Raw genomic sequence first — 288358 nt, forward strand, 5'->3', positions numbered from 1 at the left:
AAAATTTGGGGAATATATTACTTTTATTAGCAGGAGAAAGAAACATATGCTATTTTGGAAATTCTGTGGAGAAAGTAGGAAACATAGGCAGAAAAATAAATCACCCATGATTCCATCACCAAGAACTTTTGTATACTGTCAGACCTGTATATAAACACATGTACACATATGCACTCAAGTATGCCTTAACAATTAGATACCATACATATGGTTTCCATAGACTTCCTTTTTCATTAACTAATACATCATGCATATCTCTGTGTTGAATCCCAATTTACATTTACATTGATGGCTGCATATTAATGCATATCTTAAGTACCAATTGTAGACACACTGTAATTTATTGACTAATGAAAGATGTGTAGGTTGTAAGCAATCTGTTGTCGTAAATGTTGCACACACATACGCGCACACACACACACTCACACACATATTAGAGGAGTGAGAGAAGACCTGTCTAGGGCTTCTTAATTTGTTAATCATAAAATGTAAGATGGTATCTGTAAGAAAAGGGTGTCCTCGTGCTCCCCCTCCACACAGATAGCAAGACTGGACGGGAAGGAATGCTGGATTCATCAGTGGCCTTGAGACTGTTACAAGGGAAGATATTTGAAATTTTTATACAAGTACTTTGACTAGTCTTTATGCATTAAAATAATGCCAGAGCCACATGCTGCTTGGGACTTTTTAATGGACTTTGACTTTTTCTCTAATATTCTGGCCTTTTTCATTTACTCTCTCCATATTAATAGTTCTTGAAACCTGAAGAAGTCCATTGGAGTACCTAACAGTGAAACACATCAAACACACCATCAGGGCAGTTTAGCTCCAGGGGCTCTGTAGAGCAATAACGAGGCCAGCAGCCACATTCTGTGACTAGGCACGTTGACCAACTCAACATAGCAGTCCACTGTGACCACAGTGTCCACCCTGCCTCCTACCCAAGCCAGCCCAGCCTTCTCACCTTATTCTGATCATGAGAAGTACCAGTGAGAGTGCATTCATATATTATTTCAACTGCATTATTATTTATGGAGGCTGAATATGAAGGTTCCTTCTCACAAGTCACTTGGGTCTAGTTTGCGAAACAGGTAATGGTGTGTCTATAGACAGAGGGTCTCCAACTGAGACTGGAGGGGAAGGAGGGAGAGTAGGCCACACTGGGAAGGTTCGCATTAAGGTTTAATATTTGGGGAGTTAACTGAACCTTAAAGATAAGAGACCGCTTGCAAGGTGGGGGAGGACAGGTCTTTCCAAAGGAGCAATAGGATTGGGTAACAAGAAAATGGGTTAGGATCCCACTATATACCATGGGAGATGAATGAAGGCCTGTAACAAGGCATTGGGAATGGGGGTGCTGGGATAGAAGAGATTTGAAAGATAGGCTGTAGAGCTTTCAGGACGTGGAGTAGAGCAAGGTGTCTGTCTTGGCACTGTTGACCTTTGGGGCTAGATAATTCTTCCTTGGGGGCAGGAAGGACTGTAAGGTATTTAGTTACATTCCTAGTCTCTACCCATTATGCCAGTAGCATCCTTTCCCCTGGTTGTGACAACTGAAAGTCTCTGGACATTGCCAAATATCCCCTAGATGCAAAATCACCCCAGGTTGAGAACCACTGAGGTAGGAGAAGTGAAGTGAGGGAACACCAGGCTAAATTTTATACAATCAGGTTACAAACCATTTATGGAAAAGCAGAATTAGAAAGAAAGGTGTTGAGTTGAGTTTGCTGTTGAACTTGAGGGGCCTGAGGGATGTCTCTGGAGATGTTGAATAAACAGCTGGATACATGGTTTTGCAGCCCAATAAGGATATTTGAGCCGAAGTACAGATTAGAAATGGACTCAAAACCTTCAGTGCCATTTGTACATCTTCAAAGGAGAACACTGGTTTTCCTATGTTGGAGACAGGACACCATTCCAGTGATGTAGCACTTTGAAACTATAGATGTCACACATTTGGTACATGTATACCAGAGAAGGAACTCTGCTCTCATCTGAGCTATTTCATCTTTAGATGAGATTTTCTTAAATCAATGGGCTGTTGGAGAATTATTTCAATCGTCTTCCTTAAGTTTTGTAATGTTTTTTGACATTTCTCTGCAATGACCTTCTACAAAGTGAAGAAGACCCTTTGTGAATTATGCAGGTTTCACATGAGAGTGTTCTCAACTGGGAGTAACTATTTACTAAAGCGTTGCACACAAGTTCCCTATAGCTATTAGCCCCAGATTCTTCACTGGACCCTTATTACTTATTCTATCTTATGAGGGATGAAATAAGTATAATTAGACGTTATAATAATTTATTTTGCATAAATACCAGAACATTTAAGAGAACAACCTGTGGAGGAGATAACTGGCCACAAAGGGTTTTTGCTCTGTAGAGTTGTGTTCAGGAAGTCCCTGCCTGACATTCCAGCTTCTTTGCATTGAAGTGAGGTTTAGTGGCTAGTTCCCATGCGTTGAATGTCAATAGCTCCTCTCCAATTTACTGACTAGATTTTGGTATCCAGGGAGGGGGACTTTGAAAGCCACCTTCAGTGAGAATGTGAATGGCTGCATGGAACAGAGCCTTTATCCCTATCCCACCACTTGCCCTCCTTTGATAGGGGGCTCCTACTTGGACTTTATGTAAGTGAAAAACAAATAGCTGTGTGTTAAGCTACTTGAGATTTGGGGGCTCATCTATTATAGCAGCTAGCGTCACCTTAACTAACACAACTACTTCTGAGGCAGGCACTGAACAACCCAAATTAAATATTTGCCAGCCCAATCGCATAAAAAAGAACATGTTCACCCACCTGTTACTAGATGCTATACTGAACTAGATAATGTTCCTTATTTAATTTTGATATGTTTTATTTATGGGTCAGAAATGCCCAACTCATATTTTAAAATGTTAAAATGTAATGACCATGAAATAGAGTAAATTCATATCTATGACTTAGGGGTTTGGAGAGCATTCATTCTGAGATTTATTAGTGTTTGTAGCATCTACTATGTCCTGGGCATGGAAGATTTAAGCAGAGTCCTTGTCCTCAAGAAGCTTGCTCTTTAGAAAAGGAAACACATACACCCGTGTATGTAAGGTACCATACAGAGGATCCGAGAGAGGGAGAGGCTCATTCCTTCTGGAGGAAGGATGGAATCAGAGGATGTCAAACCTGAGTTTGATCTTGGGAGATGATGTCAGCCCCCATGTCTGTTGACTCTCTTCCCCATGACAAAAAAGCCTTTTTTCAGGTCAAATATATTGTTTTCTTTTTCAACTACAATATCATCATGACACCTAACAAAATCATCAAGAACTCCTTAATAATTCCTAGTAACCAGTCCGTATTCAAACGTACAGCTGGATTCGTCCAAGCAATTATTTGAGCAGGATCCATACATTGCCTTTGGTTTTTATGTCTCTTAAGTCACTTTTAATCTAGAACACCCTGCCAGTCCTCTTTCTCTTCATAACTAGTTGAAGAAACCTAGTCAGCTGTTCCATAGAATCTCCCACCTTCTGGATGTGGTAACCAGCTTTCTTGTGGTTTTGCTTGCTTTTTCCCTTTATCCTCCGTATTAGATCTAAAGGCTTGATTTTAAATTTAGGTTCAAAATTTGTGGCAAATGTAATTTTAGCCCTCCCTTCCCAATAATAATAATTTTAATAGTGCCAGTTCTCAAATTCTTTTGGGTAATAGATGGCTGTGGTGGTTCATTTTATGTCTCAGTTTGGCTAGGCGAGGGGTATTTTTTAAGCAGCTAAGTTTGTGGACATTGGTTATATGGCAATAGAAAACAAATATATTCTCTTTATCTAAAGGGTAATCTCTTCATGTTACTATCCTGTTTAAAATATTTCATGGGTTCCTCATTGCCTATAAGATAAAGACCAGATTCCTTACCAGGGAATTAAATTTCCTAACAACTGGACATTAGCGCCTCTGCTCACCCACCGCCGCCCCCCCTCCCCGCCCCCCGACTCCATCCTGACTGAACAGGTTGCAGATGTTCGAACACATTTTATGTTTCCCTCTGGGATTTTGTGCTGCCAGAATAGGCCACCTCCTTGCTAATTATGGCTTACTCATTTTTTGGGCCCCAGCTCAGGAATTGTGTCCTGTAAGCCTTTCCTTGAACCTTAAATTTAAGTGTACATCCTTGGGCTCTTTCCTAATCTCCTTTGTCACGCCATCTTGTTACTATGTCTTGACTCACTGATCTTGCCCCCCTTGGACCACAAGCTCCTGGCAGGCAGGACCATCAGAAATTACCTTTGAACCGTGGGCTCTCCGTCACTGTCGACTGAATGAAAATAACCAGCCTCCTCCTTGCCATTCTTCCACAAGCCTCAGCTACCTTAAAGCACAACTCCAGCTTGTTCCAAGCACCCTCCTGCAGGAACTCTGAGGCTGAGGCAACAAGAATGACACATAGGAGACGGCATCTGTACCCTCTTGGGACCTCCTACACTTGGACTTGGTCAGGAGCTGGAGGCCAGAACAGGACAACACAAGCCCACGGGGATCCTGCAGGAAGCAGAGGAACCAGCTTGACCCCTCTTGTTTTCCCGGAGCTGCTGTTCTCACTGCTCTCCAAGGCAGGTAGCTCACATATGTGGACAAGACAAAGAATAGCTCCAGGAGCTTTGTTCTAGATCATGAGATAGAGCCACAGAAGCCCGAGGTGTGGTCATCAGTAATGGTGGCTTGGGACAGGTTTAGTCACCTGACCTTATAATCTCCAGCAGCAACTCCCTCTCCAATATTCTTTGCTGTGGTCTAACGATCTTACTCCGTCTTGTATCATTGCACTATGTAAACATCGCTCCAGTAGGCACCTCCAGCTAGATTGCGGCTTCTATTTGGGAATTTGGGAGCGGCTATAAGCAAACGAGGGCAGAACCCCTACTTTTCCCTCAACGACATTCCCCCCAACTACATTCTACCTCTCTGTCTTGCACCCTCAGAGGCCCCAGAGATGTCCCTTTGAAGAGACCCCTGTCAGATCTCTGCCAGTAACCCGGTGGTGAGTGAACACAGCTGTCCCATCACTCAAATAGCTGCTTCTCCAAATGTTCTCCCATTTGTCCTGAAATACTTGTCTGGTTAAGGAGGAAGCTTTAAATGGAGTTTAAAAAACAAAACAAAACAAAATCAAACAAACAAAAAATCCACAGCTAGCTAATCATTTGTATGCTGAATATTAGCCCATCACAATAGAAAACTCCCAGATAAAACAACTCATAATGAAAATGCAGCAAGACCCTTAACTGTAGCGATTCTAATGCTCACCTCTATTATTATAATAATAGGGGTCTCAAATGGAGCTGTTGAGAACAGTGACTGCCCCTGACTAGAATTCAACCAGAAAGATCAAGAGAGAGCCCTAATTGCCTTTCTTCTCAGATCAAACAATTGACTTAATTCTCCAGGCCTACACACGGAAATGTGTTTGAGGAGATTCAAATAGGTTACTGTAGAGGATTAAGGTTTTCTCTGCAGATTATACTTTTATGCCCTGTAGTTCATTGCTTGAAGTGTTAAGTAGTTTTGTCAAAATAAGCAGGGCTGGAAGGATTTTTAAAATCTTACAAATCACACACTCTTGCTGAGTAACACAAGGGACGTCTGTTTTTCCCCCTCTCCCTCTTTATTATTATTATTTTTTTAAATTTAATGGTTGAGGCTTGGGGGTGGGGAGAAATTAAGCACATTAAAGATTAGTTGGAACTTGCAAGAGGCATCACAGATAAGAGCAATTCAAGTGTGGGGGGTTATTGTGTTTCGTCTTTTAAAAATTGTTTCACAAAGTGATGCGGCTGAAGAAGCCACATAAAGAGAAGGGATTTTCTTGTGAACGCTTAACTGCCTGAAGAGAAAGTCCAGAGGGGCGGTGAAATCAGACCCTTGAGGCTTTTCTGCAGTGTTGTGCTAATCAGGGTTATTTTACTCGCTAAAACTTCATTTCTGCTTAAAGGAGTTGGTGGCGAAATAAGCTTTCGTTTTCTTCCAGTAGAGCGTTCCCAGGAAAGGGCACTTGTCAGAAAGTCTTCAGTGACATTCTGTCCTTGGTTCCACAGGTGGCTCGGTCATCCCCCCGTTCCCCCGGGGAGTCCATTCCTTCTTAATCAAAGGGTTGTTCGATGCAGGTCATTAGCTGCGCCCTCCACTTCCTCAGTTCTGGATCCATCGCTCTTTGCAGAGCTACGTTAAATAGCTTTATTGATGTTGCAACGGTGCACCACATACCCCGCAAAAGTAAGCCGCAGACTAGGGAAAGCCCTGATAACGACTGGACAGTCCCTCCTGGAACCACAGCAAGTCTGTTTTCGTCCAGCCTGGCTCGGAGACGGACACTCCTGCCTCGCCTTTTCAGTTTTTGCAGAGCTCAGCTCCATGCACTGAGTCTTGGCCGGTGCAAAGAAGGTTGTTCCTCTTGCTTTGATCTCTTGTCTCCGGCGTGGGCCTGGCTCCACTTTCCCATGTGTTAGAAATCCACACATAGACACGGTGCTTGTCAGTACTGCCAGTGGGGACACGGCAACACAACAGTCCCCAGTGTCCCACGGGCCAGGAAAGCTCATAGGTCCTTTCTAACCCCACCCACGCTGCCACCCCCACCCCTGCCCCCTAGAGGGCACCTGCTGGTAGACCTCAAGGAAGAGTCCAGTGGTGAGTGCAGAGATGTGAGATGGTCTGGACAAAGCTAAGTCATACAGGAGGAGAGAAATCGAAGGCCTGGAAGGAAGGTGAGGCTGATGGGGCCTGTGGTACTCAGAGGCTGGGAGCAACCTGACCTGAGAAAGGAAGACGGCAGCTGAGCAGAGGAGGGGCAGAGAGGGATGGGGATGGGGCCGGAGGAAAATCTGCTAGGGCATGGGAGGTCCCAAGTGCTGTGTGTTCTGCATCGCAGACTCCCTTCTCTCCCCGCCCGCCCCCAGAGCATCAGAACCCTCGATTGCTCCGTGTATACCTATTGCTCAGTAATGGAGGAGGGCAATAGAATGAATAGTGTTGAGTCCAATGCCCAGACGTCCCACACAGGGCAATGAGACCACACACGGGGCCACACTGTATCTGGGTCACATCTCCAAAGGGACTGAGGAACCAGTTTCTTCCACTGCTAGCATTTTACATCTCTTCTTCTCTCTGTCACATTCCTTTGTTTGGCCATTCCCATCCTGATCAAGTCCTAAATGGACCCATCTGCTCTGTCAGTCCCCAAGCAAACCTTAGTCTTCTCTGCCTATAGAACATCTCTCCCTTAGGGTCTCAGCACAAATAAAGTCCCTGAGTGGCATGGAAGCATTCAAATTGATGAGGACTTTTGAGTCCCTTGGATTCGAAAGCAGAATGAATGCTTTAAGACAGGAGCCAGCAGACTTTCTGCGTAAAGGGCCAAATAGTACGAATTTTAGGCTTCACAGGCCAACAGCCAAAAATCAAGAATATTAGGTAGGTACTTGTAGAATAAATTTTTACAAAACTTGTTATTGGTAAAATTAAAAACTGTAGACACTGAAATTTGAATTCCATAATAATTTTCACATGGCACAAACATTATTCTTGATATTTTTCCAATTATTTAATATTGTAAAATCTATTCTTAGCTTGTGGGATGTATAATAACAGGTCATGGGGTAGATTCGGCCCACTGGCTGTGGTTTGCTGACCCCCATTATGAGAAGTGTCACTAAAAAGGAAGCTGTACTCAAACACCCTGTTCTGTCTTTATACAGACTTGTTTGTGATGATCTGGGCAAAAACGTTGGTCATCAGAACCTCGGTTCCAAAATCATTGCCTGTGATCATGACAGGTAGGCAAATGGACAGAATTATAGAACTTCTAGTCTCCTTCCAGATAATCACCACAGGCCCAAATGCCTTTGTAATGAATGCTGGCATGTCCCTTATGTACATGGCCTTTGTCAGCTGTGGTGCTTGACATGGTGGTGGGCTTACATTTTTATGGCAATAGTGTATGGTTTTCAGAGCACTTTAACTTAAAATATCTCATCAGATCTTAACAACCCAAGGGTAGAAAGGGTGATTATCCTCATTTTATGATTGAAAAGAACCTAAAAAAACACAAGTCTTCAAGAAGTTGTGCAGCTACCTGAGATCAGTCACCCGGTAGTGGGCAGGGATCAGACCTCAGGTGTTGCTGGGAGCAGAGGACAGAGTGACAAGCACAAAGTTGGAGGTTCAGCTGAGAGGGCCAACAGCAACAGAGAAAATAATCCTCCTAATGTTAGAAGCGGCGGTACATATATTAAGATGAAAAAAAAAAAACAAAACACTCCCTCTGAGTATTTCCAGAAATATTTAACCTTGTTTATTATAACATAGAAGCATATCTGAAGGCAAAAAGCTCTAAAACTGAATGAATTCAAAAGATAAAAAGAACAGTCTTCAAGGTAATAATTATACTTCCAAACACACTCCCAGGGTGCTTCTGGGGGCCAGTCCCTAGAACGTGTGTTTTGTTATTACCATATATGTTAGTCTTAAAGCAGGCAGCAAAGAGAATGTTAAGAAAATCACAGAGAACAGCTTGACCCTAAAGGAAAGCATGAATCAGGGGACACAAAGGCAATGATCATGACCCTTTCTCACAGATCTGAATGAGATCACAGAGCCAGAGACTTTAATGAGCCGCGGCAGGTTAGTGGTATAGGCTGTCCGGCTGCCCACTTATAGCTGGCTCCCTTCTGAGGAGAGGTCAAGGAAGCAGGATGGCCTGCTGCTGCTGTCTGCTTCTATCACAGCCACGTGGTGACATCACACAAGTCCAAAGTCCTTTGAACACTGCCCTCAGGAAGTGTCACTTGGAGACAGAACTGATGCATTTAGAGGGTACTGGTTAAGAGTGAGAGCTCTGAACTTGCACTAGGGCTGGGTTCAAATCCTCAGTCCTCCCCTTACTGGCCTTGACCTTGGGGAGCTTGCCTCTGTGTTGTTCATAGTTTATAAGGGAGGATGATACAGTAGCTACATCATTGGCTTGTGGGGAGCATTAAATGAGATGATGCAAATAAAATGCCTGGCACATAGCAGGTGCACAATAAATGTGCACTATTGTTATGGGTGTTATTTATTAGGCCCAACAGCAAACCTGAAATGGCTAATGACTCTGGAGACACAGCTCAGAGGCAGAAGAAAGAACACTGGGCTGAGATTCTAAAGACCTGGGTTACACGTCAAATTCCGACCCTTGCAAGAGGTTAAGTAATCTGAGGAAAGCCACTCTCAGAGCCTTAGTTGCCTCATCTCAGAAATGGAGTTACTAATATCTATTTTACGGGGTCATCAGGAGGATTAAGTAAGACGGGATGCGAGATTGCTTCATATATTATTATAGAGTTTCACAAAGTGTTCATGGCAACATCTCTAAACACAGAATGTTTATACACACACACACACACACACACACACACACACACACCCCACATCTTGTTCCATAAAAGATTTGAGACGTTCTACAAACCTTAAGCAAGGCTCAAAACCCACATCAATAAAAAGAATCCACACAAAATAATGAACCATAAACATGACTTAAAAATGAGGACTGAGGACCCAGGAATGGGTAAAAGTAGGAAATAAACATTCAAAATTATAGGTCAGTTCTTTATCTACAATTCAAACTGAATATGCAATTTATCTCTTAAGTTTTCTGAGAGTCAGAGGGGAAAAGAGGAGAAGTGATTTATCAAAAAAAAAAAAAAAATCTCTTTCTTGCCTTCTCCTGTCCGTCCTCTCTTCCTCTCCCCTCCCACTTCCATTCTTCAAGAGAAGCAGTAATTTGCAACCTTTATTACAACCTTGTCAAGGTAAGTACTATTTATAAATGAATAAACCAAGGCTCAGAGAGGTTATTAGCTATCTTGCCTGAGATCACACAGCTAGTAGGAGGCAAGGTCAGGATTAAAGTTCAAGTCCAAAGGCACCAAAGCTCTTCCTCCACTGTACTATAAGTAAAATTGTTCCACAGGAGCCTTCGTGGGCTGTAGTAGCCAAGGATGCTGTTTCCTAGAGAATTAGCTGGAGCTTTCTGCTCAACGTGTGATTCTGCAGAAAATTACTTGTGCAAGGCAAAAATATGCAAAAGTAAACCTTCTTGTTGCATCATTGCTGGGCCAGCAGAACCAGTTTTCATGGAGGGCATGGACTGGGGGCCCCAAGGTAAGGGGCAATTTGCTATCCTTGGGCTCATAAGTGGATTTGGCAGAGGGCACTTGCAGAGGTGTCCTCCTCAGTCAGCATTTGCTGAAGGCTCGTGTGACAAACATGAGCAAGAGCACAGAATCTCATAAGAAAGTGCTCAGAAACAAGAGAAAATTTCCGCTCAGGTCTGGATGGGGCAAGAGCAACGCAGAGCCTGTTCATCAGCAGGAAGGGGACAAGGCAAGAGGAGGATGAAAACAAAATGATTCTCAAAGTCCCAACCAGCCAAGCCTTTTATTACGGCCTGGTAACTGATACCACTACTCCGTTATCCAGAATTCCCAGTCATCATAAATAAATGAAGTTCAAGTTTACTATATAGTATAAAGTATATAGTTCCCACTGGTCTTTTTAATAGATCCATAAAGTCCTGAGTTAAGGAGCTCCTCTAGGCACCATCATATTGATATCTGGACTGGAGGAACCTACCCATTATTGCAGCCCAAAGTCAATGACACCCGTGATTTTAACAAGGTTTATATCTCTTCAGGTGGCTATAGATTATGTTAGCATGGATTCCAAAATGCATTTCGTGGTAGGTTCATAAAAGGGGCACTGAGTGACTGAGAGTGCAGTGTCTTCAGGCGATATTCCTACAGCAAATGTGGCATCTGGTCTCATAAGCTTTTCCCTCTAGGGTCTCTTGATCAAAGCCAAGGGCTTGGCACCTACAGTACAGCTTGGGAAGAGTTCTGCAGAAGCCAAGACCACTTGGTTCGGTTCTGTGCCTTCTGATGTCATTTGATCAAATGATGGACTTTATGTGCCACTGGGTCATATATTCTAAATAACTGTCCATCAACATCACTTTTCTAAACCTGAAGCTTTGATAAGAATTGGACAGTTGACAGTTTGGTGTTGTATTTTTAGACACTGTGTTCTTTTAAAGAGAGTTTGGCAATTGAGGATGGAATTGTGTTCTTTGGAAATAAAAAATAAACAGATGGCAATTTTATACTATTTTATGAAATGTGACTAGGCAAAATATGCTGTCTACTTGGATTGATAGTCATTGGACCATCATGTGGTGGCCAAATGCAGAAAACTAGCATAGATCTTAGGAACTAGTTCTGGGGCTTTTCTGGTACTTGAAAAAAATGATTAATTAAGTCCTGAAAATTTTACACTACAGAGCATGAGAAGAAGCTTTGAGCCTGTAAACTGTTGGAGCAGTTGTTACTAGTTCCCCTCAATGACCATATAAAACCTGGACAGATAACACAGTTTTGATCAAAGCAGTGTTCTGGTGAAACTGCCAGGTTGAATTAATTTAAAGATGCACTTGCTTTAGATTCTAAATAAATGTACCTATTTTATGAGATAATTGAATATGAACCAATTAGACTTTGGACAATATCTGCCAAAAATGATTTTAGTTGGGCCCTATAATTAATTAACTGGAGGCCCTCTGAATCAGAAGGGTTTGTTTGTTATCAAATATAATTTGGAGGAATTTTGGCCACAAATCCTTGGCTTTTTTTTCTTTTTAAAGTTTATTTATTTATTTGGAGAAAGAGCAAGGGAGCATGGGTGGGGGAGGGGCAGAGAGAGAGAGAGAATCCCAAACAGACTCTGTGTGGGCCAAACCTGATAAGTCTGACGTGGGGCTCAAACCCAGGAACCATGAGATCAAGACCTGAGCTGACTTCGAGTCAGACGCTTAACTGACTGAACCACCCAAGCACCCCCTAGTCAGGGTGTTTTAGAGTGGGAGTTGCTATATATAGGAGAGGACCCTAAATGGAACCCTTGTCTTTAGTTTGAATGACAAGCATTCATGGACAGGACCAGTGCAAAAAGCCATAAGGGGTAACTGAAGCACACACACATGCACACACACACAAATGTGAAGGAACATGTCCCAGGCCCAACATTACCCAAATGAACTGGAATGCCACATTAGTAAGTCCAGAAGTATCCGGCTTCACAAATAAGTCAATAACCACTCTGCTGATGGGAACCTAGTTTTGAGAGTAAGGTTGTAATGGCAACATATTATTTTTCTGCCCCTTTTGTTCACACATCTTTGCCCAGTGAAGATACCAGTCACATAAGTAGAAATGAGAGTCTTTTCAGACTAGACACCCTTCAGGCACTAGAAGTGAGAGCTTATCAAGGAAGGGTCTCAGGTAGATGGCAGCCTTCAGGAAACTCTGTCGTCAATAAACAAATGTTGTCTTTGTCCTTTAGAAGGCTGTGGGGTTACCAAAAGAATGTAATATTCCACTTATCTGCCTTACATCTTCCACTTCAAAATATCAACTTCAAAATACAGCTCTGACTCAGAAGTATTAAAAAGCCTCACTTAGGAAACTCTGCCCCAGATGAAGCCATGTATTTGCTTCCTCAGTTCTCTCAGATTTATTGGCTTTTCTGGGTAAGATTCTTAACAAATACATGAATCTGGCTTATCCTGCTCTTCAGATGAGAAGCAGTGTACTATGACAGGAAGAGAAAGAGAATGTCTCAATAATAGCTGGAGATGTGGTCAGAGCCAGTGAAATGTTAAGTTCAGAGTAATAACAATAAAAAATCCAATTCTAGACATGGAAGCATATTTTATATAAGAATAAATTGTTGTGTATTCATGATAATAATTCTGAATTAAGACCTGACCAAAATGCCATTTTCCAGGGCATAAAATAATAAATGTTAAAATCGACCATAAAATGTATTTGTAAGCTCAAAATAAAATAATATTTTAGCATGAAGCAGATTTTATCATATGAAGGAAAATAAGTTTGCACCAAAGATAGACCAAAAAATAAGAGAATAATGAAAAATGAAAAAAATATTGGTTTAACAGGAACCACTTTCCATCAGATGTTACAGAAAGCAAACATCAGGCTTCTCACAAATCTGGATCACAGAAGCTCAAAGTGGTTTGCACACATTACTTAGAAGAGATCACTGGCATTAGGGTTTTCGCCAAGGAGGAACTGCCAGGCCACAAACCAGGAAGCTCGGGACACAACACCGCTCTTGGAAAGATGTATTTGTGCGAAGAGGGGCCTGCACAAGTGAAACATGGGCATGAAGCCAGCATCACCATGGAATTGCCTGGGGGTGGTACAGGATGTGCTGGGGGTATGCTGAGTGGAAACCAGTTGTATAAATATACAAGATCAAGTATATGTGTTTGTGAACATTTAGAGGGGAACCAAGTCAGCATAAGGAAAGCAGTGCAGGTAGACAAAGCCTCTTCTTCCTCCTTCTCATGTTCACGCATCAGCAAGGGCTGGAGGAGTTCATTTGAAGGTGTAAGAGTTAAATTGGGATCATACCTGACAGCCACTGTTTTTGCTCTGTGATGAGAGAGTAGAAATCAGGGGCCACGTTTAGTTTTCTCTTTTTTTGAATCTGGAAATGTATGCTCCATTTCTGAAAGATTTTCATTAAAATACATCTATAATAATAAAATTTGATCTTTACAGAGGTAATACTGTATAGTGGTTATATTTCTGACAAAACAAGTTCAAGTTCTGGCTTTGCTTCTTATTAGCTATATGACCCCAGGCAAATTTTAAATACCTTTACTAGCTGCATGACCCCAGGCAAGTTTTAAATACCTTATCTTAAAAAAAAAATAAGAAACAGAACATATCAAAATGATAAATACCATTGGCAGAGGTGTGGTTGAGAATACCTGTGTCCCACTTGAGGGGCATCACTAGTGACCCCATCATTTGCCAATTTCTATGATTCTGAAGACTCATGGTTAGTGTGTGTCATGTCCTTCCCATTGCTCATCTAACTTGTTGGGGAGAGTTCACAAATGAGATGGAGTAATTGGAGGGAGCAATGAAGAAACTGGAATTTGATCTGAATCCTGAAGGAGGGGACAGAGTTAGGAGAAGCAGAAGATAAGTCCCCACCTGACCATGGAATTTATAGAGGCTGCCAAAGCAACTCTTCTCCTGTGGGCAGAAGACATTGTTTCTTTCTGCTGTTTCTCAGAATTCTCATCCTCGTTCAGTCTCAGCTTTCCAAGGAAAAGGCCAGAAAGCACAACAATTATACTCAGAGAGACCTCAGGCTGCATGAGAAATAAAGACCATTTCCTGTTGATTTCCTATTAATTCAGCCACACCTAGATTCTCAGAGTAGAGCTGTTTGGAGAGTAGGTGTGGCTGAGAGTGTTTCTTGAGGTAAGTAAGGCTGAAAGTGGACAACCTCCTACTCTGTTTCTCTTCTTCCATGATGGGGTCTAAAGGGCCTGCACTTTGCCTTCTGCCTCCATGTTCTTTGAGTTCATCTGTCCTTTCATTGTCCATAATCTTGAATGCTGCTGCCAGAATCAACAGAAACAGGAGGCAGCTGGGCCTTTCAGACCCAGTCAGGCACAGTCTTCAGCTCCTACCAGTGGATGGATGTGTGAGAATCTGGGCTGCCTAGAGCCTCTCCATTCCTGGGGAATGCCTGGTAGTTTGCCATGACTCTGTTCACATCCTGGAACTCATGTCTGATGACCCGGTCATCTCTGGTCTAAACCCATGACTTTGGCCATGGAAAATCCATGGTGTCACAGTGCTTAGCAAGTGGCTCCTTTGTTGCTGGCCAAGGTGCTGATCATGTGGGAGGCAGAACTCCAGTCTTCTTGCCAATGCAACTCCTGCAAGGGAATGGAGCTGGAAACTTGTCCTGATTGGATGACCCAGTAACATCCTGCTACTTGGGAGGGGCAGTTATCACTACATTTCTGGGGTCTCCAGTGGCAATTCCCTCTTCAGCTGGGATTGGGGAAGGAGAGGGGGATAAGTGCTTTAAAGGCAACACATTCAGCAAGAGCAGTTTTATTTTGGGTAGGATGAGGTGGAGGATGAGGAGCTTGGGGTTAAGGTTCAGGAGATGGTTGGGAAGGACCATAGAGACTACCAAGGCAGCAAAAGAGGCTAAAGGATGGGATAAGGCAGAGGTGGAAGACAGGGGTCAGGGGATGGGGCCAGTAGGGTTTAATCCTGGACTATGGCAGAAAAACCTATAGTGACTAGGAGGAGCATCAGGGCTGGGAGTGGAGTACTTGGCTAGGAAGAATCTTTGAGATTTTGCAATATAATACATGACAGAGAGTCCCAGGGAGGGACAATTGGGGAAAGGAAACAGCAGAAAGGAAAAAAAAAAAAAAAAGCCTTTTGAGGGCATCTCCTCCCATAGGAGAAGAGTTGTTTTTGGCAGCCTCTATAAATTCTAGCTGGCCAGGTGGGACCCCTGCTGTAATATTAGGTGGGGATTTATCCTCTACCCTCTCTCTCTCTAAGTGCATAATAGCTATCCGAACTGTTACTCATAAGGTAAAATCCTTGTTTTCAAAGAGTTTACAATTCAGCTGATGATATATCATGTTCACTCAATGGAGGGTTAAATAAAAACCTAGCAGTACAGAATAAAGTGACATGGTATTCAGAATGAATGGATGTTCTAAAAAGAAAGAGTTCACAAATGAGATGGAGTGATTGGAGGGGGCAACATGGAGAAACTGGAATTTGATCTGAATATTGAAGTAAGGGGCAAGCCTTGGAGAGGTAGTCGTTGGAAGAGCGGGGTTTTAGGTGGGAAGAATATACTATGGCAGAGTTGAGGAAGGCATTTTATCAGGAAAAATACAGTAGGCTGGCCAGGGTGGAAACTATATGAAGGCGGAAAATGAAAGATGCTTGGATAGCAAGGAGGCCACAGTGATGTACCCTTCCAAGAACATGGAGGAAAGAAGGCTGTCAATACATAATGTGCCAGAGCTTAGATATGCCAGGTTACCTTAAACATCAAGCTGTATTTTTGGCCTAGAGGATTGTACTGTAACAAGATAAAATATATAAAGCTAACACATATAAAGAAAACAATCAGAAAAAGTAGAGTTAGCCAAACAAATGAGATTTGGACATCCTCATCAAAGTCTGTCTGAGTTTTGTACCCAAATGATTTCTAGTCTTCTGGTCTTATTGGTAAGAGCATCACATGGGCAGATGTCAGCATCAGAAGGCTTGAGTAGCTATTCAATTAGATGAACAAATAAATGATTGAATGATCTTATTAAATATTCAATTAATCTGATTCTTCTCTTTTTTTTTCTTCTCTTTTCATACTCACCAAGCATTCTTTTGATTGTAACTTAGCACTTCTTTTATATTTGCCTGCAAAGAGACAATGACTGATCATAGACATCTTAAGTATTTTAGCCTCTACCACAAGAATTTCCACTGTAAAATAAATCTTCTTGTTTCCTACATTATACTCATGAGTTTGGCTAATGGAAAAGATCCCCTTTTGGTTTCTGAGGCTATCAGACGCTGGATGGTGGTCAATTTTCTGGCACAAAAATATCTTTGTGTGAGGTTTCTTGAGGATAACCTTGCCATGGTTGAGTAAGTGCTGTGTGCAGCATGGTTATGAAGGGTCTTAAGTGCCAGCATGATGAGTATTGAGTTTATTCTGTAGGCATTTGGGTGTGGTTCAGGTTAGTGAATGCTTACTGACCACTTGCTTTGGGAGAGGCATGCTCCTTGGGGGAGGAAAGCCTCAATTAATAGTCTCTGTGGAATCCATGGTATAGTAGGGAAGGCAGCTCCTCACAAAACCATTTATGATGAACATTTCAGATAAAGGTAGAAAGTAGACTTCAGGAAGGAAGTGGCATTCAAACTGGGCCTAAAAGAGGAAGGATAACTTTAGCTGGCAGAACTAAGGGAAAGGCCATTTTAAGATGTGGGAGCAACATAAGAAATGACAAAAACCCCTCGTGCCTGAAGATGGGTGATGAATATCGAGAGGAGAAAGGTTGGGTGAAGCAGAGATGACCTTGACCAATGGGCTATCTTGTAATGGTGGTTTGTGACCAGACAAGTGATGCAAATGGATTTTATTTATTTAAGAAAAAAGTTAAAGTATTATGAATAATGAATTTGAAAAGGACATTTGGGAAGAGAAATATACATTATAAGACCGTGTTATGCATCAGGTGAAAGATGGAGAAAAGCCTGAACTACAGATATAAAGGGAATACAGTGGGAGTAGAAGGAAAAAGGCAGGTTTCAGGGCAGAGTTTTTAATATAGTGGCTGAGGGGCTTCTACAAGCCCTACAGGTGACCTAAGGGGATGCATGAACCTCAAAAGCTGTGTATCAAGTTTTGTGGGAGTGCAAGTGTGAATTTGACTGGGGAGAGGATTCTGTTAGCCCATATCCCCTAACAAGCAGATGCCAACATGCTGTTAAACATTTAAGAATTTTTGTAGGGAAAATGCCTGTGGGAGAAAGCTGGGAGGGAATTGACAGAGGCTGGGAGAGCCCTCAGGGAAGCAAAGCAGGAAGAAAGTTTTGGTGGAAGACTTGTAGAATGCCCTGCCATCGAAAGAAGGTTCAGCAAAGCCATGGACAAATCCTCCAGCCAACTTACTGGAGAGAGGAGTCCCTACTCTCCCAGGAATGGCTGTGCCTGAGTATCCCTGCCATGCTTAGTAATTTTCTGTGAACGGCCTGTCAGAAGCATAGCTGAGGCACAAATGCAACAGCTCTGTTTGCAAGCACAGAAGCTGTGGTGCTTTTCACTGGCACTTCTGCAGCTGGAGACCTGAGAGGTTCATTCTCAAGACCACCACCAAGGCACACAGCCTTTATTGGATTCCCAAGGAGGTTCATACCAAAATAGGGTTAAAACATTACCTTTTAGAACATTTTGAGGTAAAGCTAATAATATATGCAGGTAATTTTCTGCATACTAGGAGAATGGTGGTGCCATTGCCTAATGCATGATGTGCAGGATGAGGCACAGTGCAAGAAAATGTGTTGTTTCTGCCACGTTGTGTATGAGATGCTATTGAGAGCCTATTCAATATCTGTTGAGTAAGCAGAAGTCTCAGGTGGCACAGGCTCAGCTGTAACTCTCTGAAATACAGTGTTCATGTAATAACTGAAGTGACAATGGAAACAAGAGACACAAACGAGTTTCCTTCAGGAATAGTGTAGATTGAACAGAGCAGAGGGTCAAATGTTTTTGTTTTAATTTTTTTTTTCAACGTTTATTTATTTTTGGGACAGAGAGAGACAGAGCATGAATGGGGGAGGGGCAGAGAGAGAGGGAGACACAGAATCGGAAACAGGCTCCAGGCTCTGAGCCATCAGCCCAGAGCCTGATGCGGGGCTCGAACTCACGGACCGCGAGATCGTGACCTGGCTGAAGTCGGACGCTTAACCGACTGCGCCACCCAGGCGCCCCTAAATGTTTTTGTTTTAGATGGAGGTATTGAGCTATAATTGTCCTCACACATGGTTGAGAGAAGCCAGGGTAAGAGTGAAAAGGAGTGGTCCAAAAGGGAAGGAGATAATCACTAAAGAACTTGTATCCTAAAAGCAGTGAGGACAGGCTCTAAAAAATAGTGGTGTTGTCAAAAATGCCCAATACTACCAGAATATCAAGCTGGAAGAGGTCCAAGGAAGAGAGTCATATTTTAAGAAGAAAAGAATCATGGAATAGAGACCTCGTGTTATCACTATATTAGCTCTGTGTTTGGTATCTCTGCATTTTTGTGAATAACTGTTCATGACATTCAATCCCTTCTCAACTCTAAACCAAAATAAAGTGGGTACAGTCAGGAAGGAGGCTAGAAGAATCAGGTTTTATCCCTCTAAAATGAATGGTGCTCTTCTTTAAGTTTATTTATTCTGAGAGAGAGAGTGCACAAGTGGGGAGGGGGCAGAGAGAGAGGTTGGGAATCCCAAGCAGGCACCACAGTGTCAGTGCAGAGCCCAACATGGACTTGATCCCACAAACTGTGAGATCATGTCCTGAGCTAAAATCAAGAGTTGGTCGCTCAACTGACTGAGCCACCCAGGCACCCCTATTTGTGTATGTCTGGGGCATTTTTTTCTTTTCTGTGTCTTAAGACGTTGTCACTCAAATCCCACAAAAGAAAAACTAAATAGTACCTAATGCATGTACTTTATATTAGATATTTTAGACCTACTACTGTATATTTGCTTTTGAATGATGATGATAGCATTAAAAAATAGATGATTAATATCATCTTTTATTGAATTCATTTTTGAAAAATGTATTTTCTAGTTGAAGATACCTTTCCCTGTGTCATGTTGGCACTAGAAACTTACACTATTGTCTGATAGTTCAGAAAAGCTTCTCGGTGCCAGTTACATATTTACATTGTTTGATGACCAAGGCTCAATTTCTATAAAGCGTAAGTGTGTGGAGGGTTGATTCAAGCATTGTCTATTTGATCGACATGTCTTTTTTTTTTTTTTTTTGGCAAGATGGTAGTTTTTCTTTTCTCCACTACTCAGTGTCCTCTATATAAAGATCCACATGACTCATTTACTTGATTTTTGTTCTGGGAATATTTTATTTCTAGTGTGAAATATATACTTTTAACTTTTTAGGAAGTACAAACTTTGTAATATAACCTCTTTCCGCTTTCCTCTTATTGCTAGAGCATTACTTGATACTTAATTGTAATATGGTTTAATCTTAGTCCTAGGAAGGTGACTTCTAGAGAAGTGCTTGGTAATATATACTTGGTGAATTACTGAATGAATGGATTAGTTCCTTTTGATCAACTCAGTCCTGTTTCTGCAATAAGTGTCATATTTTACATTATGCTTCAGCTTGTAAATTACTTTGGGTTATCTCAGAAGTAGACTGAGAATTAATCTTGAATTCAATCTATAAAACAAGCAAACTGCACCTACAAAAAAAAAGAAGAAAATGAGTTTCTTTGATTTTTTTCACCACTTAATGTCATATAATGTCATCTGTAAGAGTACAACCAATGTTGGTTTCATTTTTAAGGAAGGTCAAAAAGAAAAGTCACCATTTTTGGTTAATACTTTGAGTTGATTCAAAGAAATACGGGCATGGGAGTAGCATTGTCTTTGAAGTCAGATAGATTATATAAAACTTGCTAATGCTGTAACCTTGGAAAGCTAAATGGCTTCTTTCAACTTCAGCTTCTTTGTAAAACTGAGGCAATAATGCCAACTATCTCCTAGGGTGGCTTATGAATTAAATGAGATAAAATATGGGAAGCCCTGTACATATGATCAGACAAAGTTAAGTGTTCAGAGGACTTCAGATCCCTCCCTCCTTTTCCTGTGAGCATCACTACAAGCAGAAATTCAATTATGGGAGAAGAAAGGCAATCAAGGAACACTCAACTTTCCTTGCTGTTATAAATCAAGAACATATTTATGAATTATATTTTAGTGTGCTTGCCAGAGAAAATGAAAATAACAAACAGAAAATGCAGGTACAAAATCTCACTCTTCTCTTGTATTGTCCTGGCTGTAAAATGTCTATGGGTATTTTTTGTTTGGCATTTAAAATCTGGTGTTTCTGAGTCCTACGAGGAAGCCCACAAACCACTCACTCTGCTTCAAGTATTGACATTCCTGTGAAGAACTGGTATTTTTTATAGGATTATTACTCATCATGACTGAAGTTCAATAGATAAATTAAAAACACAGCCACTCCTCAGCCCTGGAAGTGACTCACTTCTCAAGTAATGCTCTGCGTTTGCTTCAAGATGGGCTTAAAGATGCCCTGAATCAGAAATTCTCATTGTCAAAGTGGCCTCTGGACCGTTCCCAGAAGAATTTGTGGGTTGTCTAATAGAACTGCACAGGCATTTGGCCCGGCGCTTTCTGGAGCTTGTCCTGCAAATTCCTGTAATTTGCACCAGGTCACTTGTTATCCATTTTAGCTGACTGAACAGTTTGAATCATGAGTGTGAAAAGGCAATAGTTAGCAGAGACCTTCCAGGAATGTGCTGTTGCCATCCTGATCATGTCTAAGCAGGGCCATGAACTACAACAAGCTCTTCACTTTGCAGACACACACACACACACACACCACTCTTTCAGAATAATTATCAGTTGCTGTGAAAACTAACTTACAACAAGAATCTGCAAAAAAAAGAAAAAGAAAGAAAGAAAGAAAGGAAGGAAGAAAAAGAAAGAAAGGAAGAAAAAGAGAGAGAAAGGAAGGAAGGAAGGGAGGAAGGAAGGAAGGAAGGAAGGAAGGAAGGAAGGAAGGAAGGAAGGAAGAAATCTAAGCCTGACTGGAAAATACTTCAACTAACTGAAAGCAAACACTTTTAAACTCGAATGGGTCTCCAGCCTTGTTTTGGATATTTTCAGTGTTCTTTTTAGATTGATTAGAGCTTAAACAGTTCAGTGTTGTTCTCTATGTACATTGCAAACGTGGTGTTCAGGTAGTTATTTTCCAGTTTAGCGTTTCACTAATAGTCTGTTATTTTCCGCCTAGGTTGCTTTGTGACAGTCTCATGCAGAATTTCCTCTTCTGTGGTCTTTTCTCTTTTAGATATGTCTCATTATCCATTAAAGAGTAATGAGATAAATAGGTGCCATCAAGTTACTACAGGGAATAAGTGCCTAGCGCAACCTTGCAAATAAGTAGTTGCTCTCTCACCTGGAGAGCTTTAAAATATGTCCATGCTGGCGACATTTTAAAGGGCTGACTTAAAAAAAAAATCTTTACTTAGTACTGCATCTATACTGTTCTCATAGGAGCTTTGTTAAAACTGTACTTATCATGAGTATACGTGGGTGTTTATAGAAGAAAGAAAGTGAATATGAAATGATTTTCCTGTTGGGCATGTTTCAGGCAGGTTGTGAAACACAGAAATGACCAGAGATGCTAGATTTCTGAAGGGGAAACCAGCCACTCAGCTCAGAGCCCTGAGGAATGGTGGTTGAAGGCAGAGGTGCTCTGACTAGAAGAGCTGTCTGCTGCAGCCACCAGGGCAGCAGACAGTCCTTGGGCTTTTATTGCAGGAAGGAGGGCGTGTAGCCCCTACCCGGGACCTGACCCTCTAGGGTGGGAGGAATGCATCTGTGGCTCACTGTGCAGTGTTTGGTATAAGGGATGAGGCCAACTGCCGGCTGGGCTTTCTACATCCTGTGTTGTCAGGCGGTGCTTCATTAGAGTAGGAGGTAGAACGGTCCATCTACAATTCCAGACAACATTCTTTGCTTCCTCTGTAAGTGTCCTATAGTGTTGCCACGTGGTCTGTGCCATCCTCTGACCTCCGTGTTCCATGGTTAGTGTCCAATACTCACATTCCTTCCTAGTTAAATTTGTGAAATGGACTTTGGAAGCTGGAATAACTCAGATTACAGTCCCAGAAACTTAAAAATAATTATTCAGAAAATCTCTTACATCGCCTCTATCTATCTGAATGTCATGGGAATTCAAATTTAGAGTTTCTCCTAAAATCAGTCCTAATGTTCATGTTGCTGTAGTAACATTGCTAATGAAAGAGAGTTTCCATGAGATCCATTTGTCAAACTCTGTTCAATTACAAGGGCTGGATTTATAAGCTTCATAGACTACTTCAACGTTATTCCTCCTCTGCAACTTCCTGTTGGCATCAAACTTCCAGGCAACTTCCAGGCAGGCATCAAACTATGTAGCTGGATGAAAAGTTAATAAAATACTATGACAGATAGGCTAACTATATGGGGCAAATTAGAAAGATCATGGTCATTATTGTACATAGCCAGTATTTTCTTTGTTGAGTTCATATAAGCTCTTGGGGCCAAATTTTTCCAAATCCTGCCCTTAGCCATGATATAAAGACAGATGCCATCAAACTCCCCAGTCCAGAAAAAAATTATACATTCAAATTTCTGGAGCTTTGGTAAATTAAATCCCAATCTCAGATTTTGACTTTGACCCCATTCTCAGTTTGATATTACTAGTTAGTGTGTGATGCATTCTTTCGGAAACGATATGCCGGAGTATGATAGGATATACTCTGTGAAGTTATGCGCTTCAGTTTTCAGATGGAATATTTAACACATGTTTGTCTTTTCACAATTCCCAAAAACCACTGGGGAAAAAAGGACAGAAGTAGTTAACCCATAGTGAGAAGACCAAGATAAGGGGAAAAAGGGTGGGTCACCAATGGATAATCAAGTTCAGTGAATTTCTAGGAATGAAACTATGAGGAATGAAGGAAGCCCAGAACATGCCATGGGAGGTAGCAGTGCAAATGGGAGCCAAGAACCTTGAAGAGACTCCAGGTTCTGCATCAAACCAGGAGTTAAAACAGGAGTAAAGGCCACTAGTCAAAGATAATCTTATGGAACAACTGCACAGGTGGGTCCCACAGTTCTGTATGTAGGCTAGGACTTACCTGTAAGCCAAACTAACCAACCAACCAACCAACCACCCAATCCAAACCAACCAACCAATCAGTAAAAGCAGAGGGCTATTTTCTAAAACAAATATGAACTCTGAGAAAAAGTCAAGGTCCCAGCTGTGTTGGTGCCTAGAGTAGACCTCTCTTCATTCGGCCTTTGGCTGACTTACAGCCTAACAGAAGCTGACCTTTCACTCATTGTAAAGTAAAACTGGCAGCTGACTCATCTCATCTATGTGAACAGACTTCCCAATCAGAATTCCTCAGAAAAGGAGAGGGCCTTTGAGGATATAGATCTACTTAAGCAACAACAAAGGAAAGCCACACCAGCCACTCTGGTTTCTGTTGTCAAATATGAATTTACATTATGAGTCATAGGACAAAATAGGATGAACTATCAGTCATAGGACAAAAACCAGTTGCATGGAAAAGAAAGACCAAGTAACCTGTATCAGCTAGAATGCATTCAAGTGTGAGTGACAGAAAACCCAAGTAAAATGGACTTGAGCAAAGAGGATATTTATTTTCTCATATAAAGAAAAATCTGGAGATGGGAAGATTCTTTTTTTTAAGTTTTTTTTTTTTAAGTTTATTTATTTATTTTGAGAGAGTGAGCACAAGTTGGGGAGGGGCAGAGAGAGAGGGAGAAAGACAGAATCCCAAGCAGGCTCTGCACTGGCAGCAGAGAGCACGACACGGGCTTCAAATCCAGGAACCATGAGACAAATACCTGAGCCGAAGTCGACTTCTTCGCTGAATGAACCACCCAGGTACCCCTAAATTTTTTTTAATGCTTATTTATTTTTGAGGGAAAGTGAGCCAGAGAGGGGCAGAGAGAGAGAGACAGAGGGAGACAGACAGGCTCAGTGCTTCCAGTGAAAAGCCTGATGCAGGGGCTTGAGCCCACGAACCACGAGATCATGACCTGAGCCAAAGTTGGACACTCAACCGACTAAACCACCCAGGTGCCTCAGGATGGGAGGGTTCTTAAATGGAGCAGCTCCACAATGTCTTCAAGGACTTAGGGCCTTTATCTTTTTATTCCACTCTCCTCAGCAAGTTAGTGATTTCTTTCCTCATGGTTATGGCCAGCAGGAGGTATTATATGAATAAAATTGCTTTTGAAAGTTCTTAATTGTTTTTTTTTTTTTTTACCATGTGTTACTTATTATTAGTGATTATACCTTTCCCATAAATGTTGCAGGAGATTTTCCCTAGGGTCACATTGGATCTCATGAATTGGGTCTCACACCTATGCCTATAAAATCACTAGAAATGGGGAGGAGACTGTTGAGAATGGCCTAGACCAGGGTCTCCCAACCTTGGCACTATTGACATTTTGGAACAGACAAATTCTTTGCCATGGAGGGTTGTCCTGGACATTGTACAATGTTTAGGAGCATCCCTGGCCTCTACTCACTAGATTCTAGTAATACCTCTACCCTGTTGCAACAACCAAAAATATCTTCAGACATTGCCAAATGTCCTCTGGGGGGCAAAACCACTACTTGACAGTAATTCTCAGACCTTTGATTTTACACCAAGAGGAAGTGAACTGCAAAGTCCTATAGAATTCTAGAGGAGTGTTCTCTCGATCAGTCTCCAGTAGGCCATGAAAGACAATGGACAACAATGAGTTTCCTAGAGAGCAGAACCAGGGGTAGGAAAAGGACCATTGGGGCTGCATACAGAAAGCAGAGTCAAAGATCAGCTTTGCTATAGTGGGATTTGATATATGCAGCAAAACACTGACCTGTGTACATTTCCTGTTCTGCTATTTCCCAGATGAGTGGTGTTCATCCTGTTTTGTCTTGTTTTTTTTTTGTTTGCTGGGTTTTTTTGTTTGTTTGTTTTTCAGTTATTCTGTGTCTTCTCCCCCCTTGTATATCAGATGTGTTGTTTCTTAGCATACACCATCTCACCCCAGGGAGAACCATCTACACCTGGCAGAGGATAATCACTCACAGACTGAGAACTTCAAGCATCTGAGTGAGACTGTGTGTGTGCCTCCCTTGGTGAAGGGATGAGTGTGTTCTGTTAGTGTATGTGGGTATTGACGAGCCAAAGGGAGGACTTTGGCAGACACTGTAAATTGGATTACTCAACATCTATTTCCAACTTCCTTCACTTTACAAATTTCACTATAGAGGTTGTAAATGTACATACTTACCCAGTCACCCACACAGCTAGTGGTAGCCACATGACACAGTTCTGATCGGGGAGACACGAACAGAAGTTTATGGAGGAGACTGTTCTAGGGAAGCATTTGCTTTGTTGATAAAGGAAACAAATGCAGCTGGCCCAGCTCTTTCTTCCCTTTTCCTCTTCCTCCTGCCTGGATCCCAAATTTGATTCCTGACTTTACAGTCATGTTGCAGCCATGGGACAGCGAGTCAACATGCTTGGAATGGCACAATGGGAAGACAGAGTCTGGGATTTCCATCACCTCATTACCTCTCTATCAGTTCTGGTTTGTTGATAAGTTCTCTGGACTTACTGATAACTGAGCAATTTATAAGTCAGGTATTCTGTCATTTGAAGTTGAACAGGAACTGATTAACAATGTAAAAGAATGTTGAGTAAAGGAGAAAGGGTGGAATGAAGGATAGGAATGCTAATAGCCTTGCCTTATATGTAGTGGAACTGAAATAATGACTTCTGTCTTTGAAACCTGGTCCATGATAATATTTGGTAGTTCCTTATCTACCCTCACCTTTTGTTGTTGTTTTTGGTTTTTAATCTCAAGATCCTTTCCCTATTCTGAGCTTAGTACCTGGAGGAGGCTGGCATAACCATATGCATCAATCAAGTTCTTGGCTTTTGAGATTCTAAGTATGCTTTTGAAATTCATTTTCCTGAAATCCAAAGATTTTCAATTTGCAAGAGCCAGGCTTCTTGAGAAAGAATATGTCATTAAATTCCAAAAGCTGGGTTTTAAGTATCTGAAGAAAAATGTCTGCAGGAATCAAGCCATAAAGGAAGGTGTGTCTGAAGTGAGGAAGAAGGCCAGAGGTTCAGGGAATTAGAGGGAAAGCAAGTACTGTACTTAGGAAGTTGGTTGTGTTCTGCCCGGAGCTCTTCACTGAGTCCTGGGGCAGGAGAGGGTGAGGTTTGAAAATGTAAGAGTGAAAAGGAGCACTGCATTCCTTTATGCATTCATCTCCTGGAAGGCAGCAAGCCAAACAGCAGACCTCACAGAAGTCCCCCCACCAGTGCCTAACAGAATGACGCCTTAGCGAGTGGGAATTGTAGGGGGACAGGCCAAGGTAAAGAAGGCCTGACACAGCCTTGCTGAGTTTGCTGTGTCCTCATATGTCATGTAGGAGAGTTAGAAAACTGGTCATGGCCCTAAAAGGATCAGGATGGCTAGTGGATCTAAAGGGATCTCTTATCGGAACATGGATGATGCAGTCCATGTGAACTAGTAATCAGAGATCATGCTGGTGCCTGGATCAGCTCAGTGGATGTCAAAAGAGATTCTGATGACCAAAAGTCAGGAGATGCCAAGGAGGACGGAGGTCAACCATAGATAGAAGCCTACCTATTCCCAGAGATCTGGCACCACATAAATACCTGGGAAACAACCTGCACTCCTGCGAATGTGGAGAAGGGGGGAGTTAAATCTGACCATATAAGAGATTACATGCAAAATGACTGAGTTTGCTTGGAATTAATTGGTAATGAATAAGGTTTCTGCCAGCTGGTGCAATGGGATCTCTTAGTTATAGAAATGAAGTTAATCCTTTTTATGTTTAAGAACGTGGCTTGAGAAAATCAAAACTGCTACATAAGAAACTGAAGCATATTAAAGTAATTACAGATAAACAAGCAAATAAATAAAAATGATAGCACATCAAATATTATAAGGAGGAAGAGGTGGGAGAGGAGAGAGGATGGTTGTAAAAGTTAATTAAATCCTCATCTTTCATTTCTGGAAGACAATATGCTAAATATAAATTTGATACATTCAGAAACTTCATAGTCATGTTTAGTTTTGAAGGTAACAAGTATAGGACTAAAAAAGAATTGTGTCTTGGGAGAGGGACTAGGGATAAACAGAAGACTTTCTTTTCATAATTATTTGTGCTCTACTACTTGATTTTTATTCTTACAACATACTCATTTTACTTTGATATAAATTAAACTAAATAAAAAATAATCATGAACCTGTGAGTGTTTGTGCTATATGCTGTAGCAGTATATGCTAATAGAATATATATTCAAAAGATAAAAGCAGCATAGGAAATACAATCGATGGTGTTGTATGGTGATGGATGGTAGCTACACTTGTGGTGAGTTTAGCATAACATACAGAGGTGTTGAATCACTATGTTATACACCTGAAACTTATGTAACATTGTGTGTCAACTACACTCAAATGAAAAAATAAATAAAAAATAAAGATAAAAGTACACTTAAGTTTTCTAAGCATATGGAATATCATGCTCTAGAAAATGGCTTTGCAGAGCCCCGCAAGAATTCCTAGACTGTATGGGTAAATACGGCAACCACCCGGCCACTAGGAAATGGATATTATGAGTCAGGAAACAGAAGAGAAGGACAAATACATGTGAAGCTTAGATAGGGAGTCTTTTCAAAACAGTTACTGTGAGAGAGATTGTATCAAAGGTTGTGTCATAGCAGTTGGAGCTGTGAGATAATAAATGTGGAATTTGAATGGTCTTGTGTGAGATGTACTAGGAGCAGTTTCTAAGGCATAAATACATGTGCGCATGTGCATGTGCCCCCCCCCCCCCCACACACACACACTCGTATTGGATTTAGCTTGCACTCTAGCCCACTAATCATCTTTTTCTCACTTGGCCTTCATATCGGATCCTCGGAGCCCAATTAGAGGCCTCAGAAGTAAGTCTGTTACACTCTCTGTTTCCCCTACTTCATCCATGGCCCCACATAGACAGAGGACTGACAGACAGGGGCCAGAGGGTCAGGACTAAAATCAGTGGTCATTTGACCCGTGTGGAAACACAGCTCCTGGAACAAAGGACTGAGACTTCATAGGGGTCTAGGAAACAGACCAGCAAAGCCTTTTAGCGTTGAGCACATGACCTCTGTACAATTACATCAAAATCACTCTTTTTTTTTTCCCAGTTTGGGTAACTTTTGTACTGATAACTCGGGCCAATAAGCTTCATTATTATTTTTGGGCTGATAGAGCCATAAGAGTAGAGAAATATTCTGGGCAAGGTGAATTCGTGATGTGAATGACATCTCCTGATTACTTCTTCAGACAATATATGCAAAGAAGCATTTTCAACATTCTGTCAAGTTCATTCTCTTAAAATCTGAAGAAGCAAGTAAGGGTTATATATATTTGGATCCCAAATCAGTTCAAGTTGATTTATGGCTGGTAACAACAATTAGTGTGATTAATTAAAATGTTCACCCAGGCAAATTTCCTGAAAAGATTTGTAGAAACTCTTGAAAATCAGAGAATGAGCTAAGATTTGTTTTTTAAAATTGATTTCAACCCATGACACCTTAGGGTATAACCATGCTGTTCACAGCTATATTATGGTCCCACCAAAGAAAAATTCTATTCATGTGGCTACAGAGAGGTGAATGGGAACTTCTGACCTTTAACAGTGCAATTTAGCTTTCCCAATAACAGCATCCTGGAAGCACTGGGGCAGATTGCTTTCGCTAGAATGCAATACCTGAAAACTGGCCTTTGCTTTCTGGCCGTTCATTTGACCACCTAGGAGAGCGCTTATCCACAGCTGACGATACAGAAAGAGATTTAATCAAAATCAAGCTCCATACACATATTTTATACCTACATCAGGGTGCTTTGGTTGAAATTCAACCCTAGGATTTTTGAAGTCTTGATGGGTAGGAGTTGGAAAACCTGTCATTTAAAAACTGCCAGCAGTTGTCTAGTCCAATGGAGGTGTCGAAGCTCCTTTCTGAACAAGATGGTTCTTTTGTTCTGGGTGAACCACCTGAATGGGCTGCCCTAGTCAACTAAGCGCAAATATACCTAATCCTTTTCTATCGATTTGAATTCTTTCCTGAAACCCCTGCCATTACGTGAAAAGCTGCTACATGGAAAATATTTCCATTAGTTGTAATGAATTCCGTCCTCACCTGAGATTCCCAATTTTATCAGAGAGAGAAATATATCAATTGGATAATGAAAATGAAATTCAATAGTTAATAAACAACAATCATAAAACAGAATTTTCACACAAAATGTAGTGTAATGGAGGTTTATTTTGCTTTTTTTCTCTTATACTGTTTTCTTCGCCAATCTTTCAACCATTTTAGAACCCATGGTTAACTGGAACTCAAACGATATTGAGAAATAAATGTAAGCACCGATGATTATCTGTAGGGAGAAATAAAGGCTAATCTTTCCACCTTTCCATCTTCCTTGCTCCATGTAGACACACAGCAAAGCATCCGAGCTTCCAATATGTGTGCAATTCAAATGTGTTCCAGATGATATTCTCTAACCAGAAGCTGTTGGCCTGAGTAAATTAGTGAATGTGTCTTTGCCTGAAAGTATAATTTCAAAATATCACTTCTTATGGCTTATTTATTTAGTATGTTTTGGGATATAAAGTCATTATAATGAAAAAAAAGGGAGTGTGGTAGGCAGTATTATAATGGACCCCCCCACAAAGATATTTAAATCCTAATCCCCCAAATCTATGAATATATTACCTTACAAGGCAAGAGATTTGCAGATGTGATTACATGAAGGATCTGGATTATCCGGGTGGGTTCTGTGTAATGACAAGGGTCCCTGGAGGAGGGAAGGGGGAGAGGGTAAGAGAAAGAAGGGTGATGATGGAAGCAGAGGTCAGAGTGATGCAAGGAAGGTGCCACCAGACAAAGTGCAGATGGGTGGCCCCTAGATGCTGGAAAAGGCAGGAATGGATTCTGCCCCAGAGCCTCCAGCAGGAGCACAGTACTGTTGTTCCATTTTAGATTTCTTGCCTCAAAAGTTGTGAGGTAATCAACAACCTGATTGTCCATCAGTGGATGAATGGATAAAGATGTGGTATATCTATACCATGGGATATTCTTCAACCAGGAGAAAGAAAGACATTTCCTCCATTTGGGATAACATGGAACCTGAGGGTATTGTGTTAAGTGAAACAAACCAGAGAAGGACAAATACTGCATGATCTTACTTACATGTCGAATCAGGGGGGGAAAAAGAAGTCAAACTCATAGAAACAAAGAGTAGAAAAATGGTTGCCAGGGGTTGGGATAGTTGTGGGGAAAATAGCGAGAAGTTGGTAAAAGGGTACAAACTTACCACCTAGGTGGCTCAGTCGGTTGAGTGTCTGACTTAGGCTCAGGTCACGATCTCATGGTTTGTGAGTTTGAACCCTGCGTTGGGCTTTGGGCTGTCAGTTCAGAGCCTGAAGCCTGCTTCAGATTCTGTGTAACCCTCTGTCTCTGCCCCTCCCCCACTCACACTCTGTCTCTGTTTATAATGAATAAACGTTAAAAATTTTTTTTAAAAAAAGGGTACAAACTTTCAGCTATAGATAATCAGATTTAAAAAATTGGCTAGTGTTTGTACCCTAGGTCTGTGAATTATCTTTCATTTTAAAAATTTCTAGTTTAACCAAAAGAGCCTGCTGATTACTTTCCTAAACAACCAGAAATTTAAAAAGTGGTTTTGAAAGTTGTTTTCCATAGCTTTCCCTAGGCTTGATAAAACGTGGGCTTGATAAATATCAGTGTATCCAGTTTAGTTCAGCAAACCTTTAATGAATATTTGTTCTATTTTGTCTTTCAAAATTCTGTCTCAGGAAATTCATGGGAACATTTTTTTCCCATTGCACAAATCTATCTCATTAAAAGATGTCTATTAAAAACCTGCTGTGTGAGGTTCTATGGGATCCACTACTATAACTTTAAACCTGGCCCAAGAAGAAGATACCATATGTTTAGTATGAGGGAGAAAAATTTATTGCTGGAGTCAGAAAACCAAACTCAGATAGGCTTAAACAAATTTAGAAATTTATTGACTTAACTGAAAAGTATAAAATTAGGCCTGGCTCCAAGCACTGTCTTCCCAGAGTTTCAAAATATCACATTTTCTTCATGATTCTTTTAGTTGTCCCTCCTCTTTGTGCCAGATTTATCTTCAGGCTGGCTCCCCTCATGTTAGAAAAATGACTTCTGCAATTCTAGATATCACACCCTCAGCACACCATCTGAGAAAGAAAGAGGATGTCTTCTTGGAGTTCCTTCAGAAGATAAGGGAGACTTCTATTCTCAAAGCCCCAGCAAATAGCTCTTATGCCTTCTGGGCCTTAATTAGATCATGTCTTCTCTTCTAAAGAAAATATCAAGACTCAGACTTGGGTGGGACTGGTGGATGGTTTATGTTCCATTTGAAAACAAAAGAGGAGTAAATTCCACCCAAGTCGCATGGCTGAGAATAGGACAGGAACAATTGTCCCAGGAAAAATGTGGGTGCTCTTCAAGGGAAAAGGTGAATCAATGTATGTCCACAGTGTAGAGTAAACAAAATGCAGAAGATAAGCACAAAGTGCTATGATGCTATGGTATCAAAGAGAGAAACCTTTTGTCAGGGTTGGGGAAATAAAAGATTTCATTAAATAGTTGTAGTTTGCGTATTGATTCCTACTTATCCTTAAAGATCCGTTGTAGAGAGGGGGAAAAAAGACATTCTTTGAAGTAGGAACACAGCAGCAAAAGGAAGGAGGCAGAAAACTGTAGAGTTGTGTAATTGTGACACTAATTAATGCAGCATGACTACAATACAAAACATTGGAAGGCAGCTGAAAAGGGAAGCTGGAGCCTTATTGTGTAGGACTTTCCTTGAATTCCAGCAGGAGGAGTCATATTTAATTTAGAAACCAAAGGGGAGCCATTGACAGGTTTTGAATAGAGGAAAGATATAACCAAATATGCCTGTTGGAAATATTAATCTGCCAGGAGTGAATTGGACAAATTGTAGCAGAGAGAGACACAATTCATGGAGAGCAGTTAGGAGGCTATTGTAGTATTCTGATGAAAATGATGAAGGAGGGTGGCAGCCAAGAAGTGGGAGGAGATGGTGGGCATGAGAGACTTAACATAGTGGGATCTTCCTGGCTTGCTAATAAATAGGTTGTAAAGGGCTAAAGGAGGAGGATTAGTAGTGACACAGAGCTCTGATATCACCGTGATTAGCAAGACAGTGGTATCATTCATGAAAATGGAGAACTCAAAAATGGGAGGTGTTTTGCTGAGCAAGAAACTCCACAGGTAGGGCGCCATAAGACTGCCTGCCCCTGTGCCAGTTGATCCTTAATTGCTTGAAAAGCAAAGGGCCCCTCTGCTATAAGTCACCTCTTTTACAAGCACAAGTAGTTAACTCTGACCTTTTTTACCGTGTCGATTCATTAGCTCTTAACATCACAGAGCCATAACCCAGGGGCAGAATCATGTGCCTTCAGAAGTGTGGGGGGTTTGAATGGGTTGGAATGACATCCATTTTTTCCCTAAGCAGGTTCAGATTTGAAACTCTAGACTCAGTAGATGGAGATCAAAATATTATCTCTAGTGCTGAGAAAACCATAGGAGAATGTGGGTCAAATGGACTCCTTCAGATTGCCCAATTAAAACAACTGACTGATACACAGTTACTCCTTGGGATGCAGGTTATCTCCTGTGGGGACAGAGCCTCTGAATGAAGACTTACACTGTGTCCTAAGAGAATGGCCCTTTCTCTATGGGCAGGTAGGTCCCAGAGAGAAAAGAGAGACATACAGGCCCATTTCTTTTCTTCACCAGTAGGTCCTTCCTCTCCCCCTGGGAGGAATGGGTGAGAGGGGTGGAGACAGACCTGAGGTTTTGTTCTCACTGACAGTGGGACTTTCTTGTGATCTTGTGCAGAACTTGCCTTCCGTTTCTTCATCGTCTAAGCCTGGTATCCCCAATTCATGACGGCTTCTGGACTCTGACTCTCCCTGATTTTGACTCAATGAAGACATAGAGGAAGCCAGACAGGCAGATTTCCTAGTGACTGCATAAGGAGCTCAAAAGGTTTGAATTTATGACCTGTTGTGATGATATTGGAGTTTTAGAAGGTTCCCTCTGGTGACAATGTAGGAGAATGGCACATGGTGGAGAGGTCAGTTAAGAAGATTGGGCTGGAATCCAGAGGGAAGGTGATGAAGGGTTGTAGCAAAACACTGACCATGAGGTTGGAGTAGGGGAAAGTGATTCAGGAGCCATTTAAGAGGAATCCACAAACCATTTAAGAAGACTACAAGTAGACAGAAAGAAAGAGAAATGAGATAACTCCAGGTGACTGCCTTGGGTCCATGGTTCAACAATGATGTCATTCCTCAAGAAAACTATAGGAAGATGTTGAAGGGGGCAAAGTGAGATTTCATTTTGTGGTCTTTTAGTTGCATATGGTGTTTCCAAGTGAAGATGGCCAGAAATGGCTTCACTTCTTTTTGAAGTACAGACAAAATAAAGCTAGAGATTGGCTTGAAGTGGGAGCATGGAGACACTTATTTTTCACTCCTCACGTTTCCATATTGGGTAGGGAGTTACATTGCCCCACTCAGAGGAAAAAGGAACACTCCCAGCCTCTCTCCAACACCTTACTCACTCCTTTGCAGGGCATCCTCCTTCTTCCTAACTGGTTCTGTGTCCTCTTTCTTTCAGATCTGTCTGCCTATCTAGACGGCTTCCTCAAATTTTCCATCTGATATGTTTCCAGGCAAGTCCTGCTGCTTTGGTTTCGATGCAGGCTCTATTGACTGCTGATCCAAAGCCATACTCTTAAATCAATTTTATCAGTAATATAGCTTTGATCCCATCTTTGTTTCCATCTCTTCTTTATCATTTGGTTCAGAAACTCTGGAGGAGAGTGTCTTAGCTTTCTAGAGCTGTTATGACAAAATATCACAGAGTGGGTGGCTTCAACAACATAAATTTATTTTCCTACAGTTCTGGAGGCTGGAAGTTCAAGATCAAGATGTCAGTAGGGTTTGTTTCCTCTGAGGCCTTTCTCCTTAGCTTGTAGATAGCTGTCTTCTCTCTGTCTTCACATGGTCTTCCCTCTGTAGTTGCCTGTGTCCAAATTTCCTCTTCTTTTTTTTTATTTTTATTTTTTTAAATGTTTTTATTTATTTTTGAGACAGAGAGAGACAGAGTATGAGCAGGGGAGGGGCAGAGAGAGAGGGAGACACAGAATCCGAAGCAGGCTCCAGGCTCTGAGCTGTCAGCACAGAGCCTGACGCGGGGCTCGAACCCACGGACCGTGAGATCATGACCTGAGCCGAAACCAGATGCTTAACCAACTGAGCCACCCAGGCGCCCCTCAAATTTCCTCTTCTTATAAGAAAACAGTCATATTGGATTAGGGCCCACTCTAATGACCTAATTTTAACTTCATTGCCCCATTTAAAGGCCCTATCTCCAAATAAAGTCACATTCTGAAGTACTGGGGGTTAGGGCTTTAACATATGAATTTGGGGGATGAGCAGGTCACAATTCAGAAAATAACAGAGAAAGAATGATATTTATTAACCCTCTAAAACTCTATCAACAGCCCCTATATTGTCTTTTTTTTCTTAAATACATTGTCATACACAATTTTGAAACAGATTATTTTTTCCCCTCACCTCATTTAACTTTTAATGTTAGTTTGTTTGTTTGTTTGTTTTGAGAGAGAGAGAGAGAGCAGGGGAAGTGCAGAGAGAGAGGGAGAGAGAATCCCGAGCAGGCTGTACACTATCATCACAGAGCCCTACATGGGGCTCAAACTCACCAACTGTGAGGTCTTGAACCAAAATCAAGAGTCAGATGCTTAACCGACTGAGCTACCCAGGTGCCCCTTCTTACTCCATTTATTTCAGTGCCAAGAACTAAGAACATTTTAATCAGGGCACTGTTTAGTTTCCTTAAAATAAAAACAGGGCAATGATGCTCAAAGGCTGGTTCCTAGTAGGGGGAGGGTTGCTAGGTGTTGTATTACCTAGAATTGGTTCAAGACAAGACCTGGTGAAAACCTGTCCCCTGCTAATCAAAGCGTCTGTAAGTCTTCTCTCAGAAACAGTGTGGAGCAATGAGATCATTGTTTGTACAACCTTTTGGAATTTACAATTTGCCGAAATACCCAAGGTTGATGTTATGTACATGTTTGGGTTCACAAGTAATTATAAGGCTATAATCCAAGCCTATGTTTCTCCATTAGTTTTGTTCTTTGATATTTCTCTTACCAAATTTGAGCTTGAATGGTTTTCCCAAAGGAAATTATGCACCTGGAGTGATGGCTGATTTTTATGGAATTCTGTTAATATCCTATGTGACTGAAGATGGTCATTCAGAGCTTTGTTTCAGGGACATAAAACCTTTAGGCATTTCCACACTGTGAAAGGAAGAAATGACAGATCTGTGGCAAGGAAGCACTTTTTTTGATCAGTGTGATTATATTAGAATGCTCAACTTGGATATATTGATTTGTCTTTGAGAGCACTTTGTGCCACATAAATCTCATAGAAATATCTTTAAGGAGCTGCCCCAGAAGGCCACTACTTCCCTTCTCAGCAAAGAGAAGCAAAGCCAGGGAGTCATTTGTCAAAGTTTCAAACAGAATGGTCCATTTATGAACTGACACTGCATGGTTTCCTATTCTGACATTCATGGGATTTTAAAACAAAGATGCATTTTATGATTAACCTCGGCATATAGAAGCAAAGAGCTATATTTGTCTCTTTTGACTTCAGCAACCTGAATTTTTAAAAAATCACCTTCAAGGAGAATCATATTTATTATACCTCAAAAATTCAGTTTATATGCACCCTTGTTCAGAGCAATTTCTTTTTTCCTACATTTAATAGCCAAGTGGTCATTTGTTTTGGACATGCATTCATGCTTTGGAAGATTTGGCCACCAATGGACAAGAACATTTTTGAGGGTGTTTTTTTTTTTTTCCCCCTTCCCTTCTGCCTTAGTATATGGGAAATAGGTCTAAAAAATTATAAATGAATTTTAAAAGATTGATTAAAAGTTTCTCACTTGCTCTGTGTTCTGGGACACATAGCCTCAATTTTCTAATTTTTAAGGGCTGTTGTGAAAAGATCATCTTCTCTCTCTCTCTCTCTTGAATTGGATGACCTTGAGCAAATTACTGGTTGAAATTTACTGTTTTTCCCTCATAAAATGAATATTATGATGTTCATATTACAAAACAGGCAGTATTGGAGGAAGAGGGGAAGTAGGTTAGGATATTATTTATTTAGGAGAGAGGATTTTGAGTCAGTGTGGCTTGGTAAATCTATTACTTGCTGGTTGGATGATGCTTGGCATGTGACTTAACTCCCTAAGCCTCAGTTTCTGTATCTGGGAGTAGGCATAATAATTGCTCCTTTCCCATGTGGTTGTTTGAAAAGAAAATGAAATAGTTTACAAACATAGTGCCTAACACACTGTAAGTGTGAGATCATAATCATCATCATGAAAATAACAAATAACCATTAACAGGTTTAATTACTTTATTTCCCTTAACATAATGAGTAAGACACAGACTCAAAGGGAAAGTAAAATCCATAAAATTCAAACTCTGCGCTGGGCAAAATGGATTGAAACGAGAGTTATAGAATTTGGAATATATCTTTTGAATATCTGTATTCATATATACATATACATGTGCACATATATATACAGACACATACATAGATATTTATGTGGAAATATAAAAAAATATATCTATTTATAGTCAGTTGAAATTTCACAGAAGTTTTAAATAACATTAAATGTATTTACCAAGATTTTATATTATATTATAAATACATTTCCCTTTCTAATGCAAAAACATTTTCTAAATAAAAAACATATTTAGTCACAAGTACAAAATTGGAATAAGATTTAATAATCTCCCCTAGGAACTGATTTTGAGGTTTAAACCATCCTTTTATGAACACTGCATTAACTCTTAAATCCTTCTTATAATGTCTTCATATTTAAGCTTCTGTGGAGAAAGAGAGGAACACACCATTCTCTCACTTATATAAAAATATTCCTGCATTTAAAAATATTAAGAGCTGCTTGAAGATAGCAGCATAAAGATAATTGTATTAAGCACCACTTTCTAATATCAACTGAAAGGAACACAGATCTAACAGAAGAGTCCATCTTTAATGAAACCAGGAGACAGATACAACCTCAAACAATGAAGGATTGCTTCTAAATATAGGGCCACGTGGTCCCAGTTCCAGGAGGATGCCAAAAGTGAACTCAAACTCAACAGTCCACGTACACTCTGCAGTTTTCCAATAGCAGGTGCTGCAGCTCCAAGGCATTTACCAGTTATCCCTTCCTGGAAACCATCACTTCCACAGACCATACTGAGGCACTGCGCACCAAGATGGGATTGAAAGGGAAAAAAATCCATTAACTTTGCAGGAATCATCTTGGAGGCATACAATGGGAATAACAATACCACAAACAGCAATATCAACAATAACAATGGCCAATATTTACTGAGTGGTTACTGTGTGCTAGGCGTTGCTTTAAATGGTTTACGTACACCAACCCAGGCAATCCTCAAAGTAACCTTATGAGGGTACTATTACTACCCCAGTTGTACTCATCAGTTACAGAACTTGTGCTTTTGAAAATGCTTATTTATTTATTTTTGAGAGACAGGGAGAGAGAATCCCAAGCAGGCTTCACACTCAGCATGTAGCCCAACCTGGAACTCGATCCCATGTCCTGAGCTGAGATCAACAGTCGGACACTTAACTGACTGAGCAACCCAGGTGCTCCTAGAGCCTGTACTTTTAGCCCCCATGTTCTGCTGCATTTCCATGGTGTGCATGGAGTCAGCTTCTGTCAGCGGCTCAACATCAGTTGAGGAGAATGAAAATAGATGTCAGGTGCCCACACAGGAACTGGATTCTGCCGGTAACCTGAATAAACTTGGAAAATTCTTCCCCAGAGCTTCCATGTAAGAGCCCAGTCCAGCTGACACCTAATTTGAGCTTTGGGAGACCCTGAGCAGGGAACCTAGGCATGCCATGCCAGACTTCTGACCTGACAGAACTCTGAGCTAATATATAAGGGAGTGTTTTATTTTTATTTATTTATTTTTTTTCCAACGTTTATTTATTTTTGGGACAGAGAGAGACAGAACATGAACGGGGGAGGGTCAGAGAGAGAGGGAGACACAGAATCGGAAACAGCCTCCAGGCTCTGAGCCATCAACCCAGAGCCTGACATGGGGCTCGAACTCACGGACCGCGAGATCGTGACCTGGCTGAAGTCGGATGCTTAACCAACTGCGCCACCCAGGCGCCCCTATAAGGGAGTGTTTTAAGTCACCAAGTCTGTAGTAACTTTTACACAGCCATGGAAAACCAATACACAAACATCTTTCACTAATTTAACACATTTAAGAGAAAAATATGACGATAAGTTCTGGATGGGAAGAGTTAAGGGAATACCGCAGTGCTTTTGCAAAGAGTGACTAAACCAAAATGGAACTAACTCTTTTCCTCCCTGCTGCTCATCGTCCTCATGGTCTCCAGCCACCACTTCTTCCTCCTCCTCACTCTTAGGCCACAAGTTCTGTCACGTGTACCTCCAAGATATTTCCTCTAGTTTTTATTCTCACTGAGTGGTCTTATTTAGAAGACTTCAGTACTTTCTACATTTTTTTGTTGAGATACAATTGACATGTTATATTAGCTTCAGGTGTGTAACACAGTGATTCAGTATTTATGAATATTGGGAAATGATCACCACAATAAGTCTAATTAACACCCATCACCATACGTAGCCATACTTTTTTTTCTTGCAGCAAGAACTTTTATGATCTTCTCTCTTAGCCTTCATCACTTCTTGATTAAATTAGTATAGTAACCTCCTAACTCAGGGCTATACTCAATTCTCTACCTTGCTCTTGTTTTGAGGTTTCTGAATCCCTAATCTGATTATCTACCTTTTCTACTTCAACTCCTTTAAGGACCTCCTCTAGCCTTCAGAAGAAAATTCAAACTCCTGGCATAGTATTGCCAGCTTGAATTTCTCCCACACTTATCACTAGCTGTAGTCATACTAAATTACTTGCCTTTGCTACAGTGAAGCATATTTTTGCACCACTCTGTGCTTGGACGACTACTGCCAATTCTTTCTGGAAAATTGCTATTCATCCTTAAAACTCAATTTGAACATCATCCCTTCCAAAAGTGTTTTATGAGTTAGATATGGACACTTCTCTCACAGGGTCCTCTTCATTAGCTAATTGGGTGCTTTAACAGGGGATCTTACCCCTTCTTCACTGACAGATCCTGACAACCACTTTCACAACAGGCAGAGAGACCCTGGGTTTAGACCAGGGTCATGCAGATGTCCATCCGACAGGGTCTAGTCCCGATCTGAGAGTATAACTACTCCATCTCTATTGTTGTCTTAGGGTATGACCAGCTTTGAGGCGGAGATGGGGAATTTGCGTAGGCAACTCAAAGGTGTTGAGAAAGATGGTCTAATCACTCCTCTGTCTCTTCTCACTGCAATTTGCTTTTATAGAGACATTGGGATTTAAGGCTTTACCTGATGAATGTCTAATGATAGGGAAGAGCAAGGCTTTTCACATAGTGCTAGTTTGAGTTTAGAGAGAGTTGTGAAAGGTTAACACAAAGGGATGGTGGTTCCAGTCTATTCGGTGCTGCTGAAATGGCCTTAAGCGCGTTCATGTGGAGCCTGTACTCGCCCTGGCAAGCGGTTATGTGGGAATGGAGAGGGCTGGTAACTCAGGCCCAACAAGGCATGGCCCACCTTGATGGACAAAATGGAGCACCTTCTCTTGAAGGCTGTCTTCACAAGCACCCTGGAGCAGAGTACTTAGCATAAGAGCTGCTGAAGCTGTCCCCTGCATTTTTTTTTTAATTTTTTTTTAACGTTTATTTATTTTTGAGATAGAGAGAGACAGAGCATGAACGGGGGAGGGGCAGAGAGAGAGGGAGACACAGAATCGGAAACAGGCTCCAGGCTCTGAGCTATCAGCCCAGAGCCTGATGCGGGGCTTGAACTCACGGACCGCGAGATCGTGACCTGAGCTGAAGTCGGACGCTTAACCGACTGCGCCACCCAGGCGCCCCTGTCCCCTGCATTTTTACTCCAGGATGGTTCTTTGGCCTGAAGTGTCAGTAGCTAAAGAATGGAATGAAAAGAGATGTGATGTGATGCAAAGTTCTTGGCTGGTTTCCTTCATACTGAGGGGACATTGAGGCGTGGGTAGGCCCCCTAATTGAGCTATTATTGCTTTGGTAAGTTGGTAGCATAGGGTCTTTGTGCCACCTATGGTGCTTTGGACTGATCTGCCTTAGCCAGCTTCTACCGCTCAGCCATGTTGGAGGTGGGAAGACAGGATGGACTTCCCTCTGCTATCAGCATATTACTTTTTGAGCAGAGTCTTCTGGGATCTGACCATTGTCTCTTATTTGCACCACAACTACCACTTTCATGAGTTTTCTTAGTAACATTTTGTTTGGTTAAAAGAAACAAAAGTAAGTAGCCCTTTACTTTCCTCACTCTATGCAAAATAATCCAAACAAAACTATGTATGTATCTCTATAAGTAACAGAAACAAAGCTTGAGACACCAAAAGCATTTGTGTAACCAACTATGGCTGGAGATCTGATTGTCAGCCCCCAGCCAACCAAGGCTGGGCACATGTCTCAACAGGTGTCTACAAGAACACTGTCATATATATTCATTGGTTTGCCTGTTTGTTTATCCATCCAGCTTATTAACGTTTTAAAATCATTCATTTTTTTTTTCTATTTCTAGTGAGTAATTCACAATAGACAATTGGAAAAATGTCAAACCAATTTAAAAATGCAGGGTTTTATATCATGTATTTTTGTTCATATGTTTTATTATCACACTTGGTTTTACAGATATAACATTGCATTCTCAAAGGATGATGAACTCTGATAATTAAGTATCCTCCTTAATTACAAGTTATTTTGACACTTGAGAAAAATATTTGACGCAGATTTGTTGGTAACATAATTTTGTTTAATCAAATGAATACTATGAAAGTTATAATAAAAACACTGCTCTATTAACACACTTAAGGTGTACTGTTTTCCTCCAAATTTGAAAATTATCTAAAAAATATATAAAACTCTCTTTCATAGAAACTATAGAGACAAGTTAGCAATGAAAAAACGTATCAAATGATTGTACTCCCAGGCGGTATTTAGTTGCATCAAATACAACTTTACACCAATAAGAAATGCTTAAATATTTGTTTTTTTATCATAATATTCCCTCTTATTCTATGAAAAGAATTAATAATTCAAACGAGAAAGGAGGGACACTAGTGATTTGGATTATTAGTCTCTTTTAAAAATCTTACTGCGGATGGGAAAAATACTTTTTGTGAACCTTTTTTCTTTCCTCAATCTATGCAAAATAATGCAAAGTAGAAGGCTTTGAAATACTTAGAAGCATGATTCAATGTACCCAATTCTACAAATGGAAAGGTAGCCTATTAATTTCTCTTTGTGAGTTTATTAACTTAAGCCACATAACAGACTAGTTAGAAAAGAATCTGTTACAGGTAAAATAGCTAGAGGTATCAAGTAATTTTTTCTTCTAACTGGTAAGAGTATATACAACCATTTTTAATGAACAATGCTGAGCCATTCCCAGCATGAAAATATTTAACAACACTTTCAGGATAAACAAGAATCCTACTCTCTTTTTATCTCTGACATAGCTTTCTAAAGAACTTTGCATGGAGCAGGTGCCTGACAAATGCTTTTAGAAGCAATTGAATAAATGGATACAGAAACAAAGAGAAGTTAGTACAAGGGTTTGCCGAAAGCAAAACCCACATTAAATGTCTTGGATGTTTGGGATGTGGAGAGTAAACTTAGAACAAAATACTTTTTGCATGTAAGAAGTTATCCATTTCATTAACGCTTGTTTGGAAAACCATTATTTTTATCTAAACCAGTGATTAAGAAATCTTTTTTCCTGGCGTGAACTCTCTAGCGTTGTGCCTCAATTATTTCTCCTTGTCACACTCCCCAACAATAGACCCATAGACATAAGTAGTGATCTTCAGAAAACAATGTTTTCTTTTCACAAAAGGCCCCAAATTCAGAAACAACATTAATCCCAAACCTTAAAAAAAAAACCCTACTTTTGAAATTTCAAAAAAGTGTTTTCGAAGCTGCTAGATGAGACTTTTTTTCTGTCAGCTTTGATTGTGCAGCATTTTTCCATGGTCCACACTAATATTCTGAACGTTCTGCTTGCTCAGCACCATTCTCCTCTCCATTATCATGTATTCAGAAGAGATGAGCGTTGCCTTTCAGTGTGTGTATAACACTTGTCCCCCAGGTATTCAACCTCTTTTCCCTTTATTAAGAGGCCCAGCTGCAATATTCAACATTAAAAAAAAATTAATGTCTTTTCCAGAGTCACCATCCAACACTGTACCCAGGGATTTCAAGGTCAATGTATGTGATAGCTCAACACTGAGCATCTTGACTATGTGGGATCATTGCAAACATGAAAAGGATGCTTTATGCACTAACTATTGGAAGTGAATGTGAATGTGAAAGCATGTAAAATTTAAGGCACAAAAGCTTAGGAAAATATTACAGTTGTCATACCTGATTACTTTTAGACACAGCTTGATATTCCTGAAGAGTAGATGTTAAAGAGTAACTCTTCTTCTTCAGAGATATAAAAATTCACTCATTCAGGTATTCAATAAATATTCATTGGGAGTCTACTGTGTACATAATGCGGCTGATACATTGATGGATAACAAAGATGTATAACATATTGTATTGACCGTGCATACCATTTCCTAAAGGGCTTTACCAATGAAGCAGCAATAAAAAGGACTGATTATGTATTGTAAATGGTGTCAAAAAGTATTCCTTATGTACCATAATAATATGACAGGGCATATCTTTAATAACCTTGTCCCCCCCAAAGATACATTATATATTACTCGCCAATAACAAAGGAAAGTCTTAAAAAGACTCTTTTCTGATGGAAGTAGACGTAAACCAAATTTGAGTGAGGATAGAGAATCTGAGCACCAATGCTTTAAAAAAATTCCACGTGAAATGAGATAAGCCTGACTTGATTATACAGGTCATCTGTTTTCCAAGATAATCATATAGATTTAAAACAAAAGGAGTTAGGGCAGTGCAGCATTGGGATCCCAAGATTAGAAGGGGGGATCTTGACATTTTTAGGAAACTGCTCATTCTCTAAGGACCTAATGAATAGTCTTTGAAACTAAGGGAAAAAGAATAATCAAATAGGTTGTTTAAGAGATGCATTTAAAGGCTTTTTCTATGAAGAAACATGATCTTTCAAACCATGAAGTAGATTGTCAAGAGACTGAAACTTTAACACTGCTAAATATGTCACTGAATTGTTCTATAAAACACAGTATTACTATTTCCCTAAATTTTCTATGTAACTTACAAGTTTGATGGAAAGGTGAATTGCTTTATATCACATTACATATTTTAGCTTTTGGAAAAAAGGAGATGGCTCAAATTTTAATCATGTCAGACTATAGAGACTGAAGCTCCTACAAATTCATGGTCTTAAACAACTCAGACCTTAATGCTACCTGGAAAGCCTTCTCTTTGTAGTCATCTCTTTCTCCTATTCTCTGCAGAAGCTCCAGAAGCTCCTGACCCCAAATTTGTCATCTTCTCAATACCTCACATCCTCACCATTATACTCTCTCACTGCCTAATTTCTGGAGAGTTGGCAAAGTTCAGGACCTCACATCCTTACCCAACAACCTGGCTAATGTCCCATCTCCACGGCAATCACTGTATCCAAGGTCATCTACTACCTCTTTTTCTCTATGTCCATTGGTAACTTGTCAGTTCTTATTTTAGATAACCCCTGGGTAACATTTTATACTGTTGACCTTCCCATCTTTATTATAACCCTTTCCCTAAATTGGAAACACCAACTCCCCTGATTTCCTCCTCATTCTTGACAAAATATTTCTCAGCCTACATAGCAGGTTCTTTTTGGTTTTGTTTATCCTTTAATTGCTGGTGTTCTGACAGGTTTTGTGTTGTCCTTCTTCCCTTAACACTCTACAGACTTTCCCTGCACAATCTCATCCATTCCTACCTTGAAATTGTTATCTATATACAGCTGGCTCTCTAGGTTACATCCGTATCCCAGATTGCTTTTCTTAAACTTCAGATCTATATATTCAACTGCTGCTTGACTTCTCTTGAATGTCACATGAATACCTTAAACTTAGCATGCTTAAATTGAACAGATTGCCTTTCTTCAAATCCTTTCTTTTTATGGGACCTTGTCTCTGATGGTGTTACAAGCCACATACATACTCAGTCCAGAAACATGTAGGGATGGCCCACAATCTAATCAGTCAGCAAAATCATTCTAAATCTCTCCTGAGTTCATGGACATAAACATGAAATTACTGTTACCACTGGGTTAGTACCAGATATTTTCACTTCCTGTCTAAATGACCACACTAGCTTTCTCTTGTGTCTGCTTGCTTATAATTCCATCTCCCAAGACTTTCTCCACACTAGAGCCAGAAATATCTTTCAAAAGAAAGTGTTACTACTCCCCTTTTCTAAGTCTTATCGTAGGTTCCATCTTAGAATAAAGTACAAACTCTTTAAATGGTCTTATACTGCTCTTTATGACCTTGTCTCCACTCTCCTTGCCTTTCATATCTCAACATGCTTCTCCCTTGCACGATACTCCAATCACCCAACTTTTAAAGTTATCTAAATGTACCATGGTCTGTGTCAATTTTGAGTCTTCTCATAGACTGTTCATTTCATTTGGCTGTTCTTCATCTCATTTCATGCTTGACTCTCTTTCACTGTTTAGGATAATCATTTATTCCTCTCAGAAGCCACGGTTTATAGTATCCATACCCCCCATACTTCTATGACAGCATTTGATTATACCCGCTTATTTATCTTTTTTTCTGCTATACTGTAAACCCCAAATTTTTGTTATGTTCGAAGTTGTAGTCCCAGATATCTATCACAATAAATATTCATTCATATTCACTGATTGAATGAACATAGGAAAAACACATTAAAACAAAAAACTTTAAGAAATGAAAGGAAGATAAATGAGTGGCAGCTTACTTCGCAGAATGGAGTAGTTGAAGCCTAATTTCAAGCATGGGGTGGGGATCCAGTAAGAAGCAAGCTGATTCATAATAATCCATAATAATGTCAGGAATTAGGGGTGCCAGGGACCTCTGATTGTCTGAGTGTGGGGAGTGGCTGAAAACAGATTGACTCTGAATCTGTATCAGGAGCACGTAGACCCCAGATCCTCTTCCTACCCTGCATATTCAGGTAACTTTTCTTCACTTCTGTTTCCCTGCTTAGGAACAGTGGGTACAGTTGAGGGCAGCAGGAAGAGCTGTACCTCAAGATGGTTAAGTGAAAATCTATATTATGAACATTGGGATCCTCCCAATTCCTTCTCCCATGTAAAGCTCTCCTAATATTGGCAGCCAGGCTTGGACCCCCAGGGAGGAGATTGGAGGTATCCTCTCAGTGGAAACTGACCCAAGACAAAAGATTTACAAATGCTCCAGTGAAATCATCAGTTTCCTCCATTGTGGTGAGGCCCACCAATGGACAAAGAGAGCTTCTCCTTGGCTTTTCAGGACGTCACTATTAAGTATGAAAAGACAGCTAGCAATCACTAGACATTTGAGGAAGACTTTTCATGTGGAAGAAAAAGACCAAAGCAAACACTGAAGAGAAATTTATAAAAACATAGAGATAAGCAGCGGAGAGCAGAAGAAAATGTTTTAAAAAATTATTCATGACATCAGAAAGATGGAGAATTTCTGGAGTGATATTGCAAGGAACAGAAAAGTACTAGAGATTACATGGTTGAAAGGAATTTAAGAATCGTGTCAGGAAGTTTGTGACTGAAATATGATAGGTGTGTACAAAGCTAAGCAAATTATTTAAAGAGAGGTAATTATGATTTTCAGGAAAAAATTAAGTTGAATGAGAAAGTTAAGTTATAGTACAGTATAAGGCTCAACTGTGAGCATATACACATAGGGTAAATGTAAACTCTTAATTACCAGCTGTGCTGTAACTATATTGGATGGATGGTGAAGTGAGCATCTGTGTGTATGCGTGCACGCGTGAGCCCGCATGTGTGTACACATTGAGGGTGTTGCAGTAAATCTAGATATTTTACTCTCCATAGCAGGAAGTCAATGGACAATTTTCAAAACTGGAAACCCAAAAAATAGTATCTTTACTTTGAACTATCTGAAGTTGTTGATACTAACCACTTTTTAGCCACTAAATGACCATTTCTTATGATTCAACCTAATATGAGCATTATTTAGAAATGTGGAAGTAAACCCTAGAAGAGCTATCTGGAGAAGTTGAAGGGGGTTACCTCTGGGTAAGGGAATGGTATTGAGTGGGTAAGTTTTTGCTGTAAGCTTTATTTATAGAACTATTGGGCATTGTAGACAACATACATATATTAGTTTAATAATAATTAAAATTAATAAAATAATGAATAGGTGGCTTACTTCCAAATTACCTAAGTGAAAAGACCCAACTTTAGTTCCAGGAATGACTAAGAGCAGTAATTGATCTGATTATGCTCACCTTTTCTCCTTTAAGGATTTTTACCTTTTAAAAAGTGACTATTAGGAGAGCTTTCTCTGAAAAGACAAAAATAGCTGTTCTAATAGCTCCTTTAGAACTTTAATTGGAAGTTTGGTTGTGTCTTCTTCCAATTAAGCTAATTGAAGTGGTACTCTGATTGGGCCCTGGGAGAGGAGGCGCTCCCCAGCTGAGGCTCATAGAATAACAGCTGACTTTAAGAAGAGAGAAATAGAAGCAAATGCTTAGGTGAATCAACTCTAGAGGGATTTCAATTATTTACCTATTGACTGACACATGCAGGGAAAGTAGCCAGAAAAGTTCTGGAAAAAAAAAAGAAAGAAAAAAAGAAAAAAGGTGGGGGAGTGGAGAGCTTACCTGAAGTTTTAAATAGATATGTATCAACTACTCCTGCTTTTTTAACTGGAAACTTGCATACTTTTCTAGGGAGGGCACCTGTGTTACTTCCTTTATCATTTGCCAAACAAGCTTTGCATCCGGTAGGTAAAGGAAAATTGGAAGGCATATGCAAGAGTAGTAGAACTTACATCTCTCCTCATCCCTTCCAGAGCCTTCTTTGCTAGTCAAACTGATCTACCCCCAATTCCTCAAGTATGCCTTCGCCTTTACTGCTTCAATAGCTTCACATCTGTCTTGAATTCTGGTGTGTGTAAAAATCACTGGGAAACTTGCCGTAAATGCAGATTCCCAAATCCTGTCTTCACTTTAGGATGTCTTTGAACATATTAGGCATAATACACACAGTACCCATTTGCTCTCAGATGAGCTACAGTCCAAAAAAAAGGCTAAATTTTAAAAAGGGGACTTCAAAATACAGAAGGAAAGTTGCAAAAAAAAAAAATACCTCAATAGAAGTCTAATGGCGTATATGACAATATTACATAAACTAGTAAATTGCCACCTGATTAATGTCTCTAAGGTGAAGTATGGGTACATTTAAATATGTTTAATAAAATGAAGATGGAGTTTCCAACGTTTGGAATGTCCTGTGGCCTGTGGAGTACATCAAATCGCCCTCACTGTTTCTGGAGCTGGACTGGACTTTGCTGTAGGCACTAGTGCTCCCAGCTCAAGTCTTAATGCTTGGTCTTAGTGCTGGAATCAGTCTGTCTCTCAACCTTTCTCACCTGAGAGCTGTTATTTGAATTTTGGTGTCATTTTGCCAAATTCTTTTAAGGTAGATATATTACTTTGGATCCAAAAGGAACTAAACAGTCTGGATGTATCATGTTTTTTGTTTCCAACATAAATTATTTGTTAAATACATATTCAATTGTGATTTAATTTTTGTAACTTTGCAAGATTTTTCATGTAAATGTATTCACAAATCCAAAAACACTTTGTTGTGATCTTCTTGATTTATGACAAAGAAAAAAATATATTTTACTTATAAAGTAGATACTAACGTTCTCATCACATAGATGTTCAGAAATCATTGAAGACTGGTTCAATCTTACCATACTATTTAATATATTTTAATACTATAAAGGAATAATTTTTGTAATGTTTGAGACAGTAAAGGAAAAGAAAATACCATTATAAATTAGCATTAAATTTGAGACATTGACATTCTGAGGTAACTTTCAGCTCTTTCTGAATCTCTGCCGAAGTCGTAAGTCAGGAGAGAATCAGGTGTCTTTCTTAAGCTTTTGATCCTGACCTTCTGAGAATGAGAAATAATGACAATAACATAAAGACACTTCTGATCAATAAACTTTAGCCTTCCCATTTTGTGAAGAGTGGGAGAACAGACAGGGAGGGCTAAGAGAATTACGCTGTTTTTTGTTTTGTTTTGTTTTGTTTTGTGTTTTTCCTGGAATCCATCCACACTTCCCAGCTCCCTGAGCAGGTTAGCTTTAAGCTTTGACTACCTCCTCTTCTGGCTACCCCAACTCTTTATGTCATCTTAGACTCTTAGAAGTTCACTATAATATGAGGGAGGGCTTGTGGAAAGAAACCCCAAATGACTAATGTTGACTTTCTGTTGCTCACAGGATTAAGGTCCAAAACAGAAATTAAGCTCAGTTATAGAAAAATATGGAAAATGCATTACTTGTAGTTTATGAGCAAAGATTTGTAGCTCCTGCTTTGCCACACAGACACCACCTCACTGGGCAGCTGGATTTTCTGGGGATTTCACAGCCACCATATTACTGGGTAGGGTGCCAGGAGTTAATGGGTGCTCGTGGACAGAGCAAGTCTCCCTCCTTCCTCCACAGCTCCTGATTCAGTTATGAAATCTGAATTACTTAAGGAGCAACAGGACGTCCTCATTCCTTGCCTTTTCCCTCTCCTGTTATAAGGCATTGCTTCCCAACAGAGGGCTTACCACAATTTGATGTCTGAACTATCGATATTGTCAAGATTATTATCACATAAACAACTAAAGCTTTTGCTGTCTTGGGTGGAAGTTTATGTTTCTTGGGAATACTTTTCTTTGGGAACACTGTTCTAATTTTATCATTGAAATCAGTTGGATAACTGGGGTCAATAGGCAGATTTTTGCTTTTCAGGCTTTTTTTTTTTTCATAGAGCATTTAGACTGATCTTACAGATAGGAATGTCTTTGAGGCTACAGCCCTCAGCAGAGTCCAACCTCGTCTGAACTTGTAGAAAGGAGAAAAGAATCCTTTTTCCCTCCCAATAAATATTTCTCTCACATGGATGAGATGGGACTACGCATACAAAGAAGAAAATGTAGGGTTCAGTGGTAGTCTTGCAGCACCTGGGTTAAAAGAAGTGATTTTAGTTCTAATTCCTGTGATGGGACCTCAGGACAAATGACCCCACTTTGTTTGTTTGTGTAATGGGAATAGTATAGCCTATTGTGCAGGGTTTTTGTGGGAGTTATATTAAGTCATGTATATAATAGTTTTTTTCTAAAGTGCTATATAAAAGTAAGGCACTATTATCAGGCAGCTAAGCAAAGTTAAAAGCTTTAATAAAACCTATCCTTTACTGACTATAAGGAGACATTTTCTTACCAATGTACAAACAAGACATATTTGCCATTAAAAGTTTAGTTTTTGAGACTAAATGGCTCAGGAAGCAATAAAGATGATCTAATATGTCAAGAAAGACATTTAAGAAAAGGAATAAGTATATCATAGACAGAAGTAGGAGACAATCTACTTCTTTTAAAGAGCCATATCTATTCATAGCATATTTAGAAAAGTATTGAATTCAGGAATATGAGACCTAGAAAAGTGATCTAAAGAATCAGGATGCCATTCAGTACACAAAATGTTTAGTCAGGCAAACCAAGATTAATAATGCGAGATTACAATCATGGCAGTCCTCGAGAGAAGGGTATGTGTAGAGCAGGGAGTGTCTCTTGTCTTTTTACCCCTGTATCCCTATCACCTTGGTTTGTGCTAGGCCTATCACAGGTTCTCATGTGACTTTTGCAGAATGAATGCAGAGGTTCAGGAGTATTGCTGAGGGGAGATGCACCCCCCATCCCCAAGCTGAAATTAATCAACAAAGAGATACATGCTTGTTGGTTCAGATTTATGAAATAAAGATGTAGGCTAATTATAATGGCAGGCTGAGCCTTTTAGCTTCCTTAATTATTCCAAATTTTTCACAATCTGAGGATCAGAATGCTCTTCCCAAATGTCAGTGGTGGGTAGTCAACAAAACTTAAAATGAAAGAATATAAGTCTTGGAGTGCCTGGGTGGCTCAGTCAGTTAAGCATCCAACTTTGGCTCAGGTCACGATCCCATGGTTTGTGAGTTTGAGCCCCACGTTGGGCTCTGTGCTGACAGCTTGGAACCTTGAGCCTGCTTCAGGTTCTGTGTCTCCCCCTCTCTCTCTGCTGCTTCCCTGCTCCCATTCTCTCTCTCTCTCTTTGCCTCTCTCTCTCTGTCTCCCTCTGTCTCAAAAATAAATTAAAAACATTTAAAAAAAAAGAAAGAAAAAAGAAAAATATGTCTTCCACTGGAGAACTTAGGTTAGGGATAGCAAATAGGTCCATATTATTCTATTGTTGATGGCCACTAGGGCATTCCTGTTAGGGATTCTAAGGCTACATCTGGGAGATCTATGAGTCAATTAATTAGAAATATCTACTATGGGTACTGAAGTCAGCAATGGCAGACTAATAGCTTTTAGAGGGGTTTCCAGGGGCAACTGGGTGGCTCAGTCAGTTAAGCATCTGATTCTTGATTTTGGCCCAGGTCATGATCTCATGGTTCATGAGATTGAGCCCCATGTCCTGCTCTTGTGCTGACAGCAGGGAGCCTGCTTGGAATTCTCTCTCTGTCCTCTCTCTGCCCCTCCCTTGCTCTCTGTTTCTCTCAAAATAAATAAATAAATAAATAAATAAATAAATAAATAAATAAACAAACATTTAAAAAAATAAAGAGGTTTTCAAAATGAAGTTTCAATTTGTGGATGATTTCCTATTAGCGCTTTTGATAACAACCCCATGATTATTATGGGATGTGGCTTATTACGATGACTGAAACTGGAGGGAATTGGGAATGATATTGCAAGATAGACAGACATTGAACCTATAAGTGGCAGATACATATTAAGTATATCTTACATGTAAGTTACACTCACCAGAGTGTTATCACCAGGAACACAAGTCTTTGCCTGTCTATATCTCCCAGCCTCTGTCCAGTTAGTTTGGGGCCATATGACTGAGTTCTGGCCTATGAGATATGAGTAGAAACGATATAGGCCATGTCTAGGCCCTGCCCCCCTAGAGACATCTCATATGATCATTCAGCAAACTTTCCTCCCTGGCCACTTTAAACGTTGGAGGCAGGATGCTCCAAATGGCATACCTACAAGAGGGAGAAAGGCTCACCACCACAAACTTTATGGAGACTTTGGATTTTGTCTGTTACAGCAGCTAGAGTGAATTACTCTAATACATACTAGTAACTATTATGGGAAGTGGTTTGTTTTGGTGATGGGAAATGGCTTAGACTGTCTAAACGTTTGCAGGAATCTGCTTCCTGAGCTGGGTCCTTGTGACAGCACACTGCCCTTCCTGCCTATGTTACCTTTAGGTCAAGGTAGTTTCCCAGATCCTGCAGACCCCACTTGCCTTGGGGTCATGAAGATCTGGGGGCGCAGGGGAGAGGCTTAGCTCTAGTACACCGTGCATACTACTGTGCAACGTACATGCCCTTCAAAAATATGTGTTTCTAATACCATCATTCCTTTCCATAGGTTTCTATTTCCCACCAATAACGTTAAACCACATGGCAAAAAAAAAAATCACAAAAAATCACAAGACCAGCTGCTATGGCATTAATGATTCTCCGTGTGCTGGCACCATGTGAATTTTCCTAGCATGGTCTCCTTCAGGGAGTCTCAGCTGAGATCAATGGCATTGCTTAAACATCCCTCTTTTCTTTCTTTCCCCTGCTATTCGCTTTGGTTTCTTATCTCCGTTTATCTCAGTACTACTAATTCCTAAACCTCCCACACACTCCTCCAGCCAGGCAGAAACAGTTTCTCCTTTCAGTGAACACTTGTATCTCTACCTCTCTGAAGACACCTTCCTGCCACCTTCAGGTGGATACTATACTTTTGAGTTTATGGCAGCCCTTCCTCCTGAACCATGAGCTTCTGGAGAGAAGGGAAAATATATTTATTTGGCTTACTGTCGAATATTTCATAGCACACAGTGGACTGCCTACTACTGAACAAATGAATGAATAAATGAAAATCTCCTTTGCAAAGCTATGAATTCTCTCAGCTGAAAAAATTATGAAACAGCATCTGTAGAAATAGGAGGCAGCTTAAAAAAGAACCAGCATATGAAATATTATAGCTCTGAATACACTAAAAACATTTTATTTACTCATAGTATCAGAATGGTGGAAGGATTTTATCCTTATTTCCCTCTGGTCTGGCTCTTGATTTTTCTTGCTCTTTTTTAAAATCAGAGATCCATAGACATTTCTTTTCTATGGGAGTGAAATAAAGGATGGAGAGTTGGGATGGGCAAAAATATAGAACTGTCTTTTTTTATCTAAAGCAATTACCAGGAGGATAAACAGCTTTCTTCTTAATACAGCAATTCCATAAATAACAGTAGAATTCTTGATGCCCCAGCAGTAAGGAGTCTGCAGGGCAGTACCAATGATGTATAATGCTGGCTGGGAGAAACTATTGTTTACAAGCTAATTATCGTATAACAAGTTGGCTTTACTTAGCTATTTGAGAGGTTCAAACAGCAGATTTAGAAAGATATAAAGTGTGTAACAGCACGTACATTGTTTTGAAATCTCTGATTAAAAACAATAGGTTGAGAGAATTGAAAAAAAACAAGTTAGAAAAAAACAGTTTATTAAGTAATATCATATAAATAACTTGTTACAAAAATTGATTTGCAAAAGGCATATTTACTCTTTGTGAGAAATCACTTTTTAAATTGCATTCTTTTCAAATGTATACGTCTAAGAAAACAAAGGAAAATAAAAGAAGCCATTTCAAGGAGCGTGTTTTTGCCATTTGACTACAACAAAAGGCGCAGCCACACTGAGCTGTAAGGTCATTGTCTTACCTCTCCTTCCAACACAGGAAACTTTCTCATGTAAACTGTGAAGTTATGAAAATATCCCCAGCTAGAGATGTGGATGAAAGCTGAGCAGGGGTTGTTTCCATCAGGTGTTCTCATTGCCAGAGACCAATGATACTGAGAAAAGCCATCTGACTGAGCATCCCAGCCAGCAAATCTTCAAGGGTGGCATCAGCTTCAATTTATACTTGGGAGTATTTTTAATTAAAAACAATCAATACCAAAAAGCTTTTATTTTCTGGATTTAAAATCACAAATCACAGTAGGAGAATGCCAAATCGCCTTAGCTTGGTACTACTGAGGACGCACGTAGTATTTATTATAAGGCCTATTCTTAGGCAGTTTACTTTCAAAGCAATGAAAATAATCACAAACAGAACAATACGGTGGTTTTGAAGTGTTCCTGTGTTTCTTTCGAGCAGACAAGTTGGTTTGCTACACAGCATTCGCCCTGAATGTCTAGTAGTTCTATACATTTGATTCCTTAATAAACACTAAACTAATAGATCATAGAAAACTAAAAGCTTATAGAAGGTGCCTCTAGACATATTTACATAAATAACACTGTCTCGCAAGAAAGACCAAGATCTCATTATAGCGGAATGCTTTTTCCACAACGCTGGGTCCATGCCTCATTTGTCAGATTAACCCCATTTGAAGAGAAATTTGAGTTTGTGGTCCATGGGTTTAAAAAAAAAAAAATGGAATTAAGCAACTTGTAAAAGCTCTTTTGAAATTAATCTAATAACCCAGTGGCTCTCAGGCTAAGTGCCTCGGTCCTGTCTGAAATACAGTGGGTAATAGGCTTTGTTTCCATTTGACCTCCTTTTGGCACTTTCATCTATCGGACTAACATTCCCCCCAAATTAAAAAATGAAAGTGCATCATAAATAAGGTATTACAAAATGCGGAGTAGATTAAAGATTGTCTCAGTAATGCTTAAATTAAATTGACGATGCAGAGACCATAAACTTCTGGCTTTAAAAATGAGCTATTTCTTTATTAACTTTTAACAAGTGTGCGAGTCAACGTATTTCCTTTATAAGAGGGTATTCCTCTGCACACTGAATATGGTCAGGGTCTGATATTTTTTAGTAGAGAGAATTACCCCTTTAGAAAACTATTCCATAAAGATGCCAAAGGGAGATTAAAAATGCTGCAAACCTAATAGTCACTGAACTTTTAAGGAGACCGTTCTGTAATTCTGTATTCTCTGGAAAAGAAAGCTGTTTGTTAGACTTGAGAAAATAGTTCATCTTCCTGAAGATCCATGTACTAAGTCTTAATCTTTCTACTCTTATAACCTGATAAAGGAGGCTGGGTTTTAGTGTTAAATATATATGCTTGGCTGTGTCAAGTATTGGCCCTGTCACAATTCAAAAAAAAGACTTCATCTAGACAAAAACATAAAGAATAAAATTATTCTAAAATGATCCTTTTTAGAGGATACCTTTCAAAATAGTGGGGAATCATGACTTTCTAGAGCGTTCTTCCAAAGTAATTATATTGCTTCAAAACTAGGGAGTAGGGTAAGATAATTTATTCGGTGGTTTGGTTCCTAGGGAAAATTAATTTAGGTGTGTCTGATTTAAATATTTAGTTTGGGCCCAAGAATCAACTCTGTTCTTCCCTTTCATCTATATACTTTTGTGGTCCTCAAGTTTATAGAATTGAGGAATTCTTAACTCATAGTTTATATATTATTATCTTCAGTGAAATACTGATTTCAAGGCAAAGCATTTGATGTAAGGTTCGCTTAGCAAATCAGGACATCTAATATTGACGTACTTAAAAATGAAAGTAATGGAAACATTTTAAAGTTAACTTGGATTCACAAAATTTGGATGCTTCCAAGATAGAGATTCAACTTTTAAGAAATTTTTGTACAACTTTTTGGAGCTGAAAATGAACACTAAGCCAATTTTTTTTTTTGAGTTAAAATTGAATCACCAGGTTTTGTTCCATTTGAAAATGGAGTCAATTTGTATCTGAAACTCCTTTTATGCAACTGAACTATAAGGCTAAAAAGCTCTGTAAAAAAAACATTTATTCATTGTGCCTAGAATCCCTCACTTATGATTCCATGGAACCATTTCTTCCCCCATTTGATTTCATTTTTTATTTTGGGACAAATGTTTAGGCCTTTCAGCAGAAAGTGGCCATGAAGTGATGGGGTTGTAAACTTATGCACAGCAGCTTAACATTTTAAAAATTCCAGCTTATTTTAGGGAACATCTTAGTGGTTTGAAGAAACTCTTCCCTTTGAATGGAGGGGAAAATTTTTTCAGAAGGGCCTCAATGTCCTTGAAGCAATCCATAAAAGTCATCTGCTTATAATGAATGAATTGTAGTTTCTCAGTGACCAAAGCAAATATTAAATTTTACCTCTTCCCATTTTCCTGCCATCTTTCTTGCCACTAACATCTACTATCAGGAAAGAGACTTCCTGAAAACTGAGCTGAAAACTAATTTTTTTTTTCCTCCAGTAATCATTTATGTTCACTGGGATCCTTGACCCGGTATCCTGGTGGGAAGGAAGAGAGACACACACAGAATGATGGAAGTATGGCTCTCATTATTTCCATGACATCAGAGAGTATTAATTTTCAGAGAACACTTACAGGACCCTAGTACTAAAATATTCAGCTCTAGTCTTAAATTATCCAATTTCTTAGAGAGTCACTTCATCATCAGGTTTTATGGTAAGAGATTAAGCAGTTATTTCAATATTTAGTCATATTCACTTGTTCTTGGTTCACTGTACTGTCTTCAAGGTGGGATAATATACCTGCCAATTACATCTCAAACATTCCACTACAGAACTACTTACTTTCACTTATGAGGAGAGAATAAACCTTACCGTTAAACATTGGAAGTTGCTAGCGTCAACCCTCAGACATTCCAATAACCCAAAAGTTCAAAAGGAAGACTTCTGATGATAACTTTCTTTTTTACAGGACTATCTTTCTTGACACAATTTATTACATGACATGAAACATAAGGACAGAGAGCTCTTTAATTTTACAGTAAGTCGTGTGATTAAGGTGGTATTCTATTGCTATGAATAACTAGTTCTTACTAATTAACTTTACTAAGCTATCTTTTTCAACACTTAACTGTGACTATGATATTCATTACAGTGAAACCCTCCCATAGTATTTTGTTTGCATTCCTCTGTGTGTGTGTGTGTGTGTGTGTGTGAAGAACTAGCAAAAGAAAACCCTGAAAACATGAAATACTTGTTAGTATACAGGGAAGTCCATTACAAAATAGGAAGCCATTCAGGAAACACAAGGAATAATATGGTTAAAAAACTTTTCACTCTAATTGGGTAACCCAAAAGACTACATTTCTCTTATTTTAAGGGTGCCGTCTTTACTTCCTGGGTAACACGCTTATTTAAAACTTAACTAAACAACAGTGTGTTCCAAATAGAAAGTATGTGCTAATATGACAGTATCTCCAAATGGAAATGACATTAAGATTATCTGTAGAAAATTAACATTAATTGAAAATAAATCCCTAAGACTAATAATTGAAGTCAGCATATTCTTAAGTACATAATATATATAGATATATAGATATATAGATATATACAGAGCCTGGGTTTTTTTTTCTTTTCTAAGTTTTTGAAACAACAATGTTTTCATTACAGTACTTTGGAATTTTCTGATGACTGCACAATGTAAGATTCTAATGATACAAATCATTAGAACAGCCATATGAAATAAATGATTTGAACCTGCCAAAAGGATTAGTTCAGTTCAGTTGGGTCCTCTGGATAATAACTATGATGCTAATTGCATAATTAGAGAAATAATAGATTGGATGGATTGTACATTACTTTTCTGTTGTAGTTTGAGACCATTATTTTATCATTGGTTCAAAGACAAGGATGGCAGGGTTGCCATAGCAACGAAGTTAAAAACAATGGAAAAATATTAATGCTTTTGAATGTCAACTATCATTTTAATACCATCTTAAACACTCTCGTTGAAGGGAATCAAATTTTTCCCTTCGTAAGCGTCTTCCAAACATGTAATGTGTAGTTTTTCACTGTGATCTCAACAATATATCTATATCACATCATATAAATATATAGATGTTTCCAGATGTGAAGGACAAGTTATCAGGTTCAAGTGTGGCTGGCTCTCATTTCCCCATTAAACTCTGAGGGCAGGATTTGAGTTTTTCTAATCTACCTTTACTAATGTAACTTAATTGTGTACGAAGCATCAAGAATATGAATTGTACTTCACACGGCTACTTTCAAGTATATTAGAATAATACTGACAACAACTACAGACAAGGAGTTAAAATTTGTCTCAGAAAAGTTTCTTTGAGAATTTGAAACAATTAGACTTACTTGTGATTAGTTTACTGATACTGATGGTCGAAGTAATTTTAAGTGATCTGTAGTACATTTGGTGGCCCGAGCTTTAAATATGCTAAATATTTCCTTTGTTGACATCATTAGCTATTTTCCCTTTCTCTTTATACGGTGCAAGGGCAAACTTTTGTGTGTTTAATATATAAAAAAATTATGAGTTAGTGGCCAGGAATGAGATATCATTATGTTTTGTTTGTTGTTTTTTAATATTACCATTTGATTTGTTTCTAGTCCTAAAGAGGACCCAGAATCTTAAAACATTGGTGGATTTGATGCTTTGAATAGTCACTGGTGCCAGAAAAAGTTCTTGAAGAACACATAGGACAGGCAAATGCCATTTTAAATACTTTGGGACACACCCATAAAACACACCCAATATACACAGTCCATCATCTCCTTGCGAGCGGATATACCAGGACCAACCTCACAGTTGTTCCTCCCTCATTTCTTCCCACTAAAACTATATTTTTATCGTTAAAGCACAGTCCCTCATCTCATTAGCGTGTGAAATGTACAGCCAGAGCAGTCAGCTGACCTGAGTCAATGGAGTGTGGTAGGGAGGCCGGGCCAGTGACACTGAGCGTGTTCCCAACCCGCCCTAGGAGAGCAAGGGAAAATACCACTCCTGGTTCTCTCTTCCAGCACGGGGCCTGGGGGGTGCTGACCGACATGGATAACTGGATGCGCTAAAAAATAAACCTTTGCCTCTTGGAAGCTCATAAAAGTGTACTAGAAAAAAGTCCCTCGCGTTGGGTCCCCCCGGACTGCAGCCGTCGACGTCGGGAACGGGCACCACCGAGAAGCCTTCGCGGAGCAGTGGACACGGAGGCGGGCGTCGCCACTGCAGGTCCTTGGGCGGCGGACTGCGAGGTGACAAAGGCAACGCATTAGGAGTCTTTGTCACTGTCCACGCCTCCGTACATGTCTGCGAGCTTTTTGAACCGCGGGCCCCAGTCGCTAAGGTAGTCGTAGTCTTGGTCTCCATCCGTGGTCACCGAGTCCAGCGAGCTCAGCGACTCGGCCACCGAGCCGGTGCCCTCGTAGGCGTAGGTGGCCAAGGAGTCGTAGGGCGGCGCGGTGGGGTCCGTGTCGTTCTCCTTCAACCTTTGGTTAATGAAATCCCGGACGTCGGTGTTGTCTCGAGCGGCTGGAGTCCGTCGGGGCAGAAAAAGGGCCTCGGGCACGATGTCCCTGCGTAATTTGCTGTCCTCTATGGCTTCGGGGTTCCTCAGGGTGCCGATATCAAAGGCCTGGGTGTCCTCCTCTCCGCCACCCTCGTCGTTGTAACTGACAATGTTGTCTCTGATGTCCTCTTTGGAAATGATCAAAGGTTCTTTTTTCCGCTGCCGCCTCAAAGCTGCGAACAGCACCACCGTCACTGGAAGCAGAGACAAAGCAGAAGGGAAGGGGAAGTTAATTTGCCGCCCAATTAATGTCAGCAAGCAGCGCTGCGCTCCAACGTGAAGTTTCAAAACTTCTCCGGGAAACTGCAGACTCAACTTTTATTCCTTGAAGGTTGCGCTTGCCTCCACGCGTGATCAAACCGGGGACCCCCCAAAAGCGGAGGAGAATATTTGAAAGAAAGTTACAATTTAAGTAGAGGATAAAACACCTTCATATTTTTGTCAGTTCCCTTTCGCTTTGAAACGGGGAGCTAGTCTGAAGGTAAGGAAAAAATAAAATCATAATAATAATAAAAAAAAAAGCTCAAACACAGCGAGAGCGCAGCAATCAGAGTGCAAATTATGCTGAACACCTGAAATGCTCTGAAACTGCTTATAAGCACAAGGCTGGCACCTTCGGGATGTGTTGAAGGGTTTGCATAACTACACGTCTAAAATAACTTTTGCACTCTGCCTTCTTTTTCTTCTTCTTCTTCTTCTTTTTTTTTTTTTTCCCTCAGAGAAGTGTAAAATTGGTTTAAAACCCAAAGTAGGCATGTGAATGTCTGCATACCTTTCTACATATAAGAAATATTATTACAGATAATACCTGGAGAGACCCAGATACAATTCAGAAAGCCATTCTGGACTTCAACACCAGCCGGTTTGAAAGGGGGCGGGTGATAAGACACACACCAGCTTATTTCTGTTGGAGCTAAATAAAATAAACACATTTAAGAGGGAACTTAAAAAAAAAAAATCTTTCAGAGTTAGTATTCTGTTAAGTGTGATGCCTGGAATGTTTGTCCTTTTGATTTTTCCTCTGAACTCCAATTAGAGGCAAAGCAAGAATTGTGTTTAAATAACTCCTGATGTTTCTTTGCAGCTGGCTGGGTAGAGCGCAGCTGGCTACCTGCAGACAGACACATCTCCAAATGGACATATGGGTGGGAAAATAAAAACACAGCGACAGCTTAGAGAGAAAGCAGCCATCCAGGGCAGAAACTGCATTGTGAAACTGGGTTTGTCCAGGGCTGTTTACTGCAAGAAGTACTAGTAATGTGTTTTTATTTTCTCATCCATAACATGGTCCAGATTTTAGGAGTCATAAAAATTGAATTACTGTAGTAAGAATTACAGAATAATGGCTTTTGGTGGATATGGATACCTACACACAGAATGATGGATACATGCGTTCGCATGTCTCTATATATTAAAATTTCAGGTGTTAATAGCATTAATAATAATTGGTTATCTACTGAGAGCGTTCTATGTGCCAAACACTGTGCTAAGTGCTTTACATACTGAATCTCATTTGATCGTCACAGCAGCCCTACAAAGTAAGTACCATCATTATAACCCCATTTTACACAGAGGAAGTTGAGGTTTAGAGATGTCACATGTACAAACAATTGAAATCCAGGTCAAACTAAAAAGCCAACACTCTTATTAATCACCATGCGTTAAAGCGTGCTTGGATTATAGACTTTTTCTGAAGGATATCCAGTGTTGCCATTTTCAAGCGTGCGATTGTGTAATTGTATATACATTGTCGTTTGCTGCCAGACAGCATCCTCCTGCCTCATTCATCCCAGCCATTCAGGGCGTTTTACTAACTATTTATGTAGTGCCTACTTTGTGCCAGCTATAGTTCTAGACACTATCAATGAAAAACATTGATCAAAAGCCCCGTCCTAATGAGGTGGGCAGAGGTGGCTGTGGTGGTGAATGGAGATCTTGAAAAACAAATAATGTGTCTAATAAATAAGGAAATCATTAGAAGGTGATATGTGCAGTAGAAACAAAAAGTTGATCAGAGAAAGGAGGATGAGGAGCACTTCTGTGTATGATTGAGGGGCCGTGTATTTAAGAGGAGTGACATTTGAGCAAAGATATGGGAAATTAATTATCTGAGGAGCTGTCGGGTGAGGGGGACAGAGCTGGAAGAAAGGCTGGGGTGCAAAGGTGCCTAGAGTATTTGAGAAACAGCCTGGAGACGCTATGGCTGCACCTGAGGGGGCCCAGGAGAGGAGAGGAGGAGGGCACGGCCTATCACGTGGAGCCTGGAGGCTTCTGTATATCTTCACGTTACCCTGAGGTGCGGGAGGGTGGAAAATTGCAGGGCATGCTCATAGTCTATGCTTTTTTCTGGATTCCCGTGTGACCAATGACAAGGGTTTGCAAAACAAAGGACTGTAACTGAGGATGGCCTCTGGGGTTAGAGAGTAGAATCAAGACAACTGTCTTGGAAAGAATTAAACCTGTATGTACAATGGTTTGTGCCATCATTTAAAGCAAGATAGCAGGCATTTATCACTTCCTAATTCTTCCCCGGCTTAGGTTATCTGTATCTTTTATTTTAGTCCTATGCACACCCAGAAGTGCGATTGCCTGGAAGAGAGAGGGCACATTTGGTGAATCAGAGGCATTCATTCACTGCCTAATTCTCCTACAGCTATGACTGCCTGTACTTTTCTTCTTAGCCCAATGTACATCTGAACAGAAATTTTGGAAAGGAGATCTTTCTCAAAGCTAACTTTTATAAACTGAAGATGTGAGTTCTAAGCATGTGGAGCAAAAAAAATTACATTCTGAGAAAGTAATAGCTTTCTTCCCAGTGACTGACCTCTTCCCTTTTCTCAATCCCCTGAGGCCAGAGGATAGTGGTGAGATTTTGAGTGGGGAATGCTTGGACCAACCTGTGTTCAAATCCCATCATAAAGCTAGAAGGTAACAAGGCACTTGAAATCAGCCTGCCTAGGCTCACTTAAATGATTTCACCTTTTTGAGTGTGTTTCCTTCTGTAAAAGAGAGGCACTAACACAGTGGCCAGTGCTGTCGTCAGGAATGAGTTAATAAATGTAACAGTTGTGCAGACTGTAAAGCACCACAGAGACACGAGATGTAGTAGTTGTTTTCAGTGTCGTTTTATTTTTTATTTTTATTTTTTATGTTTATTTATTTTTGAGAGAGAGTGAGAGAGAGCAAGAGCGCAGGAGAAGTACAGAGAGAAAGAGAGAGAGAGAGACAGACAGAGGATCCGAAGCAGGCTCTGTGCTGACAGCAGAGAGCCCGATGTGGGGCTTGAACTCACGAACCATGAGATCGTGACCTGAGCTGAAGTAGGAAGCTTAGCCGACTGAGCCACCCAGGTGCCCCTGTTGTTTTATTTTTGTAAATAAAATAAGAGATGCCACATGATCCACTTTATTGACTGTAGGTTTCCTCCTCTATCGTTGTGGCTTCCCTTCTCTTACAAAACCTGAGGTTTGTTTCCACCTTCTTCAATGGTCTCGTTTTCAGTTCGGGCTCTTTCAGCCTGGAAATTACCTTACATTCTGTGAGCTCACAAAGAAAGTAGAGAGCAATGTGGAAGCCCTGAGGCTCAGGGGGAGAAGACCGGCGTTTGGACTTTGTCCCACCACCTGTTAGCTGTGTGAGTCGGCTACATGACTGCACATCTTAGAGCCTCAGTACTCTAGTTTGAGATGCAGATAAATACATACCAGATGGTTCTGAGGGTTAAATGAGAAAAACAGTTGTGAAGCCTCTTGCCCAGTGTATAGCCCATGGTGTTAGCCTAGGAAGGGTTAAATCCCATTTATTTCCTGTCTTATTGGGTACAGAATTCCAAAGAGAATAGACCAGCTGTAGGAAGCACTGAAACAAGTTAGGAGTAACGAGGAGACAGTGCATTCATTGGAGAAGGAAATGAAAAGGGAGAATAGAGGGAGTTGGTGAGGAAAAAAATGGGGAGGAGAAAATGGGTAGATGATGAAGGTAAGGAGAAATCACTTCTATGAGATGAGAGTCAGCTCTCTTTCTACAGACCACAAAATGTCCATGGAATTCTCCCTGAGTACAGCCCTGCCAATTCAGCCCTTCTAAAAATAACTTTTTTTAATCAAAAAGAATATTCATATCCTTCTCTTCCAAAACAACTGTTATAGACTCACACCATTAAAACACTGATTTGTCTTTGCATACTGTCAGCTTTTATTTATCCTCATATCTTAAAATACTTCCCCCAAATCTTCGTTGACAAAGAGAATCACAGCTCTGTAGTTAAGTTTCAAGACTTCTGTTATAATTAGCAAAATGATACGAAATGTGAAGTTCTTGAGCAGGGATCCCTAGGCATTCTCTTCTTGGAAAAATGTAGGTCTTTACTCTTTCTTCTTTCCTTCTCTCAAAGTCACCAAATTGTCAGGTTTTTTTTTGAAAAAGTACCCCCCCCCCCCCCCCGCAATCCAGGTTGACACTTAACTTCTTCCCTTTTTTCCCTTTGTGTAGGTGAGCTTGCTTTGATTTTTGGAAGGACTGACTTAACTAACATTTGATTTCTTAGTTCACAACAGGCAACGGTCTGTAAAGTGTTTTGAGCTCAACCTGTTAGCTTAATTCATTTGTTGGGGATGAAACTTTCATTTTGAATCATTGCTAAACCTTGATTTTCACCTTGATTGCATTCATTTCTTTTAGGTCCCAGATTTACTTCCTCAGTCATAGAAGTTATTTATTTTTGAGAGTCTGAGAAATAATAGACATTGTGTATGTGGCATTTGGGGAGCAATGCTAAGAAGGTAGTTATTTAAATGGGTAGATCAAAGCAAGTTGGCTGGGTTGAAGAAAATTTAATCACTTCTTTATTTCCCGTTTGAGAGAGAAAAAGTCATCACATTTCTCTTTCCACTTTCCCACTGATCTTTAAACTTTACCTTCATACAAAGGGCCATCATCACACCCTCCATACTGGGTGACTCTCACTCTTTATATTTTAACAGTGTTTGCCAGGTTAGATATTAAACAACAAATGAAATGAAAAGGGCCTATTTATATAGTGCCCTCAAATCCTGCCTGGGATTCATTCCCAGTCTGACAGACAAGAGATTTCTTTGGTGAATGATTCCCTGAGTAGGTAAAGACATAGGCAAGTTTCATATCTGTTCATTCTCCAAAGCTATGTTCAAACAAAAACTAGTTCATGGTTGAACAACACAGATTCTCAGCATGTAACTCTACTCACCTAGAGTGGGCTGTATGCCTTAATGGGGGAGGCGGATAAATCTAGAGTGTCACAGTAACAGTGTGTGCCTCTCATGGGGAGATAGGATGCAGGGAGAAGCAGTTTACCTAGTAGGGTCACGATGCACAGAAGGATGGCAATGAGAGCCCCTGTGCTCAGTCCCGTGGGGTGGACGAGGGCCTCCGCATGGCAGGACTGCATGTTCCCATGGTGGTCACATGCACAGACCCGGACAGTTACTGTCCCAGTGCTGCTTTGGACTGGGTAGTCGTTGTCTGAAATGACCACAGGCAGGAGATAGGTGCTCATCTCGTGTCTATTATAGCCATTTTTCCGAGTTAAGATTCCTGCTGTGTTATCTGGAACCGGAAAGCAAAGTCAATGTTAACGTGCATACCACGTCATGGATTGCAACAATTGTGATGACAGTAGATAGATAAAGATATAAATATATAGACAGAGAAAGTAACTTGGGCTCCTTTACCTTTGTTGTCTTGAATGGTAAAGTTTGAGCCACTGGTTGCTTCAGGGGCCAAAGAGAATGAGAATTGGTGCCCGCTATAAGGGTCGTCTTTGTCAATGGCTCGTAGGGTCTGAATCAACTAAAATCAAAACCATAAAGCTGCTATAAAGTTTTGGTAACTCAAAAGCATTCCTTACAGTGTTGCAGTAAATTGCTTGACTAAATGATTTCTGATTTTAATTTAAAAACGATAGTTTCTAGAAAATTTACAGTGAGTCCACTCTATGCAATGAAATGATGGGTTGGAAATAGAGCCCAAAATAACATTTTTTTGGGGGGCTATCCTGGGCACTGTATGTAGGATGTTTAATAGCAAGCCTGGTCTCCTCCCACTACATACCAGTGACACCCTCCTCTTTGTGACAATCAAAAAATGTCCCCTGGGGGCAAAATCACTTGGGTTCGCAAACACTACCCTAGATGATACAAAACTATAAAATATCACAGTGATCTACCACAGCATTTCAACTAAAAAACTTTGGGCACTCTGTACAAAAGCCTGTTTAGAAATGCAGTCTTGACATATACATAAACCATCAACTTGCATAAAAACTAAAAAGAAAGTTTGTACATAAAACACAACTTCAACTTCCTGCCCTAACATGTATTTTAACAGTGTACCGCTGTTTCGACAAACTGTAACATAATTTTATACCATTGGTAGAAAAGACCTATTTCAGGTGGGGACAAATGTGTAAAACAGGAAAACATTCACGAATGTGTATTACTTGTACAGATGGGCAATATAAGTAAGTGGAACTATGAATTATAGGCAATTGTAAAATATGTCGTAGTTATTGCTTTCCTCTCTGTACACATGGTAATTAAAAGTATCTGCTCACCAATTAAGATTTTTCAAATAAAGCTGTGACTAATCTATTTTAATGAAAACTCAGGATTGATTTGAATCCACATCAGTCTTTGAGAATGATGAACTTTCAGTTCTTAAAAACTGCTTGTTCTCTTATGCAAGTTAAACATTCATTCTGTTCTTATTTATAGTATTAATTTTGATAGCATTTACTTCATACTTAATTCAAACCTGGCCTTCAGCTCTGTGTATCGTCTGAGTTATTAGAAGATCTAAATTAATCTGACTAAATTAATTTACTTTCTTATGAAACTCACCTGATCTGCTTTTGCCTTTTCACAGACAAAGGTTTCATAGAATTCAGCAAATTCCGGGGCATTGTCATTGACATCTAGAACTTTAATATATAGAGGGACTCGGCTGCTTTGCTTTGGATTATCTGCAACATGCCAAAAAGAAGGGAATAGGCATTTATATGTCGATTGTCAACCCCCTTTAGACAACAGTCACTCACTCCTTTCTCATTCATACACAGATTCCCCAAGGCTGCTCTGAGTACCACAAGGCACTGTGTACCAACTTAGTCACAAAAAAGAATTAGTCACAAAAGAGAATGCTTCTGGAGTTGGATACACCTGCTGGAAATACCTAGGAGATAAAGCTACTTGTGTTGATATAGGGCAACTGTATAGCAACCCCCAGAATAACACAAAAATAAAGAAAAACCTTATCCAGGAAAGGCAGTTGAGAGGCAGATTTTAAGGGAAGCCAAAGAAGCAGGGAGATGGGAAAACATTTGGACAAAAGAAAGAGCCAGGGGGCTGGGGGCGGCGGGGGGGGGGGATCAAGGAAACCAGAGGATGTTTTCATCTTAGTTAGTTTTTGTGCTGAATAAGAGCTAGCCATAGTGCTTGGCATTTTGCTATATTATCTTATTTAATCCTTACAACCTTTTCTGTAAATACAGTTTTTGCCCCTATTGTATAGATGAGGAAACTGATGCACAGATATGTTAGGTAATTTGTCCATCTTCACAGAGATAATGAGTGAGAAGTAGAGCCTTGATTTAAACTTGGGTCTGTCTGACTCCAAGCCCAGACCGTTAACCTAGGATAGTGAGAGAGCCGCACCCATGTTTGACAACCAGGGACAAGTGAAGTATCTGGGGTAGTGTGGAAGACAGATTCCTGCTCTAAGAATCAGGATTTAGAACCTCTGAACTCAGCCCTCTTCATTCACTTCACTTATGTATCTGTTTGTTCGCTTCATAAATATTTAGTGACCATCTAATTTTTCATATGTGCCAGCCACTAGTTGGGGTGCTGGGACACATGGGGAACATCACAAAAATCCTGCATGCTAAGTTTTATTCTAATGGGGGCAGACAAACTGTGAAATGGTACATGCTATGGAGAAATTAAACAGGGAAAGGGATTGGAGAGAGATGGAGGTGATACTTTGCATGGGATAACCACTCAGTCTCATCTCATGAGATGCCATTTGTACAGAGACACAAATAAAAAGAATTAAGCTACGTGAATATTTCCAGCTCTCCAGAGGGAGGGAACAGTAAATGCCAAGGCCCTGGAACGGGAGTGGGCTGGTTTCACATAAGCTCTGGGCTTCTGTTGCATCAAAGATAGTTAAGAAGTTTAGACAATAAGATTCTTAAGTTCCTTTGCATCTAAAATGTTTCCCACATTAGTCTTCCAAAGTTAGAATTGCCAAAGATGAAGTCTTAAAAGGTCTTTATCACTAGTAAGTACTTTCAAATATATCACAGAAACATTAAATCTTAAAAAAAAATTAGGCACAAAGCTTCAAATATGCATGAAATGACTACTTCAGTAAAAAATAAAATTTCATGATGTTACAAAAAGTGGTCCTTTTCAGTGCGAAAAATAATTTTGTAATTTTAAAGCTTTAAGTATGCTCTGCCATTGGTATCTGCATTAGTCCCTCCACATAAATTCTGAAGAGCGTATTCCTACCTAACAAATTTTTAATTAAGAGTTCTTAACATTATCACAAGGCAATGCTTCATTTTGCCCATATTGGTTATTTATTATTCTATTCAATATCCTTCAGCCATTTCAAATCTCATGAGTTACGTTGACAAAGAAAACTACTGTAATATACCACTAGACATGGAATATTTCACACCAGATACCCAACTGAGCTAAAAATGTTTGAACTTTTAAAATCAAAAACAAAAACTAAAAAATGAGCTATAATTTAGAAGCCTATTTTTAAACATTTAAATGTTATTTTAAAAATACTTTTTCCTTCATGTACTTAGGCCTACACATTGTGTTTACATTACACAATTTTCACTGTGTATAATCATTTTATTTGAAGCATTCATTTCGCATTATTTTTCTTTGCCTTTAATTTCATGGTGACTTCCATAAAATTCACTCTAAACATTTTATTGATTACTTGGTGGTTTGGATTGCTCACTTTGGTGTACAATTGAAAAGCTAAAATTTATATCTCTTACTTCTGTAATGATTTTGAAATAGAAATTCTGTAGAAAGCCAGGAGATTGATATCTGAGATATTTCTAAGTAATGCCTACAGTTTTTAATATACTTGATTCTCCTCCCCACCAGTCCTAACCATGAGTTCATTTTTTCAGCTGCTTCTGTAATGTTCTGATTTATAAAGCTTTTTGGAATTGAATCCCATATGTACCAATTCAACCTCATCTGAGAGGTACATTCTCATGTTATTATTTCTGAACTACATAACATCCACAGTTGCCTCTGCATTTGTGAATGAATGAGCACATGCCTAGAAGAAACATCACTACAAATCATTACAGGGCTCTTTCCCTCAATAGGTATCAAATAGGATATCAGTACATGGTGACTAATTTCAGCGTTGCTTCACCAGCCCTTGCTGGGACACTCACTCCATCAATTGGGGACAGTTGCTCTGTGAGGTTAGACTTACTGATCTCTGTTGCTATTACTGTAATGTTGTGCCACAGCAATGTTTCTCGGTCAAGAAGTTTCGACGTAAAAATTGAACCATTTCCAGAATCAATGTTGAATATTCTGTCCATATCTGTGTGTCGATCAACAGAATACCTAAAAATGCAGAGCAGAATTTAGAATGGTTTTCTTTTCTTTTCTTTTTATCGAATGATAGTTGACACACACTGTTACATTAGTTTCAGGTATACAACATAATGATTTGGCAAGTCTATATGTTATGCTGTGCTCACCACAAGTGTACCATCTGTCCCCATACAATGCTAGAAAGGTCCTTGTTGTATTTGTTATTCTCACACCCTGCAACTGTTCCAAGAATGTCTGTTACATGAATTTTTTCTACCTTATAGCACATATCTGAATATCTGTAACTTAATATTAAGTAAAACATTCTGGAAAATTAATTCTTTACAACTGAGATCCTAATGTAAACCCATTAGACAAGTTGCATGAGTTTGAAAATCAACAATGAAGTTTTTTTATATGTAATTTGTATCTAGTTTGTATATTAATACATTTTAACTCTAATCTTAGAACTTTAATGTATATGTGTGTGTTCATGTACATAAGTAGGGCTATTTGTCTAGTTTTCTATTATCCATTTTATTTTAAAATCATTATGTTGAAAGAAGCAAAAAATGGCTAGTGTGGCTGCAGTTAGTGAGGCAGGAAAGGGAGAAAGATGAAATTGGGGAGAGAATCAGAGGCTGGACTGCAGAAGAATGGGCTGGCCACGGCAAGGATTTGGGATTTGTCCTAAGAACAATGTGAATATACCAGTGGATTTTAATCCAAATCATGTTTAATAAAGATTGCTGGTTGAATTGAGGAGAATGGTTGGCTGGTGCTGTCCCAGCTGGTACAAGAGAAGAACAGGATTTGGGGAAGATCATAAGTTCCAGTTTTGATATTGAAGCTGAGATGCCCAAGGAAAGTTTGGGAAGCAAAAGAGCTAGATTGACAACTTAGATTTCCTGTTCAATTGTCTAGGAAGAGAAGGTCCAGTGAAGGGAGAAAAATATTAAGGACAGAATCACTTAAAAGATGATGGAAGGGGGCACTCGGGTGGCTCAGTTGGTTACGCGTCTGACTTCAGCTCAGGTCATGATCTCACAGTTTGTGGGTTCAAGCCCCGCATCGGGCTCTGTGCTGACAGCTCGGAGCCTGGAGCCTGCTTTGGATTCTGTGCCTTCCTCCCTCTCTCCCCCTTCCCCACTCATGCTCTGTCTCTCTCTCTCAAAAATAAATAAACATAAAAAAAAAGATGATGGGAGAATGAAGACTCACAGTGCCCAGAACAGTGCCCAGAACAGTCCCAGAGCCGAGTAGGAACTTGATAACTATTTAAGGAGTTAAGAGAATTCAACGAAAACCAAGAGGTATCTTAGAAATTAAAGGACAGAGTTTTCTCAACACTGAAATTGACGGAAGACTAGTACATTTTGAGAAATGTTATCTTCTTTATAAATTTATTACTAGTTTTGGGAATAGCTATATATGGGGAAATATGTATGTACTCTGTTTTATGTATGGGATATTAAAGAGAAAACTCAGAAGAGAGTTTATATGTTAAGGTCATTAGGGGAAAGAATTGCCCATTTCAGCTAGATTCTGAATGTTGGCTCAGTAGAAATACAATTAAGTAAATGACCTAGCTACTCATACACATGTAGAATTATTATGAATGCTCCAAGAAAAATAAACTCTTGTTACTAACTTGTAGTTTCTATTTCAATTGATTATTTTGCTTTAATATAGAACTGGTGAATTACCTTAATAAAATATATTTTTGTCATCTATTAGGGGTCTAAATAAAGTAGATATTTGATTATTGTAGGCTATTTAAACCTGATATTAAAGAGAATTAATGAAGTTCAAAAAAGCTATATACCTTTCTATATCTCTATCTCTATCTCTATCTCTATATCTGTATCTCAGGCCACCTCAGAATTTTAATGTTAGTTTATATAAACCTAATATTTTATTATTAAGTGTTCATCTCTTACAGATGAAACAGCTCTTATTTTTGCAATTTATGTCATGAATCAATGTTTATTAAGAATTTAGGCAACAGCATTGAACTTGATCACCTGCCTTCATTTTTAATTTGAGAATGACAAATATTTATAGCACATAATTAATTTCCCAAAAAGGAAATTTCAGTATTCATAGACTCTTTAAGAACTTTAATCATTGCCTACATTTTTTGCCTATGTTTTTTCCTTCATGAAAAAATTGAGCTTAAGATGCACCGCTTATTGTCCTTATAAGCTCTTACAATTATATACAGCAGTAATCTTTTCTTGTTATTTGTTTTCTTCCTGCTATACTTTTAAGTTTTACAAGCAATATTTTCCAGTCAAGTCTTTGAAATAAAGGGTACAGGGTGAAGAATTGTTAGTTGGAGTAACTATTTAAATACCAAAGAGAAAGTAACTATTTAAATACCAAAACTGTATATGAGTTTCCCCCTTAATTGGGAGATTTAAAAAGTAATAGGAAACCTCAGATTTCTACATTATTTAGGAATGATGTTTGCACATGAACCCTTATTTGTTTGTTGTTTTTTTTTCCAAAGTAATTTCAATTCATATCTAGTATATTTACTGTCCAGTCATATTAATTGTAGTCATAACAGATAAGGAACAAGGTAATCAATCTTAACATGATTATAGCAGATTATTTTGCTAGGTAGCTCTCCCCCCCAAATTTATTATATTCTGTGATTCAATAATTTGTCTTCTAATGTATCCTCTCAAGTCAGGGAGATTTTAGGTCAGGAAAGGAAGTATGTTTGCAGGTAGATTTTTCATAATATCTATTAGAGTGACATTTTATAATACCCTTTCATGGAAGTCAAGGGGCATTTCTGATACAGTTATTGGAAGAAAATTATTTTATGTAATTAAATAATTAAAAACTTGTATCTGCATAATGATAAATCAATGTTTGGGGGAGGAGATGTCTAGTATTAATTGTGTACTTAACATTGTCTAGCACCTAGTTGTTCAATATTTACATCTTGGATAACCAAAAACTATGTGTGGATATACTTTCCCAATATAAGAATCAATCTTATCCTATAAAAGGACTTATTGGAATATGCATTTATATACCAATATATCCTTACTTTGTCCTTATTGGTATTTTTATCCTTAAATCTATATCTATATATGAAATCCATATGTACCAAGAAAAGGCTGGCATAGAAAACTTTAAAATTAGCTGACAGCCAACCCAGTCTGACAAGCTAGCTACTTCCTTTAATAAAACATAAAATAATGCAGTGAGTTAAAATGGTATTCATTATAAAAAGTGAAATAGACATAAAAATGCAGCCTAAATTCCGAGGAGACATTATCTCTTTCAATTAAAAACATGTTGAATGATCAAAGAGGTAACAAAGCTCATATTTATATAAACTTCCAGCATTAACACTTTTAAATTAGTCTTGACATTGACTTGCTGAGATTTTTTTCCTTACACAGGACAAACTCCAAGTGACAGAATAGTTGTGAAAGTACTTAAAATTATCTGTGTTATACAAGCAAAGGCCATCATTCATTTTCCTTATTAATAATATGAAATGTATATAGAACACTTGATCCATGGAGCTTACATGTGGCTACTTTGGGTTGACCATAGTCCAATTCAAGCAGTCTATAGATATTCCAGTAGGATGACAAAACAACAGAGTCTATTTTCCCAATGATTTAAAACTATTCCCTGAAAGTAAGTCAGTGCATTTTTGTGTTTTAGATGTGGGACTTGCTATCAGGTTTCATTTGAACAAAGCGTTCATAGTTGAAAAGTTAGAAAATGCATTAGAACCTCAAAATCTTTTATCTGCAGTAATACTTTTCATGCAGCAGTCAGTGTGATCCTCTTTAAAAATTAGGTTTAGATTAGGTAATACTCCTATTCAAAGCTTTGCAGTGGTTTCCTACCTCAATCAGAATAGAACTCAGTCTTTACCAATACCTTCAGATGTCCCTAGGACCTGCCACACTTACCACCTACCAAACCTCCTGTTGCCTCAGACCTTCCCAACCACTCCCCACCTTGCTCACTTTCTTCTAGCTTTGTAAGCTTCCTTGCTACTCCTCTTCATGCCAAGCAAGCTCTGGTATCAGACCTTACCCTCATTTCCCCCTCTTCTTTGGACATTCTCCTCCCAGATTCACCATGGTTCATCCTTTCATTTCAATCAAATCTTTACTCAAATGATTTCCTACCAGGGGCAAGCCTGACCATGCTATCTAAAATAGTACCCCAGATACTCTTTGTTTCCATACTCTGCCTTATTTTACTGCTTACAATGTATTTCACTTGAAATATTACATATTTGTTGTCTGCCTATTTCTGTCTTCCCCAATTAAAATGTAAGCTTAGTGAGATTAGGACTTGATGTTGTTCTCTATTGTATCTCTAAAGCCTAGAACATGCCTGGCATAAGGCAGGTACCCTGATCAGAATATATCTGTGGGCTCACTGGCAAGAGTTCCTCTAGTCTACTTACTTTTTTTTTTTTTTTTTTTTTTTTACAGGGGATGATTTACACAATAATATTCTGATTTAGCAGTTTTCTCATCTAGTCAAGTAAGCTACTGACTAAAGCCTGGAAGTTGTTGACTCCAGTGCCTTCATGATAAAATTCTAGAATACTGAAGCATCTGTGATTTCAAAGAGCAATGAGGTTTTCTTGCAGCATGATTTACAGCTAAGGTATTAGGAATGTATAGGGAAAATAGAGCTTGCTTACATAGTATAAATTAGAATTCAGCTCTATTAATTTCCCCAGGATTTCGCAGACATATATCATGAAATAATTCTTATTTTTATCCATGTCTGAAAATGAAAAAAAATTACACATCCAAATGGAGCGTAATTCTGCCTCTAAGTGTTACAGGATAGATTCTTCCACACTTGAAAAACAGACTATTGGCCCAGTGTCTTGTTTATTAAAAATCACAATGCTCTCTCCATGCCACTGTTTGACAAATCTAAGACCTTCAAGAAAAATTCTAGGCCATTCTGTTCTATTAACTTATACCATTTTCATGTAAGCAGTAAGCTCCTATATATCATTTTGTGTTTCCCCCCCAAATTTTGTGGGTTTTTTTTAGGCTTATGCTGCTGCTAAAACAGTTGTTGAGCAAGGAGAGTAAAGATGCTGTTTAGAGTCGTTTTTCAGGAAGATACAAATATCTAATTGGAAGAAAGCATTAATTTTCTAACTTGCAGGTGATACTTGAATAGCAATCGACTGAAGTTTATGAAAAAGACATGTCTCAGTAGTGTGCTTACTTGACAGGATTCCTGGCAGCATCAGGATCTTGGGCTGTGACTGAGCCTATGGTTGTGTTTATCTGAGCATCTTCTCTTATTTGTAGGATGTAGGCCAGTTTGCTGAAGACAGGAGGCTCATCCACATCTTCCACCATGATTCTGACCGTAGCTGCATCTTTGAACGGACCCAGGTAGAGAAAGCGGGGCTCAACATGAGGATTGGAGGCTTCCACTTTGAGGGTGTACACTTTCTTCTTTTCAAAGTCCAAGACCTTGGGGTGGGTGGGGAGAAGAGACATATTTAAAGCAGCCAAAACACAGAAAGACGAGACATAAGGCATTTTTAGTGCAAATCATGGGTAGTGAATGTGGTTATATTGCTTAGAGACATCACCACACAGTGTGATATTGGGCAAAGGCATGAGATGCCACACCATCCTGATGAAAATTGTGGGCTGAAACCATGCCCACTATTGCCTTGAAAGTGGGTGCAAGGGTGCAAGATATAACGGACAGGAAAGAGAACCCGGAAGCAGGAGTCTTGTATAAAAAAGGACCCCTGTAAAGAAAATTCTTGTATTTGACTAGAGGGAGCCATGTTAGGGGCAAATTGGCAAATCTGACTTTGATTGAATACTTAATGAGTGTTTAAAATTTGCTGGTATTGGGGCACCTGGGTGGCTCAGTCGGTTAGGCTTCCAACTTCGGCTCAGGTCATGATCTTGCGGTTTGTGAGTTTGAGCCCCATGTCAGGCTCTGTGCTGAGACCTCAGAGTCTAGAGCCTGCTTCAGAGTCTGTGTCTCCCTCTATCTCTTCCCCTCCACCCCCCTCACTGTCTCTCTCTGTCTCTAAAAAATGAATAAACATTAAAAAAAACTTTTTTTAAAAAAAATTTGCCAGTATCTGGACCCCACCCTGGGTCATTAAACCAAAATATCTGAGGTGGGGGTGGGAATCTATACTTTTAAATACCTCCCCCAGTGATTCTAATGTGCAGCCAGAATTGAGAACCACAAGTTTGCATCATGACTTCCTCTTCCTCATTCAGATAAAATAGATTTAATACGTTTTTTTTTTTTTTTTTTTGCATGTGCATGAGTTGATAAAATATTCCAAGTGATATCCTGATAAGGGCATTGGGCTAATTACTTGCCAACGAAAGTAATGATCATTGTTGTCAGAGGTCTTTAGAAAAAGTATCTCTGCTTCTGGAGACATAGTGAACCCAAATGCTTATTGCTGACTTTTAGTTTTAGATGATGATATGACAAGGCTCACTAGAAACACAATTAATCAAGACATTAGTGAAAGTGATTTAGTCGGCTAGGCAAAATTTCAGTTTGAATCTGATAAGGCACTAAGAAAATTAAAAAGGTTAATGCACACTAATGGGCTTCCTAATTATATTATAGTATAAAACATTGGTCTGGATGTCACTTAAACATGTTTTATTGTGTTTCCAGGTATTAAGACATGTAATTCAAAGCTTAAGAGGAAAGGATTTTCTTGTTATTTACATCTACCTGTGCTTATTTTTACCAGCAAGTATGCTAAAGGAGAGAGAAAATGTTATATCATACATGATAAAAATGCAGTTATTAAAAAAACTCACCAAAAATAACAATTTTTAGCTTTGAAGCACACAGTTTATTGGTTTAAAATTTTTGCCACACTTCTGTGTACTGCTCTGTGATGCTAGACAATTTGGGGGGGGGGTAAATAGTGAATAAGTACATAGGACAAAAATTGGAATTCAGAAATATAAAAAATTTATTATCGTGTTCCAAAAAGTAGCTAAACAGCTCATGGGAGATTTGTGTTATTTAATTTATTTCTGTGTCTTTTTATATCCTGTCTTTAATTCAGGCTACCTTTATCACTGCTTTCATTACTCTTTTCCTTCAAAGCATGTATCAGAATTTAGTTACACATTTGTTTTGTTTGTTTGCTTCCTTGTCTCTTTTCTCCCTTAGATTGGCAGTTCCTTGAGAGCGGACACCATTCTGTTGAATGTACCATTGCACCTCCCGCATCTTGAAGAGTGCCTAACAATGTCTATTATTCGTTGACTATATTTACTTTATGTACTTTAATGTACACCATTTATTTCTATCATTTATTTACTTATTAGGAGGTTCTTAATAAAAATTTATTAAAAGCATGAAATGAATGAATGAATGAGATTATTGAGGACCTCTAAAAGCCAACCATTAGACTTGGCATTAAAAAAAATAATTAGTAAAACAAGAATCTAGAGGAATGTTCATGTGAGATATAATTGTCTCGGTTACTCGAGGACTAGAGAGAAGTGAATGTGCTCGTTTGTATGGTATTTAACAAACAGCATTACCTTTTTGACAGTAATAACTCCTTCCTGAGTTTCTTGGTCGGTGACGACATCGAACATGTCCAGCCCTTCTCCCTCTGTAATGCTGTACTCAATTTCGGCGTTTTCTCCCATGTCAGCATCGCTGGCTTTGATCCTGCCAATTGGTGTACCCGGTGGAGAAGATTCAGGGGTTTTAAACTGGTATGTACCTATTAATCACCAGACAGATATAAGTCAAACACAGTTGAAGGATACTCTATCACAATAAAGACAAACCCCATTTTCTAACAGTTCTTTCAGACATTACTAGGGATGCAGGCAGGTTTGTACTTTCCTTGCAATAATTAATGGCGCTCTATTCTCCTTACATCCTTACTTTCATGATTGCTAAGAATATTTCTTCTGTCATGACCCGTCTCTTTGCAAATGGAGAACACTTTTCTTGTCCTGTAAATAGGTCTCCAGGTTCATGGTATGATGGCGAGAAAGACTAAGCTGCTAGAGAAGGGTGCAGAAGGTTTCAAGCCCCTGTTAACTAATCTAGCAGAAAGAATGGAAAAGATTTTAACCTGAACTATGACTTTAAGCCAATTATGAGGTATTTCTTAAAAGGGTTCTTTGTGTCTTTGCTAATAATAACTGAAGGTGAAAATAAATGACAGCGATCTGGAGAATGTATCCAAGTAGACACTCTCACCCATACATGGAGCTGGTCTGGCTGTGGTTAGGGATACAGATGGACACATTGAGAGAGAAAGCTCCTAATTGTTTCTTTAAGTAATCTTTCTTTTAAATTTCATTACAGTACTTTTTCTGTGTGTAGGTTTCTCCCATTCTTGTATTTGTGTTGTTGATTTAAAACCTGTATTTCATAAATGTACACTTTTCCGATGTCCTCATGTTGCAAAATTAGTTTAAGGAGACTGCATGTGGCTTTCAATTTAGATCCACCAGACTAGCATGTACTTAGGACAATAACGACAAAAAAGTGTCAGAACAAAACTCATTTTACTCTCACCCATTATATTTTGCCAACCATCTGTGCAAATTATTTAGGAAAAAAAACAGACTATGACTAAATATCACTAAATATCACTAAAATATAGTCATTCAGTCATATTCAATCACAGCCCATTAAGTGTTGGGCTCATCCTTGGCAAAATGATAAACAAGCCAAGTTTTTCCTCTAGAGCTATTCTTCTCTCCTGTGCTTTGGTATAGTATTCAGTAATGATCCCAAGCTATCCACGGAGAGAGCAAAGTGAGTTAGGGTCCCTGTGGTATTTAAGTGCTGACGAATCCTTTTGTTATCCTTCCCCGGGGAATTCCCATATTGAAAAGGAGGTCTTGGGGCGAAGTATTGCTAATTCTGATATTGTCATTTCAGGCGTCTGTGGGAAAAAAATTTAGGGCCAGTAAAACCTATCTTCTACCCGTTACATCAGAAATTAGTTTTTTTTGTTTGTTTGTTTTTTGAATTTAGCTATGAGTAAATACTTGAAAAAAATTAAAGAAAATGTAACAGTTTCTGGTTGATCCATGTGTATCTCTATTATAAAAGAAGCCAATGTGAGGTGACCAGCATTGGGAAAGATACGCCATGATTGGGTAAGGTGGGCTTTCTTTTTAATGGTGGGCAGCTATTTTCTCCTGGAAGACAGGATTTAGGTAGTTTTCTTAGATCATGGTCAGAAAAGAATTTTGTTCTTGGAAGAAAAATTACATTAAAACCAGTACCCTCTTTCAAGAGCTTTGTATGAAGGGCTCTAGTATATTGCTTGATACAAAGTAGGCATTTAAGAATGTTGTTTTTCCTTCTTTTTTTCCTATCTAGCCATGAGAGTTAATGATTATAATGATGATTTTTTTTTGGTATCTCAATTAACCATAATATAGGAAACTATTTATGATTACAAATGGATTAAGTACATGGTTATTTCCCCAGTTGTATTTTTAGAAACAGTTAAATGATAAATCCTCCCTTATAAAGCTTTGTGGGGATTTAAAAGAGATTAAATGACTGATTAAATTCACAAAACATAAAGTCAATTTTTTTTCTTACAAATAGGAGCATGCTTGTATACATATGTTCTGCGCAAGCAAATTTATGTCTGTGGTAGTCTTTTTAATAAGGAAAAATAAAACAATGGTGTTACCTTTACAACTATCACCATATTATAAATCGTTCAACTACTAAAAGTATGGTTATTCCTAAATTCATTAATATTGATAATTAATAACAATGGAAAATAAATATCATTCTTAAAGTTAGAGTTTTATAAAAGTGCACTGAAGAAATTCATTCAATCAAATGTTCCTACTCTGGGGAAACCGGGGAGGGTTGTCGTTGACATCAGTTAGCGTGATGTTCACCGTGGTGGTCCCAGATAATCCCCCCATCTGGCCACCCATATCCTTGGCTTGAATCACCACTTGGTACTGCTCTCTGTTTTCTCGATCCATGTTGAGCAAAGCTGTCTTGATGATACCTATGGATGCGAAATTCAGAAATGGAAAGGGATGTATTAAAAATACTTTATCAAATCATTTATTTATGCAAATGTAGATGTCATCCACAATACTCAAACACTATACGGATGTAGTAGGTGACATAAAGATGATTATAGATAGCCTTTATACTGAAGGAAATTATAACCACATAGGGGAGATAGATATGTTTTAAAAACACCTATGATACAAGAATAAGTACAAGTCAAATCTGTAATAGTATAGATTGTAGGTAGTATAAATATCATGTGTTATAAGATAACATAGCAAAATATAACTTGGCATGTGGTACAGTGTTATACTACCATAGCTGCTTGATAAAAGACATTTAAGTGTACTATGAGGAAATTGCTAAGGAAGTCATTTCCTTGAACTGACTCTTGAGCTTTACTTTACTGAATCAGCTAATTGCTCATCAAATATACCTCCCATAATGAACGTTCAGAGGATTTTCTAAGCCACAAACTATGGTCTGAAGAAAACACAGCTCAGTTCTCCCATAATTATCATCCTGTATGATCCTAGAGAACTTAAGTTTTCCTAAAGCTGATGTGAGCATTAGTTCAACTGGTCCCAGCAGCGACCAACATTCATTCTTATGTTAGGTTAATTTTATCTCTGTTGTTCAGTAGTTATAAAATAAGTAGTTGAAAGAACTTCTAAAAGTTTGCCTAATCTCTGTGTAGGCTTTATGCTTAAATTAACAACATTCTTTCAAAAATCTTTATAGGCTTTAAAGGCTTTCAAGGCTTTAAAGGCTTTATAGCCTTCTCTCGTAGCACATTCCAGTGCTTAACAACTAATGAAGCTGAAAATATCTTTTTTTTCTTTGATTTTTAACACGAACACCTCAGACAACAGGTCAGTTTTATTCCTATAGTCCTGGCTTCAGTGAAAGTGCAGCTGTGTCTGTTCTCCAATAACAGGACTTCTCTATTTAAATAGAGGAGATCACCTTAGCCTTTGTCCTTTACGTTGAATATTTCTAATTTTTCACCCTCATTGTTTTTCAACTCAACATTTTCTTTCTCCTTGGGATTCTTTCCAAGTTCGTTGCACCTCTTAACACATCAATTTCCAACTGGATGTGGTAACCTAGAAAAGTTTTGATTTCTACTAACAATAATGGATGCTTGGGAAATGTAGAAAAGGAATTCAACTCCTATTATGATAGCAAAAATATGTGTAGAATTTACCGTACAGCACAGACAATATTTCCTAAGAAACAATTCATCAGAAGATAGTATGCTACTTTGTGGATAAAATGCAGAAAAATGAGGTGTTAAAAAAAGAATTCCGTTAAGGAATCCACTTTGTTTATTAGGATGCTATCAGCACAAGCTAGACAATGTCATAATAAAATTACTGGCTTAACACAGCTAACGTTAATTTTTTGCTCATGCTCTGAGGAGGCCAGCAAGAAGCTCTGCTGATAGTAACAGACATCCAGGCTAGAGACCAAGGCCAACATTTGTTTCCATCCATGATCACTGTGGCAGGAGGAAAGGAATGTGGATTGTGCACCAGGTCCAAAAGTTCGGCTTGGAAGTGACTTGAATCATTGCCACATATACCGGCCCAAACAAATCTCATGGCTATATCTACCTTTAGAGCAGGGTAGAGAGATGCCAAATAACTAGTTAAAGAAGAAATGGAATATTTGTAAATAGCCCTAATGGCTATCAGGAGGTATTCGTTTTTAGGTTCACTCCAAACTGGAAGAAAAAACTAACATTGTATAAGTTTTCTGAATTTACCCTATATAAGTAAAATGGATGAAACATCCATTGTCAGATTTCTGAATTAAAATGATCTGGATATCATGTTTACAAATATATTGCTGGTAAAATTTGGCAGATGAATCTAAGAATATTCAATTACACTGATTGTTTTTTTAATAAATTGTTTTTATTAAATCAATTAAAATTATGGATTGTAAAAAGAAGATCAAAAAGGAATTCTAACCTGTTTCTGATTCAACTGAAAAATAGGGCTGCCCCTGTAGGATACTATACACAACTTTAGCACTGTTGCCATAAGTTGGATCATCAGCATCAGTTGCGGTGACTTGGACAACAAATGTGCCTGTAATGACAGAAACATGAATTGAAAATAAATCAAGGACCCATGTGGATCCTTGACGCACACACAGATAGAGAAAGCGTGATCTTACTTCTGTACAAAAGTATCTTGACAAAGGAGTTGAGAATTTCAGGATGATACTAGGGTTAAAAAGCCTTGGATTTATCGGGACACCTGGGTGGTTCAGTGGGTTAGGCGTCCAACTGGTTCAGGTCAGGATCTCACCGCTGGTGAGTTCAAATCCCCACATCAGGCTCTGTGCTGACAGCTTGGAGTCTGCTTCAGGTTCTGTCTCCCTCTCTCTCTGCCCCTCCTCTGCTTGCACTCAGTTTCTTTCTCTCTCTCTCTCCAATATAAATAAACATTAAAAATTTCTTTAAAAGCCTTTGGCTTCTCATTCTGAAAGAGTGTGATCAACATTTATAAATGTTGTAAGGGTTAGGTTAAAGAGAAGCATGGGATAACCATGACCTTGGGTGGAACCAATTTCAACTAATGTCCAAAGATGAGATTTGATTGGACTCTTGCTATAGTCATTCTTTGAAGTTATCCAGACCTAAGTCAATCAGCATCTTGCATCGCTTTATCTACAGTGATTAGTTTCGGGGTTGTCCAATCATGAGGCCACTTGAGATTTTCTTGGGAATTCTGTGTCATGAGTGCTCTTTCTCCTGGACTGTAATGTGCTGATGTAGGGCCTGTCAATGCAGCAGCTATTTTGTGACCTCAGAGATGCCAGCCTGAGGACAACGCTGAATACGACAGAAAATTTCAGAGAAATAATCGAACCCAAATCAAACCATCTCAAAAGCCCATTTTATTTATTTATTTATTTATTTATTTATTTATTTTATTTTATTTTTTCAACGTTTATTTATTTTTGGGACAGAGAGAGACAGAGCATGAACGGGGGAGGGACAGAGTGAGAGGGAGACACAGAATCGGAAACAGGCCCCAGGCTCTGAGCCATCAGCCCAGAGCCCGACGCGGGCTCACGGACCGCGAGATCGTGACCTGGCTGAAGTCGGACGCTTAACCGACTGCGCCACCCAGGCGCCCCAAGCCCATTTTATTTTTGACCTAAGTATGACTTAAGTCACTAAATACTTTTATTTGTTTAAACTAGTTTGAGTTGGGTTTTCTGTTCAATAAAACATCCTAAATGATAAATCTATCCGATAATTCTAAGAGTTTGAAAGATCTTGAAACTTAAAAGAGGTAGTGTTGGATTAAAGAATTATTAGAATACTAGAAAATTCACATCTGGAACCTGTAACTCCAAAAAAAATTATTATAATTACATGCACAGAGAAGGCAATGATGTTTTAGATCAGCATTCTTGTTTTAAGGACTGCAGTCACCGATAACCTTCAAAATATTCCTGACCCCCGTGAAATTCCACACAGATTTTTATGTGTATGCTTACATGTTTATTTCACTGAAGAGAAGATCCATAGATTTTATTGGATTCTCAAAGAGATCTGTGACTTCCAAAAAAGGGTAAGACCTTACTCTGATGAAGATCATCTTATGGCTGACTTTTGATATTCATATCAGATAAACAGTAAGCATACTGTTGGAGTTCTCCTGTCCATGGGAAGGACAGGGAAGTTACGTTCAGGGAATATTAGAAGTTTTACATTGCTTTTGTAATATCTAACCAATCCCGTTTGTTGAGCAAATATATTGTACTGTGGTGGATGTTCTGGATGTAACATGTTGGTGTATGAGATCGAACACCCATCCTTGTAATTTGGGAAGGAAGGTGGGGACAAAGCATTATATGACCTCAGAGCAAGAGCTAATAGTAGTTAACTAACACCCACATTCTTACTTGACATCAATATAAAATTTGAATGCTTTTATAATATGATTATCTAGATGTTTTGAGCACCTGTTAGTTGTCAGATATTGTACTGGGGGCTCTGCCCTTGTTTTCTTATTTCATCCTCATGGTAATCCTTAGCTGTTGACATTTATTATTTATTTTTTGTAGATATGAAACTGAAGGATCAGAGACATCAAGATGCTGCTTATTAATAGAGTTTCAAATTCAGGTCTGTTTGACACCCAAAGCCCATTTATACCACCATGCTGCTATCCCACTTTGTAATGTAGGATTAAGATGCCTTTTTGTATGATAATAATGACGTGTTCATTTATGATAATGGTTAATATGAACATAACTGTACCTGTGTGCAAATTAGAAAGAGCCTTCCCTTTCTTGAGACATGTTACGTCCAGCTGCCCCCAGATATTTATAATACATACTTAATTCTAACATAGTTCAAAAGTGAATGGCACCCTCTATAGTTGTGGGGGTGACACCTTGCACATCAAATTTTGTTTTCTGGAAACTGTTTTGCTGGGTGGTGCTGATGTTGAGACTATTGCTTATTAATTGTTCCTTACTTTTACCACATAGAGGAAAAATATTTTTTCCTAACAGATCTTCCTCTTAAAAGAGTTTTAATCCCTCTCTTTTGCTTGGCTGATGGTTTGTGATTTTTTCTGATAAAACAAAGTGGTTTTAAGTAATGAGACGAGCAGCTTCTTGATGAGAAAGATTTAGATGGTTTACAATCATTTCCATGGATTAGGTTTTTCTAAGTCTTGGAACTGTGACCTAAAATGCCTCTGATATCTGACTCATAGAATTATAGAAGAGTTATTATTAAGTAATTGAGCCCTTTTGAATTTGACATCGAATGAAAATAAAAATAACCCTTTATTCAGGTAGCTTAAAATTTGTCACTGTTTCCCATTAAGTATTTTAATACGGCTAAGAGTGATGTCAGTAGGATTTTTTAAAATTTAAATTGTGTTGACCTCCCAATTTAAGCAAATTAGAAGCATACATATTAACTTTAAAATTGGTAGTAGAATTGTGCACAAAATATTAATTCATCATATTAATGTCATGAAAATCTCTTAATTTCCATCACTTAGTAAAGGATACATCCCCTAAACAACCCCTGCATAATTATGGATTTTTTTTTTAAGTTTTCTTTGAGTCTCTTTCCCAAACACATATTTACTTAAAGCAACTGTCATTACTCTCCAGTCTGGAATGTAAACTCAGGCTTTTGTTTCACACTGGAGAGATCCTAACCTCAAGCCAAGTACCAATATGTGCTAAGAGAGGTGGAGAGGGCTGCTGTCTCTCAGCCTGAGGACCAGGGTGGGCACCTGGGGAGGCAGGAAGTAGATGAGATGATATCTCTTTCTTCCTCCTGTTCTTGCCTGACATTTTTTCATCCCTTCATCATTAGAGGAAATGCTGTTTTCTTATAATAAAATGAGACTAGAGTAATATTCGGAAACAGGTGTACTTGTCATAAAGGGATTGTTTGAAATATGATAGTTTTAGAATTTAGCATCTACATTTATTCACCTCAGTAAATTTCACTCCTAGGATTCTTTATTCAGTTGACGTACTAGAGGAGAGACATCATGTGGTTGAAATCACATCTCACTCACCAACATCAGACATTTCGGGAACAGTGGCCGTGTAAACATCCTTGGTAAATATTGGTTCATTGTCGTTGATGTCATGGATCTTGATGATGAATTCAGATTCAGGCTCCACGGGTCTCCCTGTCCTTCTGTTTATAGCTTGAGCTCGAAGGATGTAAACAGGTTTTTCTTCCCTGTCCAGCCTCTTGGTGGCCTGTATGTCTCCTGTGTTTTCATTGATAATGAAGAGATCTCCTGCTCCATCTCCTGAAAGGATATATTTAAGTGATCCATCTCCTCTATCCTGGTCTGAATGTAACTAGTGTAGAAAAAAAAAAATTAAAGAAAGTAAACATCAAGCATGTGATTCTAAACTGTTTGTCTTGTTAACTTTTATTCATTCCTTTCTGAGGGAGGCAGATTTGAGGGTTTTTTTTTTTCTTATTGTTTACTTAAATCCTCAATAGTAATGCCATTCATTAATGAATATGTTTCCTTATAATCATAGAAATTTCTAGAACTGGAACAGAGCTTGTAGAAAATGTAGTAATCCTTGTTTTGAAGAAGGGAACACTGAAGTCCAGAGTAATAGCAAAATGCCTAAGGACGTATTAACCTGGTTGGAATGAAACTCTTCACTACTTTCCTATTTTCGCCATAGCATTCAGATTCTACAAATACACTCTACTGTTCACTTTTATGTATCTGGACATACTAGAGAAGTGACATGCTATGGAGAAAATAATTTTGTTTTTGTTTTGTTTTGTTTTGTTTTGTTTTTTTGAGAGAGAGAGAAAGAGCATGTGCTCAGGGGAGAGGGGCAGAGGGGGAGGGAGAGAGAGAGAGAATCTTTTTTTTTTTTAAGTTTATTTATTTTGAGAGCGACAGAGAAAGTGTGAGTGAGGAGGAGCAGAGAGAGAAGGAGAGAGAGAATTCCGAACAGGCTCCCCACTGTCAGCGCACAGCCCAGCTTGGGCCTCAGTCTCATGAACTGTGAGATCATGACCTGAGCTGAAAGCAAGAGTTGGACGCTTAATCCACTGAGCCACCCAGGAGCCCTAAGGATTTTGGTTTTTGAAACAGAGAGACTGGGGTACATTCTGACTCTATACTTTGCTATCTTGGTGAATTTAGGGAAGCTACTCAATCTCATTGAGTTTCATATGATGGAGTTTATAATCACTTTTCTGGGAAGATGTGATATTTATTTAATTACTTGTGAAATTCAACTCAAAGCATTTGAGAAACATCTTAAGTGTTACCATGAACAATGCCTTGAAAATCCCTTTACTAGAATTTACAAGGGCACTTAGAACAAGAACATTTAATACTCAGATTTTCATTTAATATAGGAGAGGATCTTCTAAAAAGTGGAGCCAGACTAAAATGGAATAATCTGCTTTATAAAATAGTGGGTTCCCTTCTCCTGAAGGTAATCAGGCGGAGGCTCTGATAAGATTAACCATCAGTGAGGGGCACCTGGGTGGCTCAATCGATTAAGCATCTGACTCCTGATTTCAGTTCAGGTCATGATCTCATGGCTTGTGAGATTGAGGCCCGCATCAGACTCTGCCCTGGCAGTGAGGAGCCTGCTTGGGAGTCTCTCTCCCTCACTCTCTGCCCCTCCCCCACTCACACTCTCTCTCTCTCTCTCTCAAAATAAATAAATAAACATTAAAAAAGATTAACTGTCAGTGAAATGGGTCAGGTTAAAGGTTGAATTAAATGAGTGCTAATATACCATTGAAGTGAAAGATAATCATTCTAACTTGGAGAACTCGCCTGTGTTGCCTATCCCAGCGATGATTTCCAGAGCTTTGAGTTTCTGTTGTGTCTTTGGGTCCCTTTTTCCCCCCTTAGTAAAAGTTTAGAAGGTATTTTTCCTAGGTCTTCGGATAAGCTAACTCTATTCACAAATTTTCAAAAATTAAAATTGAGGAGATCTATTTGAAAAGACCAGTTATAAGTACTAGCTGCATACAGACAAGATAGTTTATTGGTAAGGTAGCTAAGCTCTACCTTATTTCAACTCTGTCTAAACATAGTATAGGCTATGTTACAACAGTTATGGCAACAACAGCAACAGGTAAGCCAACTCTGTGTGCTGTTGATGAATACTATACGAAATGCTCAGAATAGTGTCTATAACCACATTTGAAAACAAACTCTCAAGGCAAAAGGGACTTTTAAAATAAGCGAACCCAGCCTTTCTAAAAAATGATATCCCATGGAATATCAATTATCTAAAATGCTGAGAAGGGGTTCTGCGGACCCATATGTTTGGGGATTACTTCGTTTTTCTGCCTTTTTCTTAGGAGTCACCCAGTGTACATTAATGTATTAAAGGCTGTCACTGCCTCCAGTTTAAAACTGTACTTGACTGTATTTAATCTAGCTTTCCCGGGGGCTCCTGGGTGGCTGAGTCAGGTGAGCATCTGACTTTTGATTCGGCTTAGGTCATGATCTCATGGTTCGTGGGCTTGAACCTGCATCAGGGTCTGTCTCCCTTCTCTCTCTGCCCGTCCTCTGCTGACTTTCTATGTCTCTCTCAAAATAAATAAATAATCACTTCAAAAAAAACAAACTAGCTTTCCCGAACGTTCTTGCGCAAAGAATCCTTTGTGGGTGTTGGCATTCCCAAGAACAATCTTCTAAGAGACACACTTTGGGAAGCATGAACTAATTGAATCCATCATAACAGAATCAAGAAAATTAACACTCCGGTTTATGTAGTGTTTCCAAAATCATACACCTTGTGTGAAAGAGTCGGAAGATTAGAACTTGAGCACAAGAAGAGGCCCTACAGGTTATTCAGTGCAACCTCCTTGTTTTTAGAGATAGGGAAACTGTGTCCAAAGCCACACAGCTAATGCTAGTTAACAGCAGCGTTTGAGGAAGAGAATATTATTCATACAATTAGTAGCCTTGAAAGCAATTTGGCAGAAATAATGGAAGATGAATGGGAACGGGGAGGAAATTGCTTAGAAGTGAGACAAACGCAATAAGAAATGTAAAACAAAAGAGGACTCCATGATTTGTGTAATGTGATATGCTAAGGAAACGTTGAAACCGTGATTACACAGAAAGAGCCACTGGGGAAAGTTTAACTCTCCATCGTCAAATTCTAATGACTGAAGAGAGCTTTTAAAAGGCTATTTCATTAACTCATGAGTAATGAAACCAACATCACCGCCCATTGGATCTGGCTTCTGGGCAGCCATGGTTAGCAAACCCGGCACTGGGCGAGGGGTGGGGGCACCACACCAGAGTTCCAAATAGGAGTTGTACTCGTTCTCTCTCGCTCACCAAGTGTAAGATCATGGCAGCATCAATTAACCTCGCTGAGCCAAGATCCTTATCAATAAAATGAGGATAATAGAACCACAGGACCAGGCTATCATGAAGATCTGATTAGAGACTATGTACAAATACTACGTTAATTCCTATGCGAACATGGAGTGAGAGCACATTTTAAGACACCATTCCTATTAGCTCCTCATTCAAAATAAGCATGTTTTGGCTCTTATTTTGACTTTGAGAACTTTGTTGTGAGGACTTTGAAAACCCAATTTTATAAACCCATAGTATCTCTAAGGTAAAATCTGTCATCCAAAGCTAGTATTCTTCTACCGGTGGCAGTCGCTGTCTTCCCATGTGATACATTGTATTCTGCATCCCACTAGATTGTAGACGCCCCTTGGCTGGTTCTTTCATCACTCTCGATATGTAATTGTTGCACACTTAGTAGGTGAAGACCACATCTGGTCACAAGATTTATTCAGGTAAAAGTAATCAGAAACTTATTTTTAGCTGTCAGGAGAGACCATTCCGATGACTTATGGAACAAACACCCGAGACGATATAAAAGGGCAGCAGAGACGCCAACGAAGAGTATGAACAGGATTGCTCTGCAGATCCCGATTCTGATTTATCAACATTTGAAAACTGGTGGGAAAATGCATCTCTTTACTCAGGCCTTGTCTGATAATAAAACAATTTAGCCTCATCCCCCTCGAGGTGCAGTGCCTGTGTCTGATACAGTACACGGAGCAGAAACCTCCGGAAGCCTTTGTGTGCTCTTTCCCCGCTTGCCCCTCCTTCCACGCACCTCCCCTGGGGCCAGTTCTTTTCTCTCTTCTTGGGGAAAAGAGGAAACATGAGACATCAGTGCTAGTGAAAGTGATGGTGGCAACCAGACATTAGGGGTTTATTGAGCACTTAGATTTTAATTGGATTTTTTCTTTTGTGATGTCATTCATCATGGCCACTGTAAAAGGCAGAAGTTAAACAACAACAAATAAAAGGTTGTAGGCTGCCCGAGGCATGTTTTTACTAATTTCAGTTTAATGTGGCTGTTCCATTAAGTTTAATCATCTGGCTCACTTTTAACGATTCACCATCAAGTAAAAATTACCCACTTTCCTCAGAAAGTCACATCTCATCTGGGGCTGGCAGGACTTTTTACTACTGTACCTGTAGCATTTTGTTCCAGAAGGAGCTCAGGGCCTTTGTTTTTCCATTGATTTATTATTAAAGTGCAGCACCTTGACAAATAAATACAGGGATTTGGGGTTGCAGACACAGGCCCACAGAGGGTAACACCAAAGCAGTGCCGGCCTCTTTTTACCTGCTACACGTGCCAGCTCTGAACTTGATTTTGACTCCAATTCATTTTTTTTTTAAGTTTATTTATTTATTTAGAGAGAGAGAACTAGCAGGGGAGGGGCAGAGAGAAGGGGGGACAGAGGATCCCAAGCAGGCTCTGTGCTGACAGCAGAGAGCCCAACGCAGAGCTCGAACTCACAAACTGTGAGATCATGACCTGAGCTGAAGTCGGATGCTTAACCGACTGAGCCACCCAGGTGCCCCTTGACTCCAATTCAAAAGTATAACACTAATTGTGCAGATTTCAGTTTCAGATTTTCAGTCTGTCACTGAGTCACTGAGTATCTACAACAGCCTGAAAGGGGTCTAGAAAAGGAATTATGTGATTTTTTTTCTGAAATAAAAAATTAGATTATGGCTAATATCTAGAGTGTACTGCAAATGTGATGTGGCCATTTGAGAAATGTAAAGGTTGACAACTGGAGATGTCACAGCGCAATCAGAACAGTTGTGAAAAGGTGTCTGAAGGGGACTGAGGTGGAGAAACTGGAGTTATGGTGGAGAGAGAGAGAGAGAACAACCTTTTGCTAAATAGATTGAATATTATTTTAAATTAGGAAAATAAGTCTATGATCAAGTTAGGACAAACTGAGGCTGAACTGAATTCAATATATATATATATATATGTATTTATATATGTATATGTATATATATGTATATATATATATATACGTGTGTGTATATATATATGTATATATACATACATCTCTCTACATAATGCATTATACATAATGCTAATGAATATCTTGATATTGTGAAGGCTGTGAAGAGGTTGTTGGGTAGAGTTTATACCAGGAAGAAATTCAACCTTGCTTGAAGTACACAGAATGGATTAGAAGTAGATTCTGTTTTAGAGATTAGAGGGTTAGGTAAATAATATCTTTCAAATTTTATTTTAAAGTTTATTTGTTTATTCTGAGAGAGAGAGAGAGAGAGAGAGAGAGAGAATGAGAATCCTAGGCGGGCTCTGAGCCTGATGCGGGGCTCCAACTCACAAATTGTGAGATCATGACCTGAATTGAAGTCAGGTGCTCAACTGACTGAGCCACCCGGGTGCCCCCCCACAATTTGTGTTTTAAGAAGCCTTCCAGGGGCGGGGGTGCCTGGGTGGCTCAGTCAGGTAAGCATCTGACTTCGGCTCAGGTCATGATCTCGCAGTCAGTGAGTTCGAGTCCCGCATTGTGCTCTGTGCTGACAGCTCAGAGCCTGGAGCTTGCTTCTGATTCTGTGTCTCCCTCTCTCTCTGCTCCTCCCCCACTCACGCTCTCTCTCTGCCTCTCAAAGATGAATAAATGTTAAAAAAAAAAAAAAAGAAGAAGACCTCCAGGTAATTCCGATGAGTGATGAACGTTGATTACCATTGCCTTAACTAGTATAATAGTTAACAGCATGGACTTGGGCAAGGGAAACACACGGGTGTAGGGATGCCCAGCTGGCTCCGTCGGTGGAGCACGGAACTCTGGATCTCGGGGTTGTGAGTTCAAGCCCCATGTTGGGTGTAGAGATTACATAAAAAAACAAAAAATCTTAATTAAAAAAAATAAAAGAAATGGGTGGAAATGCATGCTGTGTACTAGTCGTGTAACTTGGGAGAACTTGTTAATCTCTGCAAGTCTCAGTTACCTCACCTCTATGATAGGAATCATGATACTTAGTTTACAGGAATGTTGCTCTGAAAATTAATGAAATAATGTATGTAAAATGCTTCGCCGGAGGCCTAACTCAGAAATTCTTCAATAAATTATTCTCATCATAAACCTGAGTATTCAGAAGGTGGAAAGATTTGGGTCTGAATTCTGACTTTCCTGTTAATTAACTAAATTAATTAAATTTTCTTAATTTCATTCTGTCATCTATAAGATAGAACTCAGAACAATTAACTTTGCCAGTTATTCCTCCTCTACTTGCCCTTTAAAAGTTGGTAACCCTTAGGCCTATGTCTCAGGTCCTTGTCATTCCATTTCACATATTCTCTCCAGATGAGATCATCTCTCTATTTTTTTGTGTTCAACTATTACCTCTGTGGCCTTGATGCCCAAATCTATTTGAGAGTATCTGTACCCCAGGGCCAGTTTCTTGAGATAGACAAAGGTGCAAGTCTCTTGGACAACTTATGCTCAGTACTTCCCAACTGACTTTATCACCCTCTCTCCAAATCTACTCCTCCTCTGTATGTCCCATCTCTGCAAAGGCCATCAGAGAGTCATCCTAGACCTTCGCCTCTGCCTCAATCATCCACATTCATTAGCCACCAAACCCCTCTAAGTTCTAACTCTTATATATACCTTGACTCACCTACTTGCCTTCATTTCCACCACCATGGTCCAGGTCACTGCCTTTTCTCTTCAGTCTGTTGTAATGACGCCCTCCTAACACACTCAGTCTTACTTCCTCTCAATCTATTTTCCTTTCTGTGACTAGCCCAACTTAAACAACAGCAACACTAATTCTGAAGATGCCATTCTCCTCTAATTAAATCCTCTGGTGTTTTCTCTTTACTCTCAGGATAAAAGTGCTCGTCCTCACTCCTTAACGTGGCCTCCAAAGCCCACCATGGTGTCTGCCTCCCTAGTCTCCTCAGCCACCATTCTCTCCCTGACACTCCTTGTTTCAGTGTACTCTTCTTATTGTAGTTTCTAAAAGATGTGTTAGTCTCTCGCATATCTAGGCCTCCTGCATATGGTCCCCTTAGCATAAAGTCCTTTTGAACAACTTCACCTGGTTGATCTCACCCATATATCAGGTCTGCATAATCTTCATTCCCTCAGGAAAGTCTTCCCTAAGCTGCTAGTCTGAGATTCCTCTGCTATACGTGCTCAATGTATTCCCCATTTAGCCATTAAAGAATTCTATTTTTTTGATGACTTGTTTCACAGCTATTTTCATATTTCAATCAGCAAACAGCTAGATTCCAAGTTTCATGAAAGAAGGCACCAAAACCGTCTGGTTAATTTCTATATTCTCAGCACCCAACATTACTGGCACATTGTAGTTCCTCAATAATTAATGATTTTAAGGAATTAATGAATGAATGTTGTAAAGGTAAAATTGGACAAAATATCAATAATCATCGAAGGTTTCTGACACATGGAAGACAATGAATAAATCTTAGTGTCCTCCATCTACTGTTTTGCTTCATTTTAGTATAACTCTATGCACCAAGATTATCCATTCCTGAAGCTGTCAGACCACTTAGCAGTTACTACCAACACTAGGCACGTGATGTAATATGAGTGATCTGAGGGAGGAATTCATGTTGTTCCCCCGTATCTAAAAATATTTATTTTATAACCAATTAAATCTTAATACAATAATAAAACCAACTCGTATTGGGTTTGTTGAAAAAACTAGACAAGTTATAAATACATCGAGGACACTGCCCATTATAAGTACCCTGAGTGCTGGGACAGAAGTCACCTGTCAAGGGTGAAGAAGCTTCAAGATTCATTCCACTATATTTCAAATATCATCCTGTTGCAGAAACTAATGGATAATGAAAGGAAAATGCTCCATTTCACAGAAACATTGTTCCATAATAAAAATAATTTAACTTTATGAACCAAGGCCATTTAAAAACACATATGGGCCTGAAGGACTGTATGAGATGGTGCATAAAAAAAACATCACACTTGCCTTATGCAAACTTGCAGTTTAGGCTTGGAAAAACTGACTCACGTAAAAGATACAGAATAAAAGCAGAGATTAGACACTTGAGCACTGTCATTAAGTATTAGGAATAATAAGGTAAGTAAAAAGCCGAAGGATAGCATAGAAGGCACTTGTAAATTGGACAAGGTGGAGTCGGGGAACATGTTAGCTCTTTGATGGTTTATGAAAACTTCTTGGAGAAGGTAGCATTACTGATGGGAGACAAATGACTTAGCATCCAGTATGAGCACGTGGCATGGTTTCAAGGCTCAGTGTAGGAGAAAATCAGAGGAGGCTTTGAGAATGTGCCTGGGGTAATAAAAGCAATAAAGTCAGCTAAAATAGAAACACTCCTTCCCTTGAGTTGCTGGGTCACATATTTTCGCACACTGCACTCAGATGTGCAAGGGAAGATGCAGCTTCCTTATTTATTTATTTTTTTTATAGTTTATCCCTTAAGCTCTAATCCCATTGAGTATTAGGAACTCAATATTAGGTTGAACATCGAGTCAATAATTTAGTGCAATCCAATAACGTCTACCTGATTCAATAATAGAGTCTCTTTAGATAACTCTTTTAGATAAATCTCAGTCTTTCTGGCTTCTGCTTTCTCTCTTTGCCCCTGATCCAGTCCAGGATACCTCCTGGGTGTATAAAGGAGAGAGACTCACATGGTCTGCGTCAGAGGGAAATTTGGGGGCTTTTGGAGCCAAGGGCAGTCCTTGTACTGCCCTCTGGCCCACTGATTTCTAGACAATATCTCATCCATTACTTTCTTCAGTGGCATGTGTGTGTTTTGGCAGGTAGAAACATGATCTCAGTTCTCCAAGATCAAAGGTGAGGAGCTCAATCCTGCCTGCTTCATTGCCATCAGAAACCCCCCTGATGTCTGACTGTGACTCTTCCATTGCCCTTGGCTCCTGTGGTCCTAGCTTACAGGGTTGCTTTGTCTCTGATAGGTACCATCTATGGTATCATCCACTTCTTTCTTGCCCTGGAGAAACCCAGGAAGTCTCCTGAAAGCTAAAAGGGGGCTTCTCCTTCACCACATGATTGCCCCAAATGGGGATGGGCAAAAACCACTCTGCTTTTACCTTTAACTCACAAACTTGCCACTGCTGCCTGGGAACTTCAGATATAATGTCAAGGCCATAGAAAGGACTTCAGGGGTGCCTGGGTGGCTCAGTTGGTTGAGCACTGACTTCGGTCAGGTCATGATCTCACAGTTCATGGGTTCGAGCCCTGCATTGGGCTCTGTGCTGACAGCTCAGAGCCTGGAGCCTGCTTTGGATTCTGTGTCTCCCTCTCTCTCTCTCTCTGCCCCTCCCCCACTTGTGCTTTGTCTCTGTCTCTCAAAAATAAACATTTTTTTTTTATTTTTTTTATTTTAATTTTTTTTTTCAACGTTTATTTTTATTTTTGGGACAGAGAGAGACAGAGCATGAACGGGGGAGGGGCAGAGAGAGAGGGAGACACAGAATCGGAAACAGGCTCCAGGCTCTGAGCCATCAGCCCAGAGCCCGACGCGGGGCTCGAACTCACGGACCGCGAGATCGTGACCTGGCTGAAGTCGGACGCTTAACCGACTGCGCCACCCAGGCGCCCCTCTCAAAAATAAACATTTAAAAAAATTTTTTAAAAAAGAAAAAAAGAAAGGACTTCAGATACATATAGGACTGTGTGTTTGTATGTTTAATAGCCAGGACTGTGAAATTCCTCCCTTGGCTTTAGGAATACCCCCACCAAAACAGTTTTGGTGGGAGGAAGAGCCAATTCCCACTCTTAAATCAAGAAGACAATGGGAATGGAAGCATGATATGCAGTCCGGAGCCTGGCACCAATAATTTTTGGTGACTATATTTATAAATGGAATTCATGAGTTTTATTCTAGTTGGTTAGGCCCCTCTCTTGATACATTAAATGGGCTCTAAAGGAATCTAGAAAATCTCTTTTTCTCTGACAAAACCTAGGATCAAGCTGCCTCCATATCCCATGTTCTTTTTCAAGTATACTATGTTTCCTCTTATAACGACCTTAAAAATTATACTCTATAAAATATAAATAACTTGATTGATTTTTATAGCGGTGGACATATTTTATCTTTAAAGCATCCTCTTATATAATTCATCATTTGGCAACTGGTCTGGCTGCGATTTGGGAAAATAATAATAGCCATTTATTAAGCCCATTCTGTGGGCCAGGAAATGTGCTGAAATCATTACATAGATTATATAGATGTATATCATGACACTCTTCATATTTCCTCCTAACTGATGAGGAAACCAAGGCAAGATAAGAGTTAGGTGATTTCTTGGCATCATACAACCAACATGAGTCCAGATGATCTGATACCACAGTGTCTTATGTTAACCACAACAAAAATATTATCTCCAGATGTTTACATTCAGATCTATGAACCATTCATTAAAGGATTACTCTGTACCAAACTGTATTTTAAGTGCTGAGTAACAAAGATCTAATTCAGGATTTTTAACCTCTGCACTATTGACATTTTGTGTTGAGTAACTCTCTGTAGTGGGACCTAGACTATGCATTGTAGGGTATTTAGCAGCACTCCTGGCTCCTACCCACCAGAGGCCTATAGGACGTTTCAAGTTACAACAACCAAAGATGTCTCCAGATGCTGTCAAGTGTCCACTGGGGGACGAATTGCCTCCATTGAGAACCACTGATTGAATTCTGTCTACCTATTTGTCTGTCCATCTATCATCTATCATCTTTCTGTCCTTCCATTTTTTCTCATTGTGTACATTGTTATGCTTAAAATACATTCAAATAATACCATAAAGATTCTGCATTTGCAGAGATGCCACACGACCCCACTCAATTCAATCTTTTATCTTTTGTTAGGTTTAATAACCATTGAAACAGACCTTGTGTTACGTGGAGGAGAATTTCTGACAAAGTGCTAAAAGCAAAAGAATTTTAAATTTAAACTCAGGAGAAACTTATTAATTCCCTTGACATTTATCTTTTACACTCAATACCTTGAATTTAATGTCAAAAGTACCAGAGCAACTATAAAATGAATAAAACTTGTGTGCTATAATAGTTGTGGTAGGCAGAATAATAGCTCTCCCAAAGATGTGTATGTCCTAATTCCTGGAACTAGTGACTATGTTACCTTATCTGGCAAAAAGGAGTTTACAGATGTGATGAAGATAGAGATTTTTAGATAGGGAGATTACCTTAGATTGTCCAGGTGAGACTAATGTAATCACCAGGGTCCTTATCAGGGAAAGAGGTGGGGAGAGTTGGAGTCAGAGATGGAAAGGTGGAGCACAGGTCAGTGTGGTGTGTGTGTGTGTGTGTGTGTGTGTGTGTGTGTGAGAGAGAGAGAGAGAGAGAGAGACAGAGACAGAGACAGAGAGACAGAGACAGAGAGACAGAGACAGAGAGAATAGAGAGAGAGAGAGATTTGAAAATGATAGGCTGCTGACTTTGAAGATGGAGGAGGAGACTATGAACCAAGGGACACAGGCAGCCTCTACAAGCTCAAAAAGGCAGGGAAATGGACCCTTTTCTAGAGTCCCCAGAAGGACACCTAGCAGATACCTTGATTTTAGCCCAGTAAAACCCATTTCAGGGTTCTGACCTCCAGAATTGTAAGATAATAAGTTTGTACTGTTAAGCCACTAAGCGTGTGGCAATTTGTTTCTGCAGCCATAGGAAACTAAGGCGGTAGTTCCTTACCTTTAGAATTCAAGGTGAGTTGAACCTGAATGCGGTCCCTCAAGAATCCCAGCCAAGAGTGGAGAACACTCACTTTTGGTGAGCACTTAATATGTGTCAGGTACCGCAAGAATGCTCAACAATTACTTCTCATAACAACTCCAGGAGCTAACCTTTATTTTCTCAATTTATTTTTCAGAGAAACTGAGGTCAGAGAGGTTAAGGAACTTACCCAAAGTTAAGGACATGGCAAGGAAGGATACCAAGATCTGCCTGACTCCAGTGTCTGTGCTAATTCACACCAGATAATGCTGCCAAACGGCACTCCCCATGATGATTCCAAACATTTCTGGATTCATTGTATTTATTATATTAGACCCCAGGCTAAGTTATTTGTAAATTCTATTGGCACAAATGATACAAACTGTAATATGTGTTATTGTTCATTTGGGATTTATCAATTAAACAAATGCCTTTTGGTTTATTCACTGCATGAAGTTATTTCCCCAAAAAGGCATTGTTTACTGCCTTTGGCTTGGCTCTGGACGTCCAAGGTCTTTGGCAGACTGGGACATTAGTCTCAGCTCCTGCTTAGTCTAACATTTTCATTTTCAAAAAGCCAGTGGTAAATCAAGCTGAGAGCCAGATACCCAGTCAAAAATTGATTTAGTAAGGCACCGCAACTCACCAGTTACAATCCTACCTTTTTGCCTTATGGTGCAATCTCTTTAGTAATTGCCAAATCTAAGGACACATGCGCACGCACACACACACACACACACACACACGTTCCTAGTGCCCCTCTCTTATTTTCCCTCTCACTCCAACACATACACTTTGGAGGAAAATATTAATACATAAATGCAGGCATTTGAGACATGATGACTCAAATGGCAGAAATTTTTAAAATTATGTTTCTCAGTAGCCAATGGACTTTTCCCAAAATGTGTTTCTCTTCAAAGGTAAAAAATATATTGGATATAATATTCTTATATTGACTCCTAGGATCTAAAAAGTTAAAGTTATATCTTTATAAAACAGATAGTTTACTTGAGAGAGGGACTATTTTTCTGTTCAAATTCTTAACTCTCAAGAATCCTGTATGTACTCAATAAATAAAAGACTAAACTGAATTCCATAACCTGCTCATATAACTCAGGTGAGTGATTCCAGGAGAGGAAATTATGAGCTCATTTGTTTATTATTTTTCTTGGATGGGAACAAGCTTATAAGTTATGATTTGAACACGTTTTCTTTTTCTTTTTTTCCTCTTTATTTCTTTCTTTCTTTCTTTCTCTCTTCTTCTTGCTTTAAGGGAACAATGAAGCAATCAAGAAAGAGAAATGTGTACTGTCTGGATGGCCACACTGGGGAAACTGTTCTCACGGTTAGTGCTGTGCTCATAGAGCTCCAACTCCTAAGCATTTATGTGATTGTTTTATTTGCCTGCATGTCTGAAATACTTTCTGCTACCCCAGTATCTTCATAATGTATAAGGGAAGAGTATTAGTCTCAATCACATCAAAAAGGCTGGACTCCAGCCCCAGCTTTGGCACTCTGATGATAGTGACACTGGTCTCTTAAACCCTCTGGGACTGTTTTGTCATACCCAAAAGGATTTAATCCTGCCTAACTGGAAATGTGCTTATGCGGTCATTCAAAGGGTGCTCGTATGCTGAAGCACTTCATAAACCATAGCACCTGCTAAAAATATAAGAAAACATGATCATTGCTCTTTCTCTCATTACAAATTTTCTGCCTGCCAAGGAGTGATTTCTTTGTGTTGTGTCTTCTATTCTGTCTCTCCCCTTTCTTTAGAAATTACTTGATGGTTTGCCATCATAGTAAGGTTCCAACTACTGCATTATCATTTTAAAACTCAAGAAAGTGACGTGTAGACTGTTGAAAGGGAGATGAAATGGAATATAATACTACCACTCAAATTGACCAAGTCACTTAATTTTCTTGATTTGGTTTTAAAACTGTTTTCCTTTAAGAAGCAGGTGGATAGGTGATCACCAAAATCATAGCCTTTGCACAAGTTAAATAGCTCCTCCCTTTTTATTCTTTTTACATAATACGCATAGTTGGGAAACTGGACAGAACACTCAAGATACAAATCAACTCGTTACAAGGAGATTTTTTTTCTTTTCTTTTCACTGTATCCATATAAGAAGGTGGATGCTGAGCCTAATCATTTCACAGTATATGTAAATCAAACCATCATGCCTTACACCTGAAACTTAGTGATGTACGTCAATTATTTCAGTAAAAGTGGAGAAAAAAAGATACACTAGGGTAGGAAGGTAATTTTTTTTAATGTTTATTTATTTTTGAGAGAGAGAGGGAGTGTGAGAGCGAGCGGGGGAGGGACAAAGAAAGAAGGAGACACAGAATCCGAAACAGGCTCCAGGCTCCAAGCTGTCAGCACAGAACCTGACATGGGGCTCAAACTCGCAAACTGTGAGATGATGACCTGAGCCGAAGTCAGACGCTTAACTGACTGAGCCACCCAGGCGCCCCTAGGGAGGTAATTTTTTATAGTCCATTCTGCTTTACTTGATTTCTAAAGGGAAAGTTTGCTTTCCAGAGGGTATTTTCTCTAAGTGGAGGGGGGGGAGGGGGGAGAGAGGGGCAAGAAGCCTTAGGCTATAGATTAAGTAAAGAAATGAGCCAGAATCTTATGCTTCACAATTTGTGGAAAGAAAATAATAAAACATGCTAAAATTTTGCATAACTCTATGTAAAAGCAGACTTTTTTTTTGCATCTTCTCTTTCCTGTTTCTCTTCTGAATTATACTCATATAAATAGTAGAAAGAGTTAAGATGAGATTACTTTCCAGAAATGATTGTTTTTCCTCCAAGAACTCAAAATATGTTGATTAGGAGAATGTATAGTTGGTAAAAAAAAAAATTAGTCATTATATAGAATTTTTCTCTCCCTGTATTTTCACATTTTTCTCCATAGTTGATTTTTATGTGAATTGTTGCAATCAACATTTTCAGGTCTTAAATGACTTCTTTTTTACCAGGCACTTGAATTGTCTGCACAATGTAGTTTCCTAGGAATTTTAAGAAAAATGTGCTTTATATTGGTCAACTCTTGCTTTTCCCCATTCTGTTTCAAACTTTCTTCTACTGATACCCTAAATGATGTCTGGTTTTCATTTGTAAAGGTCTTAAAAGAACCAACTTTTATGCTATATTATTATTTGCTGTATCTTCCCTTTTTATCTTTCTTGTTTATGCACATACAACTGTGTTGTCTTCAGTTTCTCTGGCTTGCCCTAAGGTACCTTGAACTTTTTTCCTATTATATCATAAAATATTTGTGTCATTTTGATGTGAAATTTCCAGAGGTAGCTTCCATGGAAAGACATACTAAATTTGGTTTATATGTTTACTACCTAATATATCTTCAAACTTTAAAGACTTTAGATTTTCAGTTGTCAACCCAATGACAGAAAGCACTATCAGTGATATCCATATCAAACCATGCACACCTATAAACTGGGAAACACTTTTAAATTACATGGCAGGTTTTTATCTCTTCTGTCATTGCAGCTTAATTCAAGTAATATTTGTCTGTTTCTAAGGTGCAAATCTGTCCCAGGCACTTTTAAGGACACAAAGATGAATAAAACATGTAGGCTAGGGTCTTGCAGATTTTACCAAGATACAAGTACGTGAAGATTTAAATTAAATATCTAAAGTACTAATTGAAAGAGGAGTCCTGGGACTCAATATAAAACACTACTCAATATACTGAAGGTCAAAGTTGAACTTTAAACAAAGAATTAATTATTTTGCTCTTAAAAAAGGTGAAGCATTCAGGGTAAGAAATTAAATCAAGAGTGATGTTTCCCTCAGTAAAACTTTGGTTCAATACTATAAGGAGATTATGACATTAACTCCAACCTAACAACTTAATTATGACTACCGACTTAAAACTTGAGTATTCTTTAAGTGCATTCATTTTTTGCATTGCTGGATGCATTAAAGTTTGTATTGGAAAAAATAACGACACCCGATCAGAGTCTTAACATTTCACAGCAATTTAAATAATATTAACTCCAAATTGTGGTGTAAAGTGATGATGTTTTCAAATGAAATAATAAATCGCCTTAATAGGAGGGTCTACAGAAGTTACCAGGATCGTCAAATAATGGGACTTGTAGTGCACACTTTTTTAGTTTGGTTGGGATAATAAAGAAGACTTCGTATTTTTATGTATGCGTAGTTCTCTGAACTGTTGGTGATGAGTCATTTCTGCAGCTGCCTTAGCTGCTTGGCACCATCTCCTGGCCCATAATACTTGACTTCACAGAAGGAGACTGCACATTAGCGGGATAATCCCCTGGGCACCTTTGGTTCTTCCTTTTCTTCACTGTTCCTGTTCTTTGAAGGCTCACTGGATTGCAGCGTGCCTTTCCTTCTTCCATGGTCTTCCCTTTGTGAGTAGGATGTGCCAGACCCCGTTCTAAGCCCTTTCTGTGTATTAATTTATTTAATCCTCACCTCAATAACTTTCTTACTCCTTCATGTAACAGTTGAAGAAATGGGGGACAGGGAGGTTAAATAACTTGCCTTGTATTACCCAGGTGGTCACCGTGGAGCTGGGGCTCAGACACAGGCAGCCTCCTTTGCTATTAACTTTACACTCTCTAGTGCATAATTGTTGAATGAATGAAAAGCATTTCTCTCCAAATGTATTCAAAAATGTCAAAGCCGAGATAACTTCTTCAATTGCCTCCTTAACTCCAATCTCTGTTCCCTCTAGTCAGCATTAAATCCCACATGCAGAGTGATATTTCAGGCTTTTTGTTATGCCCCCATTACTGCCCTCAGGTCTTCTAAAACATACTAATTCACCTAAAATATTTATTCATATATTTCACACATGTATACATTTTAATCTTCTAAAATGCCTCTTTGTGTGTGTATGTGTGTGTGTGTGTGTATTCTTTGTGAATGGAAAGCTGGAAGCAATTATAACTATATTCCTGGTGAAATATTTTGGCATGCTGCTTTTCTTTTTATTTCACATCACATAATTTCAAATTTGATTCCTCATATTGACCTTTGAGAGTATCTATTCCTTCTACTTATTTATCAGTAATAGCAATAAGAAAAAAACCTCTTTGTCTTATGGGGAATTCTGTACTTTCTTTCAACCTCCTCTTTAATTCCAGACAGAAAGCTAGGTTTGCAAAGAATATTGATATATTTTAGCCTACTTATGAGGATTATATTATGTTGTCATTTTAATAATTGACAACGTAAAAGCTTATAGGAAAGTGGAATTTGCTAGTAGTGGCCAAATCTATACACAGAGATGCCTTCTTGAGATTCCAATGACACATTAACATCCATACATAATCTCTAAATTTCATGAAGGTTATCAAAGGCAGAACCCCTGTCAAAAACTCGTTTATTTTTGATACAAGAGAGAACATAAGGAAGGCATCTTTTAATTTTGACAAGAGATGGAAGGCCTTCTAAAAGTTAAACTTATAATTCTGCTTACAATATATATGTCCTTGGCTTCTCATATTTAAATGAATGTGCCAGTTCTGTCATTCAAATCAATGGAAATGAAAAAAAATCAGTGGTTTAAGTATCTTTTTACTGTTGATTACCAATAAGTCAAGAATATTTATCTGATTTTTGGAATAAAATTCAGTCAAAATGATAATTAAGGATTTTGATTTGAAAAGAAATGTAAACTTTGCGGTGTTGGCGTTTTGCATATTCATATTTCCATCTGCTATGGTGGACCCATAATATGACAAAAAACAAAGAATTCTGCTGCAAATCAAGTGTTTATATTGTTTAATAATAGTACAAACAAGTAAGGTAATGAGTAAACAAATACTTAGCCATGTCTATAATATAGATTGGAGGGGATTTGTTATAATGAACATGTAGCATCTCTATAACCTTCTAACAACCTCTAGATCTGTTCGACTTGTGGAGTATGGAGGTAAAATAGCTCAGTGGGAACAAAAAGGACCTGAATCCTTAACTCTCTTGTATTCACCTTGATCCCTCCATTTCGTTCAACAAATTGAATTGCCAGCAGGAGGACATAGGATTCCACAGACATAATGACGTGGAAGTTGGAGGATTTGGGATTGGGTCCTTCTTTGTCTTTCTATATTTTACTCTGCTTGCGTGACCCAGGCAATTGAACAGTTGTCTTTGGGTTTATGACCAAGGTCAGACATTCTAACTGTGCTGTTCTCCACACGAGCGACTATGTGGAGAGTTTAAGATTCAGAAAGAAAACTGCTGTTACACAGGACATCTTAGCATCAAATAGCAAATTGAAGCTTTTGTCATTAAGAAAGGGAAATCAGTTGGTGACAGGGAAACACAATGAGGATTACTGCCAATATTGGCAGTTGGGAAGTTACTTTTGAAACATTTTTAAAAAGTACATTCAACCAGCGAGTGCACGGTCTCTTAAATACACTAACCAATTGAAATATAAAAATGTTAAATGGCTGAACATTAAATTTAAATGATGAAGAAGAAAGATGTGCCCAAGGCACTTGTCCTGACTCAGGGAGAAAAGATTATTGCAGGTCATTGAACCAGAATAGAAGTTTAGAGAAGGTTATCAAGGGAAATAAAAAGAAAAGACACATTTTCATCACAGTGACCAAAAAGATTGCTAATTGCATATCTAATTTTAAAATGCTCACGTGTAACTATTTTGAATATCACTGATGTATTCTGAAAATTAAAATCAAGGAAAAGTAAAAGCATTGTGCATTATAATAATGCAAACATATTTGTGTAGCTCTTTGAAACTAGTCTTAACATTTTTTTTTCCTCTCTACCCTTGGGTTTCACACAGCAGGTTCTCAGCAGATATTTGTGGTATTGAGCCAGACGCAATCACTGAATGCCAAAGTGTGTTCTGGGAATGTTTTTTCATTTGCGCCTTGCAATGGCTCTGTGAAGTAGTGGATGTACAGGGGAAGGAAAATAACTGAGCTGTTACGAGGTCAGACAGACACTGACCGCCAAGTCTAGCAGGCAAATACTTGAGTGCTCTGAGCCTTGGTTTACTCATCTGTAAGACAGGGATCTAAATCGCATCTAGTCTGTAGGGTTGTTGTGAGCATCCAAGGAGTTAATACATCTGAAGCAGTGAGCAGAGTGTCTGGAACAAAGTAAGGCTCAGTAAATGTTAGCTGTGACGATGCTTTAATCTGATGCTGCTGTTTCAAGCGGCAGTCGTTAAATGGCTTCTCTGAATCACCTGTCAAATTAGCGCGAGGAGGTTTCTGCTCTTCAATTTATGATCTTTTCAGAAAAAAATTGGAATACAAGAAAGCAATATTTTAATGATAGCATCTTTTAAATGGTCTTTCAGAATGAGTATAATATTGCTTCATGTTTACTGAATTTGGATCATGTAATTATAGGAATAAATAATTGTTCATTCCTAATTTTAAAGGTGTATATGGCTGACACTTTTATTTTTATGGGCCGTTAAAACATTACTGTCTAATTATCCTGAGACTAGTGGCTTTGCTGAATTGGGTAGACATTAATTTTAAGGACTCAAGAGAAAGGCATGTTAGGAAGACCTGTACATTAGAACCTCAAATAGAACCCAAATTTTCATGGTGTTTAAAAAAGCACAGCATATCTATTTTTGGTGGGGGGAAACTCCACAAGAGAAAACCATCATCAACTTCCAAAAAGGTAACATCAGAAAATATCTATGAAAATACACAGCTTGTCAAATTTCATAAAAACAGATCTCCTGGTATGCTACTAAAAATAGAAGCTTCTAATGGAGCTTCATCTTATGTATACACTATGTGGAAGGAGAGGATAGAGAACACTGTGAAGAACAAAATGGAGGAGACAGGGAATTAAACACTGTTGTGGACTGTTTAATGATCAGGTGCAAATCTTTTGCCTAAAACTGTGCAAAGGTCTGAGCTTGAAATATATTCATCTTTGTATTAATGATTGGCCGCATCTTCAAAATCTAATCTATCTCTACTATGTTCTTCTTTTCTTATTGAACCTAATCTTAGACTATGTGTGAATCATCACCAAGGAATTGCTACATTATATAAAGCTGGCAGGAGGGGTGTGGGGTTTTCTGAAAATGTGGAATTACAATGTTTCCCCCTTATTTTTCTATTAAGTTTACATAAGCCAAAGATAACCCAGATGGATATCATATAAAAGCAAATACTCTTCCTGTTCCCCCTTGACATGAAAACATGTATCACTTTCCATTTTGCCAGCATTGGTGACATTTTCACTCTCCTGACTGTCCAGTCTTGAAATCTCTGTCTGAACTTCTGCCTTTCTCTCTTTTGGCTTCTGCATCTAATTAATTGGGAAGTCCTGCTAATTCTCCCTCTGAGGTATGAGCGCACACCTGCTGTTCCTTTAAGAGTGCTTCCAATATTATCACCTCCTTTAGAAAGCTCTACTGAGCCCCACGCCCAGATGGCCCCTCTCCTTCATAGTTCCATAGTACTTTCTAGAGGCCCATTTTATCACTGAACTTGCCACGTTTTGTTATAGTCATTGCCAGTGATAATGCTGCGAACTGAAGCAGTGGTTGTCAAATTCCGCCACATATTAGAATCATAAACAATTAAAAACCAACTCAGTCAGAATTTCGGGGTAGGTGAGACCCTGGCCAAGGCATTTTTAAAAGCATCACTTTTCAAATGTTAATATGCATACAATTCACCGGGGATCTTGTTGAAATGTAGATTACGATTCAATAGATCTCAGGTGGGGCCCCAAGAGTCTGCATTTCTAACAAGCTCCCAGGTGACACTGATGCTGTTTATTAACTCTGCTACAAGCTGCCCCCAGATGGTCATGTATTTTAGAAAAGAAATCGTATTCTTTATCTGTATCTGTATGTATATCTGTATCTTGAGCTCACAAACTCTTACCCAATACAGACAACATCTTCTCTCCCTGTTGCCCACACCTTCCACCACCATTTTTAGGTGAGTAGAGGTGTGGAGACTTTTCTCAAAGATCGGAATCCAGATTGTCAATATTTCAGCTCTAATTGGCCTTCCCCACTTTTATTCCCAGTAAGTTCCTCTCTCCCTAGCCCTGCCGTGTCCATGCTTCTGCATTAATCTTACTGGCCACAGGACACAGTGAAATGCTGGGGAGCATTCAGACAGCTTAGAGGAGAGAGGTCCAAGGTTTGAATGTGATCTTATCTATTCACCTCATTGCTCCCGAGCCTCAGGATTGTGTCTTCTCTTGTGCTCATGTGACTCTCCCTCTTCTCTCCTTCCACACCCGACAGCCCTCTGCTCCCACCCATTCTCACGTTTCCCTCACTCACCATCCTCACTGTTGTCCCTACAGACTTACCACAAAGTAATGGAAACAACGAACATGAATACAAAGATAAACAGATGCTTGTAGAGTAAAAAACTCTTCTACTTTAAGTGCTACTTGCTCAGCTGCATTACTTTTTCTTCGTTAACACTTCTGTCCTTTACAAGTACAGACCAATCTTTTTCATTTCAGGCCCAGAGGATGGACTTACATACTCTAAGTAATGTTATTTCATTAGGCTAATAGCAAGATTTAAAGTTCTATTGGCCTTTGTACACCTTTAAGTGCCAGCCTACCTACAGCCCAGTGCTGTCCACAGTGCATGCTGAGGCATCCTGGGGTGTAGCAGGGAACCCACTGTGGTGCCAGGAAGTATTTTAACATTTCGAGGGAAATACTAGCAACACTTGGGCTCTGTGAGTCTCCTTGTGAATTACTAGGCCAGAGAAGTTAACAGTTTCAACAGTAGGTGGTGCTCCATTCCTTTCGATGATGTCATATATTTATATTTTCCCATCGAACTTGTGATAATAAGAGAGTACAATGCAAAATCAATGTGGAAAAGGAACTGAGGGGCAGCGTCTGATCTTAGAAGTTGCACAGTGCCTGGGAGATGCCCACATGCTGTAAGTAACTGTGGTTATTTATGAATAAAATTAAAATATTGGTTTTTCTGCTGATTGCTGTGTATTTTTTTTCAAATAACTACTTATTTGTTAGAACATAAATACCTGTTAAGTTGTTTGGCTCTATTTCTTGTGTCCTAAGGGCACTGTAAAAACAATTATCGAAATATCAAGGGCACTGCAAACCAAGAATGTTTTGGAACCTCTGCTATAGTTTAATCTTTTTTTTTTTTTTTCCCAAAAGTTTCTTGACCTTGTGGATCCAGATCATCACATCAGGTATGTGTTTTGTTCCATATCTATTTAAAAGTGGACCAGGGGCTCCTGGGTGGCTCCTCAGCTGGGCATCTGACTCTTGATTTCAGCTCAGGTCATGATCCCAGGGTTGTGGGATCCACACTGTCAGGCTCCACGCTGAGTGTGGAGCCTGCTTAAGATTCTCTCTTCTCCCTCTGCCCCTCCCCACTCTGTCTCTCTCTCAAAAAAAAAAAAAAAAATGTGTACCAACTTGTTGCCACAGAAGGAACGAACATTTTTTTCCCTTAAAAAATTATTTTGGCCTATTCTTAATTGTGATAAAAACACATTATACTCAAATCCTTTTGCCTATTGATGAAGCATAACCCCAAAGATAGATTTGGGGAAATGCCCTATTTACAGTCTTAAACACATCTGAAGCAGCAATGCTGGGAATCATGACAACTTCAATTATTGCCCTTGCTTTTTTTTTCCCCCCCAGTAGATATCTTCTTATATGTTATAACTTCAAGGAGGTGGGGGTGGGGTAGGGATGATGGTAAGGTAGGGAAACAGGTCTAGCTGCCAAAAAAATACCTACATCCAACTCGTTAAGTTGAAGCTATGATTGGGAAGGGATTTTACCTCCATCTTCTACCTTTTCCATCCATTGGGAGATCCCTTAATTACCTCATTTTATTTCTGCAATGATATAAAAATCAATATTTGTGCATTACAGATAGATATAGTAGAGTGTTTATAACTGATCTGCCTGCCAATAATAATACTGTCTTTATGCACCTACTATGTGCCAGCCACTAGTTCCTGTCTCATCTAAGTCCATGAGGCAGGCTTCACTGCCTGCATTTTCCAGATGAAGAAACTAAAGCCCGGGAAGGTTAACAACCTGCCTTGGCCACACATGTGGCAGTGCAGCCATGCCGCCTCAGATCCACTTGGAGTCCACAGCTCGAAACTTTTCCCCGTGGCAATATTACCTCTCAGAATTCTCATGGTAAAATTGATTCCTACGCGGTTTTATCCATTTCTGTTTCCAGGATCCTGAAAAATCCCAGCCTTTCTTTAAGAACATGAGGTATTTTTGATATAAAATGGCCTCACAATTTTAGAAGAAAAAAGCAGGAAGGAAAAAGGGGGAATCAGTTATTAAGAAATTTTAATCTTCTATGACAATAATGTTATTTGTATTGCAGAAAGTGCTTTAAAGGTGGTAAGATTATTATTATTATTATTATTATTTACAACCATTACTCTGTTAATATAGTGCTAGTCAAATTTCACAAGGAAATGCAGAGAAGTACAAATAAGTGGACTGTCTTTTTTCAGCAGTCACACAGCGTGTGAGTTTCACATCAAATTCAAGGCTAAACCCTTGGGGATCTGTGTTGATGTTCACCCCTCCACTGAATACTTCCTCTCCTACTTTATTCCACATTAATAATTCATTCATTGGAACAATGCCTGGTTACCTCAGCCCAAGCCATGGATGGCTTTCCTTCATTTATAATGGTAAATACTTAAAGAGAATATTTGCACACTGTTATTTAGGGGATATTTGATAACAGATTGAAATGTGAATGCGGAGCCCTTGGAATCTGCAAAATTTATGCTGTTTGCACGATATCCTAATATGATTGTTTCAAAATCATAGCTGTAATCATAAACAAAGACATTTTATCATTTCTGTTATGTTCATTCTCTGTTCATATAAAGGATATGTGACAATTATTTTTCTTATCAGTACCATATTATGAAACGCAGAAGCTACAAAATACAAATATGTGTCTATTTGTCCCCCCATCTCTGCCGCATGCAGATATTCTGCAACAAGAGTGTAGCTGATGATAACATTTCAGTGAAACTCACGATGACAGTATAACTGAGCTGTTTCCCTGACTCAGCTCCAGTAACCTCCAAGGGCTATAATAAGTGATGCCCTCCTCACTCTACTTTCTAGAGTCAATAAAATGGTCAGATGATATTTGGAAATAGCACTTTTACATAACCATGTTTCTCTTTTGTGAACCTTGCCACAATTAAAGCACTATCTTCTGAAATGCCTGACTCTGGCCAGTTGAAACAAGACAAAACCAGCCATAGCAGCAACAATAACAGCGACCAAATCTAAGGCAATATGGTGGATTTTGCGGACAAAGGGCTCCATCTGGTCAGAGAATGGATGGCACTGTCGGGTGCAGTGTTAAGAAGTAGTTAATTTGAACCTGGCCAAAGGACTAACGCTCAGAATGTTTGCTTTCAGAATCAGAAAAAGGAACCTTCCTTCCCTTACAGCTTAATCGCTCTATTCCTGTTTTTAATACATCCTACTTTATAGAATAGCTGGACCACATTTTTCAAGCTAAAGTAAAAATTAAAGGATTTATGATAATCCTATGTAGATGGTTGTGGGCGTTTCGTTTTCAGTGGAAGCATTTCTTTCTTTGTTGCACTGCTAACATTTCTCAGCTTCTTGCTACAGTCTTCTTCCCGAAACTACTCAAGTGAAAAAAAAAAAAAGTCTCACCAGATAAGCAACAATTCTTACTGTATTGGGGGAATAGTTCACATCCTCCCCGTCTATTTATTAGGAGTAACTTCTTCAGGCTTTAAAACCAGAATGTCAAAGTGCCCAATGGAATCCTACCTTGCCCACATACTGATAATCGGATCCCGTGTATTCCTCCAGGAGAAAGAACTGATTCCACATCCAGCTTCTTTTCGAACGGTTCAGCTCATTTTTGCTGTTTCCAGAGAGCTCCAGGGCCCTTTTCTTTGCTGGGAAACCACTAGTCCTCTTAGATAACGGAGTTGAGAAAGTTGGGTAGGGCTGACCAACCCAAAAGAGTAGCAAGAAGTACCGGTAAGTTCTCATTCTGATGACACAGTCCAGTCTCTGGGCAGTGGGTGCCCTGCTCCTTCAAGTGTCTTCGTTCACTGCACTCTGTCCAGTGTCATCCCTCCTTTCTTCCTTAATGTTCTTTGCTTGGCTCTCAGAGGATGTCTGGAAAGAATAATAACATATCAAACATTTTTAGAGATGCTTAAAATTCAGTGTTAGAGCAAATAAGCTCTGGAGAGAGAGGGCGGAAATTTCAATAGCAAAACAACAAAAATAAGTTGGCTATCAATTTTGAAATGAGGAAAATGTTCTTTCAGATATGCTAAATGGAAGGCATGTGCCGAGTAGGAAGCTGCTGTTTTCCTTTCTCCTTTTCTAGCGCTTAAAAATCCTATTTTAAGTAAAAGCATTGCTGTAGGTCAACATGCCAGAGTGGATTATTTCACTACTCTCTTTTCCTCGCTAGTATGTGGGCTGAGATCTGGTTAGGAGAAACGAGTTTGTGTTTCTGATTCCATTTGCATATATATCCTCATGAACAAGTCTGAGGCAAAGAATATCACAGACAGTTTCAATTCAGCTGAAAGTGGATACTGTTGAATTTTCACTAAAATGTACTGAGTACCTGTGATGTGTCTGCATAAGTCAAGGCAGAGTCTGCTCTTCAGACTCTTGGCTCCATCCATGGTTGTGGTAGACTGGCCTGGGTCAAGGAAGGTTGGAAAAGACCACACATCTTCTTTTCAAAATGCATACTAGCACATTGAAGTTTCTGGAGTGAAATTTTGCAACAGCGATGCCAGCCTACATTTAATAAAGGATTTCTCAGACTTGACCAGGAAGCTGTTTTTCCTCATACGACCTAATAACATTATAGGATAATGTTTTAGAATTTGTATATAATAGAATATAGGAATTAAATGAGCAATTCTATTTAAATTTCTTTAGGAAATCCTGGGTTTTCATCTCTAAATTTTACATATATCATAAGCAATCAAGCCTATATATATAAATTGGTCACAATGCCTATGTAATTTTAACAGGTGCATCAGGTATATCTCAATATCACAGTGAGAGTTGTCGGCTACAGGATCTCCAGAAAAGTCAGCTATTATACTTGTGAGTAATAATTTTCCAGGACAAATATTAACTTTCAAGAACGTAACCTCACATTAAAAAAAATCCTTGGGCCAGATTGCCTGGCAAAGATGTTACAAAGTGGTTTATATTTCATGTAATTAAAATAATACATGCCCATATCTCCATCCTAAACTTTTCCATATTTCTCGAAAAAGAATCTAACAAATGACTCCTTCATTGTACTATTTGAGATGGGAAAATTTCTTAAATTATACTAACCAAACATATGCAGCGCTTTGTAATGTAGAACATAACAGTAATTAAACTGGTTCATTCACGAAAGAAATACAGGTAAAGAAACACATTTTATGTAATAAGAACAGAATTTTCTGTGTCTCCTATTATTGTAACAGGTAAATTTATAGATGACCAGTGTTTTGATTTTTTTTTTACCCCAGCAATGAGTAATTATAGCCACCAAACACGTGGTTTAGTGGAAAGCTTTCTATTGGAATATAAGTGAGATATTTTATAGCGTTCAGCATTTTTAAACCTTTATTCCATTACTATGCATCTTCTTGACAGCAGGCTGGGGAAGTTGAAAATTCCACAGGTGAGTGAATTAATACTGTGACAATTAGTCATGCTGGAAAAATGCCAGGCAATCGTATACTTGTCATTATGTGGCCTTGGTACAGGTGTGGAATAACTGATGCTCGGTTAGGTAATGACGATTCTGTTCTTCTCGCGGATAGTATATAAAGGGGATTGAGGGAGCATATGGAGAAAAGCCCTCTAAAGACATCTATTCATTTTTAGCAGGAGAGATTACACTGAGGTTGATTCAGTGGAAATTACATTTTTCTTAATTTCTCATATTCTCCATTATTTGCATAGACAAATCCTGCAGTGAAGAATTACACGTCTGTTGCTGCACTCAGTGTGTGCCCCATGGTGCTGGCAGGAAAGAGGGATACAGAGAATGGAGGTGTCAGCTGTTTAAAAGGCAGACTCCTAAAGGCCATTTTAAAGAAAAATCGATCCCTGTGGGTGTTGTGTGGAAACTCTACAAGCTGTTGCCACTTGAATATTAAATATTAGTTCTTTTTAATATCACAGATACCAAAATGTCAAGTATTTTTCTTTCTTTCTTTCTTTCTTTCTTTCTTTCTTTCTTTCTTTCTTTCTTTCTTTCTTTCTTTCTTTTTTTTTTGCTTAGTTGGTAATGAGCTTTTAAAGTGATGCAAATTTAAGCAGTGTTTGCAAGTATGCTAGAACATCTAGTTTTGCTATAACCCAGCTCTTTTTGTATCAACTTGGCAGGGTGTGCCCTTGTTAAAAACTCAATATGCAAAATTACTAAAATTACTATGATCCGCTCATATTTAGTGTTAGCTTTTTAGAGGGATAGACTTCTGTGTGAAATTCATAGTTTAAAAAAACTCCAACAAACTGAACTGTTGAATATAGAACTTAGCAATTCTCATTTAATACTTTGTAATAGGCAGGATTGCATGGTGGTTAAGATTATCAATGCTGGAGCCAGATTGCCTGGGTTTAAATCCAGACCCTGTCCATTAGTTGCTGTGAACTTGGGAAAATGCTTAATGTCATCTGTACCTTAGTTTCTTCTTTGTAAATGGGGATAATTACAGTAACTACCTCATAGTGTGTTGTAAGGATTAAGTCATTCCATGCAAAGCACTTCTAACAGTGCGTGGCGCTTAATAAGGTCTTAATAAGTATCAACTGCTATTATTATTATTACTGTTGTTATTACTATTGTTATTGTTACCATGATGCATTGCATATTAAGAATCCATCTATAGCACACTGCAAAAGTCTGCAAAAGATAGCATGGTTCCCTCTTATGCTTAAATATTTTTTAATTTTTCTAGAAGCACTTCCGAGCAAGTCAAATTCTTTTTTTTAGTCAAATTATTTTAAAATTTAAAAAATAGAACGTCTTTAAAAATCAAAATCACACCATTTGCTAATCATTTTCCTCTGTGTAGACTTCAATTCGGGATTTCATAGTAATAGTAGTATAAAAACAGAGAGGGTGGAAGCTTTATGCCCACTGACTGCATGAAGAATGTGGGCAGAAAGGAAAGTTCACTGGAGGATGGACTCATTCATGGAATCTGTGCTTTTTTCCCCCCTTTCCATTAAAATTTTTTTTAATGTTCATTTTTGAGAGAGGCAGAGAGAGCACCTAAGTCTGATGCTCAACCGACTGAGCCATCCAGGCGCCCTTCCTTTCCATTTTGTTGTGTGAAGGTTTTGAAAGTCATCTTTATTCAGGTGGAAAAAATCAGAACCCAGTTTCAACGTAGGAATTTTGCCCTTGTAAAAATGATACCGGACAGGGGCGCCTGGGTAGCGCAGTCGGTTAAGCGTCCGACTTCAGCCAGGTCACGATCTCGCGGTCCGTGAGTTCGAGCCCCGCGTCGGGCTCTGGGCTGATGGCTCAGAGCCTGGAGCCTGTTTCCGATTCTGTGTCTCCCTCTCTCTCTGCCCCTCCCCCGTTCATGCTCCGTCTCTCTCTGTCCCAAAAATAAATAAACGTTGAAAAAAAAATTAAAAAAAAAAATGATACCGGACAAACATGTCTTTGTGTAATTTATGTGCTATTTTTATTCTAACGTTATACTGGATAAGAATATGATAAAGTTTAAATGAGTGATATGTATATATTTTAGATTTTACTTAATTAAAAAATATGAAATAAAAACACATTCCAAGCATACTCTTAGATCCAAAAAACAGGATTCTTAGGATGCGGAATTGCCATAGGTCAAGGAGGGAAAAGCCCAGTGTAGCCCAACTTTGAGAAATATGGGAAAGTTGCTGACTTGTAAACAGTCAAAATACAGGAGTACCACATGGCAAGTAGTAATCAGCTATGCAGGCTCATTTTGTAGATGTCAAGAAGTAAACCAAAAGGATAAAGAGTTAGGGCATGCATAGACACTGAATTTTAAAATAGCAGGCAGGCATGGTATTCAGTCAGGAAAGAATCAGAAGGTTAGAGCACAAGAGAGCAAACAATGCAAAACAACGTAGAGACTGTACCTTTTTGCCCCCATCCCCTCATGGCACTAAGAGCAAATCAGTTAGAAATATCAAAAACTCTATAAAGACAAGACTTGAGCTGCCTAATTGCAGCTTAATGGCAGCTTAGCAATAGACTTAAAAGATTACTTGATAGACCGCGTCTCTACTTTTTATTTTCTTTTTGCTGGGATCTGGGTTTTTTGGGGGATTTTCTGTTTCTTATAGGCCATCATTTGTACGCTCTGAAATGTGATATGCGAAAGTGGTTGATCTGGAAAAATAGTTTGAGTCGTTGCAGAAGCCCTTTCTTAGCGATGTGTAGAAGGTAATTAAGATGTTTATGGATAGGGGCACCTGGGTGGCTCAGTCAGTGGCCTGTCTGACTCTTGATTTCAGCTCAAGTCATGATCCCAGGGTTGTGCGATCGAGCTTCACGTCTGGCTCCATGCTGAGCATGGAACCTGCTTAAGCTTCTCTCTCTCTCTCTCTCTCTCTCTCTCTCTCTCTCTCTCTGTCTCTCTCTCTCCCTCTGTCCCTCTCCCTGCTCTCTCTCTCAAAGATAAAAAAAAATTTAAAAAAGATGTTTATGGATAGTGGGGCAAGGCCCACACAGCGTTGATAATTGCATATGTTGTAACTTAATTTGCCTGGCAGCCAGTGTGCATATACATTCAATCTTCACGCGAGTACGTAGCCAAGTCCAGCTTTTATTTAATGAAAGCCATTTAGGAGGAGCCTGGAACTCATTAATTCACGAGCTACCAGTTTAGAATATGTGATAATTAATGCACAAGCTCGGCTGAAGTTTTCCTTTGATTTGCAAAACCTTTTTCCCTAGATTATTGGAAATTAATAATGTAAAAATATTTCATAGGGATATATAGAATGAGAAGATAAACTACAGTGTCTTCAAGTTCCCTAGAGTCCTTTGGAATCACCTTCTATTTGCAAATCATTAATATGCTAATTAAAAACTTCTCTATTGATTGAATTGCTTCTCTGGTGACTTATGTTTGATAACAGTCTGAATGTCTCAACTGTGTTATCTGGTTTTGAGATACTGATTTTATTATACTATTTACAAACAAATAAGTAAATATTAAACAGGTTTAAAAGCAATATAATTACTTTAAAGTTTTAGAATTCAGACTCAGCATACATTTGTTCTATTATTCTTGATTAATTCTAATCACTGCAATATTACTATAATGCTACCTAGGCTTACAAATTAAACCAAGCACGTTCATTCTTTGGTATGCAGAGCCTTAACCTGGGCACTAAAAACATAGGAAGCATTCAATAAAACAACATTCTTAATATACTTTAACCATTTACCATAGTGAGAGAATATTTTAAAATCTGGTAGGAAACTGTTTCTTTGAATAAATAGTGTTGCATATAAATGTTGTAGCATGGTATTTTGCATTGATGCTGCTTATAAAAAACACTTCTGAGAATATTGTCTATACATGAGTCATCCTAACCCATTGGCAGAACCCATTAGCAATGCTTTGGCATATGTATTATAAATCCCTTACTAAGTTCTGGTACATTTTCTCACCTTAGATCATTAATGAAGTAGAAAACAACTGGTTATTTACAACTACTTAACATTTCTCCTGGCTCTATTGTATTCCAGCTCTGAGCCTGAAATTGCTCTGGTCCCACAAAGCCTTTGGCTACAGTGGGGATGAGGACGGCATTTACTCCATTAAAACCTAGCAAATTTAAGAAACAGAACTGTGATATCAGGATAAACCAAACAGAGGGCAGCCAAAGGTACCCGTGCCCTTATTCAAGTAAATCTTTAAAAACACCCATGTTCTTTATTCTGAGAGAGGAGCTTTACAACCAAATAAGTTTTTTCAAGATCAATTATCCGCTCTCCCAAGAAACTTTGTTTGAATAAGTTGCCTCCTGCTGTGCATAAAAAGTCTACAGTATATGGCTGATCCTCTAGAAGTGGTGGCATAAGGATAGAACCAATTTAAAATTTTTGGTAGAGATTTCGCATGAAGTCTTCATTTCTAAACTTCCATTTCATTTTTCTGTAAATGTCAAAGTCACTGTTGAGTAAAATTGGTTCTGTTTCATGTGTGTAATGAACTCCACTGAAATGTGTCAAACAGCTTTGGCACCTCTCATCACGTAGCATTTCTCTTGTGCCAATGAATCATCATGGCAACAGCCATCAAATGATGCCTGATTTTTTTTGTAAATGTTTATATTTGTGGATAATATGCCAATCTGTTTGCAAACTGATGTATTTCCAGATGAAGCTATTTTAACAGTATTACCCTCGTTCTAAAATCACATTCCACACATTGCATTAATGAAGATAAAATCAAATGTGTTACAGCACACAAAATGGTGTTTCATGTGTAGTTGAGGCTCAAGGAATATTTGTTGATGTGGAATACTCATTTGGGACAAGAAACCCCCAAAAGCACGAATCAGAGGATAAAGACGAAGTTCTTTTTCCACATGGGGGAAGAATTCCAACCTATTTTATCATGAGAGAAAGTTATCAGGGTATGGTTAGGAACGGACTCTGGCACACCACACATCTGGATTAGAAGCTCAGCCCTACTCAACACTGGCTGGGGATCAACACGTGTCTCAATTTCTTTAACTATAACATGGGACAATTTTAACAGTACCTACCCCATAGGATGCCTGTGAGGATAAAATGAACGAATTCATGTGAGGTGTTAACAGTAAGATGGCCACAATTACCTAAGCTGTGAAAAAAACAAATCTTAGCAGAGGACACACATAGGCTATACCAGGAGCAGAGTTTTGCCTCTTGTGTATTTCTTGTTTGCAATTGAACAGTTAAACCAAAATCAGCCACCAATCTTTAAAGATCAGTGCATGCTCATTTCTGGATTAAGTTGATATCAGGAGTTCTGGTGACATTTTTATTTCTGGAGTGGACAGAGCTCCCTTCCCAAGCATGGCAGGTGCTTCCCCACCAATCCTTAATGACGCTGTTCAATTGCTTGTTTCATTCCTTTATGCATGTTGCCTGGCTCCTGAGGGTGTCTGGGCTTGTGGATGTTGTCTTTTCCCAAAAGATTTACTCAGGCAAACAAAGGAAAAGAGAAAGCATTTTACACCTTTAATTAGATATTCATAGCATGAATTTTAAACAACTTCTGTAGCAAACTATATGTCTAGGTTGCAGAAATGTATGAAAGACTTGATTTCATATTACTCCTTGCTTGTAAGTTAGGCTCTTTGGGAGCTACATTAATTCTTCTGGATGCATAGCCATTTAAGACAATGAAGCTTGAATAAGACTGCAAGATGTCAAAACCCACTTGCACATTAGCATGAATGATTTCAATGAGTTTGCTCTTCTTTTTCAATAGCTCAATGAGAGGGCAGGCTGAGAGTATTGGCTGGGAGCTGGGGCCGGCTGGAGACAAGGGTTTCTTAGTGGGTGTAAGGAGTTCAGGGCAGATTTAAATTTACTGAATTGTAAAAGCAGGAGTCACATGGTTGGGTTTATCATTAAGTCGTTACGAAACTTGGCACATCACAGATGATTCTAAAGGCTCATACTGGTGTAAAGTGTCACGAGGAGTGGAGATGTTGTATTTAATTTTTCCTGATATTATATCTAAGCCTTTCATCAATTACATGAAGTCTAACTAATAAGTAGTAATACTAGTTAAATCTGCTGTGTTCCATCCCTGACCTTATTATGTGAAGGTACTATGCTAAGTATACCACAGAAATGTTTTAATTTAGCCCTCATGCCCATTCTGTGAGGTGGATAATCTTCTTATAATTTCTGCTGATGAGAAACTAAAGCTTGGAGAGGTTGAGTAACTTGTCCAAAGTGATGCCATGGGTGTGTAATAAAGCCAAATCCTGACCTTGGCACCAGAGTCCTTGCTCTGAACACACCTTGAGGAGTCACAGCTCATGATAAGTGCTCAGTATGGTTGTGACTTTAGAATGGAGTCTTCATGACTTCCCTAAAATTGTAACAGCCATACAGGTTCCTAGAGGTAAAAATAGGCATCACTAAGTGCATAAGCTAAATAAGAACAGCAAAGGTTTGCTCTGTGCCAGGTAATGGAATAAATGCTCTATAAACATGTAAGTCTTTTTTTTACTGTTTATTTATTTTTGAGAGAGAGAGAGATGGAGTGTGAGCGGGGGAGGTGCAGAGACAGAGGGAGACACAGAATCTGAAGCAGGCTCCAGGCTCTGAGCTGTCAGTGCAGAGCCTGACACAGGGCTCGAACTCACGGACTGCAAGATCATGACCTGGGCCAGAGTCGGATGCTCAACCGACTGAGCCACCCAGGTGCCCCTAAAGATGTAAATCTTAAACAAGACTCCTTTGAGATGGAGACTATCACCCTTATCCTCTGCTTCAGAGATGAGAAACACAGGTTTCAAGGGACTGGATCCTTTGCCCAAGGATGCACAGCCAATGGTTGGCAGAAGCTGGCTAAAACCCAGCTAATCTAGAGGCTCCTTCTTAACTATAACATTCACTGTCTCATTTGTAGTTTGCTCATGGAGACAGCATCTAGGTTTTATTTACCCTCATTTCAGACAAAATTTGAACAAATTTATCACCAGGTTTCTAAATCCCCAGCAAATTAAAGAGATTGGTCTAAGGAGCGCTGGAGGCTGGAGTACCAATTTTAGTAGGAGGCGATGGCTGAGGGGGGCAGAGAGAATGGCTACAAATGGCCAGCAGAAGAACTAAAGACAAAGGATGGAGTCAGGGGCTGGTCTGGGGAAGTAGTGATGCTCTGTGTTCCTATGCCAAGAACAGTGCCTGTGCAGCGTGACAGCGGATAAGCATTTGTAAAATAAGTGTGTGTATGGATGAATGCACAGGCGACTGAGTGTAAGAATGACTCAGTGCCTGAATTAATGACAGGATGACTCATGGGCGTGAGGATGAACATATGAATTCTTAGCAGCCCTTGAGGGTACTACAATGTTGCAAATCTAGCAATGAATATGCATAACGATGACCTGGAATCATTAAGAAAAGGTCCAAGTCTCTTGAATGCTTGAGAAGTCATGGATATGTACAATAAATCTAAGTACGACGACTATCAAAAGTTGTGGTGGTGTTTAGGAGAGCTGGGTTTTAGGTCCCACTTTGTTTCTGTCTTTCTCTTCCCATTTCATCTCAGACAAGCTTCTCTATCTCTCTGAGCTTATGTATGAAATTAGGGCTGGAGTGCTATTACCAGGGAGAGCATAGCATCGTGGTTGGAAGCACAATCCAGCCAGTTCACCCATTTGTATCCCAGCATCAATACTCATTAGTCTTGAGGAGTTGTCAAGTGGCTTGACATGATGTGCTTCAGTTTTCTCATCTTCAGATTGGGAATAGTAAACTTTGGGGTCTTGGTGGAGGGACTTGATAAATAAAACCTGGTTTCTCTTTCAAAGAAATTTCCAAAGAAATTAAGAAATAACGCCTGGGTGGCTCAGTCGGTTGAGCGTCCAACTTCGGCTCGGGTCACGATCTCGCAGTCCGTGAGTTCGAGCCCCGCGTCGGGCTCTGGGCTGACGGCTCAGAGCCTGGAGCCTGCTTCCGATTCTGTGTCTCCCTCTCTCTCTGCCCCTCCCCCGTTCATGCTCTGTCTCTCTCTGTCTCAAAAATAAATAAACTTAAAAAAAAATTAAAAAAAATAAAAAAATAAAAAAAAAGAAATAAAATGAAGAAGTGTGGGGCAGCTGGGTGGCTCAGTCAGTTAAGCGTCAGACTCAGACTCTTTAAAAAAATTATTTATTTATTTATTTTTGAGAGAGACAGAGACAGAGAGTACATGTGTGTGGGAGGGGGTCGGCGGGGAGGGAAGGGGCAGAGAGAAAGGATCCCAAGCAGGCTCTACACTGTCAGCACAGTCTGATGCAAATCTTGAACTCACAAACTATGATATCATGACCTGAGCCAAAATCAAGAGTTTGCTTAACAAACTGAGCCACCCAGGCGCCCCTAAGCATCAGACTCTTAGTTTCCCCTAAGGCCATGACTTTATGTTTCATGAGATGGAGCCCCTTGTTGGGTTCTCTTCTGCCCCCCAGCATGGAGCCTGCTTTGGATTCTCTCTCTCCCTCTCTCTCTGCCCTTCCCCTGCCTGCAGTCTCTCTCAAAATAAATGAACTTTGAAACAAAGAAGTGGTAGAAGGAGACTAAGCTATCACATTTATTACTAAAGTAATAAAAGGCAGATTGGAAAGGTAGCTTAGTGTGAGAGCCGAGCAGGCTTGCTAAGTAAACCCCAGCATTAGTCAGAGGCCCCCTGGAGTCAGGGTTGCATTTTGCTTTGTCTTTTACAAAAGCCACGGAGCAGGCTCTGATTCTACATGCAGCGCCAGAGAGAATGACTTCCTGCTCCCACTTCTGGACAGCTAAGGTACAGAACCAGGATGTCTGAAGAAATGATCCCAAGGAATCTGTTTTCATACTCAATAATTTAAAAAGATCATTAGATGGGGTGCCCGGGTGGTTCAGTCGGTTGAGCGCCAGACTTTCAGTTCAGGTCATGATCTCACCGTTCATTGGTTGGAGCCCCCCCGTGTCAAGCTCTGTCCTGACAGCTCAGAGCCTGGAGCCTGCTTTGGATTCTGTGTCTCCCTCTCTCTCTGCCCCTCCCCCACTCATGCTCTGTCTGTCTGTCTGTCTCTCTCTCAAAGATGAATAAATGTTAAAAAAATTAAAAAAATTAAAAAAGATCATTAGAGACATCTGTGATCTTGAGAGCCACTAAGTCATGTATTAATTACCAACAATTCTTGTATTCATAACTTTGCTTTTTGGAGTTGTTTGCAGCATCACTAAAAGGAAAATGTATGAATAATTTACAGATGGGGAGTTTGAAGCTTCCCTTAAAATATCTTTCACTTCAGGTCAATCAATGCGTTCTAGGCAAAATGAATTCTTTTCCATCTTTCTTCATCTTTCCCACTACACACACACACACACACACACACGAGGTGGGGGGTGAGAGAGAGCGAGTGAGCAAGCAAAAGGGATAATGATCTAGATGTTTTTATGTGCTTTGGACATTTGCCGGTTAGCACTGAAAACTACATGCTATTCTCACCCAAAAGGGTAGCACTATTTATAGCTGTGTAGCTCTTTATACCAAGTTTTAATGGGAAAAAATAATCGAACCCCCACTTGATGTTTGGATAGCTTCATTCATTCAATGTGTTTTATGTAACATTTTATTTGCAGAGGATTCATAACCTAAATTAGATGCTTCTCATAATATCCTGGTGTAATAACTTAGAAGACATTTAATTGAATAAATACTGTATAACAACGTAAAGGGGTACTGCAACATTTAAAGATTTATTCCCTGAGACGTACTAAAGTCGAAGGAGGTCTGTGCAGGTAGTGGCATCTTAACTAATCCAGGCTAATGTTAACTGACCATCAAATTAAACCTTCACAGACAGGAAGACAATGTGCTTCAATGGGTTGCTGGATGTTTTATCAATTTTGATTGCCTTCATTTAAAAACTTTAATTAGAACCTCTGTTTACTTGAGTCAAATTGTGCATAAAATATCATGCAAAACATTTTAAGAGGGAATTTTAATTATACCACTAAAGAAATGCCCTTGTTCAATGTTTACTAAACACTTGCCAGAACAAGTTAATTAATACATGTTTAAATAAGTGAAAGAAAAAGAAGGGAAACAAAAAAAAAATCACGTTCATCTTTTGTCAAGTTTTACTGCAGTTGTCAAAGAAGTTCAATTTCTAATTTAACGACTGTGCTGTTACAGTGTACATGTGTAATTATAAACAATGGGGCACCGGAACACAATGACGGCCAGCAGAAAGCTAATTCCCACTGGAAGTTGTTGTTCAAAATAATTGTGCGTTGTTACTTGATGTTCTGCAGTCATCAAATCAAGCACTTTGTAGTGCTCATTCATCTATTTATTTATTCCATGGTAGAAGATTGGAATGTTCAGTTGGCATCTAGTATGGACTTTTAATTGTTTAAAGCTACAGAAAAATGCTTTTTAATAGAAAAAGCATAATGTGTAGACAAAAAAAATTTGATGATGTTGAATTTTTAGTTCTCATTTTAATATGCCACCAACTTTTGACTTTATTTTTTTTTTTTAGAATCCTGATTTTTCTCATGTATGAATGTAAACCATGATTGGCTATGTTAGTAAAGATTGATATTGGTAAACATTTGATAATTTACTAGAAAAGCAAAATGAAATCAATGTTTCTTGGATATACTCTATCTCAGTAGCTTTATGAAAAATTGGAAGAAAAAGTACCCAAATTAACTTAGAAATCTTCTGGAGAAAGAAAATGCACATATCCCATTAATGATCTCTACCATAATTAAGAAGCCTATTCTCTTACATAGCATAACCCACACAGTCCTATTGTAGTTTACTCCACTAGTGTTGAAACTGATCACCAAATTTCTCAAATCCTGTAATAAGCCACAACCTGTGCTGGTCTGGGACGCGACAGTGACTTAGGAGCAGGTCTCCCTTGGGTGTCCTACTTGAGGTTCCACTGATGGGCATGGCCAGGCCCATCAAGACAGTTAAATTAAGCCTCAAAGGGATTGTTATAAAAATTACATATGATACAGTATGTAGAACACTCACCATGTTGCCGTGTAAACAGGCACGAATATGAGTAGTATCCTTTTTGGTAAGCTCATTCATTGCTTACAAAGAACTGATCTTATGCAGTGCAAGAATAGTACATATGAACAATCTGCAGTCTTTGGGCCACTTAATATTAGTAAAAAACATGAAGTCAAAATATCATAAAAGGCAGCCTACTTAAAAAACAAAACAAAAAGTGTTTTCTTCTATATATTATTTTTCTTTAAAAATTTTTAAAAATATTTATTTATTTTTGAGAGAGACAGACAGAGCATGAGCAGGGGAGGGGAAGAGAGAGAGAGAGGGAGATACAGAATCCAGGTGGGCTGCAGGCTATGAGCTGTCATCACAGAGCCAGATGCGGGGCTCAAACCTAGGAACCACAAGATCATGACTTGAATTGAAGTCCGATGCTCAACTGACTGAGCCACCCAGACAACCCTCTTTAAAATTTTTTTTAATGTTTATTTTTGAGAGAGAGAGAGAGAGAGAGAGAGAGAGAAAGAGAAATGGGCAGAGAGGGAGATACAGAATCTGAAGCAGGCTCCAGACTCTGAGCTGTCAGCACAGAGCCCAGTGCAGGGCTCAAAACCATGAACAGCAACATCATGACCTAAGCCAAAGTCGGATGCTTAACTGACTGAGCCACCCAGGCATGCTCCGACATCCCTCTTTTAAAGAAGAAAACTTTATATCTAGAAAAAAGCATGTTTGATACTTAAGCATGCCACTGACTTGCTCTGTAATTTCAGCTGGCAGGAGAAATAGAATTTTCTAATGAATTTTTCCTAATAAAATAAGAACCTGAAGTGCCAGCATGTTTGCACACCTACCAATTATGAAGTGAGTTTCCCAGGATATTAAAACTAAGCCAAAATATAATTTAGTCCTATAAACTACTGTCAAACTCAGCTGTAGTTACATTTGAAGGATCAGGAATTATTTGATTAGCAATTGATTAATGGGCTTTAATGTGACTGATTATTTTTTCCAAAACACAGAATTTCTTTGTAAAATGAGTATTTTTTCCTATGAAGAAAATATTATGTGTACCTAATATATATGTATAGATATATATTTAAACACTGTAAAGACATCTTTGAGAGCCAAGTGTTTCTGACATCCTAACCTTAGAAGATGTTGCAACTCTGTCACTGATACTTCAGATGACTGTAAATAAAAATCAGGTATCCGTGGTTATAAATACTCTGTTTCACATTTTCTTTTGTAACAGCAAAAAATTTCAATTAATTGAATCTCAGCCAACTACAAATAATGCCAGAAGTGCAATACTTGGTGTACCAGGTCATGGGCAACCATTAATTAAGATGCAAAGGATCAGCACTAAAGGCCCCCAATACTGGATTTTTGTCCCAGAATTTTTTTTTGATGGGTATGGACTGAAATATCTATAAAATGCACTTTCAGCTATATGGGAAAAGAGAGAATCGGGTACAATCTTTATTTTGCTTGCTCTGGGATTTTTGATAAAGTTCTGAAGTGTCATTTTTGAAAATGAAGATGAAAATAATCTTACTTAAGGATTTTTATTTATAGACTAGAAAAGCCCTTTAAATTCCATGTTATATTTATTTGTTTAAATCTTTATTTTGAGAGAGAGAGAGAGCAAGAGCACACTCTGCATGTGAGCACCAGCAGGAGGAGGGGCAGAGAACGAGGAGAGAGAGAATCCCAAGCAGTCTCCATGCTGTCAGCACAGAGCCCTTTACGGGGCTTAGTCTCACCAACCATGAGATCATGACCCGAGCCAAAATCAAGAGTCAGGCACTTAACTGACTGAGCCACCTAGGCGTCCCCAAGTTATCTTTATTTTAAAGGAACTCCGATTCAATGATTTCCCATTGGAGAGATGGAGGGGAAGGTGAAGATCTTTTTAAAAATGGTTAAAGCCACCAAATGTGAAATTTGTAAACTATGATATACTGATTTAGAAATTTTTCCCCCAAATAACTCCCCAAAAGGCCAATAGAAATTATTTTCAAGAGACAATCCACAATCTTTCATAGTATCTAAATTTTGAAGGGCAGTATAATTGTGTGCATGCCCATGTGTGCGTGCCTGTGTGTGGGGTGTGTGTGTGTGTGTGTGTGTGTGTGTGTGTGTGTGTGTTGCTTTCCAGAATGTAGATATTTCTTCATGTTGCTTTATGGTAGTTGAGTTCAAACAAGAAGAATTCTCAGAAAAAGATCAGTACAACTTGTTAGCCTCCAATTTATCATCCACCTATCCAAGATTTAATGGTTGTGTTAACCCGGAGTCTCAAGAATAATTATAGTCTAAACCAAGTCCTTAAAGTAAGGAGATGAAAAGAACTGTATAAAGCGAAGGCTGTCATGAAATAGAAATTGCACAAGCAAGGGAACTTTCATCGTGTTGAGTAAGTACTTTACTATGGGATTCTTTTTTAAATTAAGGTGCCAGGTAAGTTGGATGAAAATAAAATATGTATGATTAGCAGGGAATACCTTGGCCCAGAGTAGTTGGATAGGAGTGGAAAAAGGACAGAGAGGTGGCTTTTTCCCCCCAAGTCATTACCAGCTTAGTTCACAGAAAAGTTATTTCAACTACTTTCTTTGAAAGACTGCTTTGAGGTCTGCTTTTAATTTGAACAGTTAAATATCATATTCATGCCAATGAATCTTTTTCCTCGTTTTAATATCATTAAGAAGAAAGCCTCCCAGGCCAGAGTGAATAGTGTAATTGCTTAAAAGAAGAAATATATAACATGCATATTTAATTCAAACCTTTAAAACAATTTCCTTATGTTGACTTGGCACCTTTGTTTATGTAAGACAGCCTTTTAGTTTTTTAAAAAACTAAACTACATCGTACCATATGGAAAAATCTCTAGAATAAGATTTTAGCAAAAGACTCTTTCACAGCTCTTTCTCTGGTTGTATCTGTCTTCCCTGGTTATATCTGTTTAGGCTGCAGGTCAGTTTTATAGGATCTTTAAATTTTCTAATACAATTAGAGTAAGCCACACTGTATAAATCTGAAAACCTCCTAAGAACAAGATAGGAGGTATCATGAAACTTAGGTCATAAATTCTACAAACAAGTGCTTTGAAATTTTCCATGTCTTGAAATGCTCCCACCAACTGAAGAATATTTGTTTTGTGAAAACTTTCTAAAAAATAGAATGAATCGCCACTTTTCATAGCTCAACAGATTGCTGTCTGCATGCACGACATTTCCTACTGCTTATAACTAAAGAGAAATGACTTTGGCACTTTATCTGTTTGATGAAAGACTGTTATTGCTATTGCCCTGTGAGACACCAAGCCACCTGCCACAGCATCCCTGGCTGTCTGAGGCAATCCTCTCCAGTTGGTGTGGGAATAGCAAACCAATATGTCACCGGATAGAAGTAGCCACAGCATTCCAGCTAAGAGATTGGGCTTTGGAATCAGCCAGGTATAAGTTGAAATTTTTATTTACTTGTATGACTTTGGACCTGTTAGGTAGCCTTTTAACGTTTTAGCCTTTTCAGTTTTAAACTGAGGATTATCATATTTAGGTCCTGGGGTATTAATGTGGAGATTGAATGACAGGGTGTACAGAGGGAGTAGATACATGATAGCTATTACTAGGTCATATTTTGGTGAAGGTCTGAGGGAGTGAAAGCTTTGGAGATGTTTTTCTTTTCCATCATAACTTTCAGATATGGTGGCTCACTGCCCCTCAAACTTTTCTGCGGAAATGTACTGAATAAAGATCCCTCAGAGGTATGGGAGCAGGACCCAGTGGGTGAAATTTATTAAAGCCTTCAATTTTAAACATTTCAGCATATTTTGTATTCTACTCAATAATAGATCTAAATTGTTTTATTACTCATTTTTGCCCCTCAAATCTTGTAAATCTGATGCTCTGGTGTTACCTTCACACTGTGGTTTTGCCTGGCCTCTGGTACCTGTGGGGCATAAGAATGGCCAGCTTGGGGCCCACTGCAGAAAAACCAGACAATTCAGATTTCCATTAACTCTGCTTCCTAGTGCCCTTGTGCTGATGGTAGGCAGAGCTTTCTTTCTCTGACCACTCCATCTCATTCCAAAATGAAACATAGTCAGGGTAGGTGTTCTCTTATGGATTATCCTTGCCATTTTAATTAAAAATGTTGGCTGATTTGGCTGAGAAATAGGGTGCAATGGGGAAGGGGAAGGGGATTGAGAGAAAAACATTTATTTCTTAGTGAAAAAAATTAAGTAAAATATATTAAATGGTAAAACATATGCCACTTTATGTTGGCCCTTCCCCATCCCTATGTTGGTGTCCTTTAAGAAAATGTTAAGATAGCCTTAGAATCAGGAGGGTTGCTTAAAGATTATGGTATATGCTCAGTAGGGGTTGAATTTCATTCTATAAGTCTTGGGAAAACTTGCAGGTAATTTTGCAGATTAAGTGGGGAGGAAGATAATAACATGCTTTGGGTGACTTGCTATGTAGACACCTGGGTCTCAGCTGAGGCTAAATAACATTTCTTGTAAGTAAAAATTCAAGATAATAATAAATCAATACAATAAATAAACAAATAAATAACAATAATGTTGCATAAATAAATAATTTCATGATATAAATAATAAAATAGTTGTTTGCATTAGTTCTCAGCCTTCTGTCACTCTGATAGGTTAAACAACTACCTAAGTCTTTTTTCTCTTTTTCAAGTTTTTATTTAAATTCCAGGTAGTTATCATGCAGTGTAATATTAGTTTCAGGTGTAGAATTTAGTGATTCATCACTTACATACAACACCCAGTACTCATCACAAGTGCCCTCCTTAATGCCCATCACCCGTTTGGCCCACATGTGAGTGAATCTGTTTCTTGGTTTGCTTTCCCTTTTCCCCCCATATTCATCTGTTTTGTTTCTTAAATTCCACATGTGAGTGAAATCATATGGTATTTGTCTTTCTCTGACCACTTAGCGTTATATTCTCTAGCTCCATCCATGTTGTTGCAAATGGCAAGATTTCATTCTTTTTTTTTTTTTTTTTTAATTTTTTTTCAACATTTATTCATTTTTGGGACAGAGAGAGACAGAGCATGAACGGGGGAGGGGCAGAGAGAGAGGGAGACACAGAATCAGAAACAGGCTCCAGGCTCTGAGCCATCAGCCCAGAGCCCGACGCGGGGCTCGAACTCACGGACCGCGAGATCGTGACCTGGCCGAAGTCGGATGCTCAACCGACTGCGCCACCCAGGCGCCCCTCATTCTTTTTTTTTTTTTTTTTTTATGGCTGAGTAATATTCCTCTGTGTGTGTGTGTGTGTGTGTGTGTGTGTGTGTGTGTGTGTATCACATCTTCTTTATCCATTCATCTGTCAATGGACATTTGGGCTCATTCCATAAATTGGCTGTTGTCAACAAAACTAAAAGGCTACCTATGGAGTGGGAGAGGATATTTGCACATGACATATCTGACAAAGGGTTAGTATCCAAAATATATAAAGAACTTATAAAACTGAACATCCAAAGAACAAATAATCCAGTTAAAAAAAGGGCAGAAAACATGAAAAGACATTTTTACAAAGAAGACATACAGATGGCCAACAGATATATTAAAAGATGCTCAACGTCACTGGGCATCAGGGAAGTACAAGTCAAAAGTACAATGAGATATCACCTACCTGTCAAAATGTCTAAAATTGACAACACAAGAAAAAACAGGTGTTGGTGAGGATATGGAGAAAGGGGAACCCTCTTGCATTGTTGATGGGAATGCAAACTGGTGCAGCCACTCTGGAAAATAGTATGGAGGTTCCTCAAAAGGTTAAAAATAGAACTACCCTACTATCCAGCAATTGCACTACTAGGTATTTACCCAAAGGATACAAAACTATTAATTCAAAGGGATACATATGCCCCAATGTTGAAAACAATTATCCAACTTAAAAATAAAACCCCATAGAGCCTGTCCTCTGTTCACCATCCACCTTTTCAACCCTTTGTGCTGGGAAACATAGGTTGAAGAAATTATAGAGATAATTGTGGTACTTGTTAACATTTTATCCTGGTCAAAGGCCCATAAGGCAGATAGAGGGAAGAAGAGAGAGAGGGAAAAAGAGGAAGATTAAGAGCAAACTCTGCGATGGTCCCCTAATAATTGGGGAAAGGATGGAAATCAAATCTAAACTTATCTCCCACTGTTTGTTTACATTTTATGCAATGAAAGTAATATATACTTGTTGGGGCCCATGACATATTTGGCCTTTATTACTTCATAGATGGGCTATTTATTGTCTCAATTCTGTGTCATACATGTGTGATGATCAAAACAAACTTGTCTTACTGTAAATCTTCCCTTCTCAGCTGGGGCTTGCTTCCTGCTAGAAGTATGTGGTGGAGAAAGGGACAGGGTTTTGCTGTTCCCAGTCTCCCAGTCCTGAGGCCCCAATTCATTAGCTTCAGTGCCTGCCTCCTGTCAACATTGAAGTTGTTAGCAGGGAGGAAGGGTAAGGTAATGGGACAGTACTTTATGCTTTCTAGGCCTGTCAAATTGTTCAAGCTGATGTTTCCGTGTGGCTCAAGTATATTATTAAAATGGACTTTCCTATCTTGGGGCACTTTGATGGGCTTCTAAGAGGTTTCTTACTTCTGGCCCCTCTTCTACAGCCCCCTTGCTCCAGCTTATATGGTCTACTCAGGATGGCCTAAGAGGACTATTCACGGCATCTGGACACTTTTATATTCTTCATGCTGAGGTCACCTTGCTCCCCCAGGAGGCTCTATTGTATAGAGCCTGATGACCACCCCTCCTCCACTGGTTCTTTTCCCTTTGGCCCACATGTGTTCCCAGGAAACACTCACATACATATCCCTACACACTCCTTGGAATGCCCCAGGTCTCTTGCCCAAATAGTGAGGTAGTCCCTCTCTCAGACCCCAGTTGTCAGCCTGCTCTCCCTGTGTCCAGCGTGAGCCAGGAACTGGCCCCCTTTGTGTCACCCAGCTGCAGGGGCACCTCTCACAACAATCTGGGTGGTCCCGTGGATGTCTCTCTTAATACTGAAGTCTCTCTTGATTAGGTTTAGGATGGGAAGGTGGCAGACCCTCCTACAAAGGAGGGTGGCCATTCGGTTATGACAGAGCCTGCCAGTAATCTCCCCTTGAAATCCTCACTCTGATCCCCTTTTATTTTCTGCACTTGGTGAGGGTGGCCTTCATGTCATGAATTCAGCACCTGATGGGAGTTGAACCCACATCCTTGTTGCCCATGCTATCTTGGTAACTGAGTTTTAACTGGGTTAAGGAGAGTCTTCTTCCTTACTATACACAAATCTGGCTTAATTCAATTAGGTAAAATAAGCAAACTCCCCATGATAACTAAATTTAAAAACATAGAAACATGTCATCAAAATTAAGTCACTGCAACACATTTAACTTCTCTGGCAGGTAATTGGGCACTTAGAGTTTGATTTGACCATAAAAACAAGTCTGCACAAAATCAGTCTGAAACTGTCATAAAAAGAAACGAACTTTAAGACTGTATCAAATTCACATCGTGAGCGTTTTCCTCGAAAAGCGATATTTATAGGCTTGGTGCCAACCCTGTAAATGCAATCTGAAGCAAACATTTCCTTTGCACATTTTCATGAGATGCCTTTGATTATGTTGAACAGAGAGTGGATAAGATACTGGTTTGTTTTAAAGTTGTATAGCAGAGCTCCAGGTTTGAGCATGAGCTGTAGTTACCTCTGGGATTGCAACTGGTCTAGATGTGCCTGGCAGACTCTTGGGGTCAGTCTGCCCAGAGTCTGTGAGCATGAGGCACCATGATGCCTCCCGGGAGAGAAATTGTCCTCAGGGAGGGAAGTGTCAAGTAGACAAGCTTGAACCTGTAATGAAGCCTCAGCCATCACATGGGAAGGACAATTCTGAGCACAGCATGATGCTGCCATTTGGATTTGTCCCCTTAGGGACTCAGGTCTGGATCTTACGGAGGAGGGGGCTGCAAAGAAACTGAAAGAGCTATTTTCACTAAAATCTTCTGAGACACTGAAGATTCAGATGACCTGAATAGTCCGAAACCCCAGTTGATCCCTGTGCCTTCCTGACTAGAAAAAGCAGCACCTCCTCTGTCTGCTAGACTGATATAATCTTGCTTAAAGACAGCCTAGTAACCCCAAATCTGGATAGTTACCCTGCAAGGGGATGACAGCTCTCCTCATGTCCCACCTTACCAGGCATCACTGTCTCTAGACCTGTATCCAGCAGTGGACCTCATTGGGCCTCCATGGGGCCAATTACAAAACCAGATCCAAGAGAAGAAGTCTCTCACAGAAAAGAACTGTAAGATTTTGAGGAATATGTGCTTGAATGGATTCTAAGGGTGTTATAGCAGGTAAAGAGGAACACAAGTTTAGATTGAGCATGTGTGCACTTACCAGGTATTCTTGGTTCTGTGTGTTTGGTTGGTTAACTCAAAAGTGGCTTCAGCCATTGCCAGTGTTGAAAGAAGTTCAGAGGCCTGAGATTCATTGGTATAATATAATAGAAGGAACTGAAAGATTTAGGGAGATAGGAAGTTGAAGTGGATATATTTTGTTACTATTCACCCACCTTAACTAGACAACCTTCAAGCTACCTCTATGTGTCCCAGAGAATACTCCTTTCCTTCCTATACTGAGAAAATATACCAGCATTCTTGCAAGGGGCTATGGGGTTGTTCTCTGTAGGCTGGTGATGAATGTGGTGATGCCACTATTGAAATGGACTTCTTAGTTGCCATGGTGATTGTACGCTGCCAGGATGGTAGAGGCAATGTGCAATATATGACTTCAAGAGACAAGGTGGGCATGGCATCATAATACACACTTCGGCCAGAGTGGTGACCTGTGGAAATCTTTGGTGGCAGCTACTGGATCGTAGAGATCTTAGGACTAAAATAGTCTGCTAAGGTCTTCCTTGATCTGTAGAGCCGATAGACTCCAGATTTGGCAAGCAGACTCACCCCATATAGAGACCAAGCCTTTAACAAAATTCTAAGACTTGAGGCAATTCCTAGACCTAGTAACTGTGAATGAAGAAGAGGCTTGAAATCTTTGAGATCAGACTTTTTATAGAACCCAGACTTCCCTAAGGGTCTTGTAACTATTTACCAGAGTTACTGTGTACAAGGAAAGAGAGAGATCCCAAAGTCTTCACACTGTTAGCGGTGGCCTCTCTCTGAAATTCCACTGGGATGGTATTGTTTTTGGTTTACTCTGTTAGACAGAGGGATCTCCTTTGACTTCCACTTGACTCCTTCTATTACAATGCTCCCATTCCAGGAATCAGGGAGCTAATGTAGAGATTTAGTTCTTGAGTTTATCTGTTCCAACTACTGTTCCAACTATATACTCAGTAACTGAATTGTAGTGGGCATGTGGACACTGGCTTTGAGATGAAGTTAATCCTGGGGCCCAGATGCCACTGTGGTATACTGGTCACGATGGGGGTTTAATGGAAGTCAAGAGGAAAGTGGAATGTATTTTATACTTGATTATGGTGAACAGAGAGTGGATAAAATATTGGTTTGTTTTAAAGTGATGTAGCAGAGCTCCAGGTTTGAGCACGAGCATGGTATAAAATCCAAAACAGTTTTTACCACTCTGTAAGGAGGACTTGGAAACAACTTGGCTGCAGGTCAATTCTATCAGATCTCTTCCCTCCTGGAGTAGGCACTTACACTGGGTATAGATTTGCTTCCCCTGCATGCCATGATTCTGCTGCTACTGCCATCCATGGACTTAACATTACCACATTTGCTGTCATCATAATAAGCCACCCAATATTGCTCTGAATAAGAAACTTCTTTTATAGGAAAAAAAAAAGTCAAGCAATGGGTGAATGCCCATGGGACTTTCTGATGTTACCATTTACCCAATTATCCTGAATCAGCTGGCCTTAAAGAAGAGTGAGTTGGCCAACTGAAAACTCAGTTACAGATGCAATTGGGAAACATCATTGTGAGACCGCATCACTGTCCTCCATTGTGCTCTAATCTAGTGAATAGCATATAGTGCAGTTTCTCCATAAATAGAATTCCTGGAGTAGAATGGCAGCTCTCATTATTACATCTAAATTTCACTTATAAATATTTTATTTCTCAATCTCACAGACTTGGGCTTTGCTGGTTTAAAGATCTCATGATGCAAAAAAAAAAAAAAAAAAAAAAAAAATCGCCTCCACTAAGGGACATAACAATAGGTCCATTTAATTGAATGTTGGGACTGCCACCTGGTTATTGGGCTTTGCATGCCACTGGGCCAACAGGGAAATAAGATGTCACTGTGTTGTGGGATTCTGTCTGATTATTTGGGCGGGGGGGGGGGAAGTTGGTGCTCTATAATAGGGGGTAAGAGGATCCCAGGTATTTTTTTTTTAATTTTTTTTAACATTTATTTATTTTTGAGACAGAGAGAGACAGAGCATGAACGGGCGAGGGGTAGAGAGAGAGGGAGACACAGAATCGGAAACAGGCTCCAGGCTCTGAGCCATCAGCCCAGAGCCCGACGCGGGGCTCGAACTCACGGACCGCGAGATCGTGACCTGAGCTGAAGTCGGACGCTCAACCGACTGAGCCACCCAGGCGCCCCCCAGGTATTTTCTTAAGTGACTGTCTTGCCATGGAAGGTGGTAAAAGAAGTAAAAGGAGAGTGGAACAGCCCTATAGCAGAGACTGTGATATCACCAAACACATTTCCTTTTCCCTCCTAGGTACAGGGCTATATTGTAGTTTCCAGCTTGCCTTGCATCTAGTAGTGAGCATGTGACTGGGATATTTCAGAGGATTGTGAAGAAAGCATTATATACTACTTGCAGCCCTAGCCTGTGAAAACCTCTTGTGCAATCTTCTGTGTCCTCTTTCCTTTGAGGCTGAATGTTGAGAATTCCAGGGCTTTATAGCAGGGCAGAGCTATAAGATAGAAGGAGCCAGGCTATCAGAAGACATCATCGTCAGTCCAAGCACACTCTCTTTGGGCTTTATTTCAAAAAGGAATAAATGTCTTTTGGGTAAAACCACTGACAATTTCAGATTTATCTGTTACAGCAGCTGGCATTACCTCAACTAATTATAAACCCCTTTAAAGCATGATTGTCCCATGAGTCAATGGCACACTTAAAAATAAAGTCTGACCACAGGACTTTATGCCTCTATTCTATTCAATAAGAATGCTCTCTGGATGAAGAGATCCAAACAACAAGAGACCACAAAGAAATCTAAACACAAAGGTTGGAAAAGTTTGAGCCAGAGAGGATCTCTCACCCTAGGAAACTGCAGTTGGGGGACCCTTGTTGGATGCCTGAAACACTCATACTTGTTTCTTTCTCATGGGAGAGCTTTATCTCAAATGTCTGCCACACAGCCAGTGTTGATGATCAAGGGACACCATGGCCAGTAAGATAAGAGACACTTGCTTTGTCCATCTCTTTCATCTCTGCACTTGATGATGAGGATTGAGAACCAGAAGATTGGTGGTAATGAGGAGGAGGGAAATAGGTTGTCTCCCCTCCATGTTCTGGGCACTGCAGCCTAAATGTGATGAAGGCAGTGAGAGAGGTTGAGCTCAGACCTGACATTGGAACATTCAACTGGACGGAACTAGCCTGGCCTATAAAACAGCAAGGCAACCAGAAAGTTATGGAATTTGCCCAAGATAAATAGGATGGGGAAAAGAGATTCAACAGAGCATGTGAGAATGTAGCAGCTGGAGGAATGGAAAACCATTTCATACTGTTCGACTCTGTTAAACAGAGGTTAGAGTGACACTATCGTCACAGGCTCTCTACATTTCCTTCTATGTTGCCAGATGAGCATGGAGAATGATGAGAACGAATCCTAGCATTATGACTTATAATTGTGGGAGAAACAGTTTCATATTAGTAAACAAAAATTGCTGTGTTTTCTTCTTGGCAATTGGTGGGCTGTCTGAGAAGATGGAGGTTTTCATGAGGGAGGGGGGAGGGAGGAATTCTTGCTGGAGTTTCGTGGGATATAAGGTGGAGGTCTCATTTATTTAGCATTGTATTTTCTGCTCTAAAAGTGACCTAAATGATCTGGCTGTGCCCTACCACACTTTGTCTCTAAGTGAAGGTCAAGATGCCTCAGGCGCTGATGTTGGTGAAAATATTCCCTCACTTGCCCTCCATGAGCCAATGTTTGTGGTCTGGCACACTGTTTTTGCTTCTCCCTCTTTCCCCAGCTGGAGGGAAGAATACACAAAGCTAGCATTTCCTACAGGAAATTTCCTTCAAGTGTGTTCCACAGGAATCTAGTTCCATGGGATGTTTAGTGATGCTACAGAGGAAGAAAAAAATTCTCTATGATCAAATCACTTGGGTACATCTGGATTAAACAAAGAAGAGTTTTTTTTCTTTCTTTCTTTTTAACAGAACTTTTCTTAAACTCTATGATGCTAAAGTATGTGCTGGAGCTCAGGACAGAAATACCAAGAGCACAATTTCCCAGACTTCTACATCTGCCCCCCCTGTTTTTTTTTTACCCCAGAGGACTGAGTGTTCATCAGCCCATACTTTGAGACCTGCTGCTCCAATTCAGTTCCCCTTTTGCAGAAAAAAATCACAAGTAATGAATTGATGTGAATAAAAAGAGAAAGTGAAATTCTATTCATTTATCTAAAAGACCATTTGAAGAATTGTCTGTGTGAAAATCATGTACTTTTTTTTCCCCTGGACTAGAGAGAGGGCAGACCGTCCCTTGATAAAGTGAATTTCCAGTGAAACAGGAATGCATGTTTCATCCCAACGCCAAAGAGCTATAGATTCCTCTGTGACTCTTCTAATATGTATCTTTTATGCAAGTGAGTTTTAAAATGAATACTATGCATTTGCCTTGTCAGATTTTTCACTTTTCATCACAGGCGCCACCTTTAAACTGCCCATGTGGATAAGAGAAGCAGCACCTTCAAGTCCCACATTTTGTTACAATCAGAGCAGACCCTAAGTTCACCTTGCTTCCAAAGGCGAGTTTATTAACCATTTATTTATAAATATTTGTTTCCATATACTTCTAGGAAATGCTTTTTTATACCACTGCACATCTTTATATCAATGATTTCTGATGAGCTAAATTTTATACAAAAATTCTGAATATAAATGGAGAAATAATCTTCTTCTGAAATAGAGATTAGAAATATGGATTTGGGGGGCACCTGGGTGTCTCAGTTGGTTAAGCATCTGACTTCAGCTCAGGTCATGATCTTGCAGTTAGTGAGTTCGAGTCCTGTGTTAGGCTCTGTGCTGACAGCTCAGAGCCTGGAGCCTGCTTTGGATTCTGTGTCTCCTTCTCTCTGTGCCCCTCCCTCACCCACTCTCTGACTCTCAAAAATGAATTTAGAAAAAATTAAAAAAAAGAAATATGGATTTGGTAATCACCTAAAGTATGGGAGCAATGAGTAAGTCAATTCTCATTATTCAAAGAAATAAATCTAAACTTGCAGTCAAGAAATCTAGTTTCTATTTCTTCTGTGTTTCTAATAAGTTCTGTGGCCATTAGCAAGTTTCTTCATTTTTCTAGGCCTCAGTTTCTTCAACTGTAAAATAAGAGGGCTGGAGATGATATCCTCTAGGGATCTTTGAAGCTATAAAATTCTGATTCTATTTGTTTTCCCCAAATTTCCACATTTAGCAGATTTCATTAGGTATCTGTCATTGTGATGCCCCAAAGAGGAACAGTTATGGTTTCTAGAACCACACATCTATGGAATGTTGAAATAGATGACCTAACTGGAAATATCATACCCCATTATTTTATAAAGGATAGAACCAGCATGGATCTTCTAACCATCAGTTAAAATTGCATTTGGGCATTTGGCTACTTGAGTGTGTCAATTTTTTTCCTAAATGTAGATAGAGAAATAAATTTATGACTCAAAATTCAAATCTTTTTTTTTTTTTTTTTGAGAGAGAGCATGAGCAGGGAGGGGCAGAGAGGCAGAGAGAGACACAGAAAGAGAGAGAGAGAGAGAGAGAGAGAGAGAGAATCCCAAGCAGGCTGCACACTCAGCATGGAACCCAATGTACAGCTTGATCCCACAACCCTGGGAGCATGACCTGAACCCAAATCAAGAGTCAGATGCTCAACCGACTGAGCCACCGAGGCACCCCAGACAAACTTTTAACTTTTTAGGGAAAAACTGATACAGTCATAGCACAGAGAACAGGCAAACATTTCTAGAGCTGTGATGACCCATATAGTAGCCACTTGTTACATGTTTCCATCGAGCACCTGAGATGTCGCTAGTCTGAATTGAGATGTGGATAAAATACATGCCAGATTTTGAAGACTTGGCGGAGAAAAGAAAAGGGTAAAATATATCGCTAGTAATTTAGAAAATATTGATTGAATGCTGAAATGATAATACTTTGGATCTATTGGGTTAAAATATATTATTAAAATTAATCTTACTGTTTCTTTTTACTTTTTAAAATATGGCTATTAGAAAATGTAAAATTACATATGTGGCTTTTATTATATTTCTAGTGGACAGTGCTATTCTAAGGGATTCTGTCATGCTAATGAAAGTAAAGATGCTTTACATACCAACGCTGAATTCTACTTTATCCCTATAGAAACATGAACCAATATAAGTAGCTCCAAACTTTGAAGTAGGCTCTGTTTCAAATTTTTATGTCACTTTTCTCTCAATTAGAATGATTTTTTTTTACATTGAAACAGTATTATGAAAGATTGGATAGTTTCCTAGCTCCTTCTATAGTTTATTTTACCTTTAGTGCAGCTAAGATATTACATATTAGCAATCAAAATATTAGGATATTAAATAAATGAATAAAACAAGAAATCTTTTTGTTTGCTTTGGTTATTTATGCTTGAGTCAATTCTGTTCAACCAAAAGAGAAATATAAGATGATAGAAAACTTCAGTGGGGTCCTTCAGAGGACTGTGAGGCACTTTCAAAGATTTAAATCTTATGTCTGTCATTATTTCAGAAGTCACTGTTTCACTGTCTTTAAGACATATGTAATTCTTTCTTTCTTTCTTTCTTTCTTTCTTTCTTTCTTCTTTTTTATGATTATTTATTTTTGAGAGAGAAAGAGAGAGACAGAGTGCTAGCAGGGGAGTGGCAGAGAGAGAGAGGGAAACAAAGAATCTGAAGCAGGCTCCAGGCTCTGAGCTGTCTGCACAGAGCCCCACACGGGTGGTGACCAGGAGCTCGAACCTACGGACAGTCAAATGAAGACCTAAGCCAGAGTAGGATGCTTAACCGACTGAGCCACCCAGGAGCCCCAAGACGTATAATTCTTCTACTTCGTTGTTACTTATTGCCAAGAAACAATTACAGGAATTGTTTTGATATGCGACGGTAAAAACAAAAGAGAAATAGAAGCAGAATTTAGAAAGAGTTCTTTCTACTTTCAGAAGGACAACTGAACCGAGATAGCTTGCTCTGAATTTGGGTGCAAGCCAAACCGTGTTGGGGTTGGAGAGTATGGGAACAGAGAGGGATTGAAGGCCACTCCTCTGTATGGCCTTTCTTTAAAATAGTACTTTGCAAGGAGTTCATTTCAGTTCTCAGCCTGAAAGCACAGTGTTCTACAATAGCAAGATAATTTTCCCTTTTGATTGTTTCTTTTTGAATTATTAATCCACAATAGAACTTGACTATCTTAAAGCCAGCGACTACTACCTGACAGCTACATCCTAGACTGAAAAATCTCTAAGCTTAAAGTTTAAGATAATTTGAAAAATCTCCAATGGCCAATGACTCAATCAATTATGCCTATGTAATGAAGCCTCCATTAAAAAATCAATTTATTACTTATTTAAAAAATCAAATACAGGAATATTTGAGTAAATATTTAGGTGGTCCTAATTTCAGAGTATCTCTTTTTTCCCCCTTCAAGTGTTCAGGGAGAGGAAGAACCTCGAGAAAAGGAAAGAATTAGCACCTTCTCTGTACCAGGCATTGCGAGAGGAAATGGAAAAATCTTTGGAATTTTTAACTCTTGCAACCATCCTGTGGGGTAGACATGACCATCTGCATTGACTGATAGGAAACTAAGACTCGGGGGTTTCCAAGAAGTTGCATAAGCTGCTCATGTTTGCACAGCGAGCAGTACGAGGGTCAGAAATGGACTTGGTATCTTGTGACTTAAGCGCCCATTTAATCTTGTGGCTTCCTCTGCTTTGTCTCCCAGAGAAAATGTGAGAGGAAGAACATTGCATGGAAGAGAAGGATGCAGGTGTGGAACATATTTCACATGTAAAGAAATACTGGGGAAAAAACGGTCGAATCCATTCTCTTACCTCTGTCTCTGGAATGAGAAGTCAATTTTTAATTATATGGGTAAGGTTGACTAGGACCAACGTATCAAAAATGCCGAGTTCAGCGTTGGAGATTAAATATAAAAAAGAGGTTCAATTTATTACTGTTTGGAAGAAATAAACATCCACATGTAAGAAAGAGACTGGGATCTCTCTGCCTCCAGCCTGCCCTTGACCCTGAGGTGAACAGTTTGAAGTATGATCTCTCGGGACAATAAATGAATAGTGAGTGGAGAACATGATTCAATGTTAATGCCATTATATTCTGGGGTGATGATCAAGTGTGGGAAATCATGTGGCTATCACCATCTGCTGACACCATCCTTTTTGGGGGCACGGATTTGCTCAGGTCAGATAACATTCTTGGGAGCCTACCCAGGGATCTTTTTTGCCTTGTGATAACATAGACCCTAAACCCTGTGCCTGATTCATTCCTTTCCAACATGTTTCTGATTGCTAACCACTTATTAAACGTTATTCGATATGCTTACCTACTTTGTTCAGCTGTCTAAATCCTCTCTGGAACAAGACAAGATTTAAATAAACAAACTGGGTTCATTTGTTCTTAAACATGCTACCTTGCCAAACAGTCATTTTTCTGCATGTTTAAAAATATAAGATGGCTAAATGGCAATGTATTCTTAAACATACAAATCTAAGTGGATTTCCTTCTGAAATGAGATAAATTTTGCTCTTTATCATCTTATCAGCATGATTCCACAGTACTCCCCATGCATCTGAAATCACATTGAATAAGGTACTAACTATGATGAAAGACAGTTACGGGAGAGAACGGTGCATTGGGACCCTCTTCTCCATTCAGATATTGGGCACAAATATTGATGTGAAATCCCACCACAAGAGGCCAGATTTTCAAATTCTGCTTATCAAAACAGGTTTATAGCCAGCACATTCAAGTATAGAGGACAAAATGACACTAGGAGACAGGGGGAGAATGGAGGGGGGGTTCCTTCCAAGCAGAGCCTTCCTCTTTATCCCCAAAAGGCATACATGAAAAACAACAAGGCTAGCTGAAAAAATTGGGAGAGGATATAATGATGTTTGCGGTAGGACAGAATATGTGGCAATGAGTTCACCACACGGCTGAGCTCGGGAAAGGCTGTGTACCCCTGAATACTAAGTAGATCAGATAGAAATAGGCCTCTTTCCCCCCTGCTTCACATCAGCCTCATTCACATTGCGTTCACATCACTTCTTAATTAGGGGAGTATATTATACTTCAATGGGTCATTATAAACTATAACTGAAATAAAGTTGAGTGATTTGTTTCAGTGAAAGACACCTTGATTGAGGTGGTTATTAGTAAACTATAAAATACAGTGAGGGTAATTGGTGTGAGCACTATCATTATTTAGTGATGTCTCAATTTTTCCCATTAATTTTCCTGTGATTAAAGAAAATTACTTACATTTGGCCAATTGAAAAAAAAAAAAGAAAAATCATTTGCCAAAGCACAAACTTGCTATTTATATTTGAACCATTAATAAAATTTATACTTCATGATAAATTCTTATGTATTTTTAGACATGTGCTTCTTATGCAAGAGGCTGGCAAATGTTTTCTTTTGTTCAAAACATGAATGGAAAAAAAATTCTTAGCAATTAAAAGCAAATAAAACTGCAAATATCTATCCTGTAGTACAAACAATAGGCATAAATTAATACAAATAAGGTGAACTAATGTCCCAGAAGGTCCATAGATCCCTTCTTCTGATCAAAGGAATACAAAAATTGAAAAACAGGTATTTATATGAAATTTAAATTACATAATTTTCTTAATTTTTTTTAGAAGCTCACTATAACTTCTTGCTTGTGTTATAGGATCTTCAGTTCTTGGCATTTTGTTTTGGATTAAAAAAAAGAAAATATATTTGGCAATGAGATTGTCTTTCATTTGTTCCTTGAAAACAAGAAATTATTTGTTTGGTTTTCATTTCTATAAATAAATTACTCATTTGAGGCTTGTTTCTCCAAAATGAAGGGTTTATGCAATCAGTCATGCATAAAATGTGTTATTTTCCTTCACTTAGTCCAGTAGCTGTTTGCAGAGAAATTGTATGAGCAGTTAGTTTTCACTGTCATTACGGCAAACCAGAGACAGAAGAATAAGGGAGAATAGTAGAAATCAAATAGAGGAAAACTCTAAATGTACCATGATGGCAGATAGCAATAAAAAACTGTCGACTCTGAAATGAAACCTCAGGACAATATTTCTTTATAAATATATGGGCGCAAAGAAGCAACTCAAATCACAAAATTATTCTTTTGTTGTTGTTGTCTCTGATATAATGTATTGGCTGAAAAAGTGGAAGTTTTCTAACTTTCTAATAGAGCAAGAAAATAATTGTTATGTAACTTCAAAACTATAGAGTATATGTAACTGTAACTATATATAGTTATAAGTATACTATATATACTTATATATATAACTATATATAAGTTGTAAGTATAAAGAGAATATGTATGTGTGAAGATCTATACACATATGTGTGATTCTATATGCATTATGTATATGTATGCATATATGTATGTATTATAGATATGTGCATGTATGTGTATAAATTTGGGGTAATTGTCATTATATTAAGAAAGTAGGCCTGGAGCCTAGAAAAGAAGACACGTTTATCTCTCTAAACTCTGACCAAATACATGGCCGGTTTTGTGGGAAGGGTTGTCACAGAAGAAGTGAAACAAAGAAGTAGAAATGAAGGAATGCCATTGTTAAGTGATTTGCAGTGCGATCCCCAAGTAGACATGGAAAATAGTGGTGGATTTGAATGTGATTCCCCATTCACTTTCCCTTTCCTTCTAGATAAGATTCTGAATGGCAGACATTAGGAAAATAGCATCTTAGCTCCTAGTAACTTTCTTTTGTTGTCTTTGTTCTGTGGATACATTCCCATTCTCAACCTGTAATAGTTTTGCTAAATTTAAAGATGTGACTTAATTAGCAGACACATATACATTCAATATATGTGATAAGACTTATAATCCATTAAAAAATACAGACACAGCCTTTGAATTTTATCCCAGTGTATAGAAATGTACAAAGTCACATATTTCCTTTTCCGGTATTATTTTAGTATAATCTTTGCATATATTTAGAAATAATGTGCCATAAGTTTTTGTTACAACATCAGACAAGGTAAGATATTAATAAAGAATAAAAATATACCCTTAATTACAATTATATTAGGCTAGAGTCTTATAAATTTCTAGAGTTTAAAATCTAATATTCTATCAAAATACTTATTAAGCGCACACTGTAAAAGGAATAGCATTACAAAAAAGAAATTTTGAGATATTGACTATCACCATAACTTTCCATTTACTTAAAAGTCATCAGAATTGAAAATTTAATAACCCAATCATTTATTGAGAATTATTTTTGAGTTCCTTTTATGCCCCAGACACAAAGTCCTGCCTTGTGGGGTTTACATTCTGGCGGAGGAGACAGACTATAAACAAATGAATGATAGGTAAGTAATATATTTTGGATCATTGATAAGATGGTTAGAGACAAAATGGACTGGGTAAAAGGATACTGAGTTACAGGGGTGGGGGGTCTATTTCATGTAGGGTCAAGGAGGGTCTCTTTGTGAAGAAACTGGAATCATGATGAGCCACTCATGGGAAAAACTGGTGGAACTTTCTTACAGAGGAAACAGCAAGTGCCATGGCCATAGGAGGAAGCAAACTCCCAACAGTCTTAATAGAGAAAGGCCACTAGGAGGTGAGATGACCAAAAACTGTAATGAGTAACAATAAGTAATAACAAGGAAATAGGATAAGTTTGGTAGTTTTATAACACATTTCTCCTTTCTGAGCTTTTATGCTTTATAAGATAACTTTTCTAGAATAAAATATACTCCTTAAAATATATAGTCTGTCTGTATGTTTGTGTACATGTATATATCAGTATGTGTGTGCAGCATGCATATGTGTGTGTGGATGTGTAATATGTGTGTATGTATATATGTGTGCATGTGTATGTATATAAACATTACACGTGCATATATATGTATGTGTATATTCATCTGTTCATTTCATGTTAAGAGTATGGCATAGTGGACTTTGGATTGCCTAATTTGCATACTGTCTGTGACCTTTGAAAGGTTCTTTAACCTCTTTGTGCCTCTGTTTCCTCATCTGTACAATGGAGATTATTAAAGTACTTACTTCAGAGGGATGCTGTGAGAATTAAATGCACTAATATATGTCAAGCTCTTAGTGCCTGGCACATAGTATAAATGCTATATAAATGTTACTTTAATAATTTCCTCAACAGCTGGCATTTTATCTGAGTGAGTAGAATGTATTTATTCATTCCAACTGACACTCCCATCAGCAAAACCAACAGTCAAAAAGCCTGACTTGATATTTCTTTATTGGCCACTCATGTTCATTTACTTGGCAAACTAGTTCAAACTTTTGTTTATTTTTGGAATATTTCAACTTTAAAGAGGACACCTCTTCTGCTTCTAATCTGGGATAGTTAAATGTTTCTGTCCTGGATGGAAGGTGCAGCCAAAAATGTTTTCCTGAGGATAAGGGTGCATTAAACATGTGTCCACTTGAGGGAGCTCCAAGATTTCTCCGAAGCCCTGGTCTTAGTTTTTCAGCCGGGGCACTCGGTGTCCAAGATACTGGGCTTGGGTTACATGCATGGTGGAAGGAAAAATTTAAATGACCATAGTTAAGGTTTGGAAAAGAAGTGCCAGGTAATAGAACTGATAATTATTTTACTGTTTTCCAGTTATGTATTTAATTGAGGGGAACAGAAACACTTTTTTGAGAACTTCAAACAGTTCAGCTGGAAGCACAGGAATTAGCATAAAGTGAAATATTTATGGGAGCTTAATACTGTTTAAGACTCATTTTCTCCTTGCCTTAAGACAAGAAGTCAAATTAACCATTTCTAATTAAAGAGTTGGAAACAAAGTAGTATGAGACCAGAAGTAGAAGTTAAATGGTAATGTCTAAGTTGTGAAGTGTGAAAAAGTCATTTGACATAGAGGTCAAGAATGGGAAGATACAAAAGAATTCCTGTAGAACAAGAGAAACAAATCAGGGTGATTAAAAAATATATATAATTATAGAAGGCTTACTACCACTCCTTCCTGGATGAATACTTTTTCCTTTTAAGGCAGAGTTATACAACTGGACATGATAATGCCACTTTGTCTCTCTATGTTAGTAGTTCAGCTACAAAGGAAGCACACGTGTAATATTCAAAATGAACTGGGGATCTTTTAAAATATGATTCATGGGAATTCTGGTCCAAAGGAATAGCCAACTACTAAAGATATTGAAAAGGAAAGAAGTTCCCAAAACCCAAGAAGATGCAATCCAGCAGACTCCAGAGAAAGAGGCAACTCTCTCTCTCCTTATTTAAAAAAAATTTTTTAATGTTTATTTTTGAGAGAGAGAGAAGTTCATGTGCGCATGAGTGGCAGAGGAGCAGAGTGAGAGGGAGACAGAGAATCTGAAGCAGACTCCGTGCTGTCAGCACAAAGCCCAATGTGGGGCTTGAACCCATGAACTGTGAGATCATGACCTAAGCTGAAGTTGGATGTTCCACTGAGTGAGCCACCCAGGTGCCCCTCTCTCTCCTTATTTCTAAACCACTGTATAGATACACAAAGATTTGCTTAAAGTATCAATTTTATGCATGTATTTTAATTTTAATTGCACCATGAGTAAACTGTTGAAAAATTTTGAACAGTTGGCCCTTAAATCACTATAGGCTGAGTCATCTACAGATGAAAATAAGGCAATAGAGACTGTTACCCAGAAGAAAAGGAACATATTGCAATAGAATATACTTTCAACAAATGAAAACTATAATTAAAATATAATCATGTGATTAGAAGTAGATTACAAAGAGCATATCATGCTTCCAGCATATTCTGTATACGTGTAGATCTTAAATTTTGAAGTTTGTTAGTCTTAACGTGGCTTTAAGTGTTTTGTACCAATATTCACAGCAATCTTTTCATTCACAGTTCGTGAAATCTCCCACAGTTTTATTAATTAAAATATAACTTTTTTACCTGAATGGTATGCTAACTATATTGTTAAGGCACTTTTGTATGCATCTCAAATATACCATCAGCATGATCTTGATTTTGACCTGACTGAATGGATTTGTTGTGCTACTTGGGAATATAGTCAGGATTACCCTGCAGATGGTTTTTAAAACCTTTTATTTTAAAGCATAGTTTCCATTTCTCATGGAGCATGTGTTTCTTTTTGATTTGCCTATAAGTTTCTTCTCTTGTTTTTCATAAGTACATTCCCTCATGGTCTTAAACACCTTCTGTTGCTTTCTTGAAAATGAAACAAGAGACATTCCTGTTGAGGAAGCCTAATGCTTCTGTAGTCTTAAAAAATAACTTGGAAGTGTATTTTGATGGTGTTTAATGTAAAGAGTTTAATACTCAGAGAAAATGTTTCCTTGGCAAGTGAGCGGGAATGAGCCAGGCTTTGGGGAGATTTTTTTCTGTCTGTGACGGCTACACAGACAAGCCTGTGCACAGTCTTGTGCACAATATCCATCATCCCTTTGCGCATTCTCTGGGTCTTCTTGGAGAAGTTATCAAATGGTCAGACAGGACTTGCTCCCTATGTGTACTGAGTTGATCTTTTAATTTGTAACGGAGATCCTAAATGAATGAATACTTGGAAGGATACAGAGGCCCTAGTCTTCTTAACTACAGCTTCTAAATTGGGACGTCATTTACGTGTGAAAGAGAAAGCAATTTCTTTTCAACTGGGGTATTCTGCAATGAGTAGGATCATTGTTATCTTGACTTTGTTGTGCAGACAAGCCACAGTGGCAGCAGAGATAGCATCAGCCAATTAAACTCCAATACAGTGTTCAAAGGATATGGAAGATAGAATTTAATTATGAAACAGATGACACCACTCAATCCTAATTGTCATAACAGGATCCAAGTCAAGGGCCTGTTAATCACCAGGCCCGGAGAATGGATAGCACAGCATCTTACGTCACCAAGGGCAAAAAGCATCAGGCCATGGTTACGTTGCACCTTAATAATCCCAAGTAGGAACAAAAACAAATAGAAACTTCTCTTTATTTTCTGTAACATTAAGTATCGGGAAATAATTATGCAGTTACTAAGATGGCAGGCAATTAGATTTCTTTCTTATAGTTGATTCTTTTACTAAGAAATCCTTAGGTGAAACTCTGGAGTTTCTTTAATTCTCACAAGTATTTTCAGAGTTATGATTCTTTTTTACATCGAAAATTAACCACACTTACTGGTTTAGCCAATAATATCAGGGGAACGAGAGACCTATAAAAGCTTCCAAATTGGCACCAGCCATACACTCACAAGAGCCAAGCTGCCTTAACAACTTGTTACAAATGCCTAACAGCTCCAGAGAGAAAATATTTTCCTGAGCCTACAGTTTCTCATCTGTTTTGCTTTTCCGCAAACTTCACAAAGATAGTGGGCAATATGCCTCACTTCCCAGACACCAATCTATTTTGGCCAAATATTTAATTTTTAACCAGTATGGTGACCAGAAGTAGAAAATAAGAAGGATGCTATATAGAATAGAAAAACGCAGGACTTGGAGTCAAAATGGTTGGTTTGCAGTCCCTGCTTTGCTGCTGCTTCCTTTTTCACTGAGTAAGTCCCTGAACCTTCGTTGGATTCCAGTTTGGAGATGGGGTAGAACTCATGGGTTGTTGTGTACATTAAGAAAGATGATTTGGAAATACCATACAATTGCTACTTAATATTACATGAGATTGGAATTGTGCATCAGAATGGGTCAACTAACCTTAACACCTGCTAGAGGTCTATCATTAGGTAGTTTTGCATTTCTATGTTCCATTCAAGGTATATTTTCTCCATGTTACAGGCAAAAAAGCAATTACAAGGAGATTAAATAACATGCCTAACATCATAAAGCTTTGTTATTGGCAAGACTGGGATGAGAATCTTCTTTAACTCTGGGATTATACTTTTTTTCCATTCTTCCAAGTTTGGAATTAAGGTGAATGCAGCTTCCTTCTTCAGCTGATTTAACTCACGAATCCTGCCAGAGAGAGTACCTGTGTGTGGCAGAATAATGGGCCCCAAAGATTTCACTCTCCAATCCTAAGAACCTGTAAATATATTCCTTATATGGCAAAGAGAGTTTACAGATGTGATTAAGGATCATGAGATAGATTTATCTGGGTGGGTCTAGTGTAATCACAAGTGTCCTTAGAAGAGGGAGGCAAGAGGGTTAGAGGAGATGTGCCAGTAAGGCACAAGTCAGAGAGAAAGAAGAGTTGTGAGGATGTTGCACTGAGGGCTTTCAAGCTGGAGGAAGGGGCTCTGAGCCAAGGAGTGCCGGTGACCTCTGGAAGTTAGAAGAGGCAAGGAAACAAATCCTCCCCTAGAGTCTTCAAAAGAAATCCGGTCTTAGGGAAACGATTTTAGTCCAGTGACTCCTGACCTATGAAACTGTGACATAATAAACTTGTACTGTTTTAAGCCACTGAGTTGGGGTAATATTTGTTACTGCAGCAATAGGCAACTAATACAGGGTTCTTATCTTTTCCAAGGGTCTCAAGCTTTGCTTGTCCAGATGGAGAGTGGCTCAGCTTTAGTCCCTTAACTAGGAGGTGGATGGATCATGGAGGTAGGACAGTTGATAGGCAGGGAGTGTCTGAGAAGTACACATGTTGTGGCTGGGATAGGAATCTATACTTGCTCTTTTAGAAAAATAAAATTGGGGTTGGTGGCCACAGAGATGTAAATTCTGGAGGAAGCCTTGGTCTGAGAGGTTTAGCAGAAGGTGAAGGAACAAGGGTGTTGGTTTCTGATGCTCTATCAGGACAGGGAGGAGGCCTACATTCGAGAACCTTGGGAAAGCGTCAGAAAATGCTCCTGTTTCAGAACATGTAGAACAGTGACTTCCAAAAAATTGTAAAGCATGTAACCTCCAAACATATATACATATACTTCTGTACTAATATACTATATATGGTATTGAGCAAACAAAAATATAAATTGAAAGTATACGTGACAAAAATAATTAATAGAGTAGTTCAAATGTCTTCTTCCCAAACCCCAATAGATTATCTTCCACAGTCACCATGGAGTGATGTAGAGAATGAGGGAGGTTTGGGAAATGTGATTTGATGGGTGGTGGGTGTCCCCCTTCATATTTCTTTTTCCTCATCTCTTGCTAAATTTAGTTTAAGAAAGGGGTGGAGGATGGAAAGGGCACAAAGAAACCTCCACTCTTGTCTGAGCTGGCACACCACCTACAGAGACAGATTGCAAATTCTGAAGTCTGGGGAGTCCTGCTTTAAGGGAGCTGTGTCTGCAGGTAACACATTCTGTTGGGAGAAGGGGCATGGTTTCCAGGGAGGAGGACTTCTCAGACTTTGAGATTATGTGGTTTGAGCAGACTCATCGTTTTCTTAGGAAAGTCATGAGATCATATTTCTTCACATTTGATTCTGAGGATCATAAAATACTGCAAAATCCTTAATTAGTTTTGCAGAGTGATTTGACTGCATAATAATGAGGATTGTGGGATTTCACCGTTCTCGTCTTTCTTCTTCAAAGAGACTAATTTTCCACAACATATTTGTGGTCCTAAACAATTTATGAAAATAATGAAGATAATGAGTTCATGTCCCTAGTTTGTCAAAGCATTTCACCAGTTCAAGAGGAGGACACACCAACAGCTTTCGTACCACCAGCCCCGCTGCATGGGAAGCAGGTCAAAGGAGGTGGACATAGTGCAGGAAAAAGCAAAAAGGGACAAGAGTAGGGACCAGAACTGGGCTCTGGTCACAGAGTCCCCTAGCTTGCTGTGTTAACACAATCAAGTTGCACAACCTCTCTGTTGCCTTGGTTTCTTTTTCCAAGAAGGGAAGTATCTGATTAGAAGAGATGATTGCTCATACTCCATTCTAAATAAATACTTTTTATTTTTTTAAAGTTTCTTTACTTATTTTGAGAGAGAGAGAGAGAGAGAGTACAAGTGCACGAACATGAGTGGGGGAAGGGCAGAGAGAGAGGAGAGAGAGAATCCTAAGCGGGCTTCACACTGTAAGGGTGGAGCCAGCTGTGGGGCTCAAAACCCATCAACTGTGAGATCATGACCTGAGCTGAAGTCAAGAGTCCTATGCTTAATTGACTGAGCCACCTAGGCACCCCGATACTCTATTTTTAGATGCTGTTTTTGAGATAGCAGACTGTATTTTTTTTTGTGAAATGAGAATATTTCTTCTCAAACTCTCGTATCTGGAGGGCTACTCAATTGTCTCTAAGCTGAAAAATGTTAAACTTTATTTGATGGAAAACACCACCTTAGTAAAATAAAGGATTACAGCACAACTCACAAGTTAACATTTCTCTTGCTAATATATCTGGGATATGGTGAACAGTGTCAGTATCTGAGATGTGAATCCTGGAAAGTTAACCTCTGTACAGTTCCTTATTCACAATATGGAGAAAATCATACCTACCATGCAATATCGCCATGAGCATCTGAATATATAACATGGTTGGGACAGTATATGTCTAGAATGGGCTCTCATGTTGTGTCAATAGCAATAATAGTATCATCGGGCTCAAAGGATACATTACTTCCACTCCCCATGGCTCTAAGGGATAATATGAGCCTTCTGCTTTTGTTTTATCAGTCTCTCCTATAAATACAAGGTCCAGAGTCATTTATGCATTAAAACAGAGCAGTTAGGACAGAAATCAAGCCATATAAAGACATGATTACCAGAAAACCCTTCACTGGACAGTTCCTTAAAACAGGGTTTCACGACCTCAGGACTGTCGACTTTTGGGGCAGGTAATCCTTTGTTGTGGGACTGTCCTGTGAAAGGTAGGATGCTTAGCAGTATCTCTGGCTTCTATTCACTAGATGCCAGCAGTACCTCCCAGTTGTCACAGCCTCGATGCCTCCAGACATTGTCGACCGTTCCCTGGAGGCAAAACCCACCATCTTCACCCCCACTGAGAACCACTGCCTTAAAATTATGAGCTATACAATACAGAGGACTACACTGAAGTATAAATATCATGAGATTACTTTTTATATTCATAAATATTGAAAACTACGAGTGAATGAGCACTGGGTGTTATATGTAGGTGATGAATCACTAAATTCTACTCCTGAAACCATTGTTACGCTATATGCTAACTAACTTGGATTTAAATAAAATTAAAAAAATAAAAATACCAGTGAAAGTGGCTAAAAGTTTGTGTCTGGAAACTTTCACTCAACCTCTAGTTATCTATGTGACTTTAGATAATTTACTGAACCTCTCAAAGTTTAAGTTGTCTTATTTGTGAAATGAAGATAATAATCATACATGTCGAACAGGTCATTGAGAAGATTAAATGAGATAATCTGGTGATGTCCGGCCCACAGAAACAATTGATAAGTGTTGACATTTGTTCTTTCATTATTTTTCATCACTACTACTGCTACCACCATTATGGGTAGATCCCTCTAATTGCAGCACTTAAGTATTTCTTAACAATAGACTATAACTTTAAAACACAATTGTTTCAGAAAAAAACATTTTTAACTCCTTTATAGGATTTCAAATTTCAGCCTTCTAGATGAAAGGATCATCAAAATATCTCTCCTTTTTTTTCTTTTGACTCATCATTCATTAGTAATCATTATATTGGACACAGTTAAATATGCATTTCATCCAGTGGTGCCCACAGGGAACCCAACGCAACATACACCACCAAAACCAAAATGTAATGTTAATGGAAATTAATGAAAGACAAATCATTCCATAGCACACTAATTAGTTTTTTAAGAATTAAATCACTGAGAGCTGCACATTCTACAAATAATTACAAAAAAGAATAAAATAAGAATCTCATTAAACTATTTAAACAAAGTACTGGATTTATAAAACTCCTAAGTTCCACATTAGAGAGCACAAGTATGTTTCCCAGAAGGAGGGATAATGTTACAAAGCTTCCGTTTTTCTGAAATCCTAATTTTATTAGCAGCAAAGTAATTAATTTTTGTGACAACAAATTCTTCAAGGAGAAATAAATACTAAGTCAGAGCAATGTGAGCAAAGCAGTTAAAGAAAGGGAGATGAAAATACATCAAGGAAGCCTTAAGAGCAATTTTTATCCCCTACTATGAAACTATGTCCTTAAAAATCTGGTTCATTTTCAAAAGGGCTTCTAAACAAATCTCCGCTACTCAAAAGATAAAGATGGTATCAATGAGCTTGCAGAAAAGTCAACTGGGAAAGAAAATGGGGGATATTTTTTTCAGGTACTGAAAGACACTGTACAGATTGAAGGAGTGAAGAGATTGGTAAAAAGAAAGTGTGTGTGTGTGTGTGTGTGTGTGTGTGTGTGTGTTTATGAGAGAGTGAGTGGAAGGTGTTGCAGAAGAACAAAGGATTTTATCTCAATAAATGAAGACTTTGCAAGACGATATAGTCTCTCAGATATGTAATGATCATGGCATTAATCAAGATAATGCACACAATACTAAAAACAGAAGATGATGTCAATTTAGAATGGCTTAATTTTATTTTTGCCATATGCAATTAATGAATAGAGGGTATGTGGAATTAAGTAGACTTTGGTTTAGGTTATAACACCATCACTAATTGTCCCACCTTAAGTGAGTTTCTTAACTTCTTTGCATCTCAATTTTCTCATCTATACAATGGATCTAAATATTTCTATCTTATAAATATTGACAGGAGTAAGTAAGACAAAGTGTACTAAAGTGTTAGCATTGAACTTGGCACCCAAGAAATGAGTCTTATTGTACTCATGTCTGAGTCCTCAGAAGAAAACACTTTCATGTTAAGCTCAACTGAATGTACTCTTTTGGAAAAAAAATTAATTAAAAAACTTTCTGTAATATTATCCCAGGCAAAATAAAAATGCGTAAGCTTTGTTATGTATGACAAAAAGAAAATAAGGGACTTAACATACTTATATCTATTTTTTCTGTTTTATTTATGTACAGAGCTAACTTTTATATCCATATCAATCACTTTTACAAGATGGCGGGATTACATTCTCAGAGTAAGGAAAACTGGTTTTAAAGAATATTCACTTGGTGTCAGAGTTTGGTCAATGTATATCATTGTTATGTATGTATATCAATGCATATCATATGTTAGAAGCTACGTATTTCATTATGAAACACATAGAAACTGTATTTCAACTATTAAAACATCTCTAAATGTTTTGGATATTCTATTCAAAAAAAAGTTGTAGTGGCTATTTCTATCCCCCCAAAAAAGTTATTTGGGTCATTTAAAGATTATTTCTCCTGTAAGGAGTTTACAGGAAATCTGATTTGGGAAGTCTTTCCTATTCCTAAAAATACAATGAGAAAGGTATTTCATAGTTTTATTGAAAATGTTAATAGGTAAAAAGAAAGACACAGTAAACATATACTGAGAGCTTACATTTTGAGAGCAAGCATCCCTGATGGTTTTGCATATAGTTTCTTATATAATCCACACAACAGATCCAGTAGTTTCTGTCCCTATTTTTACACATGAAAAAAATGAAGTTAAAGGAACTTGGGGAAATATTTGTCTCAAGTACTCAAACTAGTAATGGCCACATTGGAAATTTAACTGTTTATTGTTTAATCCTCTACAACTCAAGCTTTTCCTACTACATCATACTGCTTTTCCTTAACAACCCTCCCCCAAACATCTCAAAAATATTCCTGTTGACTAACATGCCTGAATCTGTTAACTTATACTTTTCATAAGAGATATTGCATTCATTCTGTTTTACAGATGAAAAAATGAGGACTAAAAGACATCGAGTGCAAGGTGGTACACAGTTATCAAGTTCTGTTACTATACTAGACTGAGTTTTCTGATTTCCTCCAATTCTTTCCATGAGTCATCAATCTTTGATGACAGCCTTCTTTCAAGTGTGTGTAATAAAATGTTTGATAAAGGTCAATAAAATATATTCAAAATATATTTAAAAAGTTACAGTATTAATCAGTGAAATGAATTTTCTAAAAAACTTGAGGACTGGGGCTCCTGGGTGGCTCAGTCAGTTAAGTGTCCGACTACAGCTCAGGTCATGATCTCATGGCTCATGAGTTGGAGTGACCGGTCGGGCTCTGTGCTGACAGCTCAGAGCCTGGAGCCTGCTTGGGATTCTGTGTCTCCCTCTCTCTGCCCCTCCCCCGCTCATGCTCTGACTCTCTCTCACTCTCTCCCTCTCTTTCTCTCTCCCTCTCAAAAATAAATAAACATTAAAAAAAATCTGTAAAAAACTGGACTATTCTCACTTAATTCTAAGATTCTACCACTTGGAGCTGTTATACCTTAATTCTTTCAGAATAGAATTAAAGTTGATTTCAGACATTCTGAAACGTATGTGGTCTGAGTGCAAGGCCAATAATAGGGTTCTGAATTTACTTTTCACAATCAACACTATTGGTATGTAAGGAAGAGAACTATTGATTCAATCCATCCAGTTAGAAGTGTTCACTTTCTAAAGAGTTCTGGCAGTGAGCTGGAGTGCTTGACTAGTGAGTGAAGAGTGGCTGGGGACAAACTGAATTGTTGCCATTGACAAAGCGCTTCGTCAAAGCACACCAGGCTGTGCTTGCGTAATGAACAACGAAGACACCTAGTAAATTGAATTTTGTTGAAGAGATTCAATTTGCATGACGAACTACGTGGTTTTCATTTAAATGTCCCCCCTCCCCACCAACCATGCACACCTTATGTGCAGGATAGGGTGAGATAGGCAAAGCAGCTATAAGATCTTAGCAAAAGACTAAAGGAAAGAAAAAAATCTTGAAGATTTTAAGGATGATGTCCCATGGAAAAAGATCCCTTCAGTTCTTAAACTGGATGAAACACGTTGCTCCCTTGAGTCCTTACGCATACTACCCCCTCTTCCTGGTATCCTCTCTCCATCTTCATCTGCCCACCCTATTTTCTCTTGGCATCCCTTCTCTTCATCCGTCAGGCTGGGTAATGAAATATCAAAGGGACTTTCAAAGACAACTTTCATGACTTGCCCATCAGAGTGTATGTTCCCCAGTTATGCTCTATCTTCCCATCCAAGTCTGTCTCCTTCATAGCACATATTATAGTTCTTAAATAACATGTGTATTTTTGGATTATTTATTTGCTTACACTTTCTTCCTTCCTTTCTCTATCACAGTGTAAGTTTCTTAAGGTCAGGGACTATGTCTATTTTATTCACCAATGTATACTTGTCACCTAGCTCCATACCTGGTGCTTAGTAATGCTTTATAATGAAATGAATGAACAGATGAATGAGTAGATGAATGAATAGAGAATTTAGCCACTCTCGCATTAGTCGACTGCATTAACTACAAAATATGAGATCCAAGGAGAGTAGTGGAGTATGTTTATAAAGTTAAAATATTCTAAACACTTTTAAAATGATTTAGCATATCTGTTGGAGTTGGTCCTGCTTCCTGAGTTCTCATGTTAGGAAAAAATCAGTATTTGCTTTGATTTTGTCAATATAGGCAATACTATTTCATTAATTCAAAAAAGAAAAAAAAGAAACTAGTTAGTAGTTTCAACCTTTGGTACTAGGTGCACACTCTGACAAGACCCTTTTGTTCTTCAATAGGGATGGTTTGCCATAAGAAATATAAAGAACTATTTTTAATTGTGGAAGTTTACAAAGGAAGAATAATGTTGCTTTGACTTAATTAAATTTATTAGACTAAACTATGCCAAAAAAGAGAGAGAGATTTAGGAGAATTTTGGCATATATTTGAGTTTTCCTATTTAAGATTTAAGTATTGAAATTATGTGTGGAAATTAACAGAGGAACTACAACTTTTTCATGAGATATTTAAGTAGCTTTCTACTTCATGATGTGGACTCTACACGCAGAATGACCTCCTGAACTAAAAGATCCCGATGCTTGATGTACAGTGCCTAGAAAACAATTTGAACTCTAGCAAACATGCTTTCTTTATTAATTTGTTCACTCATTTACTCAATAAATACTTACTGTGTCCCAGGCATTGTTCTAGGTGCTGGCGACCCAACAGGGAACAAGATATAACAGGTGTTTTGCTTCATGGAACTTAGAATCAGTCGGGGGAAATAGACACTACACAAGCAAACAAGTGCATAAGGATTATTTCAGGTTGAGTTCCAACAAGGAAATAAAACAAGGTGATAAAATGGAATATCTCGGAGATCTACTTTAGGCTGAGATACGAATGATATGAAGGAGGCAGTTATGTGTTGAGCCTGGGAAGGGAGTTCCAGAGACAGAATAGCAAGAACAAAGGCGTTCTAGTGAGAAAGGGTGCTGTAGTATTATAGGTGTTGAAGGTGTTATAATGAGAAAAAAATTGGTGTTTGGTGTATTAGTCAGGATTCTCCAGAAGAAAAGAGCCAACAGGATCTCTCTCTCTCTCTCTCTCTTTCTGTTATCTATCTATCTACCTATCTATCTATCTATCTATCTATCATCTATGTATCTATCAATCATCATCTCTAGATTGATTTATTGATTTTAAGGACTTGGATCATGCAATTGTGGGGGACTAGTGAATCCAAAATCGGATGGGGTATGGCTGGCAGGCTGGAGACTCTGGAAATAGTTGCAGTTCATGTCCAAAGGTCATCTGCTGGGAGCAGGTTTATATATTTATATATATATTTATATATATATTTATATATATTTAATATATTAAATAAATATATAATAATATATATTTATAATATATAAATATATTAAATAACAATTATTTATTATAATAAAATAATATTTTATTAATAAAAATATTAATTTTTGCTCTCTTAAGGCCTTCGGTTGATTGGATGAGGCCCACTCACCTGGCGGAAGTAATCTGCTTTACTCAAAGTCCACCAATTTAAAAGTTAAGCTCATCTAAACAACAGTTTCATACAACATCCAGAGTAATATTTGGCTCAGCCAAGTTGACACATAAAATTAACCATCACATTTGGGAAAGAAAAAGAAGTTAAATGTGACTGAAGTATGGTGCAAGAAAAGGGGTGATAGAAAATGAGGGCAGATAAGAGAACAAAAAGAAAACGAGGGCAGGTAAGTGCAGTTGGAACCACTGGGGCTTTTGAAGCATGAATAAAATGTTCTGGTTTACATTTTACAGACTTTCTTTACGGAGAGCCTGATTTCACAGAAGCAGAAGAGAGGATTCAGCTAGACAAGTTTGGTGGTTCTTGTGGTAGTTTGGGCAAAAGGAAATGGTGGTTTGGATTTGGGTCTGATAGTGGACAGAGAGGAAAGGAGAAGGATTCTGGGTATATCTGGGACACAGATATGACTGAACTCTGATAGACTGAATGTGGGGCTAATGTAAACGGGCCCCGTGCTTACTCCGGGACTTAAGTAAGATGGGGAAGAATGGGAAGCACATGCTTAGGGATTTTCTAGCAAATAAAAGGTAGTGGGTATAATGTCTTTAAAACAAACAAAAACCCCACTTCGTGTCTTCTCATATCTACAATTTATATCAGTAAAATAGGTTCTTTGTTAAATGGATGAAACTTCAGTACATTTGGAATTGCCTACCCATGTTTTTCTTTAATTAACTATAAATCTTTAAGACATGTGAGATAAACCTCTTTCGCACATAGTTTTCTTTTAGCTGTAATTTCAAATGCAACAATTGGGTATTGTGTACCTTTTTTGTTGTTTTTGTGGGTTTCTCTGCTTATAAAATCCTAATTGCATCATTGGATAATATATTACAATTAAACTTAAAATAGTAATGGTTACAAAAGATATTGCAGGTATATTTCAAGTTGGTATTTCCACAATTATAAATGCTCTGCAATTTCAAATGTATTATAATAATATTATTATTTTTAGTAATTCGGTTATGAAAATGAACTCAAAAGACTTTAATGGCAGTGGGAAAAACAAATGCCTTCTCTACTGATGCAAACACACTTCTAAATGCCTATTCCAGTATCATCTATACTTACACTCAAATTATGTCTATATTTAAGCTAAACATATCTTAAAGTTTTTCTGCTCTCGAAAGCTGGTTTAAATTTTGGGGGAGTGATTAGATCTACCTAAATAGCAGAACAGGAAACCATGTCCTAAATCCAGTTAATTGAAATATTAGCTAAATAGAAGCAAAGCTGGGCCTGGGATGTGGATTTCTCTACTTGCTGCCGGGAACTTGATACTGTAATCTGTATATATCCTGGCTGAGCTGAGCAATGTTCAACCTTCAAATCATTTACTCTTTACCAGTTACTTTCCTAACCCAAACATTCAGCCCTTTGAGGTGAAGAAGGAGGTCTTATTGATCATAACATCCCAGTGTGTGGCATGTGTCTGGGCCAGGCATTTATTAAGGTGCTCAATGAACAGTCCTGAAAGAACTGATTCATTCAATTCATTTGAGAATATTCAGCTATTTATTTTGAAATACTGTAGACTCAGCTTTTCAAACGGTGGATTCTGACCCATTAGTCAGTCATGAAACCAATTTTAGTAAGTCTGATGAGAATTTAAAAATAATTAAGTGGAGTAGAATATAATAAAACAGACAGCTTTGCAAGCAGAAAGCTTCTCTTTTTTTGGTGAAACTCTTCTTTAAATTATAAAAATATATGAATATGTGCATTAGGTTGCATTATAAACTGTATTTCTCACAGTGGTTTGAAATAAAAACATTGAAAAATTGGTCTAGGTTTTAAAGTTAAAATGACCATGTTTTTAAAAAAAGATCCAAATTTATGAAAATTGTGCCTAATAATGAGACAAAGAGGGACTATATGGAAAAACTGAGGCCTTACTAATTACCTACATTAACATAGAATTAATGGATCTCATCCCATTTACCAAGTATACAGTATGCACTTACACATGCTCTTGGCTAGGTGTCTGCGTGGGTCAGTCAGTTAAGTGTCTGACTCTTGATTTCAGCTCAGGTCGTGATCTCTTGGTTAGTGAGATGGAGCCCTGAGTCAGGCTCTGCCCTGACAGCGTGGAGCCTGCTTGGGACTCTCTCTCTCCCTCTCTCTCTGCTCCTTCCCCACACGTACACCCTCTCTCTTTCTCAAAACAAATATATAAACATTAAAAAAATGCTCTTCACTAAATACTGTGAGGAATATAAAAATACCTAATATAAGGCCCTTCTTCTCAAAGAGGGTGACAGCACCCAGTGGGAAAAGCTTTATGTCTCTAGCTACAGCCTTTCAATCAGGAAAAGATCCTCTTCTTCTTTGCAACTTATGGCCACCTATTTCCAAATTTCATAGCTGAAGATCTTAGTACTACAGTAAAAATAAATTATAAGTTAATTAGCATTTGTGGGCTAGTCCAGTAATCAAATTGCCATTTATTATTTAATTCTGATGGCCAACTGACTTCCAAGTGAGTTTTTGGTCTAAAACCTGTTCCTAAGTTGGATGTTGCTTCAACAATTTTTTTTTTTTTTTGGTAGCAGGGCTTGCTATGCTCCAGAGGAGTTGGCAGACTTTTTCTCTAAAGGGCCAGATAGTAAAGATTTTAGGCTTTGTGGGCCATCCACGGTCTCTACTGTAACTACTCAACTCTGACTATTGTAGTGTGAAAGCAGCCATAGATAATATGCAAATGATTTGTTCCAATAAAATTTTACTTATGGGCACTATAATTTGAATTTTATATATTTGTTATGAACTACTATTCTATAGATTTGTTTTCAACCATTTAAAAATGTGAAAAACATTCTTAGCTTGCAGGCCATACAAAAACTGGCAGTGGCTGGATTTGAACTGAACTACACATTGTCAACCCTGTATTAGAGCAACAACATATTTTTTTCCCAGGAGATTTACTGTAAGGGTTTTGTGTAACTGAATCAACAAAATAAAGCACTAGAAACTGCCTTTTTTTTCTTTGAGAAAGAGAGAGAGAGAGAGAGAGAAAGAGAGAGAGAGAATCCCAAGCAGGCTCTGCACTACAGTGCAGGGGCTGGAACTCACAAACCATGAGATCAATGACCAGCTAAACCGACTGAGCCACCCAGGCACCCCAGCACTAGAAACTTGTCTTAAGCCCAGAAACTGTCTCATTTATTTAAAAAAAACAAAAACGAAAAACCTAAAGTTTAAAAAAAAAGTCAGATGATATATTGTAACTTCTAAAAATGTACTGAATGTCTGCATAAATAAGTGATTTAAATAATATAGTAGACCATCTGGTAGTCCTTATCAGGGAAAACTGGTTTTAGGTCATCTGTCTTCTGGTTCTCATGTGAAGCGTCTCCCTCCTCTATCAGATTGGATGACCACGGTTTGATTTTATAAAGGTCGCTGAGTGATTTCTTTGTGTGTGTGTGTGTGTATGTGTGTGTGAGACTTGGAGTATTCAGAAATCACATTTTTTTACTTGCATAGAATAATATTCAATAATAATAAAAATAATAATCAAATAATAATACTAATCAAAATGGCCAAGATTTATTGAGTACCTATTGTGAGCCAAGAATTGTATGATGGTTTTATAATACTTCTCATTCAATCCTTACAATATAAAGAGGTAGGATATAGATGGAAAATGATAGTGATTGATTTAGTCAAGGTCACATGGCTGGTGAGAATCCAGATAAGATGCTGACTTGGTCACCACCCTGAATCTGCTTATATATGGCAACACTCTTTAGGTTAGACATGAAACATTAAAATCACTGTTTTGGAATGAGTAATGTGTCATCTGCACACCATATATAGAATTCTCAATTTACCTAACTTTATTAGAGTTATATTAGACTATGTCATCAAAGCATTGATTTGCTCCAATCAGCATTATTTAACATGGTAGAACTGAATTGGCCCCAAGCTATTTAGTTTTACATTTTTCTATTACCTAAATATTGATGGTTCCCCCAAACCTATCATTTCACCACCTTCTTTTTTTTTTTTTTTTTTTTTTTTTAAAGAGAGAATCTTTCAACGTTTATTTATTTTTTGGGACAGAGAGAGACAGAGCATGAACGGGGGAGGGGCAAAGAGAGAGGGAGACACAGAATCGGAAACAGGCTCCAGGCTCTGAGCCATCAGCCCAGAGCCTGACGCGGGGCTCGAACTCCCGGACCGCGAGATCATGACCTGGCTGAAGTCGGACGCTTAACCGACTGCGCCACCCAGGCGCCCCTCACCACCTTCTTAAAGACATGTTTTTACTAACAAAATGTTTTACATGATTTCAGGGATCCAGTGTAGTAACTATATTGAAGCATGGGTTGAATGATGTTCACACCCACAGCAGTTTATTATAATTCAATAACTGTAGTATCTAATTCTATGAGATACTGTGTTTACAGGATTTAAAAATTCATTATTTCCTGTAAAAAAGTAAAGTATTATATAAAGAAAGCATCACTAACTGGTGCTTACTAAAGAATTTTTCTTGTAATTATAGTTAAAATATATTAAAGTTAATCATATACATCATTCAAAAGAGTATTAAGAGAGAATTATAGTCAAAAGGAGTTTACAGGGGCGCCTGGGTGGCGCAGTCGGTTAAGCGTCCGACTTCAGCCAGGTCACGATCTCGCGATCCGTGAGTTCGAGCCCCGCGTCGGGCTCTGGGCTGATGGCTCGGAGCCTGGAGCCTGTTTCCGATTCTGTGTCTCCCTCTCTCTCTGCCCCTCCCCCGTTCATGCTCTGTCTCTCTCTGTCCCAAAAATAAATAAACGCTGAAAAAAAAAAAAAAAAAAAGGAGTTTACAGTTCTCCTTTTAGCCAATTTATCCCAAATTGGGTAAGATCTCTCCTTGGCAGTGGGACTATAATTTCAATTGTAGCAGCTAGATAAAAAACAGTTAAAGCTAATAATTCATGTGTGTGACTTGATTCATTTCTATTAGATTTCATGAATGAGTTAATATGAACTGTAATGCTTTTTACATCAAAATTTCAAATTTTTGGAGCTAGACATTTTGAAGCTAGCAAGAGTAAAGTCATAGTATAAAATCATTTCAAGTTGGCAGTTCATATGAGTTCCCAAAACTTCACTAGGACATGCTCACATCTTTCATTAATTTCAGGTCAAGATTTATCTGCAATCAGTAAATAAAGGCTTACAGAATATAGTTCCATTGCCAAATGCGTTAGCTTCAAATGTGATTTTCTTCCAGTGTGATTTCTTTTAGATACAACACAATTTCTTTCTGATCCTGAGCATATGGGCCTATGCTAATATGAAATGGTGTCTTAGAAAGGTTATTTTTGTTTTCTGCAGGGAGTAGTCATCCTTTGACCTATATTCAATGTATGACACAGATCTGATTGTGCAACAACCATTAGCCTCATCCGAAATTCCCTAGTTGGAGGTCAGGGCTTAGGTCAGGGACCATTACTCTTGGGTGTCAGAGCTAAACTTAATTAATGCCTTTTAAAAATATGTGGATGATATTTTGTTCCCCATAGGATGTATGAAAATGGCCTGTGGAATTTATCCTGAAAAACGTTAAAAACAAGAATGGTTTAGTTGTTTGACATGCCCCCATCACCTCTTTCTCAAATCATCAGCACTGCCCAGTGCATTTGGCTTTTTTCCATGCCTCTTGTTCAGTTTTTTTTTGTTTGTTTGTTAAGGCACAGATTCCTTCTGTGCACCTTTCTGGTCCTCAAGGCACCCTCTGGTCAGCCATGGTCCTTTGGAGATGGGCCCTACCCCCTCGTGCTGTTCCAGAGCCCAGAAATGTTTAGCAATCATTTTCCAATGAGAATTGGCAGTTGTCTGCCGGGAAGGGTTGTCATGTCAGCACGAGTGTCAGAGAACGAGAGAGGTTTCTGAGGGAGTAGCTGGCACATCAGTTAGGGCTGGGGAAAATGAAAGGTGCTAGGGCAGGCAAGAGGAAGAGGGCAAGACGCTCTCCAGCAGATAGCTTTAAAAGTAATTTTTAACCAACAGTCTTTAAGAGCCTTTTGGAAAGCAGATCCCCCTTTCCCAGAGGCATCTGCCAACTGACAGTACAACAGGAAAAGAGGAAACTACTTCCGAAAAGGCTTTAAAAAGAGACTTTTAGAGGCTGTTAAAAAGACATACAATCACATTCTGCGTAAGCCTGTTTAAGCAGCAGCTTACTGCTCAGGCTGGGCTTCTTTCACTTCACAGCCTGCTGTTTCCCTTTACCCCCCAACCCGCCACCCTCTCTCCAGAGCCCTTCACCCAAGAGCTAAGCAGCCCCTCTGTTTTCTGCCTAAGCCCCACACAGGGTGGGTACACCAACAGCTGTTCTCTTGTGTGTGGTCTGGAGATGTCTCAAATTTTACTCTTTCATTTTTGCAGTAAAATGTATACTGTCCCACCTAATATCTGAGACCTGCACTGTTTGGGAGATTTCCCAATGGTATATTGCAATCTTTGTTCTGCGCTTTCACTGTTTGCGATCTAGTGACGTTTCCTACCATCCGTTGTCCAGCCAGTGAAGTAGCTTACATCTGTGGTTTTAGATTTAAGGAAGATGCATTCAAAGTGTCCCCTACCAGTCCTGTTTGAGAATTTTCCTGGAGACATAAGGTTCTCAGTGAAGGTAACAGGAATTATGTTCATCATTGTGTCTGCTGTAATTAGCATACAGTAAGCAAGCAGTCAATACTTGCTGAAAATATGAATGAATACATGAATGAGTGGATATGAATGAATATCGGAGGAATACGAGGTAGGAATAGCAAAGGGGGGGGGCCTTCAGGGGTGCCTAGTTGGGCTAGAAAAACAGCTTCAATCAACTGGTAGCATTGATTTTTAGAATTGTAACTCATCTCTCTATTTTTCATACGCAGATACCATATTGGGAAATGTTTTCCAGAGAGCAGAATTTTGGGACAGCAAAGCCAGAAAGAAGGAGAATCAGTACAAGAAAGTGTTATCAAGTTGGCTACCACTTCATGAAATCATCCTAGAAACCCTATGAAATGCATCTCAAGACCATCTCTCCTGGGGAAGCAAGGGAGAAATACTTCTCCACAGGTTCGCACCTCCCATTTGTTAAAGTTTCACCTCATCGGACAAATTGCCAGCACGTCTGGGTTGTATATGGTTTTAGCGTAAAACAGGTTCCTGTGGTGTCTCACTCTGTGCCATCAACATAGAAGCCCCAGAGTGGGAGGGAGGGGTGTGCATGGCACAGGACTGACACAAAGCACCGTCAGGTTGCACCTGCAAGAAGTGGGTCAGAACCTGTGAAGAACTGGTTGTCATGGAAGTGGCTGGAAGGAGAGACAGGCGAAGCTGAGGAGATCTGAGTGGTATCTGATACAGTCTCCAATACTAAGATCCTGCATGGAGCCTCTCATTTTTAGGAAAAAAAAGTGTAAAATCCCTTACATTTGAATTCATTAAGTTGAAAACTACAATTTTAAGTATTGTGTTTAGTAATGTAAATTGAATGTACTATTAGTGAAACCGTATCATTATAGAGTTAGAGAAATAGAGAATTTGACTCATCTGGCTCTCTTTGTGTCTTTGTCTGTTCTTAGTTTTGATCAATACATTTTCAGGAGACCTTAAAATTGGAAACCTGCCAGGAGGGACCTGTGATCTGATGTTTTCTGCACTCGTGTTAGGGGAATGACTGCAAAGGAATTAGCCTGGGCTTGGTGCAGAGTTACCTGGACTATGTTTCTGGGAAGTCTAAAGTTGGCTATGGAGGTGTCCCAACTGATGAATTTAGGGAAGAACCAGAGCCTCAGAGCAAAAGCATGTCAGCTAAGTTGGTACGAACAAGTGGGGAGTATGTACAATCTAGTCTTCCATGGTCTACCATAGGGTACCTCAGACTTTTTGGTTGCATGTCAATGAAAGTAATACTGAAAAATCTACGTATTTCTTCCATTAACAACTAAAATATTTTACTCTAAGTTGTTAAAAATAATGCAATTCCTGGCCAATTGTAAATATTAACATTAAAACAAACTGAAATCACTTAAAAATATTTTTCAATGGAATCTTAATACAGTAACAATTCGATAGTCTCAAAAAATATGTAAGATTTTAATAGTCAGAAATTTTATACCATTCCTCTTTTGAACTCATTTCCATTTAACCTCCCCCACATATTTTAATGTAATGTGTTTTTCATGCTGGAACGTCTTATATTGATCACATATGCTTTGCAAAAATTATGTATATGAATTAAAAATGGAAATTAATATTTTTTTCTGAAAGTCTAATAATCTTGTTCTGAACAGATTTAACTTTATCATTATGACACAAGTCAACTCGGCGAACTTTTGTGGTTATATAATCATATTTCTACACACGAAAGTAACTTTGCATGAAAAAGGTTCATGCATATATATATACTGTATATATATATACATATATACATGTACATATGTATACATATATACTGTGTATATATATGTGTGTGTGTGTGTGTGTGTGTGTGTGTGTGTGTGTGTGTGTGTATATATATATATATATAGAGTCCCGAGCCCGCAAGCCTAAAGTCCGGCCGCCGCCAGCGCCAGGTGCAAACACTGCTGGGGATGAGCGTACAAGCTCCGGCGGGGGCTCGCGGCGCCCAGGCAGAGCGCGGAGCGAGCAAAGATGGCGCGCCCCGCCTCCGCTCCCTGACGGCGCGTCCTAGGCGCCTGCATGTGTGCCAGACCTTAGCCTGCCCCCAGGCCAAGCACATAGGACTTTTTCCACGCCAAAGTAGAGGTGTGCTTCACGCTGAGGTGTGTGCAGCGCCTAGCGACGCGGCCCGCTAAGAAGTCTCTCTCCCCGGTGTGGGACCCAGGAACGCAACTCCTCTGGCCACCAGGGTCAGCTGTGCGTAAAAGCTCCCTTCGCGGGCACGTTGGGGCTCTGGAGCCTGGCAGGAGGAAGGCGTGATGGTGGCGCCCACCGGGGAGCGCCGCAGAGGGAGCTCGGGGAAGGCGGCCTCCAGTCACCGTCTGTGGAGGATTCCTCAGCCCCCACGTGTCCGTCGGAGCCGAAGCCGGTCCTCCCGCTGCAGCTGCGGGACGAGCAGAGGGGCTTCTCCCGCACCGTCGCAGACCCCGCGCCCCTGCCCGGCTGCTTCCCCGCTGGACCCTGGGGCTGGTGAGTCTGTGCGCGGGAGTCCTTCAAGGGGGGGTGGCTTCTCACGTTGGTTCAGCCTCGGGTCGGGGGCCCTGCCGACCTTCCACGCTGGATGGCCTGGGGCTCCTTTCTCAGATGCGGGGCTTCAGAGCGCGGAAGAGCCGCGTGGGGTTCACACCTCTTGCTCCACAGGGAGAGGCGCCGGGTTTTGAGTTCCCTCCTGACCGGCCGCCGGGCCTGCGCCGGGGATGGCCTTTACGCGAGGGTGTGCCGGGCCTCTCTTGCCCGCTCCCAGGGCGCCTGCTCCCCTAGGAGTCACGCAGCCGGTGTTTGAGTGGCTTCCACCGGAAGCTGTTCCGTTTGCAGCCGTAGATTGGGTGTATTTGTGGGAGGAGGCGGGCTTAGCACCCTCGTAGGCCGCCATCTTGCACTGGAACCTCCTTACCCCATTTTATTTGCGTGTGTTGTTGCGGCCCTTGCTTTTCGCTTTTCTCCAGTCATCGCCGCCATCTTGAACTGGAACCTCCTTGCCCCATTTTATTTGAGGTTTTTGGTAGCGGAGCTGGTGTGTGTGTATTCTCACGTGAGCACCGTGTGTTGCTCAGGCCCTTGCTTTTCTCCATCTTGCCATCTTGCACTGGAACCTCTTTACCCCATTTTATTTGCGGCGTTTTTGGTAGTGGAACTGGTTGTGTGTGTGTGTGTGTGCGCGCGTGCGCGCTCACGTGAGCGCCTTGTGTTGCTCAGGCCCTTGTATTTCTCCGGTCACTACCACGTGGATGAGGGGAGGCTGGCAAACAGGTTAAAGGACCATCCACAGGCCAGGACAACAGAGTGCTCCAGAGAATTCGCATTGATCATTTTTACTTCATCTTGACCACAGTCAGTTCACACCTTTGCAAGCCCAGATGAGGAGCCCAGCTCAGGTTGCAGATTTTCTGGGGAACGGTGCTGAAGAGGCTCTGAGGAAATTCTGAAGTTAAGCCATATTTGGCACATTCACTGTGTCAGCCAAAACAGGGTTCAGTGAGAAGAATTATGGGCATATTGCCCTTAGTGGCACGTTACATTTGTGACATAAAAAAGTGTGCTTCATTCCAGTTAGTGAAATTAGAAAAAAAAAAAAAAAAAAGCCAGCAGCATGTTAAAGATACCCCCAAAACCTCAACTTGACTGAAAATGTGAAGAAATAATAACAATAGTAACAGCAAAACAAACACTTAGCATTTGGGGGCTGTTTCCCACAAGCTCTGTACTCTGCTTAAGTTCTTTGCGGCATTATCTTGGTAACTCCTCATAACACCCTTATGAAATTGAAACTACCATTATCCTCATTTTATTGGAGGAAACTGAACTAAACGAAATGTCCGACAGGGTCTCCTGCCTGTTGTGTCAACACAGTCAACCTGGGACTCCCTTTGTCATGCAAAAGTAGGACAGTTTAGGAGTTTAATGATCAAGATGCTCTCTTTCCTCAAAATGTCACCAATTACTCATCTCTTGATTAAACATTAAGCTTGTATGGTCTTGGTTCCTTAATTCTGCCCCCAAATTGTTAGGCCAGAAAAAAATTAATAAATAAAAGAGATTTTTGTTACAGTTAAATATTTGCAGAGAGGTGAACTCACACTGTGGCAAGGTCAGCTCTAAGGGAATACAAATAAGATTAGGGAAAAATATATAAGCTTTTAGACCTTAGACTTTATTACAGGATGTTTTAGGAACATCCTGTTGTGTGGCATACATCGCATCCACATTAATGCATTTAAAAAAACAAAAATCTCAGAACCCTACTTTGGCCTAAAATTACCCAGACAACAGGGGCAGAACTCTGTTGGGTTTTCATTTTATGTTTTACAATTATTTCTTACTGTTTTAAGTTGGATTTAGATAAACATCTGCATTTCAGCTTATTTGCCTTTCAGATAAAACCTAAAATAAAAAAAAAGGGGGTTCTTAAGGAAAGATTCAGGTTATTTTTAGCAATAAAGGAGAAAATGTTTTGTGATTCTATTTTTAAACAACATTTTCAAAAGTTTTCTTAAAGCTCCAGTGGTTAGGACAGTGCTAAAGGCAAAAATGTTGCTTAAGAAAACACTTCAGAACATGTTAGAAAAGTTAAAACCCAAGCCAAACCCCCTGAGAGCAAGAAAAGTGCTCACATGGTATGGTGTCCTTTGAATCTCTTAAGATTATTTTCTAAATGAGACTATGGGAACAAAATGAAATTATATTTTCTTTCCAGCTAGTTAAGCCTCCAATGGCTAGATGAAAAAAATGTTTTCTTTTTGGACAGTGATGACTTTCTAGTCAGTCTATTCTCAAAACAAATACAACAAAACCCTGCTTTGTGCACAGAGTAAAATGAAATAGGAATAGAGGTCATTCAGATGGTGTAAGTATCACTCTAATTGCTATTTTGCAGGTAACCCTCACTTCGTGGACTAGGTGGATTTTGGTCTTGTTCTTTATTACCTCTAACTATCATTTATGAAACTGAATCCCATCGAAGCCCTTACTTGTAGAATACAGTACAGGAATCAAGGAAGCTGATCTCAAGAATGGATCTTAAGTCTAAAGAGCCAATTAGCAAATAGGATTTCTAAGCAATTAATAATGTAGTAAGAGTGGTTGTATGACCCAAACTGGCTTAATCGGACTATCAGACTGAAGGGCATTGCTCTTACTTCTTGACTATGAGAGAGGTTTCTCTCCTGCCAGACAAGAATAAGGAAGTATGTGGCCCCCCTTGCCACTGGAAACCTTAAAGTCTGAGAGAAATCCCTGGTTGAGTGATTTTGATGCCCAAGATGGGAGGATGGAGGGACAGAAAGATCCTGAATTTTTGACCACACCACTTAAGCCTGCCTTCCTATGGACTGTCTCTCATGTAAAATGTAATTTTATTTATTTCTTAATGCAGTTTGAAATGGGATTTACTCTTACTGGTAGCCCAAAGCATCCTAATACACAGGCTGAAACAGTTAGTGAGAAAGAGTAATCAGATCTTTAGGATGCTGAACGTGAATTACTATAGCTTGCTTTTCTGATCACCTTTCCTCTGTTAATAGGCTTAGTTATTGGCTTCCCCTCCACCCCCACTAGCTAATCACTCCTGAAAATCCTTTAATTCTCTACTTACCATTCTGAAGTTGAAGATGTGAAGTATGAGAGAGGACTGACCCTAGGCAGTTTAGATTACTTGTGTTAATGAGTGATGTTACTGATAAGAAAGTATTAATCAAGAGAATGGTCAAGAGGCAGAGTAGAATCTTGGGACTCACTGTTTTAGTTTTGGTAAATCCTGAGTTTCTACTACTTTTCCTTGGAAGTTACAATATTCCACAGTAGTGAGGTGTAATAGAAAAATTTGACAAGAGGGGCATCTGGGTGGCTCAGTGGCTTAAGTTCCGACTCTTGATTTCGGCTCAGGTCATCATCTCATGGTTCATGAGTTCGAGTCCCAAGTCAGGCTCTGTGCTGACAGTGTGGAGCCTGCTTGGGATTCTCTCTCTCCGTTTCTCTCTGTCCCTCCCTCCGCTTGCACTCTCTCTCTCAAAAATAAATAAATAAACATTAAAAAAAGAAAAATTCGATAGCCTATATCACCATACTTATTCTAGTCTAGAAAATCACTTATATGAAACAAACTATTGTATAGTATTGATTAATAAGTTTAAAATTCTCCATGTACCTTAGACTTCAGGCTGATGGATATCACATTAAAAGGGGAAGTATAAAGAACATCATCCAAACCTCTTCCACTTCATCTCACAACCTTACAAAACATTTGGCATGCTCAGATAGAGCTGGGTTGAACTGCATATTTCATTGCCAGGCAATATTCATGAAGATTCTATTCCATGCATTGACTGCCACTTAAGGAATGAAACAGGACTACATAATCAGTTGAATTAAATTCAATCTATTTTGTACAGCTATGTTCAAGGTTATAACAAGGTATGTAGAATCTGGTATTAAACTTCCTATAGAACCTTAAGAAACATTGCCAGGGTGAGAATTTAAGGGAAAAATTATTTTCCTCACTGAAAATTACACAAGAATGTTCCACAGACTGTTTTGTAGATTCAGTGTGATGTACTACTGTGGGTGGATTATAAACCAAAAGATAATCAAGGTTTATCATACTAGTCTACACAAAAGAGAGAAAATATACAGCCACAGTTTTCAGCCTGAACACATAAATAAAAACTGTAAACAATTCTATGTCTTTCTTGGTGTAGAGTGACCAGGCAAAAGTCAACTTTTAGATAAGAAGACATCCTAAATAATAATAATAATAACAATAAAACCCTCAAGTATTGTATTAGGAGACCTGCTAGTTACAGGGTTTGTAACTCTTGTAACTCTATTTCAGATATTTGGCCAAAGTCACCAAGGTTGTCCTAGGGATATCACTCTTCTGTTGGATGTATCCCTTTGGCCTGGACAGTCTGGAAGGCTTGCACTGACTTTCTTGTGTTGTGAACAAAGGAAATCTGATTATAAGTAATGAAAACAAACATCCAACACGAATAATGTAAAAACATATAAAGGTAGTCCGGAATAATGTGTTCTTGCTGTATGTCAAAAACAGTGCTAGGCCTTAGTGGTAAAATAAGTCCCAGAGACTTTGTTTTCCAGGTGCTTACATGTGATTTCATTGGTGAGGCCTAGATTATCATGCAGAGACTTTTGGACAGATGTGTTTACAGTTGCACTGAGATTAAGTAAGGCCTGTTATACAGTCATGTAGTGAGAAATCTAAGCCAAAAGCAGGACAGGTGAGTGAAGGTCAGAGGAAGCTTCTTGGAGAAATAGATTTTTCCCTAAAGATCCAGTGAGATTTGGTTTGGCCAGGTGAAGATGGGTGGGGATACCAGAGGTAAGCAACCAGAATAGCTCTTCCGGTGCACACCAGCTCAATATTAGTACTGAGTTCGGGTGTCAGCCATTTAGCAAAGGTAGATCCTAATCTGTTCCATGACTGAAGACTTAATCCTGACAGAACACCTATCTGTTCATTAAATACGTTTCTAAAATGGTAGTTTCGAGCAGTCCTATTTAATATTAAATACATATTGGAACCGACCTGACATCAAACCATGGTGTTATCTATGGCACCTGACACAATGCCTTGTACAAAAGTGTTCATTAAATGCTTCAATTGATTTGAAATCCCCTCACCTAAACCTTAATTTCAGCTTGTCTTCTTGGGGGTAAAGTGATTTCTTGCTGAATGTATTTCTACTGGTCAATATATATAAGGCTTTATGCTGTACAGCAAACTCTTTGGTAATATTGTAAGGGTTGCTGAAAGAAACACTGTGAATGTATTCACAGTTGTATTATCAAGAATAAAACTCTAATAAGCTTTTGGTAGTGAACAGTTTTGGATGTGTGGTTATTTCTGAGCTGGGGTGGAAAGTCAAAAGCCAAGCCTAAAAAATAAATAGAGGCCCTACAAATCATAATGTAACCTGAAATTAAAGGATAATTTCTATATTCATGTAAGATGCAACTATGGAGAGAAGAGAAAACATTGTCAACTCTGGATGTCCTATTCATTATCTACAAAGCTGGTATTATTGGCCTACCATTAATAGACCATGCATCAAATGATGCTGTCTTCCTTTACTTTGTTTTTAAGTTCTGGCTTCATGCTCAGGGGTTCTATTACTATCTCAACATTGTAAATAGAGATTTACCTAACTGTTGGTTAGTAAAGTTACAGTTTTATTTTGTACTCCTGAATCTTTAGTCCATATAAGATTTATGTGCTTTAGAGTATGAAGAAATAAATCAATTTCCCCCAAATTGCTAGTGCATGTTTGTCTGGTCATCCACTGTCTCTCTTTCCTGCACTGGACACGGGAGGCCTTCAGTAAATATTACAGAAGGAATAAATAAATGAGTGATGAATCTGAACCTCCCAATACTCTTGCTAGGCCCTGTGGGACAAGCATTAAGTGATTGCAAGATTGACTCAACATGAATAGCCAGGACTAAAACTAAAAGGCTTTCGTGAGGCTGGTATCTGTTGCTTTGGGCCAATGTTAATTGATCATTAATTGTTATGCAAATATACTGATACATTCATTGAGGGATGAAAAGGAAAGATGTGTTTTCTTATTTTCTTTCTAGTAGTATTTCTGAATCCTGAGAAATGTGTACGTTACATATACTGTATATATGGTATATACTTACACTTTTGACATTATTTTTGGGTTTGAGATACATCCATTTGAATCTATATCTGTCCATTATCTTTTTGAGTGCATACATATTAAGCATAAAAGGCAGAAGAGTTCAGCAGTCAAGAGTATGGGCCATCAAACTTATCTCTGACAGGTACAGTTGACTGTTGAACAACATGGGTTTGAATTGTGCAGGTCCACTTACATGTGGATTTTTTTGATACTGTACAGCACTGTAATTGTATTTTCTTTATAATTTTCTTAATAACATTTTCTTTTCTCTAGCTTACTTTATTGCAAGAATACAGTACGTAATACATACAACATACAAAATATGTGTTATTGACTGTTTATGTTATTAGGCCAACAGTAGACTATTAGTTAAGTTTTGGGGGACTTGAAAGCTATACACAGATTTTCAGCTATATGGAGGATGGTGCCCCTAACCTTTGTGTTATTTAAGGGTCAACTCTACTAGCTGTGTGACGTTGGGCAAATTGCTTAACTGCTCTGTTTTCTAGTCTTGTCTTAAAATCAGGAGGATTGACAGAATTTACTTCAGAGCATTGTTATGAACATTACATTCCTATAAGACATTTAGAACAGTGCCTTGAGTATTGTAAGTGTTCTCTAAGTGTTAGTTTTTATTGTTATCCTACTCAGTTTTCCCAGTCATCTTTCTTATTTTTGTATTTCATGATATTTTTAAAAGAATATGTAGGGTTATTTGAATGGGAGGTGAAAAAAGTCACTCACTTAGCAAAAAAGCAATTGCTTTATTTATCATAGAAAATGTATAGTAATTTACATGGATATTAAAACTGTAAAAGAAAAAATCTCAGAACAATGTTTAGTTTATGCTTGGATTCTTAAAAAGAAAATACATTGAAAATGTAAACTCAGAGGTACTTCCTGTTTCCAAACATAAATTAAGAATTAAAAAATCAAAATGACAGACTTCTTGCTAATCTGTTTAGGAAGGCATAAATTGTTAATCAGGCTCCAGGCAACATTGTTTCATACCAAGTTTAATAAAAAGTCTGCCTGAAGGAAGAAGAGGTCTGGTGGCCCGATTTTGAAGCTGGGCAGCTCTATTTTCATGTTTAGTCCCTCTAGCTCTCAGGACATCATGGATAGGGTTTCCTTTGAAATCAGCTCCTTTTAAAGGAGTCAGAATTATTAAACATGATTAGCGTGGGATAGAAAAGTTAGATTTTTTCACTGCTGTGAATGAACTTGAAAAGGAAGTAAATTGGGAAAATATTTATTGAAGAGAATCTTGTAGCTTGTATGAGAATTTTACCTAGTAAGCATTTATTGAGCCCTCACTATGTGCTTATATTTGCTAGTGATGCTTTCACCTTAAAACTGTGATCTGAAGATGGAGAAGTGATATTTTAAAATTGTTTCTCCTTTCTCCTCAACCTGGATTTATTTATTCCATAAGCCATCTTATATGTGGATCAGGTGTGCTTTTGCCGTGCAGGGAATCAAGTAAGGAGTTTTCTAAAAGTCTTGGCATTGTTTTTAGGAGTACTTGTCATTCAGGTAAAAACTAAATTGGAAAGTATTTGACAAGCAGGGCATCTTTTGAGCAGTTGGAGCCTCATGGCTGTTTCTTTGGATTGCTGAGTTTAACACTCAGCCTAAATTGCTCTCCTTGCTTTAAAGTCTTTCTCAATAACATTATGGATATTAGTGTATATTTCTCAGTTACAAAGCAAGGCGAAGTTTGGCTCTTGTTTTCTGTGATTAGTTTCTCTAACCAGACATGATGAAAAGATTGTCATATAGATAAAAAAAGAAAAAAAATAAGCCTTTTAAAAATCCATTTTAATTTAGTGACAAATTGGGAAGCAAACATATGCTCTATAAATGTTCAGAACATTCAGGGTGCAAAGCAAACTTCTTGTTCTTAAGAGCCCAATTAATCCAGCATAGGGTTTCAAATATTTCTCCTCTCTCTGTCCACTGTATAAAAATCTTTCACTACATTACATTAAACTCAGTCACTTTAGAGCATTTTGCTCTATGTAGCTTTTGCCTTCATATTTTCAATAAAGTAACTGTCTTATTTAGCATTCTGTTTGGTGAGAAAGTGGTTATTCACCTGATCACCAGACATCTTGCAGTGTCCCTCCCTCTATTGTGGTCATTTCTTTAATTTGATTCCGGTGTTTTTTAGAACACAAAATATACACACATTTAAATTCAATGGGAACGTTTTTAAGAAAAACAAACCATGGTGCTATTTGGAAAGATATTTTGGCATCTGAGAATTAAAAGCAAACTTGAGGAAGAAAAGGAAGTATCATGAGACAAAATTTTTAAATATGAGATCTGTATTTGGCATGCCTGCACTTATTTCAATGGCAATTTACCTGCAGGTAAATATACTTTCTCTGAATTCAAAACTTATTGCAGAGTTAGTACTTTCTGGATCTGGAGGTTTGGGACCACTCCTCTTGATGATACTAATCAGTAAGTGACCCCTTGATTCTGTCTTAGTTAGGACTTGCCCCAAATATTTTCTTTTGGTAAAAAGACAGATAGGAGTCAGGAAGAGAGTGAAATTGTGGCACTGATATTTATCACAAGGCCTCCAACATGGAATTAATTTGTGAAACACTGACAAAAATCTCAACGAGACCTTTTAAACAAGTAGTTTAATATGAGAATAATTGTTGGGAGATATAGTAGCTTGACTTGTTTCAAATTAGGATTCAGTAGTAATATTCCAGTCTTGGTGGATTTTATCATTTTACATTGGTGATTACTTAGTCTGACCACACCATTTTGATCTGTGTTAAATTAGAACCTGTTGCTAAGGAGAGCTTAGAATATTTTAGCTGAATGTGAAATTGAGCAGTTTCAAACATTTTGTAAAATGGATGATAGTAGATTAATGAAACTCTCTTTTTTTAATCCTGCAAAAGAGGTTTAAGCTTTGCAGCTAAAAATATGATAAGCTCATTTTCATGACTGAAATCTACAGTATAAGCTAGAAGGCAATTGCTTTTTGAAATAAAAATGCAAACCTTAAAATACAATGCAGCATCTTAGAAAATTTGTATTTGTCCACAATTATGTAAAGTTCACTTTTATGGAAAAAAAAAGATACCTCTTTTATAATGTGAATGGTTCAGTTGAGCTGGGTTTTCATTAAGTCATCAAGTTAGATGTAAATTTAAAACTTTGTTTTCCGCTGAAGAATCCACTATGTAATCAAGTGGGCAAATTCATTGTTGATGACACATTCTGGCCAAGAGCTTGGCAAAGCATGCCTTTGGAGGACTTGTTAATATAGTCAAAGACTGTATTAGTATTCCAAACATTTGTATTAATCTCTATAAGGTTTAATTAAGGGATCCAAGGATACCTTTTGATTGAATGACTTTTGTTTAGTTTGTCTTTTTGGCTATTTGACTCTTAAATATCATTATAATTCCCCTTTACTTTTTATTCATCCAAATAAGGAAGAGAAGTAGGTCAATCATTTTTCAACATGATGTTATTCATTATCTAACCCAGTCTCCTCAGACTTTTGGATTTTATGGAACATTAACGGTTTCTTTTTTTTTTAAGGAGGTAGGGTTGACTTTGGGTTGCTTGCCAGATTTTAATTTTGATAAGGGTAAAAAACAACATAATCTATCCATACACTTTTGTGAAAGAATTGACATGTTAACTCTAAAGAAGGGGGAAGGTCACTGGGTACTTAAATAAATTGAGATTTATGAAAAACACAATAGGTTGTCATAATTTTTTATATCCAATCACTGACCAGTATTTTTTTTTTTTTCCCAAAGATGGACACTTTGGATAGCCTGGGGAATCACTGACTTAGATAAAGCTCACTCAAAACAACCATCAGGTCATTACAATAAAATAAAAACCTAAATTTTATAATGTGTCCCCCAAATAGTGGTCACAAGTTCGAAGGAAAGTTTTAATTCTTCTTTACATTGGGAACTTTACAAAATGGTACAAACACATGAAATTTCTAAAGCCTAAATCCTCATTTTATCTGTAAGTTTCCATGTCTGCTCCTTCACAGCATATTTATAAATAACAATTTATAGATTTAAAGTTCCTCTTCAGTTTTTAATGCCATAATTAAGTGGAGATGATAAAAAGCAACACTGCCCAACAGCCAGAAGTTACAGAAAGGAGAGATAGAGAAAACTCACTAACCTCCCTGGTCATCAAGTATCTCAAATGTAAATGATGGATATTGGGTAAAGTCATTTCTAAGCTCCAGTGTCTCACATTCTCTGATTTTACTTGTAATTATCACATTGTCCATGAAAGCTGGATTAACTACATGACTTTTTGAATACTGGCAATAGAAAGAATAAGGTTTAATGAAAATGGCTCATCAATATCAACCATATATAATATTACTATATAGCTAATAGGATGTCTTCCTTCCCCACCCCCAACTTTTTTTTTTTTTTTTTTTGGTGTGAAATTTTACTGGGGAGAGAAATCATTCAGAACAAATATTGAACTATGATGGTAATTAAATAACAAAATTGTGGTCATCAAAGAAGAAAAAAATTATTTTTACTCATCATATAAGGAGGGGAAATACTATGACCTTACTCAACTCTACCCATAGTCCTAAGTACTATGTACAAAGTGAGAATATCCAATGCACTGAGAAAGGACTCATGCTTTCAAAGGGTGCTGCACAGGTGGGATGCCCCTGTCAAGGAAATGAATAGTTGTCATTTTTAGCTACCTTCCTCAAATACTCCTCCAACATGAGGCTATCTCTGAAGGTAAGAGATCATTTATTCTCTTATAAAAAGTACCATTACACTCAAATGGCTCACACGACACTTTTAACTACAATTATAAGCTGTAATGCATGCTTGCAAGTAGTTTTTCAAAAATGAGTAACCTACGAGAATTTTTCCCAGCTTTAAAATCTGCATTGCTTTGGTCAAAATAATCAAATCATTCCCATGCCCTCTGCTGCTATGTATTTCTCAGAGAGTCAGGCTTTAAATTCTAAGATAGCACAAGTGTTAGTAAACAGCACATTCATTAAGTGCTTAGCTCACGCAGAAATTCCCTGGAAATTCGAACCAAAAAAGGGCCAAATAAAAAGGATATAAGTATAGCATTTTCCTTTTTACTTAGTGTATAATCATTACTATACAGAATACATGTAAAATGCTTAGAACAGCGTGTAACATGTAGAAAAGCTCAGTAAAGTTTTATTATCATTTACTTTATCATTAATTTTTTAATGTATAAAAAATCTGAGCCTAATGGTTAGTGTTTTTTTTAATCTTGGCTGTCATATATACATATATATGTATATAAATATATACATGTATATATATGTATGTGTGTGTGTGTGTATACACACACACACACACACACACACACACACACTAACAGGCATGCGTAGGGGTGGAGAGGACTGTCTTGCTAGTTCAGTCTTTCATCATGCTTTCCCACATATAGAATTGAAATGGGTGACTTATATTTGAGGTGTCTCACTATTATATATTTTGGTTTGCATGTGCTAGAAGATCACACAGTAGATCTATTTAGCTTGCAGAACAATAAAGATAATAGATGTAGAAGAGTCACTATTCTTCAAAGCAGTAAGAAAACCTCTTTCTTTGATTCTCCTGAGATTTTAGACCACTTTTTAAAAAACATATTTCTTTGGTTATTTTATGATCCATGCAGGATCATTCCCTTTAGATAGTGATTTTTTTAAAGGATCATTTTCAAATTCACATTCCATTGTAGAGAAGTGTAGTGTTTATAAACATGTTAATGATGTTGTGTTTATAAGACTGTATTTAATAGTAGCAATATTTATAAAGTAGAAAATGCACATTGTGTAAAAACAGCAATTTTGATTCTATTTCTATTATGTTTCCCTTTTATGTAAAAATTAATCTCTTCATTTCTTTTCCTTTGCTTATACACCTCCTCAATTTATTTTTCTCTTGTTGCTTTCCATTCCTATAACTTATTGAGTCTCCTAAACATCTTTTGGGCAGATCTACCAATTTAGGAAATTATAGAAAGAAAAAGCACAGTGATTTCAAGTGATGAAATATGAAGACAAATTATTCCCGGTGGTGGCTAGCTTTATATTTCTCATATTCATAAGATACTCTCTTCCACAAGATAGCACTGCATATGGTAGGAGAAGCTTGGGACCCATGCTGCCCATTTATACTGCACATCAAATTTAATAGTACCATTCTGGCTTTAATTAAACTCTTCCTCTCATAAATCTCAGCAAGATGATCTGATTAATAGAGGAAATAAGCACCTAACAGTGTTAGTATAAAGGTATTAAACAGATGAAACAAGGTAAAATAATCTCTAATCTGTGGGGATGAGGGACACAGCGCCCTCTGCATATGTGTCTAGTTTACATTTATGCGTGTGTGCTCAGAGCATTCTTTCTTCAGTGAGTTATCTTTGTTGGAAGAGTTAAAAATTTCCTGGGTAGTACAGTCTTAAACAACTAGATACTGGTTGTATCTGGTTCCCTCTGATCCAGCCATTTTGGCTTAAAGAGCTTTTAGTCCATTTTACTTTTGTAGTAAATGAAGGTGCACCACCTTTTTGAATAGTTATTTGTATGAATTTCCCCCTCTTCTCTTCCTACTTTGTAAGTGATGGCGTTACAAAGACTGTATACACTTGGCTCTACAACTAATTAGGGATAACCTGAAGTTTCTCATATGACTGCTTTGAAAAAGGGAGCATTCCTTAGGAATAGCACTTTTAAAATGTAGGCCAGTTAATCTTCATAAGAGGAAAGCTTAAACAAAAATATTAGATCTAGGGAAGTGCCCCAACCTCATCTGTCTTCAAAGTAAAATAAAAATCCCAATGGAGAACAAAAAGAGAAATAAAAGACTGAGGAGGAAAAAAAAAAAACCAACCCAAGCCCTACATTTCTATATTTCTTCTCTAATATTATCGGAACAGTGTCACAACTGGGTGTGCTCTCTCTCTCTCTGTGTGAGAGTTTTACTTTTTCTCTTTTAGCAATTTCCCTATTAGCATGATGTTCTTGAGTCTTTGTATTTAGAATCATTATTCAGAAAAAAAAAAAAATTTGTACCAGAGAATGTTTGATTATCTACATTTTCACCTTTTTGTGAAGCAAATAAGGTGAGCAAAGTAGACACTAGCTAGCTGAAACACTATTAAAAAATGCAATTCAGACTGAGTCACTGTTCGTTATTTTTATAAGCGAGACCCTAATTCTGATCAACCCCAAAGAATGGTTTGCCGTGACTAAGCAAGCAGCACAAGGCAACTGGCTTCTGCCGGATGTTATCTCATTTGGAACACATTTCAAACTTTAGAACAGATTTTTAAATTGGAAGTTGCAACCTGCAGACTGTCAGCAGAAGAAGCTGATTCACCCCTAGAGAACTTACTTTAAGTCCCAGGCAGACTTTTTTAAGGAGCAGTTTACCTAAAATGTGTTGTGATACATCAAAGAGAAAAATAAAAACACCTCACAGAATTAGGGTGATGCATGCATCCAGACAGCACTTGGACATTTAATATATGCTTATTTGAATAGGGACTTCTTTATATTATAAGCCTTTAGTTTAATATACTTGTGAATGTTTATGGATCTCTAAAAGGTTAATTAAATTTTTTTTTCAGCAAATATTTCTTTAGTGCTGGGGGTGCTTTTCATGGAAGTTTTGAGTCATAACTATAATGCCGTTGTTATTATTGGGTAAATTTGAATGAAGGAAGTACAGTCTTGGCAAGGTCAGAAATAAGGAAAATCTTATATTGATGGTAGTGAATTCTTTATTAATTGGCTAATGCTTTTATTTGGAACCATAGAAAAGTTACTGAAAGTCTGCATGCCCAGCTCACTGTGCAAATACTCCTGAGTTCCTTAAATTAGAGGAACCACACACATGATAGCAATAATAATGATTTTGACCTGGCATAAATGTCAAGGTAGTACTTGGAGGACATTAACTCAACTATGGAGAAAAAGCTGTTATGCACTTATTACCTTAGATAACGAAATCCAGATGCAACTGAACTACAGGGAGAAATGCATGGAGTGACCCACTAGAGGTCCCTTCCAACTAAAAAAAGTTTCGATAGTTCAAAGGATGCAGCCTTGGTAAGTTGGCATTATGACTGCAAAGCAAGTAAGGGCCAGAAGGGGGGACCACACATTTCACTTCCTAAGGAGGATACGTGGTTTTATTAAAAATATTTGTCATATTTTATCATTTTTAAAAATCCCTATGTATATTATACATATGTGTGTATATACCATATATATTAGATATTCAAGAATTTGTTCCAACTTATTGACACATTTGCCAGAATGAAGTGTCTTTTGATGTCCTGGAATTGTAGTTGTGCTTTCTAGAGATTTTCACTGTTTCAAGTTTCCCAGAGCAATATTTTGTGAGATAGACTTTTTCTTAAAAAATGAAGAGTGCCTTAAAGTGAGTTTTTACTTGCAGAGCTGATGGAAGTGGTGGGTGGAGGAGGTAAGGTACACATTTTCTGAGAGTAGGCTACTTGGTAGAAAATGACTTTGTTTCTATACATTATCTTTGCAAAGTTAGCATTAAGAAATATAATTGCAATAAATTGATGTAAAAGCCAGATAGTAAAGGGACTAAAAGTCCCTATAGAGGATCCAGTCTGTCACTTATAATGGCAGTAAAAGATAATTTTAGACAAGTACAGTAGAACTAAACCATTGCCATTTTCCTTCAGAACTGTGCTGCTGCCTCTCATGTTTTCCTGAAGAAATTTGTTACTTCCTCTGCTTCAGAAGTATGCCATGAACCATCAAAGTAGGTAGAAAAAGATCTGCCTTTTATTTCCTCCCAATACCTTTTTAATTAGAACAGACCAAAAACAAAAGGGGGTGAGATACAGTCCTATGCAATTGTATTTTCCAGTACATATTGGATTTCTTTTAAGTTTCTGAGCTCTGCATTGAAAATCTGGCCTCTGGTATAAACTTTGCCCTCTTCCTTTTGACATGATGAAGACATCTGCTTGATCATACCCCCTTTCTTCACACAACTTGTTTTCCGGATCTCTAAAATAGCAAACACAGAGCCATGCAAGTGCTATTACACAAAGGATGATGCTCAAGCTAAACTGGAAGAATTTTTTTTTTTTTTCTCCTAAAGTAGAATCGTAAAGGCTTTCTTTTCAGGTAAAGGTATCAGCAAGAAAAGAAAAAAAAAAAAAAAAAAAAAAAAAAAGAAAAGAAAAGCAATCCTTGGCTACCGTTTGTATAAGCATATTTGTTGTTCATTCTTAGAAGAGTTGTACATTTTCTAGGTATATCTCTGTGTTCCTTTTCCGATACAGAGAAGAGTTTATTATCCCCTGGATAATAAACAATCAGAAAGCCCATATTTTGCGTGTGCACCCCTCTAGAGCAGCCATACATCTACATACCAGCCACTCCAGCTATGTTTGAAGGAAAAAATCTCTTCTTCCCCACATTATGTGCTTCAGTAAGTGAAAGTGAAGATTGGCAGAGACAGGGGCTGACATACTTCTATAGTGTAAATATTGTAATTAAAATAGCTTTACCAAAAAAATGAAGGAGGGGGAGGGAAATGTGGGGCTATTCCAGATGATTAAACTTCTTGGTACTTGAATTTTCTCAGTAGTTAACTCAGGTGAACAGCCCTTTGGACTAACAAGGACCTGCATATAACTCCCCATAAAATATGGATTTTATTGCAGCAGTGAAAACACTTCTCAGCACCACGCTGACCTCTCCAGCAGCCTCCATCTCGAGATCTCCGATAACTCTTGGCAGAAGAATATTTAACTACAGAAGTAAACCCGGCTCTCAACTGCTGCAGTACACAACACAGCAACATTCGCTCTTACTAAATTCGGGGATTAACGCATTGGGGGCTCCACTTTTCCTGCATCGGACACCTACAACCCAGCATACTTGGTCTGCTCTCGAACCAGTCCGGGGGAGGCGTTATCCCCCAGATTTGTGCCTGGCCAGCCGTGGAAGAGCACCATCGAGCTGCGTCGTCCACATGACTTTTCCCTGGACAGTGTGCTCCATTTTCGGAGTCCAATGTTGGACTTTCCTTGCAACCCAAGCATTTCTTTCCCTATGTGAGCCAGCAGGCATTTCCCAGAACGTGCAAGCTAACAGTTTTCTTTGGCTCCTTCTCTGAGCCATACCATCTATTTAGCTTAAGTTTTCCTTATTGGGAGCATTCAGGAGTTTTCAAGCTACCTGATTTTCTGCTTTACCCCCCAGGGCAAGAAATGTAACTCAGCCAAAGCAGTCCCCGCACAGACCCTTGTGATGTGGGCAGGTGGAAATAAATCAAGCCCCCAACGGCTCTGCGGGTCCTGCACGCACCAGCGCCCTTGGTAATTGACCAGCCAACTTTGCAAATGCCGGAGCTCTCCTGGCAGCCTCTGCCCGCGGAGAGGAAGGCAGTGAGTTCTTCCCAGCGGCCCGTTACTTACGCTCCCACCCAGCCCCAGGGTGGATCGGTCTTACCAGAAGGCGGAGGAGCGGCGCCCAGACTCCCCGGAAACCCGCGCCTGTCCTGGGCAGCGGCAGCAGCGCCGCCCGCGCAGCCGGACCCGCGCGCTTGCCCCGACCCGGGCTCGCAGGCTGAGCATCCCTCCCAACTCCGGCGTGCGGCACCCATCGGGCAGAGAGGACTCTCTCTCTGATTGGCTTCCATCAACGCTACAGAATTAAAAAAAAAGAAAAGGCTTGCACCACCACCACCACCGCCAACAGAGACCGAACCCACCTCTGCTTGCCTTCCTGCGCCCGGGGAGACCCTGCGACCCGCCCAGGCTGCTCCTGCGTCCGCTGCTTCTGCAGTCGCGGGCTCTGCCTTTCTTGCTGCCGCCGCTGAAACTGCAGCTCTTGGGATGGGAAGGTTACGGGCTCCCGAGAGCTGGCTCTTGTGGGCACACACTGATTTGCAAGTGAATGAAGTGGGAGGGAGCAAAGAGAGGAGGACTTTGTTAGAGAGGCCCAGTGCCTGCCCCCGCCCGCCCCCTCCCCTTGACAGAATGACTCCCTGTGTTTGAAGTCCTGAGCAATTCGCTCCCGGTAACACTCCCTCAGCCCCAGGCTTTCCTTTCCTTTCCTTTCTTATTTTTGGGGGTTAAAACATACTCAGAACTTGTGTGACTCTGTCTGTTTCCTCCTTTATACTGCCAAAATGCACCTTGTGCTATTATCAGCTACGGTCGGATGTTCTTTTTTTTCTTTTTTTACCGACCGAGCAATTATAATTCCCAGGGACACAGTACCTCATCGCTATCAGTTGGCCAGCTTCGTGTTATAGCATGCATAACATGCACACATATAAAACAAACCGGGTCTCCTGAGATAACAATACCGATGGCTTTTCTACACAACATAAACAGGCGCTCTCCAGACGGAAGCAGACACAGATTCAGACGTGTCTTTCCTTCTCTCCTTCCAGGAAGACAGGTTTTTTACATAGTCCTGTGATCTCTGGTACTTTGTCGGAGTGAGTCACCCCAAGATGTAGCACGAAGGTGTGCATCCCTGGGCTTGCAGAAACACTCAAAACCCAACCCTTCAGGCTTGCTGATGACTTATGGCTGATTCCATCTTTCTAAATGAGTTAATACAAGGGTACAAAAGACTTGCAGAAGAAGAGTGTGTAATGATATTCAAGGTCTGCTTAACGGTTTAAGATCTTTCAGGAAAGTTCCTGAAGTGGGATAACCTCTAAATTAAACTCTTTGTTACCCTTTGCAGTTGGAATGGCTATATTTACAGTTACAAAAAAGTAATTTTTAATATTAACTGCACAAATCTTAAGCATGCCAAAGTATTATTAAATGAGAGTTATGGTTTTCTACATAGGAGATGTAGACATGATGGAGCCAGACACTGTTGGGTTAGGAAAATTAAATCTAATTACCACAGTGATTGCACCCAGGGTCAGCAGCATCCCAAACCAGCTGTTTGTGTAAGCTGCAAGTTCACAGAGAGATTTCCATTGCACGGTGCTCTAAAAACAAAATGCAGGCTACTTTGGCCTCTGAGTGATTAAACTGGTTGGAGGCCGGTCTCCTTCCCAGCTGAGCTCTTAACTAGAAAATCTTTTGTTTCACCAATAGAAGTTCAGGCATTTAAATAAAGCCGAAATCAAAGTAGTACCTCTAGGCAGTCAGTGCTTCAAAGAAGTGTACATGGAATGGTTTTAGCACAGATGTTCCACACATGCAAGATGGAAAGACTCTGAATTTACTTCTTGAAAAGATCTTCCCCTAGCCATAGAATTGCCACCAATTTACAAAGAAAGGCTGAGCATTTTCTCTTCATGCAGCTATTTAAACTCTTGTGGAGAAAGGATAGGCAAGAAGAAAGCTGCTTCTGATTTGTAGTTCATTCCTCAGATTATGAATTTCTTACACATTTAATTGGAAATACTACCCCTTTATGTTTGTATAGTCCTTCATTGATTACAAAATACTTTCATAGACTATTTAATTCTTCTTTCAACAAGTGGTATGATTTTCCCTCATTAGGACGGAGGAAATAGATGGATGAAGAGATCGCATAGGTTAAGTAACATGTCTAAGGCAATAAAACTGGTAAGCAGAAGAAGCAGAAGTATTCCTAGAAAAACTGTGCAGCTGTATATGTATACATATAAAATCTACATACTATACATATATGTAATATATATGTAATTGTAAGTATGCTGATAAAAATAAGTTAGACTTTAAGATTACCTTTTATAGAAATATATGCAAATTAACTGATTTTAATGCTAAAAGTTGGAATAATAGTGAAGTTGATGTTCACCCACTGAACGAGTTAATATCTCACAAAGGAAATGTCTAATTGTTTGTAACATGCTATTCTTTAAACCCCATTAAGCCACATATCAAAAGTGGTTAAAACAACTACTTTTTATTAAGAATGGATAAGCAATTTGTTTCTGAACAGTTCAAGTGGCAGCTTTGAATTACAGAAAGGATGGCACTTTTTATACTAAAAAGAGGTTGTGTGAATATCTCTAGTAACATTTACCACAATTATTATTAATTTCCAATTAATAATGATATATATGTGTTTAGTTTTTATTTTAGACAGAGAGAGAGCGTGCAAGTGAGCGTGAGTACACGAGTAGGGGAGAGGGGCAGAGGGAGAGGCAGAGAATCCCATGCAGGCTCCATGCTCGGCATAGAGCCCGACACAGGGCTCAATTCCATGACCCGGGGATCATGATCTGAGCTAAAATGTAGAATTGGATGCTCAACCGACTGAGCCACCCAGGCACCCCAATAATATTGATATTGATGTAAATATCCATAATTATCTTATCCCAATTTCAGAGATTAAAGAACGGAGAGTTACTAAGGTTACATGATTACCTGGTGTTTCCATTTCATTCTCTGGCACACCAAAACATGCTGATAAATCATGAAGTTAATTAGAGATAGTTAAACAAATGGGGAGGGGTGTCTTTGCTACCATCATGTGGGATCTTCTTATGAAATGTGAGTGGGACTTCTGCAGGGCCTCTGGAAAGGCCTGGAAACAGACACCCAGGAGCTACCAGCACTCTGCCTACAGTGCTGCTTTTTTCTCACTGTGCTTCTGCTGGAGTTTCCTATCACAGTCCCTTCCTCTGTCAGAACTTCATACCAGCACAACTGACAGTTCCAGAGCTTACCTGTTGGAAAGAGAGTGTCTCCCTCTTTTTGCTCCATTTTCAGTTTCATGATTGATCAGGCATATGTTCTGGACCCATCAGCTGGAGCTGGGGCGGAGTGGGGGTTGGGAGGCAGTGGGGTTACCTACATCCTGGGTCCCCTAGCAGCTAGGAGTGTCCTTGTGAACTGGGAAGACATCCCTAAAAAGTGTCCCATTTCACATATTCTCTTGTTTAGTAATTTGGTACAGCTGAAGTACCTCATCAGCTTTTAGGCTACTTCATTATTTTATATGCTTCAGTCAAAATTACTTGTACTTCTCTCCTTTACAGCTTGCAAAGTTTCAATTTAAAAAAAAAAAAAAAACTCCTTCATAGACCATTACTAGGGATATTAATTTTGATGAGGGATTTTTCAACTTCCACTAAATCTCTCTTCAGATGATTAAGAGGCTATCTTATCCTTATAATGGGAACGCATATAAATAAATAATTACAAGTTCTCTGACTTTCTTTTCAATAATATACATCTGTATGCAATGATTATCTGGTATGAACATTTTCATGATCATCAACAATTATTCTTGATTAGAAGAAAAAGTTCACTTTTAAAACCATATGCCTAATTAAGAACCTTGGCATGGGTTGTTGTACTTGAACCAATCCAAATCTTCCATCTAAAATTTGCCTTAAGTATGTTGTTACCAGAAAAAGTACACACCTTATAATGCTTATTACTTAATATCGCAGTGTGCACAAGTGAACAGACTTCACTGAGGAATGAATGCCTGTTTTCTCCCACTCTGCCCTGTGTGTGTATGTGCACATGTGCACGTGCATACATACACGTATACACCCACCCCAGTGTTTAAGGGAGGAAAAGGGTTTAACCACTCAGGGTATTATTGAACTGAAACAAAGGAGACAGGAAACCTCAATGGAATTCCCCTTTTGTGGAGTCGTAGACATCTCAATACAAGCTAAAATAAATTCACACAAACTTCATGTGCTTATCCAGGTTTTCTAATCCTGGGAGGGTTTCCAATACTGTATTTAAAATGGGTTGGATCCCAGGATGCATTAAGACATTTCTCCTCTTGATCATTGTATTTGACTCATCACTATAGGTAGATTACAACAGCCAGGAGATTTCCAAATGAGATAAATGCACAGCAACACAGTGTTATTGACCTATCCAGGGCATTTTAGTACTCTGGGAATTTCAGGGTTGGTAGAGTGTACTTCAACTTTTTGCCAGATTCTTTTTACATTTTATTCACTGCTTTGTGGTAGAATCTAAATTTGCCTGATCAGATATGTACAACCCATGGTGGGTGGACTATACTATGTCAATGAAGGGGTATGTCCTTGTTCAGAAGAAATGACCCATTAGGAGGATAAGTATCAGTATATTTTCTTAAATAACTGCTATAGACCAGAATGAGTGGAAAAGCCTACACTTACATCTAGAGAGTAAAATAATTTTCTTCCTTTTGCTAATTCCTCTCTCAATTATAGAATCACTCCATGGGAATAGTGGCAAGCTGGAGTAGGAAACAATATAATAACATATGTTAAAAAATATTTTGGGACTTTGAGAGAATTAACATTTTACAAATTTTGTCAAAAAAAAAAAAAAAGACGAGGACAAAGACAAGAAGAAGATTATCCTCTGTGTGGGTATAAATATTCTTTTTAGAATAGACCAGACCTCACCTAGAGCATTCTTTTCCTCTTTAGGTATCACACTTAAATACCCCTATTCTCGTTTTGCCCCTGCTTTTGTGTTTCCGCTATACTTTGTAAAACACCTATTAGTACCTTAGCTATACTTTATTGTTTACATATTCTTTTCATCTACTAGACTGCATATCACTGAATTATTGAAGGTAGAGCATTTGTCTGTTTCATCATCATTTTATCTCCTTGTGCTTGAAAGTGTGTTTGGTGTTGACATGTATAAATAAGTAGAAATTGAGATAAAGTAAAATGGATTCAGTACACAGAAACTGGAGATGGCACATAGACTTAAAGACCATGTTTATATACTAAAGGTAATGGGACTGAAAAGAGAAGTCTCAAGTAGGCCATGAACACTCTTTAAGTACTTGATGAATTGTCCTACAGAAGAAAATTAGACTGGCTTTTAATATGATGGAATCTTCAATTATTATCAACTGGTGAAGCCACTGGAAGATATTGAACTTCACTGATTATAAGACACCCATCTTTTCATATGGTAACATCTCTGAAATTATGATGCTTCTTACAATTGACAACGATAAGAAAGCATCATGTCATGGTATAATTGGCAGTGTCTCTTCTTTCTTAGTGACACATAAAATAATGGTACAGCTTACTACCATTGGCATCTTAGATCTGATGACATGCAGATGGTAGATTTCAGCTTAACAAATGGAAGAATTTTCAAACTACTAGTGCGGTTCAAGATGAAGGGTACTGGCAGCTTCAGGATAGAGATGAAGGCATTCAATCCCAGACTAGACAAACACTTGTTTTAAGTGAACTCAAGCATCAAGTTTGGGATTGAATAATCTTTTACATCTTTGTTAAACCTGAGTTCCTTGAATTTTGTTCTAACCCTCTTATTTTTGTAGATGAGGAAACAAGGATCATACAGGTTACATGCTTTGTCCAAAGCCACACATCTCATTAGAGGTCAAGACTGGACTATACATACCTGCCATTTTCTAATATGAATACACTTTCATTTAATGCTTATCTTTGTTTTCTCTTCAGGTTTACAATGTAGAAAATGGGTACAGGTAATATTTTTATAAGAGCAATAATTAACATTACTACATGTATATGATGGGCCATTTACTTGTTCTTTACATGTATTATTTAGTCCGTCTGATAGCCTATGTGCTAGGTATTATTATTTTCATTTTCAGATGAGGAAATTGAGGAATGGGAAGTAGAATAATTTGTTCAAGGTCACACAGCTAATATGAGTCAGGTTGAGATTCAAACACACATTTTTTGAAGCGTGTTCCTTTACTCTTAATCACTAGATAGGGACTTACAGATTCAGAAAATTTATTGTGTAATCTATAGGCAATGATGTGAAAATCAAAACTCGCCATAGCCAAAACTTTTTATTTTAAGTTAAACATGCTTTGGATGCTACATTACTATCTTCTTTATTATTTGCCTGAAGATATCTGGATAATGGATTCAGTTCTCTATTGCATTTATGTCCAAACCAAACCTTAAGTGCTTTTGTTAAATTTTAGGGCCAGCAGGAAGCAAAGAAAATTCGATTCTATTCTTTGCCATGTGTGTACCCAACCCATGCCTACTTCTATTCTCTTTCTATGTGGAAGTACCTTAAAGTTGAGAAAAACAGTATTTAACTTATTTCCTGACCTCTGTTTCTTATTCATTGTGGACCCTTGGCTATCGGTAAAAATACATTGACTCTTACTGGTCTTTTTTGAGGAGAGCTATCTTTGTGTGCCTCTGGCCCCTCAGTGTCAGTCTTTATTTCTCAAAAAGGAATTCTTCATAGAGGATGCAGGCAGAATTCTTGGTCACAGCTGAGGTCTCCTCATTGCCCCCTGGGATACTGTACTTATTAGCTATCTTACAAGGAAAAATAAAACTGGAGAAAAAGCTGCCGATCGTCGGGGCGCCTGGGTGGCGCAGTCGGTTAAGCGTCCGACTTCAGCCAGGTCACGATCTCGTGGTCTGTGAGTTTGAGCCCCGCGTCAGGCTCTGGGCTGATGGCTCAGAGCCTGGAGCCTGTTTCCGATTCTGTGTCTCCCTCTCTCTCTGCCCCTCCCCCGTTCATGCTCTATCTCTCTCTGTCCCAAAAATAAATAAACGTTGAAAAGCTGCCGATAGTCAGTTGGTAAGGAAATTTTTAAAGGACCTTAGTTAAGTTCCTTTTAGAGGTACCTTTTCAGACATCATAGTATTCAGAATCTTAAAAAAAATTCTCACATGCTGGTGATTTACTGAAAAAATGTGTAGTCCTGGCCAAGCCCTTTTCTCTTGGCCTTAGTTTATTTATCTGTAAAATTAAGGCGACGAAGTAGTTTTCTACTCCAGTAGTTTCTGCAAGTCTTTTCTTTACATGTTGCTATTTTGTTTGTGGCCACTAGGGGGACAAAGAGCAGACCTTTCTATTGAAACTTACTTCCCATTACTAATTTGGAATAATGTCCTTGCAGAACAACCATAGAGAAAGTGGATTTTTCTTAGTGAGCGAACATTTTAAAATGTTTTTTAAAAAATGTTTATTTATTTATTTTGAGACAGAGAAGGAGAGAGTGCAGGCTGAAGAAGGTCAGAGAAAGAAGGAAAGAGAGAATCCCAAGCAGGTTCCATATTCAGTGTAGAGCTGATATAGGGCTCTGTCTCACAACCATGAGATCATAACCTGAGCGGAAGTCAAGAGTCAGAGGCTTGACTGACTCAGCCACCCAGGCACCCTGAGACCTCAAATATTTTTAAAATGCCTTTTATTAATTCTTACTAAACTGTGTTATGAACTAGTACTTCTTTGTAAAATTTGAGAATTTGTGGAAAATGATTGTATTAGTCCCTCCTTATCTGTGGGGAATGTGTTCCAAGATCCTCAGTGGATGCCTTAGATAATACTGAACCCTAAATGTACTATGTTTTTCCTATTCATATATACCTATGATAAAGTTTAATTTATAAATTAGATTCAGTAAGGGATTAACAATAGTAACTAATAATAAAATAGAACAATTATAATAGTATGCGATAATAAAAGTTATGTGAATATGGTCTTTATTTCAAAGTATCTTATTGTCCTGTATTTATCCTTCTTCTTGTGATGATATGAAATGATAGAATGTGTATGTGATGAGATGAAGCGAGGTGAATGATGAAGGCATTGTGATGTAGTGTTGGGCCACTGTTGACTTTCTGACAATATATCAGGAGGATCATCTGCTTCCGGACTGCAGTTAACTGTGGGTAGCTGAAACCATGGAAAGCAAAACCTAAGATAAGGAAGGAACTACTGTATTACTCTTTCTATAACCAGTAAAGTCTTTTAAGAATAATCATGTATCTCCATGAACATTACCATGTAGGAGATTTCACTAAGCACATTAAAAACATGAGCCTTTTGGGGCGCCTGGGTGGCTCATTCGGTTAAGCGTCCGACTTCAGCTCAGGTCATGATCTCACAGCTTGTGGGTTTGAGCCCTGCATTGGCTCTGTGCTGACAGCTCAGAGCCTGGAGCCTGCTTTAGATTGTGTGTCTCCCTCTCTCTCTGCCCCTCCCCCATTGTGCTCTGTCTCTCTCTCTCAAAAATATATAAACATTAAAAAAAATTAAAAACATGAGCCTTTTGAGAAGTATCACAAGCCACAATATTTTAGCAACACAGGTACAGACACTTAAAGGATATTTTGAAAATTTTTAGTGGTTATCAAAGTTGGTAGTAATTAGTTAATATTTTCAGAAATGAAAGCAGCACAAATAAGAAATATTTAATAGCATGGGAATGCAAGCTGGTGCAGCCACTCTGGAAAACAGTACTGAGGTTCCTCAAAAAACTAAAAATAGAACTATCCTACGACTCAGCAATTGCACTACTAGGTATTTATCCAAGGGATACAGGTGTGCTGTTTCGAAGGGACACGTGCACCCCAATGTTTATAGCAGCACTATCAACAATAGCCAAAGTATGGAAAAAGCCCATATTTCCATTGATGGATGAATGGATAAAGAAGATGTGGTGTATATATACAATGGAGTATTACTCGGCAATCAAAAAGAATGAAATCTTGCCATTTGCAACTATGTGGATGGAACTGGAGGGTATTATGCTAAGTGAAATTAGAGAAAGACAAATATCATATGACTTCACTCATATGAGGACTGTAAGAGACAAAACAGGTGAACATAAGGGAAGGGAAACAAAAATAATATAAGAACAGGGAGGGGGACAAAACAGAAGAGACTCATAAATATGGACAACAAACAGAGGGTTACTGGAGGGGGTGTGGGAGGGGTGAGGCGCTAAATGGGTAAGGGGCATTAAGGCATTTACTCCTGAAATCATTGTTGTACTATATGCTAACTAATTTGGATGTAAATTAAAAAAAATAAAATTTAATTGCAAAGTTGAAAGGGAACTCCATGTTTTATACTGGAAAGATGCATAGTACACAATAATCTTTAAAAGCAATTTAAGAGCTATTTTTTACTGAACACTTACTATGTGTCAGGCAATGCATTAAAAGCTTTTATTTGTTCATTTGTGTTTTAGATTCCACATATAAGTGAAATCATATGGTATTTGTCTTTCTCTGTTTAACTTCACTTAGCATAATACCTTCTAGATTTGTCCATGTCATCACAAATGACAAGGTTTTATTCTTTTTTATGGCTAATATTCCAGTGTGTGTGTGTGCGCGTGTGCATGCGCATGTGCGTGTGTGTGTGTACTCGCACGCGCACACATTTTCTTTATCCATTCATCTGTCAATGAACCCTTGGGTTGCTTCCATATATTGGCTATCCAGAGAACAAACTGGTGGTTGCCAGAAGGGAGGTGAGTTGGAGGAATGGGTGAAATAGGTAAAGAGGATTAAGAAGTTACAAACTTCCAATTATAAAGTAAATAAGTCAAAGAGATGAAAAGTAAAGCAGAGGGAATAACAGTCAATAATATTGCCATGATGTTGTATGGTGCTAGATGGTGACTATACTTATCATGGCGCATGTTGAACAAGGTATAGAATTGATGAATCACTGTGTTGCATACCTGAAACAAATATAACGTTGTATGTCAACTATACTTCAATAATAAAAAAAGCTTTTGTTCATCATATTTTGATTCTGTCAGCAACTCTGTAGAGTAGTTACTTTATCATGCCCATATGTAAATGGAGAGTTAGGGTTTCATTACTGTGCCTGTTACACCTCTGGCCTGTGCTTTTACACTCCTGTACATACTTGTACCAACCAACTGTATCGCTGCCCATTGGTAATAGCCTATGTTATATTGTCCTTTCTTAATTATAAATTGCTTCATGTTAACTACTGCTTTCCATGTTTACTACAGTTATTTTTAGAAGAGGGTGCATTTGTTATTAGCCTTTGTGTTTTCGGGCGGAGCACACAAATTCAGAAAGGTTAAGAGTCCTGAACAAAAATCTACAGTTTGACTTCAACAGAATGCATTTAGAAACAGGAATATTTTATCTTCAGCTATTAGAACCAGAATCTGGAATGGCACGAAAATTTCTACTTTCTGAGCTCTTGATTTTGCAGAGCTTATGCTTATAGTCTGGTTGTCTCTAACTTAAAGCCAAGACCATAAAATTTTCAGAAAACTTGAAATTTCTCATTTTTGAACATCAATAATCACCCGAAGTATCAAATGCTTATTATGTGCCAGTAACTCCAGTCAGTACTTTTTAAGTTGCCTTGTTTGATTCCTCATGAAAACTTTATAAAGTCAGTATTTATCCCATTATATAGATGAGGAACATGAACCTCAAAGAGATTTAGTAACTTATCCAAGGCCGCATAGTCAGCAAATAGTTGGATTTGAACCTAAATCTTAGGTGTGACTTGAATTCCACATACATATTGAGGTTCAAGGTATCATATTTGTTTGAAATGGCTGCGGTGGCACTTTCTATTCTTGACTATAAATATGACCCAAGTTGCAACTGGTGAGACAGAAATCCTCTGGCTTTATGTGGAGGTGAAGAGGTATATGCAATGGGAGAGGAGGATGAGGTTTCTGTTGGTTTATTTTGCAAAATGCGATCATTTTTACTGAAGAATAAGGCAGAGCTATCCTGTGCCTGGAGTGGTTGGCTCTGAGCAGTGGATCATGGTTGTTGGAATGTAAGCACTGTCTACTGGTGCGATAATATCCAGTTAGTCTGTTAGTGTTACAACCACCCCCAGTACTAGGTGGTAGAATCTTCTTGTCTCCTGCTGATCCTCACAGCTTAGCCCTTTAGTTTTAAAACTTCATTTCACTTTTTGTTCCTTTGGATATAATACTTGCTTAAAGTGAGGGAGAAGGAAGCACAAAGCCTGCCTTCCTCAGTCCCCTTAGCCTCTTTGAGATGCTCCTGGAAGGGGTGGGGGGGGGGGGAGAGTTTTGATAAGATTATCTAGCAGTTCAAAATTAAATTGATGATCCTTCTTCAGAAGGTTTCATTTTATTTATTTATTTATTTTTTTAAAAATCTTTTTTTTAACATCTATTTATTTTTGAGACAGAGAGAGAGAGAGAGAGAGAGAGCACATGAACAGGGGAGAGTCAGAGAAAGAGGGAGACACAGAATCTGGAACAGGCTCCAGGCTCTGAGCTGTCAGCACAGAGCCTGACGCGGGGCTCGAACCCACAGACCACGAGATCATGACCTGAGCCGAAGTCGGACACTTAACCGACTGAGCCACCCAGGCACCCCAGAAGGTTTCATTTTAAATAACTGATGACACTCATAAAGTTAGGACAAGAAATAGTACCATGTTATAATGCCCCTTTACTATTCTTTGTTTTTTCTTTGCTGGTATTTTTTATCTGTGACAATTTGTCCTGAGCATTTTGGATAAGTACATGCAAGTTATATTGTGAGCTTAAGATTGTAGTTACATTTGTTATTTTTATTTGTGCATTTATTTACAAATGCATGTAGCTTTCATGTAAGTTTTATTGAAACTTAACTTGAAATAACATCTTTGCAATGAAGACTAGTAGATTCTTGAAGTGTGACTTGTTTCATGCACATGTGTAGTCAGACCCCTGCCCCTGCTCCTGTACTTAGGACTTTCCCATAAAATTCTAAATATGGCAGAATGATTGAGGGAACTTGAATTATTTGCATAAGTATTGTAAGACTGCGTTTAACTGTGATATTCTAGTATGAGTCCTTGCTACCTCTTCCTTCCTTTTCCTCCTGCTTGGAGAATCTAAGCTACCCAAAAAGAAAAATGATTATGTGATTATGATGCCATAGCCAAGTGGTTATGGTGTATCTTACTAGAACATTTTTGGGCACATATCTTATTCCCCTAGCTTTCGTATGGCTCGTGATTACAAACATACAGAGTTCTTGAAGATTGATTAGACGTTAAAAATACAGCATCCTTTTGCATTTCTAAATGAAAATCGTTAGAATAGGCTATTAAAAATGGCAGGAAAGTACATAGCCTATTGGGTGAAACATTTAAATTCAGATTTTTCTGGTGCAAGTTTTTATGGTGGAAACCGTGTGAGAAATATGACTTAGTTCACACCTCCTTTGAATCCCTCTGCATGTTGCTGCCTCTGCAGCGTTTTACTAAAAAGTTACAGTGACTTCAGTGAGATTCTGTGATAAGCTGAACTCCTCACAGCTTGAACCTTTTCTGACTTTGTAGTGAAAACCACTGTTGTTGAGTGGAACACAGGTTGCTGGTTGCCCTGCTGGACCTGGCATTCGACCCAAATGCCTCATGTTTATTCCTTGCTGCCTTGTGTCTCCATCTGATTGCCCTTCTGATGCGTGCCTCTGAGCATATACTTGGGTGGGATAATATTTTGGGGTTCAATATCTAAAAACAGAGCTTAGTGGTCTGGATCTTCCCATAGAACAGATTTCCTGTTTTGTGGTTTGCCCTCTCAGCGTTGAGACTGATGTAAAGATGCTGATGGGTTTTAGAGGCTGGCCTCTTGGGATGTGGCAGCTTGCCATGATGCCATCAGTTGAGACTAATGATTGTACAGAATTCTCATGAAGCAGATGGCTACTAACCACAATATTAATATTATTTTGCTTTGTGCATTTAGAAAAAAATCATTTCCACAGTTGCAAAGGAAAACCTCGTTTGGATTTTATAAAGAATGATCTGCAACAGAAATAACATGCTGTCAGGACCTGTTTTATATGCTTTCATTATCAGTGACAAATTGTGATATTAATTCTATAGCAAATTTGTGCTTGGGATTTTAGCATTTCTCTGAGCCATTTCCTTTCTCTGCATAGCTAGCTGTAGAATAAAATGCTGTGAATTTTACCTTGGAGGGATCAACAGCTGGATTTAAATGTTACCTCCGTAATTTGCTTAGAGATACTATTGTTTATAAATTTGAAGAGTGGATATCCTTTGACAGGATTCAGAATGAAGTCTGGGCTTGAGGTAATTGCTTAGATAATCCAGGTAGCAGAGACACTTCTGCCTGGATTCCCCAGTAATGTAGCCAAAACAAAAGAAATTTATTTCTGTTTGAATTAGTCAGGTAATTACTTCTGTGCTGTGCTTTGCTTTGCTGATGACATTCTGGTTTGTACGTGTTGGGAGACGTGACGGTACAGTCAAGTTCATGTTGATGGAATGGCTGTCCTGTGTGACCTGTGTATTCAGCCATGGGGTGCCAGTCATGATTTTATTTTGATCAGTGTTCTGGACCTTCTGTAATGCTATTTTCAGGAGATCTCACAGACAAAGGTAACTCAGGAATGCCTAATATTAGGGCATTAGGGAATTTAGCATGACTTTGCCTCCAGCACAAGAATTTTAAAATTTGGAACACAAGAGTGAAATGGGACACTTGGCAGTGGTGTGCACCAGTTTCCTGTTCATCTCTCACAGTCGTGAAGCCCAGCATAGCAGACACGATTCACTGTGTGTGTGGTTTTTTGTTGTTTTTTTTTTTTTTTTTAAATACACCAAGTGTTTGGAAATGGCTTTTTACCTGTTTGGTTTTTTTGACTTTCTCATTCTTGTGAAGTTCTTAAAACATAATGTAAAAAAGGAAGGAGAAAAGACCTACTTTTTGGATCTTGTAGCCTAATAAGAAGGATATAAAATGATAAAAAGATAGGTAATGGCTAATGAGTAAGAGAAGAAAATCACATCTTTTTGAGGAAAGGGTTGGGAGTGAGACATAGTGAGGGATGAGAATCATGTTCCACTTAGAAGGTCTACTTTGAACTCTTGCTAATTTAGTTCCAAATCCAAAATAAGGAAAATAAAGGCTTCCACAGTATCCAAGTGACTGTTTCTTAACAAACCATCCTTAATTATACTAGACATCTAGTTTTTGATCACTTAGCAGTTTTGCAGCAATAAATTAAAAGGACAGAGGGTGACATGATGTTAGATGGAAGTTTAATGACAGTGCAAATGACAGCTGACCTTGAATGGAAAGATAACCACCACTGCAAAAAAGCAGACATTGAGGGTATTATAGCAGAAATACTCTGACGTATCCTCAGGAAGATGATTCTGCAGTTCAAGAAAAGTTACATGATAGTCACTTTCCCTTAGAAAGCTAGGAATGGTTTCTTTTAGAAGCTGATGAATGAGTTAATGATGACATTTGGCATATGAATACGTTTGCTTCAATAATGTGGAAACTTCATTTCTGTGGAATAGTGGATTCCCAGTGATGCAGTTCATTAGGTGTCTTTGCATTTGAGTTGGGTCATATCAAATCAAATACTCTATCCCTCTCTGGGTAGTAATGATTCAAGGAACACCGGTGTGGGCCAAATATCTGAAATTATTCACTTGGTGATTCATTCCTTTGGGCCTTGAGGGCATTTTCATTTCCACAAACCTCCCATTTAAATTAAAATGCCTATAGGTCAAATACCTGTACCCTGGTAATCCATGGGTATTACATTTATTAGATTACTCTGACAGCTAGAAACTGTGAGAATTTCACACAGGATGGGCACTTATTCATTTCCTGAGCTAAAACTATCTCCATATTTTGGATATTGAGGAAAAGACTTTGAAAGCAGACTCAGCTTATTTCAGTTCTGTAACATAGCTGCTCAACTTTCATTTTCACCTTCCAAGGGAATAGACATATTCTAAGCTTGCTGCACTGGAAACTCCATCCAGTGGAGTAGGGGCTAGGCGTAGCTGACGAAATACTTGGTCAGTCTTTCTGACGATATGACAAGCTTGCTGAGCTAATGGTAACTACAATTGCAAAAATAAACTTCACAATTAAATGGCATTGAGTTACATGTAAGGAAGGACGGCTCAAGGAAGATCAGCAATGTTGCAGAAATTAGGTGGGGAAATAATAAACGCATGCAACTCCAGCTAACCTACACTTATATGGGCCACAATGCTTCTGGTTAGTAATAACAAGAGAGAAGAGCTGGAGGCCGCAGAAGGGGTGAAGGAGAAGCTGTGGCTGTAGCAAGTGTGGAAATCAAGCTAGTGGCCAGGTGGCCCACCTTGGTTGGAGACAGCACCAACGATAGGCACTACCAACTTCTCTTCCAAGTGGGAAAACATTTTGTAGGAAGATTGCTTAGCTTTAGGGCAATCATCCATCCTAGTTTGCCTTGGATAGTTCCAGTGTGTGCCTGTTATACTGGTTTAATTATTGATAGGGCCTTATTTTACTGTCAGTGTTCTGGATGGGACATTAAATAATTACATGGTTACTCTGCTTAATTTTGAGTAAAATAGGAGAGAAAATAAGAAGCTTATTTTGGAACTGATCATTTACAGATAACCTTATTCACAGTCTCTTCCTTACAAGCAAAGTAATAAAAACGCACCTGACAGTCATAAGTCTCGTTTCCTACCTAGTAAAGAAATGACATCAAACTCTACAGCAACTTCAACCTTCTCCCCCTACTGCCTTTATGTTTTATGGAGCCACCTATGTTCACTGTGAAGTTGAGAATAACTAGGCAAAGACGAACATTTCGGATGAGAAATGTAGAAATAAACAATGCTGCACTTCTGAGTTTTTTTTCCAGAGCGTATCAGCCAGGAGTGGGAGGGGAAAGAGTGAAGTCCTAGGAATCTGTCCAGAGGAGTGTTACTACTCCCAAACCATCAGCCTGCTGCTTCTGCCTCTGTAGCGCTCTTCCCCCGGCAGCCCACCCCATACCGCTAGCTGGGGAGGTTATTAGAATGAGTTTATCATCCTCTGGTAGTCATTAACACTGACTGCAGTGGACTGTAAATTTTTTACACTCTTTATGAGTGGGTCTGGAAAGCAGTTTCAGAGTTTTTCAAAGTGACTTTTGGGGGAAATATTCATTATACCAGGGACATATCCTTACGAACAAGAAGAACATGAAGGTCTGTCTCTCGGTAGTCACAGAATTGCTTTTAGGGTTTTTCTGTGTTAAAAATCCCTACTTACTAATTTTATTTTCACTCTCTTGTGTAATATTAGTATTCCTTTACCATTCACTCTTGGAATATGTTGGTTGTATGCCTTCTCCTTGGTGAAGGCCATTGAAAAATTTCTGAGTATTGTGCTCGCCTAATTGGACCAGGTCTTCTTGCATTTTTGGTGTCTGATCATTACCTTCTTTCTCTGTGCCTTATTTTTTGTCCCTACCATGAAGACACTCTTGAGGAAAAGTTTGAAGGTCAAACAGGATTCCACAGGCGGTAGTACAAACAGCTAGGAAAGTATGGCAGGTGTGAGGGTGCCGGGCACATGCAGTAGGGGGTGAAATGAAAAGGAAGAACTTAAGATCATACAGTGGAATGAAGAAATGCAGTCCTTAGAGCCCCAGTACTGGGAAGGAGGCATGAAGAGAACAGTGGGTTAGTGGGATATTCTAATAAGCAGGAGGGGAGCATAAGCCTCAGCAGAACTGATGTGGTGGCTGGAATCTGAAAACCGATATAGTATAGAGGCCTGTATCTAAATCTTATTAGCATATCTCCCTAATAGCTGTGTGACTTTAAGCAAGTTTCTTAATGTCTCTTTGCTTCAGTGTCTTCATCTTAAACTGGAGAGAAATATACTATTTAACAGAGTTCACTGAAGGATTGTGTGAATCTACGTAAAGAGCTTAGAAAAGTCACAGGCACATTATGAGCATTCATAATGTTGGGAAATGTTAGTTCCCTAGAAAGACCCCTATAGCTGTGTACAGTGTGACCAAACATTGCTGAGCCAAGAAGGACTTAACAGGATCAAGAGCGACCTAGCCATGTAACACTGGCAACATTTCTCTGTAGCAGTGTGGATTCTCAACAAACTGGCTTGAACTCACAATTCCCCTCTGGGCCAAAGAAGACAAGAATGCTGAGTGATTACCACATAAAATGGGACAAATATAGCCAAAGATCTAGATGTCCATTGGGGAGTATCAGTTGGTCCTAAAACAAAAATCTCCCTTTGATGATAAGTTTTAGAAAAACACAAAGCTCCTCATCTCTTCTTGTTTTCTTATGACTGTGCCCTTAAGATGGTGTTTAGCACTGGGGGAAGTGTTATTTCCTCTTTTTAGTCAGGCATAAATCATGCCCTATAACTGAGATATCTAAAAGCCCCATTGGATTATCTTCTTACATTTAAAACATCTTGAATATTGGTTGTCCAGATGTACCAGACCCTCCTACTTTCTAATATGAATCCTCAATAAACTGGCCTTTATTGAGTATATTTATGACTGTGCTGGGGATAATGGGCTTATAAGACATGGTCTTGCCTTCAAAGAACCTATGATCTAGTTGAGAAAACTATAGTTTGCTAAAAAAAAAAAAAAAAGCCTCTCAATCTGTTCTTCACATGTGTTCTGACAGCGCAACCCTTCTTTTCTTACTTGTGTTAATTCACCATTGCAGTAACACAACACTAACACCGTGCTTCAACTCTGTTCACAGTGCAGTAGGTTACCAATAAACAAACTAGCCTAGTGTTGCCTGAAAAACAGACCTCATTTTCTATGTGCATGTGTGATTTGTCCTGCCCTTACATACCATTCTGGTACCTGAAATTGTTGCTTAAGGATTCTTTTCATCCTCTTGATTTAGTTGTAATTTTTAAAGCCTTTATAAAAAAATTAAATTGAGGTCATCTATGTAAGGTGTCTATTGTAGTATGCAGGGCATAGAAAGTGGTCAATGAAAGTTAATTCATCCTGTTAATACACTTTTGTTCTGCATTTCCAAATCATCCTTTTCCATCACGTAACATAGTCGAGTCCATTTCCATTTTGTGCATTTATTTTTACATTATGGAAGATGAAAACAAAAATGTAAAGCACAAGGAGGAGGATTCATCTCTCTACTGGGATAGGAACATGGGCTCAAATAATATATTCTGTGGAGCAAGAGTAAAAACAATAAATGTCCTGCATAGACTTCCCATTAAGCAGGTAAAATTATTTTCCTATTTTCATAGCTTTGTATGTGAAGCTTTGTATTTTATTTATAGTGTAAATTCTATGCTCTTTTCAGTAGATGCTACTTCTCGTACTGAGCAATGGTTACTAAAGACTATTTTTCACCCCCATGTAATATGCTCCTGATACACAACCAAAAGCTTTCTTTCAGTTAACCTGCTTGCTCCTTTCATAGCAGTATGGAGCAGTATTTTAAAACAATGAAAACCTCAGGTTTATACATGGTGTCATTTATTTGTACAGTCTTTAAAAATATTCTTCCTGCACAGAGTAACTTATGGTTATTTCTTTGAACTTAATTTTATATAAATACAGCCTGGCTGAGTTTGGCTTTTCATGATTCTTTCTCAAATTTGGGCTTTCTTGTCACTGGCAGATTTTTTTTTTTCTCTTCGAAGATTAATTGCATTGTATCTGTAATCTCAGAGGGCTCCTTTGAGATGAGCTAAGGAAACAATAAACATGGTTCTACATTTTTAAATGGGTGATTTGTTGTATAAGACTATGACCGTAATGGAGAAAATGCCAACCATTCCTTGAAGGTTTCTAATTCAGTTCTATACACAGAATTCATCAAGGTGCTCCTGGCGTGGAGGCTGAGGGCCACCTCCTCTCTCTACCATAGCCTTTACCGGTTTTAATTCTCTTGGTGCATCCATTTGGCTGGGGAGACCAGATAACTACCATTACTACTACTTATGGTTTCACTTTGAACTTGTACTAAATGGAACAGTATCTTTTAATTTCACCAGAAAATGAAATTAATTCAGATTTTAAAAATATAATTAATCTGAAGAAGAAATGATGAAAAGAGATCATAAATATTTTCTACCCACCTCAAAACTTGCTCTCTATTCAAGATTAAAGATTAACTCTGGCTATCAACAAACACACAAACCAAACACCCAGAAGATTTTGTTCTTTTCTTTTACCAACAGGACTGGTTTATCTTCATTTGTGTTGGTTGGCAGTAAAACCCAATGCCCAGCGAGATGAAACACTGGTAGATATTCCTCAGGAATGGTTCAGAAAATTTATCCTATTCAGACTTCGTATCTTATTTAGAAGTATAGCCAGTGTCCCAAATACATAATCTTTCAGCACCGCATGTTGTCTGAGACTCTTCGAGCTTCTATTATTTTATACAACCACCATTTTTTGCTGTCCAGTCTGGATAGACAATTAACCACTTCACTGAACTTTTATCTAGGTCTGAGAAAGAGAAAAAAGGCCCGTTATAAAAACTTTTGTAACTTGGACCTTTGGTTATTATAACCCTCTGTCTTTTATAAGACAGTCATGGTAGGCTTTTAAACTCTGAATCCTTTCTTTGCCCCCTATGTCTTATTTATGTGAAGTTAGCAAAGCAAGGTCCAAGGAAAACTAAGACAGAAGTTAAGGATTATAAGAGAGATTAGAATAAGAAGGCAGGAGACATAAAAAAAAAAATCTATATATCCATTCTCTGCATTTTTTTTTCCATATCCAAGACATAGACTTGTATTTAGAGGATAACTTATAAATCATCTTGGAGGATATTGCATTTAATGCAAAGTCTGTATGGGTGACCAGTTGGCTTGGCAATGATAGATGGACTCACACGACTGGGTCCAGTGGTTCAAATGTAGTTCACTTTGGCAGTGACTAAAAGTCTTTATGATCCAGTGATTGTTCAGCGACCTGAATGAAATGAATTGGTCTCTTTCCTAGCGAATAGCTGTCCATGTCACAAGACTAGAATGTAACCGGTACTAATTGTCTCCCCGGTTGATGCTTTCAGAAACAGGGTTCAAGAGGTCAGAAGGAAGAGTGACAAAATGCTCTATTTTTTCACACCATCGCTCATTTATTGAGCTCATTGCACCAGGTCATCCCATTGGCCAGGCAGAGAGGAGGAAACCATTCATTGTTGCAAGCTGAGTTAAACTGAGCCTATCTTAAATGACATGTCTTCAATTCTCTTGATTATCTCTGTGACAAAATCTTTATATATGCCAAATTTAGTCCAACACCTTCACTCCTGGTGGGGGGGCAAGAGCAAAAGCAGTGTTAGAAAAGAAAAATAGTCTCTAAAATGACAAATGCTTTTGATCATTTAGAGCAAAGTCCAGATTTGAAAGAGTCATGGAATTAGCTTCATAGTTTCTTTATAATTATATCCTACTGTGTTGGAGAGTTGATTTAAAATTTACTCTCATCAGTGCTTGTCCTTCAGGACCCATTAGAGTATTTTTTAACATTTTTGTTCTACATAAAATGAAGTCCAGAAGAATTTTCCCTGGATGGGAAGAATTAATAATGTGAAGATGTCAGTCTTTACTAAATGAATATAAAAATAAAATTCAACCCCAATCAGCATCCAAAAAGTTGATATTAAAATCCAGAGGGAAAAATTCCAAGAGAATTAATAATAATGAGGTACACACAATAATATTGAAAGAGACAAAAGAGTTACTGTAGTAAAATAATATGAGCCTGGAAGTTAAATAGACAAGCAGATCAATGGAACCCAGTGGGACTGTGGACACATACACACATCCCCACATATGGAAACTTGGTATTTGTTAGGCATGGTGTTTCAAATCCATGAGACGCTTAGACAATTAAGTATTCAAAAGCAAAACACAAAATTGGATCCCCTCCTCATACTATACACAAAAGATAAACTACAGATGGATCAGAAATCTAAATGTAAAACTTATAAAAGTATTCAAAGAAAATGTAAGTTTGGAGTAGTGTTCTTAAGTAAGATTTGGAAAGCAGGACCCATAAAGAAAGAACCATGGTTAGATTTGAGTACATTAAAATTCTAGTTTCTGTAAAGGATAACAAATCCAAAGTTAAAATACAAACAGCTGATGTGAAAATATTGTAACTTACATAACAGGTATGTCTAATAAATCCTTTCAGAGTTCTTCCAATAAGTGGAGAAAAAATGTTAACCTCTTAATAGAAAAATGAACTAAGAATATGAACAGGCAATTCAGAGATGAAGAGCTGGAAAGGACTGATAAACATATAAAAAGTCGTTCAACTTAAGTACTAATTAAAGGAATGAAAATTAAAACAGGATGCCCTTTTGGCTATTATATTTGGACAATATAAAGAAAATTGAAAACATTTTGTGCTGTGCTATGTTAGACAAAGCTGTGGTATGAAAATGACCTTTTCTTACATTATTGTGTTAAAGGGAATTTGCAAGTTTTGGAGATTAGTTTGGTAATAGCTATTAAAAATTCAAATGCACATTTCCTATAACCTAGAAATACCTATAGCTATATGTATTCTGAGGACTCTCACCTATAGCTGTGGATTCAAAAGCATACATTTATGCCTATCACAAACAAATGTCCATTAATAAGAAAATGACAAAATAAATTACATCATCTTTACATTGGATTCTATGTAACCATTGAAAAGAATGGAGTCCAGTTACACATGCTAACATGAAAAAAATGTGCTATATTGTCAAGTGAAAAAATGTGCAGTATGTCATTTCTTGTATGTGTGTGTCTGTGTGTGTGTCTTTGTGTGTATTTCTGTATAATCTTAGGAAAATATTGAGAAGTATGTGTCCCTAGTTGTTGGAAGTACTAAAATTTTTAAGCAGTTGGAAGAGTGAGTGGGATTGAAGGCAAGGTGGGACTTTTACTTCCTTATGTAACTTTCAAAAGATGGGAACATGGGTAATTGTCTGGACCTGAAATTTTGGGCTTTTTAGTGAGATAGGTTTGTGCCTGCATGGCCATTTGCCATGCGTACCTTGTCAACTTCCCTTGCTCCAGTAAGGCCAAAGCAAGAATGATCATTAGCCTGCTCATCAAAGAAGCAATTCAGATGTGGCTAAGAAGGCCATTGTGAGTGTACAAAGCACCAACATGCCCCATACTGGGATGTAGGTAAAAGGAAAGTGACTCTTCCCTGCCTGTGGGGAGAATGTTTGATTTCCTGTCACTGATGCTTAATTTCAGAGTTATTTGCCTATGGTTTCTTTTTGTTGTTGTTAACATACAACACTGATCACAAAATAAGTCTTAGTAATTATGAGCTTTGTGAAATTTGGCACAAATTTCCACAAAATTTGGCAGTTGGAAAAATTATTATTATTTTATTTTTTTTAAATTAAATTTTTAATTTTTTTATATAATTTATTGTTAAATTGGCTTACATGCAACACCCAGTGCTCATCCCAACAAGTGGAAAAAATTATTTTTAAAACATTTGGGCTTTTAGTTCAGTGTTTTAATAATGTGAATAGTTTTTAAATGAGAGCATGTTTCTCTCTTCTTCCCTCCCTCCTTCTCTTTCTTTCTCTCTCCTTCTTTCTCCCTTCTTCCCCCACCCTCCCGTCCCTCTCTCTTTCTTCCTTCCTTTCTTCCTCTCTCTCTTTCTTCCTCCCTCCTTCCGTCTTTCTCTCTCTCTCTCTCTCTCTCTCTCTAAATAGTTCTAGTAGTTCAAGTTGTCAACTTGGTATTTGAATCAAAAAGAGAATCAGTGGCCCCCTCAGAGTATGACAAAATTTTCAATTACTAAATGCAAAACTTGTTCTTCCTACTCATGTGTTTATAACACATTATGGAAATATGTCTTCTCATTTCTTAAAATACCAAATTGTTAGGGCGCCTAGGTAGCTTAGTTGAGCATCTGACTGTTGATTTTGGCCCAGGCCATGGTATCACGGTTGGTGCGTTAGAGCCCTGCATTGAGCTCCACATTGAGCCTTGCATCGAGCTCCGCAGAGCCTGCTTGGGATTCTCTATCTCCCTCTCTCTCTGCCCCACCCCTGTGTACACGCACACACGTGCGCGTGCGCTCTCTCTCAAACAAATAAACTTAAAAAGAAGTACCAAATTGTTTTTAAAGTCACTTCTTTCTTATTTACACTCCTTTTTCTTTTATATAACAGTTCTCAGCTTTTGGCTTTTGGAGCAGGTTTGTTCTTTTATGCAGCAGACATCAAAATAGACATTTATATTTTCATATTTAAGTAATTTTTTTTTTTACCATGACTAATATTCTAATTTGTAGTTATAATGTCAAGGTGATATCCTCCAGGTGGGAGATTTTATTGCTAGATTGGATGTGAACTTTCCTTCTGTTTATATCACAGCTTTATTATTGTCATCTCTCCTAAGAAATATTCTTGTATAGAGAAATAATAAGTAAAATCCTAATTTAAGCAATGAGTGTTGGGGAGTGATTATGGCATTTGCCCAGTACTAAGCTAGAAATAAAACCTAGAGAGGCAAAGTTGTGGAGATCAATTTTCCTGAAATGCTGCTTTTGACTTGCCAATCTGTTATTCCCAATTCTTTAGTATTTTAATTCTGTACCATCTTTTGGCTTTTATAAAGTAAAACAAAACATTTGCCCTGACCTTCTTTGCAATCTGTTATCACCCCCTTAATACCTGAAAGGGGCAGAGAATGATGAAGAATAGGTTCAATCTGGTGCAGGACAGGCCTTGAAAGAGCTCACTTATTGTTCAAGGAGAAATTACAAGGAAAAAGGATCCTAACATCAGTAATATTCTTGATATTTCCTGTAAAAAAAAAGGGGGGGGGAGACAAAAACAGACATTAAAAAGCTAACAGAAGTGAAAAAAAAAAGGCAAATTTCAGAAGTCATTGACCCATAAATGGATATTTGTATACAAATTTTATACATGACAGTAAAAATTAGCCATTTTAAAAGCACTTTGGGGATCAGATTTAGTAGTGGTAATTCAGATTCTAGGCAGGAAGTTCCTTGATGTCAGCTTTGGAAGTAGGACAGTTTTTTTTGGCTAGAAATCCAGAGGTGGGGAAAAAGACACAAAATTGTTGGAATAACATTAAAGTGATACCACCAAATGAACTTGAGATAAAAATAATTTATATGTGGTTCAGTAATGAAATGATGCAGACATTATTTTAAGTGAAAAGCAACACAGTATAATAAAATTTATTGGAAACATTTAGATCCAGGCTAAGGGGATATATGTGCAGTGACAAATGGAGGTATAGCTAAATCACTCATTATGGAGGGACTGAGGGTGACAGCAACTAATGCAAAGGGACAGCTCTGTGCCTGCTTACCAGGGTTTGTACAGCACTACGGGAGCTTAAATAACTCAGGTATTCAGAGGAGTAACACAGCCACGAGCAAAGAAGCTGCTGTGTACCTGGTTTAGTTAGATGAAAAAACGCACACAGTATCCACATTCCTGCATGTGCTCAGGAATCAGGCTTCTCTTGTCTGGTTTGCATGTTTATTGGGCAGGAAATGATCTGTCAGCTTAATTTAGAATGTGTATTTTCAATAGAGCTGACATTGGGTTAAAAAAATCAATATAAGACTTACAAGATAAAATAATGTTATCTTATTGACAGCTATCAATAATGGATAATGAGGCCTTAGCTTGAAACTCCTTGAACAAACAAGGACTTGAGGCTGTTAACAGGTTATAAATGAAATTCTAATTATGTAGAACAGTTAGCCTGAATTCTAGTCTGAGACATTAATGTAATTAATTTATGGAAAAGTGGCAGTTTGAGTGTGAGAATTCAAGTGCATGTTTTATTAAGTTATTTTTATAAATAGGTACACTTTTAGAGAAAAATACCTTTCCTCTTTGCAAGCACCTATTGCAGATGTATATATGACATAAAAACACATGTGCATATGAGACAGATTTTTTTTTTCAGTTTACGGGACATCATTATAAATTTCCTAAGTAGAAAGGAAATATGAGTTGCTCAGGCAATCTAATAAAATTCAGATAGAAATAATTGAGTTCAAGATATCCAAGTTCCTCAGTATCAGTTCAAAATTAAAATAAATTTTTGTATTCTGTGAAAGTAAGGTCACTGTTAAAAGTTCCTGTTTTCTCTTTGCTATGGTTTTAAAATAACAGAACAAAAGCACAACTCCAGAGGTCTTTCCAAGAGGTTGACTTTTCTAGAAAGTTAGGATCCTTAGATAGGGAGAGATAGAGATAGCCTTTTAAAAATCTCTCGTATGAAGTTTTATCCATAATGGCCAAAGCTTGTAAGCAGCCAAGATGTCCTTCAGTAGGTGAAGGGATAAACAGACTGGTACATCCATGCAATGAAATGTTATTTGGTGATAAGGAGAAATGAGTTATTAAGCCCTGAAAAGATATGGAGTACATGTAAATGCGTGTTGCTAAGTAAAAGAAGTCAGTCTGAGAAGGTTGCACACTGTATGATTCTAAATATTTGACATTCGAGGAAGGCATAACTATAGAGACCGAAAAAGATCAGTGGTTTCCAGGGACTAGGGCAGTGATGGGGGTGAGTTAGAGGCGGGGATTTCATAGATGGAGCATAGCAGATTTTTAGGGCAGTGACACTATTCTGTATGATACCATAATGGTGGATACGTGACATTATTTATTTGGCAAAATCCATAGAATGTGTGAACCCTAATGTAAACTTTCGACTTTGGGTGATAATGACTTGTCTGTGTAGTTTCATCGATTGTAAAAAATGTACCAAACTAATACAGGATGTTAATAATAAGGGAAACTGTGTGTGTATGGGATGGGTGGTGGTCAGAGAGGTAAGTATGTGGGAACTCCTATTCTTCTGTTCAGTTTTTCTGTAAACCTAAAGCTGATCTAACAAATAAGGTCTATTAATTAAAAAAAAAATTCTCTCTTCAAAATTAGAGTAAACAGAAATGTTACCAGTGAGTTGGGGTTGACCTGAATGCAATCTAGGGTTGGGACGGTGACTTTGATCACTTAAGTCAAAGATTTTGTGCAACATTGTCTGATTAGATGGCTCCCATTGTAGGGATAACTGCCCTTAGGGTACATAAATGACAACTTGGTTATTCTTCCAGGAAACTCCTCTGACTAACCAAGACCCTGATTTAGGTCTAACCAAGTTTCCTGATTCCAGGAAACTCCTCTGACTAACCAAGATTTTGGAAAGATCTTCACAGTCATATTTGGCTACCTAAGTCCGATGATTGTGTTTTCCTGACATTTGCATGTCTTTCATACTTACTCCTAAGGTGCAAGTCAAGGTATTTTTGGGATAGAGGCAAGTAAATGTTTGGCTTTCCCACAAGCAGTACAGTTCTGGGGGGCACATGTAGTGTCTTTGGAAAGAAAGTATATTTCTACTTGTTGTTTACTACCCTCCAAGTGAGACTTAAAAATTGGTCACAAAGAACAGGATGACAGAGCCTCCAATGTGGTCTTGTGGCTGGCTATTAAGCCTACGGTTCCCAGTTTAGTTTGACTAATTGAGTCTAGATCTTGATTTCAGAAGAAATAACTGAGGACAGTCAGTTCAGTCTTTCCTGTTTGTCTATACCATTAGCCAGTGGCATTTTTTTCTGTTTTATGGAGTGACTTAGACTGGGGAAGCAAGGAGGTGAAAAACATCAAGATATATAATAGATACTTTGTGTAGGGAGTTTGTGAGCTGGGGTCGTCCTGCTGTTTCCTATTGGATTTATCAGTAAAGGGAGTAGTGACAAAACTGTAGTCAGAATCATCTAGTAGAGGATGGAACACTGCCAGTCAGCTGAATTTAAGGTGCTTGCAATTGTTGGGAAGAGTTTTACTGCATTTCCCTTTCATAAGGAAAGTTCTATGTATGAAGCTCCTCCTTTCTTTGAACCTTCCAGGGTCTAAGATGCTCCCTATCCCAGGTACTTGCGTTGTTGTGTGCTCTCTCTACACTGTCACAATATGTCGTCTTCTTTAGGTAACTTTACTTTTTTCCAGTCATCTCCTGCTTACTCTCAAACTTTACTTCTGGAAACAGGTGTAAAAGAGGTAGAACATAATTATAAAACTTACAGAGGCCCCGAATGTGTCAACCTCAGCCAACAGAGCCCTTGTAGGGATACTTATGGGGGTCATTATCATTATGGTCTAAGGTCATTAGACCATAGTGGTCATTATTCTTATGGCCTAAGACCATGGCATTCTAATAAAAGAATCTAGGCAGTTGAACCAGAATCAAGTTTGAATCCCCTAGAATCCCTTTTGGTTGGGCCGTCACCCAGGGAATGTTTGAACCAGATTGTCCTGGGATCACTACAGGGGAAAGGTGATATATCATGCCCAGGAAGGGTCAAGGTAAGATTCTGAATTTTCAAAATTAGGTGTATACAAATCCCACTATCACTTTGTCCTGATCATTATCTAAAGGGTAATTATTTCTTGTTTTGTATTATTCCAGTATTACTTATATTTTTTTCATAAGTCATATTGGATAGTTACTATCTCTCTACATGTCTGTTTTTCCTTACAAAAGAGTAAGTTCTTTAAGACAAGAAATTGTGACCTTTACCTTTGTATTCCTAGGGCCTACGAGGGTACCCATTAATGTAGAAGGCTTTTAAAAGTGTTTTTTAACTAGATTCAATGGTGAAAGATGGACTAGGGTAATATTTTTCAAATAAATGTGAATTTTGTAAAATACACAGGATCTGATTAAAAAGGAAATGATTATTGATTAGTTATATGTGGAGGAAACAATATGTTTGGGGATAAATATTACATATTTTTAAAAAAATTCTATAATTTCATATTACTTCAGGAAAAAGTCAATAAAAGTCTAGGAGATTAGTGTGTGTTTCTTGTGTTTTTTTCCCCATTGCATTAAACTATTTAGTAATGTTTTGGCATTTAATAGCTATCTATAGAATTATTTGATTGGATTATATTAATTTTTTGGTCTTAATGATGCTTATCAAATTAGTTCATTAAAGTGAAAAAAAATCAGACTAAATTTCAAAGTGCCTGCCTGAGATGAATGACAATTTCATGAAACTAAAGAGTCAAGCACTTAAAAAAAAAAAAAAAAAAGAACAGATTTTCTCTAGTTTTGTTCAAATATCTTGTGCTGAGTTTGGGCAACAGTGGGCAACGGGCTCTGGGTCTCTGGTTCAAGTGCTGATGTGCTTTTATTTGGAGAATTTCAGCCAGCCTGTTTTTTTTTTTTTAATTTTTTTTTTTTAAGGTTTATTTATTTTTGAGACAGAGAGAGACAGAGCATGAATGGGGGAGGGTCAGAGAGAGAGGGAGACACAGAATCTGAAACAGGCTCCAGGCTCTGAGCTGTCAGCACAGAGCCCGACGCAGGGCTCGAACTCACGGACCGCGAGATCATGACCTGAGCTGAAGTCGGCTGCTTAACCGACTGAGCCACCCAGGCGCCCCAGCCAGCCTGTTTTATAAAGGCAACACGAGAAGAGAAATTGCTGCAGATAAGCAGTGAATGTCTATGAATGGTGTGGGGGAATAACAAGCTTGTCTCTGAGGTATTGCTGACTCAATGGCATGCTTTGCTTGGCTTTCAAGTCTGAGTTACTGCTTTACTGCTGGCCTATGAGGCTCACCTTCCCTTGTTTTTCCTCTAATTTCTTCTGAATGCACTCCCCAGGAAGTGAAAGTTACAACTTGTCTTGATAGACATTCCAAAGCCTATAGACTTGATGGACATAGAGAATGTATTCAGAAGCTTCCTGCTCAGCTATCACACTCTTTGTTCTTTTGTGCATATCCTGAGTGAACTTTGCTCCAGACAAATTAGCCTAGGGCAAGGCGTTATAAAGAGTTGATTCCAAGAAAGACACAAAACACAGGAAAAGGGAGTAGTCATTTATTTCCATTTATGTTCCTATTTTTAGCCAAACATTTATCATTTTCATCTTTAATTCTTCCTACTAATGTTAGTAATTCATAGTTTTACTTTGTTGTGAGCATAAAATTTTTTGTCTCTTACAGTTTTTAAGCATTCGTCAATTTAAGGGGCAAGAAATCCTCACATTTAATGAGGGAACAACTTGATCAACATGTATGCTTGAGGTTTTTACTATCTGGAATTTGAGGTAACACTATAGATGTTATAGATTGTTGAATTATGCTCAATCACTATATCTTACCTTGTGAAAAATCTTAATTTCATTAAGCAAAATGTTAACCTTCCAGTGTTTGATTTGATTCAACAGAATATCAGTGTCATTTTTTTTTTTTCTGGGAAGTATTCCCTGACTTATGGCATATTATTAGAATAACATATCACACATGTTACAGTTGATTGTGTATATCTTGTGTATATGTCTGGCTTATTAGTGACTTGAGAGGGAAAGAAGAAAGTTCAATTTGTACCTCAGTTTATCCATTTTCTAGCCTTGTACTTGGTAGACAGAAAACACATTGTCCATTGCCTGTTGAGTTGAAGTAAATCCTAGTCTCATCTAAAAACTTAGTATGGTTGCTTAATTTTAACAGGAACATGAAGATGAATCGTTATAGTGCTCTCTTTCATGAACAAGAATTTCTCTTCTTAAATAAAGATTGTAGTACAGGCTTTTCTTTTTCTTGTTTTATAATATTATAATAATGTTCTAAGTTACCACTTCAGGTACTTCAGCTCTTACTGGACTCCATAGTCAGACTTATCTCTCAGAAATGCTTCTAGTATATCTTTGCTCAAAATCCTTGGAAACATCCCCATTAGGAAGGGGTAAACTGGACTACTCTGCATCCCTTACAGTGGCTGACACGGTACTTTGTGTAGTTATTCAATGGATGCTGATTAACTGGGAGATGTCAGCCTGAAGGTGGTTCTGACACTGGGCTGCTGAGTTCTGCGTTTAGCCACATCTTGTTAAATTCATGTATCAATGATGTGTATGAATACATAGAATGTATGCTTATCAGATTTGCAAATGACCTGAGGCTGAGATGGATGGCAAATATATTAGATGACAGAATCAGAATCTGAAAACATTTTGACAAGCTTCCTTTAACAGGATGAAATTTAATAGGGATAAAGGTAAAAGCTTACCTTAAAACAAAAAACAAACAACAAAAAACTTTTCCTGCTGAACAACTGCAAGTAGAAATGTGGAAGACTCTAAGAAAGGACCATTAGTGGTACAGCAGCCACACAGGCCAATGGAGTAGAAGGAAGGAGGTGAAGGTTGGCCCACTGGCATTGGTTAGACCATATCTGAAGTCTTGTGTGCAATTCTGGGTTCCACATTTTCAGAGAGATACAGGTGAATTAGAATGTGGTTAGAGGATGTCAAAGGGTCTTTTCTTTTTATTAATTTAATTTAATTTAATTTAATTTAATTATTATATTAGAGAGAGAGAGAGAGACCGAGCATGAGCAAGGGAGGGGCAGAGAGATGGAGACAGAATGTGAAGCAGGCTCCAGTCTCTGAGCTGTTAGCAAAGAGACCCACATGGGGTTTGAACCCATGAGCAGTGAGATCTTGACCTGAGCCGAAGTCAGATGTCTAACCGACTGAGCCTCCCAGGTGCCCCAAAGGGTCTTAAATTTATGCTGTGAAATGAATATTTTTCTATGATCAGAGAAAATTCATAGGAAATATGCTGGTATTTTTTTTTTTTTTAACAGTGGAAGTACTATCATGAGGAAAAGAGATTTGTCTGGTATTGCATGTTGTCAAAGTTTTGACTAGCATTCGCTATCTGGAAGTTACAGGGAAAACAACTTTGGCTAACTCTAGGGAAAAACTTTTTAATAGCCAGCTTTTAATTAAGTCACGAATTGCCCAGGAAAACATTGAGTTGTCCAATTTCTTTCCAAGAGAGGGAAAAATCCAATAAGGAGGAGGCTGCATGAAAACAACAGATACCACTACATACTTATTAGAATGGCTAAAATCCAAAGCACTGACAACACCAAATGCTGGCAAGGATGTAGAACAACGAGAACTCCTACTCAGTTCCGGTGGGAATGCAAAATGGTTTAACCACTTTGGAAGACAGCTTGGCAGTTTCTTGCAAAACTAAATATATACTGTTATCATACCACCCAGACACCATGTTCTTTGCTGTTTACCCAAATGAGTGGAAAACTTATGTCCACACAAAAACATGCACTCAAATGTTTATAACAGCTCTATTCGTAATTGCCAAAACTCAGATGCAACCAAGATGTACTTCTCAAGGTGAATGGATAAACAAACTGTGGTACATCCAGTTTTCATTTATAAATAAAATAATAATAACAAAAAGTATTAAAAAGAAATGAGTTATCAAGCCATTAAAAGACACAGAAGTACCTTAAATGCATTTTGCTAAGTGAAAAAAAGTCAATCTGAAAGGGCCACCAGTATGTCACATTTTGGAAAAGACAAAACCATGAAACACTGAAAAGATCAATGGTTGGCAGAGGTTGAATGGAAGGTGGGATACAGGGGATTTTTAGAACAGTGGTTTCCATATTATTATTTTGCTTACTCTGTATGATATTATAATGGTGGATACATGGAAGTATATATTTGTCAAAACCCACAGAATGTATAACACCAAGAGTGAACCCTAATGTAAACTATGCAGTTTGGGTGACAATGATGTGTCAGTGTAGGTTCATGAATTGTAACAAATGTACCACACTAATGCAAGATATTAACGATAGGGGAAACTGTGTGTGGGAGATGGGGGGTGATGGGGGTATATGGGAACTCTATATACTTTCTTTTTTTTTTAATGTTTATTTATTTTTGACAGAGAGACAGAGCATGAGCAGGGGAGGGGCAGAGAGAGAGGGAGACACCGAATCCAAAGCAGGCTCCAGGCTCTGAGCTGTCGGGCACAGAGCCCAACACGGGGCCTGAACCCACAGACTACGAGACCATGACCCGAGCCGAAGTCGGACGCTCAACCAACCGAACCACCCAGGCACCCCTCTATATACTTTCTATAAACCTAGAACTGCTCTTTTAAAGAAAGGATACATGAGTTAGTGATGAGGTAGGGCATAGTGACTGGGATCTACTGGCCTGAGGCTTTTCCTGTGGCATCTAATAAGGGTCTGTAGAGATTACAGTGAGGAAGAGAACTGACCTCAGTAGCAGAGGAGCAGTTTCCAGTGTCGGGTGTAAAGGACACTTGGAAAGCATAGAGGGGAACTGCAAAATAAAGAGGAGTTTCAGGCAACAGGAGAGTAAGACTCCAAGGTAGAGTGTCAGGCAACAGGAGAGTAAGACTCTAAGATGGAAAACAAAGACATTAGCGAGTTCTCATGGCTTCTGGAGTCTGGTGTAGGACAGCTGGTTCAAAGGCATAAAGAGTGGCTGACTTTGAACTTCCTGTCTCTGGAGGAATTTACAATAAACTGGGGACTACTTTCTGGAAATGCTACACACACATAGACACAGACACACACAAATATGTATATATACACACATATGTATATACGTACCCACATGTATGCATACATAATTGTATACAGACACGTGTACACAATGTACACACAGATATATTTATATGTAAATGCATATACACATAAATACATAAGGATAATTTTAGATACTGAGAAACACTATTAAGAATATAAAATAGATCTATGTGATGGAAATAACACTGGCAGGGTGGAGGGAAATGAGCTTTATCAGGGATAGTCAGGCAAGGTCCTTTATGGAGTAGGTAGACATTGGAGCTGATACCTGAAAGATGCAAAGAAAGCAGATATGATAAGGGCTGAAAAAATAACACTGAAGCAAAACTACATATTTTTACATTTAATTGTTAATATTCTATTAGTTTCCTTTGGAGTGTGTGTGTGTATACATGTGTGTGTTATGTGTGTGTGTATGTGTGTGTTATGGAGTGTGTGTGTACATACATGTGTGTGTATGTTATGGAGTGTGTGTGTGTGTGTGTTTGTGTTCTGCCGTTAGTAAGGGAGAAGGGAAAGTATTTAGAAAGCAAAGGAAGAAAAGACAAAAATAGAAACCAAGCTATTTCAAGGATTGAACTCAAGAATTTTACAAAAGGTGTTTAGAAAAACATAGCACTCTAGGGGCACCTGGGTTGGCTCAGTTGGTTAAGCATTCAACTCTTGATTTCAGCTCAGGTCATGACCTCATGGTCTTGAGATTGAGCCCTGTGTTGGGCTCCGTGCTGGGTGTGGAGCCTGCTTAAAAGATTCTCTCTGTCCCTTTCCCTCTACCGCTCCCCTCCCCAGTTGCACTCATTCTCAAAAACAAAAACAAAAACAAAATCAAAAACAAAAACAAAAACAAAAAAATGTGGGACTCTAGAACTTACCAAGAATGACAATAGATCATTTTTCTCGTAATGGATCTGAAGAATAGCTTCCTACCTAGCCTGGGAAAATTTGATTACTTTCTCAAGTTAAAAAAACACAAGCAAGAATTGTGATAATAGTTTGGGACAAAAATTTTTAAAAGTAAAAAACCTTTATTGGATGACTTCTCTACCATAAACTATGTATCTCTCAGAGTAAAACATTTATTTGTGAGCATGGCCTTTTTTTTTCTGGTAAAAGAGGTGACAGAAAAAGGGTATGGTTAGAAGCACTGTGAAATGACCAAACTGTGCACACACTGGGGCACATATCTTTTGCTTCTTATGGTCCTGGGGGAGATGTGAAGAGATGAAACACATTCAGTCATGCATACAGGCTTTGCGAATGTACATAGGTCTAGAACAGCTATGAGAGAAGAACGAAGTGAGAACAGGGAGTAGCAGGAGAGAAGTAGGGGTGATGGAGAGCATGATAGTAGAACAGCCTAGGACAGAAGAGAAAGGAGAGAGAGAGAGGAGAGACACACACGACTCCCTGTAATGTGATCTGGGAAAGAATATTTAAGCCATGAACTTATCAAAAGATTTATGAATGGGTCACCCATGATCTGGTAATGACCAGTGCAAACGTGCAGTTGTCTTAAGTAATGTCACCTGTAAGAAGTCAAAAGTGTCATGTTCTCTCCTCTTTCAAGTTTATGTGTCTTCTCCCCATGTTCTTTTTCTGTGAAAAGGCAGATACTCATCAGGCTTATGATGTGCTATTACACCTGTTTAAAGGTCTATCCAAGATTTTGGTTGGTGGCCTTCAAAATGTTTGCCCATGACTGTTCAAATCTCTCAGGCTGCAGTTGAGAATCGTTGAAGAGCTGTTGTACATGGTAGACCATGGGGCTTTCCTGTTGCTTTCGGAGTTCCACCTCTGCAACTTCTGTCAAGCAGTTTCACTCCATGTCATACATCTGCAAAGTCAAATTCAAGGAAACCCATTCACCACAGTGAAATTCAGTAATAATTTAAGCGGATATACTTCAGCACAAAAGGATTTATTTTGGTGTGTTTTTAGGGCTTGGTACAACACACTGATACAAAAATACTAAATCACCAGGAAAAAAAAGTAGTATTGTAAAGGATGTGAGAAGGGAAAAAAGAACAAAGGACTTTTCTCCAATCAAATGCAAATGAAAATGACCCGCAAGATTCTGAAAACACTCTTTCTCCTGACAATGAACATTTTCATGCGGTGAAATCCATTTTTGAGACTCATTAGCAAACGCTGTGATCTTGCTTATTTTGTATAGCAGCGTCTGGTTATTTCAAATTGATTAGGAGACCTCTGATGTGGGAGAGCGAATCACTGAACTACCCCAGGTATTTCTGTAATTGGTTATCATGCTTAATTACAAATGTTTCAGCACAGCCAATTTATTCTGGAGCAGATTTTCCTTGCCTTTCCGCTGCTGCTCCTGCCAGTGCTGTTTTCTGTTTTCAGGGAGAGAGAAGAGAGAGAGTGAGAGAAAGCGTGTGCACGCAAATTAACCTTCTCCTGGGCATGTTTTGGTTCTAAAAAAAGCAGATTAATGGATTGATAGATTCATTCAAGGTATTCTATCAATAGCAGTAGTTAAAAAGGAAAAAAATGGAAACATGTGTATTGGTTTATAGTGGGAGGTCACTCGTTGCAAACTGTTACCAATCCTCCCTGGTTCTATTATTTCCATTAACTAGTGCTGAGAGCAGGAAGTTCAGTGCTCTCATCTCTCTCACCCTGCCACGGTGCTGGCTGACCTTCATGTATTCAATCCACTTGCTCCTGAGCTCATCAGAAATAAATGGACTAGAATAGAACAGAATATGGCTCCACATCGAGCTATTCATCGTCTGGTGATCCTGAAGACCTGAGTAACTGGCTAGTTGTGCTGATGTCCTGGGCTACGGACGGGGCACACATTACATTCTCCACACTCTCTCATTCACAGCCTGGGGCATTCCAGAGTCCAGTAAGGGGAGGTGGGACTCTGGCCAGGGTCCTGGCATTGTGCCTCCTGCCTCAGCCCTTCTGTGAGGATCTGCGTGAACTTTGCAGCACCAAAGAGAGCTAGCAAGACCCTGAGTGTGATATCTCATGATCTGAATGAGACTTAGGAATATGTGGACAGTGTTTTTTCCTGGGCCATCCCTTCTGAAGACTACACATCACCTAATAAGATATGTCTTCTTATCTGTGAAACAACAGATACTTGCGGTACAAAAGCAGAACATGCATTATTTGATGTCCACTTTGATTTCTGTCTAAGACTTTCAGATTTAAAGAGTGTTGTCATTATTATCTTAAGAACTGAAGTAAACTTTCAAATAAAAGTAGGTTCTAAAAAAAAAATCCTGTTGCTAAAGAATGGGAGGGGTTAGATTTGATCCAGTTTAATTCCCCATTGGTGAAATTTACTGGATATCTGTGGGAAATTATTTAAATAATGGTGCTGGGATGGCTCCTTGAAATAAGTTAGGCTAATTTACCTTCCAGATGATAGAGATCAAAAGAAGTCAAGGTCAGAAGTGGTACAGCTGCAACCAGAATCCAGCTTTACTTCAGGTGATAAAAAAAAAAAAAAAAGTTTTCTGTTTTCTCTGTATTCTCCCAAACCAGCATCCTCCTTATGTCAGGAATTTTCTGTCCCTGTAGAATGATATCATTTTGTTTTTGTTGCCACGATATACAGGAATTGTTGATGATAATATGGAATATAATTAATTATAAGGAATTACATTTTTCATTTTTCAGTGTTTATTTCAGAATCTGGTGAAATTTGAGTTTGATTCTTTAACATTTGAGTACACAGAGGAAGTACTTGTCTTCTGTGGCAAAGATATCTATTTTATAGTCTCTGGTATTTACTATCAGCACTTTAGTAAACTTCTGTAAATCATTATTGAGGGTGAGAATTAATTTTAAGAAAAGTAGCCATTGGCAACGTTCACATAAATGTGTGAGAAAAACATTCCAAATGGGGATTTTATAGTCACTGAAGGAAAAGCTCTTCTGTTATATTAGAGCTGCCAAAAGAATTCAGAACTCGAAAGATCCAAATGACAGCAAAGCAGATTGAAGCCGCTCTTCCCTCTACATTCTCCTTTCTTTATGCATTCAGGGCTCTGCATCAAGAAAACTTACATGCAAGGGGTGCAGAACAGATCCAATTATACAGAGCTCTAGCTAATGTCTGATGCTTTAAGTACTTTTCAGAATTTTTGTAGATCTCTATAGAACCATCTCTCAATTTCTCAAAGTAATGAGGAAATCCTTGGAATACATTACCCCAAAACCCATAGAAAGAAGTAATTAGCATTCATTACCAATTTTATTTCAATGGCTAATTGCCCTTCATACCCATATATTGATACAAAAAACTGGACAGTCAAGTAGCATTTAGTATCATTTATTATATGGATATGGAGAGAATGGTTAAAAGGAAGTTTTTGCTGCTCCAAAAAATCTGCAAAAATTTGCACATAGTTTGATAGAGTGCTGTGATTCATTGAAAACCTGACCTGACACCAGTGAGTGGAATGGGCAGAGGAAGGTTCTTGATTGGTAGGATGGATACCATTGCATTTGAGGAGTAGGAAAGGAGTGGCCGTGAGGTGAAGGGGGTGATGTGGCACTTGTATGTATGTATGTGTGGTCTCACACCTGCGATGGGCCTAAATGAGCGTAGACAAAAGTTTGAGACACTTTGGTGTGAGTGTCCCCTGAGAATGATGAATTAGGCAAATTTCTATTTGAGGGGCATACTTCTAGATTTTCTGTTCTGTCTTAGAAAGCAGAAGACCCCACTAATCTTTGAAACACCAGAGGGCTGCAGATGTCCATAAAATTACCTCATCTCATTCTGGCCCCCTTGCATTACAGGATAGGAAAAAAAAAGAATATATTTGATATTTTGACTCATGGAAAATTTCTGGAGCTCTCTTATAAGCTGAGCACTGTCCCAGGAGCTTTTGCTTGCGTATTGGGGCCCAAGCAACAGAAAACACACTAAAAATAGGAAATTTGGGAAGGATATAATAATAGGATAATTAAAAAAATGTGTGGGTTTTATGTAAAAGAACCATAAGAGCTTGTGAGTCATCTCAGGGCTAGTAAGAATAGAATTGGAATGTCTTTATTACCCTTAGGCCTGAGTGGCAGTTGGAACTCAGAGAGAGGACTGACTGTCAGGGGTTCTAGCTCACAGGAGGGATACTGAATAGTAGGCCTTTAGAGAAAGAGCTGGGGGAGTTAAGTACCTACCCCCAACTCTCCTTCCTCCATCACACCTTATGCTGGGACTTTCTATTAGCTGAACTCAATTAGAAAAGGGAGAGAAAGGGAGCTCGTTGATGCAGTCTGTTGTGGGTCAACATCTTAGTGGAGAGGTCAGCGTATAGAGGGAGGTCAATAGAAAGAGAATGTCCTGAGAATGTTGAGGATGCATGCTTTCTCTTATTTCATTGCTCAAACAGCCCAGGGTGTGTGTGTGTGTGTGTGTGTGTGTGTGTGTGTGTGTGTGTGTGTGTATGTATGTATGTATATATGTATTTTAAGGAGGCTCCATACCCAGTGTGAAGCTCAGCATGGGATTTTAACTCATGACCCTGAGATCAAGACCTGAGCTGAGATCAAGAGTTGGGTTCTTAACTGACTGAGCCACCCAGGCACCTTGGGCATGGGTTTTAGTTGCAAATAACAGAAACCAACTATAGCTGGCTTAAGCAGGAAAGGATTTAGAGAGCCTTCTGGAATCCCTGGGACACCTGTTAAACCAGGTTCTGGGAGAACACCACTGCTGCTTACCTGGGTTTGCATCAGAGACACTATTGCTGCTGCTACTACAGCAAGTGTTAATTTTGCCTTCACAGCCAGAGATTCTTCCTCATGGACCATTTTTCTTGTTTCACCAGCTGCTGATTTAAAACTGGGGTGGGTGCCTAAGACTGGCAGACTCTTGACTGAGGTGGAGGAGTGAGTACTTGGCATCATTAGCTTTCTATAGAGGTTCAGTACTTCTCACAAGAATTTTTAGGTGAAGAATGCTCCAAATTTAGGAACTAGGTTCCAGTGATGGGTGTCCAAAAAGCATGTCAGATGTCACTACATGTGGGTTTTATTAGCTCCATTCTGGAGATGAAGATCAGGTTCAGAGATCAAGCTAAAAAACTTGCCAAATTTATAGCTTTAGTTGAGAGTCAAACCGTAAGAGCAAGTTTTGGCTCTTTCTACTATGTCAAAATTTCTCTCAACTCTTTCAGATAATTCAATCTGATTTCCACTTTAGTGAATTCGTTTTATTCGTTTTCTTTTAAAGACAGCACTGGATAGTTTTTTGAAAGTGCAAATGATTCTCAAGTTAACTTGGATGAAGAAATATATGAGAAATACATAAAAAAAGGAATAGTGAGAGGAGACATGTTTTCTGAGTATTAACATATAATAGAATGCTGTAGTGATAGGAATGGCGTGGTATAGGTAGAGATATACAGATTAACACTCGATTGGAAGTGCCAAAAATAGAGGCCCAGAAGTATAATACTGAAGTGTGTGATAAAAGTGGAATTTTAATACAGTGGAGGGAAGGGTAGATGCTATCATCAGTTTGTTGGGACACCCTGCTGACCATTTGATTAAAAAATTACATCATATACTAATTGAATTCCAAATGCATTAAATGTTTTAGTATGAAAAAGAACAAAAGAAAATGTAGGCAGATAGTTATGTAATCTTGTTCTGTGTGAAGTGTTTTTAAGTATGGCACCAAAGTGAAGAAGACAGAAAAAACTATTGCTAGACTGGAGTATGTGAAAAGTAAACATTACTCCCTGGCAATCACAATATGACAAACAGCCACCTGGAAAAACACCTGCAAAATATATAAAATAAAAGAGCTAATATTCTTGGTACGAATAGAGAAACATTCACAGAAGAAGACATGATATGGCCAATTAACATATGGAAGGATATTAATCTCATTTGTAATCAAATGAATTCATATTTCAACAAAATTAGAAATTAAAGCAATTAACAATATCCAAGGTAGGCAAGAATGTGCGTGTATGTGCTTTTTATTTTATACTTTCTTACTGGGATCAAAATTGGATAAGTTTCTTTGGAGAGTTATTTGACATTATAGACTAAAACTCTTTAAAACACAAATACCCTTTGTTGAAAAAGTTTCACTTCCAGGAATTTTTCATCTTGAAATAGTTCAAGAAACGTAAATTATGTAGAGATGAAATTTGTAATAGAAAAAATTTTATTTATTAGAATGTATTTTCTTAATAGAAAAAATTAGGAAAAAAGCTACTAATTATTCATAAACTGGGGATGCTAAATAATTCATACACATTTATAAAGTGAAATAGTACTTAGTCATGAGAAGGCACATATCTATGGATATCAAAAGAGACCCCTGATATATTTTCAGTTGGAAAAAATAGGGTATAAAATACTATGAATAGCATATGTAATGTTTGTATGAAAAGAACTTTATGTATAGAAAAACTGAGAAGATTATGCTCTAAATTGTAAACAGTGATTTTGTCTCACTAGCAGCATCTGAAATAATGTTATCATCATGTTAGTTATCACGTTGGTTTTCCTTTATCCATTTTGACATTTTCCAATTATTTTATGATTAAACATTGATAAACATAAAAAACAAAAAAAAACCTGTTTATGTTTTGAAAAACAAGTAAAAGATACATATATTACATACATACATTAAGCAACATATAAAGACTAGTTTTCATGGTCTCATTTTACATGATTTTTTTTAGTGTAATTGGGTGTGTGTGTGCGCGCGCGTGTGTGTGTGTGTGTGTGTGTGTGTGTGTGTGTGTGTGTATGAGGGAGAGAGAGATTGAGAGAGAGTAAGAAAAGGGTAGAAAGAGGCAAGGAGGAGAGAAACATGGAGAATATAATGATTTGTCCTAATTTTCAATCCTCGGATGATGTGGAGGAAGAGAATTGATCACTGTAACCTGCACCTAAATCCTGCTTTGATCACAAGACCTTTCTTAATTCTAAAGGACTACTTTATAGGTGAGATTAGGTTTGATTATCAAGGGACCTTCCCTTTGGTCCTGTAGAGAGCCAACAGGGCCTTATATCTGAGAATGAAGAGACTTCTGTATTCAGGGCTCTTCTGAAACCTAAGTGGCTTTTATAAGGATGGGCTGTGGATAGAGAGAAGGAAGAGAATAGCTTACAAGGAAGAAATAAAAGAGAAAAATGGAAAGGAAATAACATGTATAGAGAGGAACAGGAAATGGAGCCCATAAGGAAAATAAAGGACATAGTCAGACAATTAAAAAAAGGAGAAGCTAGTTTAAGTTTCCTCATAGAGTACCAATCTTAGAATGGATCACAGTGATCTACTCTAACCTGTTCTTAGTACAGTTGAGGAAGCTGAGGCCCCAAGAATTTAGGTGGCTTGCTCAAAGCCATTTGATTAGTCCACCCAGATCTGAGACTGGAATTTAGGTCTTCTATCCCCCAACCCAGTGATGTTTCTACTAGCACGTAGTTCTTTCAGGAGGTATTAGATCAGCAAGATCATCATTAATTAATGACATTAGTGTGGAACAGATGTGGGCATTAGTACAGAAAGATGACTGATAATCTCAGGAGTTTGAGATTGCTTCTTTTTGTGGATTTTGCTACTTTTTATTGTGTCTAGTTTATAAAATTTAGTGTTTTCTTTTTTTTTTTTCCTAAAACAGAATGTTGTATTTAGGAAAGTATCTTTCAATGAGAGGGTTCTAAAAAGACAAATAGAGCTAATTTTCCAAATAGTTGAATAATACTCTATGAGGGTCACAATTAATAGAGACCTGATGATAATAACACTTATTTTTCTTAAGCAAGTATTTTCACGTTTTCTGTTGGAAAAGATTAAAGGACCAATACTCAAGAGACAACTTCAAGAGGCAAATCAGCATTTTTGACCAAGTTTTCTCTCTTTGCATATAGGCAACACACAGCAAGAACAGCAGCAAAGGGATTTGCCAAGTGAAAGGAAAGAACATTTGAAGCAAGAGAGAAATAATTTCCTAGCAAGAAGGGCTATGTGGTGATGGTTCAGCTGGTGATCCATTATGCCTGTTAAGAGGCCAAAGAGAACTGTAGATCTCTCAGGTCCACGGGGGCAGAGGCAAGGGAATAAGTTGAAGGGAACACCGGAAAAAATGAAGTGCCTTAACAGCTGAAAAAGGCTGATGGATGTGCTCCGCACCTCAGAAGACAGAGCTCCCAGCAGGAGAATAAAGAGTGCAACAGAGCAGAGCCTGCTAGAACCACACAGTTAGGGAACTGATCCTCTAATAACCTCCCGTTTCAGGAGTTTATAATGTGCTATAAAAACCCCCTGTCTCTAGACTAAAACCTGGCACGACCACACTTAACTGCATTTTACTGCCATCACACAAATCCCCGATTTGCTGTTACTTTCTCTTAAATAGGGCTGGATCTATTTTCAGCATTGCAGGTGCCAAGATGTTTTGTAAAAATTCTCCGTGGAGAATGGATTTGATTTTTAAAATGCAGAAACTGGATTTCAATTCTTAAATTGAAATGCTGGACTAGGCACCAAGGACATTTTGATTAAATCATGCCTATGTTCAGGCTATTAATTCCAGCTCGGATGGTGTCCGTAGATACAGAAAACTACTTGAAAAGCAGAGATATTCAGAGTCTTCAATGGGTGAAGGTCATCCAATAGCTAACTCTTCTCGGTGGCCTTCATAACAAAATTTCAAGAAGCTTTTACTTCTCACATATATTGGCAGTTCCGTTTACTTCCTGTGAAGAGGAAATGAAATATTTTGTAGAAGAGTCTATTGATACTTAAAAAATAGACCCAATAATAGACATAGTATTTACGTGTGCATTTCAAATATTGCAACCACCAGTAGTAATGAGTGTTCTAATGCCTTCACCTGACTTAGTTTTATTTCAGTGGTTGGTTACAAGTCATGATCTATCCATTCTATGCTAACCAGAATATTCTATGCTAACTAAAACAGGCTGACTAGAATTCCAGTTAAGTTAAATGACTGTGTACAGTCAAATTCAGAATCAGAAATAAAAGGTCATTGTATCTTTCCTTTTCTACATCATTCTCTATAATTAGAATACATTCTAATGTATTCACTAATTTCCAATTATTTCTTCCTAGGTACACAGGATATGTTACCAAGTCTAGGAGAAAAAAGGCTGCCATCATGGAAGCATAATAAAGTAAAACCCACACTTAACTGTTTAGAGAACCAAAGGCCTAATTAAACAATTTAGAATATTTTATAGTTTCTCAGATTTGTTCCTGAAAAAAGGGTCACTTTGATAGTCCAGCTGTTCCAGCTAATTATTTTCAAAGTGAACTGCTATTTGTTCTTGCTTCTATTGGTTTATTTACTTTCAAGTTAGAGGTCCAGCTTCAAGCTGATGTTAAAAAAAATTTTTTTTTAAATGGTTATTTTTTGAGAGAGAGAGAGAGAGAGAGAGAGAGAAACAGCATGAATGGGGGTGTGGCAGCACAGAATCCGAAGCAGGCTCCAGGCTTTGAGCTGTCAGCATAGAACCTCACACAGGGGCTTGAATTCATGAACTGCAAGGTCATGACCTGAGCTGAAGGTGGATGCTTAACCGACTGAGCCACCCAGGTGCCCCATCAAGCCGATATTTTTAATTCAAAGGTCAAAATAATCCTCTTCCTCCTTTTTGAGCAACTAGTGGGCTAAATATGCTCTTCTAGGGAAGAAAAGTTTTGTACAACAGGTGGAAAAACCTTACGTTTTGCTCAGCTTTAAGCTATGTGTTGTAATTTTCTTTTGTCACCAGGGTCCATGTATGGTGAATTAAAAAGCACCCTTACCTTTACCCCTGGCTAATTATTTTAACTGATTAAGTCTGGGTTCTGGAAACAGACTAAGAACTTTCACAGGATCTCTCTTGTACGTGGGGTCTTTTGCGAGCATTTTGATTCCGTTTTTAAGGTTGAGCTCTTTTACTTTGATTACCTGAATTATGGGATGCTGCGTTGCTTTTTATTGGGAACCTTCTTCAGTTCTTTTTGTGTATTTTGAGCTATGTAAGTCAGTTGGCGCAGTGATTAGAATGTAACTGGTCTACAGTTGTTTTTGTCCAGTTTTCTGAAGTACTCTGTACGATAAAGTTCTAACTGGGACCCGTCTGTATATGGTGCACTTGAACATGTAAAAGAAACACATTATGCGTCCTGGGAGATGGCTTCCTGGAGGAATGTCAGTTGAGTCTTGTTAGTTGAGTCTTGAACAATCAGTATAAACTGCCAAATGCATGTTTCTTTTTTTGTTTTTGTTTTTTGCTTTTTTGCACATGAATTCTAGGCAGAAGGAACTGTGGGTGAATTTCCAGAGATAAAGTATGGTGAATTTATAAAACTTGGTGCGACTGTAATGTGGGGTGTATGTGTACAGGGAAGGGAGATTAATGCAGAGGAAAAAGATAGAACATGAAGTCTGGAAGGTAGGCAGGATCCAGATGTATAATGGCCTCAACAGGGTCTGTGGAAGGGAAGGAGGAACTCAAAAGATTTAAAAAATGTAACCAATTGTATACAGTTAGATAATTACTTAACATGCTGCATTGGAGCCCTTTGAGAACTTTAGAATTTGTCATTGTGCCACCTAGCAGGCTGTTCTCTAGGCTTCATAAGTTCATAGTCTTTCAACTGAACAGAGCAATTTGCTGAGCTTCCCAGTGGCAGGGCTTTCCCTTTCCAGGTGCAATGAATTCCTTAGGACCTCTTCTTTCCTTTTTCCCTCCAGAGTTTTTACCATACCGGATTCTTTCCCAGATACAAACTATTGTATTAATGGGTAAATCTAGATTAAAGTTATTCCTCCCTTGTCACATATTTGCACTTGAGCTGGGAATCCTCAGAAATGGCTTTCCTGGAGATTTCAGGCCCCATGCCAGGCATGAAGGGATGTGAGCTCTCAGCTCATCTCAAGCGAGGCCATGCAAGTGTCTGTCTACACTGACTTCAAAGACATTTAATTTTGGTGCTTAATCTGGTGTACCTGTGAGAAGCTCACCATTACACTTTCTAAAACTAAACTGAGTATGTGTGGATGTGTATTTAGACTCAGCATAATGGCGTGTGTATGATTTTTTAAATTTAAATTTCTTTCTTTCCTTTTTTCTTTCTTCTTCTTCTTCTTTTTTTTTTTTTTTTTTGAGTTTGTGCTTTCAAGAATCAACTAAGAAAGTTCTGTTATTTGATCCTGCTGATGTTCCCTTTCAGACAGCTGCCACCAGCACTGCTTGGCCACTTCCTTTTTATTTCCTATTCCCTTTTAACTGTCTAGCTTACTTTGATATGATTTCATCTCTCTCTGTAATGGCAATGAGAGAGGATGTTTTTTCCCAAGGCCATGGCATGATATGCCTTTTAATTCATTTTAGGCTTATTACCTTGCAAATGTAAGAATGAATTAGGGTTCTGTTTGCCCGGGCCAAGCATGTTTTAGACATGTTGAAAGGTGAAAGTGTACATCAGACCACATGTACGCCTGATAGCCCCTTTCTGTGACAGAATTGGTTGTTAGAAGTTTGATTCTTGGGTCTGCCACTTTTCTATGTTGTGACTTTGGATAACCCGCATAATCTATCTGCTAACTGCCTTTCTTTTTATAAAATAGTAAAAAATATATCATTTTACCTTCCTGAACTTCCAAGGATGTCGTGCGCTTTCAGATCAGGTGTGAAAGTTGCTTTGAATTCCATGAATTCCATGCAAGAATGCTTTTAAAACAGCTTAATACAAAAATGGTGAATAGAGAGCATATTTTGTTTTGGAAAACAATGTGTATTTTTTTTTTTTTTTACAAATAATATTTCCATGGCACAATTACAGTTAAATTTTTTTTTTTTTTTTTTACTGTGACTGCTGGATCTTATTTTAACACATGATTTAACAATATGCTGTGCTTTTGACAGCATTATACATCTTTCTCTAGAAATCTGTAAGACTGTGCTGTTAATTTGAACCTAAGAGTGAATCCAGTCCCCAGTGAATATTGCCACCACTGGAATCTGATGTCCTATAAACAATCCACAAAATAAAAATCACAGGTAATATGGCTATACTGTGGAGGAACTCTTTTCAGTAGATCATAGTAACTATTTTGCAATGCATTTTTCTTTCTCAGTCACTTCCTTTTGGCTGACCTATTGGTAACTCTAAGATGGGATCCATTACTCTATAACTTTAGGAGGAAGAAAGCTTTGTAATTAACACAGAGACCATACATTTATGTTAAGTAATATGCATAATGAGGTACCCTTATATTTATAATTCCTTGTTATTATATACCTTCAATTCTTCCCATGTTGGATGGTGGCAATTTGCCACAATTTTTTTTTTTTTTGTTTTTTTCAGAGGAGAGGGAACATATGGTCAGTTCCATAGATTTGAAAATTCAGACCATACGTACCCACTAATGAAATGATTCTGGAATTATGGAAATTGCTTCTTTCTCTCTAAAGACGGAAACTGTGATTCCCAGCTCTGGTTTTACTGCCCTCCAGAGTAGCTTCAAACATCCCAGAAAGTGGCATGAAAATTTTAAGACAAAATTAATTTAAACTCATTCTAAATTAAAAACAAATGCATGCCAAATGGTGCTGTTAAAGAAATATTATCTTGATATCCGATAAATGCAATTTCTAACCTGCATGTATTCCATTCAGTGCACGCTATGTACTAGATGGGGACTATAAGGAGGCGTGGTGTGGTCCCACTGAAAAGAGCATATAGGGAGGAAGAATTTCGTTATTCTATAGAAATTTCTTCTTCCAGATTTTCTAATTAAGGCTTGAGATAATCTCAGGACAATGTGAAAGTGGCAAAATTATAGTTTAAGGTTGACCCCTGTTTTCTGGTAAATCTGAGTTCCGTTTGAACTATAGATAAACCTCCACACAAGGATGAAGATGTTTTGTCTCATATTCTGTTCACTTTATGCTGTCTGTCCATTGGTATTGAGTTGCTCATTAATCCTTACCTGATGTCACCTACCAGCTGTCTATTAAAGTACTCATAAGAAACATCCTCTTTACTTCACTGCATCATTACCATGCTTTTAAAAGAATTATTGTGTCAATTAATTGGCCTTCAGGAGTAAGAACATTATTAATCATGGCAGTCTGGTCACCAGTATTTTTGTATCATTTCTTCTATTCTGATCCCTTCGCTAAAGTTCAGCATAATTTCTTTTGAGCCCAAAGTCATGTTATTTCCTTTCTCCTATGCCTCTACGAGTTCTTTGTCTCATCATAAGTGGGACTTTTTTCCCTTTATTTTCTTAAAACATCTTTAGGATTATATCAAGGTAATTCTTAAGTTTATAGTTCACACAAAATCTTGTCATATTACTGTTCCATTTATTTGAAATCAAAGTAAAATCACTTACTTTCCTTGACTCATGAGTAATTTCTGTAGCAGTGGGGAAAAAATAAGATTTATTTAAATTTTTCCCATTTGATGGATATATAATTCATATAGAACCTTGTGTTTAAGGTGTACAAAAAAGCTAAGATTTAGATTTCACAACTGCGTCAAGTTGTATTTAGAGCAAATGGTGTTGTTTTGAACAGTGGAGCCTGGGTATGTCAGTATGAATCTCAGTTAGCAATTTGGTTAAGATCTGAAAAAATGTAAGTAAACAAGGCCATTATCCTTCTGTACCTCAGCCTAAAAGATGCGGAGGCTGTGATGGATCAAAGACTCTTCCAGCAGTACCCAACATTTCTATGCTTTTTGTTTTAGAAAATGCGGAAACAGGCTTCATCATAAACCTAAAACTTACAAGGGTAGTAAAGAATGGAGTGGCAAAGGGTGAATACTCTTTGTATATCCTGAAATTATTCTCATCCCAATTTTAAATTATTCTTTGTATTAGCTCTATTTGGTATAAACATCTAGTTGCAATTGAAGTCTACTTTAGTATTACAGAAGAGGCATAACAAATATTTCTGTTCTGTAACAAAAAAGATTCTTTGCATATGGAATTGTGTATGATGATTTGACTCCCACTATAACCAATTTTAGATTTTTTCAAGTTTATTTCTTTATTTTGAGAAAGAGAGAAAAAGAAAAAGAGAGAGCATGTGTGCATAAATAGAGTAGAGGGGTGGGGAGGAGAGAGAATCCCAAGTACTCTCTGCACTGACAGTGCAGATGCAGGGCCCAAACTCATAGACTGTGAGATCATGACCTGAGCTGAAATCAAGAGTTGGATGCTTAACTGACTGAGCCACCCAGGTGCCCCACCAAGTTTAGATCTTTAAAGGCAAAAGATATTGACAAGAAATGCAAATGGTACATGTGACAGAGACACCTAATTGAACAGTTTGTGGACCCTGTTCAGTGTAGAATGGTGCTGGGCAGTGTGGCTGCCCAGCCAGCAACTGTGTTTTCCAGTTCCTTTGCCCTTGTAGGTGGGGCTGTGTGACTAGTTTTCAACAATGAAATGTAAGAGAAGTGAATTCCAGACCAGTGTGATTAAGAGACAGGTGAGTCATGGCCATAGTCTCAGTATCCATCCGCTGAATGAAGAGAACTCCTGGTTCCTGGAAGAGGCGGTGTCCAGGAAAGGTGGAAGAAGGATGGGAAGTGAGGCCATGTGGAAGACTGCCCAACCAAGAACACCCTCACTAATTCCGCTGTGAAAAATAAACTTCCTGTGTTAAGCCACAGAGAAGTCGGGGCTTATCTATTATAACAGCTAGTGTTTATGTTGACAAATATAATATGAAAAATATCATTCAAGTTTTGGGACACTTGACGCAAGTGTTGCAGAATAGTCAATGGTAAGAGGAATCAAATTGAATAATGTTTGCTGTATGTCTCTTTTTAATTTCAACACTGGAAAATATTCTAAAATAATTCCTTTATTTCTAATTTTATTGATCATCTTTTTAACGGAGTATATCTGAAAGGTTTTAATGAACTTGTTGAAAGACGAGGCCTCATAGCCTCTTTGAAGGCCTCTTACTTTAAAGGGTTATAGTATGGTGGGTTATTCAAGTGTGTGCCTGTCATTTATGTAAAACATCTAGCACATGGTCCAAATGCAGAGCATGGAAAGTTTTGCCTGCGGCTGTATATTAGCATTAATTATTTGGATATTGTAAAGCCTAGTACAGTATTCTTATTAGGAGATAATTAAGATTAGTCACATCTCATAAGAACTAGGAATGCAGGGATGTCTGGGTGGCTCAGTCGGTTAAGTGTCCAACTCTTGGTTTCAGCTCAGGTCATGATCTCACAGTTCGTGAGTTCGAGCCCCGTGTCAGTCTCTGTGCTGACAGTGCAGAGTCTGCTTGGGATTCTCTCTCTTTCTCTCTCTGCTTCTCCTGCATCTTCTCTCTCTCAAAAATAAATAAATAAACTTTTAAAAAGAACTAGGAATGCCAATGCACTGGACATCAATGTGTGATAGATAAAAGAACTTAATATGCTCTAACATTCTAAAGTTCACCGTTTTCTAGCATGGCCATTTCTCTCTCTCCCTTCTTTTCTCTCCTATAATTCCATAGAGACTAGATAAAATTTCAAATTCCAAAATGTTCCAACTGAAATGTGACATGATAGTAAAAATTAAGAAGCATAATTCTTATTTTACTTACCTGCATTCAAATGTGTGATAGTTTTGAGGGCTTCTGGGGGTTTGGGATAAATTTTACTTTAAATACTACATCAGAAAAATTTAATGTTGATCACAGATGGGACTATCATATTTATAACGCAATTGTAATTCAATCATCACTTTGGGGACAGAAAGTCCTCCAGGGAGAGTCACACATTTACATGATGTATCTCAATGCTCAGGTCTGCATTTGTAACTCTGTTTCTACCAGGAGATGTGTAAAATCACAGACAACTGGTCAACTCCCTATTGGATGAAACTGAAGCCTTATGAATTCCATTTTCCACTTATTAAAATTTAATGCCCTAATATTAATAGAGGCTGTGAACTAGGTTTTTGCTAAGATTTTCAGATGAGAATCTGAAATTGGGCCAAGCTTAGCTTGTACCCAGCAATATTTTGAAGTTGGATCCTTCTCTTTTTACTTCTATTCTGCACCATTTTCCCTCTTAAACTTCATTGTTCTTGTTTTTACTCTATTTCTCTTACATCCTTTCTTGGTGACCAGTCTTTACATCATGTGAGGCTCAGAACCACATCTGTTGGCTCCGAACCCTTATCATGGCTTCCTACTCCACTCATCCCTCATCAAGACTTCTTGCCTGGGTTATTGCAATAGCCCACTGACCTGGTCTCCCTGAATTCAATCTTCTTCAAGTTTATTCTCTAGATTGTATCTAGAATGGTGCTCTCGAAATACACCTCGATTTATGGTTCTTCCTACTTATAACCTTTCAATGTCTTGTCATTGTTCTCATGATAAATTCCAAAGACCTTAACAGTGTTGATAGGATTTGGATTGGAGGTCTGGCCTGCTACTTATGGCTGACTGTGACTACTATGACCCAGTTATATCTTAGTTTCATTACCTGGTCAATTCTTATCATTTGCAGTAGTTCTATTCTGGAAGTTGTCACAAACACTGAATTCGTGAATACTGAACCTTTGCTCACAGGAGAAATACAGGGTTAGGTTCCTGTGAACCTCTGGTCATATATTTAAAAGACATATATTAAAGACAGCTTACTTAAAAAGACGCCTGGGTGGCTCAGGTGGTTGGGAGTCTGACTTTTGATTTCTGCTCAGGTCATAATCTCAGGGTCATGGGATTGAACCCCATGTTGGGCTCCATGCTGAGTGTAGAGCCTGCTTAAGGTTCTCTCTCTCTCCCTCCCTCTCCCCCTCTGCCACTGTCTCTCATTTGCATGCTCTCTCTCTCTCTTTCTTTCAAATAAAAAAAAAAAGAAAAAAAGACAGCTTACTTAATACATATTATTGATTGATTAACATTGAACTCTTGGCCAGCAGCATTATAACTCATGCTTAAATGAAGCTTATTTAACACACAAATTTTCTCTATGTGGCACATCACAGCCTTCTTGCACTAGACACTAGACAGCATTTCAGCACTATTCTTGGAGGCCATTTAAAGTAGTGAAATAACCAACATAGCACAAAATGCAAAAATCATGGCACTAAATAGACTGTGAAAAGAAAACCTGTTTTCAGTGTGAGAGCTGAAATGAGAAGGTAGAACATCACTTTGTTTGACCTCAGCTGGGGATGGGGTCATGTCGGGTGACTCAAAATTTTCACTGCTCCACACATGTCTGTGAATGGCCACAGAAGTATATAAGTATTGATTTAGGGGTTACAAATAAATTTTAGTGAGTAAGGAAATTTGCAAATAAGGAATCTGTGAGTAATAGGGTTAGCTATGCATGAATAAGAACATTCTAGTACAGACATTCTTAGTTTCCTACCTCCCATGTCCAACTTGTGGTTAGTTGGCTGATTTCTAATTTCGAATGAGTTGTGTTCACTGTTTCCTCTGTGGCCATGTGCTCAGAGAGGAGGCCCTGGACTTCTGCTAATTCATAACTATCTGAACCAGTCACTTTGCCATTGAAAGGTATAGGGATGGGCATGTGGTCCAGTAGTTAGTGAGATATGGGGGAGAAGGAGGCTCAGTGAGCTGCAAGACTTCTCAGAGGGATTTTCCTGCTGACAAAAGAACACAGAAAGAGTCACCTCTCCTCCTTTTCTGTTGGAAGTTTTTTTTTTTTTTTAATTTATGTTTATTTATTTTTGAGAGAAAAAGAGAGACAGAGTGTGAGGAGGGGAGGAGCAGAGAGAGAGGGAGACACAGAATCCGAAGCAGACTCTAGGCTCTGGGCTGTCAGTACAGAGTCCAACTCAGGGCTCGAACCCACAAGGGTGAGATCATGACCCGAGCTGGTTGGACACTTAACTGACTAAGCCACCCAGGCGCCCCTCTGTTAGAAGTTTTTGTGCCTTCCTGGAACAGCAGATAACAGGGATGGCATCTGAAACCATGAAGACAAAATTGATATACTAAGTATGGCTCAGAGAAAATTTGAACAAAATCTAGGTTTTTGAGGACATTGATGAAAACCAGAATTACCCAGTGAAGCCTTCTTGATACATGAAATAATACAACTTTATGCCAAAACCTCTATGATTAGGTTTGGTGCGTTAATTATCTGCAACCTAAAACATCCTCATAGTGTGTGTTAGTTTTTACAAGGCTAGGGTAAGGAGTAAATGGGATAATATATAAATAAATATACATGTATGTATATATATATACATGCCATTTGTTATATGGTTGAGACTTGATAAATGTGGACTTCCTTATTGTATTTTTAGATATAGAAATACTCTATGAGTTAAAGACTAAGCTATCAAATATTTGTTGTCACTGTTTCAAATTAATAGTAAAATGAGCTGACTCGAAACCTTGTAAGATATTTTATTTCAGTGTTTTTGCTTAGAATTATGATTCCCTTAGCTCTCTTGGATATTTGTAACTCAACTATTCACTTTTCTATTATATCAGGCATTGGTTAATAACTTATTTTATTTTTAAGTGATCTGTACACCCAGCATGGGGCTTGAACTCACAATCCTGAGATCAAGAGTCACATGTTCCACTGCCTAAGCCTGCCAGGCACCTCAGTTAATACTTTAAATTGCACTATCATGATTATTATAAAATTGTCACAATATTTCTGTAACAAATTAATCATGTTATAAATTAGAGAAACCCTATAGAGAAAGCAGGGGGCTTTGTCAATATCCCAAATGAAGAATGGCAAGCTTTCAGAAATTGAAGTTTATGTATAAAAAATATATTGATGGAATTCATTCTCAGCCATTGTTCATTCAACTAAGTATTTATTAATTCTACAATAATCAGAGCATGGGCTTGGTTGCAAAGTGCTCTAGCAGATATGCATTATGCTTCTAAGGCTTAGAATGTTTGGTATGGCCTAGGCTGTAAAGTTTTGGAGACCATGGGGTGCTTTTCAAACATCTTTGTATTGTCCATGCTGCCAAGTCTAGAAACTTTACTACAATAAGTCCTCAGTAGATACTTGTCCGGTAATGGTCTGTTGTTACATAGAACATGTGTGCTTGCGTGCTCTCTCTGTCTCTCTGTCTCTCTGTCTCTCTGTCTCTCTCTCACACATACACATACACTTATATAGGACTACTATTTGCCAAAAAACTATGATCCTTCCTCTACTGAATTTTTAAATAATATTGATGACTCTGCATCCTAGTATTTCCTCAAGTTCACACATTTCTCCATTAATTACATGCCCCAAACCATCTGAGAAGTGTCATTTGTCCAGCTTCATGGAATGCTCGGTCACTTCATGACACTGTCGTCACTAATGGTTCATAGGTGAGAGCATTTGGTGACTTTCTTTATGATTTCCCTTTGCTGAGCAGCCGGATGAAGCCACACAATTGAGCAGGGATTTGCACTGCTGTCATCTCTTGTGAGTGTATACTGAGACCTCGAGCTGATGTTCTTTAATTTCCAAATGATTTCTCTGCGATATTCCTAGGATTCTGACAAGTAGTCAAATATGCGGTTATTTTTTTTTCTTACAGAAAATGCATTTGAGCATCTAAAATAAAATAATTTTCCTTTTTGATATAGTATTTAATTTTCTTTTAAACATTTCAGTCTAATATTGTCACTGACTCTGCCATTGCAATCATGTTTACATAGGGATTGCCATGTTATTCCCTATACAACATGCACAATAAAACTGAGAAACTTCTAATCAGACCTCCCTCAGTTACAATGAAATTAACATAAAACATGAATTTAAACTGTTTTAGGGTGCTATGTAAATGTTATTACCGTTAATTACTATTTCAAATTTTTATGACCACTGAAAACCTCACTGTAATAAAAAAAATAGCTATTTTTAATGGAAAGCAATGCATCTTTTAAAATACTCATGGATTAGATTTTACAGTGAAAGAATAATGGCCTTTTAGAGATTTGTAGGGGTAGTTGATTTATGTTATTTTGAATAAACATGTAGTGATGATGGCTAACTTGGCTGTCTCTGGTAAGATGCTCATGGTTCTCTATGAGATGGTGTGTTAGGATACACTAAGTTAGGTGGCAGTTAAAAAAAAAAGTTCTGAAATCTCAGTGGATTAATACCACAGAAATTTACTTCTCCTTCAGGCCACATGTTCATTGGGGATTGACAGAGGGGAGGCACTGTTCAGTGTGTTCACTCAGGTGTCAAACTAATGGAGGCTCCATCTGGACATAAAAGAGAATGCGGACTGAAAACTTCTCCTGACAGGGGCACCTGGGTGGCTCAGTTGGTTAAGTGTTTGACTTGGGCTCAGGTCATGATCCAGCCGTTGGTGAGTTCAGGCACTGCTTTGGGCTCTGTGCTGACAGCTCAGCGCCTGGAGCCTGCTTCGGATTCTGTGTCTCCCTCTCTCTCTGCCCCTCCTCTGCTCATGCTGTGTCTCTCTCTGTGTCACAAAAATAAAATTAAAAAAAAAAATTTAAATTTCTTCTGAGAAGTGACATTTATCCTTTGTACTCATCTTTCATTGGCCAAAGCAAGTCCTATGACAGACATCAGCCAGGTGGGCAGGAAGTACCACCCCCCTCCTACAGGCTGGAAGGAGAATTGGGATCTCTGAATAGCTCTAAGCCCATCAGCATTTTAATACTGGAAATGCAATTGGAAAGAGGAGTTTGGGGCCATTTCCTGAAGCGGTGTTTGCAAAGCACACAAATAACTTTTATGTTTTTTGGGTTGGTGTTTTTTAATTGGGGGAGGGGGTTAATAGGAGGGTATTAAGAGAGAAGCTTTAGGTGTTACAAGCTACCTCTTTGTCCCACCGTGTGTTTCTTCAGGAAGTGTAAGTAGTGCTGAACTCTGTTTTAGGGCAATACATGAATTATTGCATGCAAGGCAGTGAGATATCTGTGCACATTAAGTTAACAGTTTGTTTTACTTATATATGTGAAGTTTAAAGTGATCAAATGGTGATTTTTTGACATCAGTACCTGTAATGGAATGGTGCAGTCAAATCCTCAACCTATTTATAAAAAATGAGATACAGCCCCCCTCTTGACTTCTTTTGAGCTGAGTACTATAAAATATCATAATAAAAACACAAAAATCACATCATTTTAAGTGTGTTTAATAATCACTTGATGTATTATTTTTACACTGGTGTCAATTTATTGAAGATTTCAAAAATTAAAAAAAAAAGAAAAAAGAAAAATGGAAACCACAATAGTGTCATGGCTACAAGTAAGAGGTTTTTTTTTTTTTGGGGTGCGGGTGGTGGGGGGAAGGGATTAGAATGACCTTGGGTAGTAGGTAGGTTTTATTGGCCTGGTTACATACCAAAAAGTCTATTTTCAAAACTGGCTTAGAGAAATATAAGACAAAATAAGATAATTTTAATTTAGCATGAATTAAAAAAAAAGTGGGCATATGCTTTTTTGAGCAAAAGTTTAGCATTAAATTGACCAATATGCCAATTGGAAAGTAATGCCCTTAATGGAAGTATAATGAGTAATGAGGTCAAGAAATGGATGTAGTCTAAATTATTTTCTTAATAAAGAACAGACCTTTGTCTCTAATTTCTTTTAATTTCAACAATAAAGATTTTAAACAGTAGACAAAGGGCACTAGACCGGGCTTCTGTTTTATAAAATGTCATCAAAAAGTCTTACGTTTTTAATAGGACTATCTTATACATGCTGCATTTGTTTTTCAGGAACTTTGAAGCTTCAGAGGTGTTCTCTTTTGTTACTAAGTTACCTCTCCTGTTGGTTTATTACCACTCTATTAATGCTTGTTCCTCTATTAAGGAAGTCCTAGCAGACTTCCTCCTAGCTGTACAAAGCTGGACCTGTACATGCTCAGTCTGAGGAGATAATCACTGGGACCAACAAGCTTCTACAGAGATGTGCCTCTGCTCACAGCAAGAGAGGAAATAGGAAATGACTTGGGGCCAGTCTTGCTAAGCTGGAAAAATTAATTAGACACACTCCTAAATGGAATCTAAAAGCATTATAATCAGAAAAAGGAGAAAGAGGGCGCCTGGGTGGGCATCTGACTTTGGCTCAGGTCACAATCTTGCAGTTGCTGAGTTCGAGCCCTGAGTGGGACTCAGTGCTGACAACTCAGAGCCTGGAGAGTGCTTCAGATTCTAGGTCTCTTTCTTTTTCTCTGCTCCCCACCCCCACTGTCAAAAGATGAATAAACATTAAAAAAAAAAGAAAAGAAAAAGGAGAAAGGGTACGTGAAAGGTTGCTTATCATTCCCACCTGGAAACTGATAAAACATTTATGGCTGTTTAGTACCTTTTGACAATGCCAGCTTTCTTTTCAGTCATGTTAACCAGAAAGGGGCATCACCATTGAATAGTCTTTTTTATTATTTTGGTGGGTTCTGTTTTTAAATTTTTAAAAATATTTTTAGTTATGAGACAAGGCCAGTATACTAGAAATCAAAATTAGTGAGCTTTGCTGAAACAAGCATATTACCCTTAAAAATTTGGGAAATAAAACTACCAATAGCTCTGACCTCAGAGACACTAGCCTTTATAATATGCAGAGCAGTCCCATCTAACGTCAGGTCTACAAAACAGAAATTGCTACAATTCAGTTGCAAGCTTTATGTTCTTAATTCCTGTCATTATTTTGTCAAGACATTGGGAGGGAAGCTGGAAAAGCAAATTTTATCTCCCAGAAAAAAAGTAAGTCTCTGAACAATAGCTTCTGCAGGTCTTCATGTTACTCCAGTAATTTTGGTTATTTTATTTTATTTTATTTTATTTTATTTTATTTTATTTTATTTGTATGTGTGCGTGCGTGTGTGTGTGTGTGTGTGTGTGTGTGTGTGTTTTGTAATGAATTAGAATTTGAAAGTCTAAAACTCAGTGCCAGCTGAACTCTTAATTTGTGTTTATTTTTAACCATATTTGGTGAGGATGTTTAGGAAATTACTTCCTCCGCCTGTTTGGATATTTACTTTTATTGATTCTGACTACCAGAAATTCAAAAAACAGGATGAAATGCTTATTCTCAGGAAGATGTGGAGTCTATGAAAAAATAAAATGTAGACTAAAGAACAACACAACCAAGAAAAAACCAGAATGAGGGAAACAACCCCCTCCCCCCCACCCCAGGATAGAGCAGCCGTTAGTTTTTAACTCGGTTGATTAGGGCCTGTAAGTAGGAGAGTTTTATGGGCCATTTAGTTCCTTCATCTTCATTTCTTCTCTTCCTTCTCTTCCCTCTTCTCCTCCTTCTCCATAATGATAATTGCTAGTAATTCATGCAGAAAAGGAAGTTGATAAACAAAGCCTAAATGAATATTAATCACCTTAATAGATAATATTATTTTTGGACACAGTAGAATCCAGAGAACATTCTCCTGGGGAGTGCTCTCAATGACCTTGTTTTTTGGGAGAATATAATTAGCACTGGTGTCATAGCCTTCCATTAAGCTTATATTTTATTCTCTGTATTTATATTTTAGAAGGTAGACTGACCACCTATACATTTGGTGTCTTGACATGAGTTCTAACAAAATTGGGTTTTTAAAATTAATGTCTAAGCAAAATTACCACATTTTCATTATTGAACATTATTTAAAAAAAAAAAATTCTGTTTCTACCACAGTCAGGCTTCCAAAGGAATGAATAAAACAGTGCTGAATTGTAATGTGTACATTCTTCAGCTCCTATAATAGGTTGTTTGTCCTTAAAAGGTTTAAAAGTTTTTTGTTTCCGTATCTCAAGTTGAAAAGTATTATCTAATATTTACACATGTCTATGTTTACTCTCTTTAATTGTGAGTCAGTTTTAACACATGAGATATGAGACATTTGTGTGGTCATGACTCTTAGGCAGTAGAATGTGTTATTCTCCTTAGGTGATAACCCAGTGAGTGATGCAGGATTTGGCTCCAAATACAATGGTTGATCGCACAACAGGTTTCAGCACCATTGCTCTTGAAAACCATTTTGGTCAAGGGTAGAACTTTTTAAAGATTAAAACAGATAATGTAGTATCAAAAGGTATTTTGCTGGTCAGCTAAAATTCCATGAGGATAGGATTATGCACCATAAACTTTATCTTCCTTTCTGATGATTTTAAGATATGATTTTTAGAGATGGATTAAATGTACATTCCCTTTGTATTTGTAATGCATATTCCAAATTACTACAGTAGATTTACTGTGCAGTTTTGCTTGAACTCCAGGGATCTGAGGGCTGGCTTGGTCAAATGACTTCCAAGAGTGCGCTGGTTATTAACATGCTTAATGTTGTAAGCCAGATGAAATAAGGAAGCTAGCAGAAAAGCCCAGCTTTCTTTAGAGACAGTGCACTATATCTTGCTTTAATTTGCTCCTTGGAGTCTTTGCATGCTATTGGTGATATAGGTAAGACAAGGTTACAAAAAGGTCTTTCTAGTATTTCTCCAAGGCAGGGTTTCTGCTTTATACTGAATTCCATAAATTTGGAGTTCATTAAATGCTTAAGTAGTCTTAAATTCACAAAGATACTATATTTTAGTTTATACTAAAGGTTTACAATCTGCCATCCAAAGCTCTTGGGGGCAAAAATGCTTAAGAATTCAGATTTCCACCTGCCTCTCAATTTGGGAAGGGTAATATTGTGCACATACTATATGCTATGTAATACAGCAAGGTCTGGGCCCAAACCCCATGATCAAATAGATTCATATTTTCCCAGCAAAATATCAACATCCACAGTGAGATAGAGACTATAATCTGTCTTCAGATCAAATATTTTTCACCAAAATTTATGAAAGACCCTTTTCAGAGCTTTTTGGATTTTGGGGATTTCAGAGAAAAGATTTTAGGTCTGTACAATTTTGTTTTTCTGCTATAACTTGGTAAGAGTTTGTGAAGCTTTTAAATATTTATCAATAAAAGGAAGCATTATAAAATTGTTTTAAAACCTTAAATGCTTATAATATCTTTAAAATATTTGGAAACTTGGGGTGCCTGGGTGGCTCAGTCGGTTAAACGTCTGACTTCAGCTCAGCTGATCTCACTGCTCGTGGGTTCAAACTCCACACTGGGGTATTTGCTGACAGCTCAGAGCCTGGAGTCTGCTTCCGATTCTGTGTCTCCTTTTCTCTCTGTTCCTCTCTGGCTCGCACTCTGCCTCTTTCTCTCAAAAATAAATAAACATTAAAAAATATTACGAAAATAAAATATTTGGAAGCTTTTGTTATTTTAGTGTTGTTGATATAAAGACGGTAAAATATTGCCCTTCCTTGCAGCCGGAACCGCCATCTTCCAGTAATTCGCCAAAATGACCAACACAAAGGGAAAGAGGAGAGGTGCTCTCCTCTAGGTCTTTTAGAAAACATGGAGTTGTTCCTTTGGCAACATACAGGCGAATCTACAAGAAAGGTGATATTGTGGACATCAAGGGAATGGGCACTGTTCAAAAAGGAACGCCCCACAAATGTTATGGCAAAACTGTAAGAGTCTATAGTGGTACCCAGCATGCTGTTGGCATTGTTGTAAACAAGTTAAGGGCAAGATTCTTGCCAAGAGAATTAATGTACGATTGAGCATATTAAGCACTCAAAGAGCTGAGATAGCTTCCTTAAGCATGTGAAGGAAAATGATCAGAAAACGAAGGAAGCCAAGGAGAAAGGTACTTGGGTTCGACTGAAGCGCCAGCCTGCCCCACCCAGCAAAGCACACACTTTGTGAGGACCAATGGAAAGGAGGCTGAGCTGCTGGAACCCATTCCCTATGAATTCATGGAATGATAATTGTAAAAAAAAAAAAAACCAAAAAACCAAAAACAAAACAAAAAAAACCTCAAGACTGTAAAAAAAAAAGACAGTAAAGTATTACTGATACTAGGTTAAACAGACACAAGATCAATATTTGCTTCAGTTATAAAGATGAGATCAAATTATATTTTTAAATTTTGCTAAATTTTCATTAGAAACATTGAATACTGGTATACTTGTGATACACATAATCACGTTCCTCCTCCAGCTCTCTTGATCACGTTCCCACTTTCCCACTCCAGGAATTTCCCTTCTGTAGTTATTCCCTTTCTTTCTTGTATCATTTTGGGTCATTTCCCCCTGATCATTCACATCAACTTGCGAGCCTACTTTAGATTATTCTGTGTTAAAAAAAATCTGCAATTAGATTTAAATTTGCATTTTCAGTTGAATACCATAATGAAATAGATGCTGCATTCTGGAGTAGGTGCTAAATCGTATTCAGAATTTCCAAAGGAGTTTTAGGAAAGTGGTTATGTGGTCCTTGAATACTACACTTGCATTTGAGTATAGAAAGGTCAGATTAAAAAGCAGGATTTGGAGATTTCTTTGAAAAGCAGCCCTGTAAGATGTCTTTTTCCTCCTTTCACAGCCCTTCATCTCAGATGTGAGAGGACATTCAAAGAGTCCACTTGGAGAACATGATGATGTCTTAATGAACCCAGTGTGTGACTCCAGACTGGGTGGGGGGAGGGGGATAAAAAAACAAAGAAAACAAAAAACTTAGGCAGAGATGGAATGGTTTAGAAAAACAAGGTGAAGAAAAATTGATGATGCCTAAATTCTAAGTATAACCTCAGGGTTTATTTGGGCAAAGAATGCAGGAGAGTTTCTTACGGGTTTGTTAGGGTCATAAATGAGAAGAGGTTGCTCTGGAACCACTGCTGCTTTGACCTAATAGGATCATCTTTTGAGGATGGAAAAAGTTTCAACAGAGGAGAAGCTTGGAGATGGTCTGAGTGAGGCAAGATAAAGGAATTGCAAGGATAGAGCACATTCATCTGGTCTAGGGAAATCGAGGTGAGAGGCCACAAGTGTTGTGGGTCACCAAGGAACCCATGAAAAAGTTCCACAGAGGACACACCTTTAAACCTTCATTGAGCCAAAGAGCACAAAGCCAGCTGACAACAGCACTGTTACATAGACGCTTTCCTGTGCTTCGCATCCACCTTCCTTTCCACCTCCTTCCTTTTCCTTCCAACCCCAGAAAGGATGAGAAAAAACAGCCAGCCATAGGAGGGGAGGTGAGTAAGAGAGAATGAACTTAATACCCCAATGCTTCTTTGTCACCCAAGGAATTTACAAGGTGTTATTTCTATGAGCATTATTGGATTTGAGATTAGACCTCCATCTATAAATTTTCCACAAAACCATAATTCATATATATCTTTCCTTTGGATGGATTTGGAGGCTTTGACTCTTCCGTGGTATTGGACATTTTAACTACAAAGTTGACATTATGTTTAATGACTTAAGGTAGGAGTTGGGAATTACCAAGAATTATTAGAAAAGTCATGGGATTACCTAAATTTTCATCCAGGGAAAGAAGAAAAAAAGTAATCCCTGAATAGATTTTAAAAGAAGGAGGTAAAAACAAATTTGATCCTAATTACTTCCTCTGAGTCTTTTTTGGTCAATTTAATGGTTGAAAATTTATCAGCTCCTTCTCTATTTCCTTCTAGTAAGTGTACAGTTTTGTCTACCTCTTGTAGAACAAAACTCAGCTTCCTTGTTGAAGAAACATTTCCTAGACTCACTCCTTTTTCTCCATACTTCTCTCATTCATGATTCATTCCCCTCAAAACTGTGGTCATTTCTGTCACTCCAGGGAAACTAATCTTAAATATCACCAATGACCTACCTGTTGTCAAATCCAACATACACTTCTCCTTTTATTCTTTTTTTTTTTTTAACAATTTTTAAAGTTTATTCTGAGAGAAAGAGAAAGAGTGCAGGAGGGGCAGAGAGAGAGAGAGAGAGAGAGAGAGAGAGAGAGAGAGAGAGGGAATCCCAAGCAGGCTCCACACTGTTAGTGCAGAGCCCAGTGTGGGGCTTGAACTCATGAACTGTGAGATCATGACCTATGCTTAACTGACTGAGCCACCCGGGTGCCCCTCCTTACGGAACCTTTCAGCAGTATCAGAGCCACCTCTGATACTATTTTTGAATACTATTCTATTTTTGGAAATAGATAAGAGTTGTTTTCTGTGTCACACATTAAACTTATTTCTATTCTTCCCTTGTGATATATTTCTTTCAGGCTCCTTGTTGACTCCTCCATCCCCCACTTCTATGTTGAAGTAGCCCAGGGCTAGCCTATGGGTTCTGTCTCTTCTCTGGATGGTTGCGTTTGGGCCCATTGCTTTGTGTCATTTGTAGGCTGATGACCTTCGAGTATCACCCTAACCCTTTACCTTGAACCATGGAATGTATATTGTTATTATTTGGATGTCTAATAGACGTTCCAAATTTGTTCATCAGGAGGTTTTCCCTCAAATGTGTTCTCTGTGCCTTGCGCATCTTAGTAAATGGCACAACCATTCACTCACTGTCCTGGACCAAAAACCTAGGACTTGTTACTGTCCCCTTTTCTTTTCCCACATCCATGCCATCATCATGACTTCTCAATTCTATTTTCAACTTTCATTTTCAGTAGAGAATCTACCCCTACTGCAACAATCCAGGCGAGGGATTATGTTTTTAGCTTATTCTGACAGATGTCTGAGAAATAGATGGTTGGGGACAAGAATGAAAAATTCCCGCTGCACTCCTGTAATGGTCTGAACTCTATTGCAAACATAGTCACAAAGTACACTCCCTTTAGCTGACTGTGCCCCAGGTAGACTTGCCTCCTCTTGTTCTTGACACATGCCAAACTCTTTCCTGACTCAAGGCCTTTACACTCGTTGGTCCTCCTGTCTAGACATTTTCTTGTTATATACTGATTTACTTACTTCTGTTTTCCTACTCTCTTCAACTAGGATGTAATGTACACTTTCTTTTCTGTTCAGCTCTGTATTCCTAAAGCTATGGAAGACCAGTATATGGTAATTGTATGCCAATATTTTTTGAGTGAATGAAAGAATGTAAGTATTTAAGACTTACAATATAACTAGGAAAAACAATCATGCTGTGATAGAAAAAGACTGGGAGATCTGTGTCTACTCCTGAGTCCTGACTCAGCCACTTTGGCAAACAGAATGCTAAAAACTTCTCCATGTATTTTTTCTTTACCCCTAAACATGCAGCTTCTTGTGTCCATTAAAACAAATGACAGCCCACAGAAATGAAAATGTAGGACATCCATTTCCACATTGAGTTCAATACAGCAAAAAACACTTATAATTTTAAGCAAATGGTCTCTCCTCGGTAATAGTGCCCTTTTGATAAAATTTTACTCCACAGGAAATCCATTACAATAAATATCTGTTCCAATATCTGTCCATTTAGCAATAATTCTTTTTATGCTCGATGCCTCTTTCCTGATGAACTGTCCTAGGGACCCTCCTCTGCTTCCCTGTGAGATTTACAGAGTTTCAACTCTGCTTCTGAGTATTTGCTGTTGTCATGGTAGCTTGCTAATTTTGCTTATATTTCCCCCCCATATTTTCCCACAACCTTTGAAAAGACCAAGCTAAAGATGTGCCAAAGGCTATTTCTGACTTAATGTTGTAGGCATGAAAATATTTCTTTTCTTAGCCTCTTGAAAAATGTTAAATGGTTGTCTCAACGTCATTGATTGAGACTATTTGTTTATTCCCAGGGCTGAAAGTTAAAGCCATTCTATTTTGATAGAACTATTTATTTAAAACAAGCTTGAAATCAAAGCCATCTCATACACTATGCAGGGAATGCTGTTTAACCCAAGTAATCCCTAAGTAAATAATTTATTGGATTACTTGGTGGGTTGAGAAATGAAGGTAGGATTTGGGTGTATTTGGTTTTTCTTTTTTGTTTTAATTACTCACTAAATAACTGCGTGTGTTGTGTGAGTTTAGAAGAAAACAAAGTCTTACTGGAAGAAGATATTATCCCGGTAGTGACCTTGGGTGGTCCCAAGAAAGAACAGATCCCAGGGAGCAGGGACAGCCCTGCTATCCATGGTGGTGTGGAAGCCACACGTGGATCTAATACCTAGCTTTGCCATAAACAGCTGTGTGGCTGCAAGAAAGCCATTTAAACTCTCTGCTTAAACTCCAGTTTCTCTATCTATAAAGTAAGAAAGAAAATCTCTCAGGTCTCTACCAGGTCTGAGATTGAGCCATTCTCTCCTAGACCAGTCAAAAATTATAGGAGTGGGGCAACCACACGGCAGTTTAGCCAGGGCTGAAAGACCATAATGTGGACCTTACTGCAACTCAAGACATGGATGGCCCCTCCCTTCCTATTTATATCAAACATTTACTTCCTCCCAAGCTGGAAAAAAACGTCATTTTGTTTCATTGTGTTTTCCTTTATGGGAAACATGGCGCAGGTCTTGTTGTACTAAAGTTGTTTTACTCTTGTGGATAAAAGAATACAATACAGATATTTGTTTCTTATTTTTGCTTTTTCAATGAGTTTTTGGAAAACTAATAGTTTGTTGTCAATTAAAAATACATCTCTACAGGCCCAGATGTTCATGGATCTATGACAGCTGCACACCCTGCCTCTTTGGCGGTCATGTGCCTACTATTCAGCCCTGAGAAACAATGCTTATTTATTTATTTATTTATTTACTTTTTTTGTGAGGAGAATCCAGATCATTTGTGCTAATAAAAGAAGAAAATAGGCTAAACAACAGAAAATACTTAAGTAGACTTTACGAAGGAACTTATTGACCATGGGTAATAAAAAGCTGGCAAGAAGTGCTACGAGTTGTAGATGGACAATCGGTAACCACCTGGTCGGGAGGATTTAAATATTTAATCAACTCAATATAGAGACCACAGTTAGAGTGTATAGAAGTGTAGTTACTGGTCTACCTACTTCCAGCAAACTTCAATCTGGAAACCCTTGGAATTGTGAAGCAGGTAGTTTAGGCCAAATAAAGGCAACAGATTTATAGAGCTCATTACACAAAAAGTAGTACGTGGTTCAAGTATCATCAGATGGGTTTAAACGAATTTATGGGTGAAGATGCATTAAAAATGAATAAAGGGAACCATGCACATTTGAAATAGATACCTGATCTAAAAAACGCTCCCAATGATAGCCTCAAATATTTTGAAATTGACAACATGCACAAAATGTACCTTGTTGCGATTCTCCGAGAAAGTGCATCAGACTAACTGGCTCATTAATTTGACCTATTATGGCATTTCTTATGTTCTTACATTCCTGTGACCTCCTTGAGGGCTCGTTTGGCCTTGAAGCGCCACAAGGTGAAAAAAAAAATCTCAAAATTAATCGAAAAGTTACCAGAGTGCTTTTACATATGCTTAGCAAATTGTCAGTTTATCCTTGAAGGAACAGCCTCTACCAGAATCTTTTTCCCTATGACAGTGGCAAAGGGGCAGAGAGAGGGTTGTGAAATTGCGGCCGGAGACTGGGTTTCCTCTCTAATTCTTGTCTACCTTTCAGCCAGGTGCAGAAAAATCTTGAGTTCAAATATTTAGATAAACTTAGAGGAAGGAATACAGATCTACTCATTCCTTAGAGTTTTAGGGTAAGTCTTGATTAACTGGACACAATGGGCAAGTCAAGTGTTTTTTTCATTACTAGTAAGACAGCCTAAATTAAGGAAATCCACATGAGGCAATTCAGAAAGTGAAAAATGTATTTTTATTTCACAATATTGTAATCTTAAAGCCGTGGTCTCTTGAATGTATATGATCTAAAGAGAAAATAATGAGTTACCTAAATATGATTACTTTGACTTATGTCCATGGTGCATAACACTTTATGGCCGAAATAAATACAATGGGACAGTGGTAACATTCACTGTGAGTAGATCTGTTCTGATGAAAAGCACCAGTATACAAACTGTTTTTTCAGAAGGTGGACACTTTCTCCTGAGATGGTTGATTCTTTCACCTAGTTGTTATGCCTGAAAAATTAATGCTTGTTCTGCAACTATAAACCAGCCTGTACATGACAGCAGCTCTCCCAACATTGTTTGAGTCATTAGAGGAGTCGGCCAGTTGTTCTCCTGTCCTTTCTGCGTGGCTGAATTTTCTTAATGACCAATTCATTGTGTGTCTTCAAGCATGACACCTGAAAAGCTGTGATCTCTTTAATGAAGGATCCATTAGTCTTTCAAGAATGTGAACATGTGAAGTTGAAAAACCTATTCAATAAGGTATCTCCTTGAAAGAACTCTAATCATGCTGTGAAGTACATTTACACAAAATATAACTTCTTCATGCATGTTTAACTGAGCAGAATGGTTTTTGGAGTCACATTAGCTGACCCTGATAGGAACACAGGCTCAGTTTTTCTAAATACTTTCCATTTTCATAAAATTGCTAAAATGCCACTTTTCTCTTCAATCTACCTCTATATATAGCAGAGCATTCTTTCTTAGAACATAAGCCATTGTACAGTCCTCTTTCTGCGTTCTTTGAACCTTGGCAGCACACTATCTCCAAGATTCCACGATCATAGACAGTCACCCTGCTGTTGTGTGCGATATACGGCTTTATACAAATCTTTCTGGTGCCATTGGAAGTGATTCTCGGGAGACAAAGCCCAAGAACGACCCTGAGTGTTACCTCTTTGTATATTCACTTCCGCATTTCATCTGTGCAGTTCCAAACCTATTCAAAGGTCTTTCTGTTTGAGCTTCTGAAATTTAGCATATCCTCTGCTGAATCTAGAGAGAAAAAGATGTAATTGTAATACACAAACCGTTCTCACTCTGCACATTAACACAGTAATAGAAAATAGAAGTTTTTCAATACAAAAAGTAGGTTTTTGCTCTTATTTCACATATTTAAAAATAATGCAATATATCAGGAATTAATTTTAAGGTAGTCAAGTGTGATTCATCACCATTAAGTCACTTTTACCAAGGAGAATAACTCGATATACTCTATAGCATAGGAGAAGGAATAAAGTATATTTCATTTTAACACAGAAATACAATTTTGTCCTGCAGTATAATTGGATTAGTGATATAGGAAGGTATCTCATAATAGGGTTTTATTGTATTTTCCCCTAAAGTTGCATAGTAAGTATCAGCTTCCATAAAGGCACTTACCTGCAAAATCATCTGAATAGTTGTTACTCTGAGTATATTCTGTAGTTTCCATTGAATATGTTCACTTGGGAGATTTCTAGTCCTAGTATTAACTTTTATAGAATATTTGGATATCGATTATTTGGAAAGAATTAGAGTTAATAAGGAATTCAGTAAGCAAAGAGTTGGTCTGTTAACCAATTTTTCCAAGTCAGGAAGGGTCAATGCTAATGGATTTGATTACAGTCAGGTGAAAGTACTACAAATGCTGTTACAGCTAGGTTCTTGCTTGAGCTGATCACCTTAGGTGCAAATACATCTGGGCATGTCTGAAACCCTGCAGGGTGCTGCCCACTCATTGCATGAAGGACAGAGAAGTTTCCTGGGAGAGAGTGCCTTCTGAGGGAAGAAGGAGGGAAGCAGTCAAGCTTGACCCAACAACAAAGACTTAATCTTCAGAAGGAAGCAGGGATTTTGAATTTGGAATGGGCGTCTTGTTTGCAGCTGATTTGTTTTCCAGTCTAGACCCCCGTGGACTCCTTCCTGTGGGTTCTGAGTCCTGTGAAGTGTGTGTGTAAGGAGCCTGGGTGGGCGTGTGAGGAAGGACGATTTTGAATAAAAGCTGAAAGAATTGAATGACTAGGGACTCTCTCAGACCCTGTTCTGGTACTAACACCAATAGATGTAACACAAAAGAAGGAAGAGGAATATCCGCCTGCTTTGCAAAAAATCCCCCCAAAACAAAAACAAACCCAAACCCAAAAACAAAAACCAAAAAGCAAACCCCAAACCCAAAATGCTGTTTTGAATGACTGCTAAAGGACCTGTTCCTCTGTAGTGTGTGAAATTGTGCAGCGAAGGGGGAAGTGATGTAGCTCCGTAGAAATGCAACAGTGTGTTACGGGATTTAGGGGAGAGGCCCTCGGGAGTGGCGTGGGAGATGGGGAGGGAGATAAAATGAATCACTGAGGCCACTTGTACTGTGATTAATTTTTGTGATGATGAACAACATACTTGCTCCCCACCATTTTTACATTATTAAAATGGTTGTTGTTACCGCTTGTTCACTTTCATACTTAATGGGTGATGAAACTCTTAAAAGACCCTTGTTTACTTAAAAATAAAAAACAAATATTTTACAGATTTGCCTATTTATGAAAAATCTTTTTTTTGTTACTGTTGAAATGTTAGGAAAACACTTTTTCACCATTTACATGGCATGCATATCTATTTTTTTTTCTCATGAATATCTAACTCTAAACTGGAAAGTGTGAGGAGTATAAAGTTGGCTACACTTCTCACTCTCCTGAGTCCCCCCCCCCAAAAAAAAAAGTCCAAAAACATCTAATTCAGGGTTTCTTAGTCTTGAGATTATTGACACTTTGGACTGGAAAGTTCTCTGTGTTGGGGGGACTATCCTGTGCACTGTACTGTGTTTAGGGGCTTCCCTGATTCTACCTACTGGATCTCTGTAGCACACCTTCCCTCCCCTTTAAGAGGGCACAATAAAGAATGTCTTCCAACATTGCCAAGGGCAGGGGAGGCAAAATTTCACCACATTGGGAATCACTGATCTAACATAACACAGTGTACTAATTTGAAACAAAAAATTTAGATAAAATAGTATTGGTAGAATTGGCCATAAACTTATTAAGGTAATACGAACATTCCTATGTGTTCTTAATTCTTGAAACACTTGTTTCTTGATATGTGAATATGTTAGATGCTTAAAACTGAAAATAATAACAGCTGCCATTTACTGAGGACTTCCTCAGAGTGCCAAATATTGTGCTAAGCAGTTTATCAGCATGCCATTGAATTCTCTTAGCACCTGTTTGTGGTTAGTATTATTCTCAGTTTTCAGAGGCTTAGAGAGGTTAAACAAATTGCTCAAAGTCATACAGGTAGTCATTGAAATATATGGCATTTAAATCCACATCTGCTTAGGCACAGCCTTGGAAGGTTACTTTATGAGTCAGTCCAGGTTCTTGCAGGAAAAGGAGCACTCTAATCAGGTAACCAATGATACTTTCACAAAGCTCTTATCTACATTTGATGGTGGGGACATCAATAAGGAATGACAAAACTCCCCTGTGTAAGTAAGAACTTCCGCATCTTGTGGTAGGTCTGAGGGAGCCAGAGGAGGGAGTAGTTACCATAACCCAGAAAGAATGGCTGTAGTTTTAGAGATGACTGCAGGCAGGAGCATGGAGGGGGTATAGCCAGTTCAACAGCTGCCAGGCAGGAAGGCACTTGGGGGAGAAAATATGTTAAAGCACATCATACCACCTATCCTTTGATCTCTCACTGGTGACTTCTGGATCCAACAGGAAGCAATGGGGCAAAGATACTTGTTACTGTTGCATCCATAGAGATAATTTCCTAGGGCTCAGAGCTAAGTCAAGATTGGAGAGTGAATCTGGAGGGGCAGAGGGAAAAATTCTGGGTTACTCTAACCTTCATAACTCTTTATATAATTAGGATAATTTATTAAATGGATTTGAGCACCTACACAGACCATGACAATAACTACTAGCAATAATGTGTTGTGAAAAGATAAACTGAAGCATATTAAAATTTTTGAATTTGAGTGTGTATCCATTTGAATGGGGCAATGTCAAACCAGAAATGGTAAAAAGGACTCCACTATCAGGACCCAGGGGAAGGACTGCCTTAGAGAAAGTGTGGAAGCAAAGAAAGGAAATTATTGATTGGCTATAGCTTAAAGCCTAGTTGGCTGTTCGTGATTGATTGTCCTTAGCATTTTGATTTTGTAACCCTGAGGTATTTATAGGCTTAGATTTTGGTTTGCTTGCATAAGCCCTTGTGGCATTAGAGCCATCTCAGTCCAGTGGCCTCCTTATTTAGTTAATTTAAAAGGGCTGTAGTAGATGTGGGCAAACTTCTTTTGTAAAGGGTCAGGTAGCAAATATTTCAGTCTGTATGTGCCATACCATCTCTACTGCAACTACTCAACACTGTAGGGCAAATGAATAAATGAGTTGACTGTAGTACAATAAAACTATTACTATTTTTTGGTCCAAAGGGTTGGAGTTTGCCTGCCACTAGTCAACTATGCAAAGATGATAAGGTCCTACTGAATATGAAATGGGAGAGAATGGCCATGGGTTAGCTAGGAAATCTTTCTCCCAAATTTTTCTTTGGGGTTATGCTTTTGGCAAGATATAGAGACAATTAAAAAATTTGGATTTATTTTTGAAATTACTCTGTTAGGCTTTTAAAAAATTGTATTTTATTTATAGGATTTTTCCCTTCTCCCTCTTCTTTTGTCACCTTCTCAGTTGAAAGTGAATAATTAAGCACTTAATTGGATAATTTTGGTCTCAAATCCTCTTTATTTTAAATGATACATATAAGATCATCCTTGTCCTATTTAATTTTACCTTTAGAAGACCCAATCATAAAGAACAGGTAAGGAAATTTTTTTCCTGAGACTAATTACATAACTAGAGAACTGAAACTAACATGTTTAATTCCTGAGATACTGATTGAGATAATCACAGCATAACTGAGAAGAACCAGAGGTTGGCTCTTGGTATTACAAGAAGCCTTTTTTCAACAGTTTTGGTATTATTCCTAGGAACAAGCCAAGAGCAATGAATCAGGCTGAAGTTGGCAAGAAATACATAGGTATGTCAACAGTGGTAGACCTGAAAGTATTTATACAATTTGATCAAGTGAGTTCTGAAAGAAAAAAAAAGAAGAATATTTTGCCTTTTATAAAAGCTTATTTTAAGGAAATTATGTACATCATGGCCTAAGGAAACTTAACTACAATTCTTTTTGGAATAAAACTCTACATTACTACAATGTTGATGTTATGGAAACCTGTAGAGGAGAAAGTCTGATTAAAATTAATTCCTGTTACTATGAAGGTAAAAGGCAGCCAGCCAAAGTCAGGGCAAAATGAAGTATATGCCTTAAGGAAGAACAGTTTTAGACTATAAAATTATGAGTCTAGAAGAGGAGGGAATTGGGATGATTTATTTAACTCAGTAATGAAACTTAAACATAATCTAAGTAATGGTTTCTAAAGTAACCTAAGGTGCAAAACCCTCCAACTGTGAAAATTTAACTCTGAATATATTTTACTTCCTAATAAGGAGGTATATCTTCACATATTGACTAACAAAGGAAGTTCACAAACAGAAATTTCCAGAGCATAAATCCATAAAGAGAAATGGATGGTAGATACATATTCCAAACCACTTTTGAAATTAGATTATTATTTGAATGCTTCAAATTTTGTGATTAGCATGGAATTGAAATCTCTAATAAAGCTCTTAGCGAGGATAAAAGCAGAGATTCTTTCTTTGTAAAATTCATTTCAATTCCTCAAATATTTTTGAGGGCCGGATCATCTCTGGGGTCCTTTCACAGTAACATCCTGAGTTGTAGGAGCCATAAGACTGATTTGCTACTTGGTTGAGGAGAGGTTTGACTAGAGCATTTGGATACATTTTTTGATTTCTTGCTATCTCTCACCTTTTTTCCCCCATAATTTTTCTTTCAGTTTTCCCACTTTATGGCATTTTAATCTCTTGTTCTATTGTGGTAAGAGAGTTCCTTATGGAACTAAGTTTCTTTCATGAAAGAGTCTTATCCTGAGTCATAGCATGTATGATGCCCAGTTTTAACAAGGGTCCTGAGAACAGTGGTGGTTTCTGAGACTTTCAATGTGAAGACACTGCCTGAATTTCAATTATTCGTATCTTAAAAATATACACAGGAGTGAGAAGGGTATCTCCTGTACCCATATTTGTTTTTTGCTTTATTCCTAATGCATTTACATGAGGATATGCTGCGGACATCACTTTTTATGTGGCACCATTTTACCTTCACCCTCAGACCAGCTATATCATTCATTATTGCCAAGTAGTAAAGCCATCACCACTGTCACCCTAGTCTACACTAATGTCATCTCTCTCCTGGCTACAAAAGTAGCTTTCTCACTGGTTTCCCTCCTTCCACTTGTTTCCCTGCAGTTCACTATCCACATGATAATCAGAATGGTCTTTTGAAAGCCTGAGTTCAATTTGCCCCAAATACAACAAAGACTTTCCATAATATTTAAAGTAAAATTCAAACATGATTTTGTCCCTGCCTCCTCCTTAGCCTCATGTCATGATGCTCCCCCTCTTGCCTACCATATCCCGGAATCACTAGCTTTCTTTCCATTCCTCCTGCAGGCTTGTTCCTTGGTGGGCTGTGTTCTTTCCTCAGTCATTCCAAGACTGTCACTTACGGCCACTCAACTATTGGTCACATTGTGTCGTTGACAGACAGGCTCTCTCAGTTTACCTGAAGTATCCACACAGTAGTGGTATTTGGTATCACTTCTAATTCTTTACATACACTTACCGGTATTGGATGTTCATTGCCTTTATCTATTGTTGGGGTTTCGCCACCTTCACCCAATAAAATACAGGTCTGTACCATGCCTGGTTTGTTCATCTGTTTCCTCAGAGCCTAGGATAGTGTTAGCTATGTGGTGAGTGCTCAATAAATATTTATTGAATGAATAATAACTGTCTTTACATTTTTTTTCACCTGGGATACAAGACTGTAAACAAATGATAACAAATCTAGCTCTACTGCAAATTTAGTTGGTTGTGTCCCTTATGTAAATAGTGATAAATGTATCTTTCCTATAACATGGAATATCTCTAATGTGCTTCTGTTTTTTAAAACAATGAATTTCTACTGCCCTTGAACTGAAAGCAATTTGGTATCTTTTTCATTAAGAAATTTGTGCGTTTAATTTGAATATTGTATTCAATCTTCAGCATCAAAACAGATTATCTTATCTTTCCCTTCTATCGCTCCTTTTAGTTTCAATCATAGATAGTTGTAATTTTAGGATCCAAATGCCAAATGTTGTAATGATCTTCCTACTGTGGAGAAGTATATTGAAGAGGTCTGTCCTTGAGTTTGTGGTACCTGACAAGGAATCCAGCAGAGATTGTTCATGCCCAAGGGCACTTATTTTTAAAACATGACCCTAAAAACACTGGGACTGTGGTGGAAGTCAGATATCAAAATATATTTTGACTAATAAAGCTTCAGTTTTAATATTAGAAGTTGGAGGTAGTACCCGAAAGGTGGAAAGGCTGGGAAAACAAATTTATGACCCACTAATGCCAAAAGTAGAGGGTATATATGGATTCAGGACTGATTCAAGCAACTATCTATCACCCATGCTTACAGGCACTTATGAAGCCAACTCATGTTTTTAAAGCCCTTGTTGGAAATCCAGCTGTAATTTATTTAGGGAATGTGCGATCCTTAAATCCATGATACATTTCACCAGATGCATTCAAAGTAAAGATCTAGACTCAAGTGATATCATCCAAACTGTAGCAGGATGACCCATTAGTAGATTGTAAAATCAATTCAGTGGGTCATGATCGGCAATTTCCTTTTAAAAAAAAGGATATATAATAGAATTGAATAGAATAGAAAGTATCACAGGGCATCATACATTGTAAAGCTTACAATGGTTTCATTAAAATTCCCTATCAGTTATATGATTGTAGTGGGTATGGCGTCATCATGTAAAATACATTTCTCACTCTGGGGTCAAAAATCTATGAAAGCCACCAGAGAATATTGAATTGGTTTGGATTGGGTTCATATGACAAAATGAAGAATAATTTACAGAGAGAATTTTCCCAAAGGTATAAGGACTAGTCCTCAGATAAGGGCAAAGTCAAGTTGTCATTGATCTCCATGAAGTAGGAAATTGCTGAAATATAGAAGAGAATGTTTCGGACTCCATTATTCCTAATTCCCACAAACGTGGCCTCATATGCTTTGCCTGCTGATGGTTCATGACTTGCTTAATCGGGTTTTGAGCTTCCCAAACTGAAGTCAAGCTCCTTGAAGTAGAGGTGGTCATATAATTCTTCTGTGTGTGTCTTGTAATGCTGAGAACTTAGTAGTCACATAAAACATTTATTTTAACTGCTCAACTGAAAAATAAAAATGTGAATAAAGAAGATCAAATATAACCTGTATCATCTTAGCTGGCCCAGAATCATAACCCAGTGGTTTTGCCTACCATCCCTGTCTGTCATTAGCATACATACAATTTTCTCTCTGCATATGTTTTTAAGCCAAATGTTTCAAATTTATTAAAAATAGGACATGTGATAGTTATCAGATATCAAAATGCCTTTCAAAAATTCCAAATAACTTATCACAGTTGGTTCCACTTAAAAAAATGTTTATTTATTTACTTTGAGAGAGAGAGGGAGGTGGGGAGGGGCAGAGAGAGAGGAGGACAGAGGATCCGAAGTAGGCTTTGTGCTGGTAGCAGATAGCCCAATGCAGGGCCTGAACTCACACATTGTGAGATCATGACCTGAGCCGAAGTCGGACACTTAACCAGACTGAGCCATCTAGGCACCTCTTGGTTCCACTTTTTTTAAACCCTTAAATCTGTAATTCTGTCAAAGAAAGATATCACATTCTCCTGGCTTGATTTGTGTTTCTTCCTAACAGTAAGGTTGGAATCCAGAAGAGATAGAAATGGTTTCAGATTCCTATTTAGATTCTTTTTTTCTAAGTCAGGTTTAGAATCAGCTCCTCCTGCATAATCCAAAGTCATTGAGTTAAATTAAACAAGAGATTCCTGAGTAGATGAAGCCAAGCATGACTAACGTCTTGTCTCAGACACATGTCAAGCTTGGTTAAGAATTAGACTCCCCTTCGTTATTGCCTGGACAGAGGGAAGTCTCTTTTAGTATGACCCAGCATGAGCGAGCAGGTCTCATGTTCATTTGAAGCAATTTACTTTTGTATTTCTCTTTTATAGTTCACAGCAGGTCCTTCTAGGAGGAATAGAAGGGCTTGCTCTGCAATCTCCCTTTATTGTTTCACTGAAGAGTAGAAGCAAAACATATTTTAATCAGAAGAATTATATCTGAGTGCTATAAATGTTTCCAGAGCCAACCAAGAAAGCCCTGCTACATTTAAGGTCAGGGCTGATGTTTTAAGAGGAAAATGTTGATGGTAAACTCATGGGGAAATAAAATCTTAGACTATTCTAAGTGACCTATCTCGTTGGGTAGTAATCAGGAGATAAGGCCAGAAATTCCAGAGATTAGCTCCGGTAGATAAGATTCCCAGACTTCTAAAGAAAAACAGACATTGCTAGGATACGTAGTGAGTCCTATGGAACTCAAGTGCCACTGTTTTACAGCAAAGCCACCTTTCTATTGATTAGTGTTAATGAGACGAGGAGGTTCCACACTGATGGATTATCAGTCTACCTAATCTTGTTTTTTACTACTTATTCTTTCTTGTTGCTATGGTTAGAAATATGTGAAAACTAAATCCTTGTTTCTTCTTTCAGTTGACCTTATTCTGATTTATCAAAGTGATTCTCTTACACTCTGAACTATGCCAATTATTGTGTCTGTCAAGCCACACATTCATTAGAGTATTGGGACTAATGGACATGCTCTAAGAGCACATTCATCTTTAGAAATACGGTAAAAGCTAATTCTTTTGGCTCAGCAAAGCTCAGGTTGACATCTTGCCACTCTTCTGCTGCCAGGAATATCTGGTGACTTAATGAAGCAAAGATCTTAAACACACAACTCAGTGGATTATTCAATATCAAGGTTTGCACTAGCATCTGTGACAAAGGATTAACACTTTCAGTTCTACAGAAGTACAGGTGATGAATTAAAACACAAGAGGACTACCTGAACGGACAGTGCATCAGTAGGATTACAGAGTAACTTGTACTTCAAGAGCCGATTGATCCTACTTTTCATATGGTATTTAAAAAATAATCTTTTATATGCCGGTGGTAATACAGCTGGATTAGTGAAGCCAATGGGCTGTGACTGTTTAAATATTAATTGGGACAGCAGTGTCTAAATGAGTTGTTCTCGACCCTGACCGCATATTAGAATCACCTAGGGAGTTTTTAAAATTTGCCGATGCCCAGTCCCTATCCCTAGAGAGGACTGCTTTAATTGTTCAGGGGCAGTGCCCTGGCATCAGAATATCCTAAAAGCTCCCTTGGTGATTTGCATGTATAGTCAGCTTTGAGGACCATAGTAAATAAATGCTAAAACAGAATAGCTTTTTGTTACCTGGATGTCTGATTCAAATATCCTATTTTTAAAAAAATTCTCAGTGGTGTATCTTTTGTTAAAACAATAGAACAAACATTTTGTTCAATTCCAATCACTGTGGTCTTGCCACGTGATAACATTTTATGAATGCAATTAAAATATTTTGGCCATCTTCAGGAAGGCTTTTTAAATTTTCCAAATATATTCAATACGAAATTTATGCTCTAGGAAAGTCTCTTATTTTTTTGCAGCATCCTGGAATTTGTTCACCAGAGCAAAAAATGCAAAATACACCCAAAGATTCTTTGCCAGTTCAATGAACAAGCAAATAAACAAAAACATTAAAACCTGTTCTTGTTTAGTTAGTTTAGTTGACTAAAAAAGGAGACAATTAGTTATTCATCAGTTTGTGCCAGAAAAAAAAATACACACCCACCTACACACACACCCACACTCCCACACCCAGAGAAATGCTAGCAAGAGACCTCCCAGCCCCCCATTCAGCCATTCAGCCTTTCTTGGCCTCAAGGTCACATAGTTAGTGGCAGAACTGAGATGAACATCTGTGATTCTTGTCTCACATTCTGCCCTCTGCTGCTTGGGAAAAGAACAATGGGGACCAAGTAGGTAAAGAAGGTGATAGGACTGGTGTGGGGCCCTTCCTCTGGGATTAGAATGGTTTTGACATTTCTCTACAGATCACCCCTCCTAGCCATGTGTGTGTGAGTGTACCTGTGTGCCCTAGCATGAGTTCTTGTGGAAAGGCTGATGTTAAGCCCCCATTCTGTTCTGGATTAACAATGTGCAGCTGCTCACTGGGGTGAGGATCTTCCAGCATCATTGCTGGCCATGGAACGGGTGACCTACACCCACAGCCAAGACCCTCTTCTCAGCTCCCTATGGCCTTTTGTTTTGCTGCATATCCCTACTAGTGGCTTCTCTAAACTTCTTCTAAGCTGGCCCCAACTACAAGTATTTCTGTGCCTTGAATAATGAGTTACTGTCTTTCCCGTGGTTTCTTAGTTAAATGCCATGGAAAAGGGGAGAAGCCCAGCTGAGGCAAGCAGGAGGGATGTAGGCACAGTACAGCCTTTGGGGAAGCTGGAACTTGATTTGGTTAGACTCCTATAGTTCTGTCCTACTTTTGTGTGTCGGCTCATTGTTTTGGTTGAAAAAATGCAAAATGTCCACACTTGTTTGCTTTCTCTCCATGTCTTTGTTTCCTAAAGGTCTTGGTGGCCTATATATTTTTTCTCTGAGTTCACTAACTTCACACATTTATATTCTAGTAATGCTGATATATTTCTGTCTAATCTGAATTTCCTCTCTGATCAGTCTACCTGTGCAACATCTAAATTTTACATGTCTTCCTGATTTGATTTCCTTTAAAAAAAGATGCCATTTATAACATATTTTCTGGTTGGTCCTTGTTTTCTTATTTTACAATGCATTTTATAATATAATACTAAAAAGAATGGTGTGTCTTTTTATTATGACAGTGCAATTCTTTCATTATATTTTTCTAAAAGTGACATCTTCTTTACCAGGTCTAATTGCTAAACCTAGAAGCAGTGTCCATGGACCATCTCTGGTAACTTTGTTCTGTTTCTTAACCCAATTAAAAAATATGTTGCTATCTTCCACTGCAATCTTCTCTTCCCCTAACACACACTATTTCCTGGCATTTTTTTTTTTTTTTTACAGCATATAGTGTGTGTGTGTGTGTGTGTGTGTGTGTGTGTGTGTGTGTGTATTTACGTTGAATTTTGTCAAATGTATTTCCTGAATCAATCAATAACATCATATGACTTTTTACCTTTAGTTTGTTGACATGATGGATTACATCGATTGATTTCAAATGTTGAACCAGCCTTGCATCCTTGGAATAACTCCAACTTGGTAATGGTGTATAATTCTTTTCACACACTGGTAGATTCAAGTGCTAATATATATTTTTTTATTTTTGCATCTAAATTCATGAGACACATTGATTTGTAGTTTTCTTTTTTAAGTACTTTTTCAGTCTGGTTTTGAAATCAGGATAGTACTGGGTTCATGAAATAAGTTTGGAAATGCTGTTTCCTCTGCTATTTTCTGAAATAGATTGTGCAGTTTTTTTTTAAGTAAATCAATTTATTTAAACAAACAAAAAGAATAGTTCATTCATTTTTCTCACTCCTTACCCCCCATCCCTACCCCCACCCCCACCTCTGGCAACCATCAAAACCTGTTCTGTAGATCTGTGTGCTTGGTTTATTGATTTAATTATTGTGTTTAATGATTCTGCATAAAAGAGAGATCATATAGTATTTGTCTTTCTCTTATTTGTTTCACTTTGCATAATGCCCTTGAAGTCCATCAGTGTTGCCACAAATGGCAGGACCTCATTCTTTTTTATGACTGAGTAATACTCCATTCTGTGTGTGTGTGTATGTGTGTGTATAAATACATTCATCCTTTACTGGGCACTTAGGTGTTTCCATATCTTGGCTATATAAACATTACTGCAGTGAAGATGGGGTTCATATATATTTTTGAGTTAGTCTTTCTGTTTTCTTTGGATAAATATCCAGAAGTGAAACTTCTGGATCTTATGGGAGTTATATTTTTTACTTTTTTGAGGAGAGTCCATACTGTTTTTTGTAGTGACTACATCACTTTATATTCTCACCAACAGTGCTCAAGCATTCTTTTTTCTCCATATTCTTGCTAACACTTGTTATTTCTAGTCTTTTTGATAATAGCCTTTCTAACAGGTATGAGCTGATATCTCACTGTGGTTTTGATTTGTATTCCCCTTATGATTAATGATGTAGAGCATCTTTACATATACTCTTTGGCCATCTGTATGTCTTCTTTGGAACAATATCTATTCATATCTTCTGCCCATTTTTTTACTTAAAAAACGGTTTGGGTTTTTTTTTTGGTGTTGAATTGTATGAGTTCTTTATATGTTTTGGATATTAACTCCTTATCAGATACATGATTCATAAATATTTTCTACCATTCAATAGGTTGCCTTTTCATTTTGTTGATGGTTGTGCAAAAGCTTTGTACTCTGATATAGTCCCACTTACTCATTTTTGCTTTTGTTGCTTTTGTTTTTGGTGTTAGATTAAAAAACTCATTGCCAAGATCTATGTCAAGGAGCTTACTACCTATGTTTTCTTCTAGGAGTTTTATGGTTTCAGGTTTTATTCTCAAGTCTTTAATCCACCTTGAGTGAATTTTTGTATCTGGTGTAAGATAGTGATCTAGTTTCATTCTTTTGTGTGTGGCTGTCTAATTTTTCCAGGCCCATTGTTTTGAAAGACTGTCTCTTCTGCATTGTATATTCTTGTCTTCTTTGTTGTAAATTAATTGACTATGTATGCATGGGTTTATTTCTGGTCTTTCTATTCTGTTCCTTTGATCTATGTGCTTATTTTTATGCCAGTACTATGCTGTTTTAATTATTGTAGTTTTGTAATATAGTTTGAAATCAGGGAGTGTGATGCCTCCAGCTTTGTTCTTCTTTCTTAAGATTGCTTTGACTATTCAGAATCTTTGATGGCTCTATACAAATTCAAGGATTGCTTGTTCTATTTCTGTGAAAAATCTCATTGGAATTTTGATAAGGATTGCATTGAATTTGTATATTGCTTTGGGCAGTATGGCCATTTTAGCAACATTAATTCTTTCAATCCATGAACATCGAATATCTTTTCATTTGCTCATATTGTCTTCAATTTCTGTAATTAACGTCTTGTAGTTTTTAATATACAGGTCTTTCACCTCCTTGGTTAAATTTATTCCTAGGTATTTTTGATGCAATTATAAAGAGATTGTTTTCTTAATTTCTCTGATAGTTCATTATTGGTGTATGGAACACAACAGATTTTTGTGTATTGATTTTGAATCCTGCAACTTTACTGAATTTGTTTGAACAGTTTTTTTTTGAACTAGTTTGAACAGTTTATTGATAGTCTTTAAGGTGTTTTATATATGTCATTTGCAAATAGTGACAGTTTTGTTTCTTTCTTTCCAATTTGGATGCTTTTAAATTTCTTGCCTTATTGGTAGGACTTCCAATACTATGTTAAATTAAAGTGACAAGAGAGGGTATCCTTGTCTTGTTGATGATCTTAGAGGAAATGCATTCACCTTTTCACTACTGAGTCTGATGTTACCTGTGGGCTTGTCATATATAGCCTTTATTTTGTTAAGGTCTGTTCCCTCTATACCTGCTTTATTGAGAGTTTTAATTATAAATGGATGTTGGATGTTGAATATTGCCAAATGCTTTTTCTTTTATTTTTTAAAATACAACTTGTTGTGAAATTGGCTTACATACGACACCCAGTGCTCATCCCAACGAGTGCCCTCCTCAATGTCCATCACCCATTTCCCCCTCTCCCCCACCCCCCATCCACCTTCAGTTTGTTCTCTGTATTTAAGTCTCTTATGGTTTTCCTTCCTCCTTCTCTGTAACTATTTTTTCCCCTTCCCTTCCCCCATGGTCTTCTGTTAAGTTTCTCAGGATCCACGTATGTGTTGAGATGATTATGTCATTTTTTCTTCATTTTGTTAATGTGGTATATCACATTGACTAATTTGCAGGTGTTGAGCCACGTTTGTATTCTTACAATATCCTGCTTGATCATGGTGTGTGATCCTTTTAATGTGCTGTTGAATTCAGTTTGCTAATATTTTGTTGTGAATTTTTGTATCTTTGTTCATCAGAGAGAGATATATACACCATCAGCACAGAGCCTGAAGTGGGGTTTAGACTCATGAACCATGAAATTATTACGTGAACTTAGATCAAGAGTTGGGTGCTTCACTGACTGAGCTACCCAGGCACTCCCCTCTTGTTTTGTTTTTTGGAAGAGTTTGAGAAGGATTGGTATTCTTTTTAGACTGCTTGGTAGAATTCACTAGTGAATCCCTCTAGTCCTGGACTTTTGTTTGTTGGAAGGTGTTTGATTACTGATTCAATTTCTTTACTAGTAATCAGTCTGTTCAGATTTTCTGTTTCACCATAATTCAGTCTTGGTAGGATGTATGTTCCCTGGAATTCAACCATTTTTTCTAGGTTGTCCAATTTGTTGGCATATGATTTTCATAGTAGTCTCTTATGATTCTTTTTATTTCTGTGATATCAGTTACAACATCTCTTTCATTTCTGATTTTATTTATTTATTCTGACTTATTTATTCTTTCTCTTTTTTTTTCTTGGAGAGTTTAGCTAAGGGTTTGTCAACTTAGTTTATCTTTTCAAAGAATCAGCTCTTAGTTTCATTGATCTTTTCTACTATCTTTTTAGTCTCTATTTTGTTTATTTCTGCTTTAATTTTTGTTATTTTCTTTCTTTTGCTAACTTTGGGCTTTGTTCTTTTTCTAGTTGCTTGAAGTGTAAAGTTAGTTTGTTTATTTGAGAATATTTTTGTTTCTTGAGGAAGGTCTGTATTGCAATGAACTTCCCTCTTAGAACTGCTTTTGCTGCATCTCATAAGTTTTGTTATGTTACATTTGCATTTTCTTTGTCTCAAGGTATTTTTTAAATTTTTGTTTTGGTATCTTCTTTGACCCATTATTGCTCAGTAGCATGTTGTTTGATCTTCATATATTTGTTAATTTTTTTGTTATTCTTGTGTAATTAATTTTTAGTTTCATGCTATTGTGGTTTGAAAATATGCTTAATATAATTTCAATCCTTTAAAATTTATAAAGATCATATAAAGATATATGATCTTGAAGTACGTTCCATGTACACTTGAGAACAATGTGTATTTTTTTAGTTTTGGATGGAATGTTTTGTAAATATCTGTTAAGTGCATTTAGTCTAATGTGTCATTCAAAGCTAATGTTTCCCTATTGATTTTCTGTTTGGATGATCTATCCATTGACTTATATTGGATTTAAAGGTTTCTACTATTATTGTATTGCTGCCTATTTTTTTCCTTTAGGTCTGTAATGCAGCATATTTCAAACATGCAGATCAGTACAGAAAATAGTAGTGAGTACCTACCTGCTTCTTGACATTTTCCTCAAAATTCCTTCAGTTATTTTGAGGGAATAAAACACTGGAGAAACATTTAAAGTCACCTGTGTACCCTTTTTTCTTTCTTCCCATTTTACCTCCTGGCCTCCTCCAGGATAAGCTCAATCTTAAATGTATTATCATCCCCATGCATACTTTTTAATATTATTAAATGCATACGTCCATAAATATAGCATTTTACCTAAGTGGCATTTTATGAAGTGCTATTCTGTAACTCCTTTTGTTTTGGCTCAATATTAAGATTTTTGAAACACACGGCTCAAATTTATGTATTTTAACTCCTATATCATGTTCTGTTGAATATTCATACAATGCATTTAGCCAGCTGAGAGACAGTTAGTGCGTTTCCATTCTTGAATTATTATAGACAGTTTTTCAGTGAACATTTCTGTAACTGTCTTCTTATATAAACAGGTTGGGTTTTTTTTCTGTGTCTCTAATGCATTGTTGGTTGTGTAACAGCTCCTCTAAAATTAAACTTCCTTGCCATTAACTACCAGGGGGCTGAAAGGCAAATTTCCTGGTTTCCATTTCATTTCAGTGCACTCTAGGAGTGTCAATAGTAGGATTTTGATCAGGACAATTAAAAGAGGTTGAGCTACCTGGTTAGAGTAAAAACAGCCTGTGGTGTGAACTCTTTGTGATTTATTGGTTCCTCTAACTGTAAATTTGCACTGTTCTTGTAGTAGATAATTTCTGATATGCCACTTCCCCTGTGTTTTCTCTAATTTACCTTCCACTTGGAGCTCAGAGGAAATTATTCTGTACACCCTTCTAGGATGAGAGGGTTTTCTGTGGGAGTCTTTTAGATATGTGCATTGTGAACCTCCTAGAGCAATCAGAGATTTAATGTTTAAGGTCACTGTTCCAACTTCCCATAAGATGGGCTGCTGTTCCTCCCAAGGAAACTGGAATCATAATCACACATTTCTGATAATTGCACTCAGAATTGAGCTGCACTTTGTCCCAACTCTGCCATGGGCTCATTTCTTTATGTAATAATAGGGAAGTATTTTCTGCAAAGCCTCATCAAATAATTGTAACAGTTGAGTAAACATTAAAGCTAGGTTATGTAATATTGCATTTTTAAGTGATGTCAAGGAGAGTTTGAGTTAATCATGGCAGCGCCTGCTTCATGGGATTGCTTGCATCTTCCCAAGTTGGCCTCTCAAGCCTGTGTAGATGCAGGTCAAATTTTGCTTCTTCCTTTAATCTGAGCTGCTTCCAGTTCAGAAAGGATGCTGGTTTACATTATGCTGTCCTGTTTGCACTCTGGTAAACTCAAGAGGAGTAGACTAAGCTAGATTGCATACACCACCACTACCCTCACCTAATTTTGTGTCTGGAGACAGTCTCATATTTGATGCTTTTGGTATCCTACAGAGCTATCGACTTCTGTCTCCTATGCGGGTTTCATATTTTTGTGGCAGAGTGAGCAAACTTTTTCTACTTCTATCAAATTGTTCACCAGTACTTTCAGCTTGAGCCACATTAGTTTCATTAGAGAAAACAGGACAAGGGCCAACATTAACAAACAGAAAGGATCAATTCCTTGGATCAATATCCTGATTGAACAAGACTCATGGCTCCTCCACTTTCAATAAACTATATAACATTTGAAACCAGGAAAATGATAGGTGATGTTGCCTACTCCAAGTAGGTTACATTCTTTATTTGAGATTTCATCAGCTAGGAGTTAGGATGGCATGTATGAGGAATGCTATTTAGACACCAAAGTCTGAATTTATCATAGGAGGAAAGATGAACATGCCTTCCATTGTCAAATTTCCCTGGTAAGAAGGGCAACCCTATACATCCCCAATCTTTTGCTTCTGGCTGGTACCTATAGGCTGGTGCCATCACTATCAGAAAAAAATCACATGAATCTTCCGCACATATAGGAAATCTTTTGAGCATTCTGATTCTCATAGGTAAAAATATAGGTCAGACCAAACAAAATCAAAGCAAAACAAAACAAAATGAGAAAACCCAAAACAAAATAAAAGTCCAGTATAGTGTTATTGGTCCCAAGAGTTTAGTTGCCTGACACAGTTAGCTTGTGTTTTTATATAAACCATACACAGGGACCTAACATGGTATGTGAAAACAAAGTGGCCCTCCCATATTGGCTAAGGGAAGAGGACAGGACTGGGTCTGCTCACCATCATTACTTTATTTCTTGCCTTTAAAGTGTGCAGCTTATTGTGCTGGCACGCCCACGTGTGACCATGTACTGTTGCCACCCTCCGTGAAGCCAATTTATTTAAATCCAGACAAACTGCTGCAGATTTTTCTTAAATGGAGCTGTCAGTTTACCCTCCCTGGAGGTGACATGATGGTGTCTGGGCTCCCAACATTGGGTCTTCCATTCCTTTATTCTAGTTCTGATCTGAGGGGGAGCAGTGACTGAGCTTTGCCTGCCTATCCAAGCAAGGAAGAATCTCCTCAAATTAATCATTTGTTGTTTATGAACTTCTAGTCTTTGTCCATTATTCAAATTTCACTGTTTGAGCAGTTTGATTTTGGACTTTTACTGATGGTAGCTGATCAGGATATAGATTTTAACCAGTCAACTAGTGTGTATCAGAAAGGTACTGCGGGCTGGTCATAGTTGCTAAAATTAACAACTCAGGAAACAACAGATGTTGGCGAGTATGTGGAGGAAGGGGAACCCTCTTGCACTGTTGGTGGGGATGCAAACTGGTGCAGCCACTTTAGAAAACAGTGCGGAGGTTCCTCAAAAAATTAAAAATAGAATTACCCTATACCCCACAATAGCACTATTAGGAATTTATCCAAAGGATACAGAAATGCTGATTCATAGGGGCACATGTACCTCGATGTTTATAGCAGTGTGATCAACAATAGCCAAATTATGGAAAGAGCCCAAATGTCCATGATGGATAAAGAAGATGTGGTTTATAGATACAATGGAATACTACTTGGCAAGGAAAAAGAATGAAATCTTGCCATTTGCAGTAACATGGATGGAACTGGAGGGTATTATGCTAAGTGAAATAAGTCAGGCAGAGAAAGACAGATACCATATGTTTTCATTCATATGTGAATCTTGAGAAACTTAAGACCATGGGGGAAGGAACGGGGGAAAAATAGTTGCAAACAGAGAGGGAGGGAGGCAAATCATAAGAGACTCTTAAATACAGAGAACAAACTGAGGGTTGATGGGGGGTGGGGGAGAGGGGGAAATGGGTGATGGGCATTGAGGAGGGCATTTGGTGGGATGAGACTGGGTGCTGTATATAAGTAATGAACCACGGGAATCTACCCCAAAAACCAAGAGCACACTTTACACACTGTGTGTTAGCAATTTGACAATGAATTATATTTAAAAAAATAAAATAAAAGCTAAGAACATTAAAAAAAAAAGACAATGGGGGAAGGAAAAGAAAAACATAGTTACAGAGAAGGAGGCAAAACATAAGATACTCTTAAATACAGAGAACAAACTAAGGGTTGATGGGGGTGGGGGAGAGGGGAAAGTGAGTGATGGGCATTGAGGAAGGTACTTGTTAGGATGAGCACTGGGTGTTTAATGTAAGTGATGAATCATGGGAATCTACTCCCAAAGCCATGAGCACACTGTATACACTGTATGTTAGCTAACTTGACAATAAATTATATATTAAAAAAAAACAAGAAATGTACTATGACTCTATATTTAGGGTGGGCGATAAGTACTTATATGGTTCTTGCCTTTGATAGTAAGTAATTTAGATGGTCCTTACTTTAATAGTAAGTCCATGGACAATTTGGAAATTGCGTGTGTCTAATTTGTACCAGTGGGTAATCTCCAAATGAAACATATAGAGAGGGGCCAATGCCATGTAGTGAGCTGGACAGTGTTGTACTATAGCACTGGAGTGCAAATAGCCATCCTTTTTTAATTTAATTTGTTTTATTTATTTTTAATTTTTTTAATGTTTATTTATTTTTGGGAGAGACAGAGAGACAGAGAGACAGAGACAGAAAGTGGGGCAGGGGGAGGGCAGAAAGAGAGGGAGACACAGAATTTGAAGCAGGCTCCAGGCTCTGAGCTGTCAGCACAGAGCCCCACATGGGGTTCGAACTCAACGAACCACAAGATCATGACCTGAACCGAAGTCAGACACTTAACCGACTGAGCTGCCCAGGTGCCCCACCAAGAGCCATCCTTGATCAACCTGTGGAAGCTGCCCTGGTTACTGCTATAGATCACAGCAACTGTTTTCCCAAATGGCATGAATAGAGATCATGAGCCCTTATTTCTTTGTTGGCTAGATGGCTGGATGGGTTCTGTTCAGTTAGGAGCTTCTCACTGCTTCCTGCCCTCCAAAACCAGTGAACCATCTCCAACTTCCAGCAGCCTTCCAGGTTTACTCAGTGTGTTTCACAAATACATCATATGTAAAGCGATGTGGAAATGTTTGTAAAGCTCTCTTTAGATCAGTGTTCTTAGGCCTAGCTGTAGTTTAGGATCACTGGGAGCTTTAAATTAAAAAACCCATTCGTAGGCCCTATAGACAATTAAATGAGAATTTCTGGATAAGGCCTGGGCATTGGCATTTTAGAAATGCTACCTGGGTGATTTGAATGTGATGCTAGGGCTGAGTTCCAAGGCTTTGGACTGCAATTCAGACTAGAGGAATGGATATTGGAGGTTGAGGGTGGGCAAAAGAAATACCTGGGAAGGAGGTGGGGCAGGGTTTGGTCATTCAATTGAGACTAGAAGTTGAGGAGCCAGGTTGGGACTGAGTGATGCCCAAAAAAGTACTCACTCTGAAAGGTTTACCTTCTTTATTTTTTACTCCTAGATTCTAGGACTAGTCACTGTTTTTACCCCAACATTACATTTCTATATCCTATACTGCAGTTCCTTTTAACTGCTGAAGGACAGGGTTTGTGGAGGGAAGTGTTGTCTGCCCCACACAAATTCTCCATTCTCTCAAAAAAGAAATTTCCAGGGTGATCTAGCAAGTTTTAGGTCCAGGAATTTCCAGTGGTGATCAACAGTGAGGTGAGTCATGATCCAAGGTGAAGCTGGGCATGGTGGGTAAGTGCACATGTTTGTGGAACCACTTCCAAGGGGACAACTAATAGAAAAATGATAGAAATTTGCTTTTGTAGTATGTACTAGAGACAGATCATACTTCAAACTAGGAGTGAATACTTGAATTGCCTAGGTGATGAAATACAAATCATTGCCCATGTGTGTATGTGTTTGTGTGTGTAGAATGTTTGTATCTTCCATTTTACTCTTCACTACAAATACCTATGGTCTAGGGAAGCTGACCTACTTGCCCAAAACCAGTTCAACAAGTGATTATTTACCTGAACTGCCAATTCTTCAAATAGCCAGTTTGCCAATTTTCTACTTTTTCCCATTTGCCAGAAAGTTGGGTATTCAAATGAGGACAAAAATAATCATATCACATTAAAATGTAAAAGTTTATTGCTGGAAACACAAATTAATGCTTATATGCGAATTTAAGGAATGGACACAGTAATTTTAAATATACCTAAAATTTAAAAAAATAGGAAGCAAATAAGTAGACAAAATAATCAAGTCACAAAAAAATTTTGGTTTCTAACAAATGGAATATGTTGACTTAGCAGTGGTTTGAAAAGGTATTTAGCACAAAACCTGTAAACCATTCAAAGTAAGGGAAAGGAGGTGAGAATGCATGGAAGGTATGTGTCACTACTATTTCTGGTAACAGTGATGAGACAGTAAGTTAAGTGAGAAAGCAATAAAAGAATAAAAAAGTATAAATTTGTTAAATATTAAAAGTATTAAAACCTTAAACATGCTAAAAGGTGGTAAATGTGAACAAGGCAGAGACAAGGACAACCACGTTACTTGCTAAATTTTGGCTACTAGTTGCTAGAGATCTCATACTAAGGTTGATATACTTGATGGCAGAAGAGAATTGGAAAGACATCAGCATAAACTGAAAGGTGTCCATATGAAATTCTTAAATGAAAGCCAGACAACTAAGACTTTGCAGAAATCCTCAAAATGTCAGAAGCCATCCCGTCTTCATAAGCCTTCCCGTCAACATAAATTGCTATAAGCATTATAACTAGTTGCTTTTTAAAAAATATTTTGAAAAACAGATGCATTAGTAAAATGGCACTTGGCCATTTAACATGCTGATTTTTTGTGGACTGACTAGAATGGTGAGGTACATGGCAACAACAGAATTTTCCCCATTTTCCAGAGAAACTAAGTTTCCTAGATAAAGGAGCAAAATTCATGTCTGTTTTATGTGCACTAGGGTATTGTTGCATGTTCCTTAGAAACCTGAAGACTGTAGAGTAGATGATTCAAGCTCATGTCTGACATTTGAGAGGTACAGCAAAAATAGTTCATAAAACATACTAATTAAAGGATATCAGATAAAGAATATAAAATGTAAAATAGCTAATTGCAAGAAAACCTCCTACCAAGCTTTTCAGAAACACACATAATGTCACTTGAGCTCTTATGGAGAAGAAATAAATCCAAAGCTAGAGAGCTCCAAGTGCCAGTATATATAAGAAAATTGTCACTTCCAGATCTAGGATGCTATTTGGCACATGGTATGACATGTGTCATCTTCACTGCAAGCACTTTCTTATGCATATGGTCCCTCCAGCTAGAGAAGCCCATCCACAGTCTATTTTATCAATAGTGAAGACACACAGACTGAAAATAATCTTGCATTAAATAAAATCATCTTATATTTGACCAAGAAAGCAGTATATATTTTATAGATGCATTTTTTTCCTTAAACCATTATTGCAGAAAATATTGTGTACTGATGGTATAGAATAGTTCCATGCCTACATGCTAAATATTAGTTGTATTATAATAAGAGTTTAAAAGTGTTCATTAAATATAAGGGACTTACTGTGGATTCTATGAGTCTCATTTCTGGCTAAAAAACCTCGTTTTTTCAATTAAAAATGGTTTATAATTTTGATATCCTTTTTTTCCTGACGTATTGCATTAGGAATTTTATTAGTCAATGTAACTTAAAGATGTAACTTTCAAAATAGTGTCTTGGCACAAATTCCTTGATTATGTCTGACCATTCTAATAAAGTGAAATTGTTAAGTAGCTAATATGAAAATGCAACATATTAAAGGCAAATTCATAAGGTTTTTAAAAGAAGAGAATGTTGCACATCATTTGTGAGTTCTATTTTGATTGTTTGCTTTCTTTAAAAAATGTAGGAAAGTAATTTTAGAAACTAAAATAGACCATAATTTAAATGCTGTTTGTAATAGTGAGAAGCGATACTTTAAAAAATACATTTTACTCAATGTGGCAGGTAAATTTCTATAGACATTAAGAGAAATCGCGGGTAAACTCCAACTGCTATTTTTAAACGTTGGAAAGGACCAAGGGATTATTTTGAATATCAAATAAATGGAGTTCGGAAATGCCCAAGAGTTCAGAAAACTAAAACTAACATTGTAGTTGAAGAAATAATCCACACTGCTAAAGAGATCTTCATCATAGGATTTGCAAAAATAGCTTAGCACATTTACCATAAATCTATGGACTTAGAGCCAGAGAATCTAGACGTTGGTAAATTACAGTGGGATGACAGTGTTATGCTTTTTATGGTGGTGCCATATTTGACACAGAGTCTCCACGGGCAAGAGATGTTTAACTCTATCTCTCTTTCAAATTGTTTTTGGCAGTTACAATGACTGTCATAAGAGCCTGTCTCAGAAATTCTAGCTTTCCGTCTTCTGGTCCTGTGGTAGAATTGTACTGCCCCACTCCCCTGGAAATGAAACATGACCGTGTGACTTCCTTTGAAGAATAAAATGTGATTGGAAGGGATGTATCATATTTGTGTGAAAGCTTTAAAAGGCATGTGTCATTTATTATATTCTCTTTCCCTCTCTCACAATAATGGACACTTGTCTGGATGGGAGAGGCTTTGTCAGCTTGGTTCCCAGAGAGAGGGTGCATGGAGCCCACAGCTGACTTAGTGCACATGAGAAACAAGCCTTTGTTGTTATAAGGCATTAACATTTGGGGAATTGTTTATTACTGTAACATAATGTTTCCTATCTTAATTCAATAATAATAAAAGTAGCAGCAAATCAGCTACTATCCCAGAAATGAAAACCAACTAAAAGAAGTATATCACAAACTATTTGCTAAGGAGTCATTACTTATTATATAACATGTGAAGAAATATATACAGTGAGGAACTGAATCATTAAAACTGTGTGTTAATTTTTTTTTTTTATTTTAATGTGTGATACAGAATTTATCAGTGGTCCTGTGTCATTTTATTTTATTAGATAGGGGTCAGGAAACTTTTTATATATATGGACTGGTAGTAAATATTGTAGGGTTTGCAGGCCATATGATCTCTATCATAACTATTCAACTTTGTCACTATAGCCAGAAATTAGGCCATATCTAAATGAATGGGCATAGCTGTGTTCCAATAAAACTTTATTTATAAAAAAATAGGTGGTGGAGCTGATCTGACCTAGTGGCTGTAGTTTGCCAACCTCTGTTATTAGATAACATATTTATGAGACCTAGTAGTTTTATTGGCATCTTTTATATTTTCCTACATGACCAATATTTTCTAAAAGTGAATTCCATTTTCAAAATCATGTTCCAACTCTTTTAGTGATATAGGTGGTATAACTGATATTAGTGGAGAAATTATATTTACTCTACAGTGAAAAAGATGTATGTTCAATTTCTGATTTACTAAGTGATATGATTTTTTTACTAACAAATATTTTTCCTTAACAGATAAAGTTATTGAAGCACACTGAGACAAGAAGGTTGTTTGAGATCGTGGAAGCAGTTTGCAGAAGAGCTAGGCCTATAACCTTGGCGTTTTGGAATCTACCTACTGCCGTGTTATTTCCATTATTACACACTGACTTCCAAATGAATGAAACAAATTCAGAAGGATTAGACCAAGAATTTTAAGCAAGTTTCCTGACTTTATTTAAAGACCATAGAAACTGATTTTAGTTAATACTGAGTAGAGCAGGTATTAAATGAGTATATGTGAATATATACAGAGTGTATTAAGCTTCAGTTTAAGTTTTTTTTTTTTTTCCAGGTAGAGGAAAAGGAAGATGTAGAATCCTGCTATTAACCTAATTTATGATGTTTACTTATTCCTACCTATCTGACTAATGCTCCTTTTGTTCTCTTTATAATTCTTAGTTTCTGTCTACCACCGCTTTCCCCCCAAGAGTTGCAAACATTAGCTGATTAATACTCAGTCTTCTTAGCTGCTGTGATCAGTGGAGGTAATCTCTCATAGCATGTTGATATCTAAATCACCTTTGCTAATCTGCTGGAATTTGCTTAGTATTTCCTGGGCTTATATCTCCACTACAACAGTGTGTTTAGAAAAAGAAACACCCAGGACATAAAGATACGAGAATTCAATTCTGTTAAAAAAGAATAGGTTTCATTTTTATAGTTTGGAACATTTCATCAAAGGTTTTAAAAAAGTTTCCTTCCTTCCTTCCTTCCTTCCTTCCTTCCTCCCTCCCTCCCTCCCTCCCTCCCTCCCTCCCTCCCTCCCCTCCATCTTTCCTCCTTCCCTTCTGCTGTAGGTCATACTGAAGATATTTTTTCCACATACAAACCATCAGCTTAGATGGACATTTCCCCTTATATTTCATACTCTATTTCTCTGTACCTAACGTACGAGAAAAAGAAAAGTATATGTTAGAAATCTGCAGTCCAGCTGCATGTTATCTTGCAACTTAAAGTGTCATTTAATTTACTTTCTTGAAGACCTAGATTGCTAATTATAGCCAAATCTTGATTACTTGTATACTATATGGATTCTCTGTACTTACGCTTGATCACAGATTGAAATTGGTTCCTGTGGTAGCCAGAAAAATTACCCATCAAAGGCAGGCATGTCACAATCCCTGGATGCTGTGAATATGTTGTTTTACCCGGCAACAGAGATTTTGCAGATGTGATTAACTTCGGCCTCTAGAGATGGGGAGAATATGTTGGACTGTCGAGGTGAGTCCAGTGTGATCACCAGGGTCCTCATAAGAGGGAGGTGGTAGAGTTAGAGTCAGAGAGAGAAAGATGTGATGGTGGCACCAGGGGTTGGATGATGTGCTTTGAGGATGGAAGAAGCAGGGACTGTGAGCTAAGGAACGCAGGCAGCCTCTCCAAGCTGGAAAAGATAAGGAAACCGAATCTTGTCTAAAGCCTCCAGAGGAAATGCAGCTCTGCGGTGCCTAGAGCTTTTTATTTTAGGTTTCTGACCTCCAGAACTGTGAGAGTATACATTTGTGTTGTATTAAGCCCGTACGTTGTGGTAGTCTGTTACAGGGCTATCAGAGACTATTCTAGTTATCCTCCTAGATTATCAAAGTAGTGCAAGCACATTTGAATTTCACCTTGAGCACTCACAGGACAAGTAATCAGCTACTCTTTCTCAACTAGCAGAACACTTGTTTTAGTAAAATATAAATCCGTTTTAGATTATTTGTCATTTTATCTGTCCCCCCCCCCCCCCCCATTTTGGGATAATTGTGAGTTCTTAGGAATTGTATCTAGTCTAAGGACTAGACTTCCAAGTTGATACAATTGCTCTGCGTTTCTTCTGGTGATCTTGTATTTTCTTCTTGCTTTCTACAAAGTTAAGGAACACGGTGAGGAAGGAGGAAGCTGGCTTCCACTAGCTAATGTTAGCGAAGCTTGGAGGAGTGGGTATGTGGGCTTACTTCCAATTAGGCACAGAAAGTGTCTTTTTTTCCCCAGGGCCATTTCACCTGCATGGCCTGAGGTGGGGCCAGGGGCCAAAACACCACAAGGGAAACAAAAATCTCCTGCTACAAATTAATTGGAACAGAGGACAGAAAAAAAAAAAAAAAAAAAAGTAGCTTCTCTACTTTTTCTCTTTACTCAAGTGGCTTGTGAACTCTAGTTGCTGAAGGGAGAATTAAATTCCATGTTGTAATTAAGTTATTTTTTAGAGTTGGCCAGAACCAAGCTGCAAAGGACTTTTAAAGACGCAGTAGTCCTGGCGTTTTCTAGGACTTTTAATAATAAACCTGGAAAAATGCTCAGTCACTCGCACAGACCCCACACTCTGTTGCCATGCATAGCCACTGCTCTTTGAAGAATCAGCCTGCAATTCCTGTGGTTTTATTGTACCTGTTATTCAGTTTTTATTAAGCCCAGAAGGAATACCTTTCCTAAAATATTGAAGGTTGCAAAGTTTAAAATGTAGATTCCGATAAATGCTTTGTTTTTGTGCGTGGTCTTTCTACCTGCTGCCCATTGGGGGTTGATTTGTTCCCATATCCTACCTGATTATAGAAAATATTTGTCTTGGAAAGTGGTTGGGTATATGATTTATTGCCCCTGGGAAAAATAATCTTTATATTGGTGTTCCATTAAAAAACTTTACAGATGGTTCTTTATAAATTTATGTATTCTCAGGAAAGAGGTTAAGAAGTTGAGCAGTTAGTACTTATTGGGCTGTTGGTATTGTACACAGTGAGATGAGATGCTATTATTTCCCTCAAGCAATTTCAAAGCTTATTGGGGAGGCAAAGTATAAATGCTTTGGTAAGGCTAGTTCATAAAGCACAACTACATGTGGTCTCATATGTGGTGAATGATGAAAAATTAAAGGAGCAAGAGAAGAGAGTAGGCTGGATGGAGAGGTTGATACAAATCTTTCCAGATGGGATAGGGTTGAGGTAGATTCTGAAACATGGGAAGAATTTAAGAATGTGAAGAGAAGACAGGACAGAGGAGAGAGCCCAAGACCGCCAGGAGATGCCAACAGCAATTATGAGCACATCATGTCCCAAAGACTGAGAGGAGTCCTGATCGGTGCTGCTGAAAATGTGCACTTATAATCTAATTTGAGGGAAGGTCAGTGCCGTATTTTTTTTTCTCTGAGATTCTAAAGAGAAACACACTCTTCACTCCAGGTGGGGCACAGCTTTTCCACTTTCGTGCCAACCTCAGCTGGTGAAGTGCTGTCTTAGCCGTAATAGCAGACTCTTCTCCCAACAGGCACAGACTTCTCTTAGAAGGCGTAGCATCCTGTCACTTTTCACTTAGCATTTGCCTCAAATAGATGAAAAAAAAAAAAGTTCCAGCAATTGGAAGTTTTGCAGTATCAACAAAACCTGTGTTAGAGTTAGTCCTTAACTGTATAGTTTCGCTGTTAAAGCCCAGAGGTATCTCGGGTTCCTCATCCCTCATCATAATCAATAATAAGGCATAATTTTGACAGTATCAAAACTTTGTCTCGGTCCTCTTTCATTTATTCATAGGCAGTTTTGAGCTAGGTGCTGTGAGAAATAAAATGTCATACCATTCATGGTCCCTACCCTGAAATTTGAAAATTATTTTTTGTCCTGACTGTTTGAAAATATGGCAGACTCTGAAAAACTACGCTTTGAAAGTGAAAACAAAGTGGGTTATGTCAGATTTTGTTTTGAGACATGGCTTCCTGATTATCTTGTAGGACTCAAAAGCCTTTTAGATGAAAAACCTAATTTTGGAAATGAACTTCTTTCCAAGAATGAAAACACGCCACACAGCTGAGTTATGTTATTATAACCAAGAAGGGAACCCCCAGGCTGTGCATGAGGCCAGCAGCCATGGCACCTTCTGTACTTGTTTTAATATGCATACTTATAGAATAGTCCCTAGCCCACCTTCTTCTAGCTTCTAGTGTAGGCTTGGCTTCCAACCATCACAACTAAATACTGACTGTATTCAATGTCTTGCAATAATAACAATATGAACTCTTTAGGACAACAAAGAGCCCTTTACATTGAAACAAAGTTTTCAACATTTTCATAAGCTCTCCCTCTGTGTATCATTTTTTAGAGCCAAGTATATTATTCCTTGTTGCCCGTGCATAACACATCTAGGTGATAACACTAGAATGTATCTTTTTGCGTTTGATCCGTGGGTTCCATTTTCATACTTCCAACGACCAATTGGGAGAAGTCCCCTAATTCAGTAAGTCCAGAGCCAACTGACTTCCTCCCCTCAATTGCTTGAAATTCCTACTTCAGCTAATTATAGTGTCATTCATTCTGATGCCCAAACTGAGAACCCTAAACTCATTCATGATCTCCTCCTCTTCACTATCCTTCCTTTCTAGCATCTCCTTTTCAGCAAGGACTCTGGTTCATTTCAGACTTTTTAATTTCTTATCCAATTAACACCACAGACACCTCATTCTTTCTGCTCTCTCCAACATATTCTTTGCACTGCCTCAAATAAAACATCTTCCCCAAACACAAATCTGTTCATTATACTGTCCTTTCAAGATCCTTTACCCAAATAAAAATATCCCAAATTTTTTGGCATGGATTATGTGCTCCTTCATAATCTGGCCTCAAACTACTTTATTTTACAAATTTTCCACCCAACATTTTCATATACAATATGCTGTGGAAGCATTGAACTTGTCAGTTTCTTCCTAAATACATTGCACTGTTAATCATTTTTGTTTTTCCTCATTTTTACTTGGCATTCTTACCACTTGTTAAAATTCTGTCTGTCCTTTCACACAGTTCAAATGCCACCGCATCAACCGACTTATTTCCGATCTTGCCCTTGCAGTTCCTGTTACTTTTTATTTCTTTCTCTCTCCTAGCATCCATCAAGTTCTACCTTAAAATGTAACTTAATGGAAGACAGTTTGAAATTGTCATCACATGTTTAGGTTCCAGTCTGAGATTTTCCTTATGTGTGATCTTGGGCAGGATATTTAATTCTTTATTTAAAAAAAAAATTTTATTTTTGAGAGAAAGAGAGAGCACACGTGCAAGTGAGGGAGGGGCAGAGAGAGAGAGAGAGAGAGAGAGAGAGAGAGAGAGAATCCCAAGCAGGCTCTGCGCTGACAGCGATGTGGGGCTCAAACTCACGGACCTGTGAGATGCTGACCTGAGCCGAAATCAAGAGTGAGACGTGAAACCAACTGAGCCACCTAGGTGCCCATTCTTTCTTGACCAATAAGAAATGGATACTACTCCTCACTTTAAGAGATAAGGTAGGTAGATATATTTATTAAATCATGAAGTACTACAAATGTGATTTGTTAGTATTTGAGGAGTCAGAAAATGGTTATGATACTAAGGTTGTGCCTGAAGGTTCAATGGGAAAGGAACATTGAAGTCATGACTTTTGCTTGAACTGGTCAGGAGCACAATCAGCAGACAGCAGTCCAAAGAATCTTTGAATTGACAATGTCTGCTTCTAAGTTCATAGAGGTCTGGTTGTCACCACTGTGTAAGTAATATTGTATGGTTTTTTGGAGATGGGCAAATCTGGGTTCAAACACTGAGCCAACATTTCATCTACCTTACTTCTTTAAGATTCCACTCCTTACCTGTAAAAATAATACACTGGTAAAGATTTGCACAGGCCTGGTATAAAAGGCACCAATGCTGTGAAGAATCAATCACTCCTTTTAGATGACACAATTGTAGGAAATTTAAAAGAAAAGGATATTGATTCCTGTAAGAAATGGAGGAGAAACTGTTTCCTTGGTATCCTGAAGGAGTGTTTTCAGCTGTTAGTCTAGTTCTAAAACTGGGGTTTCTTGTTCTGAAGCAGTTTCAGGCAGCAGTCTATGCATCATTGAAGCGGGGCTCAGGAACAGGGCAGTGCTCATAGAGTGGTGCTTCTGATTAAAAACAAAAACAAAAACAAAAACAAAAACAAAAACAAAAACAACATGGAGCCTATGATCGGAAGGGTTGAAAGACTTAGGAGGCAATCACATTGGTTGACTATTTTCTTTCTTCCTTGTTGTCTTCAGCTCTGTACTTGGTACATATGGGCCAAGTGCAAATGGTGGTGTTTATTCAGTTTTGTTGAATAAACAAGTGCTTTGTATTTCTCTACAGCCTTCCCTTATCTTGTCAGCCTTTTGATATCTGAGATAACTGCTAAGGGACATGATATGCTTTTTAAAATCATGTTTTAAAGCATCTCTTCCACTCCTTATATAATAGACTAATTTAATGTTGTAATCACATAACTTAATGGTGGAAGGGGGCTTGGGTGTATGCATATGTAGGTAAGAAGGATGGGGGACATGACTTTGAGTTACTACTGATTCCCAGCCTTTGACCTGTTGGTAAAATGAGAGTAAAAAGATTGTTTTGAGAGTTAAAGAACATTGTTTAAAAACCATTATTGCTAAAGCATGAAAAGGAAGACTTTATCAAAGTTGGGAGACTGTGGCAATAGGTATGGGGCTACTGCAGTGGAATTTTGCAGTGGGGGAGAAAGATTGGGCTCAGTTTGGAATACAGCATGGGCAGGTGGGGATTTATAGCCAAGGAGCAGGGTGGGGGTCAGTGGATGGGAAATTACTAAGAAGAAACACAAGGGATTAGGGGGATACTTAGGCTAAACCAACCTAACAGGATTCTTGCTGAAGACAGTCTAGGGTGATCAGATGTCACCTAGAGGATGGTGGATGGTGAAAAACCTGGTCAGGTAATGAGGGTGGAGGTTCAGGCTAACCTGACTTAGAAGGGCTCTTCCTAAAACTGGACTTTATAAGGAAGTACATAGAAGTTCTTGGGAGAAGGTTTAGAAGCCAGATTAAAACTTGGTCGAGCAAAGAATCTTTGTCAACATACAAAAAGCATGTATTCTATACATAATGGGCACTAAATAATTCCTTCCTTTCTTCCTTCTCATGTAAAATACTTTCTATGAAACTTAAAATGTCTCTGGCAAAAATTCTATTAGGATGTCAAATAATTTCAACTCACCTCCCAAGACAATGATTAGAAGTGGCGGTGTTAAGAAGGATTGCAAAGCTCTGTCTGAGTTCAGTGGCAAAAAGTGCTACAGTCAATTAATAAAATTTGCCATGGAAGTGCCATGGGGACAGTGGCAGCAGGCAAGCAATGTGTTTTCCATCATTGTTGTATGTAGATGACATGTGGCCATTCAGTTTGAACAAATGTTCCTGGAATGGTTCAGAGGCTGCACTTGTTAAATGCCTATGCAGGAACTTAAGGTCTAATCTCAAGCCCAAGGATACCTGCCTAATTTTGTAATCATGGGTTTTGATTGTGTATATGAAGTTGCATTTTTGGCACTATTTTAGTTTAGACTAGAGATGCTGATAACTAAACTCTTAGAAAACAAACAAAGAAAACCACCAAAATGCTAAACCCACACTGGGTTGTCATCACCTGAAACATGATGAACTGATTTTCAAAACATACATAGGGTTACTTTCTGTATTTCTTCAGTTCCTCAGTCTGAAAAAGCTAAATAGATAATGCTTTTGAAACTCAGTTGCATCATGATAAATAAAAGGACTTACCAGTAAATACCACTGTAGCATTAACTTTTAGAAGCACTAAATACACTTTATAGAAATGGATTTTCATGATTTGGGTCACTTCCCTTTGACCTGAAGGAATATTTGCAGTGAATATCAGCTTTTCCTCTGTGTCTCAGTAAAAGCTTCTACCCTTCCTGCGCTCTTGTTTATAGAGCTGATCCAAAGGGTTCTTTTTGCCAATCTACTCCACAGGAGCCCTGCAAGAATTTATGGATTCTTTATGGTCACGAGCAGATTTCTGGTATCTGAGTAACTCAGGCAGAAGGCCTCTTTCGCACGCGTGCTCTCTCTCTCTCTTTATTTGGTGGGGAGAAGAGGAGTATTTAAATTTTCAGAGCAGTTACCTTAATCCTTTTCTATGTTTGCCCTAAAAACTCGTCTGTGGTTGTTGCTTGAGAGTGACGGTGTGTGAATGTTTCAGTTACTGCCAGGTGAGACTCAATCTCATCTCATTCTTTCAGGACCTCAGGGGATCTTTTGCTACATTGCTCAAATCCCCTCTCAGTTCTCCTACATTTGTTAAACTGAGGCCCAGAGATTACACTTAAGCCTAGCAGTGCATGCTGCCCTAATGCTGATCATTAACTGCCTGTCCAGATGGTCCCTGCTCTCACTGACAGATAGTAAGTCTAAATTGTTCATCTCCAGTGTTTCTTGTAGACTGCCCAATATGTTTACTGTGGTCCAATTACAGGAGGGTGACATTAAGCAGATCTGATGCTAACATTCTGGCACTAGTCCTGATGAGCAAAGTGGCAGATCTGGGGAGGAATGTGGAGGACACAGCAAATGAGTAAGTTACACCCGAAAGCCCTGGCATTCTGAGGGCAGCCGACTATTTTAGACATCTGTCAAAGACAGGTAGGAATTCAGGCTTAGAGCTCCATTACTGCTGGCCTGGAGAAGATTAGCAGTGCAGCAACCAACACCTCAAACTACTTTCCTTTAAGTCATGGAAGCAGCCAGCAACAACAACAACAGCAACAACAACAACAAAACCCACCAGCCTCACACCTACCTTAAGGTCATTCTCATAACTGTCAATCATGCTGAGATCAGTGGGGTTTTGGAGACAGGCATCACAAGAGACTTAGAACTCATTCACTCGCATGCTGCTTAAATGTTGCATTCTCCTTTTAAAGTTTTCTGCTAATGTCCACTTGATCTCACAGTTCTTTTAGTGTCAACTCTCTCCTAGCTCAGCTATCAACTCAGTTAATGCCAATCTTTATTTTCTGGTTCTGGGAGGTGTACATGCTAACACCAGGAACTATCTTTCCTCATTTTCCCTTTTTTTTGTTGTTGTTTCAAACAATTGGCAGGGACTACTTGGATGTGCACAATGACTAAGAATGCATAATTATGTTTTCAGTGGTGATATTAAATTTTTTTAAAAGACAGCATCAATTATGTGCAAGGCACTTGGCCTCATGGTATCATGGATCTCAGGAACTACAAGTAAATTCCTGCTGTCAAACAATTTACATGAAAACCACCAGACCTGTGAATCAAATACATTGTAGGTTATTCTTCTGAAACCCTACCATGGTTGCACAGTTTCTAGGAAGCCATTTATTGCTTGATAGTCCATTTTTAACCATTATTTATAAAGATGTGCAATTTGAATAATTCTGGATGAGTTTAAAAAGATGACTGAGGAGTGTAAGAGGAGAAACGGAAGGTCTGAGAATAACCTGGCACAATATAGTAGGTGCAGAGCACGCAAGCCAGCACATTGCATGCTGGGGGAAAGGGTAACTGCAGGTTGATGCCATTATTGCAGTCGTCCGTAACATAACCTGCAACTCGTACCTCTCTACATCTCTTGGGCTTAAGATATACATATTAATTTTTCTCTTGGAAATAAAACTATACAAAATATTTTGTCCTCTCCAAATATAGGGAATAACAGTGTTTTATACTTACTCATTTTTATAACTTAAATACGTTTTAGGCAATGAAAATAGGTCTTAACATATTGGAGAAGAATTATAATTTGAGAGGAAGCGAATCTAGATATGAAAGCAGCAAGATAATTTTCCTCTAAGGTTTTTAAAGTTCCATTCAACTTCACTCTTTGATAGCAGTGGTGATGGAAAGAGTGTTTGGTGTGTGTGCTTCAAGCCCCTGAAATGATCCTCCTTTCTCTGGACTTCAAAGTACAGAAATTGTTCATCCTACTTTTCCACTTCAAACCACACTGTCTGGTGGTCAGACTTTGAACTCTGGGTGAGAATAGAATTAGCCTCAGGAACTTTGGGGGAGATTTATAAAATAAGCAATGAACATTTCTCTGCTCTCTAAAGACTTTTTTGCTGCCATTCCAATAACATCCCTGGTGGGCTATAATAAGCATACTCAAAAAAAAAAATTCCTCTTGGATCTCTACTGCCCCACTTTCTGGTTTTGAACTGCTACCCAGGAAACTATTATCTCTAAAACTGTTTCTAGTTTTATGTGGGGAAGGCAGATATGGGAAGGCTCCATTAGTCTTGTCTAAAGGTAGGATTTGAATTGAAGAATAGAAGAATGAAGAGACATTTTAGGACATTTCACCCAATTTCATCTTTGCAACTTGACTCTGAGTATTTAGATAGCATTATTTTCTTTAATGGTAGGAAATATATACTTCTGATTTTTTTCTCTTTTGGCATCTTGGGATTTGGGGATGACTAGAGTGCATTTATGTACTCCTTGCCAATCAGTTCTCAAGTTTTTGTAGAATAGTTGGAGAAGCTCACCAAAATAGGAGTTTTTGAAGGAGACATTTGTTATTGAAAGGAACTTCAACCTTAAAACCCCTTCTAAGAAATCCAGACTTCCTGGAGTTGCCACTCATGTATCTAGGAGAACATCAGTTCAACAAATGCAAAGAATAATTTTGGACATTGTTATCCACCATTCCTGTTGGGTGCTATGCACATCTGCTTAATCTTGGAAAGAGAAGCTTGCAGAATGGCCTTCATTTCTCTCTCTCCTTACTCCTCATGTCTTAACAGATCGCCAAGTCCTGTTGATTCTATTTTCTGCATGTCTCTATCCTTTTTTCAAAACCCTCTACAAGTTGCTTAGCTAAATCTTTTACACCTTGAAAGAGCTACTGAAATAGGTTTGTTACTTCACCAGGCTTCCTGCTACATCTCACCCTTTACATGGTACCCGGAATGATCCAAACATGCAATTTGATTATGTTACCCAGCAATTTAGGGTCCTGGACTACCTACAGTCTTTAGTCTACAAGTGCTTTTATGTGGCATAAAATCCCTCAAGGATCTGGACCTAACTTCTGCTCATTTCATCTTTCGCCAGTCAACTTCATAACTGACGCCCACCTATGCAGGGTTACCTTAAAAAGTTAAGCTATTTTGTTTATAATACTTTTTGCACATGCTAGTTCCCTCTGCCTGGGAAATTACTTGATGCACTATGCTAAAGGAAAGTATTACCCATTTTATAGATAAGGAGACTGAGGCTTAGTGAAGTTAAGTATCTTTCCTGTTACTATTTCAGTAATCATTTTTGTGTCTCTGGTCACCATATATGTCTGCTTCTACTTGTAAATATATTTCTGTGGTCTCCGTTCCCCTTTATTTTGCTATTCCCATAAGCATTTGTTTCTTCACTTATTCAGCAAATGTTGAACAACACACTTAATGTGTGGCAGACACTTGTAGGTAATACAGCGGTGCTATCTCAATCTCAGTTATGTGCTAAAGCTGCTTGTACAACTGTGAGCCTTTCCTCCCGACTTAGTGTTCAGTGACATCATTTTGGTGCTTAAAAATGGCCAGAAATCAGAGTTTTGGAGAACCAGATATTAAATGTCTGACAGTATACTAATCTCAACTCTGGGTCCTTTACCTCTTGAAGGAGCCTTGTGGTTGGATCTCTCATTTCACTATCATTTCTTAAACAAAAATGTTAAGACAGTCATCTTCTTAAAACATGGACGTGATATGTCTGTTGCTTTTTTCCATTGTCAAAATTCCTTATTGTGGTACATGAAACCCTTCTTTTTTTATTTTTATTTCTTAACATTTATTTATTTTTGAGAGACAGAGAGAGACAGAGAATGAACAGGGGAGGGGTAGAGAGAGAGGGAGATACAGATTTCGAAGCAGGCTCCAAGCTCTGAGCTGTCAGCACAGAGCCCGACACCAGGCTCGAACCCACGAACAGTGAAATCATGACCTGAGCCGAAGTTGGATGCTCAACCAACTGAGCCACCCAGAAGCCCCAAAACCCTTTTTGAACTGGTTGCCTCTCCATATTTATTTCCTATCAAGATTGTATTTTACACTCAGACAGTATTAGTTTATTGATTCTGAACAAACCCACTCATTTTGATCTCCTGGTTTTTGTGCATACTGTTTCCTTTGCTTTAGAATACCTTTTTTTTTTTTCTTATTTTCTCCTTCTGGTAAATTCTGTTCTTCAAAATTTAACAACCAGCTCGGTGGTTGGCACAAAGTAAGTGAGTGTCACATTTTATCATTTAATTGAATGAACATATATTTAGTACTACTTGTTTGAATAAGCTTTTCTTGAATCTCTCCCTTTCCTCCATTATAGAGAGAGCTAAATGCTTTCTCATAGTACTCTTTTCATTATCATATGCATATATCCATGGTCACATAAAATATTGCACAATCAATCCATTGATTTATAAATCTGTCTCCTTTATTAGCTTCTAGATCCTTGAGGACAAACATCAAGCTACCCATTTCTGTTAGAGTTTTGAAATGAGAGGAGCCTGGGTGGCTCAGGCTCGATTTCGCCTCAGGTCATGATCTCACAGTTTGTGAGATTGAGTGCCCTGTCAGGCTCTGGGCTTACAGCATGGGACCTGCTTGGCACTCTCTCCCTGCCCCTCTGTTCTCCCCTGCTCATGCGTGCACATGTGCGCACACACTGTCAAAAATAAACATTAAAAAAAAGTTTTGAAATTGAGTACATCATAGCATCACATGTCGTTAACTGCAAGTTTGTGTAATTCCTATTTATACCCTTCTATTAGTGAGGGTAGCAAAGGTTATGCTATGATAATAAATATCTCCCTAAATTTAGTGGCTTTACATGATAAAGTGTATTTCTTACATACACACAGTCAGTGATGTTGGGGCAATTTTTTTGACTATCTGTCTTCTGTGTATATTTCCAGGATCCAGTCTGTTTCTATATTCAGAAAATTTCATCTGTGGCTTCTAAGGCTTATCAGAGGAGGAGAGAAGCGGAGTAAGCATAATATCCCATATATCACTTCTTAGAGTTCATTCACTCTAACTCTGAGGAAGGTTTGGAAATATGGGCTAATTGTCAATATTTGGAGAACATTAGCAATCTGAGCTAGAAAGTATTAAAGAACATAGTAAAAGGAAAGTGTCACTATGGGGTGGCAGAGTTGGGGGAAGCTTTATGGCAGAAATGGGGCTTAAACTGAATTTGAAACAAGGTTAGAATTTAGATAATTGAGAGAAAGAAGAGATTCCAGTCATTTCTTTTTTTTAAATTTTTTTTTCAACGTTTATTTATTTTTGGGACAGAGAGAGACAGAGCATGAACGGGGGAGGGGCAGAGAGAGAGGGAGACACAGAATCGGAAACAGGCTCCAGGCTCTGAGCCATCAGCCCAGAGCCCGACGCGGGGCTCGAACTCACGGACCGCGAGATCGTGACCTGGCTGAAGTCGGACGCTTAACCGACTGCGCCACCCAGGCGCCCCTCCAGTCATTTCTTGATCGAAAATATAATTTACCTCTGGCTTCATTCCAGATCATTTTCTAGTTTCTATATAACTTGTAGATTCATAATTTTGCTTATTCTACTTGATATTTTCAAAATTTAGAGTATAATGAATATTCATTTATTTAGTTTAGCTTGGAATTCTCATTAAAAACTCAGCAGGGGCTTATGGTTACTAATCAAAGCCTGTTAGAACAGTTTAGGCAATATTCATGCCTGTAAGTTTGGAGAAAAAAATGTAATTTTGTGGAAGTCCAGTTATGTTAGTAATGAAGAGGACTGGGTCTTCTACCCAAATAGTCCAATGGTGCATTTTACTAGATATAGTCTTTCTCCATAGAGAAAATGTGTCTGTCTCCTTGTGCAGTGTTGACTATCAGCTTCCACTGATTAAGCTAATTAAGCTTTGGATAGCCCAACTAGACCATTTTCCAAATGGTAACAAATAATGATGCCTCAATTTGTGTTGTGCAATTTCATATTTCCCACTTTCTTTGATTCTTGTTGTGGATTGGGAAGGTATCTTTAAATCTCATCTTGCAGTTGGAATAATTGAGATAAAGTGACTTTCCCAAAGTAACAAGACATATTATTATCATCAGAAACAGGACTGAAATCTGTTTTTGGAGATCTAAGTGCAGTGTCTTTTCCCATATCATATACCTACCACTTTCATTATCTTTTCATGTTGATAAAATCAAACTATATCCTGGTTCAAATTATTATTGAAGTTCCACAAGGAAAACTGACTTCTCCAGGGTCACATATTACACTCAAATAAATGTATCTTTGAATACTGACCACACTTAAAAAAATATAACAAACAGCTAATTGATAAAGGGAAATAACTGATTAAAATTCTTTTTTTATTATTATTTTTTAATTTTTTCAATATATGAAGTTTATTGTCAAATTGGTTTCCATACAACACCCAGTGCTCATCCCAAAAGGTGCCCTCCTCATACCCATCACCCACCCTCCCCTCCCTCCCACTCCCCATCAACCCTCAGTTTGTTCTCAGTTCTTAAGGGTCTCTTATGCTTTGGTTCTCTCCCACTCTAACCTCCTTTTTTTTTTTCCTTCCCCTACCCCATGGGTTTCTGTTAAGTTTGTCAGGATCCACCTAAGAGTGAAAACATATGGTATCTGTCTTTGTCTGTATGGCTTATTTCACTTGGCATAACACTCTCCAGTTCCATCCATGTTGCTACAAAGGGCCATATTTCATTCTTTCTCATTGCCACGTAGTACTCCATTGTGTATATAAACCACAATTTCTTTATCCATTCATCCGTTGATGGACATTTAGGCTCTTTCCATAATTTGGCTATTGTTGAGAGTGCTGCTATAAACATTGGGGTACAAGTGCCCCTATGCATCAGTACTCCTGTATCCCTTGGGTAAATTCCTAGCAGTGCTATTGCTGGGTCATAGGGTAGGTCTATTTTTAATTTTCTGAGGAACCTCCACACTGTTTTCCAGAGTGGCTGCACCAATTTGCATTCCCACCAACAGTGCAAGAGGGCTCCCGTTTCTCCACATCCTCTCCAGCATCTATAGTCTCCTGATTTGTTCATTTTGGCCACTCTGACTGGTGTGAGGTGATATCTGAGTGTGGTTTTGATTTGTATTTCCCTGATGAGGAGTGATGTTGAGCATCTTTTCATGTGCCTGTTGGCCATCCGGATGTCTTCTTTAGGTAAGTGTCTATTCATGTTTTCTGCCCATTTCTTCACTGGGTTATTTGTTTTTCCGGGTGTGGAGTTTGGTGAGCTCTTTATAGATTTTGGATACTAGCCCTTTGTCTGATACGTCATTTGCAAATATCTTTTCCCATTCCATTGGTTGCCTTTTAGTTTTGTTGGTTGTTTCCTTTGCTGTGCAGAAGCTTTTTATCTTCATAAGGTCCCAGTAGTTCATCTTTGCTTTTAATTCTGTTGCCTTTGGGGATGTGTCAAGTAAGAAATTGCTACGGCTGAGGTCAGAGAGGTCTTTTCCTGCTTTCTCCTCTAGGGTTTTGATGGTTTCCTGTCCCACATTCAGGTCCTTTATCCATTTTGAGTTTATTTTTGTGACTGGTGTGAGAAAGTGGTCTAGTTTCAACCTTCTGCATGTTGCTGTCCAGTTCTCCCAGCACCATTTGTTAAAGAGACTGTCTTTTTTCCATTGGATGTTCTTTCCTGCTTTGTCAAAGATGAGTTGGCCATACGTTTGTGGGTCTAGTTCTGGGGTTTCTATTCTATTCCATTGGTCTATGTTTCTGTTTTTGTGCCAATACCTTGCTGTCTTGATGATGACAGCTTTGTAGTAGAGGCTAAAGTCGTCTGGGATTGTGATGCCTCCTGCTTTGGTCTCTTTCTTAAAAATTACTTTGGCTATTTGGGGCCTTATGTGGTTCCATATGAATTTTAGGATTGCTTGTTCTAGTTTCGAGAAGAATGCTGGTGCATTTTTATTGGGATTGCATTGAATGTGTAGATAGCTTTGGGTAGTATTGACATTTTGACAATATTTATTCTTCCAGTCCATGAGCACGGAATGTTTTTCCATTTCTTTATATCTTCTTCAATTTCCTTCATAAGCTTTCTGTAGTTTTCAGCATACAGATCTTTTACATCTTTGGTTAGATTTATTCCTAGGTATTTTATGCTTCTTGGTGAAATTGTGAATGGGATCAGTTTCTTTATTTGTCTTTCTATTGCTTCATTGTTAGTGTATAAGAATGCAACTGATTTCTGTACGTTGATTTTGTATCCTGCAACTTTGCTGAATTCATGTATCAGTTCTAGCAGACTTTTGGTGGAGTCTGTGGGATTTTCCATGTATAATATCATGTCATCTGCAAAAAGTGAAAGCTTAACTTCATCTTTGCCAATTTTGATGCCTTTGATTTCCTTTTGTTGTCTGATTGCTGATGCTAGAACTTCCAACATTATGTTAAACAACAGCGGTGAGAGTGGACATCCCTGTCGTGTTCCTGATCTCAGGGAAGAAGCTCTCAGTTTTTCCCCATTGAGGATGATGTTAGCTGTGGGCTTTTCATAAATGGCTTTTATGATCTTTACATATGTTCCTTCTATCCCGACTTTCTCGAGGGTTTTTATTAAGAAAGGGTGCTGAATTTTGTCCAAGGCCTTTTCTGCATCGATTGACAGGATCATATGGTTCTTATCTTTTCTTTTATTAATGTGATGTATCACGTTGATTGATTTGTGAATGTTGAACCAGCCCTGCATCCCAGGTATGAATCCCACTTGATCATGGTGAATAATTCTTTTTATATGCTGTTGAATTTGATTTGCTAGTATCTTATTGAGAATTT

General features: G+C 38.4%; 1 protein-coding gene and 2 long non-coding RNA genes across 7 annotated transcripts; 1 reads left to right on the plus strand and 2 right to left on the minus strand.

Annotated features, from left to right (window-relative positions):
• Positions 1–53037: 53037 nt before the first annotated feature.
• Positions 53038–181833, minus strand: CDH6 (cadherin 6). 5 transcript variants are annotated; one of them, XM_045441220.1, is made up of 13 exons: positions 131865–131973; positions 130663–130778; positions 109286–109642; positions 84425–84719; positions 80828–80947; positions 78676–78843; positions 76376–76563; positions 74043–74296; positions 68695–68831; positions 66057–66178; positions 64890–65007; positions 64513–64764; positions 53038–59375 (listed from the first exon to the last, which is right to left on the minus strand). In XM_045441220.1, exons 3-13 carry the CDS (start codon positions 109511–109513, stop codon positions 58885–58887), a joined length of 2373 nt encoding a protein of 790 aa, XP_045297176.1. In that variant the 5' UTR covers positions 109514–109642; positions 130663–130778; positions 131865–131973; the 3' UTR covers positions 53038–58884. The 5 variants fall into 5 exon arrangements, with proteins under 5 accessions (XP_045297176.1, XP_045297159.1, XP_045297168.1 ...); XM_045441203.1 differs by lacking the exons at positions 130663–130778; positions 131865–131973 and adding an exon at positions 181645–181833; XM_045441212.1 differs by lacking the exons at positions 130663–130778; positions 131865–131973 and adding an exon at positions 181383–181527.
• LOC123578412 lies at positions 94410–112421 on the plus strand. Its single transcript, XR_006702382.1, has 3 exons — positions 94410–97793; positions 106628–106662; positions 110524–112421. It is a non-coding gene; the product is annotated as an uncharacterized LOC123578412 (long non-coding RNA).
• LOC123578401 lies at positions 102213–106777 on the minus strand. The gene is made up of 2 exons (XR_006702372.1): positions 106054–106777; positions 102213–103720 (listed from the first exon to the last, which is right to left on the minus strand). It is a non-coding gene; the product is annotated as an uncharacterized LOC123578401 (long non-coding RNA).
• Positions 181834–288358: the final 106525 nt, after the last annotated feature.

This window comes from Leopardus geoffroyi, chromosome A1 (assembly GCF_018350155.1).
Source record: "Leopardus geoffroyi isolate Oge1 chromosome A1, O.geoffroyi_Oge1_pat1.0, whole genome shotgun sequence".
Lineage (NCBI taxonomy): Eukaryota > Metazoa > Chordata > Mammalia > Carnivora > Felidae > Leopardus > Leopardus geoffroyi.

Coding starts and splice junctions, on each gene's coding strand:
- CDH6 (XM_045441203.1), bottom strand. CDS start 109,513: ATGAGAACTTACCGGTACTTCTTGCTACTCTTTTGGGTTGGTCAGCCC. Junction 66,179..68,694: donor AGTAATAGCAACAGAGATCA/GTAAGTCTAACC, acceptor GGCATGTTGCAG/ATAATCCAAAGCAAAGCAGC. Junction 65,008..66,056: donor AAAAGGCAAAAGCAGATCAG/GTGAGTTTCATA, acceptor TTTTGATTTTAG/TTGATTCAGACCCTACGAGC.